The sequence below is a fragment of the Eptatretus burgeri genome, chromosome 12, assembly GCF_056783735.1.
Source record: "Eptatretus burgeri isolate ZD-2024b chromosome 12, Ebu_testis_v1, whole genome shotgun sequence".
NCBI lineage: Eukaryota > Metazoa > Chordata > Myxini > Myxiniformes > Myxinidae > Eptatretus > Eptatretus burgeri.
The window spans coordinates 84,145,430-84,433,787 of NC_140972.1; the positions used below are offsets into that span (position 1 = coordinate 84,145,430).

General features: G+C 43.1%; 4 protein-coding genes and 2 long non-coding RNA genes across 22 annotated transcripts in view; 3 read left to right on the forward strand and 3 right to left on the reverse strand.

Annotated features, from left to right (window-relative positions):
- Positions 1 to 6,210, forward strand: part of LOC147016015 (protein unc-13 homolog B-like) — a 1,009,527-nt gene extending 1,003,317 nt beyond the window's left edge. For both annotated transcript variants that reach the window (XM_085848698.1, XM_085848699.1), the window contains one exon: positions 4,164 to 6,210. In XM_085848698.1, coding sequence (XP_085704824.1) covers positions 4,164 to 4,449 — 286 coding nt within the window. In that variant the 3' untranslated portion in view covers positions 4,450 to 6,210. The remainder of the gene's footprint in view (positions 1 to 4,163) is intronic.
- LOC147016019 (uncharacterized) overlaps positions 1 to 18,077 on the reverse strand; it is a 114,415-nt gene extending 96,338 nt beyond the window's left edge. The window contains exons 1-3 of one of the 2 annotated variants that reach the window (XR_015049976.1): positions 18,029 to 18,077; positions 17,778 to 17,882; positions 5,950 to 6,079 (exon numbers count right to left, since the gene is read on the reverse strand). This is a non-coding gene — a long non-coding RNA (uncharacterized LOC147016019). Of the gene's footprint in view, positions 1 to 5,949; positions 6,080 to 17,777; positions 17,883 to 18,028 lie in introns of those variants that run through there. The other variant, XR_015049975.1, reaches the window with a different exon arrangement.
- A 30,359-nt stretch (positions 18,078 to 48,436) lies between these two features.
- ATP8B2 (ATPase phospholipid transporting 8B2) lies at positions 48,437 to 194,329 on the forward strand. 7 transcript variants are annotated; one of them, XM_085848702.1, is made up of 29 exons: positions 48,437 to 49,112; positions 58,297 to 58,367; positions 104,038 to 104,105; positions 109,212 to 109,270; positions 110,609 to 110,722; positions 111,370 to 111,468; positions 115,495 to 115,556; positions 115,830 to 115,902; positions 124,558 to 124,628; positions 125,173 to 125,255; positions 127,450 to 127,608; positions 131,016 to 131,104; positions 132,130 to 132,329; positions 141,937 to 142,145; positions 142,603 to 142,646; positions 150,991 to 151,159; positions 153,192 to 153,380; positions 156,341 to 156,456; positions 178,054 to 178,218; positions 179,856 to 179,967; positions 180,472 to 180,574; positions 181,319 to 181,421; positions 186,224 to 186,407; positions 186,910 to 187,133; positions 187,447 to 187,530; positions 187,729 to 187,974; positions 188,212 to 188,350; positions 188,904 to 189,034; positions 192,520 to 194,329. In XM_085848702.1, the coding sequence occupies exons 3-29, from the start codon at positions 104,078 to 104,080 to the stop codon at positions 192,757 to 192,759; spliced, it is 3,495 nt and encodes a 1,164-aa protein (XP_085704828.1). In that variant the 5' UTR covers positions 48,437 to 49,112; positions 58,297 to 58,367; positions 104,038 to 104,077; the 3' UTR covers positions 192,760 to 194,329. The 7 variants fall into 7 exon arrangements, with proteins under 7 accessions (XP_085704828.1, XP_085704829.1, XP_085704827.1 ...); XM_085848703.1 differs by lacking the exon at positions 58,297 to 58,367 and adding an exon at positions 68,871 to 68,930; XM_085848701.1 differs by lacking the exon at positions 58,297 to 58,367.
- On the reverse strand, positions 93,281 to 95,864 carry LOC147016021 (uncharacterized). Of its 2 annotated transcripts, XR_015050144.1 has the most exons (4): positions 94,258 to 95,864; positions 94,007 to 94,165; positions 93,736 to 93,793; positions 93,281 to 93,452 (listed from the first exon to the last, which is right to left on the reverse strand). It is a non-coding gene; the product is annotated as an uncharacterized LOC147016021 (long non-coding RNA). The 2 variants fall into 2 exon arrangements; XR_015050143.1 differs by having other exon boundaries at positions 93,281 to 93,793.
- An 8,580-nt stretch (positions 194,330 to 202,909) lies between the features above and the next one.
- On the forward strand, positions 202,910 to 225,838 carry RPS17 (ribosomal protein S17). Its single transcript, XM_085848715.1, has 5 exons — positions 202,910 to 203,061; positions 213,499 to 213,650; positions 224,431 to 224,536; positions 224,802 to 224,867; positions 225,618 to 225,838. Exons 1-5 carry the CDS (start codon positions 202,954 to 202,956, stop codon positions 225,690 to 225,692), a joined length of 507 nt encoding a protein of 168 aa, XP_085704841.1. The 5' UTR covers positions 202,910 to 202,953; the 3' UTR covers positions 225,693 to 225,838.
- A 2,232-nt stretch (positions 225,839 to 228,070) lies between these two features.
- MYO5A (myosin VA) overlaps positions 228,071 to 288,358 on the reverse strand; it is a 184,695-nt gene continuing 124,407 nt past the window's right edge. For 4 of the 8 annotated variants that reach the window (XM_085848708.1, XM_085848707.1, XM_085848712.1 and 1 more), the window contains 26 exons: positions 281,815 to 281,912; positions 280,366 to 280,452; positions 276,593 to 276,704; positions 270,631 to 270,842; positions 269,913 to 270,069; positions 263,621 to 263,860; positions 263,210 to 263,458; positions 262,850 to 262,943; positions 262,373 to 262,515; positions 262,065 to 262,175; positions 261,816 to 261,959; positions 257,874 to 257,957; positions 257,060 to 257,269; positions 256,838 to 256,884; positions 255,308 to 255,385; positions 254,538 to 254,736; positions 247,154 to 247,228; positions 246,550 to 246,643; positions 243,792 to 243,923; positions 240,551 to 240,705; positions 239,895 to 239,984; positions 236,374 to 236,524; positions 233,945 to 234,233; positions 233,464 to 233,638; positions 233,143 to 233,223; positions 228,071 to 230,126 (listed from right to left, as the gene is read on the reverse strand). In XM_085848708.1, coding sequence (XP_085704834.1) covers positions 229,974 to 230,126; positions 233,143 to 233,223; positions 233,464 to 233,638; positions 233,945 to 234,233; positions 236,374 to 236,524; positions 239,895 to 239,984; positions 240,551 to 240,705; positions 243,792 to 243,923; positions 246,550 to 246,643; positions 247,154 to 247,228; positions 254,538 to 254,736; positions 255,308 to 255,385; positions 256,838 to 256,884; positions 257,060 to 257,269; positions 257,874 to 257,957; positions 261,816 to 261,959; positions 262,065 to 262,175; positions 262,373 to 262,515; positions 262,850 to 262,943; positions 263,210 to 263,458; positions 263,621 to 263,860; positions 269,913 to 270,069; positions 270,631 to 270,842; positions 276,593 to 276,704; positions 280,366 to 280,452; positions 281,815 to 281,912 — 3,660 coding nt within the window. In that variant the 3' untranslated portion in view covers positions 228,071 to 229,973. The remainder of the gene's footprint in view (positions 230,127 to 233,142; positions 233,224 to 233,463; positions 233,639 to 233,944; positions 234,234 to 236,373; positions 236,525 to 239,894; positions 239,985 to 240,550; positions 240,706 to 243,791; positions 243,924 to 246,549; positions 246,644 to 247,153; positions 247,229 to 254,537; positions 254,737 to 255,307; positions 255,386 to 256,837; positions 256,885 to 257,059; positions 257,270 to 257,873; positions 257,958 to 261,815; positions 261,960 to 262,064; positions 262,176 to 262,372; positions 262,516 to 262,849; positions 262,944 to 263,209; positions 263,459 to 263,620; positions 263,861 to 269,912; positions 270,070 to 270,630; positions 270,843 to 276,592; positions 276,705 to 280,365; positions 280,453 to 281,814; positions 281,913 to 288,358) is intronic. The other 4 variants (XM_085848714.1, XM_085848709.1, XM_085848710.1 and 1 more) reach the window with 3 other exon arrangements.

A 288,358-nucleotide genomic window follows, 5' to 3' on the forward strand; every position in this document is an offset into this window, starting at 1 on the left:
TCAGAAAGACATTTCAAGTGTTTGACCACCTTGTGATTTTATCCAGACCTGCAGAGAGTGAAGAGGCTGCTGCTTGCTAATCTGAGGGATGAGAGATGGTATACCAGAGGGTAGAGTCATCAGCAAAGAGATGAGGATTTTCCAGAGAGTCGGAGAGGTGGTTGATGAAAACCAGAAAAAGAACAAGGCCCAAAATGCTGCCTTGAGAAACTCCAGCCTGGACAGGAAGAGGGGATGAAAGAACTCCATTTAGGGCCACACGTTAGCTGTGACAGGAGAGGAACTCTGCAAGCCATGAGTGGAGATGTCCTTGGATACCATAGGAAGAGAGTTTGGTGAGCAGGGCAGGGTGCCAGACCGTATCGAAAGCACGCGATATGTCTCGGGATATGGCTCTGATTTCATGTCTGGCACTTAGTACCTCCAACCATTGTTAGGAGAGCAGAAGCAGCATATCCATGGTTGAATGACCTGGTCTAAAACCAAATTGATGATTGGAAATTGAGCCATTGGAGAAGAGGGAGGATTTTATGACTGAAGCGATGATGGATTCCACAACCTTGCTGATTGGGAGAAGACTGATTGGTCTGTTGTTGCAGAGATCTGTTTTGCACCTTTTTATGCAGAGCGGCAACATGCAAATAGTATAACATGGGAACGTTTTTTTTTGTCCCTCAAGGCCAACACACGAACAGCTTTGGGAAGCTTTTCTAATAGCTATAGGTTGAATGCAAATTGAAATTAAATGGAATACTGGAGCCAGTCGAGAGGGGATTCTGCATCTCCGAGAGTCTGGCGTACCATTGCATACTTATGTTGGACATTTATAATCTTGAATGTCAATGACCTTTTCCGAGCAAAATTTTTCTTCAAGGCACAAAGATAGCACGCTTGCTACTGAGTTGTCCAATCTCAGTTTATTTGCAGACCCAAATATATGACTGTCAGATTGGTTGTTTCACAGGCAGGGCAATACATAAATGAGTGTACCATTCCTCCAATGTATGTTAAGCTGATGACAAGTCTGCGACCATGAGCTGATGGATGCTAAAGATCCAGCATCTCTCCACAGAGAGTAGATGAGTTATTACTGGCTCCAAAGTCAATTTCCAATTTTCTGCTCTGACTCCTTCTGGGAAGGGAAAGGCAAACTACCTAGTGTAAACATTCCTATCAAGCTGTTTGGTAGCACTAAATCTGCATTCATGCAGAGCACCGAAGGGAGAATTTCATTAATAATTAATTGAGGCAATAAAGACAGAGGTATAGCCTCACCACAAAAGTTGGCATGCATTCTTACCATACATTGTATAAGCAAACGAACTGTGCTTCCCCATTGTCTCGGGTCGCCCACCTGCATTTGATTTTTCATTTATTTATATTTTCTTTTCTTTTTTCATTTATTTATACTTTCATTTACAGATGCTTTCCAATGGTTCTGTGATTTTTTTTCCTGGTGTATCGGTTACGATGTCCGTCAGAACACAAAATTACCGTAATTCCCCGTTGTCTCCAATCACTCACCTGCATCTTTTTTTTCATTTATTTTTTTTTCCATTTATTTATATTGTCATTTATGGATGTTGTTCGACGATTCTGTGAATTTTTCCGGTGTATCGGCTTCGATGTCCATTGGCACACAGAATTTCAGCTTTCCATTGTCACCCGGAAGGTACCAATCTTTAATATCAGTCAGTGAGTGAGTCAGTGGTTAGAAAGAGCTTTATATATTATATATATATGTATATTTTTTGGTTTTTTTATCTTGCCAAAACGAAGTTTTTGCAAGATATGTTAGTCAGCTTGTATGTTTTTTTTTTTGTTTTTTTTTTGTTTGTTTGTTTGTTTGTTTGTCTGTAATCACATATAAAAAATTCTGCAGAGCACAGTTATCATTGGAAATTTTTGTAACTTCGCATATCAGAGGTCTATAGAGGTCCCTTTCAGGGCACAAAATTTTGAAGGTCAAGGTCAAAGGTCAAGGTCACTTTGTCGCAAATCAGGGGAGTCGACGAAACCCTTATTTTTTGAGTAATTTTGATCGGATCGTCTTCAAACATCATGGGAATATAGTTCATGGTCTGGCGCTCAGCTGATTAATTTTTGGTGGCGATTGGCCTTGACCTTCATGGTTAGCGCCTGAGGTCAAACATATTTGACCCCAAGGTCAAATTTTCAAGTTTTAGGAACCATATCGTGTAGTACCTCAAATTGAACACCTCGATGAGTGCTTTCTAGATATGTCAAGCTTGAGACATTATGACGTCATTTGGTGACGTTATGAGGAAAACGCATATTTTTCATGGTTACTCTGCAGAACGATTCTCATCGGAATCTCTCGTAGGCAGATATTCCTCAAGGAGTCGCTCCTGGTGGATAGCAGCTCTGTTCACCTCAGTGTGACCTTAAAGAAGTCACACGTGGTCACCTTTTGGCAAGATACAGGTCACACTGCAGGTGACATTGGTTTATTTGTTGTTTTTTTTGTTTTTGTTTGTTTGTTTGTCTGTAATCACGTATAAAAAATTCTGCAGAGCACAGTTATCATTGGAAATTTTTGTAACTTCGCATATCAGAGGCCTATAGAGGTCCCTTTCAGTGCACAAAATTTTGAAGGTCAAGGTCAAAGGTCAAGGTCACTTTGTCGCAAATCAGGGGAGTCGATGAAACCCTTATTTTTTGAGTAATTTTGATCGGATCGTCTTCAAACTTCATGGGAATATAGTTCATGGTCTGGCGCTCAGCTGATTAATTTTTGGTGGTGATTAGCCTTGACCTTCATGTGTTTTTTTTTTTTGTTTGTTTGTTTGTTTGTTTTTGGTCTGTCATCACGTATAAATCACTCTGCAGAGCACAGTTATCATTGGAAATTTTTGTAACTTCGCATATCAGAGGCCTATAGAGGTCCCTTTCAGTGCACAAAATTTTGAAGGTCAAGGTCAAAGGTCAAGGTCACTTTGTCGCAAATCAGGGGAGTCGATGAAACCCTTATTTTTTGAGTAATTTTGATCGGATCGTCTTCAAACATCATGGGAATATAGTTCATGGTCTGGCGCTCAGCTGATTAATTTTTGGTGGCGATTGGCCTTGACCTTCATGGTTAGCGCCTCAGGTCAAACATATTTGACCCCAAGGTCAAATTTTCAAGTTTTAGGAACCATATCGTATAGTACCTCAAATTGAACACCTCGATGAGTGCTTTCTAGATATGTCAAGCTTGAGACATTATGACGTCATTTGGTGACGTTATGAGGAAAACACATATTTTTCATGGTTACTCTGTAGAACGATTCTCATCGGAATCTTTCGTAGGCAGATTTTCCTCAACGAGTCGCTCCTGGTGGATAGCAGCTCTGTTCACCTCAGTGTGACCTTAAAGAAGTCACGCGTGGTCACCTTTTGGCAAGATACGGGTCACCCTGCGGGTGACATTGGTTTATTCTTTTTTTTTCATATGCAGCACAAGGCTATGGGATAGCATCATTGGCTGAGAGTGCGGCTGTGGCGCACTCTGTAGGGTAGGACAGGAATTAGTAATTTGGCTGTGGTGCCCCCCATAGCTCACCTATTATTTGTTAAGGACACAGTGAGATATTTAACGTCCACCAAATAATGCAGGAAGACGGGACGCACAGTTTAATGTCTATCTGAGGGACAGCACCTACATTGGTGAATCACCCTGCCTGTGAAACACCGGGATGACAGTTTAGAGCTGGTTCAAGATTCAAACCCAGGCTAGACAGCTTCGAGGTGAGTATGTGTACCTCTAAGCCATCCTGCCAGCTCTGTACCAAACTCTTTACAGAGTGGTGTTGCTGCCGAAACAGTTTATTGGCAAGGGTTATACTGGGTAGTTTTCCATTGCCTACCCAGCATTGTTGGTCCATGCTCGATCCTTTTAAATTATGAACATCAAGCAAGGAAGTAGCAAGTACCATTTTTTAATAAAGTGATTGGTATGACTCAGCCTGCAGTTGAACTACCAACCTCCCAGTCCAAAGAGCAAAATGTTGACCTACTTTAGCACAGGAGCTCCATCTGGTGGTTATTTGATTCTTCACTTTTGTACTTTAAAATCATGTGATCCATTCAAATGTCACACATTTCTGGATTTCGATTGTTAGTGGAATGGAATTGTGAGATTTTTCTCTTCATGTGCACAGCTCGTTAGGCAACACAGAGGGATTTGAAGCTTATGATCTGATGCTGCTCGTGAAGGACTACTGCTTTGCACGTGATGACCGTGTCATTGGCCTGAGTGTGCTTCCGCTACGGGACATCCAAGAGAAGGGCAGCTGCACGTGTTGCTGTCCTCTGCGAAAGTCTGTGCACATGGATGAGACGGGGTTGACGGTGCTACGGATTCTGTCACAACGCTCTGGCGATGACGTTGCTAAGGAATTTGTTCGACTGAAATCTAGCATACGTGCCCAGGAGGAGGAGAACTGATTGTACTCAGCTCCTAAAACCAGCACAAATGTCTTCCCGGCCCGTGGCTCGCACTGTTCATAAAAAGCGCCACGACCCACAGCCCTCTCCAACACCCCCCCCCCACCCTCTTTCTCTCTCTCCGACAGGGAACCATAACCTAACCTTCCCTCTTTAATTACATGAAGTGCCATTTATGTTTCATGTGGGTAATTCCATTGAATGATGTGTCCAATACAGTGAGTCGGTTTGCGATATTATTCTGGTCACCGTGTTATGTTCAAATGCTGTTGATGAGAGGCCTAAATTTAGAATGAGTCAGGAGTATCTAGTTTGCAGTGGTATCAGGAATCTCAAATCTGTAATGGATTTGGGGCCATTCGTTCAGAATATGGTTGGCGCTTCTGTCGTTCAGAACGAATTTAGAGCCTCCATTTAGGAATGGATTTGAGGGCACTGGTTTTTGGAAAAAAAATCTGCAGCCTTGAATCCAGAATTTTGAGAATGTGTTTGAGGCTCCTATATCAGAACGTGTCCGCTCTCGACTCGATGTTGTTTAAGGTGTAATCGTCCTTTTGTGTTGTTCAGCCCCATCATGTGTCGTTTCCATACAGGCAAACGTTCCACTTTTTTATTCCCGGTTCAGGAGAAAACCGAGTATAGTTCAATGCAAAATATATTTCTACTCCCCTTGCATGGATTTCGTTTTAGCACAAAAAAAATTTAAATGAGCCTTTGTCTAGTGTATAAAAAAAATATCCTGAAATTTTCAGCGGTTTTTACATACTTGAGCGGATTTTTGTCGAACCCGAACAAAAGAATAATGTTAACAATAATGATAATTAAACCAGTAGTCTAGTGGAGTTTTTTGTGTAGATTAGAAATGAGCTATTCCAATGACAATAGCACCACCAAAGGTCAAATGTGTCTATCATATTGTGGGTAGCATAATGCTGCTATCTGATCAATGTGGATCTGTCCCGTGTGCATCTCCGCCTACCCTGTGTGTCCACACACAGTCCAGTTATGTTTGTCGTTGTCCAACCACTTTGGGAAAAACAAAACTGTCATCAGTTGCAGATGCCCTCAGGGCCCATCTACTACTGTATGTCTAACAGCTTATGTGAAGCGCAACCAGAAGTATAGTAGACCATTGAGGGGCAACAAAGGTAGTGGTGGGGTATATCTGCAGGAAAACGAAAATGACAGGGCCAAATCCATTTTAATTCGTAGCTACAACGCTGACTAAAGCTTTTTGTTCAGCAATCATGCCATAACATGTGCCAGACTTGCAGGCCATTAAGACAGAGTGCAGTGTCGATCATCAAGAGCATTGCTTTTATTCACTTTCTTTTTAGCTCATGATGTTTCTTCGTGTGGCAATCCGTCATCGTCGCTGCCCTGCACGTCACGGCCCAATGCATGGTGCGATGGAAGGCCATTTTGCCTATCTGTTCGAGGTGTCTCATACAGTTCGGAAATGCTTCCTCGTCGATGTCTCAGCTTCCAGTGGATTTAACACCACCTTCCTCTGACGTGTTGGACTCCGTGAGCCTGGAATGTTTGGCTCTGCTCCATGTACATTTGTTATCTTAAAAATAAAATACCTTGCACGGGGAACGTAAACCTTTCGAGCTTGCTCTTCTCCGTACTGTGAACACATGGCATGAAAAGATGTTTTTGACATAAAAGCATTTTGTCTACGTCACGTTTGGTATGTATTTATGTGCATACACTATTTTAGATATGCATCCATGTTTGGTATTGGAATTTATGGAAACGGTGAAAAGAAAAAGGAACGGCATTCCCATATACCATTCCCATATACAATTGCACGTGATACAGTAACGGCATTACTATGGGAATGCCGTTCCTGGATCATGTGCAATTGACATGCACTAGTGTTCAGTCATGTGTTGATAGATAGTTGACACACTGATTTGTTATCATCCAACTAAAAATATGGTATCACACCAGTATAAGCCAAAGGATAGGTAATCATACTATGCCCAGTCTTCGTGGTGGTAGTAGTATTCCAATAATAGCCCCCAGGATAAACAATTTACAAATCAAAGTTTTTGCTGGTGAAACATACTCCAGCAAAGATATTGTCGTAAAACTTCACATTTTCGGAGAAGCTGCATGTGCAAGACTCAGAAGAGAGTACATAAAACTGGCACCGAACAATGGAGTCGATATAGGTAAAGGCGAAAAATTTTCTAAAGTGATGATGTTGATTATCTTGGAGTGCATTCTTTCATATGATAGATCGTGTTCGATTTGAACAAAGTAGTCTCAATAGACATCCGACTGCTCGAAAACCACTGTTGGAAAAGAGGTAACGAAAACAATAAAGAGGAAACTGAGGTTGAAATGGTCATTGCGCACTGTAAATAGTAGGACGAGCAAATCTGGAGACGTGCATCATTTATAGATGAACCCAAAATCGAATTGTTCAACAGCAATCAATGATAGTAAGCCCAATGATGAAGAGAACTGTTATCATCTGTTTCGTAGTCAATGTACATCATTGACAGTAATTTGAATCATGGTGGAGGACCAGAACCATGTTGGGACTGCATCTCAGGTAACTATGTCAATGGTTTACACACCAAGGATGCAAGTCGGCACCAGCGGCGCAGCTCGAACCGCAGCTGAAGAATGGGATGTGCGTACTTTTACATTGAAAAAGTAAACAATTTTATTAAATAATTCATGTGGGTAGTGGAGATGGCAAAGTGTATATAAATAAATCCATAATTAAATGTGGAATTTACATCGTAGAATTGTAAAAAGTAGATAAATAAATAATTCAAGGTAACATGTAGGCAGTGGAATGGTAGAAGGCAAGAAAAAAAAAGAGGTGGTTCGTCTTCAGCGGTGATGGTAAAGTGTATATCAATAAATAATCCAATGCAGTGGAGATGGTAAATTGTACAGAAAAAATAAAATAAATTTTAGGTGGTAAGTAAGTAGCAGTGAAGGCAAGGTGTATTCATCTAGCTATAATTCCAGCAATGTGTGTGTGTGTGTGTGTGTGTGTGTGTGTGTGTGTGTGTGTGTGTGTGTGTGTGTGTGTGTGTGTGTGTGTGTGTGTGTGTGTGTGTGTGTGTGTGTGTGTGTGTGTGTGACCGCTGTTTCTCGACAACCACTGGTCCGATCTAATTGAAACTTGCCAGCAATATTGCTGGGGACCTGAGTATGTGCCTTTTCAAGGTTTTATATTAATCGGTAAAGTGGTTCTCAAGTTATGGCCATTTATTTACCAAACCAATGACAGGACATATTGCTGCGTCGGCGTGGCTGATGCACAATTTAGTTACCAATGACAGGACACGTTGCTGCATAGGTGTGGCCGTTGGGGAAGAGATCCTCAGCCGCATTCCCCATTACGGGTTACAACGTACGGACTTCCAGATAGTGATAACTTACTGTATTCTAATAATTTCTCGATTTCTTATGCACATTCATAGATAAACACAATGCCCTAATCCAGTCGTCGTTTACAAGAGCGAAGGAACGGCCTGTTTGGTTGTTTGAAAGTTTTTTTGGGGGGGTTTGTACGTACGGATACCCACGCACGTACGGGCACGCGAGAGCAAAGGAACGGCCTGTGTGGTTGTTGTTTCTGGCACGTGGTTTGAAAGTTTTTTTATTTTATTTTTTTGGTTTGCACGTACGGCCACGCACGTACGGCCACACACATATGGGCACGTGAGAGCGAAGGAATGGCCTGTGTGGTTGTTGTTTCTGGCACGTGGTTTGAAAGCTTTTTTGTTTTTTTGGTTTGCACGTATGGCCACGCACGTACGGGCACGCACTAGTATCAATCTATAATTCCAGCAATGTCTGTGTGTGTCTGTGACCGCTGTTTCTCGACAACCACTTGTCCGATCGAATTGAAACTTGCCAGATATATTGCTCGGGACCTGAGGATGTGCCTTTTTGAGGTTTGATATTAATCGGACAAGTGCTTCCCAAGTTATGGCCATTTATTTACCAAACCAATGACAGGACACGTTGCTGCGTTGGCGTGGCCGATGGGGGAAGGGAACCTCAGCCGCGTTACCCATTACGGGTTACAACGTATGGGCTTCCGGAGAGTGATGACTTCATTTATTCTAATAATTTCTCGATTTCTTATGCGCATTTATAGATAAACACAATGCCCCAATTTATGATCGTTTTCATATTAGACGGTGCATAAATTTCGGTAACATCAGAGTGAGCTGGTATGCTCCGAACCAGGAAGCAATTTTTTTCTCTCTCTTCTCTTCTCTTTTTCCTTGTGACGACATTGCGAAAAGGTAAAATACGTTGGCGCTAATTGAATAATTGGCCATGAAAACCGAAATTGTGAATATCGTAACTGTGATATGCGAACTTCCAGGCCACGCATGTACGGGCACGCGAGAGCGAAGAAACGGCCTGTGTGGTTGTTGTTTCTTGCTCGCGGTTGGAATATTTATTTCTTCTTTTTTTTTTTACGGGCACGTACTAGTACCTATAATTCCAGCAATCTCTGTGTGTCTGTGACCGCTGTTTCTCGACAACCACTGGTCCGATCTAATTGAAACTTGCCACGTATATTGCTCGGGACCTGAGTATGTGCCTTTTCAAGGTTTGATATTAATCGGATAAGTGCTTCCCAAGTTATGGCCATTTATTTACCAAACCAATGACAGGACACGTTGCTGCGTTGGCGTGGCCGATGGGGAAAGGGGGCCATTTAGTTATTAATGACAGGACACGTTGCTTGGCGTTTTGCACCTGCATTATCTATCTTCTATCTATAATTCCAGAAATCTCTGTTTGTTTGCCTTTTCAAGGTTTGAAATTAATTGGACAAGTGGTTCCCAAGTTATGGTCATGTTAGAGCGCGTTCCCCATGACGGGTTACAACGTATGGACTTCTGGATGGTGATGACTTACTGTATTCTAATAATTTCTCGATTTCTTATGCGCATTTATAGATAAACACAATGCCCCAATCCAGTTGTCGTTTACGAGAGTGAAGCAACGGCCTGTGTGGGTTTTTTTTTTTTTTTGCACGTACGCCACACACGTACCGCCACGCACGTATGGGCACGCGAGAGCGAAGGAACGGCCTGTGTGGTTGTTTCTGGCACGTGGTTTGAAAGTTTTAATTTTTTTTCACGTATGGCCACGCACGTACAGGCACGTGAGAGCAAAGGAACGGCCTGTGTGTTTGTTGTTTCTGGCACGAGGTTTGAAATGTTTTTTTTCTTTTGCACGTACGGCCACACACGTACGGCCACGCACGTACGGGCACGCACTAGTTTATATAAATCATTCAAGGTGGTACGTGTGTAGTGGACATGGTACAGTGTATTGAAATAAATAAATCATTCAAGGTGGTATGTATGACATGGACATGGTACAGCGAATTGAAATAAATAAATCATTCAAGGTGGTATGTATGACATGGACATGGTACAGCGAATTGAAATAAATAAATCATTTAAGGTGGTGTTATGTAGTGGACATGGTACAGTGAATTGAAATAAATAAATCATTCAAGGTGGTATTATGTAGTGGACATGGTACAGTGAATTGAAATAAATAAATCATTCAAGGTGGTGTTATGTAGTGGACATGGTACAGTGAATTGAAATAAATAAATCATTCAAGGTGGTGTTATGTAGTGGACATGGTACAGTGAATTGAAATAAATAAATCATTCAAGGTGGTATTATGTAGTGGACATGGTACAGTGAATTGAAATAAATAAATCATTCAAGGTGGTGTTATGTAGTGGACATGGTACAGTGAATTGAAATAAATAAATCATTCAAGGTGGTGTTATGTAGTGGACATGGTACAGTGAATTGAAATAAATAAATCATTCAAGGTGGTATTATGTAGTGGACATGGTACAGTGAATTGAAATAAATAAATCATTCAAGGTGGTGTTATGTAGTGGACATGGTACAGTGAATTGAAATAAATAAATCATTCAAGGTGGTATTATGTAGTGGACATGGTACAGTGAATTGAAATAAATAAATCATTCAAGGTGGTATTATGTAGTGGACATGGTACAGTGAATTGAAATAAATAAATCATTCAAGGTGGTATTATGTAGTGGACATGGTAGTGTATTTAAATACATAAATCATTTGAAGTGGTATGATATGTCAGTAGTGGAGATGGTAGTTTATAAAAATACATAAATAATTCAATGTTGTGTGTTGATAGTGGAAATAGTAAAGTGTATATAAATAAATAACAAGGTGGTCTGGAGGTCATGGAATGGAAAAAGGTATACAAATAAATAAACAATCCAATCTGGTATGTCAGTGGCAATGACAGTTAAGTGGATTTGAAGAAAGAATTTCAAAGTTGTATGTTGGTAGGGAGATGGTAAAGTGTGTTTGAATAAATCAATAATTCAAGGTGGAATGTCCATTGTGCAGATAGTAAAATTTATATAAATAAATAAACAAGAAGAAGACATCGTGCAGATCACGATACTTGCAAAATTCATAAAACTAATTTGACCTCAAAAACAATTGCTGGTTGAATTAAATGACCAAACATGCAACTCCTCTTCAAATTTCAAGTGAATCAGATAAAAATTAACAACTTTGGAATTTTGGCCTATGTTGACATTTTGGCCTATGTGGACCTCCAAAATAATTGGTTGGTTGAATTCAGTGACCTGACATATAAATCCTCTTCAAATTTCAAGTCAATCAGATGGAAATTGAGGATTTTAGAAATACCACCTAAGTTGTTAACCTTTGGCCTGATCGGTTAAAAATTGTGACCCGTCGGCGACAGACAGACAGACACACAGACAGAATAACAAAATCGACTAACCAATGTACAGCACTTGAAAAATCTTCGATTTTGCAAGTAGCAAACAAATGTTGCACGTTAGTAGTGGAAATAGTAGTGTATATAAACAAATAATGGTTCCTCAAAACATACAATCTTGTACTATTTAAATATATATTTTACATTATTGCCAAAAAATCAAAAATATAATCGTTTGTCCCATGATTTATGGCTCCAACCTCAAAATCATTTTACGTGCCTCATGTCCACATATTATTGCATACATGTGCCGAATATGAAAGATACACTTCCAGTCATTTTTGAGTAAAACTTGCGATGGACGGACGAACTGACAGCACCCAAAATATAAATGCCCAAACGGGCTGAATGCCTCGTTGAGGGCAAAAATGATGGTCACCACAACCACAGATATTAAGCCAGGCACATTCTGATCTGTCATGACATTCCCTCAGGAACACGATTGCATTTAAGATGAGGTCTGGAGTTTATTTTTACCTCTGCCATGGATGGACAGAGGTGATGTTTACATCTGTCTGTCTGTGAGCAGGATATCTCAAAGTTATGGACGGATTTGGACAAAACTTGGTGTGCAACTTGGGTTTGTGACAAGGATGAATTGATTAGATTTTGGTAAAGATCTGGTTCTGCATTCTAGAATTTTTTGAGTCATTCTTCATCATTGAGAGATACAGTGGCCTGCAAAAGTAATCACCCCCTTCCAAAGTTTTCACATTTTGATGTCAACTTTTTGTTCCATATTCAAAGCGTTACATCTGGTGCAAGCCTAACACTGCACATCACCCAGTCAACACCATCACTACTATCAAGCATGGTGGTGGCAGCATCATGTTATTGGAGCTGCCTTTCATCATCAGCAGGGACTGGCAAGCTCATCAGGATAGAAAGGACAATGGACGGTGCAAAGTAGAGGAGAATCCTTGATGAAAACTTGCTTGAGTCAGCCTTGAATCTGAAACTGGGTTGGAGATTCACATTTCATCAGGACAATGATCTGAATCACAAAGATAAAGCCACACTGGAGTGGCTGAATAAGAGGAAAAAAATGTTCTTGAGTGGCCCAGTCAAGGTCCTGACTTGAACCAAATTGAATATTTATGGTGAGACTTGAAGATTGGAGTCCATCAACGATCCCCATCAAACTTGGCAGAACTAGAGAAATTTTCACGTGAAGAATGGACAAAGATTTCACCATCTCACTGGACAAAGCTGGAAGAGATCTACCCAGAAACACCCATATCAGTCATTGCTGCAAAAGGTTCTTCCACCAAGTGCTGACCTAAGGTAATGAATACTTTTACAACCAGCGAATTTCGATTTGTACGTGATTTTTGCAGGTATTCATGACATGTAACCTCCTTTAACTATAACAGTGTTTAGTTTGATCTCTTCAGTTATGAATAAAATAGTCAATTTGGAAAAATGTATTGTTCATCCTCACTATAATTCACGGACGGTGTTTGTGTGGTTGTTGCGCTCCTCCTCCTCCAGTTCTGGTCGGAATACTATACATCCAGACTTGCTACATAGCATCAGCCTGAACCCATTTAATGTATAGGGGTGTTCCATCTTTGCTGGTGGATTGGGGGGAATGGGGGGATGGAAATTCTCTATGTAAATGTGTATCGTGTAGGTGTAGCGCCACCTCCAGGTGGGGGTCTCCACCATTTACAACACTGTTCCTGTCCCCACGTTTTCCAGTGCAGTGAGGTGTTTTAAAATATGAGCAGTAGGTGTGTTTTTTTGTCAAGCACGTAACCCGGGTTATTTATTTATTTTGCCGATACTATGGTTGGGTAAATATGATTGAAATTTTGTGCATAACATTTTCTATGGCCGTTTTCCATGCTGAATCCAAATCCGGTCAATTTTTTTTTTTTTTTACCTCCGATGACCTTTATCCCCCTGAACGTTAATTTATTCAAAATGGCAGCCAAAAATTGACCTTTTTTCATGTTTTCCTTCTCTAATGTGACTAATAAGTCTTGTAATATATCATTTCATATGTTTTTCAGGTCAAGGAATACGCTAATCACATTTTCAAATTCATTGGATGTTGCATAGGACCGAAATCAAGTAATTTAGGAAAAAGGAACACTTGAAGAAAAATAAAAATACTAGGCTATTGAATACTATACAAACTTGCAAAAAGCACAAAGGACCTTTGACCCCAGACAGTCGATATTTACTGAGTACACTATCGGAGAAAGAACTTCTAGCAGAAGTGACATATTTACCCTTAACTGTAGCCCCAGACATACGCCAACAAGGACGTGCGAAGGATGGAGCAGGGAAATTCCGCACTCAAAAATTTAGTTTGACAGAGTTACACAACTCCATAAAGAATGCTATCAAACCTGATGAATCCATGCAAGATAACATTAATGAACTTTTGTTGGCGGCACTGGTGTGATCTCGGTCTTATGTTGATCTGAGAATGACAAAAACAGTTCAATCTTAGCAAAATATTGTGCTGTTTTCAAAAATTGTGTTTTAAAAATCATCAAATCGTTGCACAATTGTCATTTTCGTATTTCCTGATCGGAAAAACCTATAAATTGATATATTACAAGCCTTATTTTCTCTCATTTGGTCAGAAATTCATGAAAATATCATTTTTTTTTGGTCGCCATTTTGAATGAATTAAAGTTCCAGGGGTCAAAAGTCATCGGAAGTAAAAAAAAAATTCCAACGTTTTCAGATTCAGCATCGAAAATGGCCATAAAAATGCAATGCGAAGACACTTAACCGAAAAAAAACTTCACTATTTACCCAACCCTACCTATACAGAGCTGTCAGTTTCCTGTGCACCACCCAAATAAAGGTAGCGTCAAAAAAATGTGTTGCATACTTAGAACAAGATCGCCCGTCGGGTGGGTACTCCACTAGTAATAATTCATCATGCGTCCAAAGGTAGGCAGGCATTATTGGTCGGTGGTGAATACCTTTCCAGGCCACTTTTGGGGCAAAACGATACGTCATAAAGTTATGGACGGATTTGGGGTGAAACTTAGTGGATGAGCTGATTTGGTGACACGAACAAGCCGATTCGATTTTAGTTCAGGTCCAGATGCAGATCCGGCCTACCAGTGGGATGAAAGACGTAATTTACTTCCTCAAAAACTCAGTCTATTCTCTCTTTCTTCACTTCTCTATCTATGCAGTTATTTTATTTAAGGCCTGGCTTCGACGAGGACGACATAGTCCGTGACTGGACTCTTCATTATTAAAAAAAAATAATAAAGTTCAGCCTGGTGGAGGTATGCGCTCTACTGAGTGCTGTTCTAGTTCTTTCTGTCGCTCTCGGTGACATTGCTGATTGCATTTGTTATGTGTGCACACTCTCACCCAGCCAGTTACGAGCCTTCAACTAAATCACCTCTTCTTTTTTTAATGGCCACAATTATACCCACATTCCTGTAGGATTGGCCAGGGGGGAAGTTTTTGCCCTCGGTCATTCGTGAACCACCTGGTCAGGCCTGACTGTTCGATGTAATAAGTAATTAGACCAAGAATTTGGAATTTGTCCATGGTGCCATCAATATCTCACTAAGTCTTCATGGAGGGCACCATGGGATCTTTAACGTCCACCAACTAATACTGGCAGACGGAATTCCCACTTTAATGTCCATCCAAGGGATTGCGCACACATTGACGAATCACCCTGCCGATGAAACACCAAAATGACGGTTTATAGCTGGGATTCAAACCCAGGCTGTACAGCTTACAGGTAAGTGTGCATCCGTCTTGGCCATCCTGCCAGCCCAAACTACCAAATAACCCATCTGTTAATCCGCCCACTTCTGTTATATCTGTGGCATAACGACTTCCACCAGGTGGAGCTACATAATACACATTTACGTTGAGATTACTTGGCTCTCCCCAACTCCTACCCCGAACCTCGGGAGCTTCTTTTTTTAACAGTATACAACCAACATCCAGAGTACAACCACCAGTTTTCATCTCATTCCATACAGCGGTTTAGTTACTGACATGCTGCATAATCACCGCCTCGAAGGGAGTACCAACGCTTATCAAGTGCTGGAGCAGAAACACACAAGAAAAAAATGTTATGAATGTCTACCGACTTGGAATTCTCCGAATCTATAATGTTTATTGGTCATATCAGAGGCAAAATTACTGGATTTGAATAAAATAATTACAAAAATTCACAGTATTATAAACTGCTGTAATGGCCAAACATCAGCCATTGCTGCATGGTTCTTGACCAAGTGGGGTTGTGACACACCATCCTTGTCTAGAGTTGCGTCAGTGGAGTTTATTTTTTTCCAAAAACATACTCAGCTTTTATCCAACTTTCATGATCCATCGAAGATTGGATATAAATGTAACACATTTGCACAAGTTCCGATATTCATCACACATGTCTATATGTTGAGGTATGAAGCCCATTAAAAGGGTTTGGATAGTTGGGGAAGAGAAATGGAAGCAGTATGAGAGGTAAAGAGGAGGGAGCTGCTGGTATGCCCTATTGCTGACACTATTGTTACTTCATATGGTGATTATGGTGTAGATGAACATCTTTTACCCCATCAAGCTTGTGCAACATCTACCACGTATTACCTCCCACCTGAACTTTGTGCAAATAGTATTAATTATACAACCAAACCAGTATGCCGTATGGCCAGGGCACTGGCACTCAACAGCTCATTCTTCGCAAAGGATGGTAAATGCAGACTTTATATCCCAATCTGAAGAACAGCGTGCCTCGAGATGCACCCTTGCCCCTGCTGTCGCTACCGCAAACCGACAGTTTCTTGTTCATCTGAATACAGCACGGGATTGGATGAGCCAATTCCAAAAAATAACTCCAGATGTAATTTCGATGGACTGATAAACAAAAGGCGGGGGGCGCAGAATGGTCACAGATGGATTTTCACCAAATCTGGGGGTAGTAGAGTGTGTGTCTAACTTGTCTAATAATTATTTGTGCTATAAGCCTGGTGTTGGCTAAACGGATGAGGTGGTTTAAGATCTTAGGGTCTTGAGTTCAAGCCCCTGTCGTACCGTTGAAATAACACCAGGTGGGTTGATTCAGCCTGTCATCCTTCTGAGGTTGCAAAATGAGTATTGGCATACTGGTACCAGGGGATGCCTGGTGTTGGCTCAATAGTTAGGGTGGTGGGCTTGGGATCCTAGGATCCTGAGTTCAAATCCTGCTTGGCTGTTGAATTAATACCAGGTGGGGTTGACTGCCTGCCATCCTTCCGAGGTTGGCAAAATGAGTACCAGCTTGCTGGTATACTGTGTCGGAGTGGCGACCCATCCAGGATTGTGCCCAATAGCCCAGGAGACCGCTTAGGCAGCACCAACGCTCTGCACCCGAGTATGTTCCCCCAGAAAATCAGCGGCATTGCATCAGCGGCACAGCCGCACCCCAGAAAATGATTCATCCAAACAGCTGCAGTGTGCATACGAATAATAACAATAATAAATTACCTGTGCTGTTCTAATGACCAGGTTGTCACTGCAGTGGTTCACACTACCTATGTCCACCCTCTTGTGGTTCAGCACTGTTCAAAATTGTGCACTCAAACATAATATCCCAAATAAGTGGGTATGTACTTTTGGCCAATGAGGGTGAACACAAAACGCACTGGCTTATTGAGAGCAGATACTGTGTGTGGTGCAGGCTCGAATGGAATTGAAAGGCTCCTCGAAGGGTGATCGGGAGAGCGCTTTGTCCAACACCGACCGCACACACGGAACTTCCTTACAAACCCGCACAGTGGGGGGACAGGACTTCTGTATCTATTTTGTGACTCATAATTCGACAAAATAATCCCCTTTCCACACTCCAACATTTGAAGAAAGTTCTCGAAGAGTATCCCTTTTCATGCACCACCTATATGGATGCGGAGTGTGGGCCCGACCTACTCCTCCTTTTCCTAACTGAGTAACAACTAGTATATTGATGAAGAAATATCTGAAACTTCAAACTGCGGACAAGGCTGCTGTATCGAGTCTATTAAACAATTAATATTCGTCCATTATTATTACCGGTACCATAAGTTATCTACATGGGGCATTAAAGGCATTCATTCCTTTGCGTAGATCATTTGGCTGCCGGTTGCATCATTCGTGTGAGCACAACAATGCGGTAACAATTGAATGTGGCCAGAGTGATTGGCACACGGTGGCCTACTCGTGTGAAGGACACTGGGATTTAAAAATGTTTATTGTAAATCTGACCGGATGGTATACCCACTGAAGGAATGCCCTGCCTGTACAACACAAAGGGGACAGTTTATGGTGGGGTTGCGAATCGAAGGCAGGTTGGCTCCCTTTGGATGATCTTATCAATCCGTTAAATGACATCAAAACAAAGAATGATGTGTAACAGTTCGTTTTATGACTTGGTCGAGGTTATTTGTTTGTCGTTGTATTTCCTATAACATTCATTATTGAGCACAGAGAGAGGGGTTGAACTGAGAACAAGGGAGCAAGTGGAGAGGATGGTGATTGAAAGGGAAGCCTGGGTTACTTACTGGATGAGAGGACGGCGAATTGGTAGGGAGCGGCTACATGCGCTTGGCAAATTGACAAGAGCACAGCACTTGTGCTGAGAGGGGAATGGAGCAGTAGGAAGTCAGCTGGAGGGAGGAATGAGACACACTGTACTGGTTAAGGTTCACCCAGGCACAGGATATGGAATCTAGAGGCTCATCAATCATACACTATGGTAATAATGGGAGGAATTTCCACATTTAGAGTACTTCACAAAACAAGAGGGACTTACGAGGAGTATCAAAGAGCAAAACCAGTGGGTAGTTTTGCAAGTACAGGAAATTTGGCTTTGTGTTTGATGTAAATAAGCAACTCACAGTTATGGTATGTTGTGGGCTTTCAGGCTAATCATTGATACAGCTCGACACTACTGGATGTGGGGTCGACAAACCGGTGCAGTAATAAAAATTATTCACTTCAAGCGCTCTTTAAGTATTAATATCTAATATAAATACAGTTTAAAATATAAAAGTAATATCTTCCATTAATTTCGCTGTATATAATACTAGCAGGGGTGCCTGGCGTTGCTGGGGAACGCCACATGCCACCACCCCCCCCCCCCGCCTCGATCCCCTTCCTCTCCCTCCGTCCATCCATTCTCCGACCTTATCCTACCCCTCACCATGCCTCCTCCCACCCTACCCCACTCCCTACAGATTCCTGCTTCCCTGATTAGTGGAGGTTGGTTTTGGGCCTTTCCACTCGCTGGGGATGTGGACAGTGCAAAAATGTGAGTTATCTACACAGCTGACTTGTAATACCCTCTGACACCACCACCAGGTGGTGCTATACGATACACAGTCACATAGAGAATTTTCGTCGACCATTCCTCCTGAACCTCCACGACTGAAGATGGATACCAAGCAGCCCATGTTCACCACGTGGTCGATGCACCAAGTTTAGTGGCAATTGGTCCCAGTAGTTTTGGCATGATTGCTGTTACACACACACACACACACACACACACACGTCAGTGGGATGCTCTTTGTTATATATATATATATATATATATATATATATATATATATATATATATATATATATATGTATACATATGTACATGGAGAAATATACGATGTACTTGGAAGTAGAGAGGTTTTGAGGGTGGAGTTAAAAGGGAGCGTGCATCGTACAACGGAAAACGAGGGTGCACGACTTAGTTAGGGGAAATTCGTTAGGTGATGCTGTACAGGTGACTAGAAATGTGTTTGTATCTGGTTAATGAATTATGAGTGCAAGGGCAGGGCAATGGCCTGGTATGAGAGTGAGTAACGGAATGCATGGTGTGAAGGATTGAATGGTGGGAGTGGATCCCACCCAAAGAAACCTGGGAGTTAGTATAAAGTTTGATTGGAGGATTAGGCAAATTTACATATGGATGTCGGTCTGCAAGTGATGCTGATTGTGGAAGGTTTTTCTCATTTTTTTTGTGAGGTGCAGGAGGTAATGGACCAGCTGGGGGTGTGGCTTGTGAGCATCGTGTCCTGATGAAGCAGGCGCTCCGGGCGCTGGGGACTCTTTGGCCAGGTGAGGCCATAGGTAGGTCCAGGGGGCCAGTAATATGTTGGTTGGCAAAGGTACCCGAGGAGAGGGGACTGGCACGCCAGTGCAGTGTTTAGTGTAGTGTTCAATGGGCCTGGATGCCCGACCAGCGGGACCCGGGGCGACAAAATGCCATATGAGCATCGAGGGGGGGGGTGCCAGTGAGGGCATCCCTCATGTTAGGGTGAGGAGCAGACAAGCTCGGAGGAAGCTGCAGCATCCTGGGGCTGCTAACGGTGAGTATGCAGGTGGGAAGACCTGCCAGTGGAGCCACACTGCCCACCCACAAAATTGTTTGATGGCACTGAAAGAAAATTTGGTGGGCAAGGGCCAAAATTGTAAGAGCACCGACGTGTAGGCGATGGGAATTTGGGTTTTTGGAACCCCAGATTTAAACAAAGGCCTCGTGGCAGGGTATAACCCCGGGGACAGTTTAAAAGTGTAACAATATTAGCGTAGTTAGGATTGATGAAGACCCTTTTGCACCATCCACTGTCAGGATGATCACCGGCTGCTGGACCTGCTCACGTGAAGGACTTGGGAATGAGAAGTGTCACGACGTAAATGTAAGATTGCATGTAGTTCTGCTTCCACCCCCCCTCCTTTCCATATAACCTTGGGGGATTGGGTATGAATTTGGCAATGGGGACAGTGGGATATAGGAGACTAGTCGTAGCAACGAATTGTAAAAAAAAGAGGGGGGGCTAGGGTTGTGTGTATGAGGGAAAAGATGTTGGATGGGTGCGGACGAGTAGGGTCAACCTCAAGCTCTCTCTCTTGGCACCACTTCCACTGCCCCAGTTATGTGCACACCTGGGATTGGCTGACCATGTTGGTTGGACCTGGTGTTTGATGGCATTACCTGGTTTACCTTTTTCCTTTTGTGGTTTGCTTTGCTGTTTTGCTTTGACTCGCAATCCCCAGGACCATAATTCCATCACTCACCTTGCTGGATCACATGTTCTGCTTCCATTGCATAACTCACCTCAGTTAACCATTTGCTCCATGGCCTGTTTTCCACCCCCACCTGTTCTGTGGAGCCACTCGCTGCAGCCTCATACCAGGTGACACCGTTCCAATTATCATGGTGGTTTTGTTTTCTTTTCTTTTGTTTGAACTGTATTGACTGCAGCAGCATGCCACCACACTTATGGACTGCCCCCTTTGCTGCAGCCTCATACCAGCCTCATACCAGCCACATGGCAGTCTCATACCACTCTGCTTCACTTCTTGCGCCACAAATTTTCACGACCATGAACTGCACAAACGCAGCTCGGTAAAGGAAGTGGCTCAGTTCTTGTTACTTCTTGTTCTGATCATTTTTGTTTAGAAGGCCACAACATTTATGGCCTGTTTGCCGGTCACTGGCCTGCCGGTTTGTTTTTGTTTGGTGTGCTGGTGAAGGGCACGAAGAGCATGAAGGTGGCAAGAAGTCAACAGGTGTTCCCCCTCCACAATTTTCCTTTTGAATTCCTGCAAATCCTGGGTCAGAAATTGTATATAGTTGCAAAGAGTTTTTTTTTTTTTTTTTTTTTTTGTATACCTTGGTCGAGGCTCGTATGAGAGCGAACACACAACTCACAGCAAGGAGGCATGAGACAAGAGGGGCGGGAGTGGAAGGGACAAAACATTGGGGAACAGACACAGGTGAACTGTGGAAGGGAGAGGGATGGGGATGGGACGGGGAACATGGCGAGGGGAAGATGGACATTAAAGGGACTTTCAGGAAGGAAAGCAGGAGAATTGAAGGAAGTGGGCTTGGGTGGATTATCGGGGGTAGAAAAGATCGAGGATTTGGATGGGGGAAGATAAGAGGTGGTGGTGAACAGCTGTTTTGAAAGCCTGGAGGGAAGAATGGGAAAGAATAGAGTGAGGAAGTTTATTCCAAAGGCGGGAAAAAAGAGGAATGAAAGAGTGAAGATGAGCAGTGATTCGTGATTTTGGTAGTTTTACCAGAAGGGGTTGTTGGCGGACCTTGAGCGCCCTGTGGAAATGTGGTTGGGACAAATCGCAGAGAGAGCAGGGGGGCAAGGCTGGAGAGGAGTCGGTAGAAGACAGAAAGACCACCGACCAACCTGCGGTGATTGAGTGAGAGGCCCAAAGACTCAGCTTCATTGCGGGAGATGCCAATGATCTTAAAAGCCCTGGTTTCGACAGCGTGAAGTCGAGAAAGGTGGGAGGCAGGAGCACCAGCCCAGAGGGGAGAGCAGTACTCCATCAGGCTACGGACAAAAGCTTTGTAAGTGGTCAGGAGCTCAAGAGGGCCGAGGAAGGACTTTGCACGACGGAGGATTCCCAGTCGGCGACTGGCTTTTGAGGCAAGGTTGGAAAAGTGACTTTCCCAGGAAAGGTCATGGCAGATAGTGAGACCCAGAAGCTTGAAAGAAAAGACTTCTTCCAGAGGATTGTTGAGAAAGTGGATGGGGGGGGCTTTGTAAACGGTCCTTTCGAAGAGACATAGTGAGAGTGTGAGATTTGTCTGGATTGAAAGACATGTTCCACGTGTTGGACCAGTTTGTGATTTTATCCAGATCTGCAGTGAGCGAAGAAGCTGCTGCTTGCCGGTCTGAGGGATGACAGATGGTACGGCAGAGGGTGGAGTCATCGGCAAAGAGAAATAGAGGATTTTCCAGAGAGTCCGAGAGATCATTGATGAAAACCAGAAAAAGAACAGGGCCCAGAACGCTACCTTGAGGAACTCCAGCCTGCACAGGAAGAGGGGATGAAAGAACTCCATTTAGGGCCACACGTTGACTGCGACAGGAGAGGAAGTCTGCGAGCCATGAGTGGAGAGTTGTGTAGATTATTAAAGCCCACCGGTTATATGTTTTAGTTTCAAAAATTCCAGCAATTTTGGTGCAGCATGAGGTTGTTTGTGTGAGTCAGTTAGGTTGTTCCCAACGCTTCAGGTGGGACATATCTAGTTTAAATTGTCGCACACACTAAAGGGTAGAGTTAAAACGTACTAGCTCGGGGTAACTTCACCTGAATGTCACACGGTAATGCTAACTTTTAATGGCAATGATGTAACTTTCAATCAGTCTCCAGCTGTTGGACAACTCAGGACGAGTCTGGGAAAGGGGAAGGAGTAGTGTTCTGGATTTCAGAATCAGATCTGGCTAATGCACACAACATTCAGTTCTTCAGACAGTTATTTCCATAAATGCATGTCCAGGATAGACCCATCCCCTTCTCTGGTGGGATTCTAACTCTTTGATGCGTTGGAGAAGGGTCAGAACAGATTCCCTTTCTTATGGGATGGCCTTTTCTTCTTTATGACACGCTCATGCATGCGAGAGATAGTCGTTAACCTAACAGAGGCTCGTTCTACCCCTTTCCATTGGGACACATCTGCTTGGAGGTGGACATTTTATTTACACTTTGGATTTACAAGACATTTGATGAAGTACACCAGGAACTTTTCCTGAATGGTTATTCTGATAGTCAAATACGGCATCCCTGGTTCCTGAGGGTAATGATGTGATGTTGATTGGTGCTCGAGCCTGTTTGCAGGTGGGTGCACGGTGAGGCAGGACGCTGGCAACGGACCAAGGCATGCTCACACATTTTGGGACATTTTATTGGACGTATGACAACTTCTGCCTTGGTAAGCCAAGACCTGATTTCTTCCCCCCCCCCCCCCCCCTCTGAATGATCTGCTGGGTAACCACGTCTCGTGTTTAATTGTTAACTAAGGCATTGTGATAGGCATCTGCTCTTTGTCTATTTTACTATCAATGCCTGTTTAATTCTTTATTTGTTTGAGATTATCTTGATTGGTTTGAATTCATCTATTTACCCCACAAGGAAATAAAAAGTTATTTAGTTTATTTATTTTTCTTATAAATAAATTCCTTGTTGACGTTTCAACCTGTCCGTGCTTGTCCTTTCCTTCCATTGATCCAGCATTGTCCGAACCTAGATAGACTGGGAGGTTATTCCCAAACTAATTGACCTGTCATAGTCGGAATGCACCAGCGGTAAACGCTCGGCCGTCCTACTTAAGATCTAATCAAGATAAGATTGGTGCATTGCCGAGGGCACACTCCCTGGTCAGGAAGCCACATGACCTCCAGTTAAACGGAATATCGGATGGTGGACACCGAAATTCATGGTTAACTGATTGGCGTTTGTGGTTGTAAAGTAACCCACCGGACCACAAAGTGAATTGTGAGTGGTGGCCCCAGGTCCGGTTCTTCCGAGGAGAAACGAGGATTAACCCCCTCATAATGCACTCGGTAGCCGTGGCCATAACAAACTGGTGTCAGGAGTGGGATTCTCCCCCCCCCCCCCCCATGGGAAGCAGGTGTGCAATATGCACAGTACGCCCGGCATGAGCAATGGACGTGGCGAGCATGGCTTGGTTCCCCGTGGGCAAACCCTGATACCCAGTGGCAAAAATTTAAAAAACAAATTAGTTGGCGACAGACATATGGCCGTGGGCACAGAGGGCTCATTAAAGTAGGGGAAAGAGATAGCGACTGTAATGCCCACATGGGGGTGCCAGCGATGGTTACCTCAAAAGGGGCCCAGGAGCAATAGCCTGAGGGGGATGATAGGCCCACATGGGGGTGCCAGTGATGGTAGCCTCTATGTGGGTACCGAAGCAGTGACTATGAGGGAGGGCTAGGATAAATTTAGGGATCGAGAGCGACCATAGGGACTGTTTAGGTTGAGACAATGAACATGCAGTGTAGACGTAGAGAGGTATAGAGGGTAGAGTTAAAAGGGAGCGTGCACGAGTTAGTTAGGGGAAATTAGTTAGGTGATGCTGTGTAGGTGAGTGGAAATGTGTTTGTGTATGGTTAATGAATTATGAATGTGAGGGCAGGGCAATGGCCCGGTATGAGAGCGAGTAACAGAGTGCATGGTGTGAAGGATTGAATAGGGGGGGGGGTGGATCCCACCCAAGGAAACCAGGGGGTTAGTTTAAACTTTGAATGGAGGATTAGGCAAATTTACATATGGATGTCATTCTGTGGTTGGTGCTGATTGTGGAAAGTTTTTCCTCTTTTTTTTGCGGGGTGCAGGAGATAATGTACCAGCTGGAGGCGTGGCTTGTGAGCGTTGTGTTCTGATGAAGCAGGCACCCCAGGCGCTGGGGACTCGTCGGCCAGGTGAGGCCGTAGGTAGGTCCAGAGGGCCAGTAGTATGTTAGTGGGCGCAGGTACTCAAGAAGAGGGGCCTGGTACACCAGTGTAGTGTTCTATGGGCCCGGATGCCCGAGCAGCGGGATCTGGGGCACCAAAATGCCATGTGGGCATTAAGGGAGGGAGTGCCAGTGAGGGCATCCCCCATGTTAGGGTGAAGAGCAGACAAACTCGGAGGCAGCTAAAGCGTCCCGGGGTAGCTAACGGTGAGTATGCAGGTGGAAAGACCTGCCAGTGGAGCCACACTACCCAGCCACGAAATTGTGTGATGGCACAGAAAGAAAATTTGGTGGGCAAGGCCCAAAATTGTAAGAGCATCGACATGTAGGTGATGGGAATTTGGGTTTTTAGAACCCCATATTTTAACAAAGGCCTCTTGGCAGGGTATAACCCCAGGGACAGTTTAAAAGTGTAACAATATTCGCATAGTTAGGATTGATGAAGACCCCTTTGCACCATCCACTATCGGGATGATCGCTGGCTGCTGGACCTGCCATCCTGAAGGACTTGAGAATGAGAAGCGTCATGATGTAAATGCAAGATTGCATGTAATTCTGCTTTTATTGTATTTTTCCTTTCCATAGAACCTTGGAGGGATGAGGTATGAATTTGACAATGGGGACAGTGGGATACAGGAGACAAGACATAGCAAAAAATTGTAAAAAGAAGGGGGCTAGGGTCATGTACATGAGGGAAAAGACGTTGGATTTGTAGGGCCAATCTATCTCTATCTCTATCTCTATCTCTATCTCTATCTCTCTCTCCCCACTGCCCCGGGTATGTGCACACCATGGACCGGCTGACCATGTTGGTTGGATCTGGTGTTTGATGGCGTTACCTTTTTTTGTACCTTTTTCCTTTCGTGCTGTTTTGCTTTGTCTCACCCACTCTTCCTTACAGGGTTTCAAATTAGGGTACAATGCCATCTCATGTCATCCCCTATCCCTACAGGTGCTCTTTCTACCCCTGTTAACACTACTTAACCCAACCTTCCCTATCCTATCCTCATTTCCTTGATTGTTGTGTCTGTTTACTTGCTGCCCCACTGCCAGAATGTTGCCTTTTTGCCCTCTGTCTCCTTGCTCTTCCTTTGGGCTAAATTTTGAAGACCTTAAACAGGTGAGCGAGTGAGAGTGAGTGATAACAAGTGTATGCGAGTGTCCTGTGAAAATGGTCTCGTCTCAGAACCAACATTCCTCTACTGCTCTTGCGGAAGAGCAGAGTAGAAGTGAGAGTGAGATGAAGGGGAGGGGGCAAAAGGACATATTGGGGGTGAACAAGCTGCATAACAAGATGAGGAAGGGGAAAGGGGGATGTAACAGAAAAAAAACACCAACTGGCAACTAATAAATGAAAAGAGGTGGGGGAGGGTGTGGGGCAAAATAACCTGGAAAATGGAGTGCTTGGGAATGGGGTCATTCGGGGTAGAAGAGATCATGAGTACGTACGGGGGAGGGGGGAATGGACCAGGTAGTGGTGAACAGCTGTCTTGAAGCTCGAGACCTAGAGGGAAGCTTGTTGGTTCCAAAGGTGAAAAAGAAGAACAAAAGAGTGGAGTTGAGCAGTGAGCCTGGATTTTAGGAATTCAACAAAAAGAGGGATACTGGCAGACCATGTGCTCCCTGCAGAAACCTCAGAGGGTGAAACCCTTTCAGAAACCCTGCAGAAAGGCTGAGGGTGCAAGACCAAAAAGGAGGTGGTATAATACAGAGGCCACTAACCTGTCTGTGATGTGGAGTAACAGGCTGAGACACTCAGCTTCATTGTGGGACATCCCAATGATTTTTAGGGCCTTGATTTCCAGGGAATCAAGAAGGAAAAGGTGTGAGGCAGCTGCACCAGCCCAAAGGGAAGAGCAGTACTTCATCAAGCTGTGAATGAAGAATGAAGGCCTTGTAGGTTGTCAAAAGTTCAGATTGGCCAAGGAAAGACCTTGCATGATGAAGAATACCTAGTCAGTGACTAGCTTTGGAGGCCATCCTGGGAATATTGTCTGCCCAAGAAAGATCACGGCTGATGGTGAGGCCCAAAAGTTTGAGTGACTTAACCTCTTGAAGTAGGAAATTAATGGGATGGTTTGCCAGATGTTCCTTTTGGAAAGACAGGGTGAGTGTGTTGGATTTGGCAACATTTCATCTCCCCAAACCCCTCCAATGGGAATTACAATTAAAGTATATTCTGGATTTGGCTACAGTTAGAGAAACATTGGCCCATCTCCCTTGAAAATCAAGCGATTCTAAGCCCATCGCTGTACATGTGTTACTGTGCTGTGATTAACTTGTGATCTTCGTAGTAATGCCTGGTGACACCGTCAAAGGTGTATGCAACAGGTTAGCGTAGGTCTTTGGAATTTAGCCATGGTGCCGGCACACAATGACCTCCTCTTGTAAAAGACACCGTGGGATCTTTAACGTCAACCAGCAAATGCGAGCAGATGTGATGCCTTCCTTAAGGAGGAGGAGATAGGGACCATACTCTGTGCAGAGCATTGGTGCTGTTTAAGCAGTCTCCTTGGCTATTGGGCACAATCCTGGACGGGTCGCCACTCCGACACAGGACACCAGCAAGCTGGCACTCATTTTGCCGACATCGGAAGGATGACACGCCGAGTTAACCCCACCTGGTATTAATTCAACAGCTGAACGGGATTTGAATTCAGGACCCTTGGATCCAAAGCCAGCCACCCTAACCATTAAGCCAACACCAGGCATCAAGATCCCTCCGAAAGGTAGCAGGCTCATTCATTAAACGCCCTGTCTGGAAAGCACTGTGGTGGGTGACTGTAGATAGTTTAGTGGGAATTTAATCCAGACTAGACATCACAAAGTACATAAGCTCTCTCCTGTTCTGCCAATTGTAGATTCTATTCGAACGAATCGCCATTTATCAAAAATAATCAGAACACTTTCCTTTTCATCCTTGATGAATGTTTGTCTGTATATAGGCACCATAAGTATCAGCTTGCCTTTTAAAATAATCTTCAAACATTTCCTTTAGTTTCATCTCTTAACAGGAGGAGGAGCACTCGGTAGAGTGCAAAACCTCCGCCGCCAATACTGCTCGGTCACTCAAGTGAACCTGATATCCTATTCATTCAATTTGACATCAACAGTGCTCACAGAGTTATAGTTTGCAACTTTCCCTTTTACTTTTAACTTTTACATACTCAATTCATTCGTCATAACTAGATTCCTGGAGACAGAAATTGATTTTACGTGGGTATATCCACCTGAAGTTCCAAAATCAGCCGCAATTATAAGTTTGGAATGTTTTTTGTTGGAAATCACTTATAACATGTAGAAATGCCAAAAAAATTAGAAATTTTGTTGAAAAAAAAGTTGCAAAAATTTTTTTTCTCTAACAATTTTTTTTATAATGTGTTGTGTGTGTCTCTAATGTGTTGGAAATCACTTAAAACATGTAGAAATGCAAAAAAAAAAAAAAAATGAAATATTTTTTCAAAATGGCCACCATAGCGGCCATATTGGACTTTGGACCAAGTCCAAAATCTAATGGCATGATCCTTGGACCATACCTAATCCCCCCACCGAGTTTAGTCGAAATCCGTCAAGGAGTTTTTCCACAATACTGTTCACAAACAAACAAACAAACAGAAAGGGGTGAAAACAGTAACCTCCGATCTTCGATGGAGGAGGTTAACTATTCAGAAAACCTTTCTACTCACAGAAAAGAATATCTGCGCCAAGGCTGGCTGCACCAGCAGGGTGTATGCAGATCCACCCTGGCCTTTCCTGTTTTGCGTGGTGAGAAATTAAACTCTAAAGAAAGAAACTGGATATCTTCCCACATCTAAACACATGAGCATTCAATAATTCAAGTTGGTGGTGCAGTGGTTTCGACTTGAGAGCGTCCGCTCTGAGTCTGTGACGTCGTCGGTTGGATCCCTGCTTCCTTGCTTAACGCTCAGCATTTAAAAAGGATAGAGGATAGATACACAACCATAGGTTGGCAACCATTGCACAAGCTTGATGTACCAAATGGACTACTGTATTGAAGTTCCTCGTAAGGAATGCATGTTATTACCTCCGCCACCGAAGGTGAAGGAGGTTATGTTTTCACCCCTTTCTGTCTGTTTGTCTGTCTGTGTACAGGATATCTCAAAAAACTTGTGGATGGATCCAGATTAAATTTTGTGGAAAGGTTGGGTGTGTCGTAAGGACGAATTGATTCGATTTCTGTAAGGATCCAAATCTGGATCCGGATACGCGAATTATTATTATTTTTAAATGATTCTTCACCATCGAGAGATAGGGCCAAAAACGACATAATGCTGTATAGCATATTTCAAAAATGTGTTGGGCCCGATATGTTCTCGTGGATCAGGCATTACGTGGTGGAGGTATGCGCTCTACCGAGTGCCCTTCTAGTTATAAGTGTTTTTATCGAAAGCGGGTGCAGCACTGCAATGTTTGTGAATCTCAAATTGATGATCAAATTATAGGATCTTCAGTTTGAAAGCCTCCACATTAATATTATATGAAGAAACACTTTCAAATGGGGGAAATAAAAGTATTTTTGAAATGTATTCGAAGAAGAAACTTGTTTTTGACAAAGTTCTCGCCCCTTATCAGAACGAGAGACTCTGATGAAGGGCTATGACCAGACACATTGGCTTGACTTTGCTTCCCACGGCGGTTTGTACCCCTTTCTCAACTTCTTCTTGATGAAACGTATTGTTCAAACTTTTCTCAAGACAAACTGACACGAAACTTGACCAAGTCCAGTAATGCTCTCTCATAATGATACATTGTACACTAACGGAACAAAAACATTGTCATTCTTCTCGATACCATAAAATCATTCGTCAGACTGTCATATTACCATTAGACTGAGACATCACATAGTTTCGGTTGTGCCAATCCCCTCTTCAGATCGAATCAGAGGAACGAATTTGTAATTCGGCCAAGGTACCAGCACACTTTCCCATCACAGATAGATCAGTGGTCTCTCTGTCTTCTACTGCCTCCTTTCTGGTCGTGCACCCTCTGCCCTTTCTGTGCTTTGTTCCCCATGCCCCCCCCCGGTTTCTACAGGGTGCATGCGGTCCACCATCAACCCCCTTCTGGTGAAACTCCTAAAATCCGGAATCGCTGCTGACCTCCACCTCATTTGCTTTTCTCACCTGTGGAATCAATTTCCACATTATCTTCAATCTCATTCTTCTCTCCAGATCTTCAAGGCAGCACTTCACCACCATCTGAGATCATCCCCCATCCAACACTATGATCTTTTCTAGCCCCGTTACCCTCCCCCACCCCACCAAGCCCACCTCGTTCCAAATTTCCACTTACTCCTTCCTGAGAGTTTACTTCTGGATCCATCTTGTCCACCCCATGCATCCTCCCATACCCCTCATTTGTCCAGTCTCCCTCTGTTTGTCCCTTTGTGCTGCTGTTGGTGTCCCACCTTCTCTTTCTGCTTTGTTCCATTCTGTGTTCCAACTCTTCCACGAGCCTCGACGTTGTAAGCAAAAAGAATGGCAAACTTGAGAATGTACAATTCACCACGTCTTTGAAGCACCATAATGGCAATTTGCTCCCAGATCCTTCTGTGTTGGTAATTGAACTCGAAACAGACAATGCAAAGGCATCTCTAAACTATTCTGCAAGTCGTGAAGTTTGATGGAGTATGATGGAATGCATGTGTATCTCAATTGGCAGCATGCTTGCCTCTGAGTTACCTGAACTTGAAATTAATTCCCTTCTAGAGTTCAATCTTACCAATGCACTGCCTTTCAGATTTACCGACACTGATGCTGCAACTTTGGATGCCATAAATTACAATTTAGGACGTGATGGAACCCTACCAGCTCAGCCTTTGGCCTGCAGAGCGGGCTCTGCAATGCTAAAGCTGATACTCCAATAAGTGCAAAACTGCTTGCCGTTTGTCTGATTAAGATACTTGTTTGGTTGCTGTTTCTGCTGATGCACTGTGGAATGTCTTTCACTGCCAAATCTTCCTCTGACAATAACTCTGAGGCCACCCATTCAGTCCAAAATGCGAGAGGTCTTGGACCTGCTCAAACTCGCATTAAGCCATTGGGCGCTGGAAGCCTGGGTAAATTTTCTCTCCACAAATTCAGTGGAATAGGTATGTTAATTACACAAAAAAAAATGTGGATGTTACATTCGCTTAAACTATTGGATTTGAATTTAATCAATTGGGAAGGTATATTTATTGGGTTCATATTGGCCAAGGGAGGCCAAAGAGGCCTCCACTTTGACCAAAGTTTCGCAAACAAGGTCAACCTAGAGTCGGGAGTCCAAACCCCGTCCTTCGAAACTGTTTACAAAAATGTGTTTTCGGATGAGATCCGAGCCAAAAATCATCACCTCCTTGAAGTTCATCTTCAATGTCTGATAAGAGACCAAGCTGCTGAAATATTCTTAGACTTTTATATCAGGGGTTCAAATTAACATTTTTATCCACTGGCCAGCAGGGCCGGTGACTAGAAAAAGTTACCGGCCAAGCAGAATTTCTACCGGCCCGATAAAATAAAGACAAAAGTCACAAATTTGATATCAAACACTTTTAATATATTCACATGAGTGAGTTTGATGAGTGAGGTTGGTTGGATGAGTGAGGTTGATGAGTGGGGTGGGGGTGGGAGGATGATGCAGGGAGGAGGAGGTTGTGGGTGATGGGGGGACCTTTTTTGTGTGGGTGATGGGGGAGGACAGGGGGTTGTGAGTAGTGCTGAGGGGGGCATTTTTGTGGATGGTGGGGTGCTTGTGGCTGATGGACGATGGGGGGTTGTGGGTGATGGACGATGGGGGGGGGCATTTTTGTGGGTGATGGGGTGGTTGTGGCTGATGGACAATGGGGGGGGGGGGTTGTGGGTGATGGACAGTGGTTTGGGGTACTACTCGTCCACCCAACATCACGTATAAACTCACTCATTCACCCAACCTCGCCCATCAAACTCACTCATTAACCCAACCTCACCCATCAAACTCACTCATTCATCTCACTCACTCATTAACCTAAAAGCCTCATCAAACTCACTCATTCACCTAACCTCACCCATCAAACTCACTCATTCACCCAACCTCACTCATCCACCTAACCTCACCCATCAAACTCACTCATTCACCCAAATTCACTCATTTAACCAACCTGGGCATGAGAAAATGTGTCCAAACCGCCAAATCTCGCACAATCACATGTGATTTGGAACAAGATGAAAACAGACAAAATGGCCGCCGCACAATTACCGGTGATTTCTACGGATTTCTGCGGACAAAAACAGTAGTTCTCGTTGAGAAAACTAGTAGAGAAGCTGGTACAAATTGTACTACAACAAAATAACAGGAATCACCGGTGATTCGCCAGCCGGACAGGTAAGGCAGTATTGTGTACCCGCCCAGCACAAAAGTTAGGCGCCATTGGCGACCGGGCGGCCGTTAATTTGCACCCTGTGTATGTTCGGATAAACCATTGGTTAACAATATTGTATAGGCCTTCAGTATCACACTATAGAAAGGTATTTACTCCACAAGCTTCGAGCAACATGCTGTTAGGTATTTTTAACAACATCTACAATTCTTATTTAGTCATCTCTCACACTTGCTGGGGAACGAAGAAAGTGTGGTGTATGACTTTGGGAATTGTTTGGTGGGGGAAGGAGGGACATGTCCCCCCCCCCCAAAAAAAAAAACACTTTTGGAGGTGGGGGACAACATATGGATTCCCACCCCCACACCCCACAAACTAATTTTTTGGTCGAAAAACAAAAATTGTGATTACGAAACAGTTTTCATTGCAATTAATGAAATGCTTTTTATTAAAAGTTTGAATGAGCGATTAATTACTTAGTGACTGGATAATTAACAGATTTTATGCTTCTTGGGAACATTGTTCACCTGAATACCGCATGGCCAAAACATAATCAATTATATCCGCATCGCATACTGCTCCACATCGCCAACCACTCGCTCAGTGAGCCCCGTTTCATGTAACACTCAGCTTACCACTCTGCTCTGCATATCGTACTGTTCGCTATGCTTCCTGATTCACGTACCTCACATCTTCCACCACTCTGAATACAGATCTGCTTACCACACTGCTTTATGTACCGCTCAACTTGCTGCTCAGATTCACGTACCTCTCAACTTACTGCTTAGCTCTGTTCACCGCTCGGTTTACCGTACCGCTCAGGTCGGCATAGCACTTCGCTCCGCTTCACATCGCTTGGCGTAGCATTCCATCGAGTCACATACTGCTCCACGTCATGCGGTATACCGCTCCACATTGTGCTGTATACCAATCTACATCACATACTGGATCGCTTTACATATGGCATCGCATACCGCGTCCCACATCCTACATCGCATTCAGCGTCCCACATCCTACATCGCATTCCGCGTCCCACATTCCACATCGCATTCTGCGTCCCACATCCTACATCGCATTCCGCGTCCCACATTCCACATCGCATTCTGCGTCCCACATCCTACATCGCATTCCGCGTCCCACATTCCACATCGCATTCTGCGTCCCACATCCCACATCGCGTTCCGCGTCTCACATCCTGTGCTGTATCATGTGGTTGGGTTTTCGTATATCATGACTCACCCGCTTGGGGTGGCAGTGATGTACATCCGGGCACGTAATAAAGCGGAGTTACTGCTAACGCTCTCACTCTCCATGTTCCGCTGCACCTCGGACATTACAGTTGGCTGACGAGGATGATTAGTGGACGAGTCACGGCGCACGGACAGGTGCCCGTTTTCGTCGGAGACGACTTCGAATTGTTTTCGGAACAATTGGGGTGCTATTTCCACGCGAATGATGTGGTCGACGGGAGCAAGCAAAAGTCGATCTTGCTCGCCTCGCTATCGACGGAACATTATCGACTATTGAGTGATTTGGAGGCGCCGGACAATCCCAGTGGGGACACGCTGTCGTTTCAGGGCATTGTGCAGAAGATGAAAGCACACATGGCGCCGGAGAAGTCATTACAGCAAGCTTGATACCAGTTTGATCGCCTCGCGAAGGGTACGGGGGAGCGTGTCGCGGATTTTGTGGCGCGAGTGAAGCGTTCTTCCGTGGCCCGCAAGTTCACGGCAGGGAAGCGTCCAGCTTGACTCAGAGATCGCTTTATTTCTGGTTTACAAGATGCAAAAATGGTTTCGGCGATTCTACGGCTGAAGGGTGAAGCCATTACGTTCAACTCTGCGGTCGACACTGCTACAGCTGTCGAGCAGACTCTCGGAGATGTTCGGGCCATCACCGGCCGCAGCATGCCAGATGGCCCGGGGGCCCACGAGGTGTCGCGAGCGCCCAAGGATGCACGCGCGACCTTCAGTGCGGGCCGGGGCCAGAAGGCGCCGCGCGGCCGCACGAGCGGCGAGGTGACCCCGCGGACGTGTTTGGGATGCGGAGGTCGACACCTGCGGCGTGTGTGCCCGTATAAAAACACCGTGTGTTTACATTGTCGCAAGGTGGGTCATCTGAAGTGTGTGTGCTGTGGGGTGTTGGCCACCGTTAAGGTCATGGACGGCAATGTGCAGGGCGACCTGGTGCGGAACTGGCAGCCGATGATGAGCCTGTTTTCAATTGGTTCTGTGGCGGCACGCCCGATGATGGTGGGATTCATGCACTGGCTCAGCTCGCAGCTTGCGCCATTAACGCGGTTGCTCAGGAAGGACGAGCGCTGGGCCTGGGGGCCTTCACACCAGGCGTCGTTCGACCACGTCAAGCGGCTGCTCACAGAGGATACGGTCCTCATGCACTACGAGCCTGCACGTCCGCTCTTATTGGCATGCGACAGCTCTGCATATTGCATCGGGGCAGTGCTCTCCCACAGGATGGACGATGGTTCCGAGCGGCCTGTTTGTTTTGCATCCCGGACCCTGTCCACAGCAGAGCGGGAATATGCCCAGATCGAGCGCGAGGCTATCAGCCTCATCTGGGGTGTGCGGAGGTTTCATCAATACCTGCTGGGGCGGCATTTCACTTTGCAGACGGATCACAAACCACTGCAATTCATCCTGAGACCCGAACGCGGGGTACCGGTGGTGGCGGCCGCACGAATACAGCGGTGGTGTCTATTTCTTGCTGCTTACAGCTACGATATTCAGTTCCGAAGCACCGAAAAGCATGCTAACTGCGACGAGCTCTCACGCTTGCCGTGCACGGAGGGTCCAGCTTCGTCTGAATCGGCCGACCGGGTTTATGTGTTTGCACTGAGCCAGGTCCAAAGCGGGCCGATCACGGCCAAACAGGTTGTGGTGGAATTGGCTCATGATCCAGTGCTCGCCCGTGTCGTTCAGGCGATTTCTACAGGGAATTGGAGCAATCTACCTTTAACACCGGCATTTCAACCTTTTGCGTCGCGCGCATCAGAGCTGTCGTTGGTCCAACGGTGCGTTATGTGGGGAATGAGAGCGGTGATTCCACCGAAGTTCAGGCAGCAGTGTTTGGAGGAACTACATGTCAGTCACCTTGGTGTCGTGACGACCAAGAGTCTTGCTCGTAGCCTGTTGTGGTGGCCGGGGTTGGACAAAGACATTGAGCAGATGGTTAAGCATTGCACCACGTGTCAAACAGATGCTGATAACCCGCATCGAGCTTCAGGACTATGGCCGACCCAAGACAGGGCCTGGCAGAGGGTCCATGTGGATTTTTCGGGGCCGGTTCATGGCAAAATGTTTTTGATTGTGATCGATGCATTCTCTAAATGGCCGGAGGTTGTAGTGATGCAGCATACATCGGCAAACATTATGATAGAAAAACTGCGGACGATCTTTGCTAATAAAGGATTACCCGAGATTCTGGTCTCTGATAACGGTCCGCAGTTCATCGCAGGTGTATTTGATAAGTTTATGTGTCAAAATGGTATTCGACATCTAAGGTCCGCACCGTATCATCCTGCGACGAACGGGCAGATGGAATCATTTGTTAAAATGTTGAAACGGGCTTTGCGCAGGGGGTGGGGGGTGTTGCACCTTTGCAGACGGTGGTCGATGTCTTTTTGCTCCATTACAGGAACGCTATTCATCCTGTCACGGACGATTCTCCTGCCATTCGTCTCTATGGACGGGCATTGCGGTCCAGACTGGATGTGCTGCGACCTGGAGGGTCGGTGAGTGGGGTGGGGTCGTGACCGACGCTGCTGCGCGGTTTTGATGTGGGACAGTGGGTAATGGTGCGCGATTATTTCCACAGTACTGGGGCCGGCGAATTGCATGGTGCGGACTGATGGTGGGGAGGTGTGGAAGCGGCACGTGGACCACATGCATGATCGCTGTTCAGCGTCACCACCCCCCCCCCCTGCCGAGCGATGTGGGTCCCCCACCTGTGATGTCGCCATGGCCAGGCATTGTATCGCCAGGGCCGGACGTGCCGACGCCCGCGGGGTGTTCACCTGATTCAGTCCTGCCCGAGGACGACGAGCAAGCTTGTCGGCCGGGGGCAGTTGTTGTTGCGGATGGGGCAAGTCCTGCGAGGGTGTCACCTCGACCTAGCCGGGAGGGGTCTGAGCCTGGGCCGTCTGGCGGCGCTGCCTGCCCGAGGCGGGTCAGGAAATGACCGCGGTACTTGGAGGATTTTGAATGTTGATTGGTTTCGTTTGGTCATGTTATAATTGTCATTTTACAAGGGGAGGAGTGTGCTGTATCACGTGGTTGGGTTTTCGTATATCATGACTCGCCCGCTCGGGGTGGCAGTGATGTACATCCAAGCGCGCAACAAAGCGGAGTTACTGCTAACACTCTCACTCTCCATGTTCCGCTGCACCTCGGACATTACACATCCCACATCGCGTCCCGCGTCCCACATCCCACATCGCACATCGCATTCCGCGTCCCACATCCCACATCGCATTCCACGGCACACGTCACATTCCGTGCCGCACGTTGAGTGTCCCGTCGTGTGTCCCGCTCCGCATATCACTCCGTGTCAGGTGACGTACCGCTCGGCATCACGTACTGCTCCATCAGCAGGTATACCGACACTTACATGAGATCACGAGCGATACCTGTGCACATGCACCGGATAGCAGTACAACATAGCTGGTAGCAGACGACAGAACGTACACGGGGAATGACAAAAATACGCATTGTGCAAAATGCAAGTGGTACTATGGAACGCCAAGACTTCCCAAACATTGTCGGCATGTCCGCCAAGTGCCACAGCAATTTCATAGGGATCGTGTGACGGCGAGCCGAATTTTTAGTGTGCACACTTGGTATTATAACAGAGATAAGAGGGCTGTTTGATGACACTCGAGAGAAATTGTCGTTACGTCATAATCATCATTTTTATCATCATCATATTAACATTGGGGAAATTTGGTGTCTGTCTTTGGTCGATGCATTTAGTCGTTCGGCCAAATAAAATAAATAAAACATACCAGTTGATTGTCCCCGCCCTCTTCCTTTATTACCTTCGCATTCTGCGAAAGGTTATGTTTTGGTCGGTGTGTATTTATTTGTAATCTTGTGATTCGTATAACTCAAAAAGTATTAAACCAAATTGCATGAAATTTGGTGGGATGATTGGTTATTAGCCAGGAAGCATTCGATTAGATTTTGGGATCGTTCGGGTCAAAGGTCAAGGTCGAGGTCACGAAAAGGTCAAAATCGTCTTTTTACGATAACACGGTCAATTTTTATTCAATTTGCATGCAACTAACGCCAAAATGTTCAGAATTCAACGCCTCATCTTGTGATATGTCCTCCACCAGACGGCGGTCTCCTTGGGCTAACCTGAGGCGGTCCCTTCGGGTGGGTGCCTGGAATGTCCTATCCCTAAGAGAGGATGATCACCTGTCTCTGTTATCATCTGAGCTCAAGCATTTGGACATCGGGATTGCAACTCTCTCTGAGGTTCGGAGACCGGATTGCGGCGAGATAATGGTGGGTGGTTACACCTACTATTGGTCTGGTCGCTCTGATGGTTACCATACCCAAGGAGTTGCTGTAGCTGTGTCCAATAAGCTGACCCCAATGATAATTGAGGTAACACCGGTCAACGAGCGTATTATGAGATTAAGGATTCGTCACTCCTTAGGTGTCATTTCCCTGGTCTCTGTTTATGCTCCGACTGAGGCGAGTGATCTCACCGTGAAGGATGCATTCTACGCCACACTCGAGTCTGTGGTTGATCAGTGCCCCAGACGAGATACACTTCTAGTCTTGGGGGATTTCAATGCATCGACTGGAACTGATAGGGATGGTTATGAGGTGTGTGTTGGTCCCCATGGGTCAGGAACTATGAACCAGAATAGCACTAAGTTCCTTGACTTTGCAAGAAGTCATGGACTTAGGGTGGCTGGTTCATGGTTTCAGCGCCCACAAGCTCATCGCTGGACTTGGTATTCCAACACTGGCGGTGTGGCAAAGGAGATTGACCATGTCCTCATTGACGGTCGTTGGAGGATGATCCAGAACTGCAGGGTCTACCGGAGTGCTCAGTTCCTCAATACTGACCACAGGCTTGTTGTAGCAACTCTAAAGCTGCACCTTAAATCCTGGAGAATGGTACCATCCCAGCCGAGGCTGGATGTTGCCAAGCTCAGGGATGAGAGAGTAGCTGAGGAGTTTGCGAACAGGCTGAGTGGACACTTGGGGGTCTGGGTGCTTTGGGGGGTCCTGAAGAGTTGTGGAGCGCCTTCAAGACCACCGTCCTTGATGTTGCCGGTGGATGCCTTGGAGCTCACCGCAGGGCAAAGAAGAATTTTGTCTCTCAAGGGACACTGGATACCATTGACCAGAGTCGCAGGGCCAGGCTGAATGGCAGAGCTGAGCTGTTCAGGGAGCTGAGGCGTAAAACTGTACGTGCACTGAGGGTGGACAAGGAGGCCTATGTGCGAGGAATCTGTGAGGGGGTAGAGCATCACCTGTGGACAGGTGATTCTCGTCCCGCTTACAGGGGAATTCGCGCATTACGTTCATCCAAGCCCATCCTTCGGAGCACTACAGTTCGAGCAGAGAGTGGTAGGCTCTTGACAGAGGAGTCTGAAGTGAAGGCCCGCTGGGCCGGTTACTTTGAGCGGTTGTACCAGGCTGATCCCCCAACTGTCGAGTTGGACGTCAAGGGTGTTACAATCCCTGTTGCTGACCCCCGAATCAACTGTGGTCCACCTACGCTTGTGGAAACACAGGCTGCGGTGAACAAGTTGAAACGGGGCAAAGCTCCAGGGATCTGTGGCATCCATGCTGAACTTCTCAAGGCTGGTGGAAATGCTGCACTCGTGTCGTTGCATGCAGTTTTGTGCTCTGCCTGGAACACAGGCATCATCCCAACTGACTGGAAGAGGGGCCTTGTTGTCCCTCTCTGGAAAGGGAAGGGTGATCGCCAAGACTGCAACAACTACCGAGGGGTGACGCTGCTCTCAGTGCCGGGCAAGGTCTTTGCTCGGATAATTCTCGATAGGGTTCGCCACCATCTGCTTGAGCACCAGCGTCCAGAGCAGTCAGGCTTTACACCAAAGAGGTCAACGATTGACCGTATCCTTGCACTTCGTGTCCTCACCGAACGCAGACGAGAGTTTCGGCAGGGGCTGCTTGCAGCCTATGTTGATCTCTGTAAAGCGTTCGATTCAGTGAATCGGGATGTCCTCTGGAGGATTCTTGGTCTTCGTGGGGTGCCACCAAAACTGATCGATCTGATGTCTGAACTCTACTCTGGTACTGAGAGTGCTGTGAAGTGTGGTGGTACCATCTCTGACTTATTTCCAGTTGTTACTGGAGTCCGTCAGGGATGTGTACTTGCCCCCACACTTTTCAGCACTTGTATGGACTGGATTCTAGGGAGGATGTCGGAGAGATCAAGTTGCGGTGCGTCATTTGGGAATGTCAAGATCTCGGACCTTGACTTTGCAGATGATGCAGTCATCTTTGCGGAGACTTTAGACATCCTCTTGGGGGCCCTCGAGGTGCTGAATGAGGAGTCGGAGCCGTTGGGATTACGGGTTTCTTGGATCAAAACTAAGATCCAGGCTTTCGGTGACATCTTGGATGCTGCTGTCCTGTCTGTGTCTGTTTGTGGTGAGGATGTTGAGGTCATGGAGAGATTCACTTACCTTGGCAGTGATATTCATGTCTCTGCTGGCTGCGAGTCAGAGGTCAATAGACGTCTGGGTCGGGCCTGGGGAGTCATGGATTCACTGGATCATGGGGTGTGGCGCTGCCGGTACCTGTGCGGGAGGACGAAAGTCCGAGTCTTCAGGTCCTTGGTACTTCCAGTCTTGCTCTATGGGTGCGAGACTTGGACTCTGACCAAGGATCTGAGACGGAGACTTAATTCCTTTGGTACCAGGTCTCTTCGGAGAATCCTTGGCTATCGCTGGTCGGATTTTGTGTCCAACGAGCGGTTGCTGAGAGAGACTCGGATGAGATTTGTTACCTGCATAGTCCGTGAGCGTCAGTTGCGGCTGTATGGACATGTGGCTCGTTTTCCTGACTCTGATCCTGCTCACCAGATTCTCTCAGCGAGGGAGTCTCATGAGTGGAGGAGGCCAGTGGGTCGACCACGTGCCTCATGGTTGCAACAGGTTGACCATCATCTCAAGGAGATGGGGATGGGCCTGGCATCTGCCTGGGGGATGGCCAGACAGAGGCCCCTGGAGTACCGGCGGAAAGTGGATGCAGCGACGTGCTGTTCTGGCACATGCTCCCATACCTGACCTCATCTTGTGATATGCCATATGACACAATGACGCCCATACTCTTGTTACCGGTTAGGGGTCAAAGGTCAGGGGGGTCACGACCTTGAAAAATATGTGGTTTTTGTCACAACGCGGTCAATTCTTGTCTGCTTTACATGAACCCAGCACCAAAATGTTCAGAATTTAATGCCCAATCTTGTGACACAATGACGTCATAACACATGTCACCGGTTGGGGTAAAATGTCAGGGGGGGTCACGCCCTTGAAAAATATGCGGTTTTCGGCATAACTCAGTCAATTCTTATTCGATTTGCATGAAACCAGCATCAAACGAGATTACCTTCTCTTGTTGAAACGTTGTACTCACCGAGCTTGCGAGTGAAGACTCGCCAAAACGACGTGAGTTGATTGTTGTTTCGTCCGTAGCCCCCGAAAGTTGGTGGGGGGGGGGGTCATGACATTATAGATATGTGGTTTGTGTCATAAGACCATTCATATGAAACCAGTTCCCCACACTCATACCAAGAACAAAAAAAGTAGTGGCGGCGAAGGTATGCGCTCTATGAATGCCCGTTCTAGTTTAATTTATTTTATCAAACATCACGAGGAAAAAAAAATAAAATAAAAAAAAAGATTAAATAAATAAATAATCTCACCGATGCAGGAAGGAAGTTGTGCAGTGAAACTACTACACCGCTTAAAAAGTATCCCCGTCGGGGACTAACGGTTACTTCCCCAACAGGCGAAACAATAAACCCCAATACAAAGTAAACAATAACACAAAAAAAAACTAAACAGCAAACTGGAAACGAAGGAAACACGGAGGGTGAGAGAGAGGTTCTTCTTCTTCTTCATTGTTGACAGGAGAAGGAATGAAGGAATGAAGGAATGAAGGAATGAAGGAATGAAGGAATGAAGGAATGAAGGACGGCCATGCGGTGTATTGAAGTAGTTTTCGCCATTTTGAAATCCAAATCTTGGACCAGGGATCGCCGGTGAGTCACCACATTCCCACGGATGTAAACGTGTGTGTTTAAATGTTTACCGTGGACCCACACAGAAGGGTGGCCCATGGCCAAGAATGTTAATTTACACCAAGGGTGGAGTTTTTTTGTGTTTTGTTGTACATTTTTGAGGTCGGCTCGCTGATATACTGTTGCGAATCTGGAAGCTGACTGCACTCAACATTCAGGTCCCTACGGAACAGTTATATCGGTAAGTGAGTGTTTCTAGTTGGGGTCCCGTCCCCAGTCTAATGGGAATTAAATGTTCATGCGCTGCGGAGTTATTTTGACAGGGTTTTTACATCAACAATGCCAACAACAACAACAACAACACTGCTCGTGGCATTGTCCGTGCTCTTCGCCGAGCTCACGAAGCGTTTCGTTCTGACCTGGCGCCAAATAAGGGTATGCGTCATTTTGCGGCCAATGGGCGACGAGCAGATCAGAGCCGGGGCGGTCCTTTGCGAGAAGGCGGAGCCGCGACACACGGTCCGCCCAATGAGAGCAGGCCACGGATGAGCGGACCGCGCCAGAGAAGGACGAGGAAAGAATTGAAAGAAGGAATAATTCCATCCCGGTCTGCTCGAGCGTGTTTTTGGTCTGGTCGGCGTTTTGACTGCACCACCCGCATCCGAGGCGTCTCGTGTGGCGCCCAACGACGAGAGGTCGACCATAAGACCGTGAGGTCCATCTCTCTTTCTGGGTGTGTGTGTGTGTGTGTGTGTGTGTGTGTGTGTGCGTGTGTGTGTGCGTGTGTGTGTGTGTGTGTGTGTGTGTGTGTGTGTGTGTGTGTGTGTGTGTGTATCTGTGGGCCCGTCTGTAAGTTGGAATTGTTAAGTGCTCTTCACTTATACATGATTGCATTGCTTGGTCGGTTTAACTCTGCTCTTTGTGTGTTCCCTCCCTCCCTCCTCCCCCTATTGTAAATAAATATCCCCTGTTAAATGTATTGGCTCGTTTCTGTGTTTTCTTCATTGGTTCAGCACGGTGCGTGTTGGTGGATTAAAAAGGCCGTTGCTGCCGCAGTTGTGCATTTGGACCGCAGTTGTGCAAATTGAAATTGGCAATCGACCCTATCCCACGCGGTCGACCTATTGGCGATTTTTCGGTCCGATAAGGGACCCGTCGGCTCCGGAGTTATCCGGGGTGACAACATAAATTCCAGATGTTCGGTGGAGCCGACTCATCTAGCTGTCGTGCTACACATCGTGCTACACACCGATACCCGGCCCACAACAATACCACTCTGTTTAATGGTGGCTCTCTACAGCTTGCTGACCTAATAAAACCGTTCGATGTCCTCAGGTCCGTCTGTCTGTGAACAATTTATATTTTTCTACCTCCTAGATGTCTCGTCCGATTGAGTTCTTACTTGACACGATGATAATACAAGTTCCTCTCTATAGATTTTCTGAGCCCTTTTTCACATTTTCGCCTCGGGATCAAGGTTACAGGGTCATCAAGTGTAAAATGGCCGATTGGTCGAATGGCCTTCAAGGAAGCATCGGACGTTTATAATGTATAATGTGTTTCATAGGGATTATTAAGAAGATTTAATTCGACCAACTAGTTTCTCGTTACCTCTGTCGTCTGGCCCTGTTTATTGGGCAACACGAGGTCCGTTGACTTCAATACGGCTTCGCACGGTTATTTTAAGTTCAATTTAAATTCTGTTTTCACTTTTCAGTCGCGAAGGTTGATTAACACTCGGTTGCATCAAGTTTTTTGAAAATTGAATGTTTATATCCTCGGTCTGTGTGGAATGCATTGCAGCGAGGAGTATCTTCCATGGGCTTCCATCCGTTTCCATGCCATATAACGAGGCTGTCTTAAGTTCTAGTTGATTTCTGTTTTCACTTTTTGGACCTTCTGGTGTAGCTCCACGTTTAATGAAGATACTTTTTGTGCAAATCCGCTCAGAAACATACTTTTCATGGGGAAAATATTGTTACGGATCTGGAAACCATTTGCATTCAACATACAGGTTCCAAAAGTCAGTTATCCCGTTAAGTACATGTGTAGTCAGATCCCTTTCCTTTTGTCGAGTGGGAGAATCAAAAACGTGTGTTGTGACTTCTTTTAGTTAGGTTATTAAATCTTTACCATCTAAGACCATCCAACAAACCGACAACACCACTGAACAAGCGCTTCACCCGCCCAACCGGCAACTCGCCGTTTCCAGGCAAAATCTTGGTGAAGTACCTTTTTGGGCGAGTCCACACGTGTGGAGTGGGTGGGCTTCCTGATATGGCCGAAACCCCACCCAGAAAGGGTGGACCCATGGAAATTGGTTTAACTCTGCTCTTTCCACATCCCGTCGCGTGTCCCGTCATGTGTCCGCGTCATCTGACTAAGGGTGGGTTTTTGGTTGGGTCTGACGACCATGCCCACGGTCACGTCACGAACGCAGTTCCAAAAGCGTTCGTCCAAAAGGGGCGAACAGTGACGTCAGTTTCACCAAGACCCCTCCCCGCTGAGGGAGGTCCATATAAGTTACAACGCCATCCTCAGCGGAGAGTTCGGTGGCGAGGAGTTTTCACAGTGATTGGACCAGGAGTTTTCACGGTGGCTGTGAGCAGTCTGGTTCGTTCTTCATGGTGGTTGTTACGTGGAGAGGAGTTCTGTGGACCCCGACTATTCGCCACGCGAGCTCTCCCACGAGCCACGAGTCCCACACGTGCGACTGGCACCAAACTGACGACCTTTGGCAGGTGCCGCACCACAGAGCATACTTTCCCTCTGACGACCAGGTACCCACCGAACTCTGACTCCCAGCTTGTCTGTCTTCACGGCTGTGAGGGTCAAATAAAGACTCTGGGGTTTCGTGTGTGTGTGTGTGTGTGTGTGTGTGTGTGTGTGCCCGTCTTTAAGTAGAATTGTTTAAGTATTTTTGCTTGTTGTAAATATTTCCCTGCTTGCATATTCGCGTCGTCTTGCCTTTGTCTTTATTTTACTGTTAATAAATTTATTAGAAATGCTCCCAGTCCGTTTCTGTCCCTTCTTACATTGGTCTAGTATGGTCCGGGTCTGAGAATAAGCGGGGTTTCATTCGAGCAAGACGTGCCGAGGACGTGGTTTCCCTGGTAGTCGAAATCGCGAAGTTAATTAGGTAAATTAGTTTAAGACAAAAAGACCTTACGTTACTTGGTTGAGATATTGGCGTCCACGGTCGGTTCAGCGACCCGCCAGCTCACGGAATTATCCGGAGCGACGGCCAACAATTCCGGGGAGTCTGGTGGGAGACGGCGTAACCTCCCCCCACCTAGCGGTCGTTCTCGCCACCGACCCCCGGCCCGCAACAATATATTAATTTCAAATAACTGTGAGGCTCTGGAAGGGACACCACATGCTTTCCGTTCACTGCTTCCCCTCGTAACCTGTCCTCCTGAGGGACTGCTTATCCGTAGCGTCTGTGAGATTAATGTTTATAACGGACGTTTTAAGATTTTGTTTGGGCATTTCATCCGACGGCGGCGAGCTGGCTGGTCACGTAACGCGTGGCAGACGTGCAGGCAGCGAGTGATTGAGTTTCTCGGTGGCCCGAGAGTCCTTTTTTAGTTGGGGTCCAGCTCTGTCCTGGATACAGCCATTAAATGCACACACTTTGAGTATTTATTTCACGGCCATAAACGCAGGTTTGAAAATTGTATAATGATGTTGGGAAGGATTCCTAGAATATGGAGATTTTTGCTTTGAGCGGCCTCATGCTTTTCGACCACATAAAAAAATTACTTGTTTAGCGTCCACCTCTTCCAATTTTTCCTGGTAGGGAGGGAGATTTTTTTTATTTCATGAATGGAGTGGCGGCGTGCCTGCAGGACGAAGACATCTAAGGTGTTCATGGTCAGGAGGTATTCATGGTCAATATACCACATGGCATCGGCTATGGTATTCACAAATGTCAGTCCCAAGGAACCCTTGGGACTGAGTCATGTACCATGACTCAGTCCCAGGTGAGCAGCCTGGTGATCAGGTGAGTATCAGGTGAGTATACAGTATCAGGTGACCAGCCAACACAACTCGTTTCCAACCACTTCAGAATAGCATTCTTCAGCTTGGACTTGTGGGGATGGTGCTGTTCAGGGAATGCTGGTGGCAATGATAGGGACTTTGAACGTGCATTGGCGTTGGCCATCAACACACTGAGCACACTTGGCTTTGCACTGCCATTGTCATCAGAGTCTGTGATGTCATCACCATGCCCATCAGAGTCATCACCGTGCCTACGGTGGTGCCCTTCAGCAGGGATCAGAAACATGACGAATGAGCCAAGGTTTTTCACCACATCAGTCACAGATGAACTCGAGGAGACCTTTGTCAAGTCCTTGATGGACTTGCTTGTCCCTACCTTTACACATGAGAATGCACATCGCGTGTCATCGTCAATGGGATCGCCGTCGTACATGCCATTGCAAAATTCACAATAGAGTTCCAAAAGCGAGATATCCACGGCCGGCGTACAACCGAACCAATCTTTAACTGCCACACTGCTGCCTTCCTTGGCCACAAAACATCAGAAATTCCATTGTCGGTCCACACAAAAGCGTGTCCTACTTTGAAACCTTCCATTCACTCCATCTGTCCTTGAACACAGCATGCATTAGCAACCGGAAAACAAATGGCGTCGATGTAAATGTGCGGGGACATTGGTGAGTACGCCTTTGTCCGATAGAGGGGCCATCGTCGGGATGTTCGTCGTGGGTTTAAAAAGCGCAAACATGATTCTACACTGTTCTGAGGCGGGAAAACGTTGTTTTGACAGTTTTTACTCTTTATTTTTAAGGATTTTTTTGAAAAAGAAAAAAAAATCCAGGTCAGGGACATTCCTCAGGTCGGGCGGGGACGCTAAACAAGTAATTTTTTTTCTGTGGCCTTATTTTAAATTCAATCTGAATTCTGTTTTCACTCTCCGTAGTCACCAAGGTTGATGAACACTCGGTTGCATCGAGTTTTGTATCCGAGCTGACCGTCAAACCCGCTCGGGTGGATTATTATAGATTTGTTTTTGAACTGTGGATTGTTTTTAATAGGCTGAGTGTGTACGTGACGTGTCAGGTATATGACCCACATCATGTTTGTTTGGAGGTAGAAAACTGACGTGACTGGTACATGACTCATGGATTTTTTTTTTGGGGGGGGGGGGGAGGTATAAAAAAAACTGGTGTGATCGGTACATGATTTGTTGGGAACTAAAAGCTGGCGGCTATTTTGAAAATAAAGAAAGAAATAAAAAGGGCCTCCCTTTAAAAAAGAAAAAAAATCCGATCAACCGTGTTGTGTCGTAAAATCAGTCAACACGAAATTCCTTTTGCTCAATCGTTTAATGGCGGCTCGAACCTCCTTCACTCCTCACAGCCCGGTGACGTCACTCTCGGTTCCATCTCGTCAGTTCCGGTTCATCATGCAACTCTCACTACCACAAAGTGGTTTTCTTTTTTTGGCCTTATCCACTCTCAACTAAACTTTCCAGGGGGATTAAGGATCATTCATAATTCAAAAGACAAAGATTGCAGCTACTTAGTTCCCTCACCTCACCTTCCATTTTTTTCTTTTTTTTGGGGGGGGGGGGGTCCTATTCCTTTATGGACTGTGCAGTACACAAAATAAAATTGACCCCTCCAGCTCAGTTTCCTAGAAAAGGGGACACAAGCGGCCATGAAGTGCTTAGAACTCCAAATTTTTGGAGGTCACTTTGTGCCGCATTGACTGCACGCTGCGCGCTCGTCTCCCAAAACCCCAACCCGTCTCCCTCCACCCCCCACTCCTCCCTCCACCCCCCACCGTGTCTCTCCACCCCCCACCGTCTCTCTCCACCCCCCACTCCTCCCTCCACCCCCCACCGTGTCTCTCCACCCCCCACCGTCTCTCTCCACCCCCACTCCTCCCTCCACCCACCCCCCACCGCCTCCCTCCACCCACTCCCCACTCCTCCCTCCAACCCCACCGCCTCCCTCCACCGCCTCCCTCCACCCACTCCCCCTCCTCCCTCCACCCACCCCCACTCCTCCCTCCACCCACTCCCCACTCCTCCCTCCAACCCCACCGCCTCCCTCCAACCCCACCGCCTCCCTCCAACCCCACCGCCTCCCTCCAACCCCACTCCTCTCTCCACCCCCACCCTCTCTCTCCACCCCCCACCCTCTCTCTCCACCCCCCACCGTCTCTCTCCACCCCCACTCCTCCCTCCACCCCCCACCGTGTCTCTCCACCCCCCACCGTCTCTCTCCACCCCCCACTCCTCCCTCCACCCCCCACCGTGTCTCTCCACCCCCCACCGTCTCTCTCCACCCCCCACTCCTCCCTCCACCCCCCACCGTGTCTCTCCACCCCCCACCGTCTCTCTCCACCCCCCACTCCTCCCTCCACCCACCCCCCACCGCCTCCCTCCACCGCCTCCCTCCACCCACTCCCCTCCTCCCTCCACCCACCCCCCACTCCTCCCTCCACCCACTCCCCACTCCTCCCTCCAACCCCACCGCCTCCCTCCAACCCCACCGCCTCCCTCCAACCCCACTCCTCTCTCCACCCCCACCCTCTCTCTCCACCCCCACCCTCTCTCTCCACCCCCCACCGTCTCTCTCCACCCCCACTCCTCCCTCCACCCCCCCACCGTCTCTCTCCACCCCCACTCCTCCCTCCACCCCCACTCCTCCCTCCACTCCCCCACTGCCTTCCTCCGCCCCGCCGCCTCCCTCACCCCCAGAAGCCTCCCTCACCCTCTCACCTCCCTCCACCCCCACCCCCACACACTCCTCCCTCTACCCCCACTGCTTCCCTCCCCCACCCACTCCCTCCACCCCCACCCACCTCTCTCATCCTCTCACCTCCCTCCACCCCCACCCGCCTCCCTCTCACCCCACATCCACCCAACTTCCCCATCCACTCACCCACCTCCCTCACCACACCTCCCCCACCTACCCACCTCCTTCACCACACCTCCCTCACCCCCCACCCACCTCCCTCATCCCCCACCCACCTCCCTCATCCCCCACCCACCTCCTTCACTCCACCCCCACCCGCCTCTTCCCCCACCCCTCCCGTCTCCCTTACCTCCCCCCACCCCTCCCATCTCCCTTACCTCCCCCACCCCTCCCATCTCCCTTACCTCCCCCCCACCTCTTCAGTCTCCCTTACCCCCACCACCCTCCCCTCACTCATCCCCACCCTCACTTCTCCATCACGATCGACGTCGTTGTTTTAACATATTTGACTATGAATGAGACATCAATCATGATAATCCAATACATGTCATGGATGATGGCTCATGTGACGTCACAAAATGTTATTTTAGCTTTGTGGAGGATAATGTACAGTAACAGGAAACCTCACCATGTGGGTCTCGGTTAGCTCATCACGGAAACCTGATTGCTCAGTTTATAACCGCCGGAGCCCGGGTCTGGTATTACATGTCTCCTTCCCATCCTGAAGTTCATTGGCTCAATAAGGGATTATTATTATTATTATTATTATTATTATTATTATTATTATTATTATTATATACTTGGTTTTACACTCTCATGTACTATCAGGATGTTGAGCGTGTTTAGGGTTCGAGTATATAAACTTTGTTGAACAAGAAGAGATGGTTGTTTGTAAAGTTTTATAAAGCATCCCGACGTTAACCACAGCCCCTGGAAGGTTTGAGTGGTGGCTGCGCGTGGAACTTGACTCACCCACGGTGGGTTGAGACTCTGTCTGTACACACGGGGCGGTGAGTGCACGGAGCCGCAGTTGTAACTCGAGTTGGTTCCCATGTTCACGTGCGATGACCATGACGTGGCTCTTCTTTCCTCCAGGCTGAATGTCCGTAGCTCGTGGACCTCCCCATGTGTGGTTTCCCTCTAAATATAAACGGTCCAGAGAAGCACGGTTTCGATACCAACTGCAACCGTACTTGACCGGGGCTCCTCTACCATCTGGCTGCGACGACCGCTCCGGACGGGGTCGACAGGTGGCTCTTTGAGGAGGGTGCAGCGGTGTCCCCAGGTGGGTCGATCTACTGAACATGATCTCCTTTAGTCCTTTCCATATGTGATCGCACCCTCTCGAGTCGATGTGTGTGTGTGTGTGTGTGTGTGTGTGTGTGTGTGTGTGTGTGTGTGTGTGTGTGTGTGTGTGTGTGTGTGTGTGTGTGTGTGTGTGTGTGTGTGTGTGTGTGTGTGTGTGTGTGTGTGTGTGTGTGTTTTCGCTCCGATATCACTCACTCAGGAGTTACCCACACACACCATGAGGTCCCGGTTCACTTCCTCCTTTACATTATTTCTCAACTCGAACCTCGACTCGAGGACGTACGTTGGAAGTTCGTTCCGATTCAAACTTAGTTATTTCTTTCCAACCTGGAGCATTGTTCGTCTGGAGATCACGTCCGAGTCCCACGAGTCCCACGAGTCCCCGGACTGCACGTGGATGGGTGTTTGGTGTGAAAACTCGACCCGCACGTGTTCTAACAGCATGATGGATCCCTTTTGCGCAAAGTACAGTATGAACAACAACGTTCGTGGCCCCGTGTACCTGGGACAGTAAAAACGGGAACATTGTACTGTGTTGCATGTGTCGCTAGTTTATATTTATCAATAACGGGAAAGAACTTTCCTCTTGATAGTGTAAGGTGCTGTCTACATATGACGTATGCAAAATGGAAATTTCCCAAACCATCACCACCACCACCACCACCACCCCCCCCCCCCTCTAACCATCTTCTCCCATTCAATTCCCTCTCACGCCCTACACTCACCTTACTCCCACCTTTTCACTATTCCCTTTCCAAATATCTTTCCTCAATACAGTACGGATGACACTTGTATAATTGTTTAAGTTTTCTTCTCCAGACAGCTGTCTGAGTTATGAATTTGAGACAAATCCTTTTTTTTAATGACCGCACAGCGAAGATTACCACAATAAGAGGGAACTTGCACAAAATATGGAATGAGTATTGCAAAACGAGTTGCATGTAAAAGGAGTTGCAGAATGAGGAAGTTTGTAACCATAAAAACCCAATACTCCCAATTGCATTGCATTCTGCTCCATTATGTTTTATTTATATATATATATATATATATATATATATATATATATATATATATATATATATATATATATATATATATATATATATATATATATATATATATATATAGGATAGGGGGAGACACCTGTTGTAGGGTTTGTTTCTACAATTATTACCCTCAGTTTTTTTTTTTTAACCCCTTGGAGTACTAAACCACCATTTAGAATTTTGTTTTTCTTCCTTTTCTGCCAATGTCCGAGCTGTATATTGTACCGAGCTGACTGGGACTTGCAGAATGAAAGTTTGCATCAATAATAGGAATACAAAGTATGCAGGGTTGACATTTTTTTGACCTTGACCTAATGTTAAGGTCATGACCTAATTATAGACATTTTAATATTTTTCTCCATAATTTGACTCAGGTTTGTCTGACCGGAATGAAAATGCCTTCTCGACAGCCTTCAGCAAGGTGCGTTGATGCTTAATCATAGACTTACGTCCACCAACTGGACTGCGCGCTCTCCATTCATCGTGTACAAATCATGGCCTCATTAGAAATCTGCGGCGGTTATCGTGCACTCCCCCCCTCCCCCCAATTTGCAGTCCCCCCCATCCCTGAGCAACGCCGGGTAACCCTGCTAGTTAAGAAAATATTTATCAAAAAAAAACTTGCTGACACTGAAAGGATCACGAAGACATTGTCATAGGTCACATGGTTTGGCAGCCATATTGGATTTACCCTAAAATCTATAAAAAAAAAATCTTCTCTAGAATGGTGAGACAAATTGAGGGGAAACTTCACACAAATGTTCCCCAAGCCATGGTTGTTCAAGTTTGTTAAGGAATAATTATTGATCGGTCACATGGTTTGGCAGCCATATTGGATTGACGAGAACTATTAAATAATGTTTTCTCTGGAACCGCTTAATCGATCGAAGTGAAACTTCGCATTTATGATTTAGTAGTCATGGGAATACATGTTTTAGATTTCATCTTGATCGGACGCATGGTGTGGCAGGCAGAATTATTTAATTTTTTGATATGGGTCTTTTTTTTGTTTTTTGTAATTTGTTTTTAGGTTTGTTTGTTTTTTTTTTGTTGTTTTTTATGTTAAGGCTCACTTGGCTGTGCCTGCATGGGTTTGAGGGGAGAGGAGTCGCAGCTGAAATGCAAATCCTACCCAGGTTCCTCTTGATGACTTCATCTTTGCTCTTTGCTTGTTTGAGTTCCTTCAAATGACTCCAATGCAGGACTTTACCTATCTGGTCTTCCATTTGATTTAAATTGAATTTATTTAACCACATTTTAAATTCAATCGAAGAATGAATAATAATGAAAAACGTCATGGGTCAGGGTCAGGTGTCCAATCAAAGTGGAACATCTTGGTACCCGGTCATCAATGGCAGCAGTTATAAAGTGGCAGTTCTGATTATGTCTCATTAATTACGTAACACACCAGTGCACAAAAGCAGTCCTGGCGAGCATCTGCAATCTCTGATTGCTCTTTTTCTTGTTTTTAGTTATACTATCTTCATCACAGGGAGCCTGGTGTTGGCTTGGTGGTTAGGGTGGCAACTTGGGATTCCAGGGTCCTGAGTTCAACCCCCGTTGGCCGCTGAATTGATGCACCAGGGGGTTGACTCAGCCTGTCATCCTTCCGAGGTCAGCAAAATGAGTACCAGTGTGTACTGGTAGAGGGGTACTGCATCAGCGACACAGTCGCGCTTCCAAGAAATGATAGCTACCCCGGCAGCTAAGTTGCCATACACAAGAAGAAGAAGATCTTCATCACATTATTTGATCTTTTTACCTCTCTTCTTTATTTCCTCTTCTTTAATGGGCACAATTATTCCCACGTTCTTGTCGGGTTTGCTAGGGAAAGGTTGGCCCATTGGCCCAAGTCTTTCACAAACCAGCTTTGTCCTGACGTTCAATTAAGGCTACGGCAGGAATTTGTAATTTGTTCAGGGTGTCGGCTATAGCTCTACTACTCCTTGTGAAGGACACCATGGGATCTTTAGTGTCCATTAACTAATGCTGGCAGATGGGATTCCTGTTTAACTTCCATCCCTGATACGGCACACACATTGATGCAACTTAAACGTAAGTCTACTACCTCTGTAAGAAACTGTCGGGCAGTTAGACGTACGAGGTGTGTTCAAAAAGTATCCAACCTTAATTTTTCGTGCGTAAATAAATGAAGCTAGGGAGGCGTGGTTTGGTGCACGTATGTAGGCGATCCTAATCCGTATGCGTGAATATTTTCCCGCCTGCAGAAGCTGTCAGTCGCCGACAGTCCGCCGATGAGTGAGGAAGTGTAAGTGAGCGCCGTTGGATTTTCGTTTTTGACAAAATGACGGAAAAAGTTGAACAACGCTACTGCATCAAATTTTGTGTAAAGCTTGGCGATTCCCAAGTGGAAACGATCCGCAAGATTCAACAGGCCTTCGGGAACGAAGCAATGGGCATCACACAGATAAAAGAGTGGTACAACCGCTTCAAAGATGGTCGCACATCAGTGGAAAGTGAAGCACGTTCTGGTAGGCCCTCAACATCCCGAAATGAAATCGTCATTGACCAAGTGAGGACCCTGCTGATGCAGGATCGTCGAATCACGATCAGAGAACTTGCAGACGAGGCGGGCGTCAGCATTGGATCCGTTCATTCCATTGTGACTGAGGATTTGGGCTGAAGGAGAATCTCAGCGAAGTTCGTGCCAAAGCTGCTAACGATCGAGCAGAAGCAACTCCGTTTGGAGATCGCACAGGACATGCTGGAGACTGTGAACAGCGATCCCAACTTCTTCAACACAGTGATCACTGGCGATGAGACCACATTGATCTGTCATTTTGTCAAAAACGAAAATTCAACGGCGCTCACTTACACTTTCTCACTCATCGGCGGTCTGTCGGCGACTGACAGCTTCTGCAGGCGGGAAAATATTCACACATACGGATTAGGATCGCCTACATACGTGCACCAAACCACGCCTCCCGAGCTTCATTTGTTTACGCACGAAAAATTAAGGTTGGATACTTTTTGAACACAACTCGTATATGTTTATACTGTACTATTCATTGTCTTGTTCCAAAATGTATGTCTACAAATGTCAGTCTATGATCAAGAAACTACTTAATTTCAATTGAATTTTACATTTTGAACATGAACCTGCAGTTTAGCATTACTCTGGCTCGGAATTTGTGAAATTGTATGGAATGTCATCCCAACTGTTAATTGTTTTACTCTGTCTGCCTGTCTGGTAGTCAAACAAAATTGAAAATCATTCCAAACAAGAAACTTACTGCATTTAAGGACTCTATAAAGAACACAAACAACAGGCACAAATAACTAATTTAACGTGTGGGGTTGATTCAGCTACGGCAGGAATTTGAAATTTGTTCAGGGTGTCAGCAATAACCTTATTATTAATAATAATAATAATGTGGTGTAAAAGACGGTCCATCAACGGTGGTAAACTTCTGAAAAACTATTCTTGTTTCTTTCCTACAGCCTTTAAAAGTTATCCTACAGCCTACAGCCAAGTGCGGGCCCGTAGGTGCGTGCCAGTATGGGCAGCTTCGTTCCTTCGCTCGTAAACGACGACTGGATTGGGGCATTGTTTCAATTAGATCGGACCAACCGTATCATAAATGGCCATAACTTGGGAAACATACTCAGGTCCCCAGTGTCAATTGTGACGTCATATCAAACGAAGAAGAATTGTGACGCCCCCTCTCTCTTGCCCCCCCTCTCTCACCCCTCCTCTCTCTCCCCCCTCTCTTGCCCCCCTCTCTCCCCCTAGTCTCGCCCATCCTCTCCCCCCTCCTCTCTTGCCCCTCTCTCTCGCCCGTCCTCTCTCCCCCCTCTCTCTCTTGCCCTCTCTCTCTTGCCCTCTCTCTCTTGCCCTCTCTCTCTGGCCCTCTCTCTCTTGCCTCTCTCTCTCTTGCCCTCTCTCTCTTGCCCCTCTCTCTCTTGCCCCTCTCTCTCTTGCCCCTCTCTCTCTTGCCCCTCTCTCTCTTGCCCCTCTCTCTCTTGCCCCTCTCTCTCTTGCCCCTCTCTCTCTTGCCCCTCTCTCTCTTGCCTCTCTCTCTCGCCCCCACTCTCACCTCTCCTCTCCCGTCCCCCTCTCTCGCCCCCTCCTCTCTCCCCCTTTCCTGAATTGTGATGCCCCCTCTCTCGCCTCCTCTCCCCCTCCTCTCCCCCCCTCTCTCGCCTCCTCTCCCCCCTCCTCTCTCTCACCCCTCTCTCTGTAAATGTATTCACAAATGTCTACCAAGCACAACAATTAATTCAAACCTTGGGAAAAAAACAGCTTTCAAACCCTTGGGAAACAGCTCTTTCCCTTGGAAAAATTCAAACTTTGGGATTAATTAATAATTTGAACAATGAATTCAACCTTTGGGAAAAAACAGCTTTCAAACCTTGGAAAACACTTTGGAAACAGCTGAAACGGATGAAGAACGATATCAAACCTTGAAAAGGCACATACTCAGGTACCCAGCGTCGATTGTGGCATCATAGCAAACGAAGAAGAAGAAGAATTGTGACGTCAATCGTGCAATAAAAATAAAGAAATAAACATGAATTGTGACATCATTCGTGATGTCATAGCACCGTGTCTTGTTATTGGTCGACAGATAAATGGCCGTAACTTGGGAACCGCTTGTCTGATTAATATCAAACCTTGAAAAGGCACATCCGCGGGTCCGCAGCAATATTCCTGGCAAGTTTCAATCAGATCGGACAGGTGGTCGTCGAGAAACGGAGAAACGTCGCAGACAGACACATACAGATACAGACAAGCCGGTAGGCGACGACTCCAACGAGGGATCCGCTAGGATCGAAGCGCTGGATACGATGCTTTTCATTCTGACCGATCCACCGACGAAGATTCATTGCCAAGACGTATTGGCTCACATCCAATTGTTCCTCCACCTGGCAAGATTTTTCCTATTGCGTATTTTGCCAACTGGCACTCCTCATAAAAAATGACGGTAAATAGACACCCTATTTTGAAGGACTACCATTTGAAAAATAAAATCTAAATCAAAAATCGGCTCGAGTGAAATTTTCTAAATATCTCGAAGTGTTTAATTCCAAAGTCTCGTTTCTCCACATTCAAAACTGTAGGACAAGTATTAAAAATAGTGAACGCGGTTTTTCGGCCGCCGCATACAAACGGGTGGTTGCTTAGCAACGAAACTCAAATGCGCACACTCCCAGCGCATATGGCACCTGATCGCCAAGTTTCATCGTAATCGGTTTGCTGGTTTGTGCTGTGGAGCCTCGCGTTGCAGACACACACACACACACACCCACCACGCACACACACACACACACACACACACACACACACACACACACGGAAAACCCGACAATAAGGGATATCTAGCGAATCCAACAGACACACACACAGATTGCTGGAAGTATAGATAGATGCTTTAACATGGTACAACACAAATCACCTGGTTGGAACTTTCAAAAATCTCCAGTTTAGCAGCACTTGGAAAAAAAGTATGCCATTTTATGCCTTTTCAACCAATAAAATTTGCCATTCGTGCTCTCATCGTTGGGGAATATCGATATTCAGACAAAATCATAGCTCGTCGGATATATATATATATATATATATATATATATATATATATATATATATATATATATATATATATATATATATATATATATATATATATATATATATATATATATATATTGTCGCGGTTTCGCGCCCGCCGGCGTGCGGACGGCCACGTAACTCGAATCGCGGCACGTCGCCCACCGGACGGACAATCCAGTCGTGACCCTCTCGGACTAACGCCGGGAACTAGTCACGGGTGGACCTTTCGGTCTCACCGCGATCGTGCCAATCGGCCCCCGCGTGGGATAGGGTTGCTCGCCAAATTCGACCTACCTAAGTACCCACATGGAGGGTAGACCGGGCGATCGCACCTCGCCGCAGGTCGACTTCGGACACGGGCCACTTTAAGCGACCCGTTCCATACTATCGGGATAACCGAGCGGTGTTATTCGTCGGCCTCGACAGTTCGATTAATTATCGGGCGTTTTAGCCCACGACCAACCCTTTACGTGAAGCAAGATGGAGATTCAATAGAGGAAAAGACGAAGCGAAGCAGGAAAACAGTTCAACAATAAGCACATTTATTTCGCGATGAACGGAAAGCACACATATACAATTCCACCAAAAGCACATGTAAAAGAAGAAGACAATGCAATATTACACAAAAAGCAAATGCAACAATGCAGATCTAACCGACTACCGGGCACACGGCAACACTTATACAATTTTACTTCACAGACGGCGCCGACAACACGTATTCCCAAAGCAAAAGAAAAGAGAACCACCCTCCAGGGTGAGGCGGGCCTGGGGCCGAGACCGGGTCGGGCCTACCGTCTGATGATGAGACGCAGAGCGGCGGTGGCGCCTCAACTCCGCGGGCCTCGCGGACAGTGTCTGGTAGGGGGTGGGAAAAGGGCCCCCTTTGTCGCACTATCTCAGCGCGGGGGGAAACAGGAGGGGGTTGCTGATGCTCGGGGGAAGGAGGATATCACCCTGTCTCGGGTCCCGCGGCGAGCGTCTCCTCCTCCACCTCGGTCGCGTTGCTGGCCTCTCCCTGTGCAGCTCCCGGCACCGACGCGAGCACCCCCTCGTCCGCCTTCGCCGCCGCCACCTCTCCACAGCTCCGTCCTCTTCACTCTGACTAGTACCACTTCTTTCCAGCTCCACCGACGACTCTCTTGAACTCCGCACCACTCAACTCGAACTGACGAACGCAGCCGTTTATATATGCCCCGTGGCTTTGCTCTTTCACCCTTGACCCTCTGCCTCCGACCCTTCACCTCTCTAACTGGCTCCCCATTGGACCGAGGAAAAGTGGGCGTGAATGCTTTTTGATCCATGAATTTGCATATAGCGTCCTCACTCCAACGCCCTGGAGGCGGGGCCAAATCGCCCCAGCTCGCCGATAGGACGGGACAGAAGTGGGCGTGAGTCGTTTTTGATCCGTTTTCTGCGGAAAGTCCGTGATGTTTTTGAACACGCTGCTCGGTGCGCGCCCCGCACGAGTCCAGCATCGGCGCCCACGAGTGGCGCGAGATGGTGTGGATGAGATGGTGACGAGTTGTGACGGTAAAGGTCGTGGCGGTTGTGGTGAAGCGGCGTTGTGGTTGGTGGTTGTTGTTGTGAAGCGGCGTTGTGGTTGGTGGTTGTTATTGTGAAGCGGCGTTGTGGTTGGTGGTTGTTGTTGTGATGGCTGTTGAGACGTGGTTGGTGGTGGTAATAATGGCGGCTGGTCCAAAATAAAGATAGTAAAAGAAAAACGGCTATCCTGAAGAGTCGCAGCCCACATGAATGACATTTATTCCCTCTAAACAACGGGTTTGGGCCTAACTACACATATACTTACCGAGATATCTCACCTAAGGGACCTGAAATGGTGGTTTGTGAATTTCGTCAACCACAACAATATATTGTGCTCAGAAATGCAAAGTAAGCGTTTTTAAAGGACCCTTCTCGTGTACTTTTTCTCAAGACTGATTGGGGTAAGGTGTTCTATGAACTCTCGTTTTTCTCAGTTTTTAGCCGCGTCTCTCGTAGCGAATGAGGCTCCAAGAGAGCTCCACGTTGTTGTTGTTCTCTTCTTGTTCTTCTTCTTCTGGTGAAGACAAAACCTTTCAGACTCGGCTCCTTAAATACAGTCATGCGTCACTTAACGACGGGGTTACGTTCTGAGAAATGCCTCGTTAAGCGACATCGTCATTGTGCGAACATCATTTTTTTTTCCGTTTTCGAACATCGTACTTACACAAACCTAGACACCTAGGCTATATGGTATAGCCTATTGCTCCTCAGCTATAAACCTGTACAGCATGTTACTGTCCTGAATACTGCAGGCAATTGTAACACAATGGTAATTATTTGTGTATCTAAACATAGAAAAGGTATAAAAGTTTTAAAAAAAAGGTACACCTGGAGAGGGTAGATTAATTATATGTACATTTTATAAACACAGTACACTTAGGCAACACTAAATTAGTTTAAAAAAAATTTTGTTTCTTCAATAATAAATTAACCTTAGCTGACTAACTTTTTTACTTTATAAACTTAAAATGTTTTTTTTTTACTTTTTGATGAATGCTTAGGGTCCATGATGAACAAAACAACACGAGATGAAATCAAGCACATGGAAAAAATGATGCAATCAAGAGACGCGGTAAACACGAGATGTACAGTAGAAGAATGCTGCGTGACATGCCATGCTGTTTTACAGTAAACTTTTTTTTTATAAGTAGAAAGAGTTCACTCTAAAATAACTATCAAAAGTACAGTATAGTAAATACATAAACTAGTAACATCGTTGTTTATTATCAATATCAAGTATTATCTACTGTACATAATTGTATGTGCTATTTTTATACGACTGGCAGCGCTATGTCAGTTACATCACTCGGTTATAGGAATTTTACAGCTCCATTATAATGGAGCTGGCAGATCCGTCGTATATGGCAGATCCGTCGTATATGGCAGATCCGTCGTATATGGCAGATCCGTCGTATATGCCATCTCCGTCGTATATGCGATCCGTCGTTGCCCTAACCGTCGTTATGCGGCGCATGACTGTACTAAACACCGTTAAACATCCTCACATTGAGGGTGCCTTTTGAGAGCTTCTATCATCAACTTTTAAATATATTCGGACATTTGCTTTAAAGTTTCGAAAAGTTCATGTTACTATTTAAAGATTATTTATTCCATTTAATGTGTTGTAATTTCGTAAATGTACGATTTTCTCGTCATGAGCAGGAGTCTCCATGACGAGTCTCGCTATTGGCTCCATCAAGGCACGTGACGAAATATCGGAAGTTGTTGTTATTTACATATTTATCTATTTTTTATTAATTTATTTATTAGCGGTGTGGCATTGCGAACGCTGGCTCTAAGAGAGCTCCGCGTTGTTGTTGTTGTTCTTCTTCTGGTGAAGACAAAACCTTGATGACGTGGCTCTTGAACACATTTGTCCTTGTTCCTAATGTATCTGCCATGTTGCTAATTATAGTTTAGCAGTTGGTGTTGTCTGTGGCCCTTGTTAGATTAATGGTAATGTGACAGAAAAAACTCTGAAGAATATGTAACTGCAATTCTCCTGACTGGTGTTCTTTGTTTTGTTGTTTTTTCCATAACTATTATTGAAACAAGTCACAGTCCATTCAAAGTACACTGCCCCCATGCCAAATAAATAAATAACAAATCCTCTAGCGCACGATATCGGCGATGCCGCCTTGCAGCACATGGAGTCGGAATTGGGAGGTAGCGTGGTGTACCATAATTAATTGATTAATTCCATATTTAATATAAAATATACAAATAATAATGGTAAAATAATTAATTTCTAAAGCAATTCCCAAAAGGCATACCGAAACCACCACTGTTTCATACTAATCTGTAACTTCAAAAATTAAGTAATTAATGGAAAAATGAAGAATTAATTGATTAATCGATAAATCAAAAGAACCTTTATAGCAAAATCATTTGGTCATTGTCATGTCCAAATATCAGCTTTCTAGCTCAAAATATGCCTGAGATATTGCCAGAATGAGAAATAAAATATATAAGTAATTCATAAAACGCTAATAATTAAGTAATTAATCAATTAATTGATTAATCAAAAAAGAAAAAATATATATCGTTTTTTTTTTCAAAGCACATCTTCACTTTTGGCCCCAAATTTCAGCTTCCAAGCTCAAAGGATGGCTGAGATATCGCCGAGACAAGCAAAAAAGAAAATAATTTATTGATTAATTGATGAATCAAATCAAAAATACCCCTTAAAGCCAAATCACTTGGTCACAATTATGTCCAAATATCAGCTTCCCAGCTCAAAAGGTGCCTGAGGTATTGCCCAGATGAGAAATAAAATAAATAAGTAATTAATAAATTAATTAATCAAAATATATATAAAATACTGTTTTGCCAAAGCACATCTTCACTTTCGTTCCAAAATTTCAGATTCCTAGCTCAAAGGATGGCTGAGATATCGCCCAGACAAACAAACAAACAAGAAAGCAAGAAAACAAACAAACGGCGTAAAAACTTTTTTTAAAAACTAAAAAAAAAACTCCCATCCTTCGGTGCCCGGCAATGATGTCACGCATCGCCTGGATATGGAATTGGGAAGGAGCTGTGTACAATAAAAGCGTGTTGTTGGCAGAAGGAAAGACGAATCTGAGCTATAACCTCCTGATTTTAGGAGAAATAAAGGGAAGGAGAATATTGGATAGATATTTTTGGATTTGGGTTGAAATGTAAACTCAGGTCATTATCTCAGGATTTTTCAGTGATTGGTGAGTTAAGCTCAAAGAATAACATTGTGTTACAAGTCTAAGTTGGACAGTAGATAACTGTTTAGGGACATCTCTTATACTGAAGGACACTTTTGTTGGACAATGTCCAACAGCTACCACTCAACACCAAGCATGAACAAATTTTAACGTAAGTGAAACATTTTTTTTTGTTACCTCCGCCATTGAAGGTGTATGAAGGTTATGTTTTCACCCCTGTGTGTTTGTCTGTCTCTTTATCTGTGAGCAGGATATCTCAAAAAAGGTGCGGACGTATTTGGACGAAATTTAGTGGACACATTGGATGTGCGACAAGGATGAATTGATTGGATTTTGGTGAACCATCCACATCTGGACACGAGATTTTTTTTTTTCAGTGATTCTTCACCTTTGAGATATTGAGCCAAAAACTATACAGAGCTTGATATCGCAATAAGTTATTGACGGATTTGGACAAAACTTGGTGGACAGGTTGGGTGTGTGAGAAGGAAAAATTGATTTTTTTTAATTTTTTTTTTGTATACACTATCGAGGCTCGTATAAGAGCTAACACACATAGCGTACAACAAGGGGAGTAGGAGACGAGGGGCAGGAAAGGGAAGGAAAAAAACAGTGTGGAACAGAGACGTGACGAGATTTGTGGAAGGGAGAGGGATGGGGCGGCGTAAACAGGGGAAACAAGATGGACACCACGGGGACTTTCAGGAAGGAAAGCAGGGAATTTGAAGGAAGTAGGATTGGGGTGGATTCGCGGGTGTAGAACAATCGTGGTTTTTGATACGGGATGATAAGAGATGGTGGTGAACAGCTTTTTTGAAGACCTGGAAGGAAGAGTGGGATTGAAGAGAATGTGGGAGTTTGTTCCATAGGTGGAAAAAAAAGAGGAATGAAAGAGTGAAGGTGAGCAGTGATTCTTGATTTTTATTATTTTACCAGAAGGGGTTTGCTGTTGGACCTTGAGCACCCTGCAGAAATATGGGGGGGGGGGGACTTTTGATCGTTATTTTAGAGTAAACTCACAGACAGAGCGGGGTGGGGGGGGGGAGGCGAGGCCGGAGAGGACATGGTAGAAGACAGAAAGACCACCGACCTGCCTGCAGTGAGAGAGTAAGAGACCCAAAGACTCATCCTCATCGCAGCAGATACCAATGATCCGAAATGCCTTGGTTTCCACAGCGTGAAGCTGAGAAAGGAGAGAGGCAGGAGCAGCAGCCCAGAGGGGAGAGCAGTACTCCATCAGGCTGCGGGTGAAAGCTTTGTATGTGGTCAAGAGCTCAGGTGTGCCAAGGAGGGACTTTGCACAATGGAGGATGCCCAGTCGGCGACTGGCTTTCAAGGCCAAGTTGGAAATGTAGCTTTCCCAGGTAAGATCATGGCAGATAGTGAGACTCAGAAGCTTGAATGAAAGGACTTCTTCCAGGGGATTGTTGAGAAAGTATATGGGATTGGGGGGGGGGGTTCCAGACAACACAAAGCTTACCGCATATCTTCGGAGATATATGGTGAGTGTGAGATTTGTCAGAATTGAACGACGTGTTCCATATGTTGGACCAGTTTGTGATTTTATCCAGATCTGCAGAGAGTGAAGAAGCTGCTGCTTGCCGGTCTGAGGGATGACAGAGGGTACGGTAGAGGGTGGAGTCATCAGCAAAAAATAAAGAGGATTTTCCAGAGAGTCCAGATCTGGATATGAGATTCGATTTTGATTCGGGTCTGAATCCAGACCTGGATATGAGAACTTTTTTTTAAGTTTTTTTAAGTGTTTCTTCACCATTGAGAGATGGGGCCAAAGCCGACATATAGCATGATATTTCAAAAGATTGTAGACGGATTATGACAAAACTTGGTAGATGAGTTGTGTCCATGATAATAACAAGCCAATTCGATTTTGGTTCAGGTCCAGATCCAGATCTGGCCTATTGGTGGGATACAAAACATTAACTGTTCAGCCTGGCGATGGATGGTACGCCATCAAACGAATGCCCGTTCTCGTTTTGTTTTTGTTTTTTTTCGAGAAGAAAATCAAAATTATAACTCCATTTTGGCTAGTTCATTAAGCATGGTTATTATCAAAATAAAGACCAATTACTGCACCGTAGTCCCAAGAAAGAAGCCAGACATAACACACACACACACACACACGTATACACACACGCATATATATATATATATATATATATATATATATATATATATATATATATATATATATATATATATATATATATATATATATATATATATATATATATATATATATATATATATATATACACACACACACACACACACACACACACACACACACACACACACACACACACACACACACACACACACACACACGTATAAACACAAAAGCACAGATATATTATTTACTGGTAAGTACTTCCAAACACTATTTTATTTGAAGTTATACCCTTAACTTATAAGCACTTTACTGATTTATCAGCTGGGCACCGTTTTTCATCGAGTTTTCGATCCTTTCAGCTCAGAACCTCTCCAAACGGCAGATCCACAACCCCGGTCGCAGGTCCACATCAGTAGATTACTCAACATCAATGGACCCACAACCTCAAAGTTGTGTCCAGACAGTCGGTCAACACAGCAATGCAATATCCTTCTTCAAACTTATTTCATTATTACTTTTATTTAAAGTATTACTACATTTGAATAAATTTAATCGTACACCACTTTATATGATAATATATTTAGCGATAAACACTTTACCTTGTAGACATGTCCATGACATGCCTGGTGTTGACTTAATGGTTCGGGTGGTTGGCTTGGGATCCTCGGATCCTGAGTTCAAATCCCCCTTGGCTGTTTAATTAATACCAGGTGGGGTTCACTCTGCCTGTCATCCTTCCGAGGTCGGCAAAATGAGTGCCAGCTTGCTGGTATCTTGTGTTGGAGTGGTGACCCATCCTGGATTGTACCCAATAGCCAAGGAGACTGCTTAGGCAGCACCAACGCTCTGTACAGAGTATGGTCCCAATGGATGATTGGATGTCCATGACACAGCACCTCCATATAACCATGGACTCAAATTGTCATCGATAACCTATTTCAACATGCTGCACTATATATCCTCGTAACCACCAACAAATTACTTAATGCTTATTTTAAATGTATTTTATAAATTACGTTTATTTGTTTTATTTATGACCAAGCCTTAATTACATGTTGAACTGTACAAGGTGAAATTTAGGAGGGAAATAATAATGATGGTGGGGGTTGGGTCGTCTGTGCCGGGTGGTGGTATGGCCATGCTAACATATTGGTATGTCACATCCATACACCCTGTTTGCTAAGTGGTGCCCTTTCTCTTTGTTCTTTAGTTTTTTGAAGGGCTCTTGTTACAATGACTGACTGCACTGTATTGTATTAACAGGCAGGTGCCCTGCTTACCGTGTGCCTGGTTTTAACCTTTGCCTTGTCAGTGGCTGTACGGGCAGGTCTCTAATTTGAAATGTGAGATGCATTGTCTGAACAATGAAAACATTTTATATTTCCCTGTGTAAACAAAACATTTTTATTTTCGTGTTTAAACTCTGTCCCAATTCCATCCAGTTTACTGACATTGTGCTACTTGAAAACTGAAATTCCAAACGGTTTGTTAAATAATGAGTTCCTTAAACCTTTTGTTGTTGGTTTTTTGTTTTCCATTTCCGAATCCTCATAATCGAGTCATGTGAGGCACAATTTGGTGTAGTTAGTTGATCCAACAAAGAAATGGTTTGGTATTAAACATTCAATTACATTAAAATAACTGTTTGCGTAACTTCCTTCCTGAGGTTGTTTAATCCAACGTTTCCCTCCAGTGCTTCAAGGGGGTGATTGATGCACCACCATCTCGTAGCAATTCCCATCCCTACCTGTATTCTTTTCTGCCCCATTAAGCCTACCTAACCTAACTTAACCGAGCCCAGTCCTCTTGCTTGAAGGTAGCTAGCTATTGTGTTTTGCCTCTGGTTGCTGGTGCATCATTCTCTGTGGACACGGCTGTGCCTCTGATGCAGTGCCCTAAATTACCAGTGCGATGTTACTCATTTCGCCGACATCGTAAGGATGACAAGCTCAGTCAACCCCACCTGGTGTTAATTCAACAAATGACAGGGGCTCAAACTCAAGACCCGAAGATCTTAGGCCAGTCAACTTGACCGTTCAGCCAACACCAAGCTTACCACATGAAGGTTACGTCTCCTCTCTCTTTCTCTCCCTCCCCCTCTCCTTCCTGTTCATCCATTCCCTGGCTTATTGTGTCCAACTCTTACTCCCACTCAGTGTAACCACTCCTTGGCTTTTTTCACAAGATCTTGGCTATTCGTTGTTCACCTTGGCGTCTTGGTTTTCTATAGGTTTTCTATTATCATCGCTTTTCCGAAACCTTGTGAATTATTGGCTTTTTTCATTGGCTCACCTTGGCATTTATGAAAATGAGTGGTCACACTGCTCCCACTGGCAGTTCATACCTTTTGTCACCTTGCTCTTCTACGAGCTTCGATTTTGTGCAGAAAATAAATAAAGATAACTGTGCAAAGATTTAGGATGAATGTCTGTATTGACAAACAGAGAGAAGATTTACCAGATAATATTGGCAAAGAGAGAGAGAAGGGGAAGAAGAAGAAAAATTTCAATCTCCTGCCCTTTCCTCCCTTCCTCCCCTCCACTCCTCCCCCCCCCAACTCTGCAACACACCTGTACGTATGTTGAAGCATACCAGAAAGCATGAAGCTTCAGGCTTAAAGTTCCCCTGACATGAAAAAGTACTGACATTTCATTTATATATGTCCTAGAGGAGTTTTTCATCGTGATTTCAGATCTGACAATGTTTTTTCACAATACTCATTCTGTAAAATGTAAAAGTAAAAAAACCTCTTCGGGAACGCCCCTAAAAATTCTCCTGAAAGGGGCGTAACCCACATGACGTCAGGTACAGGACGACAAAGGCTGCATGTTAATTACTCGGGTTGTGGTCTACGTGATTCTATTGGTTTTCTGTGTGTTTCCACATTTGATTGGTCGACTCAATCGCTTCGTTCGTTTCTGCTTTAAAAAAATCGAACATTTGGTTTTGAATAATGGATGACATGGACTTTAATTTGTCTGGTAGCGACAGTGAGTGTGAGAGAAATGAAGGATTTTGGTCTGAATCACATGGAGAATTGTGGGATAACATAGTCGCGGGAGGTGAAGTTCAGGTAGCTGGAAATGAAGTACGACCTTAGCAGTTCAAGCCCGAAGCAGGACAAGCAGAGGAAAATGGCGATGAAATTCCCGGAGTTCATGATGATTGGGAGGACGTCGAAGGAAGACTTGGCAATAACAACTGGTTAGACTAAATCTTATTCGTAATTCAACAATGTAAGTTCGACTAGCATACTGCTCGATATCAGAAATATTTTAGTGAGGTGACGTGAACAGCGCAGCGCAGCGGACATGTTTCTCTGTGGTGAATTAATCACAAGCAAGGCCAGCGCATGTCATCGGCCGTATCTCTCCGCGCGTAAAGCGAAGCAATCTTGCCGTCCGGATACGATGAAAACTTGTGTGCAGAACACACCTTGCGACACAATTGTCTCGAGTAGTCCGATAAATCTGATGTTCCTTTGCATTTTTATTTATTTTATTCCTACTGTCGTCATGTAGCACCAGTAGAAAACAATGAAAAAAAGAGAATAATAAACAAAAGCTACAGCACGTCAGATTTATCGGCCTAGTCGGACGGACGACGGATTTATCGGACTAGTCTAGAGTCTCGACTCTCGAGATCTCGAGTCAATCCACTCTGTGCAAGTTTCTGTATGTGACGTCAACGCTGCGATTCGCTGAGGTCAACTTTTTTTAGGGGCAGGGCATAGCAAGTTGTGAAAAGCACAATAAATGATCGAAATATTGCTCTAATTATCCCATTTTTGATTAATAAAAAACATGGGTGATTTATTCACTAGGAAGGTCAAGTTAATATATAAATAACCAGAAAGTTTTGCATGTCAGGGGACCTTTAAGGAAAATTAAAAACATCATGGAAAATCGATAGGTACTGAGGTATTGAGAATTATGAAATGAAGACTGTCTTGAAACAGGACAAAATGAATTGTAATTCTGTTGATTGGGGTAACTACAGTTTCATCTGGGAACAGAATTCTGATCAATGGTGATTCGTTTGGCAATGATTCTCTTTGAGTGAATTTCCTTCCAATTCAATTACCTGCTCAAACTGACCATTCTAATTCGCTTCACACTGTTTACCAAAATATTTCAATGTTTCTAAATTTGCACTTCAAATTTGATGCTTTACACTTTGTTTCTTCGACTCATGGATGCCACCATCTCATTGATCGCTTCACATTAAGATGAGTTGATCCCTCATACTGAGAATGTGGATGTAACGAGACGCATACAGATCACGCCACAATACTGATTGCAATCGGCATTACTATATCATACATATTGTGAAACTTTGCCTTAAATGTCAAGTGAGAATATGCATCATTGTATTAGTTTATATATATATATATATATATATATATATATATATATATATATATATATATATATATAGTTGTGGTTCGCCAAAACCGCATGCCTCGAAAGCAATGGCACACAACATACAGTGATCCGAGGCAGTTATTTTGTTAGTCTTCGTGCAGTTAGACTGGTGGGTTAACGGGACGAAGTACGTTGTTTGGATCTCATCATTATGTCTATTACCTATATCTATCTTGTATTCTAATTTCTATTCCAACCCTTTCCTTTTTGCCATGGTACAAAATAAGCAAGCACACACACCATTCAATATGCGATTGATAATAAGCACACCATAATGCCTCCTGTGGCTTGGGACCACCACAACCCCACTGCATACTATATCACCCACGCATCGCGCACCATTATTTCATTCAAATCTGCACACCAATTCCCAACCGGCATCTCACCTTGCTTCGCACCTCCCTCACCAAACCTCACCACTTCGACCACAAACGTCTCCCGCACGCGGTAAAAATATTCCCACACCTCCTCGTACCTCTGCATTCCTACAATTCGCCACTCTATATCGAGGAGTACTGCACAAATTGGGCTGTCCTCCGCACCGCACGATGCTGTGCCAAGCAACAGACATTGCTATTCGAGTGTGAGTAGTGAGGAAAGTCCATTACTATTTCACATTCAGACTGCACTTGGAGAACGTTCAGGGCCAGGGTGCAGGCTCAAAGAGCCAGTCAGGTGGCTATGTTGAGTCAGGAGCTTCGACCCGTGCCAAAGCGGATGGGTGAGAATTTCCGGTCCTGGAGCCTGGCAGGGAGTGGCTAGGGCTGCTGTGGCCCAATAGAGAAGCAGGATTTGGGTCACAGCGTGTCGCTTTGGGTCATCACCCCACCCTTCACCTGCGGCTTATAAAAGCGGAGCGCGTAGCTGTGGACTGTATTCTCTTCGTTGCCTCTTCTTCACTGCCTCCCCTTTGCTGACTATTCACTCGCTGTCTCGCTCGTGGTGTGCGATTGCTAGTACGTTCTTCTTGAGAACCTGATCCGGGGCGACTGCCGAGATTCCTTGCCGTGCTGTTAACGTTTCGCCACCCCCGTGTAGCCAGATGCACCAGTGTGGAGCGTGTGTTGCCATGAGCAATGTGATTAAGCAGGAGATAACGCACCACATCTCAAGGTGGGAATTCTCAGGCGGAGTGTCCCACGGAAGTACACTCGACACAAACACATCTATACACTGCTAGGTTAGGAATCTTTCTCCTTGTGCATCTTCTCTCCTCTCTCCCTCTCTCTATCCCGTCTTCATTGGACACACAAAGAGTATCATTACTGACTTGCAATCCCATTTTCCTCTGGCACGACACTCCACCCCCCACATTGCACTACACCACATCTCCCACTCTCACACCTTAGACACCACCAGTATTCCTCCCACCGACCTCTCCCAAAGCGTTCTGGGGTGCGTTGGTCTGCCGACCGCTCCATATATTGGGGGGCCATTTATCCTCATCTGCTATCTTTCTCTCTGGGCTACGTGTGTGTGTGTGTGTGTGTGTGTGTGTGTGTGTGTGTGTGTGTGTGTGTGTGTGTGTGTGTGTGTGTGTGTGTGTGTGTGTGTGTGTGTGTGTGTGTGTGTGTGCGCGCGCGCGTGTGCGCCTGTCCTAGTTTAAGTTAAGATTGTAGAAGTTGTAATGGGATAACTGCTCTGTGTCTGCTTTTGTAAGATTGCTTGCCTTTTTCCACTCCCTACAAATTCCTTGCTATCCCCTGCTGTACGTGAAAATAAACCCCATTCAATGTGCCACATCCTTTTCATCACCATTGTAAATAAATGCTTTGTTTTTAAATGTTTCCAGCTCGTTTTTGTCTTTTCTTCCATTGATCCAGCATGGTTCGCACCCAAGTTTAGCCGGGACGTTATCCCCCAACGATGTGTTCCCGAGCCCGGTACGTGCTTGTCAGTCCCGCTCGGCTGCATCTGATTTGGTAAGGTAATCCTGTTTGAGCAAGTGTGTACTGAGGGCGTGTCCCCCAGTAATTAGATCACGTGACCTTTCGGTAAACAGTCTCAGATGGAAGACCTGAAGTCGTGTGGTCGAGTTATTGGCGTTCACGGTCAATTCATGACCCACTGCATCACAAAGTTATTTGAGTGCAAAGGCCTGCGATTCTGGAGATTCTGGTGGGAACCCGAGGTAGCTCACCCCTCGTGATCTTCGCCCCCGACCCCGGGTCTGCAAAATATGTATATATATATATATATGTTAAAATATATATATGTGTTAAAATATATATATATATATATATATATATATATATATATATATATATATATATATATATATATATATATATATTGTTACGGCTGTGGAAATTCGCAGAGCACCATATCGGTCCTTAGTTCAGTTATGTCGATAAGTTTGTGTTCAGTTAGATTTCTCCACCGTTGTCTAATGGGAATTATTCTTGTGATCAGGGATGTGATCTTTGAGATAGTGTTTTTCTTTTACTATCGTTATTTTGGACCAACCGCCATTACTACCACCACAAAGCGCCACCAACCCACAACAACCATGATCACCACCACCACCTTCTCATCAACCGCCCAACCACACCACCCTCATGACCACCACGAACGCCAGCCTCACCTTCTCCACAACAACCACAACCACCTTCTCCACAACCGCATTTCAATGACCACACCACTACCTCAACAACCACACCACAAACCTCTCCACATCGAATAACATCTACACCACGGATACTCATCAAGAAAGGAAACAAAGGCAATGGTAGGAAAACCCGTTACCCCCACGGAGTGTGGGCAGAACCACAGCGCCGAGGAGAGAAGTTCCGATAATGCTGGGATTTCCCCTCCCACTTTTTTTCTTGCTTTCCCGCGCGCTGGGACGGGGGAGGGGTGAATTGAGCCAGGGTTCAAAGTTTAAGTAAAGGAGGGGCCCTCATTTTGGGTGAATAACGGCCCTGGTGCCACACTCCCTTGGTGGCAACAACCCCAAACTTCTGGAAGTTTCCCCGCACGTGCTGGAAGTAGGGAGGGGCGATGCATGCATGGGTATAAAGGACGAGCTGAGGAGAAGGTCTGTCGGTTGTTGGGAGTCTCTCTCTTGAGGTTTGTTGGTTGTTGGGAGTCTCTCTCGAGGTCTGTTGGTTGTTGGGAGTCTCTCTCGAGGTCTTTTTTTGGAGCTGAGGAGAAGTACGTCTTTTTGGAGGTCGAGAGGGTCGAGGTCTCTGTCTGGAGGTCTGGAGGTCGTGGCTGCTCGCCGAGTCGTGCCTTACCGTGGGTCGTGGAGACGGGACGGCGCGGGTCGCCCCAGCGAAGTGAAGGTCTCCCGGCCAGCCCGGTCTTGCGGAGCCTCTGCGGTCTACATGGCTCCGTGGTATAAAGACTCCAAGGGGTCCAGTCCACCCCCTTGTCTTTGAGGGGAATTTTCCTTACTTTCCTTTGTATGAAAGTTGTGGCGCCGAGTCCGTTAAGTAGAACTGTGATAAGTGACTTTACATAATAAATAAACGGTCGGAGTTCCTTTGCATTGTTTTTGTTGGCTGTATAATTGCATATGTGCATGCTTGAATACGTGCTTTTCTTGCATGAATACCTGACTGCATACTTGTGTAATAAATGTGCTTGTTCAAATGTCACCCGTTCGTTGTGTCCTCTTTCCCCAATTTAACTGCCATCTTGCCCTCTGAATATAGTTGGTTTTTAAATAGCCGGTAAAGCGATCGGTCCAACGGGAGTCGCGATAACACCCCGCTCGGTTATCCCAAAACGGAGCGAGCTGCATTAAGCGGATCGTGTCCCAGCGGCCCCGTTGAGGTACATTCTCTCGGTAATCTACCCGCGCGATTAATTAGGTATATCGACACTTCGGCGATTGACCCTGTGGCGCGGGTAGAGTGCGGACAAGGTTGTGGTGTGGTCAAAAACACACCCGTGGCTGGTTCTCGGCATTGTCCGGAAAGCTGCGACTGGATTGTCCGTCCGGTGGGCGTACCGCCGTGATTCGGCTAAAAGCGGCTGTCCGCACGCCGGCGGGTGAGACTTCGTAACAATATATTGTTGTGGGCTGGGGACTGGTGGCGAGAACGACCGCTAGGTGGGGGGAGTTACGTCGTCTCCCAGTAGACTCCCAGAATTGTAGGCCGTCGCTCACGGATAACTCCGTGAGGCGGCGGGTCGCTTAACCGACCGTGGACGTCAATACCTCCACCGCTTCGCGTAGGGTCTTTTTGTCTTGAACCAATTTACCTACTTATCCACGCGATGTCGTCTACCGGGGAACCACACCCTTGGCACGTCTTGCTCGAACCGGATCACCCTACCGACTACGGTAGAGTTCCAACTACCGACTACCAACTCCGGTTCGGGTGCAGTCGAGCGGAACTGCCAAAGCCGTGCCGGCTAGGATGAGCAGATTAACGGGAACAAAGACCCAGCTAAAACTCAGATCCGAACTATGCTGGAACAAGGAAAGAAAGGACGGAAACGAACTATGAACATTTCTACAATTGTTTTATTTACAGCAAGAAGGACACAGAGCAAGCACCACCCACAGACTCGTGAAAAAGCTCTCAGTCTGTCAATCCTCCTCATACACCGAACTCAAGACTTCAGCAAAACTCCAACGAACGCCCCAGCGAATGCAGAACTGAACTGAGTCTTTTGACTGAACTCCAACGAACGCGTGTCTCAGAGGGTCCCTTCATCGTCCATCGACCTCCCTCAGCGGTCAAAACTGACGTCACTGTCCGCCCTGATTGGACAGGGACTCCATGGGTCCGCCCCTCTTGGTCGGTGTTTTGGCCATGCCGGGAGCCCGCCCCCTTCATGCGTGACCACTCGCCAAAAAGGTACTTCACAAAGATTGCGCCTCGGAAAGCGAGAAAAAGGTACTGTGGTTCAAATAAAAGGAGAAATAAAGATTTATTACCCTAACTAAAAAAACATCACAACGCATCCCTTCAATTTCCCACTACACACAAGGAAGGGTTCAGTCTACACATCTACTTATAACTAACTAACATAACTAACATAACATAACATAACTTTCATAACTAACTTCAGGGCACCTGTATGGTTGAATGCATACGGTTCTTCGAACTGTTACTATATATATATATATATATATATATATATATATATATATATATATATATATATATATATATATATATATATATATATATATATATATATATATATATATATATATATATATACACATGAACACACACACATGATATAAGTGTGTCTGTTCCCCCTTCATAAATATGATTTCAGTGTGGTTTTAAAGGACTCTTAACATGACTGTTTGTTCATTGACCTCCGCCATTGAAGATGGACGGAGGTTACTGTTTTCACCACTGTCTGTTTGTTTGTCTGTTTGTTTGTTTGTGAACAGTATTACGGAAAAACCCCTCGACGGATTTTGACGAAACTTGGTGGGGGGATTAGGTATGGTCCAAGGATCATGCCATTAGATTTTGGACTTGGTCCAAAGTCCAATATGGCCGCTACGGCGGCCATTTTGAAAGAATATTTGATTTTTTGTTTTTACATTTCTACATGTTTTAAGTGATTTCCAATCCCCCCCCCAAAAAAAAAATTGTTGGAGAAAAAATACAAAATTTTGCAACTTTTTTTTCAACAAAATTTCGAGTTTTTTTTTTTTTTTGCATTTCTACATGTTATAAGTGATTTCCAACAACAAAAAAAACATGCAAAAATTATAATTGTGGCTGATTTTGGAACTTCAGGTGGATATACCCACGTAAAATCATTTCTGTCTCAAGGAATCTAGTTATGATGAATGAATTGAGTATGTAAAAGTAAAAGGGAAAGTTGCAAACTATAACTCTGTGAGCACTGTTAACGTCAAATTGAATGAATAGGATATCAGGTTCACTTGAGTGACCCAGCAGTATTGGCGGCGGAGGTTTTGCACTCTACCGAGTGTACCCCCTCAAGTTAACCTCCGCAATCGAAGATCGGAGGTTGCTGTTTTCACCCCTTTCTCTTTGTTTGTTTGTTTGTTTGTGAACAGTATTACGGAAAAACTCCTCGACAGAATTTCGACGAAACTTGGTGGGGGGGGGGGGTTAGGTATGGTCCAAGGATCATGCCATTAGATTTTCGACTTGGTCCCCCCCCCAAAAAAATAGAGAAAAAAATTATTTTTTTTTGCATTTCTACCCCTTAAGTGATTTCCAACCCCCCCCCAAAATAAATTTAGAGAAAAAAAATTTGGGGGGCATTTCTACATGTTTTAAGTGATTTCCAACCCACCCCCCCAAAGAAAAAATTGTTGGAGAAAAAAAATTTTTGCAACTTTTTTTTCAACAAAATTTCGATTTCTTTTTTTTGCATTACTACATGTTTTAAGTGATTTCCAACCCCCCCCCCCCCAAAAAAAAAAAATGTTGGAGAAAAGAACTATAACTCTGTCAGCACTGTTGACATCATATTTAATGAATAAGATATAAGGGTAATGATGTTTATAACAATATATTGTTGTGGGCTGGGGACTGGTGGCGAGAACGACCGCTAGGTGGGGGGAGTTACGTCGTCTCCCAGTAGACTCCCAGAATTGTAGGCCGTCGCTCACGGATAACTCCGTGAGGCGGCGGGTCGCTTAACCGACCGTGGACGTCAATACCTCCACCGCTTCGCGTAGGGTCTTTTTGTCTTGAACCAATTTACCTACTTATCCACGCGATGTCGTCTACCGGGGAACCACACCCTTGGCACGTCTTGCTCGAACCGGATCACCCTACCGACTACGGTATTAATAACAATAGAGTAATGATGTTTCTTTCTTGGGAAATGTAGACGGTGACTTGCAAACTAAGCCTCAATGGCGGTGTACAGAAGTGTTTTTTTTTTTTTTAAATAATAAATACAAGGTACATGTTGAAATTCGCTGCACATGATGTGTGACGTGCGCAGAGTAAAACGAGTGTGCATTTACATTCATCTGCTGTCTAATAAATAAATACGATATAAGCACACCTGATGCAAGGCCAAGGCTTCAGACTTTGGCATGCTCACGAGACTGTACCGTCAAAATGAAACGTCCCAGAAGATGAAGAAAACCGGATCACATTTGTACATGTAGTGTTTTAAAATAACGCTTCTTGCTACGGAACATCATTTCTTCCAGTTTGCTTGAATATTTTGAATAAAATAACTCCAACACGTCATTTTTGATGGGCTTTTATACAAGTCTCTTTATAATGCATGACCTGACGGGGTGGCATATCATAAAATGGCATTTGCATTTCTCATCATATTTGGCATGCAAGACCTAAAATCAAAACATAATTCGTCTATCACTCAAACTTTTGATCCTCACTCAAAAACCATTATCTTTCTTGGTCAAACCACTTTTCTAAGTTGTTATTCAAATCCATTTGCCAACTGGGCATCCTTCTTCATGCAAAGTCCTTCCTTGGCACACCTGAGCTTTCCACATACAAGGCCTTCATCTGCAACTTGATGGAGTACTGTTCTCCTCTCATCTGCAGCAGAGGCTAGTGCCTCTGCCTCACACTTTGCTCAGTTTAATGCTGTGGAAAGCAAGTCCTTCAAGATCGTTTGGGTCTCTCATGATGAAGCTGAGTCTATAGGCCTTTCACATCGCAGACAGGTCGGTCGTATCTCTGTCTTCACCCACCTCATTTCATGTTTACACCCCTCCCCCCAAAAAAAATTATGCATGGTGCACATGGTCTACCAGCACCCCTTCTGGTGAAACTCTCAAAATCTGGAATCACTGCTCACCTTCACTCATTCGTTCATTCCTCTTCCACCCCCCCCCCCCCCACCTGTGGAACCACCTTCCACATTCTCTTCTATCTCATGCTTCCCTACAGGGCTTCGTTTAGCTGTTCACCACAATCTCATATCATCTCCCATCCAAAACCATGATTTAACTACATCAAAGTTCACTTCTTTCCAAGTTCCCAGTTTTTCCTTCCTGAGAGTTTGCTTCTGTATCCATCTTGTCCTCCCCCCCTTCATTCTTCCCCACATCCCTTATTTCTTCCAGTCTCCCTCATCCCTGCTGTTGTCTACCTCTCCCCCCTCCCCCCGCACTTTCTACTCATCCTTTTGTTCTGTTACGTCTGTATTCCAACTCTTCCATGAATGCCGACATCGTATACCAAAAAAAAATTGGATTTATGAGGACAAACAACCCTTTCCTTTGTAGGCTACTTTCTCCTTAAAACGGGGTTGATGGCTCGTCTCCCAAGTCTTTCACAAACTTGTTGGCCAGGCCTGACTTTAACTGAAAGTGGCAGGATTTTATTTTTTTCTCCCACCAGGGTGTGAGCGAAAACTCGTATACTCTTTTTATCAAAAGACAATGGGATCTTTGACATCCACCAACTAATGCTAGCAGAGGATCCCAGGAACAAAACACTTTCTGATGCAATTCCCTGCCTGCAAAGCACCAATCTGACAATTTTCAGTCAGGCCGGAAATGTTAGCAGACGAGGCAGTTCAAAGTTAAGTTTTCTACCTCTGCACCATCCTATCGGACTTGGGAATGCAAACTACTGATGCACTTTGATGCAGAAGCAATACAAGTCTGGTGTTGTCACATTTCCATATCTTTCTTCAAGAATATCAGCATGCCAACTTTCTTCAGTAAGAGCAGTAGTTAAAAGTACCTCGAGCACAGAGCAGAAACCACACAAGCTCGGTGCGGCATTGATCAGCAAGTTTTCTTCATCATCTGTCCGCGCGAACTCGGGTGTAACCTTTCAATTGTTTTCCACTCCATCTACTCAAGTCGCTACCACTGGTGATCACAACTCCTGCTAGTATGGTTTTATGTTTGTGGTTCCATCCACTACTTAAGTTGATAAAAAGCTCAAGAACCTCATCTGTCCTATTTGTGTGACTACCCTTTGTCTGGCCTCTTCCCTTTGAGTTGTCGGCCTCGGTTAGACCGACCAGTAGCTTCACATCGGGAAGCAAAATGGCAGTCGCAGCAAGTTTTATAACCAAGACATTGAAGGTGGTTTTGCTTTCGTGACACTTGTTGCATGTGATGGTGCCAGAAAGATACTGCAATCCCAAGCATGATTTTGTGTTCCTTTTCTGTGTATGATTTGTTCTTTCATTTCCCTGAATTTCTCGATCTGGTGTTATTATATGAGGAATATATATTTATTTTCATTGATACAACGTTCACATTCCTCTGTGGTTATGCCCGGTGTTGGCTTAATGGTTTGGGTGGTGGGCTTTGGATCCCAGGGTCCTGAGTTCAAATCCCGCTCAGCTGTTGAATTAATACCAGGTGGGGTTAACTCGACCTGTCATCTTTCCGAGGTCAGCACAATGAGTGCCAGCATGCTGGTATACTGTGTCGGAGTGGAGACCCGTCCAGGATTGTGCCCAATAGCCAAGGAGACTGCTTCAGCAGCACCAACACTGCACAGAGTATGGTCCCAATCTCCTCCTCCTCCTCCTCCTCCTCCTCCTCCTCCTCCTCCTCCTCCTCCTCTGTGGTTGAGTAATAGACATTAGAAGCACCCACATTGACGGACAGACGGGCGCACGCACGCATGCATGCACTCACACAGGCAGGCCGAGACCGAGCTCCTTTAATTCATACTTTACATTTGTGTGATCAGAGAAGTTTTGTTATACCTGGGCTGCTTTAAAAACAACTATTGGATTTTTATCAAATGAGAATTGGAGTATTTTTACCGCTATAGAAAACTATGCATCTGACTTTTGGAGCATTTTGGGGGGGGGGGGAGGATGAGAGCATTTTTTTTCTATAGAGTCAAGGCTCGTGGAAGAGCTCGAACACAGAATGGATCAGGACGCAACAAGACAAAAGGAATAGTACAGAGAGGGGGGGGGGGGGAGACACAAACAGCTGAGTTGAAGGACAGTAAAAGAAGACTTGGACAAAACAATGGGTGTTAGGAGAAATGAGGAGTAGGGGAGGATGCATGGAGTTGACAAGATGGATGCAGAAGGAAACTCTTAGGAAGGAAAAACTTTAAATTTGGAAGGAGGGCTTGGGGTGCGAACAAGGGTATAAATGATCAAGGTTGTGCATTGGGGATGATAGGAGATGGTGGTGAACAGCTTTCTTGAAGACCTGGAGAGAAGAATGAGATGAAAGAGAATGTGGAAGTGTGTTCCACAGGCAGGAAAAAGGGGGATATATTGGTGGAGGTGAGCTGTGATCGTGGATTTTGGGAGTTTCACGAGAAGCCGGGGTTGCTGTTGAACCACGGCCTCCTTGTTTCAACCTAAGGTGGGGGGGGGAGGCAAAGCATGGAAAGAACAGAGGGTGCCAGGAAGGAGGCAGTAGAAGACAGAGACCACTAACCTGTTGGCGATAGCAAACTGATAGGCCCGTAGACTCAGCTGCATTCATTGCAGGAGATTCCAATGATCGTGAAGGCCTTGGTTTCCATGGCATCAAGCTAAGCATTGTGTGAGGCAGGGTCACCAGCCCAGAGGGAAGAGCATCACTCCATCGAGCTGCGTATGAAAACTTTGAAGGTGGATAGGAGTTCAGGTGTGCCACGGAAGGACTTTGCACGACCCAGGGGATGCCCAGTTGGCAACTGGCTTTGGTGCTCAACTTTGACATGTGATTTTCCAAGAAAGATCATGGCTGATTATGAGACCCAGGAGTTGGAGTGACTGAACTTCCTCGAGAGGGGTTGTTAAAGAGGAACCCAAACACAATTCTTTCTTTCTTTCTGAAAACCATTGATAATCATTAATAACACTCTAAAATAAATGGGGGAAAAAAAATTGAAATTTTTTTTTGTCAATCACAAAATGTCAAAAAAAGCCCGAGCCTAAAGTGTTTATTTTTTAATTTTGCCAGTGCCGTCACACCCTGAAGCCATATTGTTCCAAATGGTAACTTACACAGAGAAACGGTGCATATCGAGCTCAGGTTCAGATACTGATTTCACCCTGATAAGCAACACCGATGGTTCTTTGAATGTTGAAACTGATCAGTGGGATTTTGAAAAATCCTTGGAGACAATTGGTGATGGAAACACTTTTGGGGAAACTGTGGAGCCGAATTGTTTCGAACCTTGTGCAAGGAATTCAGAGTAAGAAGGTGGAAGTGTTAGTAGGGTGAATATACTGGTTCTGGCTCACTTTTCCCCATGTAAATGAATGGGTGATTTTCAGCAATTCATATTTTTTTCCCTAAAAATAAACCCCCTTTTTATCCCAAGGTATATTTATTTGTCTCCCCTTTTAACCTGGGGACACTTTTTTTTTTCAAATAATCCATGCAATAAGATAAAGATTTGTTAAAGGTGATTTGAAAGAAATATCTGAAACGTCTAAGCCTCGGGACACTCTTTATCAAATAACCGATGCATATTGTTTAGCTCACTCATTGAACCGATAAAGATTTGTTCATTCTCAAATTCCTTCAATAGTTTAATTTTCTTTGCACAATAATCCCCATCTAAAATATTGAAAAACAAAACATTTGAATCTTTATATTTTTTTAAGATACCCCTTTTGTGCCATTACGAAATGATAAACTTCTCTTAATGCTCTCGTTTGACCACCTCCTGAGCCTCATATCATTTTAAGATTATAGTAAATTGTTTTTTCATTGTTCAATTGATAACCATCAAAGTTTTCAGTCCATTCAAGGATATTCATTTTTTTCTTTACATCCTCTAACTTACTACTTTTTAAATTGATTCGCTTATTTGTTTTATTTACCTTTGTTTTAGTTATTTTTTCAATAAGACTTATTTGATATTTTTCACATTCATTATGTTTTCCATTTATATACCAAGACTGAGATTTTCTCCACTCTTTAGTTTGATTAATACTTGGTTTGACCATTTATATGTTGCGAAAAAACGCAGCGGTAGCCCTTAAAAAACCCTAACCCATCTTCCCATCGTTAAAACACAATCTATTCTATTCACTCTATCATACAATATCCATATGGAACACAATCTATTCCATTATCTAAAATAAATCTCTTATCATCAAAGGCTCCTAATGCCTTTTTATTTACTTCTTCACTATATATATATGTTATGTTTATAACTTCTTATTGTATTCATTTTCCTATATTCTTCTTTCTTATTCATCAAACAATTATAATAATTTCTAAAAGTTATTGATTTCTTTATTACATATTTCTTTATTCCCTTTAACCTCTTATCAATCTGATCACCATACTTATAAGCATATGCCTTTGCTCTCAATCTAATAAACTCACTCATTACTTTTCCACCCAACTCATCCTTGAACTTACCAATAACCTTTTCATTCTTTTTGGAAAATAACTCACTCTTCTTGCTGAAATTACTTGTATCATATACTCCAATATTTTTCTTCATATCTTTATAAACATCATCAGTTTTTATATCTAGGATAAAACTATCAGTGTCCATATACAACAATGAAACATTTTCACCATACTCTTTCTTTAAGTCATTATACAAATAATCATACATCAATATCTTTGATAAATCAAGAACTGCTGTTCCAATATAAATTGGTTTATCCATTACAATACTTTCCTTTTTCATATGAATTGCAGAAAAGTTCTCTGAAAAAAACCTCTTCTCTCTCAAAACTTGGTTTATTTATCAATCTCGAAGCTTCTTTCCAAGATGTTGCGAATCTAATGTTTTGCCTGTTTCTAACATTTTCCATAGTCTTTCCAAATACAGCATTATTCATTAATTTATAAAAGTCCCCTTCAAATTTTACTTTTGTATTTGCTCTCATATCTGTATTGAATTGAATATACTTTTTCACCCAAGGACTTTGTTTAAATTTTAAAACTCTATGAATTTTAGCTACTCTCAATCCTTCTCTCAAAAACTGTTTTAAGCTTCTCTGATGCAAAACATATCCCTCTTTATCATAGAATGTTGTTATTAACTTTTCTGTTGATTTGCCTTTAATATTAAAACTTTTATGATAATCACTGAACCATTCTTTCTTTGGGGTTTCTTTCTCACATGCAAAAGGAAGGTCTTTATGCTTATTATGAAGATCACTCGGGTACCTCAAATCAACTTCAAAATAATAACCTTCTTCTTCGTCATTCAATTCCTCTTGAGAAGAAATAACAATATTCATCAAAGCCATTTCATAATCCTTTTCTTCCACCCACTCTAATTTACCCTAAGGCAGAGATTGAGACATTGCCCATCCATCCAAATTATTAGCATCAAAATACATCAAATAATTACTATCTTTTCACTATCATAATTTGGAAGATATTTATTATTTGCTTTAGCATATCTTTTTGAACATACTTGTGATATTCCACCTCTCTTGGACTTCTCAATCATCAAAAGCATATCAACATCACTGATTAAATCTATATCTTGTTTTGTCATTTTCAACATTGCACTCCAAGCTAAACCAGGAGCTGTGAAATAGTGGGGAGGATCTAATCCATAACAATTTTTATTATGACAGAGTGATCTAAAAGCTTCAAACACATCAGCTAACAATAAAACATCTGTTTTTAGATATAAATCATGATATTCTCCAAGGTTCTTTATCTTAAATATTTTCCATATTTCTTGTGTGTGTTTATATTCCTTATCACTTATCTCTTCTTCATAAAGGTTATTATAGAAACTTTCTTTTGAAGGAAGTTGTGTTTCTTTAAATCTCATAAATGAATCCATATAATCATAAGGATAAATTCCCTTACTTGTAAGAATTTTCTCTTTACTTTGAATTTCATTCCTTGTTTGAATTTCCTCTCTCGTGAGAATTCCTTCTTTAATCAGAATTTCATCTTTAATCAGAATTTCCTCTTTAGTTAGAATTTCATTCATTGTTCGAATTTTCTTTATAATTAGAATTTCATCTTCAGTTTGAATTTCTTCATTAATTTCCTCATTAATTAGAGTTTCCTCTTTACTTTGAATTCTCTCTTTAATCTGAATTTCCTCTTTAGTGAGAATTTCCTCTTTTGGAAAGAATGAATTAAGATTTGGAAAAGAGTCCGTGGAGCTTAGATTTGATGCGAGGTAGGCGAGTGGTGTTCCCATAAACTTGTAAGAATCTAGAAACCTAATACGAGTTAAAGGTTTTGTGAATATCATTTTTGTAAATGAAATATACGTTTGACTTGTGTTTGTTATGGCAGAAATATTCCCTGGTGTTGTTGAAAGTTCATTTATAAATAGATGTGTATCATAGTTGGCGCTGTTGTGAAGAAAGACTGTAATAAAAGAAGGTAATTTATAATTAAGATTACAACAGGAATGAGCGGGACCTCCATATTTACCAGTAAGATGACAATGATCCCTAACTTTAGACTCCTTAATTTCCCCCTCACAAATATGACAGATATTGTTCTTTCTAAATTCTAATTTTTCTTCTTTGGTTAATTTCATTGGTTCATTTGTTTCTTTCATTAATTTAGTGAGTCTTATACAATCCTTTTCTAATCGTTTTACAAACTCTTGTGAAGCTTTTTTTCCACTATAATGTTCAAGTTGGTTATACTTTTCTCCAACAGATGAGTTGATATAATAACAGAAACCACAAGGAATATGTTTTTGATATTTATTTGTATATGATTCTTTTGGATTAGGAGAAGCAGTATTTATCTTTTTTAGGATACACTCAAAATCAGCATATATCACAAATGGGTGCATGATAGATTTATTATAATCTTCAAAAGAAATCTTTTCACCAGGTTTAGGCATTGTAATTACAGCTGATTTATGATTACTACAATATTTTGAATGTTGTTCTAATCGTTCTTTTGTATGAAATGAATTAAGACATCGCTTACAAGGATATATTTTGTTTGCTGTTCTGAATACCTGAGAAGAGATTAATCTTGATAAATTATTGATGTATGTGTAATGTGAATTATTTCCAACACTAAAATCTAAAACATCAATGTGTGTTTCTTCATTTTTATAGTTGTTTGAAATTTTTAATATTTGAACTTTGTTTGTATCCGTTAATCCATATACATTAATAGAAAGATTATTCTTTTTCTCAAATTTAGGAATATCTGTTAGTGGCATTTGGAATTTAAAATCTTTAATGTCCAAGGTATTCTCATATTTCATATATTGTTTTACTCTTTCTGAATTACATTTTGGTGGATGAAAGTGAGCAAGAACAGACCAAAGAAAACATTTATTATCATTGTTCTTAATATTAACAACTGCCTTCTTTAGTTTTATTTCTTTTGGTAATTCAATACAAGAAGAAGCTTTAAGAGGGTTTGATTTTAGAATGTGTATATCGAAAAAGATGATTTTTTTAATATTGAATCCACTTCCTACCACTGTATTATCAACATCCTCCTCTTGTTTTGATAGTTCTTCATAAACCCCACGATTCAAAAAATCTTGAAATTATGTTATAAAATGAAGATCTGTTCTCATATAAGGAGTTTGTTCTTCATCTTGTCTTTTCATATTCATTTTCACTCCCATATAAAACTTTAAAGTTTTCATTTCTTTTAATGTCTTTTTAATAACTTTTTCAACATCAGGTTTCACTATTTCAATTGATTCAGCTATTGATGATGGACCGGGTTCTCCAAATTGAAAAATCCTTATTTTTATATGCCCTTTAAATGCCCCATCAGTGTTTTCAATATAATAGTCTCCCTTTACTTTAAACTCATTTTTCTTGAGTTTTGTGATTGAAGATGTCTATTATAACTTCTCTTCAAAACATCCTTTGAACAGATATCACAATGTTTTCTTTCCAACTCAAGAGGAGATATTTTATGAAATAGATTAAATGTGTGTTTGTTGGTTTGGAGGTGTTTTCTATAATGTTTATATTTGTGATTACAAACATCGCAGTATGTTGTATTCACCATATTTATATAATAAATCTTTGCTGAAACTAAAATTTTCTTGATGAAAATTTCGTTTATTTTACAGGTGAATCTGTGCTTAAAACCATTTTATCCTCCAACTTTTTCACTTAATAAATACAATGTTTCAAGACACAAAAGACAAGTTTCAATCAATCTCTTCATTTGTTAATGATACTGAGAAATATGTCAAGGATGTAAAATTGAACAAAGATAAATATAACAACTATTGGATAAAAACAATTATGGTAAATAATATGAGTTTTTCAATTTCCTTCAGTGGAAGGGCTTTTAGTATACCTGGTAGAACATCAATTAAAGTATCTCTAACAAAAGTTTCTCCTCTCCTTCTGGTAATATATTCAAAACTAGAAAAAGCAATTAAACAAGAAAAAGTATCAAAAAACAAAAACCTTATGGATGAAGCTTTAGAAAGAAAAGATAAGACCATCTGTAATATGCAAGGAGAAATTTGTATTTTTTTCAACAACCCTAAAGATGTAAATCCTGATGAAATAAAGGATGTTAATATATCAGGTGAAATGACATTTCGTTCAATAGTAGTTAACGATCATTTTAAAATTACCTTTAATATAAAAAATGTTGTCGTTGAATCTGGTAATGAAAAAAAGTATATCGATATCGATGGTAATATTATTAAATATGAGTCAATATACAACTGAAAGTATAGATGAATTTCAGTTTAAGTAAAGCTTTACTTTATAAATATGCTAGACTTTCCTGATTCTCCATATGACAAATTTGAGAATTGTCCTGCGTGTGAAAGACGGGGATTAAACACAGAGTCAAAAGCCTATAAACAATGTATATTCTGTGATTATCTTCTAATTAATGATAATAAAAAATATAAAAAGGAAAATAATTCTTTTAGATTTACACCAAAAATGAATTACTTTACAAGATTGATTAGAGAAATGAATGTAAAGTATGAGGGTGATAACACACCTTTCCTTACAAGGGAAGAAACTGAACGTATTAGAGAAATGTTCAAAGGATTGTTGTTATATATTATTCATGGATGTAATTTTCAGGGAAATATCAACACAAGATATTGTATAAATAAAATAATGGATTATCTTGAAATTAAACCTGAACTTAGGATAAAATATAGAGTTTCTAAAAAAGCCAATAATAAATTAAATAACCTGTTTTCCAAATAATAAATGAATGATCTTTTACCCATTTGGGAAAATAAGATAAAATTTAACAACCATAAAAATCTCCCAAATTCATTAATATGTCTCATAGTTGGTTCAAGTGGATGTGGAAAAACCTGCTTACTTTTAAAGATGCTCCTCACTCCCAACTTTTTAGATTATGATAATTTAATAATTTTCACAAAGTCGAGTTTTCAACCAGAGTATCAACTACTCTCACAAGGTTTTAATGCTGGTCTTCAAAAAGAAGATATAATCGGTTTATTTAAACGTCAAAAAAACCTAAATGATTATAACATTGAAGATATAATTCAACTATTTTGTGATACACAGAGATGTAAAAAGAAATCAAATCCGATAACTTGTATTCTTATTGATAATACGGATGATATACCGTCTCCCCAAGATTTGGATAAATCAAAAAAGAACCTCGTTATCTTTGATGATTGTGTTAATGAGAGAAACCAAACGGTAATGGACAGCTACTACACAAGAGGGAGACATTCTTCTTGTAATTGTATTTATCTTAGTCAATCGTACTTTCAACTTCCTCGTCATTCCATCAGAAACAATGCTAATACTTTTATTTTATTCAAGTTAAATTCAATAGATATCAATAATTTTTGGAGAGATAATTGTTCTACATTATGTAGTAAAAAGAAATTTGAGGATTACATGAAGCACACGACTGAAAAATATAAATATATTGTTGTGAAACAAGATGAGATATTAAGGGATATATTTTTTGTTTTATAAACAATTACATATATAAATGACAACTATTATTGTAAATCGTGTGGGTAAATCTGCTTCTGGAAAAAACTTTCATAAATCAAGGTTCTTGTGTACTACAAATGAGAATATTGTAAATTTACTTAAAAAACACCCCGTGATACGCATTGTATCAACAACAACTAGAGCAATAAGACCTGGAGAAGTAAAAGGTGAAGATTATCACTATATTTCAGTGGAGGAACATATGCGATTGAGGAATGAAGGTCAAATATTTGAGGAGGTTTCTCTTGGTACAACAAAATATTCACATTGTAAGAGTGAGTTAAGGAAACTAAAATCTGGTGGTCTTGGGATATTAGAAACTAATCCAGAAGGAATGAGACAAATTATTAAACATCTGAGCGGAGTGAAGATTTTATCATTCGGTTTTGATGTTGATGAAGAAACTCAACGCAAACGTATGAAAAGCAGAGATGCAAGTATTAGTGAAGAAGAAATTACAACTCGCATTAATGTTGATAAAGAATTTGATGAAATATTTAAAGAAAAGGATTTATTTGAACACATCTACTTGAATGATGAAGAAAAGGAAAATTTCCCTGTTGATCTTTACAATTCATTAAATGATATTTTACAATAAATAAATGGATGCAAAAGAAAGAGCAAGAAGATTTAAGGAACATCAAGAGTTGGTTTCAAAAGTTGTAAAACAACAGGAAGACATAAAGAAGAAACGCAGACAGAAACTAACGGGCGAAGAAGCATTTGAAAGAAAACAAGAGAAATTTTTTAAACCACTTTTGAAAACTTCCCAAGAAAAAATGAAAGATATTTCCACAGTTCCCACAGTAGAATATACTCCTAAAAAACTTCAAATGTTAAATTATTTTGATCAAATGACGGAGGAAGAATTAGAGCATTTAGGAGAATTAGAATATGATGATGAAGGTTTATTTCAACAACTGGAAGAGATTAATCGACCCCCTGATTATATTGTGAATGCTCTTCAAAACAATGAATATTCAGCGGATTCAAAAACCAAAGCAGGACTCATTCCAACAGAACAACCAGCGATATTTCATCTTGTTCAAGAAAAGGTATTGATATTTAATGATGAATTAAGGTTCTTGGGTTCTGCTCAACCCCTGGTTAAACTAACTCCGAGATTAATGTTTCTTCTCACAAAAGATGGAAGACAAGGTTCAACTGTGAGGGATGAATCAAAGTATATTGATAAACCATTGGATATGAAAAATAACGATGATAGAGTATATATTGATCTGCTGAACACTCTAAATTATAGGGTTAGTATTTCTAGTAAAAGTAGGAAAAATGAGAAGGAGAAACACATTATTCAGGCTTTAAGTATCCTTGGTTCAGGTATTAGTTTTCTTCCAAATGACCCATCACAATTAGTTATTAGACTGTTATTGTTGTTAGGCAGTAAGAAGGTTGGAAATAACAATTGTTTTAACGAAGCGTCAGCCATTTTAGACCAGTTGATGAACATGAAAACAATTAATAAATATCAATATAAAGACATTTTATCTCATTAAATAAGATGAGAAGCACAATCCTTAGTTTCAATTTCACAACAAGAGACCACACATCTTCATTCCCATACCCACGACAACTTGACACAACAAAAGAATATGAGGCATCTTTATTGTCCATGGAAACTTATAATACCTTATTTAATATAACTGATGAAAATGACAAGTTTAGTTATAATCCCGGAAGTGGATACAAAACGATAACAGTCTCACCCGGAGCATATGAGATTTCTCAAATATCTTCCGAAATTGCTCGTCTTATGAAAGAACAGGGTGATGAACCAAAAAATATTGTTATAGACATTCATAAACATACTTCAAAATCAACGATTAAAGTTAAAAATAACTACAAGGTTGATTTCACAATTGATAATTCATTTAGAGAGTTATTGAGTTTCTCCTCAAAAAAGATTGAAACTAATGGGACGTTTTACAGTGATAATGTCATTCAAATATCCTCAGGAATAAATTCGGTGTTAATTCACTGTGATTTGATTGATGGTGCTTATAATGATGGAAAAAAAAACAAATACAATATTTTCATTCAGCGCATACTCAACCCCAATTGGTTATAAATTCAATATGGAACCCAAAAATTTGGTTTATCTCCCTGTGTCAGGAAAAACCATACACAGAGTAAATTTTAGGATAACCGACCAAGATAATCGTATGATTTCTTTTGATGGAGAAGTTATATCCATCAGAATTCACCTACGTGAAGTTTTCCAATAAATAAATACGATGGTTATTGTGAGGAAACACGAGTTGGGAAATTATAAAATAATTACAGGGGATGGGATGTTCCTTTCCCCATACTACAAGGGTTAAGGTATGTATCTTGGTCGAGGATACTATAAACCAAAGAGACAAAGGGGTGTTGGACATCAATTTAGAGGAGATGGGATAATTGATACTCTCATGGGTATTGGTTCAACTATTCTAAAACATAAAGATCTAATTGGTTCAACTGCTTCTGCTGTGGGAAATGTAGCAGGTGCTGTAAAGAGCATAAAAGATGCCCAGAAGGAATCTCATAAATTACAAGCAATAAAAGAAATTAAGAAAGGCAAAACTCAGTTGTCCCCCCAAGAACCACAGAAAATAATTTGAATACTTGGATCAGGGTTTCAAAAGTTTTAACATCTTTTTTCCTAAATAAATACAAGTATGGAAGCAATTGATAGTATCTATGATTTGGATAATACTATTATTATCTCAAACTCCACTAAAAAAGAAGATTACTTCAAGGTAAATGCAATAACTGGAACAGACTGGAATACGAATGGTACAAAAAGTTTTGAAATAAATAATCAACAAACCTATTTGAATCTCTCCGAAAGTTTCTTGTTGTGTAAATTTAAATTCAATAAAGCTGGGAATAACACAAACGCTACACTTGTAAATGATTTCTTCTGCAAAATGTTTGATAGTGTGCGTTTGTATATTGGAACACAAGAAGTTGAAGCGGTTGATTATGTCTCTGCTGTATCTGAAATGATGAAATTTACACTCTATACATTCAGTGATAGAATGGGAAAGGGGTCTGTCGAAGGTTTTATTCCTGATATGTCAACGGGAACAAACACAGACCTTGGATATACTCAAAGGAAAGGAATGTATAATGATGATACAAAAGCAGTAAATAGTTTTACTGTAGCAGTTCCTCGTAAAGGTATATTTGGATTTTGTGATCATGATAAAGTTCTGTATGGTCTTAAAATTAGATTTCAACTACAAAGGAATGATAATGAAAATAGATTGCTTTTTGGTGAACAGAATAAATTTGTAATTGAGGAGATGAGTTGGTATATCAGTGAATATACTCCTAATCTTAAAACAGAAGAGAGGTTGAATAGAAGACTTAACTCAAAGAAACCACTCAGTGTATCATACCTCAAAAGAAGATGTCAACACGTTAAACTCAACCAAACCACTTACACGTGGAATTTGGGTGTTCTGGAAGGAAAGCCACAATATCTGTGGATCATTTTTAAAAAGCCAGATGGTGATACCGCGACTGATAAGAATAATGCATTGAGTGATAATGCTAAGGTGAAACAACTTCGCGTTTCTCTAGATGGAACATTTTATCCACGAGATAGATTGGAAATTAATTGGGAAAAAAATGATTTTGCTGAAGCATACAAGTCTTACCAAAAGGTGTGTGAAAGTAATGGAAATAAAGAACCTATTTTGGATATGACAGCATTTAAAAGTTTGTATACAATCTATGTTTGACCTGAGCGCTCAAAAGGAAACTATAAAGTCTAATCGAGTGGATACTTCCCTATACATTGAAAGAGGAGAGAGTGAAGAAGTTGATACATATTGTTTGCTTTTGGAAGAAACAGAATTACAGATTAATACAGGTAATGGTGTGATGATTAGTCTCACATAATTTTTTGTTAAATAAATGAGTGGCAAAGTACCAACTGGGGTATATGTTAATCAAATCAATCTTCATAAACTATCATCTTGTGTTCAAAATCAAAAGCCTTGTACGATTAACGTTAATACAATTCAGAGAAAAGGAGCAGTAAGAATTGATGTTTTGCTCACAGGAGAACAGGTTAAAATCTTGAATGACACTGGCTCACTTAAAATTAAAATGACAAAACCAATGTTGAAAAAATATTCAATAAGAGAGACGAGTGGAGGATTTCTCCCATTTCTAATTCCTTTATTTGCTGGTTTCAGTGCGGTTGGAGCATTGACGGGTGGTATTTCAACAGCGGTGAAAACTGCCAACGAAAGGAAGGCTCAACTCCAGGCTCAAAAAGAATTGGAAAGACATAACAAAGAGTTGGAGAAACAAATTAGTGGAAGTGGTGTAATTGTAGATTTTGCTGAAAAACTTGAAGGTCTGCCTGATAAAGCGAGATTGTTAGTTGGAGATATGCTTTCTTCTATTGCACAAGCAGGTGTAAAATTAACGAAAAGGGGTAATGGATTATATCTTTCTAATAAATAAATGAGCATTGATGAGTGGTTTAAAGAATTTGGAAAGAATACAACATCAAATTTACAACTTGTCAAATATTGTAAGAAATTAAAAATTCATAATGTGGTTATTTGTATGAGAGATGAATTAACAAATGTGCCGAAACATACAAAGAATATTATTATGAACTTAGAAGATAATAATGGGAACGGTTCTCATTGGGTTTGTATTTTTAATAGTCAAGACAAATATTATTTTGATAGTTTTGGTCTTCCACCACCTGTTGAAGTCATAAAATTCTTACAGAATGGTGTTTATCAAACATTTCAAGTCCAATAATTAAATTCCAAGTGTTGTGGTCAATTATGTCTATATGTGTTATTTCAACTCAACAAAAATAAAAAATTTTATGATATTATTTTTAATCTAATATAAATGACTTATGTTGGTAAAGATGGTTCTATCTTTGGTGTATCCCAAGAAACTGGATATTGATTTATCAAATTATTACACAAAGGCACAGGCTGAACGACATAAATATAATATAACCAAAAATATTAACATGAAAAATGCTTATAAATTAAAAAATTATCCAAGCCCGACTGACGCGAATGACTTGGTGAGATTAAGCGATTTATCACAATATATATCTTTAAATAAAACGGCCGTGTATTCCAAAGATACAGAAGTGTTGATATTATCTCCAGGTCATACAGAATTCACAGTTCGAATTAAAATAAATTTTTATAAAGAAGGGCGTATCGTTTGTATGAGAATAGAACAATGGAGGTATGATATGAATGATTTCGGGTATAATTGGTCATTTAAAATTAACCTCGAAGACCTGGAACAATTAAATCAGTCTCGTAAGGAAGAATATTATCCACTTGGTATCGAGAATGAGTTTTGTGGGGCCACGATTAGTAAACAACAAATAAAAGAATTTAATAAGGGTAAATATAATAATGGTTTTGCCCTTGTTTATATCATGAAAACAGAAAAAACAGGATTATATATAATAAGTAAGGAAATACAAAATGATTTAACTATGGGAAGATGGGGAGGTGTTTCATGCCATAATATTATTCTAACATATATTTCTAATACATAAATGACAGCAAGAAGGCTTCAAGAAAATTATCATTTCTGTGTTCAAGCATACCTTCAAGAAAAGGGTATTCGGTATTTTAATAAATATGTTCTACAACATAAGAATGAGGTATTTTCAATAAAAGATTGGTAATATGCTGATGTTGATAAACCGACAACTTTAGATATAATTAGAATGTTAAATAATGAAAAAATTATAAAGTTAAGTAAAGGTAAGGCTCTTTTAGAAATTCAGAAGAAATTTTATTGGTTTCCTGTTGTAAAAAAAATATTTTGGATACTGGAATAACAAGAAATCCTGATGAATATATGTATGATATTCTATGGGGTGTAAGCGATTCAAGGATAATAAGGGATGAGGAAGGAGTTGAAGAAGAGAGGGAAGAGGAGGAAAAGGAGAAGAGAGAGAAGGAGGAGAGGGAGGAAAAGGAGAAGAGAGAGAAAAAAGAGGAGGAAAAAGAGAAGAGAGAGAAGGAGGAGAGGGAGAAGAGAGAGAAGGAGAGGGAGAAGAGAGAAGGAGAGGGAGGAAAGAGCGAGACAAAATAAATATCAAAATATGGAAACCAGTGAGATTAAAAAAAGATTGGTGGTATTACAGAAAATAACTCAACCCACCGAGGAGGAAAACAAAGAATTGACAAGTCTATTTGAAATATTTTCTACAAGACTATTGACATCGACAAGATATTCATTTTAATTCAAGTTTTTCATTTTTTTTTTTTCTTAAATAAATGGAGGAGAGAGTGAAGGCATTTCTAAGGATTCTTTATGTTTTAAAAATTAAGATTCAAATGTGCATGTTGGAAACTAAAAAGGTTTTTGCACTCTGCAGGAATTTTTCACATAAATAAATGAGTTATTGTCTCAAATGTAAAAAGAAAACTAATACTAAAAATATTTCATATATTAAAAGTAAAAATAACAGGGTTATACAAAAAGGTATATGTTCGGTGTGTGGTTCAAAAAAAAATCAATTTATCTCCAAACACAAATGAGGAGGAGATATACAAAAGTTTTTATCAGGAAATAAATTTACAACTACTGGAATACCAGGGGAATTACATCTTCCAGGGTATTCTTTCTGTGGTCCAGGCACAAACTTGGATAAAAGATTAGATGAGGCAGACAATCCTAAATCATGGAGTAAACCCATCAATAGAGTTGATGAAGTGTGCATGAGACACGATATTGATTATGGGAATACCACAACGTTGGAAGAAAAGCATGAAGCCGATAGAGAAATGTTGTCTAATTTGTCTCTGATACAAAATCCAACCTTGAGAGAAAAAGTTGATCGGTTCATTGTGAAGAAGATGATCAGTGCTAAATTGAAACTTGGACTTGGAAATTCAAAAAACTTATAGGCTCTAATGATGTCATTAAGACTGAAGAGCAATTAGCTGATGAATTACATAAACCAATATTCACAAAGTTTCAGAGAAGGAAAGTTTATTCCAAGGAAGTAGATTATATCTGGTCTGCTGATTTGATTGAACTCAATAATGATAAGGGGCACAAGTATGCTTTAACCGTTATTGATTTGAGGAGTAGATACGCATGGGTTGTACCATTAAAAAACAAAACAGGTAATACTCTTATGTTAGCCTTTCAACAGATATTTAATAAAAGTAAGAGAAAACCTAAAAAATTGTGGACTGATGAGGGTAGAGAGTTTTATAATAAGACATTTATGAATTTTCTAAAAAATAACAGTATTACATTATACAGTACCTTTAATGAAGGGAAGGCAGTTGTTGTTGAACGTTTTAATCGTACCTTAAAAGAGAGATTATATAAAAAATTCACACAACTCGGTTCACAACAATGGTCATCTTTTATTCAGGATATTGTGGATAAGTATAATGACACGGTTCACACGTCAACAAATATGAAACCATCAGAAACATTTACAAAATTAAAATATGAAAAAGAGATTAATGTCAGAAAACCTAAGTTCAAAGTTGGTGATATCGTAAGAATATATAGGTGGAAATCTCATTTTGAAAAGGGTTATATTAAACGATGGACGAACGAACTTTTTAAAATTGTTGATGTAATAGATACGGTTCCTTGGACTTATAAGATATATGATTTGGAAGGGGAAGAGATTTTAGGTTCATTTTATTCACAGGAATTACAAAAGACAAAGATAAATTGAAAATTTTTGACTCCGCCCCTTTTTGACTCCGCCCACACAAAACCCACCCACATAAACCCCACCCCACACAAGCTCCACACAAACCCCACACAAACCCCACCACACACAAACCCCTCACAAGCTCCACACAAAACCCACCCACATAAACCCCACCCCACACAAGCTCCACACAAACCCCACACAAACCCCACCACACACAAACCCCTCACAAGCTCCACACAAAAACTCCACCCCACACAAGCTCCACACACACAAACCCCACACAAGCTCCACCCATATTCATCATATTCACATAATTAGTGATTAGTTAATTAGTTCCCCACACACAACATGTTTATTTAATTAAAAAATTATCCACCCATCCACACAAGCTCCACTCATCCACCCATCCACCCATCTCTCCACCCATCCATTTATCCACACAAACCTCATCCACATAAGCCTCATCCACATTCACTCCTCCCACATAAACCCTGCCCACACAAGCCCCACCCATATAAACCCTGCCCACATAAACCCTGCTCACATAAACCCCTCCCACACAAGCCCCGCCCACATAAACCCCACCCACAAAGCCCCGCCCACACAAGCCCCACCCCCTCATTCCCCCCCGTGCGCCCCCACCTTTGACCCACCACCTCCCTCATCCCACCCCCACCCTTCCCCACACACACACATGGGGAGGGGAGGGGTGGGATGAGGGGGTGATGAGTCGTTGGGGGAGCGCACCTACCCACCCCCCCTCCCTCCCTCTCCTTCATGTCTTGATCCTTTTTTTGAAATTCAAAATCAAGTAATTGTAAACAAAACAAATATAATTAATCAAAATTAAAAATATTAAATATTCATTTGCGAGAATGTATAATCTTTCCCAGCAATCTTCTTCAGATGTCTTGTGATGTCGAAACTCAGACACCATATTCTGTTTTGAAACAAAAAGTGGATAATAATTAGGTTTTATAAAGATAATTACATGGTAATATGAGTAAGCCTGGTGTTGGTTCTAAGTTCAAGCCTCGTTGACCACTGAATTAACACACCAGGAGACCGACTCAGCCTGTCATCCTTCCAAGGTCAATAAAATGAATTCCAGTGTTCTGACAAAACCGCGTCCAAACTAATGATGCAACCAACATAAGGCGACATTCCAAAGAGAGAGTGATATTAATAAACAAATAACTAAATAATAATTCAGAAACATTTACCTCCAGAAAATCATGTGTTGTACCAGATTGCTTCAACTGCTTATGTTGTGTGATCGAGCTGAAAAAAAAAAAATAATGAGTCAAGGGTATAGATGGAGAGACAGACAGAGAGAGGTAGGTAGAAAGACAGACAGAGAGAGATACAAAGAGACAGACAGGGAGAGATAGAGAGAGACAAACAGACAGGGAAAGAGACACGCACGCACACACACACACACACACACACACACACACACACACACACACACACACACACACACACGTGTCTCACCATTGGTTTAATTCATTCGAGATCAGAGGCCGTGATAAGACTTCGTACCAGTCATTATAAATGTTTTTAAATTCTCTTCTAAAATCATTGACCTCTTCAATAAGAGCATTCATTTGATGCACCTCATCGTGATATGTGAACTCCACTTCTTCCAAGGACCTGCCAGGAAAAATATATATTTTCGCATTATCACGATTTAATTTATAATCAATTGCTTCATCGTTCAAAGAGGAAACCATACATAAACTTACCAACTTTGTAGTGAGCTGCTATCTTCATCAGAAGAGAGTGAGTCCATGTCTCAGTTTTTTTACCATTGGTCCAAGATGGCAAAAAGATCAGAGGCCGTGATAAGACGTCGTGTCAGACATTAAAAATGTTTTTCAATTCTCTTCTAAGATGATTGACCTCTTCAATAAGAGCATTAATTTCATGCACGTCGTCGTGATATGTAAACTGCTCTTCTTCCAAGGACCTGCCAAGAAAAAAAAAATATCAGAATTATCACGATTTAATTTATAATCAATTGCTTCATCGTTCAAAGAGCAACCTATACACAGGCTTACCAACTTTGTGTTGAGCTGTTTTGTTCGCGGAAGAATGATCGCTCATGTCTCAGTTGTAAAAATGAAAATCCCGTCTGGCAGAAACTTTGTCTGGCGAATCACTTATAAGGCAACGATGAGGAGATTGCTTAATCATTGGGTGTGGCCACAGGAAATGACGCTTCGGGCGAGACAGCTTGGAAAATAACTGGGCGATATATTCTCAAATTGTATGAATCATTTTTAAAACATACTTAAAATACCCTAAAATGATTTTGATTAAACATGTTTAAAAGCCTGTTCGTGTTCTGAGATAAAATAGAAACACGAGGCCTTGTCTCAGAGAATAGTTCCTATTTTTTCACAGCATGACTGTCCAAAAACACTTCCTCATTTTCACAGCACGACCGTGTCAAAAAAACACTTCCTCATTTTCATGGCACGAACTGAAAACATTTGAAACAAAACTTTTTTTATGGCGTGGTTTATGCACAAAAATGATTTGCAACTCGGGCGGTGGCCAGATGAGATCATTAAGAGAAGTTTATCATTTCGTAATGGCACAAAAGGGGTATCTTAAAAAATATAAAGATTCAAATGTTTTGTTTTTCAATATTTTAGATGGGGATTATTGTGCAAAGAAAATTAAACTATTGAAGGAATTTGAAAATGAACAAATCTTTATAGGTTCAATGAGTGAGCTAAACAATATGCATCGGTTATTTGATAAAGAGTGTCCCGAGGCTTAGACGTTTCAGATATTTCTTTCGAATCACCTTTAACAAATCTTTATCTTATTGCATGGATTATTTGAAAAAAAAAAGTGTCCTCAGGTTAAAAGGGGAGACAAATAAATATACCTTGGGATAAAAAGGGGGTTTATTTTTAGGGAAAAAAAATATGAATCGCTGAAAATCCCCCATTCATTTACATGGGGAAAAGTGAGCCAGAACCAGTATATTCACCCTCCTAGTGTTCATGAAGATGAAAACGCTGGTCACATGATCACTTCAGCTCGGGAGGGTTTGATTTTGTTTCCCCCCATTCAATTAACAGTTTATAAGGGAGGGATTTTATTTTGATTGATATATTGGATTATATATTACTCGAGCAGAAATACCCATCATCGCCCGACAGCACGGGCGGCGCCCAGGCAGACGCGGACACCGTGGACAAAATGGGTGACGAAAGCTTTGTCCCACTGTCACAGGCTGACCCGGTGTCTTGTATGTTATGGGACCGTGTCCCGTTTCATACTTTTCCCAGATGCCATTTGTGTCCATCCTCGCCGTGTCCCACTTGTGTCCATGAGGTGTCGATGTCTTTCTCCAGTGGATGGGGGAGGAGGGTGGAGTGGTGGGTGTAGGATCGTGGTGGGTATTCGTGGGGGGGGGGAATGTTGGAGAGGGGGGTGTGTGATTGTGGGGGTGATGGTTGGTGGAGGGGAGGTGTGGGATGGTGGAGGGGGGACCCTGAAAGTTTTCGTGCCCTCGGTAAAATCCTCTCGGCGGAGTAGAAGATACATTATACCTACTTTCCACTTTAAATAGATGGTGGTTCTTTTGACTGACACAAATTTGTGTTTTTTATTTTTTTTCATTGATAAGATAATTATTTTCAGATAATTATTTTCTTATCAGTGATAATTATTTATATATAAATTTATATATAAATTATATATAAATTATAGAGATAATTATTTTCAGGCGGTCTTTGGTAACTAGTGGTGGAGTTGCTCTTTTCATCAAAGACTCTTCCTCACTCTCCATGTACTGCCCTTACTCCCCCACATCCCCAGAAATACCTCTGCGTATGGCTTCCCCTCCACTCCCACCTCATGTTCATATGTGTACTGCACCGTCCACCAAACAGTGATGACTACATTTACATTTCACTCTCCGAAAACATGGACCAACTTCTATATTCTCATCCGAGCTCTCTCTTCCTCCAATGTGGTGACTTCAATTGTCATCATGCCAGTTGGCTGAGTGTGGGTACCTCTCTCACCTGCCATGACACTTCAGCAAAAGACTTATGGGACTCATTGGGACTGACACAATCTGTCAACTTCCTGACCTGGATCTTAACCTCCATCTCCATCTCTTCTGGATCTGATTTTGCCCAATTTCCCTGGAATATCTGCTGTTCTTCCTCCGCTCCAATTGGTTCATCTGACCACGTGCTTTCAAAGTAGACATCTCTCTGGCTGTTATTAGAGAACCACAACAGCACCATTGAGTCTGGAATTTCACTCAGGCCGACTGGCACGGACTTCAACCAGCCAGCAAACCTCTACACTGGTCTCTCATCTCTACTTTCTCCGATATCAACTCGTCCTGCAAATTCTTTCAAAGAAACTTGCTCTCTCTCATGCACAGACTTATCCCCTCTCGTCTTCAGTTGTCCTACCCTTCCACCCACCCAGGTACACTGAAGCTTGTGGTGAGGTCATTGTCCTGAAACAACTTGCCTTCGCCTCATGGAAGGCAAATCCAACTGAGGGTAATCTCAGTTCCTTCCAGAAAGCTTGGAACAAGTGTGTGTCTACCCTCAGGAGTGCCAGGAAACAACATCCTTCTAATCTCAATCTGAACTCTCAAATCTATCTGCCTTCTCCAAATCCTGGTAGTGTTTGCTTGTCTATTTCTGGTATATATTCCCCCTCCATCCCCTCCCTTTGCTCAAATAGGCTGCACAAATGACACCGCATGTGAAAAGGCTGAATGCTTAAACTCTGTGTTCTAAATCTTATGTCCCAAACACATCACTTTTTGTACCCACCTTACCCAGTCAAACCCAGCGGTCCCTGGACTCTGTGTCATTTTCTTCTAAAAAAAAAAAGTGGAGATCTTGCTGTCAAACCTCGACTCAGATTCTGAAACCGGTCCAGACGGCATCGGCCCACGTGTCCTAAAAACCTGCTCTTCTGCTCTTGCTCACCATCTGTCTGTTCTACTCACCCTCTCATTTGCTCAAGGTCATCTGCCATCTCCTTGGAAATCAGCTACCATTAGTGCTTGGCATAAAAAAGATGCAAATACAAATCCCTGCAACTGCAGACCAATCAGCCTTCTCCCAATCATCATCAAGGTTATGGAATCCATCGCTTCAGACAACAAATCCTTCCTCTTCTCCAATGGTTTGATTTCCGATCATTAATTTGGATTCAAACCAGGTCACTCGACCCTGGATATGCTGCTTCTGCTCTCCCAACAATGAATGGAGATCCTCAATGCCAGACATGAAATCAGAGCCATATTCATAGAAATATCACGTGTCTTCAATACGATCTGGCACCCTGTCCTGCTCACCAAACTCTTTTCCTATGGTATCCAAGGACATCCCCGCTGATGGCTTGCAGACTTCCTCTCCTGTCACAGCCAACATGGGGCCATTAATGAAGTGCTCTCATCCCCTCTTCCTGTGCAGGCTAGAGTTCCTCAAGGTAGGGTTCTGGGCCCTGGTCTTTTTCTGGTTTTTATCAATGATCTCTCCGACTCTCTTTAAAATCCTCTTTATCTCTTTGCTGATGACTCCACCCTCTGTTGTACCATCTGCCATCCCTTAGATCGGCAAGTAGCAGCCTCTTCACTCTGCAGATCTGGATAAAATCGCAAGCAAGTCCAACACTTGGAACATGTCTTTCAATCCTGACAAATCTCACACTCTCTCTATGTCTCTCCGAAAGGACCATCTGGAAAACCCTTCTATCTACTTTCTCAACAATCCTCTTGAAGAAGTCCTTGCATTCAAGCTTCTGGGTCTCACGAGCTGCCATGATCTTTCCTGGGAAAGCCATATTTCCAAGCTGGCCTTGAAAGCTAGTCACTGATTGGCATCCTCCGTCATGCAAAGTCCTTCCTCGGACCACCTGAGCTCCTGACCACATACAAAGCTTTTGTCTGCAGCCTGATGGAGTACTGCTCTCCCCTCTGGGCTGGTGCTACCGCCTCTCACCTTTCTCGCATTCACGCTGTGGAAACCAAGACTTTTAGGATCATCGGTATCTCCCACCATGAGGCTGAGTCTTTGGGTCTGTCACTCTCACTGCAGGCAGGTCAGTGGTCTTTCTGCCTTCTACCCTCTCCTCTTCGGCATCCTCCCCCCCCCCCCGCTCTGTCTGCGATATGTCCCCCCCCTCCCAATATTTCTGCAGGGCGATCAAGGTCCACCAACAACCACCTTCTGGTTAATCTACCAAAATTAAGAATCACTGCTCACCTTCATTCTTTCATTCCTCTCTTTTTCCTGCCTTTGGAACAAACTCCCACACTCTCTTCAATCCCACTCTTCCCTCCAGGTCTTCAAAACAGCTGTTCACCACCATCTCATATCTACCCCCATCCAAAACCACAGTCTTTTCTACCCCTGCTAATCCACCATAAACCCACCCCCTTCAAATTCCCTGCTTTCCTTCCTGAAAGTCCCTGTACTCTCTGTCCATCTTGTTTACCTTGTGTACCCCGCACCATCACTCACCTTTCCACAGATCTCGTATCTCTGTTCGCCACTGTTTTGTGCTTCCCTCTCCCACCCCTCTTGTCTCCTGCTGCCCTTGTTGTACGTTTTGTGTGTTTGCTCTTATACGAGCCTCGACATTGTATACAAAACAAAATAAAAATTGCCAGACAATGGCAACGTGTTTCATTCACCACGCAAATCATCCTTGTACATTTGCTGGTAGCTGAGTCGAGATGCTGTTACAGTTTTGAGTGACGGCCTTTTCTTCTGATTGTTTGTGGAGGTGACATCCTCTCAATCGTGGTGCATAACCACAAGATCTAGCCTTCTCTGTAATATGTACCGAGCACAAAAGCGAACATTTTCTATGCCCGATCCACGCTCGTGTATTTCAGACAAACCTCGCACAATTTCTGGCAAACTTCGGGTGTTTCATCCATTGCTGTAGCTTGAAACCATCATATCTATTTTGTAGAGTATCAAGGGATAGAATCGCCTCGAGGTGGTCTGAGTAGATGGGGGTGGGAGTGGGGGTTGCCAGACAGTCCTTTTGGAGAGATATCGAGAGATATAGATGTCAGGATTGAAAGACATTCCATTCCAGTGTTTGACCAGCTTGAATATTAATTTTTTTCCAAGGTCTGAAGAGAAGGAAGAGGCTGCAGCATGCCTGTCTGAAGGATGAGGGATGTCACGGCAAAGGGTGCAAGTGGGGATGACGGGGAAGGATGAGTCGTAAGAAAATCCATTAAGGGGATTGTCCAGAGAGTCGAAGAGATCATTGATGAAGATGAGGAATAGGACTGCGACCAGAACACTGCCTTGGGGCACTCCAGCCTTGACAGGGAGAGATGAAAGGATTCCATTGAGAGCTACACATTGGCTATGGGAGTAGAGTAAGTCAGCAAGCCTCGTGTGGAATTAGCCCTCCACTCCATCGGCAGACAGCTTGGAAAGTAAGACAGACAAACATGTCTCTTGTAGTACCATAGATAAAGTGTTTGCCTTACCGACATGTTGTGTGAGTGATTTTCAAGCAAATTAGTTTCTGTTGTTAAACAGTATATTGTTCTTGGAGCTTGTTATCATTTTATTTCCTGTTAAAGCATTGAGGGTCCTGTTCGTTTAATCCATGAGGGGACTTTGAACTACACACCAGCATATTGTTTCTTACATCTTTCCTACTCACTCGGTCACCACGACCATAGACCGGAGATTAGCCACTTCATTTCATTCAATCTTGCATGATACTTCTGATAGCGGAGTCTTCCTATGCTCACTCGCCTCTGAGCTTTCTAGCCTGGGTTGGAATCTCGGCCCAGCTCTACACTTTTGTCTTGGTGTTTCTTAGTCACGGCGAGGTGGTGCACGTCGGTGTGTGTTACATCTCTTGGCATTAATTGATGGACGTTAAAGACATCACAGTGCCCTTTGCAATACAAAGAGTGGGCGAGTTATCCCCAGCGCCGTGGCCAAATCTAAAATCCTGCTTTTACCGACTTGGGGCACTGCATCAGTGACGGAGCCATGCTCCCATCAAAGCTTCGATGCAAATCCACAGCCATGTGCTGCATGCAAAAGAATAAGAATCTAGTTTTCCTGATGTGTTTTTTCATGAACTGGAGTCCAATTGTGCATATCGACTTAGCATATTTTGCTTCCTTCTTCTTCCTTTCTTTTTATTTATTTTTTTTTTCGGTTCATAATTTTACTCACACACACATGGACATACTGATGAGACAAACACTGAACACAGCCACTTAGCTTTGGGGAGGTTACATCACTTCTCAGAATATTCTGGCTGCCAGCGACTACCAGCGACATCACAACAATGGTGCCACTTTTCTCACTGAACTCAGCCAGTCATTTCCTCCTCCTCACTGATGCCAAGTAATGGGGATTGTTCTTTGCTCTATCCTTTTAAATGCTGATCATCAAGCAAGGAAGCAGCACGTACCATTTTTAAAGTCTTTTGAATGACTCGGCCGGGATTTGAACCGCTGACCTCCCAGACTTGGAGCAGATGCTCTCTAACCATTACACCACCAAGTCTGCTAACTATTATACCGCAGAGTCCTTGTCCTTCCTGATGATATCCTGATATCTACCTAGCCACTGATGATTTGCCAATAAGTGATAAAACCGGTCCGGCGGTTCAGAGGGGTGTGTACAGCATTGGGATTCTCACGCATGTTCTACTTGTGAATGTCTGCAGCCGTAGAGGAACCCGAGTAGGGTTTGAAACGGCAAGGAGTTTAACTTGTGTCACTTTTCTTGGTTGCTTTCTGCAGCTTACTTTGGCTGGAATGGCATTGGGTTATACACATTTATATAGACAGTGTCTAATTATTTCATCTTTGATTCCTACTTTAATATAAACTGACGTGTCTGGTGATCTTTATTCCCAAACAAGTTGGGTCCAACCGATCCAGATCTGGTCACTTAGACTTGAGTAGTTTGTTCATCAAGAAGATTGTTGTTAGCAAAGATTAGATCAAAAATATGCAAAGCCATAGATGCATCATATGTATTTCAGGCTTCCCTGTCACCTTGTTCTTCCATTCACCTAGACTTTGTCGCCAAAAGGTAATGTTTTCTTTTTTCCCCAGAAGTAATTCAAAATTTGTGCAAAAATGATGTTGAGTTTAATTTTTGTTCATAAGGGAATGTCTAAGAACGTTTTCCCTGGACCAGCATTTCATTTTTGAGAACAAAGGCCCTGCAATCCTCCTGTCAGTATGTGAATGCATTATTGAAATGGGGGATCACATTATCTGATTGAAAACACACCTTGGCTCCCGTTTGGAGTGGTGAATGGAGTTGATCTTCTGGGACAAAAGCAAAACAAAACAAAAGCATTTAGCTTCATTATATTTACTTTGAGTATTGGAGATATCTATTTTCATTATAGCTGTGCACGTGGATAAATCGACATCGACGTTTACACGGTGATCGCTGCGACCCTTTTCACAAGCACGTGATCACGTACACAGTGGGATGTTGTGTGATCATCGCATAATGAAGAACCTATTCTTCCAAGCATCGGAGTAAATTGAATCGATGATCAGGTTTGTCACAATACATGGACGTTGTATTGAGATGAGAGTTATTTGGTCATTCCTTACGGGATGTGGTTCCCGAAGATGATTATAATGATAGAGAAACATTTCATGGAGTACGTTGCTCAGTATCCAAAGTCTTTCCATGGTTATCGTGTCTGATCACCCCTGAATTTGATCACACCCTTCACCAACTTCCACTGTACCTGCATTCCATGCACACACTGAACTCTTATATGGTATCATGTTTGAACAACTAAACTGAGATCGCTGCTCCTCAACCCTGAATATTTGTATTCCCAACCTTCCTTGTTGGTCGTTTCTGCTTTTCTGGTCAAAAAATAACAAGGCAAGCAATTATTTGAAAAAAATAATTGTACTTTTATGTTTAAACAAAATGTATTTTGCCTTTTGGGGAATGTGTCGGTGTGTCGGAGAGAAAAACAAATGCTGCGTAGGACGTGTTTGTTCTTTTGTAACAAAACCCCAACTGAACAATTAATGTTCTCGCATTGTTTGTACTTTTGCTTTAACCGTTTATGGAGTGGGGGTGGAGGGGTAGTTCCTGCTTCAAACTTCAAAGAAACGTCAACAACTCCAGCTTTAGAAAAGTGATAAAATATTCCTGGAAGGAGGAATAACAATCAGGAAAATGCTGTTGGACCGAAAAATATTTTAACACGAGTTCAGCTTGTGAGTATAGGTGGGAAGGTTTTACCCGAATTTTATACTCACGGCTCATGGAGTCGTGTCCCAGCTTGTACTATTTGGGAGGAGACTCGAAGAGCTATCTTAGCCCGGCCCATGTTCCCTGCACTGTGTGATTCTCTTGTACAGTCTATTTTATCTTCCATTGCATTGCAATAAGTAAAGTACGTGCATTTGCTCTTTGTGCGAGATACCGCCGTGCCCCAGCGTAAGGGTGGGATCACAGTCTGGTCTGATCGTCGAATGCTTGTGGTTAAATCGACGTCCTGGGAAGCACTTCTCTGAATGGTAACACGTTTCGGTTTTTCACTTCCCTCTGAGGACTGGCCCATCTTATGTTGTTTTATGGCTCTATGTACTTCTTTTTTTTTTCTTCTGTGTTTTTTTTGTGACGACTACCCTTCAGCCCCTTTTGTAGTTTGCATGGTTCTTACTTTGTCGGTCGTGAAAGTTCCCTGGGAAAGGTTGCGCGTCTAAACTTTTTCTTTATTCCCAGTACATTCCTGATTAAAGGAGGGAGTTTTGTTGGGTGTGGGATTTTGGAAGCCTTCTCACTTACCCCACCCTTAAAGCATTTCAAATGTCCTTTCCCACTAAATATTTTACCTTCATACAGTACTTAATATTGTTCATGACGTTGAGTTGAAACAGGTGAGTAAATTAAACTTGCTACCTCCTCCTCTCAATTACACTTTTATCATTAATTTTGTTGTAAAGTATAATGACGTTACGTACTATATATATATATATATATATATATATATATATATATATATATATATATATATATATATATATATGTATATATATATATATATATATATATATATATATATATATATATATATATATATATATATATATATATATATGTGTGATTTTAAAAGAATACATTTTGAATTTGAATGCGGCACGCCAAATAATCATGTATAAAACGAAATAACAAGAAGCTAAGGCTCGGTAAATCTTTATTTGTTTTGTAAAAAACATTATCCCGGTTTGGTAAATGTTCGCCATGGTGAGGAAGGGGATTTGTCCAAATCTTTGATCCCTACCTGCATTCACCTCTTATAAAGGGACGAATGCCAAGTGAAAACCGAGCTAGTTCTAGTTTATGCAGTTTGTAATTCAAAGCCGTACCTTTTTCACCAAGTGGTGCTCGTATTTTACCATTGTATATGCTATTTCAGTGATCTTTTTTGTGTCTGCCAGCCACTATTGATTGCCACCGTTGTTTGTCTTGTGTCTTTTTCCATAGAAGCGAATGTGTTGTCAGTTTGAGACTTTGAGCCATCGCCATGAGGTTCAGGAAAGCAAAGGCAGCAGGTGGGCACTTGACAAACACACTCAGTTGAACTTCGTACGTGTTTGGGGCACACCTTACAAAATAACTGCCAATGTTTCCGATGATTTATGAACCGTCCTTCTCTACATATGAAACCATTTTAATCTAATAGCTTATCTTTTGATCAAAATGTTGTTTGTATAATAAACAGCTCTTTAATATAAAATGTATTTGTACATGCGATGTGTCGTTTCCTGGTTTGTGTTGTGTAATCGTGCCGGAAGGTTGCTCAATATTTAAAAGAAACACAAATACTAAAGTTCCTGAACTCCACCGTATGCTGCCACCCGTTTGCCACTCGGCCCTTGATGGAATGCATTGGGCACACGGAAGAAGCCACAAATGGTGTGGTGGGTTGTTGAGATTGGTGGGTGGTTCGAAATTCGAATCATTGGAGGTATCACCAAATTTTACATGTCGGGCATGATGTCATTCATTTATCACCGCAGTTTGAAAAGCTGAAAATTACATCAAAGTTTGTAATTGTCGCATTAAAGTTTTGCCCACTTTCCAACTTATTCAAGGATGTAAATGCTTTTCAGCAGATTTTGATTAACCACGTGAACTTGCGTGACAGTCGATCTTGTCCTGGTGTTTGTAATGTTAGAAACTAATTTTAACACTAGTGAGACATGCGTGCTTCTTTGGAAGTTCCTGAAGCACTTCCCACTTTTATGCTGACTTTTTATTCGGTTGTCATAAATATTGATGTTAGGAGTGTGTCACTTCAGGAAGACCTGAATAAATGACTGGTTTGCTTATGTCAATGTGATTACAGCAAGCAGAATTGGATCTGAAAATCAAAGTGGATTTTCTTTTAACATATATATATTTGGACACAATTAGAATTGATCTAATGGGGCCAGAGGCTGGCACCGTAGACAGGATCCCATTTGTTCCCGGGGTCCACGACAAGGTCCAGGAGCCTCGGGCTGGCACTTTAAGGGATGCCCCCTGTTCCCGGGGGTCCATGAAGAGGCACACACAATTCCAATAATTCTTATTTACAAGGGGTTATTAATTGAGCTGTCAGCAATGCTTATACACATAGATACCTGGGATATAAAAGCATTGTTTGTAATACTCTACCTTCTGCCCAAACATTTCAGCATGTGCATTAATTTCATTCTAATGTCTTATGAATGCTTTTCCAAACAGCCAGATTAACAAACCATTTTTGAAGAGAATGTCAATGAAAAGACACAACTGAGACGATGAAACTGACGTTTGTGCTTCCACTGATCAACTTTTGTTGTAATGTCAAATCAAAACTAGTTTTGCAGGAATAAAAGCATGCATTTATTTTAAAAGTAAGGCCTTCGTTATTTTATAACTTGGTTTACAGATCCGCCGACGGTATATTTGCCGAAATGAAATATAAATATAAAACACATTTTTAGCCTTTTATATTTATACATGTTCCGCCGAAGGTGCAAAAGTTTCAAAACCCGAAATGTAAACGTCGGCATTTATTTTCAAAATATAATTTCATGCGCGTGCACAAAAATGCCGAGTCCCCTTCAACCAAACTGCGCAGTAGAGCTGTGCAGTAGTTTTCGGTCATGGCATCTGAGCAGTGGCCAGCGTGGTTCAGATTGACTGTGGTTTCTGGGGCGAAAGTGATTGTTAAGAAGTATGTCAGTGGTATAAATTTGAGAGACTGTATTGGTGATTTAATCACGCAACATCTTGACGACGAATATTCTGGCCGAACTATTGCATAAATTCAGTGCAGCAGCAGGGATGATTCGCAGGCAACTCTCGATCGTGCCGATTTTGTTTCCGTCGAAAGTTGTACACCGCTGTTCATATTGAAAGATTTCGGTGCCAAGTACGTCAAAGTTTCCCTGCGAGATTCTGATATTCAGCCTTCAACGGACCAGAAACCAGCCTTTGATGTGCTCATGGGGATGGGGAGACGGGATGATCAGATGCCCACTGAAAAGTAAGAGCTGGTTATGGCTCTGATTGACCGTTTTGAGCATGTTGACTCCTAGTAGACACCTTTTTTTAATCATATCCAGCACTATGCACTGGTGTGCACGCACACATCTACGACTTGGACATTAATTTTCTCAGCATTGTTTCCATTTGCTTCACGATCCAACAGGTTTCGATAAGAAAAACATGCCAGACTATATTGTAAAAACAAGTTTTAATCTTTCTTTATTGTTTTTCACATCAGACGATACAGTGAACATGGGCATCCTGCATTTGAATGGTCTTCCATCTTCATTGTTTTCTTAGATCCTCAAGGTCTGGGATTTATATTTGTTTCCTCCCCAACTACCCTTGTCTTTTCTATGGAACATCCGAAAACAAATCATAAAAATATATAATTTCTAAAAATTGAAATTATATTTATATTTCGACCTACCGACCCTACATTTTAGCTGAAGAACTGCGTAAACCAAGTTATAAAATAACTAAGGCCTAAGTGTGAATGTGTGATGAAGTTTGCTGTGTGGTTTTGAGTACTGTGCTCTGCATACTGAGCACCTGGCATGCAATGGGTTAAGTTAATATTATGTTCTGAGCAACTTCTTGAAATGAAAGTCTTTAAATGGGAACCGATAATTATTTGTCACTTGATACTATGTAGAGTAAGGTGCTGCAAGATACCCTCTCTGTAATACAAACACTTCCATCCTGTTCATTTGAAACATTTTTCATTTGGAAATGTCAGCCAGAGAGGCTGTTCAGGATACAATATATAACCAGGACCGAGGAGGTTATTGTTGGTAGGGTTGGGGTTGGGGGGGAAGCAGGGATGAAAGGGGGAAACTTGCTCCAGCTTATTGTGCCGATTGTGCTTGATGAAGCCGGCGAAACGTTACCTGAGACCGGGTCTGCTGTCACGTTTTTGCTCAAATTAGTGGAGTCTGTCTCGTTTTTTACTTTTGGTTGAAAGTACCTTATTATTCTTGAAAATGTGTAATCCCAGCCACCCCCAATCATACACAAAATGTGTCTATGTATATACTGTATATATATATATATATATATATATATATATATATATATATATATATATATATATATATATATATATATATATATATATAGCCTGGTGTTGGCACAGTGGTTACGGCAGCGGCTTGGGATCCAAAAGGTCCTGAGTTCAAGCCCCGTTGGGCCACTGAATTAATACACCAGGGTGTTGACTCAGCCTGTCATCCTTCCGAGGTCGGCAAAATGAGTACCAGTATACTGGGCCGGTGTATACCCCGGTTAAAATAGGTGTACCATATCCCTGTGTCATAAGAGGTGACCAGGGTTGTGTCAGGAAGGGCATCCGGCGTAAAACATGTGCCAAATCACTATGCGGATCATACGGATGATCCGCTGTGGCGACCCCTAACGGGGGCAGCCAAAAGAAGAAGAAGATATATATATATATATATATATATATATATATATATATATATATATATATATATATATATATATATATATATATATATATATTTTTTTTTTTTTTCAGGGATCTGCGGAACATCCACGCAATGTAGGATGTGACTCCGAATCCTCAACTCCCCTGCCTTCTGCCTCCCACCCTGAAGGATTCCAAGCCTTCAAACCCCCTCCCAACCCCCCCCCACCCCAAAGCCTTAACCCCCCCCCCATCCAACTCTGTCCCATCTTTAGTCTTACCTCCCCAACCCCTCCTCCAAGCCTTAACCTCCCCCTCCACCCCATCCAACTCTGTCCCATCTTTGGTCTTACCTCCCCAACCCTCCTCCAAAATCACTCTCTGTCCTCCCCTCCTCCCACTCATAAAAGCAAAAGGGCATTCCTGCATCGATCATTACATGTTTTCTTCATTCCCACATCGAAACAGCACAATATTTAACTCTCTCCCCTCTCATATAATGCATCACCAACTTCACAGAAACTGCAATTGAAACAGCAACAGCATGGCTTCTTCATGTCGTGGCTCATCACAGTCGCCTGTCTAACTCACAATCCAGAGAGATAGACGGATAACCCGTGGAATTGCAACTCTCAAGTGACCATGAACAGCCTAATTGTGCTCATAAATTACCCTAAACCATTTATGTTCTTCCTGATGCATATATACACACATTAAAAGTAAATAATGAAGGATGTTTTCTTTTTGCAATGTCAGGAAATTCCCAGAACTCATTGGACAAACACCTTCATGAAGACATGGGTTTTTATGGTCTCTGGTCAAGTCATTTAAGAGACAATAGTCGGAAATAATTGCAAGGACCCGTGGAACCTCCGTGGTGAACAGCCCTTGCTCGAGAGAATGCCACATCATTATTTGGGCGGTGTGGAGGCAACAAACTGCTGACTATCATTCCCGAAGTTTTATTTGTTTTTTTTTTGTTTTTAACCGGGTTTGAAGCAAAAAAATGCCCTCTGTCGATATGCATATACAGTACATCGTGATAATATACCTCGGATATAGTCCAATTGCACTGGCCCATAGGCTTACATCACAGACCTGACGCCTAAGGACTGAAGCTTGAGGCTTAGACTTGCTGTGGTCTTCACAAGCCCCACGACGCCTCTCAGCTCCAACCTTTCAATATTTCATGATCACTGAAGGGAAAACGTGTAGGGAGGGCATGGCGATTGTGAATATGACAGCGCCGAAGATGTATTTGGCTTCACATCGCACCAACGTCGTGGCCGTATGATTATTATTTATATTGATTATTTTATCATGATTATTTTTTGATCGTATGATCATGATTATTTTTTTTCAGGTTACATTTGTGGGTGTAGTCATGCCGGCTGTCCAACCAATAAGTGGAAAGGAGTGTTACAGACAGACGAACAAGCATATTAATATTTTATATATATATATATATATATATATATATATATATATATATATATATATATATATATATATATGTTTGATCATCTATCTGACATCATAATACTGTCATAAATTAAAGCATAAACTCATTTATTGTGCCATCCTTTCATGAGTCTTGATCTCAGACTATGAAACATATTTTGGTGTGTTCTCTTGAGCAATGCAAAAATTGACTTTCTCAAAGGCTGGAGGAGTGGAGAGCCCAACCAGAAATTATTCCTTTTGCTTCCCACAGAAGAGCAGCGGACGATAAAGACCAACAACCAAGAATTCAATGAACAATTTGAGTACGCTGTGAGTTTTCTCAATAAATATCCCCAAAAAAAGCTCCTTCGCACTGACCAGCTGATTGCATTTTAGAATACTGCTCCTCCTTGTAGACAATACTTTCCCCTCCCCCCCCCCCCCCCCCGAGTGATTTGTTGAGCCAGATGGAACTGTCTCTTGATATGATTAGGTAAGTGTTCACAAATCGATAACCTTGGTACTAATCATTCTGAGTGTTGATATGTCATCCCTGGTGTAAACTTGATGATTGCATCAATAACACTTTTCGAGCATTAATTGTTTTTGTTGAACCAGTTTTTTTTTTTTTTGTGTACACCATCGAGGCTCGTATGAGAGCTAACACACAGAACGTACAACAAGGGGAGCAGGAGACAAGAGGGGCGGGAGAGGGAAGGAAAAAACAGTGGGGGACTGTGGTGTTGTGCATCGACTGGACGCTAGAGGGTGCGATGAGAAAGAAGAAGGTTCGGGGTGAGAGGTCAGGAGGTGTGTACTGCAAAGCTTGTTACGTTCCCATGTTTGGTTGAATAAAACCGTCGGAGAACATTGAATTCCTCATTCGTGGAGTATTTTACGACACAGCAGTAACAGAGACACGAGGAGATCTGTGGAAGGGAGAGGGACGAGGCAGGGTACACGGGGTAAACAAGATGGACACTACAAGGACTTTCAGGAAGGAAAGCAGGGAATTTGAAGGAGGTGGGTTTGGGGTGGATTAACAGGGATAGAAAAGATTGTGGTTTTGGAAAGGGGGGAAGATAAAAGATGGTGGTGAACAGCTGTTTTGAAGACCTGGAGGGAAGAGTGGGATTGAAGAGTGCGGGAGATTATTCCAAAGGTGGGGAAAAAAATAGGACTGAAAGAGTGAAGGAGAGCAGTGATTCATGATTTTGGTAGTTTTCCCAGAAGGGGATTGCTGGCGGACCTTGAGCACCCTGCAGAAATATGGGGGGGGCATATCTCAGACAGAGCAGGGAGCAGGCCAGAGAGGAGACTGTAGAAGACAGAAAGACCACCGACCTGCCTGCGGTGAGAGAGGGAGAGACCCAAAGACTCGGCCTCATCACGGGAGATACCATCGAGATTGTTGGGATGACTTTTGAGGTTTTCTTTATTTGTACCTCCTCTTACTTGAGCCTTCTTTTTGTGCATCTGGTAGGAAATGTTGTCTTTTTGTCCAAAAAATTGATTTATTTGAATGCTTTGTGAGCTAACCAAAATTGGCCGTGGCAATGAAGCCGTCTCCTTCCATCCTCAATAACAAGTTCCATTCAAGACATCTGTTGCAATATATTCATTTGATGCATGCAGGTTATAATACCATGTTTTTCATATTTGCTTCAGAACAACAGTATTAAGACGTCCAAGTACAATGTCATCACTTTCCTGCCCATAAACCTGTTTGAACAGTTCCAACGAGTAGCCAATGCTTATTTCCTCTTCCTCCTTATCCTGCAGGTGAGTGGTTTTGTCAGACACAGTTTGGCACACTGGAAATCACACACATCTGTTTGGTTCCTCCGCAATCATCTGACCAACCTTCCCAATTATTATTGGCAGTCACTGTGCCCCTCGTTTAATTAACCATCCTTCTTTTCTTCTGCGGAACCGATGTGACACAACTTTCCAGGCAGTTTCAATTTCCTTTTTTTTTTCTTCCATCTCTTAGAAACCCTAATCTCATTTATCTGTCAGGCATTGCTATCCATTGTGATGCATACCCATTGTTACAATTACGTGTAGACCTGTTGTGCAGCTTCAACTGTGCTTTGAGCTTCTTCATAAGGGGCCATTTATTTATTACATATGCACAGTGACATTGGTGGGTGGTGGTTAATTTGAGAAAAGGAGGATGAGTATGGTTGAATAGAATGTATGGGTTTGCAAGAGGAGTGTCGAGGGAAGGGAAAATGGTTAGCGAGAACAATTGTGTGAGAGTAGGGAAACGAGCATGGGTGGGACATATGGGGTGGGGTGTCGGGATGTCGCAAATTCCACTATATTTGTGTAGGTAATCAGTAGATGGCCCATTATGATTCATATGTGCATTGTGTTCCATCATTAACATCACAGTCAAACCTCTTCATCCCTCATCTCCCATGCAGCTCATCCCGGAAATTTCCTCCCTCTCATGGTTCACCACGGTCGTGCCTCTTGTCTTCGTGCTCATCGTTACGGCAGTGAAAGATGCCTCTGATGATTATGTGAGTCTTTTTAGGGGTTTTGTGATCCATTGTTGATGCTTCTTTCAAACCCCATAGTGGCACATAAGGTCTACTTGTGAACATTGCAAATTGCAATCTTCTTTTTTTTTTTTTTTCATTGTTAATAATGATAGCTGTTGGAAGAAATTGAAAGTGTTCCCGTGGAAGGCAATCGTCAACGTCGTTATTCGGAAGTAAAATTGTCTTTGAATGAAATGAGCACCTTGAAAACTGCATTAGTTATCGCATTCGCCTTGCTCGCCGAGGTGCATATCGCACATAACACGCCATCCACTGATATGCTACTTGTTTGTTCTGTCATTGTGTATTTAGTAACGAGCAAGTCTTTACTCAGGATCCCTCTCTTGATTGTGCAGGAATTGCCTTACAAAGCAGCCCCAGGCATTTGTGCAGATGGCAATGCATCAGCTCTTTTTCTGTCTTACATTACCCTCGTCAATTTCTGCTGTGTGTTCACCTCTCCCCATGTTTTAAACACTTTTTGCGACTATGTTCCATGTCCTCATTGTTTGCATTTCCTGATTGTTGTTTTGTTTTGCAATGTATTGTGTACATCTTGCCCTACAATTTGGCCATGTTTTTTTCGACAATATAAACAAGAAAAAGAGCAATCGGAGATTGCAGACCCTCGCCACGACTTCTTTTGTGTGGCGTTTGTGCACTGGTGTGTTACGTAATTAAGGAGACATAATTAGAACTGCCACTTTATAACTGCTGGCAGTGATGACCGGGTACCAAGACGTCCCACTTTGATGCAACCCCTGCTTTGATCGGACACCTGACTCTGACCCATGATGTTTGTTGGTTTTTTTTTTTTTAATCATTATTCTTTTTATCAGTTGAATTCAGAACGGGATTAAAATAAATTCAATTCAAATCGAATGGAAGACCAAACAGGTACAGTCCTGCATTGGAGTAATCAGAAGGAACCCGAACAAGCAAAAAGCAAAGATGAAGTCATCACGAGGAACCTGGATAGGTTTCACATTTCAGCTGCTACTCCTCCACCCTCAAACCTAATTCAAAATAACAAAAAACCCAGATCAAGAAATTTAATGATTCTGGCTGCCAGACCATGCGTCCAATCAAGTTGAAGTTTAAATCGTTTTCCCCATTGAATCTAGATTATAATTGTGAAGTTTCACATCATTTAATTAAGCGGTTCCAGAGAAAACATTTAATATTTTTCTTCAAACCAATATGGCTGCCAAACCATGTGTCCAATCAATGATTCCTCAACAAACTTGTACACACATGGCTTGGGGAACATTTGTGTGAAGTTTCCCCTCGATCTGTCCAGCCGTTCTGGAGAAGATTTTTATAGGTTTTTGGGTAAATCCAACATGGCTGCCAAACCGTGTGACCTATGACGTCATATGTGTGAACCTTTTGTTTCTCATGGATAGGTGGTCATACATGTAAAGTTTCACCTCAATGTGTTCAGCCACTTCAAAGAAGATTTTTGATGTTTTTTTTTTATTATTATTTATTATTTTTTAAACAATATGGCTTCCGAATCACATAACTGATATGATGATATCATCATTTTTTTTTTTTGTGGAGCATTTTATCCCGAGATGACTGTCAAAATTTTTCATACTGATCAGATGTAGCGTTCTACATATGCAATTATGACGTCATAACGAAGGCACCTATGACATCATGAAAAAAAAAATCTCTTATTCCCCATGAGGAGGACTTTCCATGTGCCAAATTACAATTTATTTCCTTGGTGCGGCTATAGAGGTCCAAAGTTTTTGCATTTTTCCAACATGTCTGCCACACCACGTCACCTATGACCTCATAATTATCATTCAAACATTCTGCATGAGTAGTTGCCCCTATGGGGAAAATGTTGTCTCAATCCAATAAGGGGTTGCGGAGAAAAACACAAAAGTTCTGTGCAGACAAACAAACAAACAAACGGACCCAAAATCAATACCCTATCCTTCGGTGAGGGTAATTATTGACGTCATGCGACTAATACTCTACTCCTACTTATGTAAGCAGATGCCATACCCATCTTAACGTCCGTCCGAGGGACGGTGCACTTTGTGATGCAACTCCTGAGCTGCGAGGCACCAATCCAACAGTTTATGTGCTCGGCAGGATGACATTTATCAACATTTGAGGATGAACAAATTGGTGATTTTGCAATCTCTAGATCTGGTACTTTAGCGATGTATTTTGGTGTAGTCTTCATTCTTGTTATTTATGAAAACGTTTGAGAAAAATGAAAGTTATGCCTTTTTTAATGCTTTGAATTCACTCAATGGTAGTTTTATGACTATCATTTTGTACAAATTTGAATGGGTGGCCATTTTTCCCCGCCATCCCCACGTATGGAGGGAGTACTGTCGTACTCCATGATAATCAGGCGGGAATCTAACCCGCACAAAACGGCGAAGTTGCCATTTGGCTTTCTCTGCATCATCTTGTCAGGACTTAAATTATCCATGTTCCTTATTATATTATTATTATTATTATTATCATTATTATTCACGCTGAGAAAACTGGTGGAGAAGAGGTTGGAGGTGCAAGGTGAGATGGCATTGGGATTTGTGGACCTGGAGAAGGCCTACGGCACTGTCCCGAGAGAGATGGTGATGGCAACACTGAGATGGATGAGAGTGCCGGAATCAGAAGTCAGGTTGGTGGAAGGAATGTACACGGGAATGAAGGGAAGAGTTTTGGTTGGTCCTGGGATTTCTGCGGAGTTCAGCATGAACATCGGTTTTAGGCAGGGAAGCTCTCTCAGCCCATTCAGGTTTATCATTGTAATGGAGCTAGTAAGCAGGAGGGTAAATATGAAAGGTATTCTGGGGAGGATGTTGTCTGCAGATGATCTGGCTGTTGTGGTGGAGAGTGGGTGGGAGATGCAGGAATTACTGGGGGAGTGGAAGGAAGCATTTGGGAAGCATGGGCTGAAGATGAGTGTGGAGAAAACTGAGGTGATGTGGGTCAGGCAGTAGAGAAAAGAAATGAGTATCGGGTTAGAGGGGAAGGACATCAGTCAGGGAAATATGTTTGAATATATGTGAGAAACAGTGACCATGGATGGTAAGTCCAAGGCAAAAGTACAAAGGAGGATTGAGGTGGGTGTGAATGTGTGGAGGCGGTTGAAGGGAGTAAATGGCAAACAAATATATCAAGAAAATTGAAAGGGAAGATTCTGATGTGTGTACCACCGACCTACCTTTACGGCCTGGAGACGGTGGCACTGATGGAGAGAAAAAAAAAACAACAAAGGCTGCAGGTTTGCTAGAACAACTGGGTCAGGAGGATTGTGGGAGTGAAGAGGGTGGATAGGAGGAGGATGGATGAACTGAGGGAAGAGGTTGGTGTTGCAGATGAGCTTGACAGGGAGATTGGTGAAATGCCGGCTGAGATGGGCTAGACACTTAGTGCGGATGGGGGAAGAGAGCGGATCGATTGAGGGAGCAAGGTGGGAGGAAAAGAGGTTGACTGTGGTTAAGATGAGAGGATTGTGTGAGGAGGGATCTCCATAAGGTAGGGGTGGTTGGAGAATGGAGAGAGTTGGCTGAGGACAGAGTGGGTGGAGGAGTATCATGGTCAAGGCAGGGCAGAAGTGTGGTGCCATCTGACCTCACCCCTTAAAAAGGTAAGAAGAGGATGAGAAGAAGAAGATTATTATTATTATTATTATTATTATTATTATATAGATGATTACTCTTGTTGTTATAGCTTTATATATGACAAATAATAATCTGGCAATAGATTGGTGATATTGAAATATGAAAATCCTTGGGGGCACTGACAGGATAGATCATAGGTACTGTACTTCCCTGTTAGCTGCCTAGTTTGGATTTGAATGTCAGGGGGTTTTTTTGCTTCCATTGTTTCGTAAGTTTTCAACTCTGAAATGCTAATTACTTGCCTTCAGCACCTTGATGCCATGAATGTTCTGTGGTGATACCGATGACTAATTCTGATACCTTTTCCATATCTGGTTATTACAATAATTTATCTCTCACGTCTTCTCAGTTTCGGTATCGAAGTGACAATCAGGTGAACAACCGACGGGCCGAGATCTTGCATGATGGACAGTAAGTAAGGCTGTATATCGTACCTTCATCGATGTTATTGCACCTCACAGTGTCCTCTTCACCCTTACAGTTTGCACCTTAATTACTATATTGTCTCCATCCTGACAGTCCCCACCTTATTCGAGCACATGTATCCTTGCAATCTGCAACTCGCCTTACAACCTTGCATTCTGTTCCTTCTTGTATCTTTTCCATCTGATGTTGCATGAGAGCCATTATACGTTAAGCTATGTTCACTTTTTATGCGGACCAATTTTGTTCTCCTTGCCTAAGATTCATGGAAGACAAATGGATGAATGTCCAAGTGGGAGACATCATCAAGATGAAGAACAATCAGTTTGTACCTGTAAGTACACAATGTTCCTCTCGTAACTGGAATTGTTTGAAAGGGGGAAAAGGAAAAACCAATTGTATGGTTTGGAACAGATAATACACACACTCATTCTGCGCTTTATTACTGTACATTCTAACACCATCTGATGCTGCACCTGTTCGTAGACCACTACACAGAAGATTTATCTACAGTAGTTGCTCAGATGTGGAAGCATTGCTATAATTATATCATCAGGAGATATTGTTTAAAAAAAAAATTTTTTTTTTTAATCACTCACTTTGTCTTCTCTTTAAAAAAGTTTTCTTTATATTGGTGTAATGGTGAGAGTGTCCACTCTGTCTGGTAGGTTGGTGGTTCAAATGCCGATTGCGTCATGCCAAAGACTTGAAAAAATGGCTTGTGCTGCTTCCTTGCTTGATGCTCAGCATTTAAAAAGGGATAGAGCATGGACAAATAACCACATGTTGCCCATTGGTAATAACTAGTGCGTGCCCGTACGTGCAAAAAAAAAATAACAATAGATAATAAAAAAACTTTCAAACCGCGAGCCAGAAATAACAACCACACAGGCCGTTCCTTCGCTCTCGCATGCCCTTACGTGTGTGGTCGTATGTGTGTGCCCGTACGTGTGTGCCCGCACGTGCGTGGCCGTACGTGCAAACCAAAAAAAAAAAATAAACCAATGTCACCCGCAGGGTGACCCGTATCTTGCCAAAAGGTGAGCATGTGTGACTTCTTTAAGGTCACACTGAGGTGAACAGAGCTGCTATCCACCAGGAGCGACTCCTTGAGGAATATCTGCCTACGAGAGATTCCGATGAGAATCGTTCTACAGAGTAACCATGAAAAATATGCGTTTGCCTCATAACGTCACCAAATGACGTCATAATGTCTCAAGCTTGACATATCTAGAAAGCACTCATCGAGGTGTTCAATTTGAGGTACTACACGATATGGTTCCTAAAACTTGAAAATTTGACCTTGGGGTCAAATATGTTTGACTTCAGATGCTAACCATGAAGGTCAAGGCCAATCGCCACCAAAAATTAATCAGCTGAGCGCCAGACCATGAACTATATTCCCATGAAGTTTGAATACGATCCGATCAAAATTACTCAAAAAATAAGGGTTTCGTCGACTCCCCTGATTTGCGCCAAAGTGACCTTGACCTTTGACCTTGACCTTCAAAATTTTGTGCGCTGAAAGGAACCTCTATAGGCCTCTGATATGCGAGGTTACAAAAATTTCCAATGATAACTGTGCTCTGCAGAATTTTTTATACGTGATTACAGACAAACAAAAAAAAACAAAAACATACAAGCTGACTAACATATCTTGCAAAAACTTCGTTTTGGCAAGATAACTTTCACACCGCGAGCCAGAATCAACCACACAGGCCGTTCCTTCGCTCTCGCGTGCCCTTACGTGCAACCCCCCCCCCAAAAAAAACTTTCAAACCGCGAGCCAGAAAGAACCACACAGGCCGTTCCTTTGCTCTCATAAGCGACGACTGGGTTGGGGCATTGTATTTATCTATAAATGCGCAAAAGAAATCGAGAAATTATTAGAATACATTGTCATCACTATCCGCAAGTGGTGCGTGCCCGTACGGAATGTTCACATGCATTCCACGAATTATCGCTTGCATTGAAGTAACAACTGCTGTGATACTTACACACACAGTTAATTGAAATCCAAATTAAAATCAAGTTTACCTCCCTGTCTTTGCTTGCCATGACATTTACTACCATTGACCATTGCCACTCCTACACCACGGTAACTAAGGCACCGATCCCCATCGTAACTGGCACGTGACGTCATCATCGGCCGGCCGCGCACCGGCCTACGCAGCCACGCCTACGCAGCAACGTGTCCTGTGATTGGTTGGTAAATAAATGGCCATAGCTTGGGAAGCACTTGTCCGATTAATATCAAACCTTGAAAAGGCACATACTCAGGTCCCCAGCAATATACCTGGCAAGTTTCAATTAGATCGGACCAGTGGTTGTCGAGAAACAGCGGACACACACACACACACACACACACACACACACACACACACACACACACACACACACACATATTGCTGGAATTATAGATAGATAGTGTTATATCGATGGGCCTATTGGTGTCCTCCTGTGTTGATGATACTTGGAAGGGAACTTCCATTAATTTATGTGAATAGTCACTACCCATTCCCTCTGCAAGCAAGAGGATTTATTTTTAGACCCTCAGTACCCCCTCCCACCAACAGAGGTCAGTGTTTAAATAAACCACTTGCACTATACACATGTGCAGTGGCTAATCGAAAGTCATCTCCCTATACTTGGGGGTGGGGGGGGGTCTATATATGCCAATGACCTGACCATGGGTACCACAAGCAAGAATACAAAATTTGGTAGACCTCGTCCAAGCCATTTTAGATTCCACTAGTGCGTGCCCGTACGTGTTTGGCCGTACGTGCGTGGCCGTACATGCAAAAAAAAAAACTTTCAAACCGTGTGCCAGAAACAACAACCACACAGGCCGTTCCTTCGCTCTCGCGTGCCCGTACGTGCGTGGCCATACGTGCAAAAAAAAAAAAATCTTTCAAACAACTGCACAGGCCATTCCTTCGCTCTCGTAAACGACGACTGGATTGGGGCATTGTGTTTATCTATAGATGCGCATAAGAAATCGAGAAATTATGAGAATACAGTAAGTCATCACTATCCGGAAGTCCGTACGTTGTAACCCGTAATGGGAACGCAGCTGAGGATCTCTTCCCCAATGGCCACGCCTACGCAGCAACATGTCCTGTGATTGGTAACTAAATGGCGCATCGGCCATGCCTACGCAGCAACTTGTCCTGTCTGGTTGGTAAGTAAATGGCCATAACTTGGGAATCACTTGTCCGATTAATATCAAACCTTGAAAAGGCACACATTCCGGTCCCCAGCAATATAGCTGGCAGGTTTCAATTAGATCGGACCAGTGGTTGTCGAGAAACAGCGGTCACAGACACACACACACACACACACACACACACACACATTTCTGGAATTATAGATAGATAAGGAACAGACATACAGTACGGCCATTGCCTTATTTTATTGGTAGGATGAGCCACAAGGTGATTTATCTCGACTATTACATAAAAGTATATGCAGGGAACTTTAATACAGGAGGAGGCAAGTTCGGCCATCAGGCCTGCTCGAAATCAACACCACTAATTGAAATTATGACTCCGAGGTAATGTATGCAAATGTACATTGATCATTTTATTTTGATGTGCACCCGTTTGATTCTCACAACTTTACCCTTGATTGCTAATTACTTGCCTTTCACTGATCTATCTTAACTCGATAATCCATACTGTTGTAAGACGTATTTTAAGTGTTCATTTTTGGCCTTCTTGTTGCTCCTTCTACCATAGCTATGCTCACTAACACATTAATCACCCATGTTTGATAGCAAATTAAAATGATAACATTTGTATCCACCAGTGGGTTGTCAGAATGGCCTAGAGGTATGCAATTCACCTCCAAGCTGCTTGAAAGGAGTGAAAAGCGAAAACCAATTCCAAGGTTCAGAACAGATAACAAATCTCATTTGAATCTCAATCCAGCCATAAACTGTCATTCCCGGTGTTTCACAAGTAGGGTGGTTTCATCAATTTGTGTGCCGTCCCTCGGATGGACATTAAACGAGCGTCCTGTCTGCAGTCATTTTAATGTTGGTGGCTGTTGAAGATAATGCGGTGTCCTTCACGGAGTAGGTGAGCTGGCATCATGTAAAATTTCCAAATTCCTCCCCTAACTACTGCTGGGAAGTCAATGGCAAACCAGCGAGTATAACCCTTGCCAAGAAATTGGTTTGGTGGCACCGATACTCCGCAAGATAGTACAGTGAATCAGAATCACTCTCCGGTGTTATTTTTTTCAATGGAATGCAACTTACCACAGTACATCTGAGGCTCATAATAACATTCCAAAACTAGAATGGCACTCGGTAGAGCGCATACCTCCGCCACGCAATGCCTGACCCACGAGAACATATCAAGCCCAATACATTTTCAAAATATGCAATACAGCCCTATATCGTTTTGGCCCTATCTCTCAATGGTGAAGAATCACTTTAAAATCAAATAATTCTCATATCCAGATGCAGAATCAGATGTACACCAAAATTGAATCAATTAGTCGTGGTCACACACCCAACATGTCCACCAAGTTTCATCGAAATCCGTCCACAACTTTTTGAGATGTCTTGCTATATATTCGTTTAACCCTATCTCTCAATGGTGAAGAATCACTTAAAAAATTAGAGTTGTTCGATCCGGATCCAGGTCTTCACTAAAATCTATTCAGTTTGTCCTTGTCAAACACCCAACCTGTCCACAAAATTTCATTCGGATCCGTCCATATCTTTTTGAGATATCCTGCACTCAAACAAACAGACAAACAAACGAGAAGTCTTCGTGCAGAGCATGATACTTGCAAAATCCATAAAACAAATTTGACCTCAAAAAATAATTGTTGGTTCAATTCAATGACCAATTAGAGGGGGAGCACTCGGGAGAGTGCAAAACCTCCGCCGCCAATACTACTGGGTCACTCAAGTGAACCTTATATCTTATTCATTAAATATGATGTCAACAGTGCTGAGTTATAGTTCTTTTCTCCATTTTTTGGGGGGGAGGGGGGGGTTGGAAATCACTTAAAACATTAAGAAATGCAAGAAAAAGAAATCGAAATTTTGTTGAAAAATAAGTTGCAAAATTTTTTTTTCTTTAACAATTTTTTTTTTTTGGGGGGGGGGGGTAGAAATCACTTAAAACATGTAGAAATGCAAAAAAAAAATTTCTCTAACTATTTTTTTTTTGGGGGGGGGGGACCTAGTCCAAAATCTAATGGCATGATCTTTGGACCATATAGACACTCTTTTGATGCTGTGAAGCCAAATTCTGATATGTTTGCCCGTGTTAATAATAAAACAAAGTGAATACCGTATATGTACTCACATCAGTGCCATTTTAAGCAGGGCATATTTTGATCAACGGCAAATGGGTACATGGCCTGGTGTGAATATGTGCCCGCAGTCATACATGAACAAGATTCTCCATGCTTCGAGATAATTTTCGAAGAAATGTGTGTAATTTGTGTTGTCGGGTTCCTCTCATCAGATTTATCATAACACCAAGCTATTACAATATACCTGTCCTTAGATCATGCATTAAAACCAATAGGCTCTGTGAAAAATAATTCATCCTTTGTGCCCAAATTTGTTCAGCTTTATCATGGGGTATACGACAAGGGACAAAAATGATATATAATTGCTTGTTTTTGGCTCTTCACCGCATCTTTCAGGATTGTTCATTGGTATCAATTCTGCGGGAAAAAGAGCTTTTGAAAGATGTTTCACCAAATACTTTGTTTTCTGTGTATTGTACTGCACATTCAGTTATGTTTGTTACTTGCAAAATCAAAGATTTTTCAAGTATATTGCTCAGTCGATTTTGTTAGTCTGTCTCTGTCTGTCTGTTTGTCTGTCTCAATCACCTACAGGTCACAATTTAAAACCGATCTTCACAAAACTTCACCACATGGTTGAGTTTGTCATAAGCTAGAAGTCTATTAGGTCAAAATCAAAGGTCTCAAAAGGTCAATATAAGCCCAAGGTCAACAACTAAGGTGGTATTTCTAAAATCCTCAATTTTCATCCGATTACCTTGAAATTTGAAGAGGATTTATATTTCAGGTCACTGAATTCAACCACCAATAATTGGTGAGGTCAACTTTGTTTTATGGATTTTGTAAGTATTCTTATTGTTTATTTATTTATTTATTTATTTGCCTGTCTTGATTGGCATTACAACAAACATTTGTGTGGTTTACCTCTAACTATTACAATTATTTATCAGAATGCCATAGTCTCACAAAGTTGCTGAAATAAATATCAAAAATATAACTCTTGATTTGTTTTTGCGATTGTTTTATTGATCCTCATCTCACGAGACTGCTGCTCATTACGAGACTTAACTGTGTTTGAAATTTTCACGTTTTTCATCTCTTGAATGTGAAATATAACTCCGCATCTGCAAACGTTTAATTAGGTTAAACACCAGTGAACATCCACCCACTCCAACCCTTTTCAGTTTTAACAACCTTTGATGTTGCTTGATCGCTGTCTTACAAAAAAAAAACAGACTCTTTTATCAGGAATTGCTGTCGGACGTGACTGCAGACATACCAATTGGTAGATTTCTTATTATTTTGCTTCCAAACAAATTCATTGATGTTTATTGCACAGAAAAGTTTTTATGTGATGCTGATATCATGAGGATATCTATTTGGTGCATTTATCGCTAATTTCATATGAATGGTTCAGTAGTTTCCACCGCATCCCCTTTCAATCACCACTTGTATGTTTTTTATCGGTGGCGCTGGCAAAAGCCTGTCGATTAGGTTGTGAGGTGGATTGAAAAATATGTTTGCAATTCAGTCCGAAAATGTTTCGGCCAAATCCAAATTTATTTTCACCAAAAACAAGTGAGGAAAAATTAACCCAACATGCTTGTATCTTTCACATTTCTAAGTACTGAACATGTATCTATGCACACAGGAACGTGTTACCGGTATACTCCATCTCGATTACCTGTCATAAAGAGCTTTGCACTCATTTTGCTAACTTCAGCACTGGAAGGTTTAAAAAAAAAAAATTGCAATTCAGCAAACTATCTATTGGTTAATATCTCTCCATTTCAGAATTGAAACGGGAAGTTACCTCGGCTTAATCAGTGAAACTTGTCTGTGAGTGGTGAGAAAATAGCCACAAACATACAAAATGTGCATGCTTCTACGTTCGTGAAATGCTTGTAACATGATTGACCCATGCCCATATATTTAACAGGCTTGCTTCTCATTAATGTTTTGGTGAATTTATGTTCAAAGCTATTTGCCGGATTCAACTTTTATTCCTATTTGGCGCACGACGGTTTAAACCCTCGTAAGTTATCAAATTGCTTGTATGCAGAATTAAAAAAAAATTGGTTTATTTTGACAAAATAAAACATGTGTTATGTATAAACTAGTTAGTCAAAAATAAAAAGTCCGTCAAAACTGACGGGTTGGAATTATTGCATTCAAAATATTCAGAGACTGGAAGATATTTCATTTTTACGGTACAGTCTCGTGAGCAAGCCAAAGTCTGAAGCTTCGGCCTGGTGTCAGGTGTTCTTATATCTTCCTTATTTATTACACATCCTACGGATGTAAATGAACACTCGTTTTACTGTGCGCACATTGCACATTTCACCTCCCTGTACCTCATATTTATTGTTATTTTTTTTTTAAGTTTCTGCACACTGCCGTTGATGCCCGGTTGCAAGTCACCGTCTACATTTCCAACAGAAGAGACGTAATTACTCTCGTTGAAAATTGTTTTTGAGTTTTTTTTTTTTTAGTTTTTTTTTTTAATCCTGAAAAATAGACCGTGATGAACTTGCGGTCGTGTTAAAAAGGTTGGCCTTTGAAATCTTACTTAAATCGTCCTCATAAAGGGGGACAGACAAATACACACTGTGTTTTATATCGGGAGGTTGTTAAGATTCATTGAGTAGCTTTATAGAACTTCGCTGTTATTGTGATTTGAGTATTACAAACAAAGCAAAACACGCAACCATTGCAGTCTATCGGAGCTAAATAAAAGGGTTACATCGGAGTGAGGGTGAGTAGTAGGCTTCAATTTTGGAAGCATGACAAGGATGGGTTACTGGATGAATGCATGCATCATACTGAGGCTATTCATGGGCAAGAGGTAACTCGATGATGAATAATCCATTTGTAGCAAAAAATCAATATTGTGTTTTTGAGTAACAATAGTGGGTACAGATTGTGCCAGTGTGTTTACAAGCATGTACTTGTTAATGCTTCAGTCACATTTGGCTCGGCGGCCGTAGGGTCTAAAAAATGTACGGCCACTCGCAATTATAGGGCAGCCGCAGTATTTCCACGGTCACACAATGTAGCAGTCACATATGTTTTTATTTTTTGGGTAGCCGCATGGGGTATTTAGAAATTGTGGAGACCGAAAACGTGGGGGTGCCGTACGGTCTTTGATTTGATGTCGCACGGTGACCTTAGGGCGTCCCTGTGGCGGCCATAGAATTTTCAAGGCAGACGCAAGGTGTCCGTAAGGCGACCTCAGGGGGCCCTAAGGCGAACGTGGAAATAGTGCGGCCGCCGTAATTTTTTGGGGGTTGGCAAAATTCATTTTTCATTGATAAGAGCCTACGGAAAACGCACGGAAAACGCACGAATAACGCAAGCCCACCGTACGCCCTACGTACGGTCGACGTGGAACACATCTACGTCATGGCTACGGCTTGTCGAGTTGCTACGGCCGACCTAGAAATGAAAAAAGTTATAACTCCGCGCTTTAATTCCACGGAGACCCCTACGGCCTGTAAAAGATAGCCATACGGCGTAGGGCCACCCTGAGGCCACCTCAGAAACTCTGCGGCCGCCGCACGTTTCTGTCAATTCAAGGGGTGGGGGGGTACGGCCGCCGTATCCTAGCCATAGAGCAAATGTGACTCATGCTTTACAGAGTGCTGTGGATTGACTTTCAATGAATGGAATTAATTACTGCATACTTGACTATGTATTAATTTGCTCACCACTCTAGGCTGATCTGCTGCTGCTATCAAGCAGTGAACCCCATAGCCTGAGCTACATTGAAACTGCTGAACTTGATGGGTAAGATATTTGGGGGACTTTACTTCATTAAGGGAGCAAGAAAGGGGAAAAAAGTAATTTTGGTTCATTGGCTTTTTACTCCTGTATCCCACCTTTCCCAACCTTGTCTCTTTATAGATTCCAATCTCTCTCCTCAATGCCTCACTGTTTTATCCTATGGACACTCCATCTTCCCTAAACCATATTTTTCTTCTACCCTCCTCCTTTTCATTATTTTTATCCATTTTATTTCATCTAAAAATGTTCCCACTTCTCTCCCATACCTATCACTCTCCTGCATATACTCAATACGTAGATGCCCCTTTAATGCTCATTATATAAATCTGGATTCAATTCACGAGTGAACCTGCTGATTGTACATGGACTCGTCCTTTGGTTTTGATCTGGCCACATTCATGTTCGTTAGTTCCTTAGGCCAAATGTTAGGCGCATTTGAGCTGATGTAACTACTCCTACGAACAATAACAACATGCATCGCTGCTAGGTGCTTATGTTCTCAGCACCCAGATAATCTCAGCCCACCACTTCCTCCTTTTCCTTCCAGAGAGACCAACCTGAAGGTGCGGCAGGCTCTGCCAGTTACCTCTGATATAGGAGATGATGTTCACGATCTTTCAACTTTTGATGGTAAGATATTTTCAAACATTCACAGACACAAATGGAGTTCACACAAAACGAAGGTACGATCTAACATTGTATAGATACGGTATGCTTTATATATCTCGGCACTCGTACATGCTTTGAGACTTGCCCAACTTGAGCATAACACTGCAGGACGATAATTTAATTTTGCTTGTAAAACGATAGTTTGTAGTTGTTTTAGCCATTGAAAAAGAATTGAAACTGTTAAGTAGTATGCTGAAGTTTTGTATACCAATACTGACATGTATATTTGTCCATTGAAAAGGGAAGAAAAGGAAAACTATCCCTTGAAAGGCACTGACATTAATAATGTTTGACCATGACATCTTTAGAATGTCGTGTGTAAAATGGAGAGGGAAGGCTTGTGCTCGAGCTGTGGCCGGAGTGGGATATGATGCCTGAAACCTGACCTACCCTCAGTTGTTACACCCATCTTGCATAAGGTGATAGTTTGGTGGATTATCTGAACATGAACTGTGAAAAGGGAATGGATGAACTCCAACAGTTCAGAGGCAGAGCTGTATGTCGTGTCCAAGAATTGCTCGTGATGTTTGTACTGTTGTCAGGCGTTGTCCCTCACGGTGACAGTTTTGTATAATGGATTTAAATTGTCCAAAAACTGAAAGGCATCCAGTAACAGAGTGCAGCACTAAAATGGCATTTGTGCCCTCGGCAGTAAACTTGATGTGATCCATGCATCCCGGAATGGTGTCGTTTTCTTTTTTTTGTGATGCGTTACAGTGAACGAGTCTAAAGTGGATGCAATGGTAAAAAACATTCGACTGTCGATAAAATCTCTGTCATCTTCATTAACCTTTACTTCCTTTTCTTCTCTCCTGTCCTCTGTTCTCCTGCTTTCTTTGTATAAACAGATTATTTATTTGCTTTTATGGTGCACAATTTTAATTTGCCTTTTGTAATCATGCCTACATTCGTTTACAGAACCCTCATGCCAATCACGTTCCGTTCCATTTTGTACAAATTTGTTTATCTGTCATTTGTTGGGGTTTTTTTTCTTATCTTTTTCTTTTCATGGTATTTTGCTTTAAATCAACCAGACTCTGTAGCTTCATGGTTAGAGCGTCCACTCTGAGTCTGGGAGGTCAGTGGTTAAAAACCTGGTCGAGTCATACCGAAGACTTAAAAAGTGGTACGTGCTACTTCCTTGCTTGACGTTGAGCATTTACAAAGACACAGCATGGACAAACTGCTTGGAAGATAATGGCAAACCACCCAGTATAACCCTTGCCAAGAAACCACTTCGGCAGCACCAACACTGTAAAGAGTTCGGCACATCAAATCAAATAATTCCTGTAAAGTGCCTTGAGACATTTTGTCGTGAAAGATACTCTGTAGATAACATTCCATTATTGTACACCACTCCTTCCCAATTCCATATCAAGGCGATGCATAACGTCATCACCGAATGCCGAAAGAAGGGAGGACTCAGTTTTTACTCCGTTTGTTTTCTTGTTTGTCCAGATGATATCTCAGCCATCCTTTGAGCAAGGAAAAGCTGAAATTTGGGGACAAAAGTGAAGATGTGCTTTGGCAAAAACGATATATATTTTTGATTCATCAATTAATTGATTGATTACTTAATCATTAGGGTTTTATTAATTACTTATTTATTTTATTTCTCATCTGCGCAATATCTCAGGCACCTTTTGAGCTGGGAAGCTGATATTTGGACACGACAATGACCAAGTGATTTTGCTATAAAGGGTCTTTTTGATTTATTGATTAATCAATTAATTATTCATTTTTCCTTTTGGTTATGCTATTAGCCAATTGAATGAGAAATCAATTATTTTACGATTACTATTTATTTTAATTGCACAATTAATCAATGAATCGATCAATTATAATTGTACACCGCTTCACCCCAAATCCATATGCTGCACAGCGAGTAAGTATAATTTGTACACATTCACCTTAGAAGTACACTGCTCCCTCCCAATTATGTCTCCACATGCTGCGCGGCAGCATCCCTGGGCACTGAAGGCACCCCGGCAATTTTGCACGCTTGAAGATTTGTTATTTATTTATTTGGCAAGGGGGGGAGGCGGTGTACTTTGAATGTACCTCTACTTGTTATTATTATTATTTATAACCAACCATTATGCACTGATCCCATCATAAGTAGAGGTTAGTTGTCACAAACTAGTTTGTCTTGCAGGGCAGGTGATATGTGAACCTCCAAATAATAGGCTGGACAAGTTCACTGGGACTTTATTTTTCGCTGACAACAAGTATGCACTGGACAATGACAAGATCCTACTGCGTGGATGTGTGCTGCGGAATACAGAGTGGTGCCACGGTCTTGTGATCTTTGCAGGTACCAAATGTTACATGAAGGACATTACTTGATATCTCCCTTTGTCATGTTTTACTTCACTCACTATTAGTTGGATGTCATATTCCAGACAATCAAATGCTTACAAATTGCAATTAGAATTAAAATTTAAAACCTCCCCCCCTTTTTTTTATAATTACAAAAAAAGCATCAATCTAATACAATAACCCTATGGTGCTTAATTAACTTCTAATTGCAAATTTATCCAATGCACCGGTAGCCTATCACCAGCATTTGTGTACATGTGTAAACCTGGCTGTATACGGAAGTTTGTTTGTCTGTCTGTGGGCAGGATATCTCAAAACGTTACGGTTGGATTTGGATAAAACATGGTGGACAATTTTGCTGTGTGACGAGGAGTAATTTACTGGATTATGATGAAGATCCAGAGCCGGATCTGGATACGTGAAAATTTTTTTAAGTGATTCTTCACCATTGAGAGTTATGGCCTGAAACTAAATAGCACACGATATCTCAAAAAGTTACAGATGAATTTGGGTGCAACTTGGTGGATGAGTTGGGTCGGTGCCATTAACAAGCCGATTCGATTTTGGTTAAGGTCCGGATCCAGATCTGGTCTCTCAGTGGGATACAAAACGTAAACTGTTCAGCCTGGCGGAGGTGTGCTCTCTACCGAGTGCCGTTCTAGTTCATTCATGTCATTTGGTGTGAGATTTCTGTGCATTTTGTCTCAAAACGATCTGCTCTTGAGATTAATGCAAATGTCAAAAAACAAAATGCTTGAGGGATCGGAACAGTGCTGAGTGACATATTGTTACTTGCCTAATTTACTTGTCCATACAGTGAATATCAAGCATTGCATCCCTCTTACTAAGTTTCTGACATCATAGTAATGTTTTAAGAAATAAAATGTGCCATGTAGTAAGCAAGCTACCAATTTCAGAAACACACAGCCAAGAGATGCCTTCGTTACTCAAGAGACTCAAGTTACTGCAGGCGTCACAACTATGTTTGGCTTTGAAGCATATGGTGTCATCGTTTGCACGTGTACATTGTAAACTCATGAGACTCATTTTATCAATATTTGTTCAAAAAGTTGTTGAACTAATTCTTCGTTCCTTCATGTTTTTTTTTTTTTGAACAAATATCGATGTTGTGCATTTGCTGCATTTGCATCACAGGTTCTACATCACCAGAGGAATGAAGGAAACTAAATAAATGACATCACATCACCAGGAGACGATACGTATACAGGGATTTAAATGAATTCAACTTTCGAGCAAGCAATTATCATTATAATCGACACAATTTGCAATTCTTTAAAAATTATTCTTCACTCGTTCAAAACACGTCATGTTTAGTTATTTAGTGGTTGAACATTCAGTAAATATATTGCACTCGCACATCTCTGTTTTCTTTCATGCTGTACTAATCATACAGAGATTCTCACAACTTGCCGTCACAAGCTATTTATTGATAAATTCTGTACTTTTTCATTCCATAACTAAACCTTCTTTTATAAGACTGGCCTGTTTGAGTTGGCTCTTTGGTGTTCCCATCTGATCACAGAGCTCAGGATATTGGGATCTCAGATTCAAATCCCTATCACTGTGTTGATTTATCCAGTGTCTATACATGTCCTACTTACCTCTGCCACCAAAGGTGGGCAGAGGTTATGTTTTCACCCCTGTCTGTCTCTCTGTTTGTATGTTTGTTTGTCTGTGAGCAGGATATCTCAAAAAAAGTTGTGCATGCATTCAGACGAAACTTGTTGAAGAGGTTCGGTGTGTGACAAGGTCGAAATTAATAGATTTTGGTGAAGATCCAAATCCAACTTCGAGAATTTTTACAGTGATTCTTCACCATTGAGGAATAGGTCTAAAAACAATATATAGCACAATATCTCAAAAAGTAGGGGACGGATTCAGACAAAAATTGGTGCAGCGGTTGCGTGTGTGACAAGGAAGAATTCATTTCATTTTGGTGAAGATCCGAGTCTGGATCCGAGAATTTTCAATGTCATTCTTCACCATTGAGTGATGCACAGGCTACTTCAGGATCCTGCGAAGAAGCTGACCTTCAATTTTGTGTTTCACCCGAGATTTATGAAAACATATTCTATTAATATAAAAAACAACTGGAAGATCCCTAACGTTGTTCAATTCCTGCATTACCGGTGCATACACATCGAGAATAAATATACATTTTATTACCCCATGTATCAGTTTGGTGCTGTTCTTTGAAGCAGGATAAGTACTGCATTAAATTACTCCATCATTTAACACCTGATGAAATGTTTAAATTCAGATGATTGACCTTGTTGTTTGATATTTTAAATATTAGAAACATTTAAACCTTTTTTTTTTAAATGTTTTAATTTATTTATTTTCTAATCGTCCAATAAAAATTGACGATCTATTCTTTTGAGAATTTACCAAATCCAACTGGATGGTGTGGAGGTAGTGTGCTTGTGCTTACCTTTGATCTGTCTTTTGTCTGGGTTTGTTTCTCAACCAAACAATGAACTGTCAGATTATTGCTTGGATGTTAAGCTGGATGCCCTGTCCCTCGTTGTCTTTTGTGAAGAGTGGGCGAGTTATCGCCGGCATCCTGGACAGATTCCAAATCCCTGCCTAAATCTCCTTCAGTGGAATGTTGTCAGCTGGTTGTGAAATATCTAACATATATATATATATATATATATATATATATATATATATATATATATATATTTAATTATCACAATTTTGCTCTCGATTTACGTGCTCAAAACAGTTTTGAATGTTATAACAACACAACATTGTTTTCTTTCTTTATCTTTAAACATTTAGTTATTTGTTGGAATCAAAATTATTTTGTTTCATTGAAGTTATTTCAATGAAATCTCATTTGCAGTTACCTTAGCAAAGACCTCCTATGACTTTAAGTCGGTGCTCTTAATGGAAATATGACTCGAGGGAAATCAAAAGAAATATGACTCTACTTTTGCGGCGAATGAAAATCTGTTTCCCACACTTGCAGTGGCCCAACCTGCCCAAATTACGCAATATGAACCACACCCATGCTAGAAACACACCTGCAAAAGCTAAAAATGTCATCACACTCATAAAAACGCTGTATTTAAAGCATTAGTAACAGTTCAAAATAAATATTTATCAGGGGAGGAAAAGGTATAATTTTGCATTTGAATACCTTGCAACAGGAATTAAAATGCTATTGCGACATCACACGTGTCATGAGCGTTACTGTGCTCTCATTTGTACTGAAACAGGTACCTTTTAGCATAGCAATTCCTTACATCAGACAATTATTGATAATGAGAAGTACACACCCCTACAAAAGAAAAGTTTTTAATTTATTTTATTTTATTTTCCCTTTGCTGCACAGTAACTACTGTGCTGTTTTCTCCATGTTGTGACTCTCGACAGGACAAGACACGAAACTGATGCAGAACAGCGGAAAAACACAGTGGAAAAGAACGAACATTGACAGACTTATGAACACACTTGTCCTCTGGGTGAGCGAGGGGGGGTGTGAGGATCGCCTAGTTTCTAACCCCTCAGTGCGTACTCACGTGCCACAGTCTCTCCACGATTCACTCAGGCCTTATGTAGTTACACGTGCCTGAAATTTTCTTTTGCAAACAAAGCATTTCAGTTTCCTGTATCGCGTAACGCATGAATTTTTGATGTCAGCAAGTTGAGACCAGAAGACTTTCTTTTAATCCGTTTTGGTCGAAAATGAATCAAAAGATGAAATGTTTACTTCCCTTACCATGGGGTAACATTATCTTGAACTGTCTCCATCCACAAAACGAAGCGATATTGTACTGAGCCCACACCCCTCCATTAGGAAACACCTGTACATGTGACAGGAAAAGTTTAGTGTAATTTCCAGTGAAAAGAATGGTGGGAAGAGGTGGGTGTTTTGTTTAAATTTATTTTAACTGATGGTGTATTCAATTGATTTTCATCGCTGGCCATTTACTTGTTGTACTTTTTTTTCTTTTCTTTTCTTTTTCTTTTTTTTGTATACATAGTCTTGGCTCTTGGGAGAAATCAGGATGCAAAAGGAACAGTAGAGATGCCCATAAAAGGGGCAGTTGAGAGAGGGCAGAAACGCCAACAGCCAAGTTGAAGGCCGAGATAGAAGGAGACTTGGACAAACAATGGGTGTGGGGAGGAATGGTGGGTGGGGGGGGCAGAAGAGGATGCAAAGGATGGACAAGATGTATTGATGCAGAAGGAACCTCTCAGGAAGGAAAACTGGAAATTTGGAAGGAGGTGGGATTGGAGTCGGGCGAGGGAAGAGCATTACTCCATCAAGCTGCAGATCAAGACCTTGTAGGTGGATAGGAGTCCGGGTGTGCCAAGGAAGGACTTTGTACGATGGAGGAATCCGAAGATTTGACATTGATAATGATTTGACATTGACTCTTGTTGATATTTGACATTGATATCTAATATTTGTACTTTGCAGCCGTGCCATGGAGTTCTCATAATTTTTAATTGCTGATTGGACGTTTGTTGTTCTTGTTTGCAGATATTTTCATTTCTCATCTTCATGGGTATCGTTCTGGCTGTGGGAAATACCATCTGGGAAAGTCAGATTGGTTTTGACTTCCAGCACTTTCTTTCGATGGACTCGATTGGTCCAGACTCGGCCTTTTTTTCAGGATTCCTCACCTTCTGGTCATACATAATCATTCTCAATACGGTCGTTCCGATCTCCCTCTACGTCAGGTACAGACAACTCTCTTTCTTTGGCTGTCTGGGGGCATCTGTAAACCTTTACATAATTTACTCTTTGGAATGGAGATGTTCATTTTAGAACTTGATTTGCTTTTTGAGACTTTTTCCTGTTTTTTGCACAATTTTCTGCATTTATTTTTCCTTTTTTTTTTGAAATGTTTAAAAAAAAATTTTTATTTTAGAATAAAATTCAAAAATGATAAAATCTCGTTTTAAAATAAAAAAAAATTAGATTATAAATCTCATTTTCATGTGATTGCTCTTTACAATTGTGGAAACTGGAGTGCATTGGGACACTGAGCCAATTGGGAAATCCACTCGATCAGCTATTTTGGCGAATTACACAATTTTGTGCCCATATCATGATGGTTGCATTTTGTTGATCAACGAAGATAATATATTGTTGCGAATTCGCGCCCGCCGGCGTGCGATCGGCCGCTCGACTCGAATGGCGGCCGCCTCACCCACCGGAACGGACAATTCAGTCGTGACCCTCTCGGAACAACGCCGGGAGCCAGTCACGGGTGGGGGTTTAACCTCACCACGATCGTGCCAATTGCCCGCCTGCGCAGGATAGGGTTGCTCGCCAAATTTGATCTACCTAAGTACCTGCGCGAGTGGTCGACCGGGCGATCGTACCACGCCACAGGCCGACTCCGGACACAAACCGCTTAAGCGGTCCGTTCCATGCTTCAGTGATAACTGAGCAGTGTTATCGTCGGCCTTGACGGTTCCGATTAATTACCGGGCGTTTTAAACCCACTACGAACCCCTTACGTGATGCAAAATGGAAATTCAAACTAAGGAAAGGACGCAGCGAAACGGGGAACCAGTTCACACAAGTACGTTTAATTGCACACGCAGGCCAGCACGGAAGGCACGTATTTACAGTCACAATAATCATGTACAATAAAGCAAAAGCAAGTCAAGAAATGGCACGTATACACAATCACAGGCAAAAGAGATGTCCCGACTGAACCCGACACACGGCAACACTTAGCCAGTTTTACTTCAAGGACAGGCGCCACCCACAGTCATTTACACGAACCCAAAGGAAAAGAGAAAGTTGCGACTTCCCTGCACACGTCGTCCAGCGTCGCGTCCTTGACCTCGAATCCGAGCCTCCCCCGATGTGGTCTGCGACTCGCACCTCGCGCCAGCACGTGTAGCCGCTCCGCGCCATGAACGAGGCTTCCGGCACCTGGCAGAAGGCTCGCCCTCTCCCGATGTAGCCCAGGCCCAGGATGAGGATGCGCCGACTCGACCACCTCCAGCTGGACTCGTAAGAAAACTCTCTGAAGAACTCTTAGACGAACGAAGAGGAAGAGGAGGAGGAAGAGAGCGGAGGAAGAGAGAGAGCGCGCTCCGCCCGTGTTCGTCCTTTATAGCGCTGGGCTCCGCCCTTCGTTCCGCCCCGTTTTCGGCTCCACCTTCCTTTGAAAAGGTTCTCGAAAAGGGGTGTTCCCTCACCCTGACCGCCTCACGCTGTTCATCCACCAATCGGCGGCGAGCTGCCCTTTCCCCTTCCCTCACACCAAGCACGGGGAAAAATGGCGGGAAAAGCTCACGAGCATCGTTGGTGGTTTTGTTTGTTTGAAATAAAAGATAGAACAGAAAAATGGCTAACTCGAAGCGTCGCAGCCCGGATGAATCGCATAAATTCCCTCTATACAACGGGTTTGGGCGACTACACATGGACCTATCGAGATATCTTACCTGAGGACTCTTTATGGTGTAATGCGAATTTCCACAACCGTAACAATGTTGAAAGAATGTGTTGTAATTGCTCATATAATGAGATGAAACAGCTTTAGATTATAATTGTGTGAATCACGAGACCTACCCATTGTCCGATTGGATCTGGGATTATATATTCTAGGCTTACTCACTGGCACTTTTGTCACCTGTATGGCAACTCCACATGTGCACAGCTTCATCTTTATGATTTGGTGTTAACATATTTCCTGATATTACGCCATCAGGCCTGCCTATGTATTGCCACGTGCTTCCGGGCAGCAGTAATTTGCTTTGACCTGATGGTTTTGAACTCGGATGGACGACAGGTTGGGCGGACACCTGTTCTCTCGATCTCTCAAAGGGTTTAATTTTGAGTGCAATTGCATGACGGAAGGAAACGAATAACGTATTGATTACAAACTCTTTTTATTTCAGGCATAAAACAAAATAAACTAAAAGGCACAGAATAATAAATATCCAAAGTAAACTAATTACAATGTTACTGGCAAGTAGAGGAAGCTATAGGATTCTATTATTTTATATGCAACAAACAGCTGTGGATTTGCATCATTCCATCATTTATCCCATATTGTTTTCAGTTGTGCCACCATTCCTCCCACCCATGGTACACTGAAGCATGTGGTGAGGCAGTTGTCCTGAAACAACTTGCCTTCGCATCATGGAAGGCAATTCCAACTTAAGGCAATCTCAGTTCCTTCCACAAAGCTTGGGACAAGTGTGTGTCTATCCTGAGGAAAGCCAGAAAACCAACATCTTTCTAATCTCAAGTCTGAACTCTCAAACCTGTCTCCCTTCTCCAAATCCTGGTGGAAGTCTGTTTCTGGTGTATGTTCCCCCTCTATCCCCTCCCTTACCTCAAATGGCTGCACAGATGACACTGCATGTGAAAAGGCTGAATACCTAAACCCTGTGTTTGCTTCTAAACCTTGTGTCCCAAACCCAACTTTTCTGTACCCACCTTACCCAGTCCCACCCAGGTGTTCCTGGACTCTATATTCTTTTCTCCTGACAAGGTGGGGAGCTTGCTATGACACCTCGACTCAGATTCTGCATCTGGTCCAGATGGCATCAGCCCTCATGTTCTAAAAACCTGCTCTGCTGTTCTCTCTCTCTCTCTCTCTCTCTCTCTCTCTCTCTCTCTCTCTCTCTCTCTCTCTCTCTCTCTCTCTCTCTCTCTCTCTCTCTCTTTCTCTTCTCTTTCTCTTTCTCTTTCTCTTTCTCTTTCTCTTTCTCTTTCTCTTTCTCTTTCTCTTTCTCTTTCTCTTTCTCTTTCTCTTTCTCTTTCTCTTTCTCTTTCTCTTTCTCTTTCTCTTTCTCTTTCTCTTTCTCTTTCTCTTTCTCTTTCTCTTTCTCTTTCTCTTTCTCTTTCTCTTTCTCTTTCTCTCTCTCTTCCTCTTTCTCTTTCTCTTTTCTCTCTCTTTTTCTCTCTCTTTTTCTCTCTCTTTTTCTCTCTCTCTTTCTCTTTCTCTTTCTCTTTCTCTTTCTCTTTCTCTTTCTCTTTCTCTTTCTCTTTCTCTTTCTCTTTCTCTTTCTCTTTCTCTTTCTCTTTCTCGGCTTAGTGGTTAGGGTGGCGGCTTGGGATCCCAGGGTCCTGAGTTCAAGCCCCGTTGGCTGCTGAATTAACACCAGGGGTTGACTCAGCCTGTCATCCTTCCGAGGTCGGCGAAATGAGTGCCAGTGTACTGGTCCCGGTGTATGCCCCGGTTAAAATAGGTGTACCATATCCCTGTGCGTCGTAACTGGCAACCAGGGTTGGCGTCAGGAAGGGCATCCGGCCATAAAACATTGCCTCAAGAAAAAGCCAAACCCCTGCACAGCAGGGAAAAATGGCTGTAAAAACGGTCATTTTTTTTTTCTCTTTCTCTCTTTCTCTCTTTCTCTCTTTCTCTCTTTCTCTCTTTTTCTCTTTCTCTCTTTTTCTCTTTTTCTCTTTTTCTCTTTTTCTCTCTCTCTTTTCTCTCTCTCTTTTCTCTCTCTCTTTTCTCTCTCTCTCTTTTCTCTCTCTCTCTCTCTCTCTCTCTCTCTCTCTCTCTCTCTCTCTCTCTCTCTCTCTCTCTCTCTCTCTCTCTCTCTCTCTCTCTCTCTCTCTCTCTCTCTCTCTCTCTCTCTCTCTCTCTCTCTCTCTCTCTCTCTCTTTCCTCTTTCCTCTTTCCTCTTTCCTCTTTCCTCTTTCCTCTTTCCTCTTTCCTCTTTCCTCTTTCCTCTTTCCTCTTTCCTCTTTTCTCTCTTTTCTCTCTTTTCTCTCTTTTCTCTCTTTTCTCTCTTTTCTCTCTTTCTCTCTCTCTTTTCTCTCTCTCTCTCTCTTTCTCTCTCTCTCTTTTCTCTCTCTCTCTCTTTTCTCTCTCTCTTTCTCTCTCTCTCTCTTTCTCTCTCTCTCTCTCTCTTTTCTCTCTCTCTCTTTTCTCTCTCTCTCTTTTCTCTCTCTCTCTCTCTCTTCTCTCTCTCTCTCTTTTCTCTCTCTCTTTTTTTCTCTCTCTCTCTTTTTCCTCTCTCTTTTTCCTCTCTCTTTTTCCTCTCTCTCTTTTTCCTCTCTCTTTTTCCTCTCTCTTTTCTCTCTCTCTTTTTTCCTCGCTCTTTTTCCTCGCTCTTTTTTCCTCGCTCTTTTTCCTCTCTCTCTTTTTTCCTCTTTTTCCCTCGCTCTTTTTCCTCTCTCTTTTTCCTCTCTCTTTTTTCCTCTCTCTTTTTTTCCTCTCTTTTTTCCTCTCTCTTTTTTCCCCTCTTTTTTTCCCTTTCTTTTTTCCTCTCTTTTTTTCTCTCTCTTTTTTCCTCTCTCTTTTTTCCTCTCTCTTTTTTCCTCTCTCTTTTTTCCTCGCTCTTTTTTCCTCGCTCTTTTTTCCTCGCTCTTTTTTCCTCGCTCTTTTTTCCTCTCTCTTTTTTCCTCGCTCTTTTTTCCTCTCTCTTTTTTCCTCGCTCTTTTTTCCTCTCTCTTTTTTCCTCTCTCTTTTTTCCTCTCTCTTTTTTCCTCTCTCTTTTTTCCTCTCTCTTTTTTCCTCTCTCTTTTTTCCTCGCTCTTTTTTCCTCTCTCTTTTTTCCTCGGTCTTTTTTCCTCTCTCTTTTTTCCTCTCTCTTTTTTCCTCTCTCTTTTTTCCTCTCTCTTTTTTCCTCTCTCTTTTTTCCTCTCTCTTTTTTCCTCTCTCTTTTTTTTCTCTCTCTTTTTTTTCTCTCTCTCTGTTCAATTCCCCTCTCATTTGCTCAAGGTCATCTGCCATCTGCTTGGAAATCAGCAAACATTACCACTCTGCATAAAAAGGTGCAAAAACGGATCCCTGCAACTACAGACCAATCAGCAAGGACATGGAATCCATCATCACTTCTGACGTCAAATCCTTCCTCTTCTGCAATGGCTTGATTTCCAACCATCAATTTGGATTAAGACCAGGTCACTCAACCATGGTCATGCTACTTCTGCTTTCCCAACAATGGATGGAGATCCTAAATGCCAGACATGAAAAGAGAGCCATCTCCCTCGACATATCGCGAGCTTTCGATATGGTCTGGTATCCCGCACTGCTCACCAAACTTTTTCTTGTGGTGTCCAAAGCAATCTCCACTCATGGCATGCAGACTTCATCTCCTGTCACAATCAACGCGTGGCTCTTAATTGAATTCTCTCACCTCTTCCTCCTGTCCAGGCTGTGGTTCCTCAAGGCACGGTGCTTTTTCTGGTTTTCATCAATGATCTCTCAGATTCCCTGGAAAATCCTCTTTATCTCTTTGCTGATGACTCCACCCTCTGCCGGACCAGCTCTCACCCGTTGATTGGCAAGCAGCAGCCTCTTCACTCTCTGCAGACCTGGATAAAATCACAAGCTGGTCAAACACTTGGAACATGTCTTTCAACACTGACAAGTGACAAATCTCATACCCTCACCATGTCTCCCCCCACCCCCCACCAATCTACTTTCTCAACAATCCCCTTGAAGAAGTCCTTTCATTCAAGCTTTTGGGTCTTATTATCTGCCACAATCTTTCCTGGGAAAGCCACATCTCCAAGGTGGCCTCCAAAGCCAGTTGCCGACTGGGCATCCTTTATCGTGCAAAGTCCTTCCTTGACACACCTGAGCTTCAAACAATTTAGAAAGCTTTCATCTGCAGTCTAATAGAGTGCTGCTTCCCCCCTCTGGGGTGGAGCTCCTGCATCACACCAAGCTTGATCACGGTGAGGTAAGCAAGGCTTTTGCGATCATTTGTATCTCCCACAATTAAGCTGAGTCTTTGGGTCTCACTCTCTCACCTGAGGCAGGTCGGTGGTTTTTCTGTCTTCTACAGTCTCCTCTCCGGCGTTGCCCTCCCCCCCATCCCCTCCACACTCTCTCTATGATCCCTCTATTTCCTCAGGGTGCTCAAGATCCACCAAAATCCCATTTCTGGTGAAACGGCCAAAATCTAGAATCACTGCTCACCTTTACTCTTTCATTCCTCTGTTTGTCACGGCTTTGGGACAAACCTCCACACTCTCTTCAATCCCACTCCTCCCTCCAGGTCTTCAAAACAGCTGTTCACCACCATCTCTTATCTTCCCCCATCAAAAATCTTGATCTTTTCTACCCAAGTTAATCCACCCCCAAACAAACCTCCTTCAAATTCCCTGTTTTCCTTCCTGAAAGTCACTGCAGTACCATCTTGTTTACCCTGTGTAACCCACCCCATCTCTCTCCCTTCCACCAATATCCTATTGTCTTTGTTCCCACTATTTTGTGCTTCCCTTGCCTGCCCCTCTTGTATCCTGCCTTGTTGCATGTTTCTGTGCATTGGCTCTTACATGAGCTGTTATATTCAATTATTGGAATATTTATACTTGGTGTATTAAAAAAAAACAGATTCCTGGGAGCCCAGCAGTGCCTGTAATACATTGCCTTTTGTAGGTGAGAGCAGGAGTTTTGAATTTGGCCAAGGTGCTGACAATAGCTCGACTACTCCTTGTGAAAGACTCAGTGGGATCTTTAACTTCCACCTACTAATGCTGGCAGACAGGTCGCTCAGTTTAATGTCCCTTTGAGGGACGGCACTCACATTGATCACCTGAAAAGCATCAGGACGATAGCTTTCAGCTGTGCTGAGATTCAAACCTCCAGAAGAGAGACAATTCAGAAGTGAATGTGCATGTCTTTAGGCTATCCCACAACCTCAGATATCGGATGAAAGGAAGCAATAAAATCAAATTGTGGGGTGGAAGGGCTAAATGAAAATAATGGGGGTGAATTGAAACTGTTCAGAGGATCTCGAGAGTGGAAGGACATGGGAAGCGAAAGCCACGGATAGCAAATGGAGGGAGAGATGACCGTTATCATCCGCTGCTATGTAGAGAACTGCTGCGGCAAATGATGAACCTTTGCCACAGCATAAGAACCTTAAGGGTTTTGCCAGCACTTACTTGGCCCAATATAAATCTAAATGCATGAAGGGAGACACAACTGCCGTGCACTTTGAGGTCCATGCTGAACTTTTCTTGATGTGCTCCATGGCTATTAGATGAACCAAATCCAAAATATAGACATGGACTCCTCTCCTCTCAATTCTCAAATTCCCCAAAATTCAACTCTCCAACACATTTTACCAGAATTCTCCTGACTTTATTCTGTGCCTCAATTGTACTCCAATGACTCTCTGACTCATCTTTTCTTTCTCTCTTTCCTTTCTCTTTTTCTTTCTATTCTTTCCTTTCTCTCAAATGTCAGGGCACGTTTCTTAGATGATCTATCCCTGTGCTCCACCCTTGATTTCCCTTCAAACCAATTCATAAATGAATGGTTCAGCTTGAGCAAAGGCAAGCAGCCACGGACATGCAGATGCATGCTCAAATGTGCAGCCTGTCTGCAGGCTGGCAGATGGTACAGATTGTGGGGAAGAGTTTGGAGTAAATTGATAACAGATCGGAGAACAAATAACCAAGTGCTGGCTATCTAACACTTACTCCTCACAGCCCAATAATGTAATATATTCACATTCCAAATGGAATTCTCATCACATATGTAATGCACAATCGTTTATCTGACGATGGTATTGACACTAATATCACTTCTTTTCTAACTCTTCCCTCCCGTGACAGTCTTTTGCATCTTGACAAAGTTTCAGAAAACCCTCATACCTCCATGGAACTACGTTCACAAAATGAAACACTATGTGGAATAAACTTAACACACATGTGCTCAACACTGTTGATTAGGAAAAAAACCACAGTAAATCTATTTGAATGTTCTTTGGGTTCTTGAATTCGAGCTTAACCCTCATCTCCTGATCTGGGACCCTCAGCTTGGACCACAACCAGCAATCATATCCTGGTCCTGATACTAATTGCCCATTCCCATTCTTCAGTAGGAAGGTTGCGATATGTGATCCTCACGACCTGCAGCATTTTTGGAATGGTCTAATGTGAGTGCCATTTGTGATTTTGCAATGGAGACCAAACTGAATCACTCCAAACCCTTCATACTCCATGCCAAAATGGCGATTTCGGTCTGCATTGATTGCTTCGCTCCCTTTACGCTCCTTTGGGACCACGTTCAACCCATTTGTAGCCGATTCAACGAAAGTAGCCACCGAATTACTGATTCTTTCGGCCTCTGTCCAACCATTCGTTGGCGAAACACACCCGCACTGAATCGGGAAAGCTTCCGGGTTCTCGCTTAAAGTTGGCCAATGGAATGGAATGGCCTTGCCTGAGACTGTACTCCACACTGCCAAATCCAGCCATTAATTATTACCTCTACTGTCCCTTTTCCCCAATGCTCATCTGGGCCTCATTTGGTGCAAATCATTGGGGGAAAGCCTGAAATAATTTTTTAATGGACTAAAATTGAAACGTCACCTTCTGGCCAGAAAAAAATTACTCTGAGTGGCCCAATAATGTAATTAATATTTATATTCCTGATGCAATTTTCATGACCGACCTGGCAATGGCAGTCATTCAACAATTGTATGAAAATAACTATTCGGGTAACAATTTAGGTCACTTTCTCTTCCACTGAAACAATCTTAAAAGACTGCATTTTACTTGTGTTTATCTTTTTAATAGTCTTTCATTCACTGTCCTCCGAAACCTTCACTACGTACCCTCGTAAAGAATTTTGAAGTCAGGTCGGCGTGAATCTCCCGTTTAACATCGATGTTGAGGCCTCAGATACTTGAACACGTGTAGTCGGCAACCACGATCATCCTATCACGCACATCAGTTTGGAGAAATTATTCTGTTCTTCTTGGATAATACTCGCACACACCTGCCGGCTTACCCATGTGCGGAACTTTTCTGTGTGCTCTGTTCCTTAATTTTTTTTCCCTCTACCTCAATTCTTGTAAATGTTTCTGCCTTTCCCACTCTCTGCAGCTGTCTTCTCTCTATCTCTGCTGCCTTCTGGTAGAGCCAGCAGATCGTGTTGCCTGGTAAGGCCCATCTAGAGGTAGATTATGTCCCGGTGTTTGAGGTCCCGTTGTGAGCTTAACCATTGACTCATTACTTCTTGTGCTTGTCTTATCGACTAATTAACTTGTACTTTGATGTAGCAATACTAACGTTTGTGAACAACTTACATGCACAATCTTTGAGCTTAACTGCTTCATCGATCCAAAGGGGTAGGTGTCGATGTTTGGTCAGGATTCAAAAGTGGAACTTTGTGACCTGAGATTCTTCTCCATGCAGTACATATTTAGAAGCTGTAATATTTTCCTCCCCCCCCCCCCCCCACAACCAAAAAAATTCCTCTTTTTCATTTTTCTCCTTGTCGTTTTCATCTTTACATTTTGATGTGCATTTCAAATGAATGGTGTGTGTGTGTGTGTGTGTGTGTGTGTGTGTGTGTGTGTGTGTGTGTGTGTGTGTGTGTGTGTGTGTGTGTGTGTGCAGTGTGGAGGTGATCCGCCTGTGCCATAGCTACTTTGTGAACTGGGACTTGCGTATGTATTACAAGGCCAAAGAGATGCCAGCACAGGTACGCACAACAACGCTCAATGAGGAGCTTGGACAGATCGAGTACGTCTTCTCGGACAAGACTGGAACACTTACGCAGAACATCATGGCATTTAACAAATGTTCCATCGATGGACAACTCTATGGTTTGTTTTTTTCCACCACATGGGGCTCAATATTTTGCAGGTTAATTTTTTATTTATTTTTAAAGAAAGTTTGTGATGACATTTGATTATTTTGATGGAGAGAAAGGACAAAAGGCTTGTTTGCTGGTCCAAGTAACGAGATTTGGATGATGTGTGGCTGTATTTGTATATCCGTTTGCCAACTTGGATTTCATCTCAGTCCAGCAAAACTTCTTCAAGTGTCATGTTTTTATTTGTACCAGATGTCCTTTCACCCAATCCTTTTGCTCCTTTTCCCGCAAGGATTTTGTCACATGCTACTTCACATTAACTGGAGACGGGCATTCCTCGTCTTGAGCTGAGGGTTAGGGGAGGAATGTAATAGAGGATGAGTGGATAGAATTGCATTAATTTGTCTTGTATTTAATGGTATTTTTCTTTTGTACCAATGTTTTTTTTTGTTTGTTTGTTTTTTCAGGTGAACTTTATGACAAGAACGGTCAATTGGTGGAAATCAATGCGGTATTAATACCCACGTTATACATTTAAAAAATTCTCACTGTCGTCTCAACTTTAACAACAATTATCTTTACTTTTCTTTCAATGAACTTGAAATATCAAACACTAAGCAACACATTCAGACTTCATTTTATGTTACGTGCCATTTATACTTTAAAAAAAAAATTCTTACATTACAAGTTCAAATTACATGTCACATTTGGAAATATATAAATATATATGTTATACACAGTGTATGGGGATCGCACATGTAAAGAAGGAAGTTCCAAATAATCTCCAGTAAGGGTTTGTTTCCCATTTAGGAGATTTTCAAATAGTTTACAGTAAGCTTCCAGCCCAAGGCGAAATGTAGCATCTGCAGATCGACGTCACCTGCAATGCTTTTCTCCAGGTGTTTTGTGAACGCAATGCACCTCCACGCATGATAATTGTCACCTGAACTTGAACAAAAGGAACCACCGTTGGTATGATTGAAAGAAACCTACAAGCCAAGCAGCCACCTTCCACGAGATGAAAAGCAATACCATTTATTTCTTCAATGTGAAAAATATTGGAATATTTTTTTAAGTTTTAATCTCATAAAATTTGGGAAAGGAAATGAGATCTCGAACGTTTGCCTGAAGGCAATACGAAAAGACAAGTTTGAAGAAGGCAAGCCAATGGGCATATGTATGTGATGAGAGAAAAAATAACTCGGTGAAGTGGATGTTATTGTACAATGTGAGAAAAGAGAACTTCCGTATCGTATTTAAACCACTTAAAGGGAAGTGGCTTTAAATAAAATTGAAGAAATAGATTCGACACATTGTCTTGACCACAAAGTCATGATTATTAACTACTAACAGATACAACCTGTCACTTCCCGAACAGGAGTATTGAAGGGAGGTGTGGGGGGGGGAGAAAGAGGAGGGAGTGAAGAGGGGGCACAGGAGGGGTGGGGGAGTTAGGAAGGGGTGAGAAAGGGGTGGGGGGAAGTGGAGGGGTTTGGGAGGAGGTGAGGGGAAGGGGAAGTAAGGCAGCATGAGAGGAGAGAAGGTAGTGTGAGGAGAGGGGAAGGGAAGGGTGATAAAACATGCCCAAAACAGCAATATTTTCTTTTTAACTGCTGGGTTCCATTTAAAACCTACGCTATCGACCTGGTAAATTGAAATCGAAACCGTCAGTCCTTACCTGTCCTCTTTACAGGGGGGAAGGGTGGGGGATCAAGGGGAGAGAAGGAGAGTGGCGAGAAAGGGAGTGCTGTTATGACAGAGAGAGAGAGGAGGGGGGGGTGGATTCCAACAGATGTGACGTCCAGTTTAACCTCCATCTGAGAGATGGCACACAAGTTGATGAATCACCCTGCCTGTGAAACTGAGATGACAGTTTATAGCTGGGTCGGGATTCAAACCCAGGCTAGACAGCTTAGAGTGAGCATGTGTACCGCTCAGCTATACTGCCATGATATGGCGATTCATTGCTTTATAACAACTGAAAACATCTTTTTTCCTCGTACTCATCCAATTTATTTTGCTTTCCTAACTCCGGAGATGTTAGGCCCTCAAACAAAACGGTTGAAGAAACTTTTAATAACGAAACATTTAATTCTTCACATGTATCCATCTATGCCGAATTGATGGGTTGGATAATTAACGAAGATTGTACAAAAAGGGGAAACGTGGTGTAAAATAAAATGGCACATTTTCAGCGAGTGAACCACTGCCCGACGCACCACCTGAGGCACCCCACGGCCAAACACATCCAAGTGGGCCCTGAACTTTAGTCAAGTCGATCAATATATTCAGTGACTGTGAATATTGTAGAGCACTCACTACGTGGTTTAAGCACTCAAGCAAGCACTCCAACAAAACGGTTCACTATGAATGGCTGGCTTGCCAAGCGATTGGCGATCACTGATCCGTTATATAAACACCATGCACCCGGACACGTCCGGAATATCAAGCGATGTTGGAATTGGACAAATGAACACTTTTATAGCAGTTGGAACTACTGCTGAAGTCATTAAAGAAGTTTAAGTTTTGAAATTCACTGAGATTAAGGGATTCAAGAGGTTTAAGGCATGTGGGGAAATTTAATAAAGCCAGGAACACTGGCGTCTCCGAGCGTTTATAAGTATTGCAATGAATCCAGTGATTCGTAGCTATGATGATCAGGCATTCGATAATATGAGTGAGGAAAATGGGGGGAAAAAAACGACAATAAAAAAAACTTTATCATTAAGAAATCGTTGCGTCCTGTTCAAAATCAAAGCATTGTTGAGCAGGCCAAAAACATGGAGGCTTCAGACTCCAGCGAGCTGACAGAGGGCTGACCAAGACGGCACGCCTCCAATTTAATATGGCTTGTTTTAGTTTTTCGTGATGAGCACCCCCTAAATTATCTTCAAAAGGGGTGTTTATCCCAAACATCCAATTTTCATTCATGCACCACCTTGGGGTTTTCTTAATATGCATGCAAAGTTTTAGGTCACTAGGTTTCATGGTTTTGACATTATGGAGGACACACACACACACACACACACACACACACACACACACACACACACACACACACACACACACACACACACACACACACACACTGACCGACTTACTGATGCACACTGACGTTTATTATTGCAGATTTTGAAAATTCTCAAACATCTGTAGTTCCAATAGTGTATAGCACGTGTTTACCTGTTTTTGGATTTACGTAAATGTATTGGGATATGTAATGCTAGCAGGGACTACCCAGTGCTGCCCAGGGGAGGCCGGGATGCCCTGGCTGGGTGAGCTTTTTCCGGCAGGAGTTTCTGGATGTGTTGAACATTGAAAAGCTATGGAGTTATTGGCCACATGGTGGGTATCTTTTGTCTGTGGACCAATGGCAGCGTTGCTTGACCCCACATCCCAATGTACACTTTATAGTGGCCTTTGGTGCCCTCAAAACGGACATCATGGCCAACGTGTGGTAGCTTAAAGTGTTGATCACATTCTGAATTACCGACACCCAAAATTTGGGGCCTCCAGGTGCTACAGTTTGGCTGTGTAAGAACAACATATGTGTATACAAACAAACAAACAAACAAACAAACAAACAAACACACAAATGCTTGAAAATATTTATAGATATAAAAAACATTTATGGTACGTTGAATTTGGTTTTATAAGCGAAGTAAAGAAGCTGTAACCAGCCATTTTCTCCCTTTGTCAACCAATTACTGGGTGTAATGGCCAATCCTGTCCACAAGCGGATGTCCAGAAGCAGTAATGATTTGTTGCCTCAGCATTGAGAACCCACATGTGTGCACGTACTGTCTGGACATGAGGATATCCTGGCATTGAAATGCAAAATCGCCATTTTGTATTGTAATTTATTTTATAACCTCTGATTTTGACTTTATGTCCATACCTTTGTGTCCGGCTGGTTTCTCTCCCACACATTGAGCTGGAATTTGCACTGCATTTTAGGAAAGCCGTCCAACATGCTGGTATATGGTTGTTGTTTTTCTTTTTTTATTGCCCTGTCTTCTCCATCCAAAATCTGAATTTTGGTTCATCCAAATCTGAATGGTGATAGCTTGTTCCCACCTTCAGAGCATTGCCTATTTGAGCTATACTACTCCTACTACATGTTTTCATACATAGTTTGGTGTGTTTCTGGAAAGCATTAGAAAAACCTGTTACTGTCTGTGTAACTTTTATGAATTTACATTAAACACGGTGCTTTTTGAATTTTATTCCAACAACAAAAAACAATATTAACAACTTGGAACAAATCAATCAAAAGTTCTTTTCAGGGTGACACATTCGGGGCGTACTGAAGATGTTACATCTCCCAAGAACATCAACCTTGTTCATGATTCAGTGGGCAGAAGCTCGAATATATCTCTTGGGTGGTGGAATCAAGAGCTTGGAATTTCATGTGAATCAGGTCAGGTCAGGTATGGGAGCATGTGCCAGAACAGCGCGTCGCTGCGTCCACTTTCCGCCGGTACTCCAGGGGCCTCCGTCTGGCCATCCCCCAGGCAGATGCCAGGCCCATCCCCATCTCCTTGAGATGATGGTCAACCTGTTGCAACCATGAGGCACGTGGTCGACCCACTGGCCTCCTCCACTCATGAGACTCCCTCGCTGAGAGAATCTGGTGAGCAGGATCAGAGTCAGGAAAACGAGCCACATGTCCATACAGCCGCAACTGACGCTCACGGACTATGCAGGTAACAAATACTCAATACAGGTAACAAATACTAACAACAGGACTCACAGACCAGCGATAGCCAAGGATTCTCCGAAGACACCTGGTACCAAAGGAATTAAGTCTCCGTCTCAGATCCTTGGTCAGAGTCCAAGTCTCGCACCCATAGAGCAAGACTGGAAGTACCAAGGACCTGAAGACTCGGACTTTCGTCCTCCCGCACAGGTACCGGCAGCGCCACACCCCATGATCCAGTGAATCCATGACTCCCCAGGCCCGACCCAGACGTCTATTGACCTCTGACTCGCAGCCAGCAGAGACATGAATATCACTGCCAAGGTAAGTGAATCTCTCCACGACCTCAACATCCTCACCACAAACAGACACAGACAGGACAGCAGCATCAAAGATGTCACTGAAAGCCTGGATCTTAGTTTTGACCCAAGAAACCCGTAATCCCAATGGCTCCGACTCCTCATTCAGCACCTCGAGGGCCCCCAAGAGGATGTCTAAAGTCTCCGCAAAGATGACTGCATCATCTGCAAAGTCAAGGTCCGAGATCCTGACATTCCCAAATGACGCACCGCAACTTGATCTCTCTGACATCCTCCCTAGAATCCAGTCCATACAAGTGCTGAAAAGTGTGGGGGCAAGTACACATCCCTGACGAACTCCAGTAACAACTGGAAATAAGTCAGAGATGGTACCACCACACTTCACAGCACTCTCAGTACCAGAGTAGAGTTCAGACATCAGATCGATCAGTTTTGGTGGCACCCCACGAAGACCAAGAATCCTCCAGAGGACATCCCGATTCACTGAATCGAACGCTTTACAGAGATCAACATAGGCTGCAAGCAGCCCCTGCCGAAACTCTCGTCTGCATTCGGTGAGGACACGAGGTGCAAGGATATGGTCAATCGTTGACCTCTTTGGTGTAAAGCCTGACTGCTCTGGACGCTGGTGCTCAAGCAGATGGTGGCGAACCCTATCGAGAATTATCCGAGCAAAGACCTTGCCCGGCACTGAGAGCAGCGTCACCCCTCGGTAGTTGTTGCAGTCTTGGCGATCACCCTTCCCTTTCCAGAGAGGGACAACAAGGCCCCTCTTCCAGTCAGTTGGGATGATGCCTGTGTTCCAGGCAGAGCATGTGAATCGGTGAGAAGAATTGTCATCCATGATGTGAAACTGTATCCATACAGAAATCAGATGAAACACAAACTGATTATCACCCATATGCAGAAAAGAGTGACATTGTGACAGTGGTTTGCAGACAAGTTTGAAGAACAGTCTAACTTCCTTGATGATGTCTGGTTTTCTGATGAGGCACATTTCCTTATTTCTGGGCATGTCAGCTCTAAGAACTGTATGTACTGGGGATCAACACCCTCTGATCTGGTGCTGGAGCGACATCTCCACTCAGAAAAATGCACTGCCTGGGTCGCAATCAGTAAACATGGAATCTTCAGCCCTTTCTGGTTTGAGGACTACAAAGGCAAGGCATTGACTGTCAATAAGAAACATTGCATCGAAGTTCTTGTGATGTTTAGGAGGGCCCTCGGCAGAGGCAGTCATGGGGGGGGAGGGGGGCGGGGGTTTGAGAGAGGAGCAATTGTTTCAACAGGATGGAACCACTCCCCACACTTCAAATGATTCACTGAACTGGCTCAGCACACACTTTGGTGACAGAGTCATCAGTCAAACACTTGCTGTTGAATGGGCCCTGCACTCACCTGATCTGTCACCAACAGATTTCTACCTTTGGGGCAATCTGAAGGCCACAATCCATTGAATATCTCAAAGTAACAATTATCAAGTCCAATATGCTTGCAGCGCCATGGCAAACATTTGGAGAACGTCATTTAAGCGCAGGTGAGCACAGTCGGTCCTGGCCTATTTCAGGTAATCTGTGCCATTTGAGTGATAAATGAGGATTATTATATTAATACGCTAAGCCATATTTTGTGGACGTTTCTCCTCCGAAACTGCCGGACGGATTGTCGCCACTTTCGGCATGCGGGTGCTCTGCGGTCCAATGTACAGCGTGGGCTATGTGAGATCGAGCCAGTTGGACAGGTTTGGGAATTTTTGGCGATTTTCTAATTTTTACATTCGTTTGCATGGCGACGTGTGACGTCACCGGTGAGAGGCGTAATGACGTCATGACATCATCGGTCATTCGTTAATGTCATTACGTCTGTCGTCGACAGACCGTCACCGCTGGGAGGCGTAATTCCACTCCTAGCAAACAGCGTCTGCAATGTAAAACCCTCTTCTGCACATGCTGACGACCTCAGAAGGTGCATTTGACACCAAAAATGTAACAAGAAACATTGTATATAAAGAAATTCTATAAATCACATTGTGAACACTCGATATATTGACGTCCTAACGAACCCTCACTTTAGAAACTTCGCGCGGAGCGTGGATTTGGCTAGTTTTATATTAAATAGTATGGGTTCTGTTGTTTGGGGTGGGGGGGGGTCACCCTGTATCTTTTTGTACATTGTCCTTTAAGTTTGATGTTTGAAACTGTTTACATACCAGGTGTGCACCTGCCAACTTAGGACAGCGAATGTTTGTTTCTGGCAAAAAGAAAATGCACGGTGAGCGGTCAGTTGATGAGAATCTGGAGAGGATGGCGGAGTGGGGGTTGGGGTGAGGATGGTGTTGCAGTTGAGAGGGAAATATAATTGCAATACCTTTATCTGCCAGTTAGTGCAAACAATTTTACCTATTTCTCCTACTTACAGGTACTGTCAGACCCCGCTATTCACAGGGGGATACGTTCCTGAAAAATGCCGCGAATGTCGGTGTCTGTGAATGTCGGCAGATTGTTTTCAAAAGAATTTTTTTTTGTTTTGTTGTTGACATGGTCTGAGCTTATGGAAGAGTGATTACACAGAACAAATCACAACATGACATAACAAAGGGAACAGCAGGAGAAAGGGGAAACAACACCAGAAACAGCGGAGGAAGAAAGTAGTCGGAGACAGACAAATAAGGGATGCTGGTAACGATAAGGGGTAAGGGAGAACGCAAAGAGTGGACAATATAGATACGTAAGCAAAGTTGTGTTTGACCAGTTTGTGATCTTGTCAAGGTCTGACGAGAGGGAAGAGGCTGCTGTGCCTGTCTGTCTGGAGGATGAGAGATGTCACGGCAGAGGGTAGAGTCATCAGCAAATAGATAAAGAGTATTTTCCAGAGAGTCAGCGAGATCACTGATGAAGATTAGGAATAAGATTGGGCCCAGAACACTGCCTTGGTGTTCTCCAGCCTTGACAGGGAGAGGAGATGAAAGGGTTCCGTTGAGTACCACGTGTTGGCTACGAGGGCCTTGACAGGGAGAGGAGATGAAAGGGTTCCGTTGAGTACCACGTGTTGGCTACGAGAGTGGAGGAAGTCAGCAATCCAAGAGTGGAGTTGGCCTTGGATTCCATATGCAGACAGTTTGGAAAGCAAGGCAGGATGCCAGACTGCATCAAAATCTCGAGATATGTCCAGAGAAACTGCCCTGATCTCATTTCTGATATTGACGGCCTCCACCATTTGTTGGGAGAGTCTAAGCAGCATGTCCAAGATAGAGTGACCAGGTGTGGACCCAAATTGATGATCTTCGATGAGGCTGTTGGAGAAAAGGGATGACATCATGTCAAATGCGATGATGGATTCCATGGCCTTGCTGATGATTGGAAGTAAGCTGATTGGTCTGTAGTTGAGGGAATCCGTTTTTACATCTTTTTATGTAATGCTGTGATGTTGGCAGATTTCCAATTTCCCAGGTGGATATAGGTTGGACACCAGTCCTGAAGTATAAAAAAAAAAAAAACACAAAGAAAAATGTAAATACGCAAAGCGCGAATGTAGAAGCAGGTAACACTTTATGACCTGTGAATACACAGGGTCCGCGAAACGCAAATCCACGAATAGCGGGGTCCGACAGTATTACCAGTATTTCGTATACAATAACAAGAACATTCATAAAGTAAGTTTAATTCCTGTTATTGATTTATTTATTTATTTCCATCTTGTTTGCAGACAAAAAATGTATGGTCATGTGGCTACAGCAACTAGTTTTATGTTTCTGAAGTTTTCTGAAATTCTTCTGGAGTTGATTACAATGCATCATCTAATGAGGTGTGCATCATCTAATGAGGTGTGCCCAACAGCAAACTCCTGCAGTCAACTTTCTGTCGTGGAACCCACTTGCTGATCAAAAATTTCAATTCTACGATGAAAAGCTTCCGTTGGCCATGCGAGAGGAGAACGAGACTGCACATGAGTTCTTCCGTCTGCTGGCGCTGTGCCACACCGTGATGGCTGAGGAGAAACACGCAGGTACGTTGAGGGACCCAGAAAGCTGAGATATGCTATTATTAATAGATATCAAAATGGAATTAATTTGAGGGGAAACTCATGTGAAGGATCAGAATTATGATGAACACAAAACTGGTGGTGTGTTTTCTGATCATTTCCTTTTACACACTATATGTATCGTGGAGTTGATGGTGCAGAGGTAGCACACTTACCTTTGAGCTGTCTGGTCTACATTTGATTCCTGAACTGACCTAAAACTGTGGGATTAATGCTTCACAAGCAGAGTGGAGCTGGCCGTCGGATTGATGTTAAGCTGACTTGTCTCATATGCCAGCCTTAGTTGCTGCATGTAAAAGATGCCGCCATGCTCTTTCGCTAAGGGTTGGCAAGTTATCGGCAACACTTGAATAAATTGCAAATTCCTACCACATTCGGTTGAACATTAGGCCTGGCTAACCAGTTTGTGAAAGACTTCAGCCAAAAACTTTCCATGACATATAAAGTGGGAATAATAATAAGGTTGCAGTCATAGAATATGAATAATAACTAGCCGAAACCCGTCACAGACGGATCCCGTTCATTCAACCACCCTCACCAGCTCACCCACACTCGAGGGACATGGACTGGACAGGGCGTGCTTGCCCCCCGCCTACTCATCCCCTGCCCCTGCCCCATCCCCCCCGCCTTCAATTTGCTTACCCCCGGCCAAAAATTTAATTACCCCGCCCCCGCCTCTTCACTCCCCGCCCCCCGTCTCTTGATTCCCCGCCCCACTTGCCCCCGGGCCCCCACCCCCTGTCCACCCTCTCACACTCAGCCACGCCTAATTCACCCCAGCCCCCACCCACTCATCTCCCGCCCCATTTCCCCCCCGTCTCCCGCTTTCAATTTGCTTACCCCCGCCCAAAAATTTGCTTACCTTGCCCCCCGTCTCTTCATCCCCCGCCCCCACCTCCTTCACTCCTCGCCTCCGTCTCAACGAAAAGTGTTTATTCTGCTTCAGAGTTGAAAGTTGACTATTGCCACTATGTGCGATGCACTCTTACAGGTACGAAGTTTCTTTCAGTTCAGGTCACAGTACCGAGAAAAACGTGACGCGACCGCGAGGAGCACAAAATTGGTCCTTCAGTATTAATATATAGATAGATAGATAATAATAAGTTACCTTTTAGGTCGGTCTATTGCAAGCCTCGTGTTGGCTTCGTGAATAGGGTGGTGGCTTGGGATCCTCGGGTCCTGAGTTCAAGCCCCGTTGGCCGCTGAATTAAAATACACCAGGAGGTTGACTCAACCTGTCATCCTTCCGAGGTCGGCAAAATGAGCACCAGTGCATTGGTAAGGGGACACTGCATCAGCGGCATAGCCGCATCCCAACCAATGATGCAACCAGCAGCCACAGACTGCGAGAGAGAGAGAGAGAGAGAGAGAGAGAGAGAGAGAGAGAGAGAGAGAGAGAGAGAGAGAGAGAGAGAGAGAGAGAGAGAGAGAGAGAGAGAGAGAGAGATATATATATATATATATATATATATATATATATATATATATATATATATATATATATATTAAAATGATGCGACAATGGATATATGCAAAAATCAGTCAATGTCCCTCCATTGACTGTGTTACCTCATCGTCAACAACCTTGTGGCTGCCTTGGAGCATATGCAGCAACCTGGAAACTGTGCTTCATACCGTAACACTATTGTTGCCATCCCGATGGAGTTACAGTAGCAAAGACAGATGGTTTCTTGTCTCTGAGGATTTAGGTAAGCAGACCCTTGGCTGCTGAGCTGTTACACTACATGTGAGTAGGAAGTGTCCACTTAAAGTTGTTGATTGTCACGTCTATGGTGGTAGACATAGGCCAACTGCAGGTTTAGGTCTTACAGAACGAATTACTGAAATCTGTTTTGATATTGATTTTCCAGTAGATAATTATGGTTTGTATAATATCTATTTTAAAGGCTTGGTGACCATATTTGTTTCAGGTCCCGTTGCATGTGTACTGTATAAACCATCATTTCTCATTTTTTGCTTCTTTTTGAACTCGCAGGAGATTTGGTATACCAGGCACAGTCCCCGGATGAGGATGCTCTGGTTACGGCTGCACGGTGTTTCGGTTTTGTCTTTCGCTCCCGCACTCCTGATACAATCACAGTGGACGAGTTTGGTGATGTGCGCACCTACAAGCTTCTTTCCATCCTCGACTTCAACAATGTGCGGAAGCGCATGTCTGTCATCGGTACATCTTTTGACTCCTTCCGAAATCGACTTCAGTACATAACTTTAACTAGTTGTTTTTTTTGTTTTTGTTTTTACAAAAAGGTAATCAGCACAGCAAATAGTGGGTGAATCAAAGATAAATGAAAGTGAGAATTCTGCACCCACATTTATTTATTTGCAACACACTGATGAGAAGAAACCTGAGTGCTGAAGCAATTGGGCAACTACTTCAGCGAGTTGATGCCCTTGTGAGGAAGTAAAATTTAGCTGTACCTGCAAAGTTTGAAAATAAAAAAGTTTTAGCAGGTATAATCGCATTAGTTCAGTGAATCTTCACGAATAAGAACCGTTTTCTGTCTGACTGGCAATAGAAATACAATCAACATCATCGTGCTTTCGGTGGTTTGCTTGGCTTCCTCCCGTTTCCTCGAAAAGCAAATCAGATCCTTCAACAGATGACGCATGAGATTACTTTCGTTACAAATAATGCAATTACAAATATGAAATGTTCTTCCTCCTGGATTGCCCTCATGTCCTGATAACACATATATATATATATATATATATATATATATATATATATATATATATATATATATATATATATATATATATATATATATATATATATATACATGCACACGCACATACGAGTGATACCCCCTCCCTCCCGTAACATCGAAATGTGGTGTCACTGCTCCCTCCATTAGGCAGGGATCAGTGGTTAAGCCACTTGCTCGATTCCATGTGTGCAGGCAAAACTTGCAAGTAGTCTCCCCAGATTGGCCCAGCCTTTTTCAATGAAATAATGGTAAGATTACAACACATGCACACATGGAGAGAATTCCCTTCTTTTAATATAGCTAGAAACAACCACTCCCTCCCGCTAGGGTAACTCGCTCACAGAGGGAATGAGAGGGATGATACCCCACGCAGCATTTAAGTATAATACAGTACTGTGTTTCAATTTTAATATCGTTAAAAAAAAATCCCTAGGTTCAATGCCATTGAAGCAGTCTTCTATCCATCACTTTCTACTCTCATTAACTCCCACCAACTCTTACCCCAATCCTTCCTTCAAAATTTCCAGTTATCCCTCCTGGGAGTTCTGTATCCATCTTGTCCACTCCATGCATTCCCCTGCATCCTCTGCTGCCCCTCATTCCTCCCCACACCCATTGTTTGTCCAAGTATGCCTCTATATTGGCCTTACAACTCTGCTGCTGGTGTTTACCCCCTCATTCCACTGATCCTTTTGTCCTGTTGTGTCCTTATCTGTTCAGTGTCCGAGCACAAGTTCTTCCACGAGCTTTGACTTTGTCTACTAAAATAATCACCCTCATGCACTGTAATAAGATGATGTTGTCACAGTTTAGGAGATGAAGGCCTTATTGATCACCATCAAACACAGCATAAATTGGCGTCTTCTTCATTCGGACCTCTCACATGCCGCACCCTCTCATGCCATATATCGGATCAGGTCAGGTATGGGAGCATGTGCTGGAGCAGCGCGTCGCTGCGTCCACTTTCCGCCGGGACTCCAGGGGCCTCAGTCTGGCCATCCCCCAGGCAGATGCCTGGCCCATCCCCATCTTCTTGAGATGCCGATCAACCTGTTGCAACCACGAGGTACGTAGTCAGCCCATTGGCCTCCTCCACTCACGAGGCTCCCTCTGAGAGAATCTGGTGAGCAGGATCAGGACCAGGAAAGTGAGCCACAGGTCCATACAGCCGCAACTGACGCTCACGGACTCTGTATGTAACAAATCTCGTTTGAGTCTCTCAGCAACCGCTCATTGGACACAGCCTGACAAGCGATAGCCAAGGATTCTCCGAAGACACTTGGTACTAAAGGAATCAAGTCTCCGTCTCAGATCCCTGGTTGGAATCCAAGTCTCACATCTGTAGAGCAAGCATGGAAGCACCAATGACCTGAAGACCCAGACTTTCGTCCTCCACACCCCATGATCCAATGAATCCATGACTCCTCGAGCCCGACCCAGACGTCTATTGACCTCTGGCTCACAGCCAGCAGAGACATGAATATCACTGCCAAGGTAAGTGAATCTCTCCGTGACCTCAACATCCTCTCATTTTTTGTACACCGCTCCTTCCCAATTTCATATATCGGCGATGCATGATGTCATATGTTTTTACTCCGTTTGTTTGTTTGCTTGTCTTTGTGATATCTCAGCCATCCTTTGAGCTCGGAAGCTGAAATTTTGGAGGCAAAAGTGAAGATGTGCTTCGGCAAAAAGAATATATATTTTAATTTTTGGCTAATCAATTAATTGCTGAATTACTTAATTATTATTGATTTATTCATTCCTTATTTATTTTCTTTCTCATCTGGGCAATATCTCAGGTATATTTTGAGTGAGGAAGCTGATATTTGGACGTGACGGTGAATAAGTGATTTGGCCATAAAGGGTCTTTTAGATTTATTGATAAATCAATTAATCGATTAATTATTCATTTTTCGATGAATTACGTAATTTTCTAAAAGTTACAGATTTGGATGAAACGGTGGTGCTTTTGGTGGGCTATTGGTCAATTGATGAAGAAATTAATTATTTAAAAAAAATTTTTAATTATGCAATTAATCAACTAATCAATCAATTATTGTACACCGCTCCCTCCCAATTCCGTCTCCGTGTGTTGCATGGCAGCATCGCCGGGCACCGAAGGCACCCCGGCAACGTTGCATGCTGGAGGACTTGTTATTTATTTATTTATTTTGTATGGGGGTAGCGTACTTTGAATGTACCTCTACTTCTTATTGTCATTTTTATGTCTCAGCTGGGGTTTGAACCACTGATGGCGTATTCTCAGAGCAGATTCTCTAGCCATTAAGCAATAAATTCTGATGTTTTATTTATTTTTATTTTTTGTCCTCTGATATTGAGAAGTCAATGCAATGATGGCTTTTCATGGAGTGTAGCTATTGATTTTACTTTTTCAAATGTTCCCAACCATCAGTAAGAAATCCAGAAGGCAAGATAAAGCTTTACTGCAAGGGTGCCGACACCATCATTTTTGACCTGCTTCATGAAGACTGTCGGGAACTGACATTAAAAACGACTGAACATCTGAATGTACGTTCAACCATAATTGTTTTATCGAGCTGGAATGTACACAGATCCTTTTATAATGTCCACTTTATATGTTTTAAGTGGCATAAGTGTTGCAAAAATTTATTCGTGTGTGTGTGTGTGTGTGTGTGTGTGTGTGTGTGTGTGTGTGTGTGTGTGTGTGTGTGTGTGTGTGTGTGTGTGTGTGTGTGTGTGTGTGTGTGTGTGTGTGTGTGTGTGTGTGTGTGTAGATAATCCACCGCAATGTGGCTTTAACAATTTTCAACGTGAGTGCTCAGCTTAATGGGGGATTTAGGGGAATGAGATCATGACTCAGAAAACTCAGCACTCGTTTTAAAAGTAACATAGGTGAAACCAGAAGGGCACTCGGTAGAGCGATTACCTCTGCCATGCAATGCCTGATCCACGAGAAGATATCGGGCCCAATAATTTTTTGAAATATCATCCTATGTATCGTTTTTGGCCCTCTCAATGGTGAAGAATCACTTAAAAAATTAAAATAATTCTCGTATGCAGATGCAGATTCGGATCAGACCAAAATCAAATTGGTTCGTCCTTGTCACACACCCAACCTGTCCCCCAAGTTTCATCGGAATCCGTACACAACTTTTTGAGATATCGTGATAGACATTGGTTTAGCCTTATCTCTCAATGGTGAAGAATCGCTGAAAAAAATTTCAGATCTGGATCTGGATCTTCACCAAAGTTGAATCATTTCTTCCTTGTCACACACCCAATGTACCCACCAAATTTCATCCGAATCTGTACACAACTTTTTGTGATATACTGCACACAAACAGACAGACAGGGCTGAAAACATAACCTCCTTCCACCTTCGGTGGTGGAGGTAATCGTGGAAACGGGGACACGGGAAGCGAAAATGCAATCAATGAAACCGAGAAGACCAAACAGTGCGCTTATCTAACCTTCCAATTAATTGTGAGGTAAGATATGCGTATGCATGGTGTTGGCTTAATGGCTAAAGTGGTGGGCTTGGGATCCTAAGGTCCTGAGTTCAAATCCTGCTTGGTCATTGAATTAATACCAGGTGGGGTTGACTCAGCCTGTAATCCTTCTGAGGTCGGCAAAATAAGTTCCAGCTTGCTGAGATGATTGAGCCATTTGAGTCTCCTGTGTCAGAGTGGAAACCCGTCCAGGATTATGCCCATTAGCCCAGGAGACTGCTTCCGCAGCACCAACGCTCTGTACAGAGTATGGTCCCAATGGATGGGTGAATATTTGTTGCTATAATGTGTAGATAGACATTCACAGCCATCCTTTTTGTTTATTCCCCCCACCAAACCTTTGGCTATGTTTTTGGTTCTTTTCCTCTGTACCTGTTTCAATGTTTCTTTTTAAAAGCACACACAAAACCTTGAGGAGCAAGATACCACGGAGGAATGAACAGGTGCTGTCGAAACTGCGGTGTCGAAACTCCAGTTAAATAAAATCACCACAGGAGGCTCGTGGAATATTGGTTACGCATGTGTCTTTTACGCACATGGCGACATGGATTTTGCGTTGAACTCGAGGTGAAAAGCGTAAACACCCGAGGGGCTTGCCGAGAGATAGGTGATTAAAAAGACAGCTGTGGACCGGAATCATTACCTGGAATCGAAGGAGTGTTGTTCTCTTCTTGGTGCTTCAGTCTGCGCCGAACCGATGGAAGAGCTGCTGTGTCGCGCCTCTCCAAACAAGCTGCTTCGCTTTCTGCCCTCGGCCAGTGGCATGGAATGATCAATCAGCCGCCTGCCAGAACTGGAACGTTTTTTTTTCCAGGCTCATTTTCGGGTTTGCCGACCATATCTCTTCTTGTCTTGTCAAATTTTCTTTGTGTATATCTTGTCGTGTGATTGAATGGGCCCTAAGATGAGAATAATTAAGGAATGTATTGATCGCTTATTTTGTTTTGAGGGCGTGTATCGAGTAAAGGGTTATGAGGTGAATTTATTTTTGTTTAGTTATAACTGACATATTTGTACTGTTTTTAACCCTCAGCCCGAATTGGGCTGAAAAAGGGGTATTGTCGTCACAGGCGTTGTCCGGGCATCTGTCAACTTTTGGTTTCCGTCAATTTCGAGGAGAACACCTTGTCCGATGAAATCCATTTTGCAGGGTATGTTGGGGTTGAGTAGAGGAAGGTTCTTTTCGAAAATGGGCACGCTGCGATTTTCAATGTGGCCTCCATGGCAGCCATCTTGAAATTGGTTTCCGCCGATTTCAAGGAGAACGGCTTGTCCGATTAAATCCATTTTTGCAGGGTATGTTGGGGTTGAGTAGAGGAAGGTTCCTTTCGAAAATGGGTGCACTACGATTTTCAATGTGGCCTCCATGGCAGCCATCTTGAAATTGGTTTCCGTCGATTTTGAGGAGAATGCCTTGTCTGATTAAATCCATTTTTGCAGTGTGTGTTGGGGCTGAGTAGAGAAGGTTCCTTTCGATAATTATCAGTGCGATGCGATATCCAATATGGCGGCTAGGGCAGCCATCTTGAATTTGGTTAAAGGACAATAACTTGAGAATGGCTTTACAGATTGATTTTATTTTCATGGGGGTATAATGGGGGTGGTTAGAGGAAGGTTCCTTTCGATATACAGCACAATCCGATATCCAATATGGCGGCTAGGGCAGCCATCTTGAATTTGGTTTCCGGACAATAACTTGAGAACGGCTTCACACATTGATTTTATTCTGGCGAGATATAATGGGGTTGAGTAGAGGAAGGTTCCTTTCCAAAATGGCCATGCTGCGATTTTCACTGTGGCCGCCACGGCAGCCATCTTGAAATTGGTTTCCGGCAATTTTGAGGAGAACGCCTTGTCCGATTACATCCATTTTTGCTGGGTGTGTTGGGGTTAAGTAGAGGAAGGCTCCTTTCGAAAATGGGCATGCTGCGAGTTTCATTATGGCCACCATCTTGAAATTGGTTTGCGTCAAGGGGCTGAGCGGTTACGCCCGCTTTGCGGTGCTATTTTATTGTTTTATGTCATCCTTTGCCTGAACATTTGCTTGTTATTCAATATACCTTGCTTGGGGTGGATTCTGCTTGTTCTGGCAGTCTTGTTTGGTGGTTTAGGGTAGTTGCAGGTTAAAGTTTGGAGAGGGTTCAAACCAGTCTCAGACTATGCTGTTGAACTAAAGTTTTGCTTGGCAGAATTATATTTGATGGGAGCATCTATCAGCAGAGCACTTTGGTGGCTCGGCAGTCCCACCAGTATGGTAGAGGGAGTGGACTGGCCGTGATCCAGGCCTGGGGCCGTGGACTCACCTGACTGCTGTGGTTGCTTTGATATGACTCAAACCGGGCAACTGTAATGGATCCACGGATATATATGTGGTGGTTTAGCACTCCAACTGTAATTGGTAATCAGCACTCCACATTTATTCCAATCGGACGATGCAGATTACCTAAAAATGCCTGATATTTGCCTTTGCCGATTAATGGTTCTGACATCAGCCCAGCGCTAATATATATATATATATATATATATATATATATATATATATATATATATATATATATATATATATATATATATATATATATATATTGTTGCGGATTCGCGCCCGCCGGCGTGCTGACGGCCACGTAACTCGAATCGCGGCACGTCGCCCACCGGACGGACAATCCAGTCGTGACCCTCTCGGACTAACGCCGGGAACCAGTCACGGGTGGACCTTTTGGTCTCACCGCGATCGAGCCAATCAGCCCCCGCGTGGGATAGGGTTGCTCGCCGAATTCGACCTACCTAAGTACCCACGCTGAGGGTAGACCGGGCGATCGCACCTCGCCGCAGGTCGACTTTGGACACGGGCCACTTAAGCGACCCGTTCCGTACTATCAGAATAACCGAGCGGTGTTATCGTCGACCTCGACGGTTCGATTAATTATCGGGCGTATTCAGCCCACTACCAACCCTTTACGTGAAGCGAGATGGGGATTCAATAGAGGAAAAGACGAAGCGAAGCGGGAGAACAGTTCAACAATAAAGCACATTTATTCGCGACGAACGGAAAGCACACAGATTCAATTCCACCAAAAGCACACAAAAAAAACACAATTCCATTTACACAAAAAGCAAATATAAAAGCGAAAACAATGCAGAGCTAATACCGACTACCGAGCACACGGCAACACTTATACAATTCTACTTCACAGACGGCGCCGACAACACATACCCAAAACCAAGGAAAAGAAATACCCTCAAGGATGAGGCGGGCCTGAGGCCGAGACCGGGTCGCGCCTACCCGTCTGGTGATGAGACGCGGAGCGGCGATGGCGCCTCAAATCCGCGGGCCTCGCAGACAGTGTCTGGCAGGGGGTGGGAAAGGGGGCCCCCTTGGTCGCACTATCTCAGCGCGGGGGGAAACAGGAGGGGGTTGTTGATGCTCGGGGTATAGAGGATCTTTATTACCCCTGGTGTGCGTCTCCACCTCGGCCAGGACGCGCTGCCGGCCTCCCTCGGGCGTGCAGCTCCCGGCACCGTCGCGAGCACCCCCTCGTCTGCCTTCGCCGCTGCCGCCTCTCCGCCTCTGGACTCTCCACCCTGGACTCTTCTTTGGGCTCTCCTCGTTCGACTTTCTTCAGCTTCTCCAGCTACTGCAGGCTTCGGGCTCCAGACTTCCACACACTTCTCACTCTGCTGACTGACGAACACCGTCCTTTTATCCCCCCGTAGCTTCGCCTTTGACCCCCTCCCTTCGACCTTTCACCTCGCTCCCCATTGGCCCGAGAAAAAGTGGGCGTGAAGGCTTTTTGATCCACAAATTTGCATATATCGATCGTTCTGGAGGCGGGGCCAAATCGCCCCTCGCTCACCGATTGGACGGCAAAAAGTGGGCGTGTGTCGTTTTTGATCCGTTTTTGAAGCACAAAATCCGTGATTTTGTACACGCTGTTCAACGTGCGCCCTGCACGAGTCCAACACCGGTACCCACAGCGGGGCAAGAACGGTGGCGATGCTACGGTTGCGAGGTGTGACGTGAAGGTCGTGGCGGTTGTGGTGAAGCGGTGGTTGTGGTTGTTGGTTGATGTTGTGGTTGTGGTGGTAATCATGGCGGTTGGTCCAAAATAAAGATAGTAAAAGAAAAACGGCTATCCTGAAGAGTCGCATCTCGCATAAATGACATGTATTCCCACTAGACAACGGGTTTGGGCCTAACTACACATGCACTTACCGAGATACCTCACCTAAGGGACCTGAATGGTGGTTTGCGAATTTGGTAACCACAACACTACCCCCTTCCCTTTTTACAGACTCGTCCCGAGTCGTCAAATTTTCGTGTGCCATCATGTGTAGTTTTCCCCTAGTACATTTTACCTACGGATCCCTGAGTGCGACATTCATGGTATTCGTGTCCCCAAAATAAATAACCTGAGGGCTGCGTAACTACCTAAACAAACTCACTCACACGGACGACTTAAATAAAATTGCCGGCGCTAAGACAAACATGCCGGGGGCGCACTCATATTTACAGTACATCTTAACCTTAACTTACAAATTTTACACTAAACCATGGCCCAGGATCACTGAACTCTGCAAAAGAAAAGCAGTTAGCAGGGAGCCAGGCTGCTCGCATGCAGTCTCTGGCTCAAAACAATGCAGGTGACAGGGAACGTGGCTGGCTGCTCACACGCAGTCCAAGGCCTTCCCTTTTGAACTGAACGCAGTGAACCACAACGGTGCATGGGCTGCACAAACGCAGTCTCCGTGCCAGCTCAAGTGGCACACGCAATGAGCACAACGAATGGATGGATGAACACAAACACGGTGCACGGGCCGCCACTGCAGGCCCGTGTTGTAGCTGCCAACAGGGCAGTTCTCGCAGCTTGCAAACTGTTGCCTTGCGGATCCTGGCGCACATGGAAATGAACAGGGGGGGGCAAAGCAAAAATTGAACGGGGCTGGTGAACGTGGGCAGTGGGCATGGCATGGCAAAGGTAGCAGACAAACACAGCCCGCAGAAGAAGGCCGCTGCAGGCAAACACAACCGGCAGATGAACTGGCCGGCACAGGCCTTGAAGTAACACAGCTGCAGATGATCCGGCCGGCACAGGCCTTGCAGCACAGCAGCTGCAGACGAAGTTAGCCGGCCTCTGCCTTGCAGCAAAACACGGCCAGCCGATGAAGTTGGCCAGCCTTTGCCGTTCAGTGGAGGTTGGTGGAGGGAGTGCGGTGGTGCTGGCCACTTGGAAGGCGGGCTCGGACCTACCTACCTGTCTCCCTCCCACCTATCGCCTTTGCCTGTCACTGTACATACCCACTCCCTTAATTTGTCAAACCCCAATTTAGCCCCCACTTAATTTTTTTTATTTTCCTTTTTTTACTTCCCCACTGTAAATCGTCCCCTAACCCCCTTTATCGTCCTTGTTCGGCTAACCTATCCTGTCACCTAGCCTACTCCCAACCCCTACGTTCCCTTCCCGGAGGGGAATAAGGGAGAGCTAACGTCCTGTGTCGAGGCCCAATGAAGCCTCAGAATGGCCTCCCCAGAGTTCGGCGATCTCTAACCAAAGTGGGTCCAGCGGCCCACAACGACAGCGAGGGGATGGATGGTGCGGAGGGGTACATCTCCTAATCTACCCTAACCATTTAACTGTTAAACTACCCCGGGGCTTTCAACAAGCGCCTCTCGCTTAAACTATTGGTTCTAACAACCCAGATTCCCGTCGCCTGTGTTGGTGTCCTCACAATTTCGGGCCTCGCCCCCCAATTTTCTCTCCGTGCCCTCACACGGTCTCCTGGCTGGGACACGTGGCTCCCTTTGGCAGGCACGACCCTCTGCCGAATCTCCCGCTATGGCACCCCCGGGCACTACACTGCCTCCGAGCCTACCAGCTCCCTAACACCGGGGAGTGCCCCCCATGGCACCTCCCCTGAAACGCACACGTGGCAGGCCGGCCTCCCGGGCCCCTTTCCGAGGGTCACCCGTGCCCACAACACTGCCCACGCGGCTAATGGCGCCCCGGGCCCCCGCACCAAGCAGGCGCACCCGTGCCCACTACTCTATCCCGGCCCCCCATGGGCCCATGGCCTACCGCGGCCGACTAGCCTGGTGCCCGGGGTACCCACTCAGCGATACTCACCTTTCGCAGCCACGCTCCCAAGCCCGTCAACAGGGCTCCTGCACCCCTCCAAATGGGTCTCGAGCCTACTTTCCCACCAACAGCAAAACGACCTCCATTTTTCAATTTGACTAACCCAGCTAACTCACTTTACTCTGACCCCGGGGTCCCTTGGGCGGGAGTCACTCCTCCCCCCAATCACTCATCGCACCATGCATTCCCCATTCACTCCACACACACAGACCCGCTGGCCTCACTCACTCACCATGTACTCACCTCTCAACTCTTCAACACTTCAACACACACACCACTGAACTCTGCCATCCTTCTAACTACATCCCCTAACTAACTCGTGCTCCCACGTCGTCCCTTAAACTATAGCACGTTCCATTTAACCTACGTAGCTAAGCTACGTCCCCACTACACATTCACTGTCTGTCACTGTTCTCGAATGTCCCAAAAATTATTTACCCAACCTAAATCTCGCTATAATCCCTCTACCTAATCCATTCCACGGACTCCATGAGGACTTACCCCTGCCCCATGAAGTCGGTCTAGCTATGCTAACCCTTCCCCCTAACTAGTTTCCATCCTGTGCCCTAGATCAAGGGGGTCTTCCACCCCTTGCCCAGGAATCCTGTGTACCCGAAAGTGAGGGTTGTTCTTTTTTTTTTTTTTTCTTTTTTCATGCGCAGCACCTGCGCGGCAACTCAGAGCTCGCGCACTTTACACCTGCCCGTGACGTCATGCAGCTGCACGTGTTCCTCGTCCCTCCTTGGACGGTACCATCCGGCAGAGATACCCCTCCTGCCGGATTCCAACCACACGTGCAGCCATGACGTCACCGTGCGCATAAAAAAAAAACACAAGCCCCACGTCTCGAGGGGTTCCCCACGCGAACACATGTGCTTTCCCCGTTGGAGCTTCACACACACGATCGCGTGGAGAACCCGTCCGGTCCAAATCCGTTATCCTGCCTAAACTTTGTCCGTCCGCGGGATCGGCAAATCCACCGCTGGCGTTTCCGGACCGGGACTTCACTCTCGCAAGCGAGCACGTGGTGGTCTCGTGCGTTGCACAGCACGAACCTCGTGCTCACTGCTGGGTGAACCCGGCACGGTCCTCGAAACAACTACAGCCGCTACTCGGCTTTCGTTCCTCCCATGTCGCCGTCTCCGTCTCCATTCAACCCACGCACACCTGCGTGTTACGACGCACACAGTCCACTCCATCACATTCACACCGGGAGACGTGGCTGCGTGCTCCCGCATGCCAACCGACATCTCCCTTACATACCGCTCTCTCACACACACGGTCTCCCTGGCACACAGCCGTTCACTCACGCGTGCCTCACTACTCACACAAACCATACTACTCACACACGCGGGGGCACTCAACCGCTGTGCCTCATCCACACACCGTGCCTCATCCACACACGCGAGGGCACTCACCCGCGGTGCCTCATTCACACACACGGCGACACTCACACACGGTGCCTCTTCCACACACGGCGTGCTGGGAAGCACGCACTCCGGCACCATCGCCACCACACCACTCACACACGGGGTCGCTTCCACACACGGGGACGCACTCACACCTTGCACCACACACACAGGGACAACCACCCTGGGGATTTGTGTCCCCACAAGGGTCTCCGGGGCCTCTACACCCCCCAAGCTCTCCGTGCACCCGTCCACAGCACTCGTCCCCTCAACCTCGCAAAGCACGACCGAACTCACCTGGTCGTGACTCACCTCAAGGGGGCATCCTCCCTCCCCTCGTTCCTGGAGGAGGCCACCCAGGTGCTCGCACTGGGTCCCTACACGCTCCGCGAGCTCACCCCCATTGTCCTCCACTACCTCCGTGTGTGTGTGTGCGTCACTTACCCCGTCCTCACCGTGCAGTCTCTCCTCTATCGTTCCCTTCCCGGCTACCGTCACTGCCAACTCTTCACCCTTTACCTCCCTTGTCTCAACTATTATTATTTCCTTTGTCGTCACCTCGTGTCTCGTCTCACACGTTTTGGTCTCCCCATTTAATTTTTCCCTTTTGGTCACCGTCGATTCCTCTGTCACGACCCTCGCCCAACACGCCCCCTGAATTATTTTTTCACCCGCCTCCACCGCGGGCCTGTCAGCCGTTGCACCCCCTTCCAGCTCGTTTGCTTCTACACGTGGAGTCGCCATTTTGAGTTCCCTGCTAACGGCCTTCATGCCCGCCTGCAGGCATCGGCCCATGTTCTGCGTCTCACCCCGGAACTTTTTCGTTTCTTCCTTCATGTTTGTTTCCATTCCGTTCATTTGTTGTGTATTCGCATCCAATTTTTGTGTATTCGCATCCATCTTTTCGTTCATTGCCGCCAGCATGGCGCATAGCTGGTGTGGTGAATTAACGTGAATCGAGGGACATGACGCGGGATCACATGTTGTGCGTCTCGCGTATAAGGGGATGTCTCTCTGCGGCACGAGTGATTGTCCCCGGGGCATTGCTATTGACATCGGCTGTCCACTTGATGCTCGTTAACTGAAGGTGCTCATTGACTGGTGAGAATGGAGATTATATCGAACTCCGTGCTTACGCGGATTTAGTCTGCAATGGTTAACTGCACATGTATACGTTACTGCTTATGTACTCCTAGCTGAACCTGTATTTCCTGGTGTGCCCACAGAAGCGGCTCCAATCAAATGGAATAAAGCCTAAACTCTGAAGGTTCACCTCTCGCTCTCATTTCAAATTATTCCATTTGATTGGACAAGCTAACTTGTCGCCGGTCTGCAAACCGATAGCGATCAAATCGCGGCGATATACCACTGCTGACATGAATTTCATCACTTCGGAAACCAAGCGATTACTGGAAGAAGGAATTATAGAACCGAGCGATTCGCCATGGCGCGCACAGGTGTTAGTAACCAGCAGTCAGAACCATAAGAAACGGATGGTTGTCGATTATTCCCAAACGGTCAATCGCTTCACCCAACTCGACGCCTACCCCCTGCCGCGCATAGATGAGATGGTCGAACGCGTGGCCAATTATAAGGTATTCAGTACCATCGACTTGCGAAGCGCCTATCATCAAATTCCCATCCGAGAGGAAGACAAACCGTACACTGCATTCCAGGCAGGGCGGCGCCTCTACCAGTTCAGAAGGATACCATTCGGTGTCACGAATGGAGTAGCTTGCTTCCAACGGGTTATGGACGACATCATCTCAGATGAAAACCTCGAAGACACTTTTGTTTACGTGGATAATGTCACAGTGTGCGGTAGGGATCAGAGGGAACATGATAGGAATCTGGACAGATTCTTGAGCATTGCTGGAAAATATAATCTGACTCTCAACTACGAGAAATGCGTATTCTCGGCAAGGTCAATTGACCTTCTCGGCTACACAATAGCCGACGGCACAATTAAGCCTGATCCTGAGCGATTGCGCCCGCTCCGTGAGCTTCCACCACCTCAGGACTTGCAAACAATGCGCCGGGTGATCGGGATGTTCGCTTACTATGCAAGATGGATTTCGCAATACTCCGAGAAAATACATCCCCTAGTGCATTGCAAAAACTTTCCACCAGATGCCGCTGTCGTAAAAGCTTTCCACGATCTCAAGGATGATATCAGTAAGTCCGTGGTTTTATCGATCGACAGCTCGGTGCCCTTCGTGGTGGAGACCGACGCTTCAAATCACGCCATAGCTGCTACACTTAATCAGTCTGGGCGGCCGGTCGCTTTCTTCTCGAGAACTCTCTCTAGAAGCGAGCAGAGACACTCGGCAATAGAGAAGGAGGCGTACGCCATCGTCGAAGCGCTGCGTAAATGGAGACATTATTTACTGGGAAACCACTTCACGCTCGTTACGGACCAACGATCCGTGGCATTCATGTTTGATGGGAAAAATAACGGGAAAATTAAGAATGAAAAAATTATGAGATGGCGGATAGACCTAGCTTGCTACAGTTACGACATTGTTTACCGGCCCGGGAAAGAAAACCCTGCTGCAGATACCTTCTCCCGGGTCTACAGTTCGGCAACAATCAGTCAGGCTTTGCAAGACCTCCATGTGTCTCTGTGCCACCCAGGGGTAACCAGGATGGCACATTTCGTACGCAGACAAAATCTTCCCTATTCTGTTGAAGATATTAAACAAATGAATGCTTCATGCCCTGTTTGTGCTGAACTAAAACCCAGATTCTATGGCGCGGCTTCTGGCAGACTGATCAAGGCTACTTCCCCCTTCGAGAGACTAAACATCGACTTCAAAGGGCCCCTACCGACCGAAACAGACAACAGATACATATTCACCGTTGTTGATGAATATTCAAGGTTCCCTTTCGCGTTTCCGTGCTCGGATATGACCTCGGGCACTGTCGTAAAATGTCTCTCTGACCTCTTCGCTATGTTTGGGAGACCTTCGTACATACATTCAGACAGAGGGCCGTGTTTCATGTCGGCCGGGCTAAAACAATTCCTATTAGAGCACGGCATAGCAACTAGTCGAACGACGGGTTACAACCCACAGGGAAACGGGCAGGTGGAACGGTATAATGGAGTAATTTGGAAAGCCGTAACTCTGGCGCTGAAATCGAGAGGACTGGGCCCCGAGCGATGGGAGGTTACTCTTCCTGACGCTCTGAATTCCATACGCTCTTTGCTCTGCACGTCCACAAATGCCACTCCTCACGAACGTATGTTTACTCACCAACGACGTTATGTTGACGGTCAAACGGTGCCCAACTGGCTGACCCACCCCGGTACAGTGTTCATGAAACGCCCGGTATGACAAAGCAAGTATGAACCGCTGGTGGAGGGGGTCGAACTCATTGACACTAATCCAGAGTATGCTCATGTCAGGCTCCCGGATGGCAGGGAGACCACTGTGTCGGTTCGCCATCTGGCTCCCTCAGGTACTCCTCCCGCCGGTACACCACCTCCTGGCACTCCTCCTTCTGACATTTCCCCCCCAGGAACTCCGCCAGCGAACGGGGCTGCCGCGTTCCACCCGAGAGCGATCGAGGAGTCATCCCCGGCACAAGTCGAGGCTCACCAAGAGGATCGGGAGTCTCCCTCAAGTGAAACTGCCGTTTACTCCCGGAGAGGTCGACGAATAAGGCCCCCTCGACGACTCAATCTGTAAAGGGGATTATCGGCATTCTCGCTGCTCATGCTCCTATATGCCCATTATATCATATATCGATGCTCATTTCCATGCTCCTACAACTCAAAATAATCACTGCTTGGCATGTATGCTTCTGTAGATCTTTTAGTCCGCGTTGCTTGAAATGTATACTCCTATAGTGCTAAAGCAATCATGGTGTGTAAGATGGGCCCCTAGTTACATTTTAAAGGTGAGGAGAATGTGGTGAATTAACGTGAATCGAGGGACATGACGCGGGATCACATGTTGTGCGTCTCGCGTATAAGGGGATGTCTCTCTGCGGCACGAGTGATTGTCCCCGAGGCATTGCTATTGACATCGGCTGTCCACTTGATGCTCGTTAACTGAAGGTGCTCATTGACTGGTGAGAATGGAGATTATATCGAACTCCGTGCTTACGCGGATTTAGTCTGCAATGGTTAACTGCACATGTATACGTTACTGCTTATGTACTCCTAGCTGAACCTGTATTTCCTGGTGTGCCCACAGAAGCGGCTCCAATCAAATGGAATAAAGCCTAAACTCTGAAGGTTCACCTCTCGCTCTCATTTCAGCTGGGCCACGTCGGATGCACTCAGCTGAGCCGTTTCGGCAAGGGTTGGGGAAGGGTTTTGGTGGAGAGGGGGGGGGAGGTGTCATACACCGCGGCCGCTGCCGCACCCATTTCGGGCTCTGGGTTCAGTTGGGCGAGTCCGTGTTCCTGCACAATCAACATTTCCTGCACGGGGATTCCATCCTGGACCATGGACTCTACATTATTACACATATACATTTCTAATACCCCCGGCTCCCGCTCGCCTTGAGACGCCATCTTGCTTCTCGTGAAGGGTTAATTTAGCTCGCTCGTAATTTGGAGGGAATCGGGGGTCGCTTCTCTCACCCCTGGACCGATTCCCGTGAATTTCGCTGGAGACAGGAGAGCCCGTTGTCCCGTTCTCCAATACCAGTGCCGCGAGGAGGGCGATGAATTTGTATCGCACGACCTGACACCAGTGTTGCGGATTCGCGCCCGCCGGCGTGCTGACGGCCACGTAACTCGAATCGCGGCACGTCGCCCACCGGACGGACAATCCAGTCGTGACCCTCTCGGACTAACGCCGGGAACCAGTCACGGGTGGACCTTTTGGTCTCACCGCGATCGAGCCAATCAGCCCCCGCGTGGGATAGGGTTGCTCGCCGAATTCGACCTACCTAAGTACCCACGCGGAGGGTAGACCGGGCGATCGCACCTCGCCGCAGGTCGACTTTGGACACGGGCCACTTAAGCGACCCGTTCCGTACTATCAGAATAACCGAGCGGTGTTATCGTCGACCTCGACGGTTCGATTAATTATCGGGCGTATTCAGCCCACTACCAACCCTTTACGTGAAGCGAGATGGGGATTCAATGGAGGAAAAGACGAAGCGAAGCGGGAGAACAGTTCAACAATAAAGCACATTTATTCGCGACGAACGGAAAGCACACAGATTCAATTCCACCAAAAGCACACAAAAAAAACACAATTCCATTTACACAAAAAGCAAATATAAAAGCGAAAACAATGCAGAGCTAATACCGACTACCGAGCACACGGCAACACTTATACAATTCTACTTCACAGACGGCGCCGACAACACATACCCAAAACCAAGGAAAAGAAATACCCTCAAGGATGAGGCGGGCCTGAGGCCGAGACCGGGTCGCGCCTACCCGTCTGGTGATGAGACGCGGAGCGGCGATGGCGCCTCAAATCCGCGGGCCTCGCAGACAGTGTCTGGCAGGGGGTGGGAAAGGGGGCCCCCTTGGTCGCACTATCTCAGCGCGGGGGGAAACAGGAGGGGGTTGTTGATGCTCGGGGTATAGAGGATCTTTATTACCCCTGGTGTGCGTCTCCACCTCGGCCAGGACGCGCTGCCGGCCTCCCTCGGGCGTGCAGCTCCCGGCACCGTCGCGAGCACCCCCTCGTCTGCCTTCGCCGCTGCCGCCTCTCCGCCTCTGGACTCTCCACCCTGGACTCTTCTTTGGGCTCTCCTCGTTCGACTTTCTTCAGCTTCTCCAGCTACTGCAGGCTTCGGGCTCCAGACTTCCACACACTTCTCACTCTGCTGACTGACGAACACCGTCCTTTTATCCCCCCGTAGCTTCGCCTTTGACCCCCTCCCTTCGACCTTTCACCTCGCTCCCCATTGGCCCGAGAAAAAGTGGGCGTGAAGGCTTTTTGATCCACAAATTTGCATATATCGATCGTTCTGGAGGCGGGGCCAAATCGCCCCTCGCTCACCGATTGGACGGCAAAAAGTGGGCGTGTGTCGTTTTTGATCCGTTTTTGAAGCACAAAATCCGTGATTTTGTACACGCTGTTCAACGTGCGCCCTGCACGAGTCCAACACCGGTACCCACAGCGGGGCAAGAACGGTGGCGATGCTACGGTTGCGAGGTGTGACGTGAAGGTCGTGGCGGTTGTGGTGAAGCGGTGGTTGTGGTTGTTGGTTGATGTTGTGGTTGTGGTGGTAATCATGGCGGTTGGTCCAAAATAAAGATAGTAAAAGAAAAACGGCTATCCTGAAGAGTCGCAGCTCGCATAAATGACATGTATTCCCACTAGACAACGGGTTTGGGCCTAACTACACATGCACTTACCGAGATACCTCACCTAAGGGACCTGAATGGTGGTTTGCGAATTTGGTAACCACAACAATATATATATATATATATATATATATATATATATATATATATATATATATATATCTATCTATCTATCTATCTATCTATCTATCTATCTATCTATCTATCTATCTATCTATCTATCTATCTATCTATCTATCTATATATATATATATATATATATATATATATATATATATATATATATATATATATATATATATATATATATATATATATATATATATATATATATATATATATATATATATAGTCCGTCTAAAAAAAGTAACGGGACTGACTTCACAGAAATTTTATTCCAAAAAATATATTGAAATCACAGCTCGTCCCCTTCAAAATAGTTTCCCTCCAGTCTCACACACTTGGCCATCCTCTTCTTCCACGTTTCGATGCACCCCCAGAAGGCTTCTTCTGGAATCCTCCGGAGCTCCATCGTCACAGCCCTTTTGATGGCCTCCACATCAGGAAATAGGGTCCCCCCTGATCAACCCCTTGAGCTTGGGGAATAGGAAAAAATCACAAGGGGCCAAGTCTGGTGAATACGGGGGTTTCTCCAGAGTTGGCATGTTCCTCTCCACCAGAAACTGTCGGATGCTCAGGGCACTGTGAGCAGGGGTGTTGTCATGGTGGAGTACCCAGGCGTTGTTCTCCCACAGATCCCTCCTCTTGTCCCGGACTGATCTCACGAGGTGCCAGATGATCTCCTTGTACACGTATCGATTCACTGTTTGACCCTGTGGTAGAAACTCGAAGTGGAAGATGCCCTTGATGTCAAAAGGGTTCGGGTTTCACCTTAATGCCCTTGACTTTGACATCCTTGCTTTCTTTGGTCTTGGCGATGCCGGACTTTTCCACTGACGACTCTGCTGTTTGGTCTCGGGATCGTATTCAAATATCTACGATTCATCACCAATAATGACTTTCCTGGGTAGGTCTGGATCGTCCTCGAGGCGCTCGATAATGTCTTGACAAACAGTGACTCTTTGCTGTTTCTGGTCCTTGGACAATAGCTTGAGGACCATCTTTGCACACACCTTGCGCATTTCGAGATTTTCAGTGATGATGCTCCAGACAGTGTCCTTGTTGATGGAAAGTTCCTCAGCAATCATCCGCACCGTGAGTCGACGATCTGCGCGCACTATCTGCTTCACATGCTCGATGTTGTCCACCGTTCTGCTCGTTGACGGTCTTCCAGACTGTGGATCGTCTTCATCTTCCTCCCGTCCCTCTTTGAACCTCTTGTGCCATTCAAATGCATGTGTATGTGACATCGTTTCTTCCCCGTCGACTTGCTGCAGCATTGCGAAGGATTCGGAAGGTGTTTGCCAAGCTTAGCAAGAAACTTCAGATTGGCTCTCTGCCCATGACTCATAGCGCGACGACTCAGACTAGACAATGTGTAAAGCACGACCTGTAAAAAAAATCACACAATGAGCACAGTCAACCATCACCATTCATATATATTGTTGCGAATTCGCGCCCGCCAGCATGCGATCGGCCACGTAACTCGAATGGCGGCCGCCTCGCCCACCGGAACAGACAATTCAGTCGTGACCCTCCATGAACTATCGCCCGGAACCAGTCACGGGTGGGGGTTTAACCTCACCATGATCGTGCCAATTGCCCACCCGCGCAGGATAGGGTTGCTCGCCAAATTCGACCTACCTAAGTACCTGCGCGAGTGGTCAACCGGGCGATCGTACCACGCCACAGGCCGACTCTGGACACGAACCGCTTAAGTGGTTCATTCCGTATTACAGGGATAACCGAGCGGAGTTATCATCGGCCTTGACGGTTCCGATTAATTACCGGGCGTTTTAAACCCACTATCAATCCCTTCCGTGATACAAGGAAAAGACGAAGCGAAACAGGCAAACAGTTCACAAGCAATGCACTTTATTCACACACACAGACACAAAGCAAGCACGTATATACAGCCATACAAAAATGCACATCTTCTTCTTCTTCTTCTTCTTTCGGCTGCTCCCGTTAGGGGTCGCCACAGCGGATCATCCGTATGATCCGCATAGTGATTTGGCACACGTTTTACGCCGGATGCCCTTCCTGACGCAACCGTGGTCGCCTCTTACGACACAGGGATATGGTACACCTATTTTAACCGGGGTATACACCGGACCAGTACACTGGTACTCATTTCGCCGACCTCGGAAGGATGACAGGCTGAATCAACCCCCTGGTGTATTAATTCAGTGGCCCAACGGGGCTTGAACTCAGGATTTTTGGATCCCAATCCGCTGCCCGAACCACTGCACCAACACCAGGGTCCATACAAAAATGCACATATAACAGTTAAAACAATAAAAGCAATGCAGAGCTACAACCGAGTAAAAGGGAATTATTTACACACGGCAACACTTACACAGTTTCTACTTCACGGACTGGCGCCACCCACAGACATTTACACAAAACCCCAAAAGAAAAGGAAGTCGCGACTTCCCTGGGCGCGTCGTCCAGCCTTGGGGAACCGCAGCCTTGAGGCCCTCCTTTGTCTCCTCCTGGCGTGGCGCACCGAGCTCGTCCCGCGCGGAGCTCGCGTCGACCGCCCGACAGCTCTGACGGGGTTTTTGGGGGAACGGTCGGGGTTTTTGGGGGAACGGACGGGGCTCGTTCGGCGCTACTTCCCGCGCTCGCGTACGGGGTCCCAGGGCTCGCGCGAGGATCGCAGAACAGGGCAGGAACAACGAGCTCACGAAGAAGCAGAAGGCTCACTCCAAACTCAAACCAACTCCGAACCAACCAAAACTGAACTCCGAACCAACCCAACTGAACTCCGAACCAACCCAAACTGAAGACCAACTCGTTCGTCCCTTTTGTGGGGGCCGGCTCCACCCTTCGCCCCGCCCCGTTTTCGGCTCCACCATCCTTCAAGAAGGTTCCCGAAAAGGGGCGTTCCCTCACCCCGACCGCCTCACTCTGTTCATCCACCAATCGGTGGTGAGCTGCCCTCCCCCCTTCCTTCACACCAAGTGTGGGGAAAAATGGCGGGAAAAACCCACAAGCGTCATTGTTGGTTTGTTTTGTTCTTGTTCAAATTAATAATAGAGAAAGAAAAACGACTAACTGAAGGATCGCAGCCCGAATGGATCACATAAATTCCCTCTATACAATGGGTGTGGGCTAACTACACATGGACTTATCGAGATATCTCACCTGAGGACTCTTTATGGTGTAATGCGAATTTCCATAACCGTAACAATATATTGCTGGAATGTTGCGAAAGACTCTGACGCAACCCGCTCATTCAAGTTGTGTAAGTGGAGCACACAGCAGGGTCAGTCCCGTTACTTTTTAGACGGAACTCGTGTGTGTGTGTGTGTGCGTGCGTGCGTGCGTGCGTGCGTGTGTGTGTGTGTGCGTGTGTGTGTGTGTGTGTGTGTGTGTGTGTGTGTGTGTGTGTGTGTGTGTGTGTGTGTGTGTGTGTGTGTGTGTGTGTGTGTGTGTGTGTGTGTGTGTGTGTGTATGTATATATATATATATATATATATATATATATATATATATATATATATATATATATATATATATATATATATATATATATATATATATATTTATTTCTTCTTCTTTCGGCTGTTTCTGTAAGAGGTCGCCACAGCGGATCATCCATTATGATCTGCATAATGATTTGGCATAGGTTTTACGCCGGATGCCCTTCCTGGTCGCCTCTTATGACACAGGGATCTGGTACACCTATTCTGTCTATATATATATACACATATATATATATATATATATATACATATATATACATATATACACACACACACACATATATACACACTTTTCAGCGCTTGTATGGACTCGATTCTGGAAAGGATGTCAGAGAGATCAAGTGCGGTGCATCGTTTTGGAAATGCAAGATCTCTAACCTTGATTTCAGCGATGATGCACTCATCTTTGCGGATATGAGACAGAGACTTGATTCCTTTCGTGCCAGGTCTCTTCGGAGAATCCTTGGCTGTCGCTGGTCAGACTTTGTGTCCAATGAGCAGTCGCTGAGAGAGACTCAAATGAGATTTGTTACCTGCATCGTCGGTGAGTGTCAGCCGCAGCTGTATGGACATCTCGCTCCTTTTCCTGATGCTGATCCTGCTTACCAGATTCTCTCATCGAAGGGACCCTCGTGGGTGGAGGAGGTTGTGGCAGGTTGATCGGCATCTCAAGGAGATGGAGATGGGCCAGGCATCTCCTGGAGGGTAGCCAGATGGAGGTCCCTGGAGTACCGGCGGAAAGTGGATGCTGCAACACGCTGCTCTGGCGCATGTTCCCATATCTGACCTGACTTTAGTCAGGTGAGCTTTTGAACAGTATCCGGAGGTGAGTGAGTGAGTGCGTCAGTCAGTCAGTTTGTAAACACTTCAGTCATTATTGCTGATCCATATACACGATTTTGATGAAACTTTGCCACAACATTCTTCACCCATGATGTAATAAAGTCTATCGGCCGCATCAAAATCTGCCCTCATTAACGGGTCCTACAGGGGGGTTTTTTTGACCCCTCAAAATAGGTATTTGCTCTCTTCGACGAAACTACACGAACAACTTCGATGAAACTTGACCACAACATTCATATTACGTGCGTTTCCAAAGTGTGTCAACCGCATAAAAATCTGCGTTCATTAAGATGGTCTACAGGGGGATTTTTGACCCCCAAAGGTATTTGCTCTCTTCTCCGAAACCACACACAATTTTGATAAAACCTGGCCACAACTTTCTTCACCTGTGATTTACCAAAATGTATTGACTGCATCAAAATCTGTGCTCATGAAGGGAGTCTACCGGGGGTTTCTGACCGCCAAAATAGGTATTTGCTCTCTTCTCAGAACTACACCCAGAATTCCGATGAAATGACCGCAACCTTCGTCACCCTTGATGTATCAAAGTTTGTTCATGGCATTTAAAAATTCAGTGTCTAAGGTGGTCTGGGGGGGGGGGGGGGGTTGAATGACTGTTGCTCCTGATCCAGGTGAACTTCAGGGCAGGTGGTCCTATTTTTGTTTTTTTTCTCATTTACAGATGCTCTCTGATGATTCTGTGATTCTTCCCGATGTATTGGCTCCAATGTTTGTCAGCACGCAAAATTACCGTTGCCCCCCATTGCCTCGTGTCGCTCACTGCATATATATATATTTTTTCATTTATTTTTATTTTCATTTACGGATGCTCTCTGACAGTTCTGTGATTTTCGGGGTTTTTTTCGAGGTGTATCAGCTTTGATGTCCGTCGGCACACAAAATTTCAGCTTTCATTCACCTGGAAAGTACCAAACATTGATATCTGTCAGTCAGTCGGTCAGTCAGTGAGTGGTTAGAAAGTCACCATTCCGATTAAGAGGTGCTCGAAGCACAAGGTGTACACTCCCTCATAGAATGGCATGACAATTCACTTTTTGGGGGGAATCCACTCTATGCTAATGACTGCCAGTGAGCCTAGCCTGGTGTTGGCTCGGTGGTTAGGGTGGCGGCTTGGGATCCTAAGGTCCTGAGTTCAAGCCCCGTCGGCTGCTGAATTAATACACCAGGGGGTTGACTCAGCCTGTCTTCCTTCCGAGGTCGGCGAAATGAGTACCAGTTCCAGTGTGTGTACTGGTTGAGGGGTACTGCATCAGCGATACAGTCGCGCTTCAAGAAGTGATAGCAACCCTGCCAGCTAAGCTGCCATACGACCACCACCACTGCCAGTGAGCCAAAAATGTATCCATAGATTGATTCCTTTCTTCCAGGGGGTGGACTGCCGATCCTGCTAAAGAAAAATGACTGCCTGTCCTGAAGCTCACCTGGATCAGGGGCAACAATCACTCGAACCCCTCTTAGACCCCCTTAGACGCTGATTTGTTTTAATGCCATGAACAAACTTTGGTACATCAGGGGTGATGAAGGTTGTGGTCAAGTTTCATTGAAATTCTGTGTGTAGTTCAGAAAAGAGATCAAATACTTCTTTTGGGGGGGGGGTCAGAACCTCCCCCGTAGACCCCCTTAATGAGTGCAAATTTTGATTAGGTTGATAAGTTTTGGTGCACCCACAGGTGTTTAAGGTTGTGGTCAAATTTCATTGATATTGTGTGTCATTTCGGAGAAAAAAAAAAGAGACAATACCTATTTGAGGGTTTTTATTTTGCCAAACCTCAAGCGAATAAATGTTGATTTGCATTATTGATGGTCTGCTGTGTCTTTTAAAGTATTATTGTTATTATTACTTACTCATGATCTGGTGATGATGTGTGCATTGCATGATTGGAGTTTTCGTTAGGTGTTGTGCATGGGTGGGTGTGGTGTTGGGGACTAAGCACTGTTTTTTTGGCTTACCTTCTCTAGTTGTTTGCACCATCCAGTTTTTGCCATTCGTATCAGAGGTGTGTATTGTGTGGGTGCGTCATTTCAACACCTCCAGTACAATACCCTTTGATTGGTTTCATACACACTTGCAGGTTTATGTTATCAAACTGACTGTAAATCCTTTTTATTGCTACGGAATGTGTTATGGCAGGCACCCTTTTGGTGAGTAAGTGATTGACATGCTTGTCCGTAAATCGATCACCATGTACTCGTATGATACAGATTTTGCATTGCGTGCTTATGAGTTGCTCTTGTGTCTGTACATCCAGATATATTGTAGCTATTTGAAGACACCTTCACATGATGAGGGTGGGGATGGTATTTTTATGAGCCAGAGAATGACATTTTGTGCTGGCAGATGTTTGCTGGCGAAGGTCTACGCACCCTGTGCCTTGCCTATAAAGACCTGGACGAGGCTGATTTTGCGGAGTGGTCCAGACGTCATCATGAAGCAAGTACAGCAATGGATGAGCGTGAAGAAAAACTTTCAGCTGTTTATGAGGAAATTGAAAAGGACATGAAGGTATGATCGTTTTGGTCATTGTTCACAATGAATCGACACAGGAGGAGAAGGCCATTTCAGCCATCTTGCCTACACTCCATCAACAGCAGATTAAATTAATATATTAGTGTATTGAATTGTTTAAGTAGTGGGAAGGAGAACAGTGGGGCAGGCATAGGGACATAAATATATTGTTGTATATTCAATTATTTTTGAAGGGGGGTAGGGAGGGGTGAAGCCAAATCAGCTTTTTCGGACCCTCACAGTTAAAACTCGGAAAAATCAATCCACGACGTCATTTTTTTTAAACGCGTGTGTGTGTACGTCCGTCCAAGGGCACGTGACAGCAATGTAATTCCTCATATCCCGGCTGTAATCCACGTGTGTGAGTGTTGCGATCATTTCATCTGCCTGATTGTCAGCAGAATAACTAAACAATGAGGGCAGTGGGAATCGCCATATTTGGCACAGACCTTCATCTTTGGAACGTCTCAGATGAGTTCAACTTTGAGCTCACAAGTCAAAATGTAAAATGACATTTAGTGCAGGACTGTATTTACTCACACCACGGTCATGGGCCGACACATGAGCAATGCGATAATCACGTCTGTTTGTACAATATGAAGCTGTGTGCCTAATTTCACAGTTATGCCTGCTGATATTGTCGAGTAATTCTGCCGACAAACGGACAAACTCGCAGACGCAAAGATCACAGTATTTGTATGCTGAGCAGAGAGAGGAAGCAAATCAAAAGAGTATTGTAAGCAGGAACAAAGGGCTCAAGAGACTATAGTTGAGAGGGAAGGTTGACTCTCTTGGGCAGACATTCTCTATTGAGATCAACAGCAGCCGTGGCCAAGGATCAGAAACAACTAAAACTAACCAGTGCTTGAAATATGCATCCTACTTTTCATCTCCCCATCCATGATGGGGTTGGGTGGAGGGAGCTCGGGGGCCAAATTTATTTTGCACCTGTGATTATCCTGAGAATATGTGCAAAATGTGAGGGAAATTGGCCAAGCAGTTTTCGATCTTGAATTTAGAGGCTACATGCATCTTAAAATCAAACATTAATTTAACCCAAGACAATAAATTCCAATACTCCAACAGAAACTAAAACTGCAAATAGTAATTTTTTTTAAAAAATAACAAAATGGAATAAATCTTCTATCTCCACATACTGTGAACATGCGTGCAGAGTTACTTGATTTTGAAGAAAATTGTTTTTAGTGCATCAAATCACAAGTTTGGGAGGTCGGTGGTTCAAAGTCCAGCCAATTGTCATACCAAAGACTTTAAAGTGGAATGTGCTGCTTCCTTGCTTGATGCTCAGCATTTAAAAAGGATAATGCACGGACAAACAACCATTGTGCAGGCTTGTTGGGCCTCATGGCCTCCTCCTGCTTTGAAGTTTTTTTTTTTTTTTGAAAAGGAACTTGTATTAACCATGACTTCTTGGAAGAAACACATAATGCCATGAATCGGAGCCTCCCTTGGCTGCATTCTAGTTATTATTATTGTTTTAAAACCAAAATGCAACATGTTGGCAAAATGATACTTGAAGCTCAACTGTAAATTTCTCAAGTGAAACGGACTTTACAACATGCAAGCACTACACTACGACGTGGTTCTCATTGACATGTGATGGTGTGACACAGCTGCTCGGCGCAACGGCGATTGAGGACAAGCTGCAGGATGGAGTACCTGATGCCATTGCAAACCTCGCCAGGGCTAATATCAAGCTTTGGGTGCTCACAGGAGACAAACAAGGTACAAATGCACACAGTCGAGCAGGAGCTGAAAAATGGACTAAATTTATTTTCGGGTAAATGAAGAAGAGATATTAAGAAATATTAATATCTTATTAACATCTATGTACATCGAATTTTTTTTTTTTTTCAAATATGAAATAGGCTCAGCCGAGAAACGAACAAAACTTGTTGGGTTCGAGAGGATCTTCTTCATTTTTGTTCCGGTATCTGCTCGGGCGTGTGTTTAAAGCAAACTCATTTTTATCTCCAGTTTGTTATCTTGGTTGTCTTTATTGGTTTTCTGGTCTACAAAAGATATCAGGAAATGAAAATTGCTTTACCTTTTATTTTGCCAAATAGACCCAAACACAGTGGGTTATGCAGTTTATTCTTCTTCTTCATTTTGTTTCTGGTATCGGCTCGAGCGTGCATTAAACGCAAGCGAATTTTTAGGGTTATGCATGCACTGATTTACTTACCTTCTGCTGTTCTATGAAAGTCCATTTGTTTTATTGTTTTGCAGAAACCGCTGTGAACATTGGCTACTCATGTAACATGCTTTGGGATGACATGGAGATGTTCATTGTTTCTGGCCACTTGGAACAGGAAGTTCGTGCAGAGATAGAGTGAGCAGTTTCCAAATATCAAGACCAAACACAAATTCTTATACATATTTGGAACTTGAGTGTACCAGCTTCATATATAAATGTTGAATATCTCACAAAATCCACTGCAAACAATAGCCTTTTGCACTGGTATTTTTATTCTGATTCTGATGTACCGTACTCTACTACGGAGTACTGGTGCTGCTGAAGCAGTTTCTTGGAAATGGTTTACTGGGCGATTTGTCATTGCCTTCCCAGCACTAATTAGTCCAGGAATTTGGAATTGGCCATGGTGCTGGCGATAGTTCGCCGCCTCTTCACAAAAGACACCATGGGATCTTTCACGCCTACCAACTAATGCTGGCAGATGGGACGTCCCGTTTAACCACCACTTGAGGGACGGCACACCCATTGATTAATCACCCTGCCTATGAAACACCGGGATGACAGTTTATAGCTGGTTTGGGATTCAAACCTAGGTTCTACAGCTTTGAGGCATGTGTGCATACCTCTGGGTCATCTTGCCAGCCTTTACTATAATACGGATTCCGATTTTGGACTCTGGATGAGCCCAATTTTTGGCATCAAAGAATAATGTGGGTCTGTCTTTATATTATTTGTGCAAAAATGGCATAAGTCCAAAATATAATATTGCACCTAGTGATATGGAACATCATTTACTCACCACTTATACGTTTATTGAACCGATGGAAGCAGCCAAATATTGTGATAAAATAAGGAACTTGCTTGCCACTGCTTGCACAGAAATGCCATGAAGAAGATCATCGAGGTTGAACATTTCGAAACCGTTCCTAACAAGACGAGACCCATCGCAGAATATGCTCTGGTCATCAACGGGCATAGTCTGGTGAGATGTACATTGCATGTTTAGAGATAATTTGAGGGTATACCAAGGAACCTGCTCAAAGTAAATGCTCTCTCTCGACTCTTGAGCCTGTTTTGTTTTGATGAATGGACGAGTATGTTCCTTATTGTGCAGTATTTCTATGCTTTGCTGACTTCTTGCATACGACCCTGCCATGCCTGGCTGCATGTAGATCAAGCCTCTTGAAGAACCCTCGCCATCTTTGTCTCTCTCGGCACTACTTGACTGATTGCTGTTCTGGTGGTTTATACCTCACTCGGCTCCTTTTCTACTGTACATCAACAGATTTATCTTGGTCGTCCGTCCCTCCTTAGCTAGTCAGCCTTCCAGCAAATCGCTCTTTTGTGATGGTCCCCCCCCCCCACCCCACACACGATGGACATGCACAATTATTCTCTATCTCCTTATTTGAATTTCTTCCATGATGTTTTTGTCTTTCCAGTCCTTTTTCACTCAATCTGGCCAGGATATTCACAAAAAAAAAATTTACGCCTATAAATTAAGGATTCTAGTGTCTGTGCAATCACGTTAGTGTATCATTAATCCTTTAGATAATTCGAGAATAAAAGGTATGGCTTTTACAGTCAATGCTTATGACTTCACAATATAGAAGTTTTTAAGCATATTGTTTTGTACACATTTGAATGGGTGGCCATTTTTTTTTCCCATGCCATCCCGACATATGGAGTACTGTCGAACTCCCTGATATTTTTACCTAAGCCAGCGAAGGTGGAAGGAGGTTATTTATGTTTTCACCCCTGTTTGTTTGGTTGTTTGTGTTTGTTTGGTTGTTTGTGTGCAGGATATCTCAAAACGTTGGGGATGGATTCAGATGAAATTTGGTGGGCAGGTTGAGTGTGTGACAAGGACGAAATGATTCGATTTTGGTGAAGATCCGGATCCAGTTGCTAGAATTTTTAACTGTGATTTTTAATTGGTGATTCTTCACCATTGAGAGATCGTGCTAAACTAATGTATAGCATGATATCTCAAAAAGTTGTGGACGGATTCGGACGAAACTTGGTGCACAGGTTGGGTGTGTGACCACGACGAATCGATTCGATTTCGGTGAAGATTCGAATCCGGATTATGGATACGAGAATTATTTAATTTTTAAAGTGATTCTTTACCATTGAGAGATAGGGCCAAAAATGATATATAGCATGATATTTACTCCCACTGAAGGATTCGGAGAGGGTATTGCATTTGGGTCGGTTTTTTACTTACGAAATCTAAAGATTTCGTAAGTATATTGATCACTTCCGTTTCTGTTTGTTTGTTTGCTTGTCGGCACGATAACTCGAGAACGGAAGAAGCTACCAATGTCAAATTACACCACGTGATTCAGGAGGGTGATGGCTCGCGCTGATTAGATTTTGGTAAAAATCGGTCAAAGGTCAAGGTCACAGTAAGGTCAAACATCCCCAAAAAAAGTTATAACTCGAGAATGGAAGAAGCTACCAATGTCAAATTACACCACGTGATTCAGGAGGGTGATGGCTAGCGCTGATTAGATTTTGGTCAAAATCGGTCAAAGGTCAAGGTCACAGTGAGGTCAAACATCCAAAACATTCGATTTTTGATGGTTTGGTACAGAATCATCATAGAAACTTCTGGTTTGCGTCACTACCTTCTCTCGAGACAGCTTTTATTAAACAAGGTCAGAGGTCAAGTTGACGATTTCGTAAGTACCAGTCTATGACTGCTTGTTTGTCTGTTTGTTGGTCTGTCTGTCTGTCCGCACAGAACTTCCGTGTTTTTCTCCACAACTGCTTGTCAGATTGAGACGAAATTTTCACCATTGGTGAGACTACTCACGTAGAATATTTTAATTATAATTTTGACATCATAGCTCACATGGTGTGGCAGCCATATTGGAAAAACGGCAAAACTTTGGATCTCTATCTGAAACCGCAACAAGGAAAAAATTGAAACTTGGCAAATAGCAAGTACTCCTCATGGGAAATGTGTGATTTTTTTTTAATGACGTCAGAAGTGCCCTCGTTCTGACATCATAATTGCATATGTAGGACGCCACATCCGATCAGTACGAACATTTTTGAGGGTCATCTAGGGATAAAATGGTCCACAGAAAAAAAAATAATGACATCATCGGTCACGTGATTTGGCAACCATATTGTTTTTTTTAATAAACCTTCAAAAATCTCCTTCTCTGAAGTGGCTGAACAGATCGAGGCAAAAATTTACATGTTGACCGCCTGTCCATGAGGAAGAAAAGGTTCAAACACACATGATGTCATTCGTCACATGGTTTTGGCAGCAATATTGGATTTACCATAACACCTATAAAAATCTCCAAAACGGCTGAACAAATCGAGGGGAAACTTCACACAAGTGTTCCCCAAGCCATAGATGTACAAGTGGCACATAGCAAATACTCCTCATGTGGAATGAGTGTGGTATTTTTACGAGGTCATTGGTGCCTACGTTATGATGTCATAATTGCATATGTAAAACGCTACATCTGATCAGTATAAACAATTTTGAGGATCTTCTCGGAATAAAATGGAGCACAAAATGAAATTTGATGACGTCAAATGGCTGAAAAAATCGAGGCGAAACTTTACACATATTACCGCCTATCCATGAGGAACAAATGGGTCACACATATGATGTCATAGGTCACATGGTTGGGCAGCCATATTGGATTTACCCCAAAAACCTATTAAATTAAATTGAAGCAGCACTCAAATTGAAGTTCTGCCGAGGGTTTGCAATCTCTGATTGCTCTTTTTCTTATTCAAAAATCTATTGGACCCGATATGTTCTACACTGGATCAGGCATTGCGTGGTGGAGGTATGCACTCCACCAAGTGCCCTTCTAGTTGAAGTTGTATTTCTGGTCCAGTGGGAATTTGAGTGGAAACATGTAACTGGATCTCAATTTTAAGTCTAAAAGTAATCCTCACCTTGTTAATGACTATCCAGCCATTTTCATTTGCAATGCAACACACTTGCTGTTAAGCCCAGAGCGGAAGATTGAACAAAACGGTTGTCTATATCAGTAAAACCTTCACTGAAAGATCCAAAAAGCTATCTCTGCTGAGAGTTTATCTCACTTGAACCTCCAGGTATGAGAGCGTTAATTGAACGGCAGAAGCAGGAATAACTTGAGATTACGAGATGTAAACTATTGAGGTTACGCGCACAGTATCAGATGCATCGTTTAGGCTCTATATTAACTTTTCTATGGCTTATAATGTGTTATTGGCTTGACCATTTGTATGATTGACCCTCATTTCATCAGTTAATACGTAATAACGCAGATTTTCACAGTATGAACTGGTTTACATCGGGTTGAATCGCCCTGTAAAAATCACTGTCGCCTACTTGGAGGATTGAGATTTGAAGTTTGTTGGACTTGACAAATTGATTGGAATTATGGCTTTGTGACTTCTGAGTAACATGTTTTTACAGATGGATATATATTTCCTTTGAACCTCAGGATGTGAAGGAACAGTGGAGTCTAGTATACCCTCAGTTATATAGGCCTGGACAGATCAATCGTCTCTTCCATTAAAAAACAAACAATTTTTCATCTGTACATCATGAGGCATCTATACCTCAATTTGTCCTACACACTTTGTCCTATGTATAAACAAATGTCAAAACGATACATTGATCCCATGGAGATGACATTTGATAAATCAGATATTCTAGATTAAATAGTCATAATCGTATTGCTAAATTGGTTCGTCTTTCAAACGTGCTGTCCATCAACACCTCATGCACTCACCCATGCACATCCAAGATGTATTCTACACAAGCTGATTTTATTTATCATTCTGTTACCGATTGTTTTTATCTTATCCCTCCTTGCTGATGTCAATCTCTGCATACCCGTTCGTATGTAGTGAGCCCATCACCCGTGCAACGGAAGACGGGATTTTGATATCAATTCTGTCTGTGTGTCTGTCTGTCTGTGGCGTATCATTTTTAACACTTGAGCTTTTGCCATCAAATTTTCAACAAAGCTTTATTAGCCTGTCCCCCTGCGCAGTGGGAGACCGAGTTTTTTGCAATTGTGTGTGTTTGTGTGTGTGTGTCCGTCCATCCAGGCCGTAACTCTTTTGCCATTTCAGTTTTTGTCATCAAATTTTCAACCAGACTCAATTCGGAGAATTTGGAAAAGACAAATTAATAATTTTGGCAAAAGGTGAACGTCGCATAAGATCATCAATTTTCATCCAGTTGACCGAAATTTTAATAATTTCCGTATTGTGTTACTGAATTGGTTCACCAATTAAAAGCTACAAACCGATTGTTTGTTTTGATAAAAGGTCAAGGTTGCATAAAATCATCAATTTTCATCGATTGACTTGAAATTTGATCAAAATTTGCATTTTGCACCATTCAATTTGTTTTTGCAAATTTGAGCAGGGTTTGCTTATTGGGTAACTGAAGCCTCTTGTTTTTTGAGGTCTCAAGGTCAAAAAAATTGCTGTTTTTGTTTAGCATACTGAAGAATAGTAGGTCCAGATACAAAGCGGACACAGGACAAGCATTGCATTTTCAGATGCTTTCTAGTTTGTAAATGTTGCTCCTCAATGAGTCTAGAGCCTTCCATAAAAATGTACAATGCATAAAGCAACAAATATCCAAATTGAAATAATCCTGAAACATTCGGCAGTCAGATACGATAAGAGGTGACTGCTCCGAAGAGCTTGCATTCCAAGGGCATTGAAATCTGACTGCTTAATTATGGTAGTGAACATTTACCATATATGGCTGTCCATGATGCCTTAATGTTTGTATTCCCACAGGCCTTTGCTCTGCAGAAAACGATGGAGATGCAGTTCCTGGAGTTGGCATGCCTGTGCAAAGCTGTCATCTGTTGTCGTGTAACACCACTACAGAAAGCCCAGGTGGTGGACCTGGTGAAACAGAACAAGAAGTCGATAACACTTGCCATTGGAGATGGAGCCAATGATGTGAACATGATTAAAAGTGAGTATAAAACCATGCGGTTACAGTGACTGAGTAACAAGGACATTGGACTGGCACCCAAGAGGTTATGGGTTCCAAAATGACTAAAAGCTGAGTGTATTATTTATTTATCGTTATATTAAGCTTTAATAACCCGAGTTACTCTCATGAGAATTATATTGTTGCTGTCGGATTTCCGATTAAACAAACCCAGCTGGCTAATTAATGACGTGATGCCAGTCCACAGTTTGTGGTTGACTCATAATATCCTCAGGCACCATATAATGGGTACAAAATTTCACCTCAAATGGGCATTGCCCACATATCCACCATAAAAATAAATAAATAAATAAATAAACATATAAACTTTTACATAGTTGGTGCGGATCTGCATAAGTTTCATTTTTCTTCACATGCAATTAATTGTTTAATAAATTACAAAAGCTATTTGTCAAGAAAACTTAGAATAAAATAACATCAATGAAGGATCGTTGTCTCAAGTGGCTTGTATCTTGCATTCCAGCGGCACATATCGGTGTTGGTATCAGCGGGCAGGAGGGCATGCAGGCAGTACTCGCAAGCGATTTCTCCTTTGGCCAGTTTCGTTACCTGCAGCGGCTTCTTCTCGTGCACGGTCGTTGGTCTTACCTGCGCATGTGCAAGTTCCTTTGTTACTTCTTCTACAAGAACTTTGCTTTCACTCTCGTACACTTCTGGTTCGCCTTCTTCTGTGGCTTCTCAGCCCAGGCAAGTACCACTGTAGGTTAGGGAGACAGGATATACGTGTCCTGCCCCCTCTTCCACACCATGTTTGCACCACGCCCGGAAGCAGTTTTAATTGGACCCAAAACTCGACCATTTAGAAGTGAGCGAGTTATCAACTTGGCTCGATCCCGCTGGTGCTTATGAGACGGCATCACATTGATGAAAAACGGAATACTTTGAACAATAACATTAACAATAAGAACTGACTGCAACTGTTGTTCATTTAATGTTTAAAGCCATAAAAAAGAATGTTTCATCAATGTCCTCTGATGACCGATTCCTATACTCTGCACAGACTGTTTATGACCAATGGTTCATCACGCTCTACAACATTGTGTACACTTCCTTGCCGGTGCTTGCCATGGGTTGTTTTGACCAGGTAAGGAACAGTGTGGTGGTCAGTAATCGTGTATGCACGGGAAAATGTAATATGGCTTTGCAAAAATGCCTTCATATTTGAGAGAGAAAGATTGAGAGTTGAAGTTTGTTGGACTTGACAAATTGACCAGAATTATGGCTTTGTGACTTCTGAGTAACATGTTTTTACAGTTGGATATATATTTCCTTTGAACCCCAGGATGTGAAGGAACAGTGGAGTCTCGTGTACCCTAAGTTATATAGTCCTGGACAATTCAATCGTCTCTTCAATAAGAAACAATTTTTCATCTGCACATCACGAGGCATCTATACCTCAATAGTCCTCTTCTTTGTGCCTTACGCCATGCTCTGCACCACCATGCGCATGAACGGTTCCGAGTTGGCTGATGGACAATCACTTGCTGTAATTGTTTCCACAGCTCTCGTCATTGTTGTCAGTCTTCAGGTAAGTCTTTCCTCACAGTTCTGTGCTCAACTTTGATTAATTAGCGACTGGATATAATAGTGTAATGGCTTCATGTGGGCCAAAATTTAATTTACGTCCTTGTTACAAATGACATGGGGCCGGATTTGGCAATGTACATTTATATATATTTTTGGGGAGCACACACATTGTGGAACAAATGAACATGGAAAGTTTTTTTTGCTTCTAAAGATTTTGCGATGCCTGTTTGCATTTCAGGTTGGCATTGACATGGCTTATTGGACACCCATCAACCAGATCTTTGTGTGGGGTAGCATTGCGATGTACTTTGCAATAACATTTGCACTATATAGTGATGGCATGTACACCATTCTTCCTGGAGCCTTCCCTTTCATTGGTAATTTATTTATCCAAGCTTTCATTAGCTTTCAGAGAACAAACATTTTTGGTGTCAGTAGTGGGATACAGACAAGGTCATAACAGTGGACTCATTTTATCAAAATGAATGAGCAAAGGATTTTGAAGATTTCACTAGGATATCAGACCTACACACGAACAAATGTCAAAACTGAATCACATTTATCATGACATCACTTAATAATGTCGCTGAATAGATATATATGGTGGAACTTGAGGATACAGTTTCTGGATCCAGAGTTTACCAACACCTCCTCCCAAAACATTTCTGATATGTAACCTGCTTTAACCTTTGGCTCAAAAACTCGAAGTGACTCAAAAGTGTTTAAAGTCAACAGTACCAATGTTACACCAAGTTATTTTGCTACCGAAGTAAATCCACATTTGGAAGAATTTGTTCCGATAATCTTGAGCTCATGTAACATGGACCTACTTTTACTTCGATGTACAACTTTTGTGTGGTGTAGCTTTGTAGTCGATGAGGTTTTCATTTTTTTTATGTGACACAATTTGTGTGCGGGTGTTGAACACAGGGGCATCACGTGCGCCGCTGAGCCAACCCACAGTGTGTCTGACGGTCTTACTGACAGTTGTTATCTGCATGGTTCCTGTGATCGTCTCTCGCTTCATACACAATGACCTCCATCCCACTTTAAGCGATATGGTATTAGTTGCACCACACTTGCATTGCTACACACACCAGCACTGTTTTTAGTTATTATTAATGGATAGGACTGACACTGACATATTTTCTCGAAGAAGGAATTTTGATAGAGCCAAGCCTCACTTTGAGATTCTATAGTTTTCATACAGAAAGACTGTAGTTGCATATAATTGTATAGTTTGTGGTAATTGTAGTTTTGGGGGTTGGGGGGGGGGGTTAAACTTTGTGTTTCTGTCGAGTGATGTTTAGGAATCAATAAGAATTCCCAATAATTATACTTGTGTGTTTTCAACCAAATAATGTGCAAACATTTTGAACTAGAATGACACTCGGTTCAGCGCATACCTTCACCAGGCTGAACAGTTTACATTTTGTATCCCACTGATAGGATCTGCATCCAGACCTTAACCAAAATGTAATTGACTTGTTCTCGTCTCCTACCCAATCATCCACCAAGTTTTGTCATAACCCGTCCCCAACTTTTTGAAATATCGTTCTACATGTCGTTTTGGCCTTATCTCTCAATTATGAAGAATCACTTTAAAAATTTAAAAATTCTCCGATCAACATCTTCACCAAAATTGAGCCAATTCGTCACACAACCAACTTATCGACCAAGTTTCGTCCGAATCCGGGCATAACTTTTTGAGATATCCTGCTCACAGACAGGCAGACGAGGTGAAAATTTAACCTCTATCCACCTTAGGGCAGAGGTAACAAATAAAAATAATAAATTTGCATCGAGCTAAAACGAAAATGGTGAAAGCATGTTTCAACTCCTCAAAATCAGACAAATAATTATCATTCATTGTCTGGAGGATCTGACCCATAACATAATGTCATAAGTTGCTGGTTGTTGTAATGTGAGTCGTTTATGATAAATTGCTGAGACCTATCTCAGCTAAACATCTGCTGTCAGATATTGCTAACTACGATTCCTGTGAACTCAGAGCAAGTATTAACAGAAGTGTATTGTACGTTAATTGCCTGTGGTTAACCATTGTTTCACTCTCTCAGTATACAACTACGATGTTAGACTTGGAGTGAAAATGTTTAAGTAACATTTCCCTCATGACAAAAAAAATCGAAAATAATAATAATTAGATGTTATTGCAGTTACTTTGCTACAGCAATGTCTCATGCTTACCACCAGTTTTAATTGTGATATCTGGCCATTCTTGGAACATAATGTGTCGATTGGTGCCGTTCATTGGAATTATCGTCAAAATTCTATTTTTGTTTCATAAAAAGGCAACACTGCAGTGAGCTTGCTCACTTAAAACCTCAGGTTTTAAAATATTTTAGCTCCCATTGGACTTGGTCCGTCCGAAACGGGGGCTTTTGGATTTGGTCTCGATTTCCGTGTTCGTGCGTGCGTCCGCCACCATATCTCTGACGTGTCTGGACCAATTTTTTTCATACTTGGCACAAAGACAACACTGGTATACATATGCATGTCTTCTTTTTTTGAGATCAGATCCAAGATGGCTGACTGGTGGCCATTTTAGTTGTAAAATAAAAATTAAAAAATACCCAGTGTTGAACACATCCCAACCATATTTTGGACATGCATTTACTGATGTTGTTCAACCTTGGCACATAGATAATAAATGATGGCTTTCATGTGCACGTCATTCTTTTTTTTTCGAGATTAGATCCAAGATGGCCGACTGGCGACCATTTTAGTTGTGAAAAACCCGATGTGGAACACATCCTCAACCATTTCTCGGACATGCATTTACTGATGTTCAAACTTGGCACCCGGCTAATGAATGATGGCTTACATATGCGCGTCATTTTTTTTGACATCAGATCCAAGATGGCTGACTGGTGGACAGTTTGTGACTTAAATGTGTCCCCAACTATTTCTCAGTCATGCATGGTCCGATTTTGTTCAAACTTGACACAAACCAGTACATGATGGCATACACGTACCCCTCACTTTATTTTGCCATCTGATCAAAGATGGCCAACTGGTAGACTGGCGGATATATTTTAGTTGTACATACATACATACATATGGATAAATATATATATATATATATATATATACATATACACACACACACACACACACACACACACACACACACACACACACACACACACACACACACACACACACACACACACAAACGAGGGATTCGCTAGGATCGAAGCGCTGGATACTATGCTTTTCATTCTGACCGATCCACCGACGAAGATTCATTGACAAGACTTATTGGTTCACGTACAATTGTTCCTCTGCCTGGCGAGATTTTTCCTATTGCGTATTTTGCCAACTGGCACTCCTCATAAAAAATGACGTTAAATAGACACCCTATTTTTGAAGGATTACCATTTTAAAAATAATCGGTTTGCTGGTTTGTGCTGTGGAGCCTCGCGTTGCAGACAGACACACACACACACACACACACACACACACACACACACACACACACACACACACACACACACACACACACACACACACACACACACGGAAAACCCGATAAACTTCTCTCAATGCTCTTGTTTGACCACACCTCCTGAGCCACACAATATTTTCCATAAGCCACGCCCACTTTCCTACGCCACTCCCACTTTTCATCAACCACGTCCACTTTCCTAAGCCCCTCATAAAAAATGACGGTGAATAGACACCCGATTTTTGAAGGACTACCATTTGAAAAATAAAACCTCAATCAAAAATCGGCTCGAGTAAAATTTTCAAAATATCTCGAAGTGTTTAGTTCCGAAGTCTCGTTTCTCTACATTAAAAACTGAAGGACAAGTATTGAAAATACTGTATGCGGTTTTTCGGCCGCTGCACAGCAACGGGTGGTTGCTAGGCAACGAAATTCAAACGCGCACATTCTCAGTATATATTCCACATGTTGGCAAAGTTTCCTCGAAATCGGTTCGCTGGTTCGTGCTGTGGAGCCTCGCGTTGCAGACACACATACATACACACAGACAGACAGACGGAAAACCCGACAATAAGGGATATCTAGCATATATAGCGAATCCAATATATATATATATATATATATATATATATATATATATATATATATATATATATATATATATATATATATATATATATATATATATATATATATGCTCGCCCTTTAACTCCACACAGCAAAGTTACTAAAACAATGGGGGCTATGACATTTTGTCTTTTTATTTTTTTTACTTGCTTGAATAAGTTATAGAAGGTATATAACTTGTGTCAAGCTAAGGATTTCAAACTATTATTATGTTGGACTTTAAAATAAAAGCAATACTTCTATCCTAAGCAGTACCTATTGGTTTTTGAAGTTGTGGGTAGCCTTTTATATCAAAGGTTATATCATCAGAGTTGAGATAATGTCTGATTCAGTTGAGTGCTATACTTCCCCATAGGGGTCGAAGTCGGCACAAGTTGAGAAGATGAGCAAGTGACTGTGCGTGTGTGTCTGTGATGAGCAAGTGACTGTGCGTGTGTGTCTGTGATACAGGTGCGTGTTCTACAAGTGCAGGAAGGTCGCAGACCTGAGCCTCGGCGCCGCAAGCCAATCCGTCGTGTTAGTATGCGTCGCTCGGGATATGCATTTGCGCATACATCCGGTTTTGGGAAACTCATCATGTCTGGTCAAAGCTTTCGTGCACCTGCTCGCCGGACTGCCAAGTCACCCAAATTACATCATCAGCCCAGCGACCTGGAGCGAGTCCATGAGGAAGGACCGCAGCTGGTTTAGCCTTGCTATTAAACAACTTGTTTCTGTACCTGTGGATACCCCCCTCTTTTTCTCTCTCTACCTTTATTCCGGTTCTTCTCTATCGCCTTGAGATTATTTGCCAGTTGTTGAGAGAGAATTTTAGATGGCACTGTCTTGTGCGACTTTTCTCGCACTCTCAAATTTAAATGGGGATCATATTTTTGAGGTTTTTATTTATTTATTTTGAAAGTTTTTTTGTGATTCATTCAAAATGTTCTACAAGGTACTCACATAGACCATCCAATTTGCTAACGTGTTGTTATTTTTCAAAATATAAGTATGCATAATTGGTCACAAAAGACTTTTTCTTATTAATTTATACGTATGCTCATATATTGAAAAATCATAAAACTCAATGTTTTTCAGACTATCGTGAGTCTATCCTTTGTACAACTTATTGATGGGCCCTCGTACACGGTATAACATATTTTAACTGATTTATAAATGACCAAGACAACGAAACATTATAGCAGTCGTTTTCATTCCGACTATTCAGTTTCAAGGTGCCACCCACCAAACAAACCCCAAAAAAGTGGATACAAAAAAGATTTTCCTTCAGGACATTAAGTGAAAATTCCAATGGTTTTTATGTTGCACGGAGGGGGGGGGGTGTCCATTGTGGTGTTAACAAATACTTGATTCTTCATTCTCTATTTTCAAGTCCATCGTGGTATTTTTCTTTTGTAAAACTCCATGATTTGCTGGTAGCACATCTGTAACATTTCACTAAGATATTTATTCTTATCAGATTGTGTTTTCCCCCATTTTACCATATCGAACTCCTTACCTCGGTTTAATACAAAACCAAGATAATTACTTCAGCTTGGTTTGGAATGCAGAGAGCATAGCCTGCAACCATTGATGCCACACATGATGCACATGGAGAAACTTTATTGAACGCTGAAGAACAAAATTATTTTTATATACACAAAACATCTTAGGTGAGAAAAAAAAAATACTATGGCTGTTGGTAAATATTCTATATATTTTTTTTCCACAAATCATATGAAAATCTTTAAAAGTTGTAAATATCGATTAAAGTATTTATTTATTTTCTAAATAAATTTTCAGGGATTAATTTTGTTATCTTGTGTGTATGTTACATATTCTGAAGTGGTACAGGCATGAGCGAACGCTGGCTTCCATTTCACATGTCGTACTACTCTTATGGCATGTATATACGCTAACGTATCAGTTGCATGATCTGTATATAAACATAAGATAATATAATATGTGTACATGTTCGAAAAGGATGTGATGTTGTGACGGCACAGCATAGTTTTAATAATTCTGAGAACTTTTTAAAATACTCGACATTGCATTGTGTGCATTAAGGTGATGGGAATATTAATTGTGGTTGACATTGCTGTGAAACGATTTTTCACTCTGAGGAACCAATCTTGACGATGCATACAACTTTAGGCATATGTTTAAAGAAGTTAAATGACATGTAATTTGCTTGCAAAACTGATCATCTATGAGTGTAACTGCATCTCCATGTTTTGTTTCAGGTTTTAAGTGATTGCAATAAAGTTTGTATTCTTTTGAAGATTGTGCACGTCTGGATAAATGAGGCCATCTGCTTTGAAGTACGAGTGGAAAAAGGGAAAACTAATAATTATGAAGTGATGTGTTTTTGTTGCTGGATTGAATTGAAGTCAGAAATCTATTGTCTCCCACCCCCTCTACCTCCAACACCAGTCCATTCTAATTTCTACCTTTGGCTTCCTAAAGACTTCCTGGTCTGCTTGCTTTGTTTGTTTTGTCCCTGTTTATTCAAAACTTATGACTGTTTTCATCTTTCCCTTCTATACAGTAAGTGCATTTGCCTCCTCTGCTGTTGAGCTTTTCAATTGTTCAGGACTGTAATGTATACTTTCAGTGAAAATTAACAACAGAAGCCAATATAAATATCTTGAACTGAACCATGCACATAATTATGTTCTATATTAATGCTTTGCCAAAAATGAAACCTTAATGACTACACTTAAAACAAATGTTTCTGTTGCACTCACAATACTACCAGGAATGCGATCATAATCACCACTTTGAGGCACACCATTGTCATCGCAGAGGTCACATTCAAAGTATTGCATTACACTTGGCATGAGTAGTGCAGTAAGTATTACTATCAGAGACGCGCAGAAATTCCACATCATGTAAAATGTGGCATCAAGTCCTCAAATCCCTAGCCCCACCCCTTCCCAAACTCGGTCCTATCCTCCGCCTTTCTTATTGAAGTCCCCAAACCCTTTCTTGACAAGATTAAAATTAAATTAACGACAGGACAATGTTCAACTTACAATCTCACAATTCTTCAGTTTAGAAAACTAAGAGGTAAAATAAATGATAAACATCGTTCTCCCTTTATTTTTGTCACTTGTCACCCTCATCACATGTCGCTCACTCATCGTTCCACCCCTTGGATCCTTCTGCTACTTGTTTTGAATTATATAACACATTAGGCCTTAGTTATTTTATAACTTGGTTTGCAGATCCGCCGAAGGTATATTTGCCGAAATGAAATATAAATATAAAACACATTTTTAGGCTTTTATATTTATACATTTTCCGCCGAAGGTGCAAAAGTTTCAAAACCCGAAATGTAAACGTCGGCATTTATTTTCAAAATATAATTTTGTGCACGCGTGCTAAAATGCTGAGTCATCTTTAACTGAACTGCGCAGTCGAGCTGTGCAGTAGTATTCAGTCATGGCGTCTGAGCAGTGGCCAGCGTGGTTCAGATTGACTGTGGTTTCTGGGGCGAAAGTGATTGTTAAGTATGTCAGCGGTATAAATTTGAGAGACTGTATATTGGTGATTTAATCACGCAACATCTTGACGACGAATATTCTGGCCAAACAATTGTATCAATTCAGTGCAGCAACAGGGATGATTCGCAGGCAACTCTCGATCTTGCCGATTTTGTTTCTGTCGAAAGTTGTACACCGCTGTTCGTATTGAAAGATTTCGGTGCCAAGTACGTCAAAGTTTCCCTGCGAGATGCTGATATTCAGCCTTCAACGGACCAGAAGTCAGCGTTTGATGTGCCCATGGGGATGGGGAGATGGTACGATCAGATGCCCACTGAAAAGTAAGAGCTGGGTATGACTCTGTTTGAGCGTGTTGACTCCTCGTAGACACCTTTTTTTAAATCATATCCAGTACTATGCACTGGTGTGCATGCACACATCTACGACTTGGACAGTAATTTTCTCAGAATTGTTTCCATTTGTTTGATGATCCAACAGGTTTCTATAATAGAAACATGCCAGACTATCTTGTAAAAACAAGTTTTAATCCTTCTTTATTGTTTTCACATCAGATGATACAGTGAACATGGGCATCTTGCATTTAAATGGTCTTCCATCTTCAATGTTTTCTTAGATCCTCCTGGTCTGGGATTTATATTTATTTTCCCCCCACTTTCCCTTGTCTTTTCCATGGAACATCTGAAAAAAAAATCATAAAAATATATAATTTCTAAAAATTGAAATTATATTTATATTTCGACCTACCAACCCTACATTTTAGCTGAAGAACAGCGTAAACCAAATTATAAAATAACTAAGGCCTTAGCTTCTTTGATTACTATTTCTTGTAGTTTGTGTTATATCAATACTAGGAAATACTTCCGAATAAATATTCACTCATGTTTACTTAGGTTCTGGTTTTCATCAGAGTTTTTATGATTTAGAGAGTGGAAACCTCTTTAAAGAGCAATGCCAAGCCTTGATTTGTGTAGTTACACCTACTCCACCACTTTTCTGTGTGATATGTTCCTCTTGTATTGTGCATTGTTGTGTGTTTTCTTATTTTTCCTTCTCTTCTCATCTCTCTCCCCTTCTTATCTTAGCCCTGGGGGCTCAAGCTATTGACAGGTATTTTTATTTTATTTTATCAATTTCATTGCATTTCTTATTTAGTACTCCAACTCCCAATTATGCCACATTTAGATGAATTACGAATTGTGCAGAAACAATTTTTCCAAATGAACTTTTTTATTCATAACTGAAGAGATCAAACTAAACACTGTTATAGATGAAGGAGGTTACATGTCAGGAATACCTACAAAAAAACATGAACTAATCAAAATTCACTGGTTGTAAAAGTTTTCAGGTTGTAAAAGAGGTCAGTATTTGGTGGAAGCACCTTTTGCAGCAATGACTCAGGTCAGGTATGGGAGCATGTGCCAGAACAGCACGTCGCTGCGTCCACTTTCCGCCGGTACTCCAGGGGCCTCCGTCTGGCCATCCCCCAGGCAGATGCCAGGCCCATCCCCATCTCCTTGAGATGATGGTCAACCTGTTGCAACCATGAGGTACGTGGTCGACCCACTGGCCTCCTCCACTCATGAGACTCCCTCGCTGAGAGAATCTGGTGAGCAGGATCAGAGTCAGGAAAACGAGCCACATGTCCATACAGCCGCAACTGATGCTCACGGACTATGCAGGTAACAAATCTCATCCGAGTCTCTCTCAGCAACCGCTCGTTGGACACAAAATCCGACCAGCGATAGCCAAGGATTCTCCGAAGAGACCTGGTACCAAAGGAATTAAGTCTCCGTCTCAGATCCTTGGTCAGAGTCCAAGTCTCGCACCCATAGAGCAAGACTGGAAGTACCAAGGACCTGAAGACTCGGACTTTCGTCCTCCCGCACAGGTACCGGCAGCGCCACACCCCCATGATCCAGTGAATCCATGACTCCCCAGGCCCGACCCAGACGTCTATTGACCTCTGACTCGCAGCCAGCAGAGACATGAATATCACTGCCAAGGTAAGTGAATCTCTCCACGACCTCAACATCCTCACCACAAACAGACACAGACAGGACAGCAGCATCCACGATGTCACCGAAAGCCTGGATCTTAGTTTTGACCCAAGAAACCCGTAATCCCAACGGCTCCGACTCCTCATTCAGCACCTCGAGGGCCCCCAAGAGGATGTCTAAAGTCTCCGCAAAGATGACTGCATCATCTGCAAAGTCAAGGTCCGAGATCTTGACATTCCCAAATGACGCACCGCAACTTGATCTCTCCGACATCCTCCCTAGAATCCAGTCCATACAAGTGCTGAAAAGTGTGGGGGCAAGTACACATCCCTGACGAACTCCAGTAACAACTGGAAATAAGTCAGAGATGGTACCACCACACTTCACAGCACTCTCAGTACCAGAGTAGAGTTCAGACATCAGATCGATCAGTTTTGGTGGCACCCCACGAAGACCAAGAATCCTCCAGAGGACATCCCGATTCACTGAATCGAACGCTTTACAGAGATCAACATAGGCTGCAAGCAGCCCCTGCCGAAACTCTCGTCTGCGTTCGGTGAGGACACGAAGTGCAAGGATACGGTCAATCGTTGACCTCTTTGGTGTAAAGCCTGAGTGCTCTGGACACTGGTGCTCAAGCAGATGGTGGCGAACCCTATCGAGAATTATCCGAGCAAAGACCTTGCCCGGCACTGAGAGCAGCGTCACCCCTCGGTAGTTGTTGCAGTCTTGGCGATCACCCTTCCCTTTCCAGAGAGGGACAACAAGGCCCCTCTTCCAGTCAGTTGGCATGATGCCTGTGTTCCAGGCAGAGCACAAAACTGCATGCAACGACACGAGTGCAGCATTTCCACCAGCCTTGAGAAGTTCGGCATGGATGCCACAGATCCCTGGAGCTTTGCCCCATTTCAACTGGTTCACCGCAGCCCGTGTTTCCACAAGCGTAGGTGGACCACAGTTGATTCGAGGGTCAGCAACAGGGATTGTAACACCCTTGACGTCCAACTCGACAGTTGGGGGATCAGCCTGGTACAACCGCTCAAAGTAACCGGCCCAGCGGGCCTTCACTTCAGACTCCTCTGTCAAGAGCCTACCACTCTCTGCTCGAACTGCAGTGCTCCGAGGGATGGGCTTGGCTGAACGTAATGCGCGAATTCCCCTGTAAGCGGGACGAGAATCACCTGTCCACAGGTGATGCTCTACCCCCTCACAGATTCCTCGCACATAGGCCTCCTTGTCCACCCTCAGTGCACGTACAGTTTTATGCCTCAGCTCCCTGAACAGCTCAGCTCTGCCATTCAGCCTGGCCCTGCGACTCTGGTCAATGGTATCCAGTGTCCCTTGAGAGACAAAATTCTTCTTTGCCCTGCGGTGAGCTCTAAGGCATCCACCGGCAACATCAAGGACGGTGGTCTTGAAGGCGCTCCACAACTCTTCAGCAATGACTGACATGAGTGTTTCTGGGTAGATCTCTACTCGCTTTGTTCATTGAGATGGTAAAATCTTTGCCCATTCTTCATGTGAAAATTGCTCTCGTTCTGCCAAGTTTGGTGAGGATCATCGATGGACTGGAATCTTCAAGTTTCGCCATAAATGTTCAATTGGATTCAAGTTAGGACTTTGACTGGACCACTCAAGAACATGTATTTTCTTCTTATTCAGCCACTCCAGTGTGGCTTTAGCTTTGTGCTTCAGATCATTGGCCTGCAGCAATGTGAATCTCCTACACAGTTTCAGATTCAGAGCTGATTCAAGCAGCTTTTCATCAAGGATTCTCCTGTACTTTGCACCATCCATTGTCCTTTCTATCCTAACAAGCTTGCCAGTCCATGCTGATGATGAAAGGCACCTCAAATAACATGATGCCACCACCATACTTGACAATAGGGATGGTGTTGACTGGGTGATGTGCAGTGTTAGGCTTGCTCCAGACGTAACGCTTTGAATTCAGACCAATGAAGGCAATTTTTGTCTCATCTCACCACAAAACCTTTCTCCACGTGCATGCAGTATCATTAAGATGCTTTTTCACAAACTCCATGAGTCTTTTTCAGTGATGGCTTCTTTATTGCCACCTGTCCTTCGAGGGCAGCTTTGTGAAGGGAACGGGATATTGTTGATTGATGAACACTGACCCCCATCTCGAACATAGAGTCTTTCAGATCTTTGATTGTCATTGTTGGGTTTACCGTGACATCCCAAACCAGTTTCATGCTTGCTGGCCTGCTGAGTTTGGATGGTTGACCCGATCTGGGTGGTATATGTTTTCCCATTCTTAATGATGGATTTCACCATACTCAATGGGATAATGGGTGACTTTGAAATCTTCTTAGAACATTCTCTTGAATGGAGATGGAAAGCTCCTTGGTCTTCATGTTTGCCTTGTTGGTTGACCAAGTTGCACCTAAAAGCTCCTTAGATAAGTGGGGGAGCTTAACTTTTTTTAGGTAAACTACTGATTACATACTGATGAAACATATTACACTTATTTTGTAACCTTTCAAACAAATAATTTGATTTTAAACTGTACAGTACTGTTATAATGCTACATGTGACCAAAGTGGGCCAGAACCCCAAACATATCTTATACAGTCATGGCAAAAATATTGGCACCCTTGCACTTTTTTCAAATAACTCAGTTTTCTCTAAAAATAAGTTTAAATTGACAAAAGTATTTGGTCTCCACAATCCTTTTTTCAACTGTTAATATGACAGAACCTTTGTTTTTGATTCATAACTTTACACATCCTTTTAAATCAGAAAATAAAAAGAAATGGCATTGACAAAATGATTGACACCCTTGACTTAATATTTGATGGCACAGCCTTTGGACAAAATAATTGCAGTCAAGCACTTCCTATATCCATGAATGAACTTCCTCCACTTCTCCACTGGTAGTTTGTCCACTCTTCTTGTACAAACTGCTCCAGTTCTCTCAGATTTAAAGGGTGCCTTCTCCAAACTGCTGTTTTCAGATCTCCCCACAGGTGTTCAATGGGATTAAGATCTGGACTCATTGCTGGCCATTTCAGAATAGTCCAGCATTTTGTCTTGAACCATTCCCAGGTGCTTTTTGAAGTGTGTTTGGGGTCATTGTCCTGTTGCAGGACCCATGACCTTTGACAGAGGCCCAGATTTCTGACACTGGGTTTAACATTGTGCTCGAAAATGCCTCGGTAATCTCATAATTTCATGATGCCGTGCACACATTCAAGGCACCCAGTGCCAGAGGCAGCACAGCAACCCTAAAACATTACTGATCCTCCTCCATGTTTGACTGTGGGGAAGGTGTTATTTTCTTTTAAGGCTTCATTTTGTTTTCTGTAAACAGAGATGACGTGCTTTGCCAAAAAGCTCTAATTTGGTCTCATCTGTCCACAGGGAATTCTGCCAGAATGATTTGGCTTGTTCAGGTGTGTTTTGGCAAACTCTGGTCAGGCTTTCTTTTGTCTCTCTCAGCAGTGGGGTCCTCCTGGGTCTCCGACCATAGAACCCCCTTTCATTGAGTTAGCGATGGATGGTGAGTTGTGTCTGAAGATCAGCTTGAATCTGTTTGGCAGTTGATCAAGGTGCTTTCTCCAGCATTCGAACAATCCTTCGCTGCAATCTTCAATCAAGTTTTCTCTTGCCGCCACGTCCAGGGAGGTTGACTACAGTACCATGGGCCTTAAACTTCCTGATAACATTGCATACGGTGGACACAGAAACATCAAGGTCTCCGGAGATGGACTTGTAGCCATGAGGTCGTCCATGCTTGGCTACAATCTTGTGTCTGACAACCTCAGACAATGCTCTGGTTTTCTTTCTTTTCTTCATGCTCATTGTGGTCCACACAGTGACACAAAACAGCAGAATGACTCATTTTTCTATTCAAACTGGTTGAATGAGTGATTTTTATATTGCAGGCACCCTCTTTGTTGTTGCAGACAGTGGGACAAACATCAAGGGAATAAATCGGCAGAGGAGAGGAATGATGGGAGGGAAACACTGAAACCACAGGTGAGTTCAATTTCGAAGTACAGGAGAAACACCTGCTTGAAATCTAACTAACAACTTCTATAAGGCGCCGATAATATTATTGTTTGGGTCATTTTAAGATTTCTCTGTGGAACAAGCTAAGATTTAGTAATTTTTTCAGCTTTTCAAAAAAAGATTTGTTCCACTGTAAACCAAAGCAACAACATATGTGGATACCAAAATATTTTTTAATTTCAACAACTTTCTGGAAGAAATGGTGCATTATTTGAAAAAAATTGCAAGGGTGCCAATATTTTTGGCCACGACTGTAAAGCTCTTTGCCAACGCTCGGGACGGGCAGTGTCGCCGGAACGATCCGCTCAGAGATGGAAGAACAAGACGATGCAGTTGAAGATGGCAGAGGCAGATGATGTGGTGGTGGAAGACCAGGAGATAAAAGATGGTGGCCAAACAAAGGTAAGGTGAAAGATGATCAATGGTTTTAAGTGCAGCTCCAGCCTCCAACTCTCCATAAGTGTGCAGCAACAATCACTGTGCTTCTGTCCCGACCTCTTTCCTCCACCCTCGGTCCTCTGTCTCGCCCTCCAAACTTTGGGACCACCTGCCTTGGGACACATCATTGTGAGAGGTCCACACTCTGAGCCGTCCCACCCAGTTGTGGTTCCAATAATAAACAGCCTTTCGGTCTTCTTCCAGGTTCCACAGCCTTACTCCCGAACTCTGGTGACCCTGTCTATAAATTACATGTGCTGCCTCCTCAACCTCACATTTTACAAGATGACTGACTCTGACAGGTGCCTGTTCTGTGGCAATCGAACCTTCTCGAAACACAAAGACCATGTTTCACTTATCACAGTCGAGCTATGGATCCCCCTCCCCTTCCCCCATTTCCATGGAACACAGCCCCCTCCCTTATGTTCCTGCCTAAGTTCTCCGTCGGGAATCCTTGTCCTTATCCTCCTTATCCTTCTTCCCCTTCTTCTCCTCCTTCTCCCTCGAGGTACAATCTGGAACATTCTTGTTTCCTTTGCCAACTTTCATAACATGACCTAACATTTGTCTCGGTGGAATGAAACGAACCGGAGATATGATTTTGCGGCTGTGTCAAATCCCCTTCCATGTTGAGCGTGCTCGGGTTGTGACTTTTCCATATAATCTAATTGTATCCTCATCAATATACATCTGGACAGAGTTCTGATCTTCGTGAATTTAATTTGACATGGCTATATTTAACCGACCAACGTATGTGATTATACACGTTTCGATTCGCCGTTTAAAGTTATGCACCCGACAGAGAACTTGTACAGCTAATGTGAGCCACGGCGGAGTAGTCAGCGATAGTGCGCAGCGTAAAGTTCGGGCATTTTTTTTTTAAACTACCCACAGCGTCAAGAAAAAAAATGTAAAAGCGCGTCATTTCATGAATGATTTCGATTTGTAAAATGATTACATTTAGGGATTGGAGATATAAATTTATACTTAAAAGCGGATTTTCCCTCTCACTTCCTTTTCCGTTCAAGGCCGTCAACATGGTGAGTGCTGTGTAACCGTCTCTGAGGGAGAGAGAGAGACAATCCGTTCCCATCAGCGGTTTAATTTTCATTTCGCGCCACATTCTTCATTCATGGTGTCCTTCGATGATTGCTACACTCTGTCCTTGCGATAGTTTATAACGGCCTCGTTTGTGGGTGCTCGCACTGTGCCATGGTCATGATGGCGGGGTACGAGTTCGGCGAGGCCGGTTTGTTGTCAGTGCGGGATTATGTCCTTGTTTTCCTTGTTTCGACACGTAACGCCGACTTCGTTTGCGGTCGCCATGGGCAGTTTGGTCGAAATCGATTAATTTAATTATCCGTATTTAGCCTGTGGCTGCTGGTTGCATCACCGCTGATGCAGTGCCCCTGTTTACCAATAAGCTGGTACTCATTTTGCCAACTTCGGAAGGATGACGGGCTGAGTCAACCCACCTGGTGTTAATTAAACGTGTGAATACAGGCTTGAACTCTTGACCTTAAGATCTCAATAACTTTTAACCGTTAAACCAACAGCAGATTTATACCTTCCGTTTCTGCTTACGTCCAGTATTCCTAGTTACTGATCCAAATCGATTGAAAACCGAGATAACTGTCCGACTCACCTTTTCAGGAACACCATTCTCGACATCAGTGACTCCCTGTGTGACACATCCCTACCTTAACTCCTCTTTCTCCTCAAGTTGTGCCTGCTCTTCCTCTTGCTGCTAATCCTGGTTAAAAACCTTTCCTGCATTCATTTTGATCCATGACCATTATTCCTTCAAAAAAAAAAAAATATATATATATATATATATATATATATATATATATATATATATATATATATATATATATATATATATATATATATCAAACATTGTTTTGTTTTTGGCCCACTCTTGTTCCTCGTTCCTGTACTGTACTGGGATGGGAGATGCTTAGCAGGCAGACACGAAGCGGAGGAACAGTCGAGCCGGGCTGTGTTGCACGAGTGCGAGCCAGGGCGTACTGTGCCCGCGGCTCTCCTTTATTCCGTACGCGGTACACTCACGAGCCGGCCGACTCCAGTATTACTACCACGCCTCAGACGGCGTGCACACCTCATATCCCTCGCCGAACCCCACGGCCACTCCTCCAACCATCACGCCCATCATGCATCATCATCATGCCCCTCCCCGTGGGCATGACTACACCACACTCCTCCCTCCTAAAAGTATGATTATTAAATGATCAGTATTATAAGAAGCATGCAGAACACGAAGGATTTCGTATAATAATCATGGAAATAAAATGAAAATAACAAAGTATAATAGCACACCACATCATATAATGTGTCGATGCGAGCGAGTGGAGCAATAAAGGTCAGGTCTGACCGCGTTACCGATATGAAGCAGCAAAATGAGAAGCACAGCGGCATTATGCAGCAAAAACGCCCCCCCCAGGTGGCCCATGCTGACATGACCCTGGCCAAGGTCGTAACGACCTCTCGAGCTAACCTCCTCCGGCCCCATCAAACGCCTCCGGCCCACTCCCCCCAGGCAGACCCGACGTAGATAAACATCCCGAGGCCGGCAGCCCGCTATCTGGAAGCCGTGGCGCCAGCCTTAGACCTTGGCCGGGGGCGCTGAACAGCGCTGCTGGCTGCATGCATTTAATGCGCCAAAACAACTCACGCACCACCATCAGTCGAGACGCCAACGCCCGTCCCAACGGCCTTGAGCGAACACAGCGAGTTGTGCTCGCAATCAGAGGTGGAGGTAACGCAGACCAGGGCACCAGTCTTGGTTCCGAGTCGATCTCCGAGACCCACACGGCAGTTAGACAGTAGTAATTCCATTTAAACCCCACTTCAACCATAAGCTCGTTATAAATCAATAGGAATAACATTCGAAGCATCGTAAATTCATTTTTCCGTACAGCGCGCTTTTTTGATAAAATCCCAGCACATGACAAAGCAATTACCTGCGGCCTGGGGCAACTGGAGGCTAATAAACCTTCTTTATTCGCCCCCACATCACATTGACCATAATCCAACTCCCATTGACTGATCTCCGCCACATCCACTTTTATATGAGAACTGCTGGCATTTATTTCAACAACGTTAAACTGCATCACTAGAGCAAGGAAAAACACATATGCCATGAACAACAACCCACAACCCGCATCACGAGTCCGCTTCTTGGTTGTCGACTTGATGCTGCGACTCGCGACTCCCTTTAACGCCACGGGCCCACCGCCACCTGTTGAAGCTGCCTGAACCACACCGATGCGCATTGCCTCACGAACCTCGGTATTCGACGAAGGTCTCGAAGAGAGCACTGGCACATCTGGAGGCACGAACCGGAACCCGTTCCGACCCAAAAGGGTCCGGCTCGCCGAGCCCGGCTCCTGCTCCGGCTCGCCGGCATATACGCGGTACACTCCGTATTTATTCCGTACGCGGTACAAACCACCTCCATTATTCCGTACGCGGTACACTCACGAGCCGGCCGACTCCATTATTACTACCACGCCTCAGACGGCGTGCACACCTCATATCCCTCGCCGAACCCCACGGCCACTCCTCCAACCATCACGCCCATCATGCATCATCATCATGCCCCTCCCCGTGGGCATGACTACACCACAGTTCCCATCAATGACGACCCCCTGTGATGTGCTGGAAAACCCTCTTTCTTGTTGCAGACAGTGGGACAAACATCACGAGAATAAATCTGCAGAGGAGAGGAATGATGGGAGGGAAACACTGAAACTAGCAAACAAAATGGTTGAATTCAGAAAGGTTAAGGCCTTAGTTATTTTATAACTTTAGTCCATGAGGCTGAGCCCAAAATTTTGGTCATTGGTACCAAACAAAGTGCCCTGTTTGAGTCAGGTTTTTTTTTTTTTTGTAAAGATGGGTCCCCTGGGGTATCAAAATCACTTGATAGCAAGGAAATATCGGTAGCTTATATCGTGTAATGGCACTGTTTATACGCGACCCCCCCTCTTGCACAAAATCGAAGATTTTCGATAATTTTTATACACCATGGATTTGAGTTGGGAGCGTTTTATTCTGTTAATATACTTTAATGTGTATAATCTATAGATCAAAAGAAAGCTCATGGAGTACAGTTTATAGTCGTATAAACATAAGAAGAAAATAAAAACACTCACAGACACCCGACATGAAATACTGCGGACCCCTTGATGTGAAACAAATGTTTTTCTTCACTTAGAGAAAAATGTGTCTTCCAGCATGTAGAACGACATTAGAAACTTCAACTCAGGCACTATAATAACAGTACCTTGAATACATCTTGATATAATTTGAACCTTGTCAATAAATGACACCTTACATATATAGGAAACAAATTCTATCATAGAAAATATGTAATTATGTGCTTTCGACATCAAGTTGATCATTTGGTCCAGTTTTCAAATGTCGCAGCTGTAACAACAACACAGATTAACGGTAAAGGAAAATTAAAGTGATTAAATTAAAGTGAAAAACGGTAAAGAAAGATTAAAACTTGTTTTTAGCTCGCCTGTTCGAAGAACAGCCACGCCTGTTCAGCGTCAGCGTGAGCATGAAAATGTTTGAGTTTTTGGTGCAAGTTATTTCCTTTCTAATGTTTTTATCTACCACACTATTTTTTACTGATTACAATATACAAATACATATATTGCTTTAAAATGATTTGGATCAGACTTCACTGCAATGCTTTATAAAAACTATAAATGTATAAACAGGCGAGCATTGGGTGGCTTTGACACCAACTCTGGTTACAATATAGTGCTGCTGGATGCAGTCTTGGTATAGTGCTAAATATGATTTAAAAAAAAAGGTGTCTACTAAGAGTGAACACACTCAAAACGATCAATCAGAGCCATAACCACTTCTTACTCTTCAGCGGGCATCTGATCGTACCGTCTCCCCATCCCCATGAGCACATCAAAGGCTGATTTATGGTCCGTTGAAGGCGGAATATCAGAATCTCGCAGGGAAACTTTGATGTACTTTGCTCAAAATCTTTCAATCCGAACAGCGGTGTACAACTTTTGACGGAAACAAAATCGGCACGATCAAGAGTAGCCTGCGAATCATCCCTGCTGCTGCACTGAATTGATGCAATAGTTCGGCCAGAATATTTGTCGTCAAGATGTTGCGTGATTAAATCGCCAATAGTCACTCAAATTTATACCGCTGACCTACTTCTTAACAATCACTTTCACCCCAGAAACCACAGTCAATCTGAACCACGCTGGCCACTGCTCAGATGCCATGACCGAAGACTACTGCGCAATTGGTTAAAGGGGACTCGGCATTTTGGTGTGTGCACACGAAATTATATTTTCAAAATAAATGCCGACGTTTACATTTCGGCTTTTAAAACTTTTGCACCTTTGGCGGAAAATTTATAAATATAAAAGGTTAAAAATGTGTTTTTGGATTCGCTATATATGCTAGATATCCCTTATTGTTGTGTGTGTGCGTGCGTGCGTGTGTCTGCAACGTGAGGCTCCAGCGAACCGATTTCGATTAAACTTTGCCAACATGTGCAGTATTTGTTGGGAATGTGCGTGTTTGAATTCCGTTGCCTGGCAACCACCCGTTGCTGTGCAGCAGCCGAAAAACCGCGTACAGTATTTTCAATACTTGTCCTTCAGTTTTGAATGAAGAGAAGCGAGACTTCGGAATTAAACACTTCGAGATATTTAGAAAATTTTACACAAGCCGATTTTTGATTGAGGTTTTATTTTTCCAATGGTCGTCCTTCAAAAATCGGGTGTCTATTTACCGTCATTTTTTTTTATGAGCGGTTTAGGAAAGTGGACGTGGTTGATGAAAAGTGGGAGTGGTGTAGGAAAGTGGGCATGGCTTATGAAAAAATAGTGTGGCTCAGGAGTTGTGGTCAAACAAGAGCATTGAGAGAAGTTTATCAGGTTTTGTGTGTGTCTGTGTCTGCAACGTGAGGCTCCACAGCGCAAACCGAAAACGATTCCCCACCCACACACCACCTCCAATTATTTATTTATTTACTGAAAGCGATACCACGATCCACACACCACCTTCAATTATTTCTTTATTTATGGAAAACGATTCCACCACCCACACACCACCTCCAATTATTTATTTAATTACCATTTCGGATTCTTCTTCCGACACACCACCTCCAATTATTTATTTATTTACCTCAAACGAATCCCCATCCACACACCACCTCCAATTATTTATTTATTTCCCGTAAAGGATTCCCCACCCACAAACCACCTCCAATTATTTATTTACCAAAACGATTCCCCACCCACACACCACCTCCAATTATTTATTTATTTACCGAAAACGATTCCACCACCCACACACCACCTCCAATTATTTATTTCTTTACCATTTCGGATTCTCCTCCCACCACACCACCTCCAATTATTTATTTATTTACCGTAAACGATTCCCCACCCACACACCACCTCCAATTATTTATTTATTTACTGAAAGCGATACCACGATCCACACACCACCTTCAATTATTTCTTTATTTATGGAAAACGATTCCACCACACACCACCTCCAATTATTTATTTAATTACCATTTCGGATTCTTCTTCCGACACACCACCTCCAATTATTTATTTATTTACCGCAAACGATTCCCCATCCACACACCACCTCCAATTATTTACTTATTTCCCGTAAAGGATTCCCCACCCACAAACCACCTCCAATTATTTATTTACCAAAAACGATTCCCCACCCACACACCACCTCCAATTATTTATTTATTTACCGAAAACGATTGCACCAGCCACACACCACCTCCAATTATTTATTTCTTTACCATTTCGGATTCTCCTCCCACCACACCACCTCCAATTATTTATTTATTTACCGTAAACGATTCCCCACCCACACACCAACTCCAATTATTTATTTATTTACCGAAAACGATTCCACGACCCACACCACGTCCAATTATTCATTTATTTACCATAAACTATTCCACGACCCACACACCACGTTATTTATTTATTAACCGTAAACTATTCCACGGCCCACACACCACCTTTAATTATTTATTTATTTACCGAAAACGATTCCCCACCCACACATCACCTCCAATTATTTATTTATTTACCGAAAACGATTCCACGACCCACACCGCCTCAAATTATTTATTTTTTACCGTAAACTATTCCACGATCCACACACCACCTTATTTATTTATTTATTTACCGCAAACTATTCCATGACCCACACACCACCTTTAATTATTTATTTATTTACTGAAAACGATTCCCCACTCACACACCACCTTACTTATTTATTTACCGTAAACGATTCCACGACCCACACACGACCTCCAATTATTTATTTATTTACCATTTCGGATTCTCCTCCCAACACACCACCTCCAATTATTTATTTATTTGCCGTAAACGATTCCCCACCCACACACCACCTTCAATGATTTATTTATTTCCAGAAAACGATTCCACGACCCACACCGCCTCCAATTATTTATTTATTTACCGTAAACTATTCCACGACCCACATACCACCTTTAATTATTTATTTACCGAAAACGATTCCACCACCCACACACCACCTTATTTATTTATTTATTGACCGTAAACGATACCACGATCCCCGCACCACCTTTAATTATTTATTTATTTACCGAAAAATATTCGCCACCCACACATCACCTTTATTTATTTATTTACCATAAACGATTCCACGACCCACACACCACCTTTATTTATTTATTTACCAAAAACGATTCCACGACCCACACACTACCTCCAATTATTTATTTACTGTAAACCATTCCACGATCCACACACCACCTTTAATTATTTATTTATTTACCGTAAACAATTCCACGACCCACACTCCGCATCAAATTATTTATTTATTTCCCGTAAACGATTCCACGAGCCACACACCACCTTCACTTATTTATTTATTTACCAAAAACGATTCCACGACCCACACCCCACACCCCACCTCCAATTATTTATTATTTAAAGTGGGAATGGTGTTGGAAAGTGGGCGTGACTTATGGAACGTGGGTGTGGCTTATGAAAAATATTGTGTGGCTCAGGAGGTGTGGTCAAACGAGCATTGAGAGAAGTTTATCTGTCTGTGTGTGCGTGCGTGCGTGCGTGCGCGCGGCTCCACAGCACAAACCAGCAAACCGATTTATTTTTCAAATGGTAGTCCTTCAAAAATAGGGTGTCCATTTACCGTCATTTTTTATGAGTGCCAGTTGGCAAAATACGCAATACGAAAAATCTTGCCAGGCAGCGGAACAATTGTATGTGAACCAATACGTCTTGGCAATGAATCTTCGTTGGTGGATCAGTCAGAATGAAAAGCATCGTATCCAGCGCTTCGATCCTAGCGAATCCCTCGTCGCCTACTGGCTTGTTTATTTATATTTCAATTTCGGCAAATATACCGTCAGCGGATCTGTAAACCAAGTTGTAAAATAACTAAGGCCTAATGGAGGTAATAAAGATCTTGGGTCAGAATTGTTTGATGAGATGGAGGTGCACTGACTGACAACTTGTTTGAAGCTTCGGAGGGAAGAGCGAGAATGGTCTCTAAGATGGGAGGAGTGAGGAATGTAATGGTTGAGGTGTTTCATCAGCCTGGATTTTGGAAGTTTAACCAGTTGGGAATTGCTCGACGAACCTGTGAATCCTGGAGGAGATGAGTGAGGCCAGAGGTCAGAGAGAAGAGGGAGCGATCGGTGTTGGTGAATAAACGTTAAAAAAAGGAAAAGACCATTGACCTGCGTGTGACGATAGCTGACCTCTGCTTAAATCTCATCACAGGTGATTCCAAGAATTTTGAGAGCTTTCTCTTCCACCGAATCCAGGAGAGATGTATGTGATTGTGGCACCAGCCCATTTGGGGTAGGTTGTGGGGTGGTGGGTGGAGGAGCAGTACTCCATTTAGCTATGGACCAAGGCCTTGTAAGCTGTAACTCGTTCTGATTTTCCAAGGGAAGACTTGCATTAACAGAGGATGCCCAGCCTGCAGTTGAGTTTGGAGGTTAACTTGTGGATGAAACGAAGAAGCTCATGGCTCGTGATGAAGCCCAGAAGATCAAGAGGCTGAACCTCTTCCAGTGGAGACCAAATAAATAGGTCGGTTTGTTTGAGGAGCCTCTCAGATTGAGATGGCAAGTTATTTTTTTTTTACATGGTTGAAGATGTTCCTTTTATCAGATCCGTGTGTAATCATTTCCAGATCATGAGAGAAACATAGCTCCCTGTCTGCCTCGCAGAGGGATGTGGTACTGTACAGCACAATGTGAAGTCTGCAAAAGGGAAGAGGGTTTTCCAGAGCATCGGAGGTCATCATTGATTACACTGGGGAACAATTTTTTTCTTATCTGTTGCATGAGATTTTTCAACTTATTCTACGTATTTTTTTCAACGCTGATTTCAAATCTGAAATCGGTTTTCCTCTTCATGCTCTAGTTTTCATGCTATTTGAAACTTGCGATTTTTGCAAAAAAGGACACCCATTGCTATTTGCACTCGGGATAACTTGAGAACTGGGGGTGCGATATTGGACTTTAGTAGAAATATACGATGCCGAAACTGCTAAATAACTATAGACCGTATTCGTTTTGCTGCTAACGATTTGCTCACTATTTATTTGACATCAATTTTCTTTATCTTTATCGATATTTATTTATCTTTATTGATATATATTCTTAAACTTTATGTTTTTCTTTGTTTCAGATCTGATCATGGCTTCTTCAATAAGACATAAGTGTATAAATAATCCTGATGCATTGGTTATGTATGTGGCTGGTACATGTAATGTCCGGAGGGCAGCGGGACTCGGATAGTCGTGAGGATTGTCGAACACTGTTTATTGCCCGTCCGGATGCACACTACTACAGACTAGACAACGCCTCAGGCGGCGCGAACACCTTTATCCCTTGCAGGCACGTGACCTCCAAAACCACTCCTCCACGCCTCCACAACGCTCCCCGAATTGTGCCCTGCCCCCGCAGGCCAGCACACCACAGTACACACTACTTCGTCAAAAGCGCAATAAAACATCGTTTGTAAAGCGTGCCAAAAAACCCTATTTTGATGTTCCCCTTGGCGACCAAGACAAGAAATGGGCTCTTCATATTGTATAATATGAAAAAAACATCTCTGCATGTGGGACAGTCGAGCTCGAGAGAAACACTGGATCCAGAAGGAGTGGCCCATCCGTGAAATTCTGGAAGCAGGCATGCCAAACATTGTGAATGACCCAATCGTCAGCCGAGAGAAGATCATTTTTCCCCCACTCCATATCGAGCTCGGTTTGATGAAACAGTTCGTGAAGGCATTGAGTACTGATGGTGAACGTTTTCAACATATAGTTTCTGCTTTTCCTGCTTTGTCTTTTGAGAAGATCAAAGCAGATGTGTTCGATGGACCTCAATTCGTGCACTTGTACGTGATGAGGAATTTGTGAGGAAGATGAATGACAAGGAGAAGACAGCGTGGCTGTCTTTTGTTGCAGTTAGACAAAACTTTCTTGGTAACAAAAAGGCAGACAACTCTCAGTTTCTGGTTACTAAAATTCTGTTGGCTTTTCGTGATCTTGGGTGCAACATGAGTGTCAAGCTCCATTTCCTGAATAGTCACCTTGATTGATTCCCTGAGAACCTTGGGGCTGCAAGTGAGGAACAGGGAGACCTCATGACTGGAAGAGCGCTACCAAGGGCAATGGGACAAAAATATGATTGCAAACTACTGCTGGAGCATCAAATGAGATTGCCCTGTGGAAGTTCACAAACGCAAGAGCTGCAAGCACAAATTCTTGCCTGAATAGGATCTATTTGAACTTTGCATTCCATCCTTATCAATTGTTCTGAATCACCTATCATCTTTTTGTCAAAATATATGTTAATTTAAAATTGCTTTTAATTCAAATTGTAACTTACCAAATAAATGTTGAATTGCAAAATATATGTTTAATATAAATTTGCTTTTAATACAAATTGTAACTTACCAAATAAATGTTGATAATGGTGGTTTGCAAAAAATCTAGAGCTCACATAGAGAAACCAACTTCAGATTTGAATTCAGCACACTCAAATTAGGTAAGATCAAGTGCTGGTATCAATGCAACAAAAACTTTGTTCCCCAGTGTTATAAATGAACTGAGAGTGGGCCCAAAACACTGCCTTGGGGAAACTCCAGCCTTCACAAGTTAAAAATTCACAAACTGGTTAGATTGGTCGAGAAATTTAACATTACTTTTCAACATGCCCTTTTCCCTCGACTCGCAGAGCTTCTAATCTTGCTCTTCACTCGCACTGTGAGTCTCGTTACGGTACTTCATCATTCTCACTGTTGCAAACCTCTAATGCCTATTGATTCACCCAGATTGTTAGGTCCTCTGATCATGACGTGTTTGGTGTATGGACAAGACTATTATACATTTGTGTACAGGGTCGTGTGCGAACCAAGACCGTGAAGAAGGCAGCGCGTGTGATCATCGAGAAGTATTACACACGCCTGGGGAGTGACTTCCACACCAACAAGCGCGTTTGCGAAGAAATTGCGATCATTCCAAGCAAGCCTCTCAGGAACAAGATTGCAGGGTTTGTCTTTTTATCCTTTGAAATGCGAGTATGATCAACCGGGAAATTTGTTTGTGTTGAACATCGCTTGATCGATGCTAATCCTGAGTAGTAGTGTGGTGTGATGAGCAAGTTTTTGTTTCTCTTGAGAACCGGTTGTTTGGTGTATGTATTTTGATAAAACATTGCTGTTCAAATAGTTATAAAATCGGTAGTGAGGTATTCCAGGATCATAATGGTTGTTTGAACATTTACAGGAAGTGAATGCTCATGTCACCTTAAAAAAAAAAGTCGATTCGAGTGAAAAGGTTTTACTTCGAATGCTGAAAGCTTAAAAGTTTGTAGATTCATGTCTGAGCTGTCCAGCCTGGATTTGCATCTTGGCCCAGCTATAAACTGTCATTCTGGTGTTTCACAGGCAGGGTGATGCATCTGTGTGCCATCCCTCTGATGGACATGAAACGGGTGTCCCGTCTACCTGCATTAGTTTGTGAACGTTAAAAATCCCATGATGTTCTTCCATTCCAGCAGCGTAGTCTGATATTTCAGATCAATTGTTCAAATTTGCATAAAAGCACCAAAATTGGTGCACATGTAGAATAATGTATTCTGAACAATTCTAGATATGGAGCCACCCGAGATTGTGCCTTCGTCAGCCAAAGCTGACCAAGGCAAAATCTCGGGTGGGTCCATATCATTCTAGAATTGTTCTACGCCGAAAACCAGCCACGGGTGTGTTTTTAAGCACACCACAACCTTGTCCGTACTCTATGTGCGCGCTACAGGGTCAATCGCTGAATTGTCGATATACCTAATTAATCGCGCGGGTAGATTACCGAGAGATTGTACCTCAACGGGACCGCTTAGAAATGAGCCGCTTAAGCAGCTCGCTTTCTTTTGGGATAACCGAGCGGTGTATTATCACGCAGTCCCGTTGGACCCGATCACTTTACCGGCTATTTAAAAACCAACTATATTCCGAGTGCAAGATGGCAGCTCAACTGAGGAAAAGACGCAACGAAGTGGGTACATTTAAACAAGCACATTTATTCAATACAAGGCAATTCAATTGATGGGGATGATGCAGTGGGGGAAGGGGAGAAGGAGAGCAAGAGCAAAAAAAAGCCTACAGCCGATTACTATAATTATTATTCACAAGCACTTGTGCAGTTTTGCTTGGAGACGGCGCCACAAACACCCAGAAGAAAATGAAAGGAAAACAGGACCGGGTGGTGAGCTCCACGAGCCCGTGTCCTCCACGATCCGACCCAGAGCGACGACCGAGCTCCCTCGAGCTCTCTCCTCTCCTCAGCACGCCTCCCCCGAGACTCACGGACTCCAAGCTCCGCGCGAGACTGAGAGCCAGCCCCCACAACCACGACCCAGCCACGAACGGCCACAACCACTCCGACTTGTGACAAGAAAAGAGTGGTCCGAGTCAAACGGTGACGACTCTCCCACTCTTCTTCTCAGCGCTCGTGTTCCGCCGCTTTATATTCAAGCCCCGCCCCTTTTCAACTCCCGACCTTCCTTCCAGAACACGTGGGAAACTTCCAGAAGGAAGCGTTTTCCCGCCAAATTAGGGACACGCGCCGCCGCGGTAGTTGTCTTGGTTCTTCTCTTTGTCCCTCACAGGGTGAAATCCACCGTGGAGACGCCATTCGTTCGCGGAAGGGGGGAACGGGGGCCGCCTGCTTTCCCTCGACGAAGGCCAGGCCTCTGGCAACCGAGTGCCGTGGTACAAAACGCGGTGGTGGTTGAGGTTATAGTGGTTGTTGTAATGGTGGCGTGTGGTGGTCGTGAGGGTGGTGTGGTTGGGCGCTTGTGGTTAAGGTTGTGAAGCAGTTGGTCCAAAATAATGATAGCAAAAGAAAAACGGCTAACTCAACGATCACAGCCCTGATGACACGAATATATCCCATTAGACAACGGTGGGGAAATCTATCTGAACACAGACTTATCGGCATAACTGAACTAAGGACCTATATGGTGCTCTGCGAATTTCCACAGCCGTAACACTACCCCCTCCTCTTTTTACAGACTCGTCCCGAATCGTCATTTTCGTGTGCCATCATGTGTAAGTTTCCCCTAGTATATTTTATCTTCGAATCCCTGAGTGCGACATTTAGTGTATTCGTGTCCCCAAAATAAATAACCTACGGGCTGAGTAACTGACTGAACAAACTCACTCATGCAGACGACTTAACTAAATTAAGGAGACACACACATGCAGGGGAAGCAAAACCATGTACACTTTTAACTTACAAATTTTACACAAAACCATGGCCCAGGACTGATGGACTCTGTGGGGGGGAAAAAGGCACATAGCATCATTGTCAGCGGTATTTTGAGGGTGACCGCCCCCGCAGCTGAAGGTCGGATGTCTTTGGGGCCTGTTCAAAAGGCCCCGTTGTCTGTCACAAAACCTTTTTGTGTCTTCAGCTGCTGAAGGCAACTCACCCTAACCTGGCGGCTATGCGCCATCCCACAGGCCATTCTTCAAGCAGGGAGCCAGGCTGCTCATACGCAGTCTCTGGCTCATGAAACAAATGCAGGTGACAGGGAATATGGCCGGCTGCACCAATGCAGTCCAAGGCCTCCCCCTTGAAATGAGCGCAGTGAACAGTGAACACAAACGATGCACGGTCTGCACCAATGCAGTCCCCGTGTGCGGCTGCCTGCAAGGCAGTCCCTGCAGAACACTGGGTGGTACTGACATAAGCAAATGAGCAGATGGTTGGATGGATGGAACACACGGTGCACGGGCTGCTCAATGCAGTCCCGTGATGCGGCTGCCGACAGGGCAGTCCCTGCAGCTTGCGCGGTGATCCTGGCACACATGGTGATGGATAAATGGGGCAAATGCAACAAAGGCAGGCAGACAAGGCATGGCAAGGCCGGCACAGGCCTTGTAGCAAAAACAGGTCGGCAAGTGAAGCTGACCGGCATAGACCTTGCAGTAAAATAGGCCAGCAGGTGAAGCCAGCCGGCCTCTTGTCTCTTCCTGCAGGTGTGTGGAGGGAGTGCGGGGGTGCTGGCCACTCGGAAGGTGGGCTCGGACCTTACCCTACTGTCTCCCTCCCAACCTATCGCCTTTGCCTGTCTCTGTCCATTCCCACCCCCTTCGTTTGCAAAACAAATTTAGCTCCAACTTATTTTTTTGTTTTATTATCTTGCCAAAACAAAGTTTTTGCAAGATATGTTAGTCAGCTTGTATGTTTTTTTTTTTGTTTGTTTTTTTTTTAATCTTGCCAAAACGAAGTTTTTGCAAGATATGTTAGTCAGCTTGTATGTTTTTACTTACGAAATCTAAAGATTTCGTAAGTATATTGATGCCTTCCGTTTCTGTTTGTTTGTTATCTTGCCAAAACGAAGTTTTTGCAAGATATGTTAGTCAGCTTGTTTTTTTTTATTTTTTTATTTTTTTTGTCTGTAATCACATATAAAAAATTCTGCAGAGCACAGTTATCATCGGAAATTTTTGTAACTTCGCATATCAGAGGCCTATAGAGGTCCCTTTCAGTGCACAAAATTTTGAAGGTCAAAGGTCAAGGTCACTTTGGCGCAAATCAGGGGAGTCGACGAAACCCTTATTTTTTGAGTAATTTTGATCGGATCGTCTTCAAACTTCATATGAATATCGTTCCATGGTCTGGCGCTCAGCTGATTAATTTTTGGTGGCGATTGGCCTTGACCCTCATATGTTTTTTTTGTTGTTTTTTTTTGGTCTGTAATCACGTATAAATCGCTCTGCAGAGCACAGTTATCATTGGAAATTTTTGTAACTTCGCATATCAGAGGCCTATGGAGGTCCCTTTCAGCGCATAAAATTTTGAAGGTCAAGGTCAAAGGTCAAAGTCACTTTGTCGCAAATCGGGGGAGTCGACGAAACCCTTATTTTTTGAGTAATTTTGATCGGATAGTCTTCAAACTTCATGGGAATATAGTTCATGGTCTGGCGCTCAGTTGATTAATTTTTGGTGGCGATTGGCCTTGACCTTCATGGTTAGCGCCTGAGGTCACATATTTGACCCCAAGGTCAAATTTTCAAGTTTTAGGAATCATATCGTGTAGTACCTCAAATTGAACACCTTGATGAGTGCTTTCTAGATATGTCAAGCTTGAGACATGACGTCATTTGGTGACGTTATGAGGCAAACGCATATTTTTCATGGTTACTCAAGAACGATTCTCATCGGAATCTCTCGTAGGCAGATATTCGTGAAGGAGTCGCTCCTGGTGGATAGCAGCTCTGTTCACCTCAGTGTGACCTTAAAGAAGTCACACGTGGTCACCTTTTGGCGAGATACCGGTCACCCTGCGGGTGACATTGGTTTATTTATTATTTTTTGTTTGTCTGTAATAACGTATAAATCACTCTGCAGAGCACAGTTATCATTGGAAATTTTTCTAACTTCGCATATCAGAGGCCTATAGAGGTCCCTTTCAGCGCATAAAATTTTTAAGTTCACTTTATCGCAAATCAGGGGAGTCGATGAAACCCTTATTTTTTGATAGGATCGTCTTCAAACTTAATGGGAATATAGTTCATGGTCTGGCGCTCAGCTGATTAATTTTTGGTGGCAATCGGCCTTGATCTTCATGGTTAGCGCTGGAGGTCGAAAGTTTTTGACCCCAAGGTCAAATTTTGAAATCTTAGGTACCATATCGTGTAATACCTCAAATTGAACACCTCGATGAGTGCTTTCTAGATATGTCAAGCTTGAGACGTTGTGACGTTATGAGGCAAACGCATATTTTTCATGGTTACTCTGTAGAACGATTCTCATCGGAATCTCTCGTAGGCAGATATTCCTCAAGGAGTCACTCCTGGTGGATAGCAGCTCTGTTCACCTTTTGGCTAGATACGGGTCACCCTGGGGGTGACAATGGTTTTTTTATTTTATTTTTATTTCCCCGATAAATTCGTCTCCCTCACCCCCTTTATCTTCTCTGTCTGGCTAACCTATCGTCATCCTCGCCTACTCCCAACCCCTACATTCCCTTCCTGGAGGGGAATAAGGGAGAGCTTGTGTCCTGTGTTGGGGCCCAATCAAGCCCCAGAATGGTCTCCTCAGATATCAGCGATCTACTTACCCAAGGTGGATCCAGCAGCCCACAACAAGAGCGGAGGGATGGATGGTGCGGAGGGGTACACTTCTCTATGTACCCTAACATTATTAAATTTAAACTACCCTGGGACTTTCCAAAAGTGCCTCTCGCTTAAACTGCTGGTTCTATCAACCAAGACTCAAGTCGCCTGTGTTTGTGTCCTCACAAATTTGGGCCTTGCCCTCATTTTCCCTTGTGCCCTCGCACGGTTTAGTGGCTGGGACGCATGGCTCCCTTGGCAGGAACTACCCTCTGCTGATTCTCCAACTATGGCACCCCCGGGCTCTGCAACTGCCTCCGAGCCGACCAGCTCCCGAAACACTGTGAGTGCCCTCCATGGCTCCTCCCCTGAAATGCTCACGTGGCAGGCTGGCGCCCCAGGCCCCTTCCCTGGGTGCCCGTGCCCAATGCACTGCCCACGCGGCCAATGGCGCCCCGGGCCCCGCATCATGCGGGCCCACCCATGCCCACTACACTATCCCGGCCCCCCATGGACCCTTGTCCTACACCGGCCGACTCGCCCGGTGCCTGGTGTTCCCACGAAAGCGATACTCACCATTTGCAGCCACGCTCCCAGCCCGTCAACAGGGCTCCTGCACCCCTCCAATTTCACCCGCGTAGCCGTGCACGTGGCGGCCTCGTGCGTAGCACAGCACGGACCTCGTGCGCGCTGCCGTGCAAACCCGGCGCGGTCCCCAAAATACCTACGGGGTCTTTGTCCACCGTCAGGCACCGTAGTCTTCGCACTCTCGCGCACAAACTCCCACGTGCCACGACGCTCACGCACCTTGACATGACATTCACACCGGGACATGCGGTTGCATGTTCGCGCATGCCAACCGCCATCTCCCTCACATACACCGATCTCACACATGCAGTTCCCCCTCACACACGGCCGTTCACTCACGCATGCCATTTCCCTCGCACACCTGGTTCCACTCACACACGGCGTGCTCGGAAGCACGCATTTCGGCACGCGCAACCACGCACACCATATTACGCACACACGTGGTTCCTTTCACCCACGCTATGCGTGCTTTTCAGCACACATACCGGAACAATCACGCTGGGGATTTGTGCCACAAGCACTCGCCCCCTCTACCTCGCAAAGCTCGACCGGACCCACCTGGTCGAGATCCGCTTCAAGGGGGAATATTCCCTCCCCTCGTTCCATAAGCAGGCTATCCGGCTGCTTGCACCGGGTCACGACACATTCCCCGGGCTGCCCTTCATCGTCCCTCGCTAACTCCGTGTGTGTGTGTGTGTGTGTGTGTGTGTGTGTGTGTGTGTGTGTGTGTGTGTGTGTGTGTGTGTGTGTGTGTGTGTGTGTGTGTGTGCGTGCGTGCGTGCGTGCGTGCGTGCGTGCGTGCGTGCGTGCGTGCGTGCGTGCGTGCGTGCGTGCGTGCGTGCGTGCGTGCGTGCGTGCGTGCGTGCGTGCGCGCGCGCGCTTGTCTTTCACCCAGTCTTTATCATGTCGTCTCTCCTCTACCGTTTCCATCTCCTGCGTCTCTATACATTTTATTTCTGTTGTCTCTTCGTGTCTATTAGTTTCTTCCCGGATATTCGTCTCTGTTTCCTCCTTCGTTCTATTTAATTCAGTCTCGACTCGGTCTATCTCCTGTCTCTGACACGACTTCTTTTTCCTTAGTCGTTTGTTGTTTCCCTCGTCTCCATTTTTATTTGTCTCCTTCATCAAGGTTTGCCCTAATTGTTCTTTCATCCGACGAGTGATGTCAATCAAGTCCTGCACCACCAACGTTCCTCCCTGTGGTGATGTCACACATCCCATCTTGTTGTGCTGTTCTACTTCCTGGCTCTTTTTTGTCGTTCTTCCTCTCTGAGCTTTTTGAGTTGTTCGTTCTCTTTCCGGAGTTTTTCCATCTCTGTGGATTCCAACTTTGCTCTTTCCTTGAGTTGGTTAACTTCAAACTCGTTTTCTTTTTGTTTTCTACTCCACCGTCTCTCATGTTCTTCATTCTCGAATCTCATAGTTTCCTTTTCCTGTTTCATTCCTTGTTCTTTCACTATCTCCGCGTACTTCAACCTTGCTCTCTCCTTTAGTCGTTCTTATCCTTTTTGTTTCTTCCTCCACTGTCTCTCATGCTCTTCATTCTCCAATCTCATAGTTTCCTTCAATTGGACGATCTCCTTTTCCCGTTTCATTCGTCGTTCTATCAGTATCTCCGTGTACTTCAACCTTGCTTTCTCCTTCAGTTGTTCTTGTCTTTCTTTTAGTTTCATTCCTTGTTCTTCCTTCTCCAATCTCATTGCTTCCCTCAATTGGTTGATCTCCCTTTCCTGCTTCATTCCTTGTTGTTTTTGTAATTCTCTCTCTCTGCTTTGGTGTTTCTGTAACTCAGAAGCTTTTCTTTCTAATTCCTTTCTCATCTCCGCACACTCCAACCTTGCTTTGGCTTCTAAGTGTTCGATCTGCACAGTGTGGTTCCTTAACGTTACATTCTCCATTGTCTTTATTTCCTCTCTTAACATCCTCAGTTCGTTTTGTAATCCCGTCTCTTTGTCTTGGCGTTTCCGTAACTCAGAAGCTTCTTTTCTAATGTCTTTCTCGTCTCCACACCTTTCACATTCTTCCTTCCTCATTTCATCCATTCTGTTGCTCATCTCCTTTATTTTTTTTTTGTTCAGTTTGCTCTTCTCTTGTACCACCAACTCATAGGTACTCCCCTCTACTTTCCTCATTTCTCCCTGTAGTTCTTTGAACTGTCTTGACTTCTCCAACAATTCTTCCTTCCTTTGCTCCAGATATTTTTCTCCTTTTTTATCTCCTATTCCAGGCTCTCCCTTATCTGATTGACTGATCTTACCTCTTCCTTCAGTAGTTCCAATTCCTGATCATGTTCGCATTTTTCCTTTTTAGGTCATTTCCAATGACGTAATAATATTGGTGAGGGAAAGGGTAATATGGGTCCGTCCGTCTGTCTGTCCACAGTGAAGTTGAAGCGGGAGATCTGGTCATTAGTGATTCTGATAGAGTTCGGTGAGACGTACACGATGGTATGACTTTCAATGTCACGAGGCCTTTGAAGTTGCGAAAATGACGATTTTCAAATTCTATCTCCTCTGCCATTTCTCAAGCGATCTTGAATTGAATTTGATTGCAGCATATGAATCTATGGGACAATATCTAAATTTGATCGGGCCGGATTTTCGATATTCGCTTTTGTGTCACGTGACTTCAAAGTTGGCAAAAAATGCAAAAATGACAATTTCCAAAATCTATCTCCTACATTTCTCAAGCAATCTTGAATCTGATTGTGGCATATGAATCTGTGGGACAATATCTAAATTAGGTCAGGCTGGATTTTCGAATTTCACTTTCGTTTTCGCGTCACGTGACTTCAAACTTTGCAAAAACTGCCCTACTTTCAGGAGGCTATATATTCTCGACTGGGCATGGTAAAATTTAGTGAATGGTGTCATTGCATAGCAGCTGACCTTGTATATTATATTTATACATTTTCCGCCGAAGGTGCAAAAGTTTCAAAACCCGAAATGTAAACGTCGACATTTATTTTCAAAATATAATTTCGTGCATGCGCGCCAAAATGCCGAGTCAGTCATCTTTAACCAAACTGCGCAGTTCGAGCTGCGCAGTTGTCTTCGGTCATAACTGAACATTGAGAACTTGTGGTATTATTTCTCGCAGAGATGACCGTCACTCCTGCACGGGGTAATTTTCTACCTTTTTTTTTTTTTTCCAGTCTTCCTCCAAGCTCTTCCTATCCTGAGAATTACTAATTTGCTCCTCCTCTATTCTTTTGTTCAGTTGGCTCCTTTCATGTTTCAACCTTTGGGTAAACCCTTCCTTCAGTTGTTTCAATTCCAAATCGTGTTCACATTTTTTCTTTTCTAGCTTTTTTCCCCATTCTTCCTCCAAGTTCTTCCTTTCCCGAGAATTACTAATTTGCTCCTCCTCTTTTCTTTTATTCAGTTCGCTTGCCTTTTGTAACAAAAACCCACGCAACCAATCTACTTGCGTTGTTTCCTTATGTAGTTCCTCGACTGTGCTGGCTAATTCCTCATTCAGCTCCCAAATTCGTTCCTGTGCATCGGCCAATTCAGTTTGCAATGTACTGCCGTCGCCCTGCCTCGCCTGCCATGCCCCCGTGGTTTGAACTGGTGGGTGGGAGCGCTTCCCCTGCCGTGCAGTGCGGCTCGTTGCGCTATTAATAGCGGCCCGCTCACGCCTCGTGCTGCGCTGAGGTGTGGCCGCCATCTTGCGGCTCCGAGTTTGTTTGCTGGAAAAGTTCCTGCACAGGCCTCTCCCACTGACTATTATTCGTGGTGCGGTTATAATAATAAAACGGAGAACCAGATATATTGTTGCATCGCCGTATTTCCCAACTTGATGGTACGGGTCCAACCCGTATGGTGTCCTCGACCATAGATTCTAACATTTCTAAATCTATATCTAATACCCCCTGCTCCCATTTGCCTTGAAATGCCATCTTTCTTATCGGAATAAATTTAAAAGCTCGTAATTTAATGGAACCGGAGGGCCGCCTCGCACACCCTTGATCCGGTTCCGTTAATTTGGTTGGAGGTGGGATGGATTCAAATCTCACTCCTGGACACTGGTGTTGTGGATTCTCGCCCGCCGGTGTGCGAACAACCACGTTTAACCAATCGCGGCCGCTTCGCCTAACGGACGGACAATCCAGTCGCGGCTTTCCGGATCAAAGCCGAAAACCAGCCACGGGTGTGTTTTTAAGCACACCACAACCTTGTCCGTACTCTACCCGCATGCTACAGGGTCAATCGCCGATATCCCTAATTAATCGTGTGGGTAGATTACCGAGAGATTGTACCTCAATGGGACCGCTTAAGCAGCTCGCTTCCTTTTGGGATAACCGAGCGGGGTATTATCGCGCAGCCCCGTTGGACCCGATCACTTTACCGGCTATTTAAAAACCAACTATATTCCGAGTGCAAGATGGCAGCTCAACTAAGGAAAAGACCCAACGAACGGGGTACATTTAATACAAGGCAATGCAATTGATGGGGATGATGCAGTGGGGGAAGGGGAGAAGGAGAGCAAGAGCAAACAAAAGCCGACAGCCGATTACTCTAATTATTATTATTATTATTATTATTCACAAGCACTTATGCAGTTTTACTTCGCAACGGTGCCACAAACATCCAGAAGAAAATGAAAGGAAAACGTGACCGGGTGGTGAGCTCCACGATCCGACCCAGAGCGACGACCGAGCTCCCTCAAGCTGGCCTCCCCCGAGACTCATGGATGGCCACAACCACTCTGACTCGGACCACTCTTTTCTTGTCACAACGGTGGTGTCTCTCCCACTTTATATTCAAGCCCCGCCCCTCCTTCCAGAAGGAAGCGTTTTCCTGCCAAATTAGGGACGCGTGCTGCCATGGTCGTTGTCTTGGTTCTTCTCTTTGTCCCTCGCAGGGTGAAATCCACTGTGGAAATGCCATTCGTTTGGGGGGGGGGGTGAACAGGGGCCATCTGCTTTCCCTCTATGGTCCTTTTGGGGAGAGAGGGTGTGAGATTTGTCAGGATTGAAAGACATGCTCTAAGTGTTTGACCAGCTTGTGATTTTTATCCAGGTATTCAAAGTGAAGAGGCTGCTGCCTGACAATCAGAGGGACGAGTCATCAGAGATTTGCATCGCAGTTAATTGTGAAACTTATCCCACTCCTCCAGATATGTTACACATCTTATGAAGCGAATCCAGCGTGGCCCAGTACGTGGAATCTCCATAAAGCTGCAGGAGGAGGAAAGGGAGAGGAGGGACAACTATGTTCCTGAGGTACTGCTTGTAACTGATTATAATTGTTCATGTTCTACATTGTTCTGACATGATTCATTTGTGTTTGCCTGGTTACATGTACTGCCTTTAATTTGTAGTTGGAAGTATTATAACTGTTCCACAAGTCAGTCAGGCCTCTACTTGAGCTTGAAAAGAGGAACATGATAATTTTTTGGCTATTTTGACCTCAAAACAGGCCACCATCTACATTTTGTCACTGTATGACTTCAACTGATGGTCTTGTGCCCTGAATTTCCTCCATCAGGTGTCTGCTCTTGATCAAGATGTCATTGAGATTGATCCGGACACCAAGGAGATGCTGAAGCTACTGGTGAGTTCAGGTTTTGCTCTTCAGAAATGTTGATGAAAGGCTGTTCCAGAAACTCTTTGTTTGTGCTCAGGCAAAATGTTCCACATGCAACCTGTGTTGATTTCAACATTTGGTACAGCCGCGTGGTGGAAGGGGGATATTGTTGTCACCCAGGTCGTCCGGCTGTCCATGCGATAACTCAAACTGTTCGTCATATCGATTTAAAATTTGGTTCCCACATGTACCACCTGAAAAGGAAGAACCCTATTGTTTTTGGTTGTGGCTGGATCCAAGATGGCTGACTGGGGTGGCCATCTTGATTTGAAATTTGAGTCACACATGTACCACCTAAAAAGGAAGAACCCTATTGATTTTGGGTGTGGCTGGACATCTTGAAAAACCACTTATCTGATTTCAATTATTTTTGGTTACTATGCTCCTCACCCTGGGGAACTTTTTTGAGATGTTGACCAAATGGTGTCTTGTTTCCAAGTCACCTCCCTCATTATCTGGAATATGTATGACCTTTCATTCAATGGTGGGGAATTCCCCATCGCTGATGGTATTTTTAGAATTTCTATTTGCATGGCATGGTCAGCATTTCAAAGTTGGTGATGAACAAGACCGAGTGGCCTCCATGGCTTACAAAATCAAGTTAGATTTTCTGCTTAATGTTTGGATGTCCAATCGGGTAATGACACACATGGAGTAATTGTTTTCAAACTTGTTTAATTGTATCTGACTTGAGCACCAACTTTATATTTCTTGCAGGACTTTGGTAACCTGCCGAACCTGCAAGTAAACCAGCCTCTTGTTGGAATGGCTTTCCGGCAGCCTCGCGTGTAAAGCAAGCCGAAGAGCAAGTCGTTCACATTTCTGGTAAAAAGGCTGTCCCCAGTGATATTCTCCAAACTTCAATGTTTTAAAATGCAAGGTTTCTGATATGTTTTAGGCTCATGCCAAATGGGCTGAATAAACCACAATGAAGCACCTTGCTTTGTGTTGTGTATTGCATTGCACTCGAGTCTGAGAAAGTGAAAATTATCCTCTTTTAAGAGATTACATGACTGACAATGTAAAGTTTGTATAATTGATAGAGAGACAGGGTTGATGGTTTGAAAGGCAGCTTTTGCATTTGAAGCACTCATGTGCACATAGTAGTAACCCCATCTGTGCTGAACTGTTGATTGCAGTGGGTATCAAATCTGAAATAATTTATTTAGATCTTTCACACACATACCAAATCGATGTAGTCATCCAAATTCGATTTTGAGATATGGACTACAAGTTAAAACCTTTAACTGGGTTTAATACCTCATTCCACAAAAAAAGTTGTTTCTGGTAACATTCTGCTCAATGAATGGGTTTGGTAGGATTTTTATTTTGGATGTTTCAATGAAAGCAGTGCAGTATTTCAGATTCTACATCTTTCTAACGAGTATGTATTTGTTGATAGATCAAAAGATTATAGAATCATGAACTTTAACATGTCCATCAGGAGATACCAATTTAGTATCTCTGCAAGACATACAAGGAATTGAAGAATACTAATCTCCCATTCATCATCCCTGGAAAAATATCTTATATTCAGATATTACACCATTTGATGGCATCTGAAGTATATACTCCTCAAAATAAACTTTAACCTGTTCCCCCAACAAATGCACTTTAAATTTCATCTGCATAATCTGGCAACACAGCAACAGGTGGTATCAAATAAAATTTGTGCACTGTTTGCAGAGCATTAACAGCTCCATCTGTTGAAGGCTCTCAAACAGATATCTTGCAAAAAAATTTTTTTTACTTTAACAAAATTGTCTTGTAATTTAAGAAATTCAATTCTGAATTTTAAAATATTCATTTACACTTCATTTTTGATTTTTTTTTTTTGTATACCTTGGTTGAGGCTTGTATGAGAGCTAACACACAACTCACAGCAAGGAGGCATGAGGCAGGAGTGGAAGGGACAAAACAGTGGGGAACAGACACATTAGGTGAACTGTGGAAGGGATGGGATGGGGAACATGGCGAAGAGAAGATGGACATTTCAGGAAGTGGGCTTGGGTGGATTATCGGAGGTAGAAAAGATTGAGGATTTGGATGGGGGAAGATAAGAGGTGGTGGTGAACAGCTGTTTTGAAAGCCTGGAGGGAAGAATGGGAAAGAATAGAGTGAGGAAGTTTATTCCAAAGGTGGGAAAAAAGAGGAATGAAAGAGTGAAGATGAGCAGTGATTCGTGATTTTGGTAGTTTTACCAGAAGGGGGTTGTTGGCAGACCTTGAGCGCCCTGTGGAAATGTGGTGGGGACAAGGCTGGAGAGGAGTCGGTAGAAGACAAAGACCACCGACCAACCTGCGGTGATTGAGAGGCCCAAAGACTCAGCTTCATTGCAGGAGATGCCGATGATTTCGACAGTGTGAAGCCGAGAAAGGTGGGAGGCAGGAGCACCAGCCCAGAGGGGAGATTTTAGACCTATGTTCACAATAAGCTGCTTCACAACATACTTGAGGTTTTTTTTTTGTGATAGATGTTTTTCACCAGATTTATGTCACATGCAGACATCATATGGGTCTGATGTCTTGGTTGACTACATCAGCACCAATTGACTGGCAGTTGGGAATATCTATCCAGGGTCCATTTTCTGATTTTGAACAAGATGTCCCTGGGGGGGTTGTGCATGTTATGAAAATGATAAAACAAATAAACAGCTCTGTCTTAGATTACAACAGACAGAGTAATGCCATGCACAGCAGACATAAAATGGCTGCCCAGAATTTGGAAACTTTTGACCTTATAATTCAATCCAGTTCAAGCACTCCAGGTGTACTCCAACTATCTCAGTTTCAAAGTTGCCAGTGCCATGTTATATCAGTAAACTTGCCTTGATTATGGAAGAAGTTAAGCATATCCATGGCTAGAGACATTGCATGGCAAGCACCAACAGAGATCAGATGTGAAAGTCAACTTTCAATTTCTTTGGCCATCCAGACTGGCATAATTAAAACAAATTCTTTGAGTTTTGGAGGTTGGAGATAGGATGTTGGACACATAAATATATATCCTTCACTCTGGGGCTATTTGTCTTAAGTCAAGACTTGTGAATGACAGTCTTTTGCTTTTGTACTTGCTGTATGGATTGGAGGCATTTGATACTAACTTCAACCTCAAGCATCCTTAATGTGGATGTATGTTCATTTTTTTCAAAGTTCAGTTGTAAGTCAATATTTATTCCATAGCAATCAACATTTTTATTGTCTGGACATTCTTACAATAGCTGAGTCTGTACATGTCATGAGGAAGGTTTTAACACTAAGCAGTTCCATGTCATTTAAGCATCTAATGAACAGGCAAGATAAATATTGGTTACATTGCCACCAAAATGTTCAATGATAATTGTCAACAACTTACTCTTTTTAAAAGGGTAGCAATAATGTACTACAAGAAAATCTCATGGACATACATCTTTATGCTGTGGGGTGAGGGGAGGAGGTAGGAAGGTGAGATGGAAAGTTCTTGGAGTGCTTGCAAACATGAGTCTTCAACACAAAGAAAAAAAAAATATATGGCACTGACTATTGTACAAAGGGAACTCGACAAATGTTGCCAGGTTCTAACAGAAAAAAAAAAATGCAGGACGATCCCATTCTGCCATTAATCAACTAAGGGAATGATCATAACATCCAAAGCACCAGTATTTGCTCCTTCAACATAAGCTTGTGCAGTTAAACAAATCCTCTGTTCCACATGTGAGGCCCAAGCCTGGGTCTTTTCATAAACAAAAAAATAGATTGATCAACTCATTTGCAATTTGCATTTAATCCCTCACTGGTTGAATTAACATTTGTTCCTCCATAAGCATTTAATGCACTATCATGATGAGTGGGTTTCAGCAATACAAGCAGGTATCATTTCACAGACAAAAAGCAAAGTGCAGAAATTAACTCAAATACTGGCACTTAACGAGCAGCTAATTATATTCACCTTGAATCGCGATTAAAAAAAAAGAAATCTATACATTAAGCATCTTGTAGCATTTGAACTTCAACATAAATACACTTACATGGATAAATGATCAAGATGAGGCGCTGCTGTGGAAGAGACTGTTTGTACCACGGATAATTTGGAATACGAGTTGGACCAACAGCGATCTCTTAAACCTCACACTTGAGTCGAGCCACTCATTCAAACATTAATGGGGAAAACGGATTTCAGGGTGAACGGGACAACCGGAGTGTTTGAAACACGAGTCTGTACTGGCCACAATGTGGGAACAAACAGAGCAGGAAACATGATATGTACAAGCAAGGTGTGCAGATAAATACTTCAATTATTGTTTGGGAACACACAAAAAAAAACCACACACACCAAACCAGTGCACTAACCAGATACGACTCCATATGAACAAAAAACCTTGGTAAAGACAATCCTTTGACAACAACAAAGACATTCCTTTGACCCGAAAGAAAAAAAAAACTACCTTGGTCCATGTACAAGTGCTCCCTCAAACGCTTCACCCACCTTAATGTGATGCGGTTAATACACCAACTTGTTGCAGGCCAAGTTTAAGCCAAGGGTATGATCATGTCATGTTGTATATAGATTGTGGCACAACCAAAATAAACAAATAATAAATGAAATCAGCTGCTTTCCTGTAAACAAAACACACTCGTGGAAAAAGTAATTCTGGTTTCCAGTTGTTCGAAGATGAGCGATTGCAACTTTCAAATATAGTGTACACGAGGAGTGTTTGGGTTTTTGTACAAAGGCTACCTTGGTTCATCTCACTCACAAAAGGTTCATAAACATTGGAAATTAAGTACAGTTAGATGTTTAGTAAAAGTGCCAAGGCCTGAACAAGTACATTCTCAATATAAATTACATTTTTCTTATTGGTAATGTTCTCAAACCACTGGTGGACTGTTACATCTATTGGAGATACTTCTCCACATATAAATCACAGATCACATGTGTACAACCTGCAATAAAGTACACTGCAGCACGACAGCAAATCGATACCATTACTCAGTGATAGTTGGAATTAGTGCAGTAGTTTTGACACGCACCTGACAGTGCACCAGCCAAGGCTCAGACGAGTAAATGCTCGGTTTGTTGCAGCCTTCGTGGTTCTCAGACGAGGGTGATGAAGGACAGGCTTAGACTGACGGGGATTTGGATGGTTTCCAAGCCAAGAGGTGAGGGGTTAAAGGGGAAAGTGACTGGGTACATATGCTTGACATCCAGCAGCAAGTGAGGTGATTCTTTACGTTCACGTAATCGCACCTAGAAGACGAGAACAGATACTGGTATAGCCACTTCCAGAATTTACATACCAAAATTCTTTAAATCAAAGTTTGAAAATATTTTTGTAATTCCCATATTGAGCTCATCCTTAATAAAAGCACCTCCTCCCCACATCTTTAGGCAACACTCCCCCACCCAACCCAACCGAGTCCTCCCCTGAGGTTCGTTCACCTTGGCCGATCTAAAAATCCATGCCACGCTTAGCATTTTCCATACCAGTTTCTCTTAAGTACAGCTGATTTCGAGTCAAATGTAAAATAGTAAGTAGCTATTCCTTCGTCAACATAACTAATCACAAACTAACTGTTTCAGAGAGGTTTTAATTTATTGACGTTGAGCATAACACCAATAACAAATAAATAAATAAAATTGTTAATTTGTCGACTGGCCATTCCCCTTAAAATTAGATCTGTATGAACTTTTTTATGAGATACAAATTCAACGGTGGCAAATTATTTTTATGCCTCCACAGCCGAAGGTGCGGAGGCATGGTTTTTTCAGGTTATCCGTCCAGAGCAGAATTTCATTACACCGATAACTTGTGGACCGCTGAAGGGATTTTCACGAAACTTGGTGCAAGTATGAACTGTAATACAAAGGTGAACTGATTAGATTTTGGCTTCAAAGAGGTCAAAGGTCATGCACCCATTTGCAAATCATTTTACAGATTAAAACGAGTTTGAAGCATCTGATGTTTTCTCACGACCTTGAGTTGAGATCAAACGTGGGTGAAGGCTTATCCATCGATGCATTCACATCAAATTCCACTTTCTAGTTTGTTATGATAATTAAAAAACCACCACCCTGCTAAAAAAATTTAATTATAAATTGTATTTACAAATCTGCACAGTTACATAGATAATGTATCACTCAGCCTTATGTTGTGCAACAGCTCACGTAAAGCAAACAAAACTGAATTTTTTATAAACTTAAGTTTTATTTCCTGAGAGCTCACTGAACAGGTGACGAAGATAACTATGTCACGGGATCTCATGGAGCTCGCTTTCCACAGTTTTTTCCACATAATTTGCTCCAGCCATATGGCTCTTTCTGTCACTTCATTCATATTTTGTACATCAAAACCACATTTACACCCTCTGAGTGTCTTATTTGCAGTGTTTGTAATCACTTCTATTGAGTTGATGATATTAGAAACCTGATTTCTCTGTTAACACTTTGAACCCTGAGTTCCTTGGAATTTCAGCTTCGAGAAAAAAATCCAGCCACTCAGACATATGGAGGTTTGAATAGTGGCCAGTCAACCAGCCACTCAGGTATAATGGAGGTTTGAATAGTGGCCAGTAAACCGGCCACTCAGGTATAATGGAGGTTTGAATAGTGGCCAGTAAACCGGCCACTCAGGTATAATGGAGGTTTGAATAGTGGCCAGTAAACCGGCCACTCAGGTATAATGGAGGTTTGAATAGTGGCCAGTAAACCGGCCACTCAGGTATAATTGAGGTTTGAATAGTGGCCAGTAAACCGGCCACTCAGGTATAATTGAGGTTTGAATAGTGGCCAGTAAACCGGCCACTCAGGTATAATGGAGGTTTGAATAGTGGCCAGTAAACCGGCCACTCAGGTATAATGGAGGTTTGAATAGTGGCCAGTAAACCGGCCACTCAGGTATAATGGAGGTTTGAATAGTGGCCAGTAAACCGGCCACTCGGGTATAATGGAGGTTTGAATAGTGGCCAGTAAACCGGCCACTCAGGTATAATTGAGGTTTGAATAGTGGTCAGTAAACCGGCCACTCAGGTATAATGGAGGTTTGAATAGTGGCCAGTAAACCGGCCACTCAGGTATAATGGAGGTTTGAATAGTGGCCAGTAAACCGGCCACTCAGGTATAATGGAGGTTTGAATAGTGGTCAGTAAACCGGCCACTCAGGTATAATGGAGGTTTGAATAGTGGTCAGTAAACCGGCCACTCAAGTATATGGAGCTTTGAATTGTAGCTGGTAAAACAGCCACTAGATTCAAAGGGTTAAGAAAATAGCTTTGCTTATCCTAATCCAATGACCACCAGACAAACTGAGTACATACTACATGTAATGGCCAATGGCTGCACCCACAACCTTGCGTGCATGATTTGACCAATTCTGCAGACAGTACTACCTCCCTTTCATTATTAAGAGGACACATGGGGACATAATTCTTGAAAGAAAATGAACCTCAATCTCGTCGAGGATTGCGTCCCCTTATTTTCTACGAGGACCTGAATTAAAACCAAAAAAAAATGTTCATGTTGCAAGAACATATCAGTGTCGTATGTGTGAGTGACTCAACTTTTTTCAAGAATAAAGGCAATTACGAACTTTAAAGCCAGTGGTTTCCGTTTCTAAAGAGTGCCTTTTCCATTAACAACAAAAAAAAAAGAAGTGAAATTCCATTTCACAAAATAAATCCTGTATCGTGTCATCTCCAAGCTTCTTCCCCAGACATTTTTAAATGGGGTGTGCCCAACGCCTCACCGAGCTGAATGTCTCCATCCCTTTTTTAATCGGTGGAACCCCTGGACAGTGCATTTCCCAATTCGACCCATGTCAGAATTGTTTTTTCCATTTCAAGTAACGCATTCCCTGGATTGCATCTGTTTTCTGCAACAGCACAAAATCATTGCCTCCAGAATTTAAATCATGGAAAAAAAAAAAGGAAACCATTTCCTCCTTTTATTTTCCAAGCCTTTTCCAGGCTCTTGAAGAAAAAAAAACCCTGTGCTTTCAAGGCCTTCAATTTGAGGGAACAAAATTCCATGCAAATCAAGGATTTCCCAGCCCTGTATGTTGTCCCCCACCCCCACCCACCTACAACGACATCCTCAAACTAATATGAGCTGCTTAAACCTGAACTGGATGAAACGTGTGGATTAGTCCGATTCAAATATGAACCACTTAACACCACAAAATGCAACACAAGCTTCCTTTGCTTTCACAAATACTTTGGGTCATTAACCCAATGAAGATGCAACAAAGACACACGGCACCTGTGCTCACCTGGATATTCCTGATGAAAGACACCGAGACACGCTCCTCAAACTCATTCATAGGAGTGTACAAGTTAAGAATCTTGATAATCTGAACAAAACACACCACAAATGTTTACCGTTTAAACCACTGGTAATCCACGCGTCATTTGCTATTAAAAGTACATTTTCAATCAAGTGCAAGAGGCGAGTGTCAAAGATATCTAAATCCCCAGTTAATCGTGAGCTGCCTCGAAGTCAGGTGTGAGTGGAAACGATTACAAACCCAAGGTGGTCTATTTGGATGAAACGATACATGAATAAAAAGGAGGGATCCACACGCTGCACATACCTGTGGAGTTGTAAGTGCGCTACACATTGAGCAGATGGCCTCGGCATCCTCATCGGTCTTCTTTTTCATTTGCAGCAACTGTGCAGCCTGGACGAGCGGTTGCAAAGCCTCTTTAGCACCACTTTGTTGGAGCCGAGCCTCCCGTAACCATTCCTCCAGCTGGCTCACGTTATAACTGCAGAACAAAGTAAAGGTGCTGTACCTCCAGAACATTTGCCCCTTTGTGGTTGTGCCAAGCAATATCACCCCACTACTCAAAATGACAAGAGCAAAGCCACGTTTCACTGTCATTGGTGTAAGCCTTATATGATTTCATTTATCTGTGTAAGATGCATATCAATCTTTGAAATTCTCATGCGGGAGGGGTGGGGGGGACAACAACAACAACAACAACAAACCAAGGCTTTATTTGATGCCAAAACAATCCGGATCAAATGGATACTCGAAGTCTAATGCTAACTTCTGGGGGTTTACAACTCACCGGATCTGCATACCCTTGCTCCAGGAGCACATGTCTTTCCGCAGGAGCAGGCTATTGAGGGCCACGGCGCCCAGCAAGAAGAAAATCTGCCGTACAACCTGCTTAAGCAGCTCAGGGTCAATGCCGTGTTGTAGAAGGGTTTCACGGAAGGCGTCCAGCTGCCGGATCACGCTGTCCAGTGTGTGCGCGCAGGCTTCTCCATCAATGCTGCTTGTACGTTTCCGCAGTCCCGTGGGTTTCATGCCCGACATCACACCTTGAATACTTTCATCCTCAAGCATGGCCGGTACTGCAAGGGTGGGGGATGAAAGTGGTGGACCCTCTGTTCATGTCGTTTTAAACAAAGGGAGTACGGCCTATCAAAGGACATCATATTGCATACCCTGCACCGACGATGTATACATCCAAATAACTAGAACGGGCACTCAGTAGAGCGCATACCTTCGCCAACGCTACATTTTGCCCCCCCCCCCCCACAGAAACCGTTGATTGTGAGGGAATTTAATCTCATACCACATCTGCCATCTCATATGTGTTATGATGGTTTAAAAACATTAAATTTCCTGCTGTTTGACACTGATTCACATACATTGTACAATTTCTGTATGAACTCCCTGACCTTTTTGGGTGTCGGTGTCAAGTCAATCTGATGACAACTGGTCACATTATAAGAAATCAAATATTACACATCACAGGATAGGGAATTGAATTCTAAACATTTTGAATCTACTTACATGCAAATTGTATAAGAATTGACCACGTTATGATAATAAAGGTTGTTGACCCCTCTGACCTTTGACCCAAACCGTTAACAAAGGTAATGACGTCATTGTGTCATATCGTATATCACAAGATTGGGCATTGAATTCACAACATTTTGGAATTGGTTGCATGCAAATTGGATAAAAATCGACCGCACTATGGCAAATGACGATTTTGACTTTTTCATGACCTCGACCTCGACCTTTGTACTCTTAATTTTGTAATTGGTATTAGAGTGTGGGGAACAGGACAGTCAACATTTTGGTGTTGGTTTCATGCAAATCGGATAAGAATTGACCATGTTATGACTAAAACCGCACATTTTGCAATGTCGTGACCCCCCCTGACCTTTGACTCCCAACCGCTAATAAGGGTTATTACGTCATTGTGTCATGTCACATATCACAAGATCGGGCATTGAATTCTGAACATTTTGGCATTAGTTGCATCCAAATTGGATACAAATTGACCGCGCTTTGGTAAAAAGACGATTTTGACCTTTTCATGACCTTGGCCTTGACCTTTGACCCGATCGCTCCCAAAATCTAATCAAATGGTCCTCGGATAATAACCAATCATCCCACCAAATTTGCTGCGATTCAGTTCAATACTTTTGGAGTTATGTGAATAACAAACAAACAAGCACACATATTCACAAATAAATAAATAAATAAATACACAGCGATCAAAACATAACCTTCGCAACAAAGTTTGCGTAGGTAATTATCCACAAATGGATAAAGAAGGCTCCCAGCCTGGTGTGTTGGCGCAGTGGTTAGGGCAGCGGCTTGGGATCCAAAAGGTCCTGAGTTCAACCCCGGTGGGCCACTGAATTAATACACCAGGGGGTTGACTCAGCCTGTCATCCTTCCGAGGTTGGCGAAATGAGTACCAGTATACTGGGCCGGTGTATACCCCGGTTAAAATAGGTGTACCATATCCCTGTGTCGTAAGAGGCGACCAGGGTTGCGTCAGGAAGGGCATCCGGCGTAAAACATGTGCCAAATCACTATGCGGATCACACGGATGATCCGCTGTGGCGACCCCTAACGGGAGCAGCCGAAAGAAGAAGAAGAGGAGGATAAAGAAGGCTCCCACCAGAGGGCTTGTGCATGCAAAGTTGGAGGATACCTTGAAAAGTAATACAATGTTTATACTCATGTTGTGGCCATAGGCGGGACGCGCCAAGTATTGCGATCAGCCCATCTGTGAGTTTGGCTGCAGAATAACTGGATAACGAGGGCAGCAAGACTCGACAAATCTGGCATGGAGCTTCACATTGCGAATGTCTCAAATGAGTTCAACTTTGAACTCACAAGTAAAAATATATAATGAAATTTAGTGCAGGACTACATTTACTCACACTGCGGCCACTCGGCATTGCAGGTTGGTGCCCTCTGGGGCGGTTTTGTATTAAGAGAAACCAAGGCAGGAGTGAGCACCTCTGAATTGTAATTATACATTCAAGATCTATTACTGTCATAAGCAAAAGTCCAGGTCAAAGTTGAAGCACTCTTGTCGATAATATTGATTCGAATCCCAAGTGATGGGGTCAGATTCATTGCAATTTGGCTATTTTGGGAATCTGTGGATGCAAAGAGCAAATCTATATCACTAATAGATAATAACAGCGAGTCCCTCCCTTCGAAGCAAAGAGGAACACTCACCAATGCCAGTATGCAGCGTATTCTCAATGACCTTGATGAGCTGTTGGTAGATCTGGATGGCCAAGTCACTTATTACCTGACGGTATTCTGTTAGATCAAAGTTACGTAGGCAATGGTCGTTCTGCCGTGGAGTGTTGAACTTCATGAAGGCCTGATATATGGGGAGGCAAATAAGGCCACACATTAATTATTCTTGGCAACAAGTTTTGAAAACTTAAGATGATGAGCCCTTGGATTTTTAAAATAGGGGTTTTATTTATTATTATTATTATTATTATTATTATTATTATTATTATTACTATACTTCCACAGTGATCCAAGTTTCAGGAAGGAACTTGCACAGATATCACACACAAGACATGGACATGAGGAGACATGGTGTACTTTTATGCAAATTACAGGGATATTCATAGACAATAGGCAAACGCATGTGGGGGATTTAAACCTCGGTTCCTGTGCATCATGAGACAGGGGTGCAGAAAGGAACTCTATAACAAGCCAGACCCTTTATTGAATATATATATATATATATATATATATATATATATATATATATATATATATATATATATATATATATATATAATGCAAGCCATTTTTTAAAATTTTAATATTTACAACCATATTGCTAACAATAATCTCAATGACTTTCAAAGAGACTCCACTGTATTAAAAGATTTTAACTCGGAAAAAGAAAAGCAAATGATTACTCTACAACAAAACCTGAAAAACTGGATGTCAATGAGCCCATGTATCAGAGAGTGCACATGCACTATGTAGGGATGGAGCGGAGAAAATGGCCACCCCACCCGCTACATACAAAGCTAATGTTAGAGTACCCTCTCTAAAAAGTCAGGTTAAATATGAAAGCCTACCTGGTCTGTTCAGCTGATTGTCGAGGCAGGGATCACTTTTCACAAAGCAAAAAATTAAAAAAATCTCGAGATTGGTCAAAACTGGAAAATCTTCTCGTTCATCATGATGATGATAATCATTTTTAGATGGCATATTTCCGAGCTGCCTCTCTCAATGGCAATGACTGGTACCATCTAACAGTTTTACTTCGTGCAGCATCCTTTGCTATCGTAATTTCAATAACTTGAAAGGATTCCACTAAAAGTACGCAAAACTGTATTCCTTTGTAAAGGAGTAGGAAAGGATCAGAGGGGTGGGCAGGACTCCAGCCGTCAATCAGCCTGGTGGGGGTGGGACCACTATACATTTGTCTTCCGGCCAATCACACTGATATGGGTGTGGTTAATGGTGGAATATTATCAAGAAGTTGGTGACAGCAACAACGCCCACATATTTATATGAAGTACGTTAGATATTTACAATGATAGATTGTCTATAAAGTATGTGCAGTACCATGACTGCAAGCATGTCTATAAAGTTTGTATCACATTTGTAACTCAGTAGTAGAAATATATATATGTATTTCTAAAAAAGTCATAAAAACATTTTTTTTAATGCAAAAGAATGGAGGGATGGTCCTCCAAAAAGTATGTAAACAGGGTGGGTATGGTCACGAAAAATGATTATGTGAAACCATCCCGACATCTTTCTTTGAAGAATGGTTGTCCCTAGAAAAGACAGTGTGTGTTTATATCGAATGAACAAATGCAAGCATGCACGGACTTTTCTAGGGACAACTATTCTTCAAAGTAAAGCCTGGCGTTGGCTTAACAGTTAAGGTGGCCAGCTTAACATCTTAGGGGCATGAGTTTGAGCCCCTATCACCCGTTGACGCAACACCAGGTGGGGGTGGACTCAGCCTGTCAAACCTTCCGAGGTCAGCGAAATGAATACCAGTGTACTGTTAAAAGAGGGCACTGCATCAGTGGCACAGCCACGCACCCAGAAAATGATGAAACCAGCAGCCACAGGCTGCACATGATAGCTAGCTATTATTCCGTTCTTCATTGCATGGCCCGCGAACCACTGGTTGCCTAAAGTGTGGCCCCGAATACACAAATGTGAAAACATCACATCATAATCCACCACAAATGCTATCAAATTGACTCAATGGGTTCAAATGAGTGTTCCAATGCACAACAACAACAAAAAAGTACGTGTAGGCAGGACTTAATAGCAGTCAGTTTGGAATCTTGCAGGCAGTGGCGGCTCTCACACTGATGTCTTATCGGCAAAAGTGGCTCCCTTCTAAAAAAAATAGTGACGATCACTGTATTGTCATGGGTCTGGCGGTTAAGTTCATACTCCCGACCCAAATGTGATGGACGGGCGGTTAACACCGACCAGGCTCAGAAATTATCGCGCGCGCGGGAGGGGCAGAGCACACTGGCGGAGAGACTGAAGCACAGCACAAGGGTTTATACTCGAACCCACAACAGATACACGGACACAACTGAAAATAAACGCGGGGATTTAATGAAAATAGAAATATTTACGAGGGTAATTCAAAATGTAATAATAATACATGAACTAGTTTAAGCCTAAAGTCGAGGCGCCTCTCTCTACACACGGACTTTAATACAGGCACGGGGAAAACAAAACAAAAGCGAATCCTCCCTTTATTCTGGCACTTAGCTTTGTCCAGAGATGGTCTCTCGTGAACTTTGCGACTGATGCGCTTCGTCCTGCGCAGGTAGACGCGCCCAAAATGGTGCCGAGCCGCTCTCTGGGCGGGAAACGAACGTAAAGTCATTCGTGAGGTGATATTCAATGCCAGGTCTCGCCAACAGTCATGCGGTTTCCTCGTCGCTTGTGCTTGCCGATGCCGCTCTCTGCAGAATGGCGCCATTCCCTTTGGTGACACACACGAGGCTTCGAGATCGGTCTCTCACAATCAGCCAACAGTCAATGGCCAGCGTCTTGCTCCACCATGCGAGCCAATTTGCCTCAGCACGAATACGAGAATCTGCCATCTTCATGCGTCGAAGGAAAGCCAACCGTTATGCCCTGATCTTACCAAAAAAAACAACCAACAAAACCAAAACCTCTTCCTTCTGACGTCACGCTCATCATTCATCCAACTCCGGGCGTGGCTTGCTCGCACGAAAACCCGGAAGGCGGAGCCGCTGCCTGCTCATCACGTTTTGGTTGCTTGTTGGTGTGGTTGTTGTTATAAAAACACACTTCTTTCATGGCTGGCTTGTAAATACCAAAATGTAGGAAAGGTCACAAGGGCCATTTACATACTGGGGGAAATTGGTCTTAATCCCGATCGAATTAACACAGCACCACCCCCTGTGTGGTGACAACACTTAAGCTCACAGTTTCCCTACTTAATTTACATCAATATGTCTCCGACATGTCCGCGGACAAGCAACTCTTTGCTATCCTAACTTTGCTATGAAATTCCTCCATCTACCCCCACAACCGCAACAGTATTATTCAAAGAAAGGGGTAGGGATGATTTCACATGATCATTACTTGTGACTATCCCCACCTTGTTTACATACTTTATGGAGAAACATCACTACATCTTTCTGCATTTATTACAATATTTTTATTACTTTCCAGTACAGGTATATAACAAAGCCAAATTTGTGGCATACCTCTTCCCCGCTGTACTGCTTCAGACAGTGCAGGAAACGACACGTGTTTGCCAACCAGAAGGAGACCGTCTCAAAGTCATCGCCACGCTTCTGCAGGACATGAAAACAAAAATCTTTCAAAGTAAATAATGCATGGAATGGTCTCACTGGAAAGGTAGTGGTTGCAGAAAGGCAGGTAGGTTGAAAATTGAGTTACACAGGTACCAAGAAGCATTCGAGTTTGGTATATTGGCAGGTATGGCAGGTTACTGAGGTATGGATCTATGATCTGATACCTATGTTGTGATTGTGTTGTCTGTAAGATGGTTTCAATAAAAGGTGAATAAGTTGTCTAGTTGTTCATTCCTCACCCTAAAACCATGTTCACCCCATGCCTCCACCACCCCCAATATTTTTGTGACACACACACACACACACACACACACACACACACACACACACACACACACACACACACACACACACACACACACACACACACACACACACACACACACACACACACACACGTTATGACGGCTTGTCCCACTGTTCTCACCTCCGCTCCTCACACTCCCGAATGAATTTAAGTTTATAAACGGTGGGATTAAATCGATATAGCCGTATGGCCTCCTCCTGCATCCAAGTTCCTTGTGTGAATCTTCAAGTCAGCTTACCTTGAGCACCTTCTTGATGCTGTTTATGGAAGACGTGAGCATTGTACGCACACGCTGATCATCATTGGTGAAGTCCGCGTGCCGCACACACATGAACAGGATATACGCCGGAAGTCCCGGGATGAGATTCACAGCCACGCCACGTGGTTTGAGTTCTGCACCCCGTGCACCGCACCACACAACACAGGTGACGCACATGTGGAAACGTGGACAGCAGCAGAACAGGCGTAAAAAAACCCGAGAAGGGAGTTGACAAACGAGTTTCCTCAAGGTGTAAAGTTGAGTTCCGCAATTCTTTAACAAAAAAAAAATATATATATATATATATATATATATATATACATATACATATATATATATATATACATATACATATATATATATATATATATATACATATACATATACACGCACGCACGCACGCACACACACACACACACACACACGAGTGTAGATCGACTCGCCACACTCACTTGTCCACACACCATTGCAGACATTAACGTCACAGATTTCCTGTGTTGGCATGATTTACACCAATCATAATACAAACATTTTTTTTTTCTGAAAAAAAAATTTGCAATATTGATGATATTGTATTAATTTGAAATACTAGTACGTGCCCGTAAAAATTTTTTTTTAAAATAATTAATAAATAAATATTCAAACCACGAGCAACAAACAACAACCACACAGGCCGTTTCTTCGCTCTCGCGTGCCCGTACGTGCGTGGCCCGGAAATTCGCATATTATTCGCAGTTACGATTATTTGCAATTTAGTTTTAATACCCAATTATTCAATTAGCGCCAACGTATTTTACCTTTTCGCAATGTCGTGGCAAGGAAAAACAAAAAGAGAAGAGAAGAGAGAAAAAAATTACTTCCTGGTTCGGAGCATACCAGCACTCTGATGTTACCGAAATTTATGCACCGTCTAATATGAAAACGATCATAACTTGGGGCATTGTGTTTATCTGTAAATGCGCATAAGAAATCGAGAAATTATTAAAATACACGAAGTCATCATTATCCGGAAGCCCGTACGTTGTAACCCGTAATGGGGAACGTGGCTGAGCTTCCCTTCCCCATCGGCCATGCCCACGCAACAATGCGTCTTGTCATTGGTTTGGTAAATAAATGGCCATAACTTGGGAAGCACTTGTCCGATTAATATCAAACCTTGAAAAGGCACATCCTCAGGTCCCCAGAAATATATCTGGCAAGTTTCAATGAAATAACCACACAGACAATGAGGATCAGTGGTTGTCGAGAAACAGCGGTCACAGACATAGACACACACAGAGATTGCTGGAATTATAGATAGATATTTGTGATATAAAAAGATGCATGTATACCCCGGTTAAAATAGGTGTACCATATCCCTGTATCGTAAGAGGCGACTAGGGTTGCGTCAGGAAGGGCATCCGGCGTAAAACATGTGCCAAATCACTATGCGGATCATACGGATGATCCGCTGTGGCGACCCCGAACGGGAGCAGCTGAAAGAAGAAGAAGAAGAAGAAGAAGAAGAAGAAGAAGAAGATTTGTGATATAAAAAGGTCCAAGTGGTCGAAATGGACAAGGGTCTAAGGGGTCTAAATGGTGTTAAGGTCCTCAGGGTCTTGGGGTCTTTTGGGTCCTCAGTGACTTTTAGGTATTCAGGGTCTTTTAGGTCCTCAGGGTCTTAACATTCAAACAGGACGTGATTGACACATCGTCTTCACGGACCATGCTTTTCGTGTGCGTGCGTGCGTGCGTGCGTATATATATATATATATATATATATATATATATATATATATATATATATATATATATATATATATATATATATATATATATATATCCACATATATTTATTTATATATTAGAAGCTTCATGATTATGGGCAAGCATCACCGACCTGCGTGATATCAGTTTAGAGTTACATGAATGTATAAACTAACATTTTAATTAAATTATATACATTGTAACATTTACCACTGTGCTATCCACTAAACTGTGCTTCATATACATGAAGAAAGGTTATTAAAGATCAGAAGACATTACATGTATTACATTGGAGATGAGGTTTCATGATTTGGTAAACTCAAACATATCCAATGATGGCTGGAATCCATGTTACTGGTCTGCAAAAGTGCATCAGCAAACACCATACAAAAAGGTACACAAAGCTGTTTTAGAACCAATAGCTTTGTCATTTTTTCATCATATTTGAGCTGTTTACATAATATAAATGTCTTTGTTTGACAATGGATGTCTGGAGGAGATGTATGAATCTGCCCAAATTCCCACCACCTCAGTGGGCTTTGTTTGGTGTTCTCATCTGATGAAATAGCTCATGGAACTCGGATTCCAGGTTCAAATCCAATGTCCTGTGTGGATTTGTCCCTTGTCTACCAATAGCTATGTAATTCATGTACAAGTCCACAAAGGTCTCCTAATATTGTCTAAAATATCATTGTATACAACGCTCAATAAACCCTCCCAACCCAAATATTCACATCCACGGAACATCAAATAACCACACAGACACACTCATCCTCACGACGAAACCAACTAATCAGCATACTTTACTGAGCTTCCTGCTCCACCACTTGGCCTGCTTCCATTGACTTCAAATCCACTCTCATCCTCTTACCTCAACTTGTGAAACTTCCTCATGCACCTCCCACCTCACCACCACACATCCCGACTTAAAACAGGAAGTCGCAAAAGGATTTACCCATATATCTTTGACACCCCACCTCAAATAACATCCACCTCATACGCCATCTTTTGTCCCCAAACTCAGCCTCCCACTCATTGTACCTTTCCATCTTTCTCGCATGCACCTCCTCAACATTATCCTCCAATGGTACGGACAATTCTCCCAACATCACTTGCCTTTTGAACCAGCCCAAATGAAAATGTCTGCTCCCAATGAAACCAAACTTAAGAATCCGATCTTCATTTTTCTTGGAAAGTCACTTTCTGCCTTTCTTCCTTATGAAATCCGAACACAATCCCAGTGGGATAGCCTTTTTTCTTTCTTCCTCGAGCTTAGTTTGGGCATAGTTGTGATTGCTTGCGAGATAACTTACTGTTACATCTGAACCAAAATTACCCACATTCAAATGTAATTACAATGTTGTAAAAACACAGATTTAATGAAATGTAACATCAAAGCCTCTGGAAAACTAAAGTCATGGGCAGTGTTAGGGAGGACAACAAAGAAAATATTAAGCCATGCATGAACACCTACCCAAGATGAGGTTCTTCATAAGTTTGCTTTCATCCTCCTTTTTGTAATCCAACATTCCCTGGAATTCCTTCTCCTTCCTCTGAATGGCAGGCTGCTGAGAAGTTTCTTCTGATTGGCTGTCTGCCACACCCACTACGAGTTCACGGAAACAAACACACAATGGTGCCTCACATCACGGCCCTGGGAATGGCCATCGAGGTCGCGAGAGGAAGACAGAATGCAGATTGAATTGTCATTGCTCAATAACTTGAAATGGAGAAGGGAGTGATGCAAGCCGTACGGAATGCACACAGTTTATAAAAAGATTGCACAGGATGACAAAACGTGTTAAGAGTACACGACTACAAGTAATTTTTAGGCCATTTGGCACATCATACCTGTGCAAGATCCAACCCCAGCACGCCTACCTACTACGAGGAGGTTGTGCTAATTACAAAACTCACCTCGAACAGAGAATTGATTTTATTATTATTATTATTTTTTTTTTACAAACGGCATGACGTACAATGGTTTACTCTCTCAGAAGAGATTGTGGGATCTTTAACTTCCACAACCTACAAATGCACATGAGGAAACGAGCATCCACAGGACGGCGTGCTCGGTGATACAGTAAAAATTATTTATTTGCGTTCATAAAAATAGAACAGGTTTACATCTTCATTTCATATCTTTGGCTTGCACTGACAATTCTTTTTTTTGTTGGTTTAATACAGAATTATAATTGTGGTGATGATAAATCAAGAAGAACGACAAAATGGCTAAGGATCTCCATGTGTGCTTTGTAGATTTTAAACAGACGTACGACTCTGTATGGAGGGAAGGGCTTTGGCTCTGGAAGGTGCTGGAGAAATACAGTATTCCACAGATAGCGATCAGGCTGATCATAAGTTTATACGGGGATACTGAAGCCCATCGTGAATTGTGGGAGAAAGTTTAGAATGGTTTAATGTAAATACTGGAGTGAAGCAGGGATGCATATGTCCTGTCTCCCAGCTTGTTCAAAATCTTATTACCGCTGCCACCGAAGTTGGACAGAGGCTATGTTAACACCTCTATTTGTTTGTCTGTGTCTGTCTGTCTGTGAGCAGGATATCTCAAAAGGTTATGGACAGATTCAGACGAAACTTGGTGGACAGGATGGGCATGTGACAAGTACAAATTTCATTTGATTTGGCAAAGATCCGGATCCGAGAGTTTTTTTTTTTTAAACATTATTTCCCCAAGTGATTCTTCACCACTGAGAGGTGGGGGCAAATTTGATATATAGCACGATATTTCAAAAAGTTGTGGACGGATGACAAAGCTTAGTGGATGAGTTGGTTTAATGACAAAAACAAGCCAATTAGATTCTGGTTCCGGTCCGGATCCAGATCTGGCCCATCAGTGGGCTACAAAACATAAAATGTTCAGTCTGGCAGAGTAATGCGCTCTACCGAGTGCCCTTCTAGTTCGTTTGTGTGTTTCATGTAGTTGGTAGAGAAAGTCAAGTAGGGGAAGGTGTTAAGATTGAAGATCAGAAACTATTGGACTTGAAGTGCGCAGATGATGCGGCTTTGCTGGCTGTGACGGTAACATGACTTGCAACACTCCTTAGAAGGATTGGTGACCAAAGTGAGAAATTTGGTTTGAAGGTGACTATTCCTTAGCCAAAATGGATGATGGTGACAAGGCAGAATTAAAGGAGAAATCGATAATTGAAGATAAGGGATGAAGTGATTGAGAAAGTAGATTACGAGGGAAGCAAGCTCACATATAAGGGTGGTCGTGACGAGGAAGTGAAGAGAAGGTTGTCATTGGCAGGAGGGGTTCAGTAGTCTAAACAGAGATCTCTCTCTGGAGGAAAAGGGGTGTGAGTGAGCCGACATACCAAGATGAAGGTGAACAATGGAGCAGTAATCACTGTGGTGCTTTACTTGTGGGAGAGTTGGACGTGGACAAAGGAGCAGGAAAGGAGACTTAATGGGTTTTTTTATTGTCGATGCTGAGAAGAATACTTGAAATTCGCTGGATGCAGAGTAACAAACGAGGAAGTGAGGATAAAAACTGGACAGAGGAAGTCAAGTGAACTGACCGAAAAGCAGTATCTGACGTGGGATGGGCATGTCTGGAGGGTGGGGGTAGATCAGATGGCCAGAAAGGTGGAGAGATGGATGCCGGCAGGTAGGAGACAAAGAAGGCGAAGACAAGATGGAAGGAGGGGATCAAGGAGATTGCTAACTTGCGAGGAATCCAACACGCAGAGATGGAGGCTCAGGTTTGGAAGCTTTGGAGACTAAGGATCAACACAGGGGATGTAGTGACGAACCGGCGAGAGCATATCAAATGAAAGGAATGATGATAAAACTCAGGGGTAGTGTACTTGCCTTTGATCTATCTAGTTTCAGCTTGACCATCTATAAAGTCATGGTTGTGAAGGGATATCCCTTCTGCTAGCATTTACTGGTGGATGTTAAAAATTCCACAATGCTTTTCAGAAAAAGTAGGCCATCGTGTTCTAGTACCCTGGACAAATTCTGCACTCCTCTGCTGAGGTACTGCACATCAGCAGCATAGCTGCATCTCGGTAATGAGGCAACAAAAGCAGGCCAAATCAGCAATTGTATCACGGTCAAATACGCATTTGTTAGAGGGACAGGTAAAGATTCCGTGATTATCTCCACTTCATTGTGTAACAAAGTTTAAGATACAACTCCCGAAAAAGGTTGCACCAACAACTGTGCCATCCTTCAGTTCATACATTAAACCGAGATGGAGTTACCTTCCATGTCACCAACTTTCTTCGCAAAGAACTTGAGCTGTTTCTTCAACTTGCGGATTGTCTTGTCCTGTTTCTCCAGCTGCTGCATAAGCTCCTGCGTAGGACACAGACAATGTACAGGGACAGGTCCGGATGAGACCAAGGGCAGCATGAGTCCTGTGGGTATGTGCAAATATGGTGCAGAGAAGAACTGGAAGCCAAGCAAAAAGGTAGAGGATACACACTCTCCCTCTGGCAAAGGATGTTAGTCAGGCCTGTGAAACATTAATGCAGAACAAAGATGCTGTGGCAATGAGCCATGGATGCCTGTATTCAGTCAAGACAGGGATGCTGAGGTGGACGTTACGCTAAATACAGACTTGAGACAGAAACAAAGATCACTGATTTTCAGAAGTTCCAGGTTAAGTAAAATAACAATAATAATAATAATAATAATAATAATAATAATAATAATAATCAAGCAAAAGCAGAACATGCATCACGACCTGAAGCTACCAGCTGATAAAAAGGCAGAAATTTGCTGAAGAGCAAGATTAGATACCAGCAAGCATGCTAGTAAGCTCTCAAATGGAGCAGTGTAAATACAGGCCAGCTTGATACCTACAAGAATGCGCCTGAAAATGGAAATTCTGTACGCCTGATACTGCATTGGATCATCTGCATACAGTTCCTCAAAGTACTGGAACAAAAAAAAGTGTAAGTATGAGTTAGAAATGGAAATGGTTCATGGGAATCAGTTGATAATTACAAATACAAAGCAGTGAAGCAGGTCTATCCTCGGACTGATTTATAACTACACACAAATGCACTGAATCTCAGCGTTGCATTTGCTGCTGAGTTGTGCTCCTTTTATTTTCTCAATGCAAGTCTCCTCTTGATTTATAAACCGAATAACCCAAAAACAAGAGCCGTCTACCCATTATTTTTTTTCAATTTTTTTTATTTTTTTTTGCCGATAGCCGTTCCATTTGTGCAAAGTTTCCTTTATTTGTGCAAAACATACCAAAAAAAAAAAAAAAAAAAAAAAAAAGGAGTTGTGATCATCAGTAGTAAATTTGCAGACATACATTGTTTAAATGACTATGTATAGTCCAAGAGCATTAGGGTTTAACCTGGACATTTTTGGTAACAAGCTGATTTTTTCAGGAAAGGTCCAGGAATGTGTGTGAAATAACATACTAAAAGTCCTCATGAATCCTCCTTGAGCGTTTTCCGCAATCCAAGATGGCGTCCAAAATGGCCGCCATTTCATGTTTTTCTCTTAACTTTGCAAGTAGGTTTCCCCAAAACGCACTTTAGATGTCTAAATATATGTTTTGAAGTACAAGGAACTCAATAGAATACATTATAAGAGATGTAGAAGCACACAAGTGCCAATGCCATCACATGATTGCCATCACATGATTCTGCAATTTCTATAACACATCACAATCACAGTACTCTATAGCATGTTTACATATTGATACCTGTGAAGTTAAATTACGGATGAATCAACTCATTGTGGGGTGCCAGAATGTCTGGTAGGAATTGTATTGGGCAGAGAAAATCTCGCAAGGAAACCCGAGAGGAAAATGATGATGATAGTGGCTACTCCACAGAAATTCACTGCCATGTAATATGTGACTTGAAGACTAACTTATTTTGTTATCCCTAGATGTGCACTGCACTTGTACTGTCGCAGCCTGGTAATATATTTTATCTCCTATGACAACCAGGGATGACATCTCATAGCACTTTGTATCCAATGGAAAAGGCACTTTAAAATGTCTGCTATTATTAATAATGAATGTATACTAGCATATCACAATATAGGAATGACATGACACACACAAAAAAGGAACCTTTTATACAAATACAGCATACATGTACCAATAGGAAGGAGTGTCATACACTCTGATTTCTATCATACTATAATTCTTTTCATCTGCATGAAACAAATAAAATGATTCAATACAATGTTTTAGGTGTAACAATAGACTACTCCACAGAAATTCCCTGTCAAGTGATATTACACAGTACTGTGTAGTACATGCATGAAGACACAAATTTTGATCATGCATTTAGTCTGGGTACCAAAAATAATAGTTTTACTTCCTTAATGATAACGGAATGTTTCAAATAGAACTCACCTCATGGTAGACATCAACTGCATCTTGTTGGTAAAAAAAGGTTAGCACCAAGTTTTCAATTTCCGAGCTTTAGGTGACGAAAATGGACCATATGGCAAATTTATGTCGCCCTGTCTGTTTAGCATCAAACTGATGGTACAATGTTTCCCTCGTAATGTCATAAGCGATTAAGGGCACACTTCTAGACTTTAACATTCAAATTGATTTGAATACTGTATGCACAGCAACCACATTTATAATTGAAATGTTTGTTGAATATTTTCAGGATGAAATATCACAGTTAATTAATTAATGATAAATATTTAAACAATTTTGAGATAAAATTGTTAATGACGGCCATTTTGGATTTTTGGAAGAGCTCAAACAGTTTTATTGGTACTTGCGTGCTTCAACATCTCTTAAAATGTATTCTATCGAGTTCCTTATACTTCAAAACATATATGTAGACATTTAAAGTGTGTTTTGGGGAACCCTGCTTGCAAAGTTATGAGAAAAACAGAAGAGGCGGCCATTTTGGACGCCATCTTGGATTGCGGAAAACGCTCAAGGAGGATTTATGAGGACTTTTAGTATGTTATTCTAGACATATTCCTGGACCTATCCTGAAAAAATCAGCTTGTTACCAAAAATGTCCAGGTTAGGGCCTATTTTGACCTAATGCTCTTGGACTAGTATGTTAACATGCAATTTGCGGAATCAAATTACAAAATCAAAACGTTGACAAAAGCCGCAAAATAAGTTAAACGCAGGGATCACAGTGATTGGCCAGGACTTGGACAAATACACGGCGCAGAACCGTCCCCAACGGAACTTAGCGCGTTCACCACCAAACAACTCTTAACGCCCATGAGGAAGAGAACAAGCTTGTCGAAATGTTAGGCATGAAGAAAGAATTTATATTTGTGGGTTTGTTTTTGCGGGCGTATTCGCAGTTTTTTGCAGGCTTTTTGATTTTCCGTCATGAATCACAAATCGCCGTGAACCGATACCCCCTTTTTCCATTGAAACAATGCGTCACCATTCACGGATTTGTTATTCACAGCGTTTTCCAGGAACGTATCTCTCGAAAATAGCGAGGTCCGACAAAAAACTAATAATAATAAAAGAAAAATAAATATATATGTACACACACACACACACACACACACACACACACACACACACACACACACACACACACACACACACACACACACACACAGACACACACACACACACACACAGAAAAGGGGTGGGGGGGGAGTGTCCACAGTTAGATTGTGGTCAGTGTAACATGGAATGTGACATTCGTGTAGCATAGATTTACTGTTATAAACAGGGGAAATGTCAGAGTAACTTGTATTGTTAATGGTGACACTGAGGAGGCAGTGTATGCAATTTATAGACATGATAGCTATGGATAAGATATGTGTAAAAAAGACCTCTCGTTCGTGGGCAGGGCCAGGGGAGGACTCGTAACAACAAAAGGGTGCCAATGGAAGCGCTTTGCACTTTAATGGACCAGCATAAGTCATGGTGGCGAAGTCAGTGGTAGAGCCCTGGAGAGGAATGGGATACCTATGTTTTTATTGGGGATACACGGCAGAACGGCCAGGAAGATGGTACCTGCCATAAGCAGCTGACAGCCAATCACGGGACCCGCCATAGGCGAAGGACGTCTCAGAGTCCACAAGGGCTGTGTCCGCGCCAGTGTGCAGGAGTTGGAAGGAGACATTTGTGAGAATAACATTACTCTCTGTCTCTCTGCATCACCCTTGGAACAGGGAGGATGACTCAATGGAGACGTGAACACCGCCTTACAATCCCTCACCTCCACCGCATTGTTACTGCCACCTTTCCGTTCCCCAAAGCACACATCACCTGGGTGCCAGCGGTCTGAAGCCGCCACCAGCTTTGTGCCTGCTAGTCCTCACCTACTTCCCCTTTATCAGTAAGTGTGAGGCACTACATAACAGCGAGTTATGATTATTTATTCCTTCTTCACTGTATATAAGTTTGCGAATCTCCCCTCTCTATATACGTTTGTCGTGTCACTTTGTTTGTTCCATTCCCCACATTCCGTCCAACTATTTCCCTTTATCACTTTTCTTTTATGTACAGAACAAATAAACCTTTATAAAGGTAAAAGACATGTTCCCATCTTTCACCCCACGTGCACTCCACCGTCCAAATTTAGTTGACTTGGGAATAAACTTGGGAACCACAAGTCAAGAATGCAGTGCAGATTAATTCTTCCTCCTCTTTCATATGCAGCACAAGGCTGCGAGTTGCATCATTGGCTAGGATTGCAGCTGTGCCGCTGATGCATTGCCCCCATTGCCAGTACACTGGTACTCCTCGCCAACCTCAGAAGGATGACAGGCTAAGTCAACCCCACCTGGTGTTACTTCAACAGCCAACAGGGGTTTAAACTGAGGACCCCAAGATCCAGAGGCAGCCACCCGAACCGCTAAGCCAATACCAGGCTTCAGATTAATTCAATTGAATACAGTCTCGCTTTATACTTTTCACCTGTTCGCAGTATACGAGCAGCACAGACGGCCCAAGTTAACAGAAGCTGTGTTACGCGACACACACACACACACACACACACACACACACACACACACACACACACACACACACACACACACACACACACACACACACACACACACACACACACACACACACACACACACACACACACGGTTTATCAGCCCAACCCAGGAGATGAAAGAATCCAAAGGGGTTAATTTACAAAGGTACTCAATAAATAGATGTGCAAATTTGGACACAGACTTGTGTGTGCATCACCAAATCGCAGGTCATGAACTGCAAGTCATGGTTTTCTGGTGATTCAGGCATGGTGTCCGTATGGCAGGCGCAAGTACTTATTCAAATTTCCACAAGAATGGTGATGATTGGGCACAACTTTGTCTCTCCATGATAGCCAAATGGTTATTATTATTATTATTATTATTATAATAATACTTCAGAGAAGATGCTCAATAGTTATATAGATATTCTACTTGATCAAAATCTATCAAGCAGACCATTTATATAACTTTTCTAGTATGCTGATCTCTCGATCCAACCCCAATGGCCCTTCTCAGGGTCATTCTGTCTGGAGAGTTGGAGGGAGTTTGCGGATCTTGCAGCTCAACATAGAAAGCCCGTCACGATCTGAATGTGATTTACTCTCCAGACTAGCCCAAGAGCATGACATTGATGTCATTACACTCCAGAAAACACACATCACTGATCCACCACCTCCTTCTCGAATCTGCCGTTTTAAAGTTGCTGCTGCAACTGGCAGCACACCAGAGTGTGCTGCCAGCCCACTCCAACATCACCCACCACAAGTCACTGCCATTGCTGTAGCACTGTCTGATTGAGCTTCATCATGGTAAATATGGTGTTGCTATGTACACCTGTCACACACTATCTGATTGGACTGCAATATCTCTGTCCAACACTTCCGATATCTTCTTAGCAAGTTTAAAGATTGTCGATGTTGCTGATTGTTAAGCAACCAAACCACCTGCAACTGTTAGTGTTTGGCCACTCCCTGTCCCCCCCCCCCCCCCCAGTGTCACAGCATCCTGAAGTTCACCTTGGATATTTCAATTGCCACCACAACTCCTGGAGATACAGTGCCAACATTGCTGGTGAACAGTTGTCTGATTGGACTTCGGCGAATGGCAGTTTCCTCCTGTATGATGCCAAAATAACTTGGCGCCTTCCACTCATGCAGATGAAATAGGCATTACAACCCTGATCTCTGCTCTGTATCAATGGACGAGTCATCACAGCCCTTAATGGGGGTCACATAAGACACTCCCCCATTTCCCTCACAGCCAACACCACCCTGCCATCATCCGTGTTGGGATTAAAGTACCACTTATCTCATCAAAGCCTTCCCCTCGATGGAGCTTTCGTAAAGCCAATTGGCAAGGTTTTGCCACAGAAGTAGATGAGAAGATTACTTCCATCGATCCTAGACCTGAGAATTGTAAAGTCCTTTGTCAAGTCCTCACATCTGCTGCCACGATCAACATCCCTCATGGCTACATAAAAACGTTCACCCCTTGCTGGCTTCCAGAAACCGAAGCCCTTTTGAAGGAGTGAAACCACTGGAAACCAGACACAGTTGCACAACTTCTCTCCTCTCTTGACAGCACACCATCAAAGATTGATTGAAACTGTAGAGAGTACAGATTTCACACTTTCCAGCAGGAAAGCTTGGAATCTTCTCAACCACCTTGGTGCTGCCAACTCAGTCCAACATCATCCAGTGCAAGTCACTGCAAATGCTGTGGCATCAAAGCTACTCCAGAATTCCAAATGTATCATGTCCAAGCAACATAGGACCAAGGTGTGAAAGGAACTTTCTGCTGTCATGGCCATACTACCTACTACCCTCCAGCTTGGCATCCCCACACACACACTTCATGAAGTAGAAGAGGTAGTCAAATCAACTGGCCAAGACGATATGTACCCAGAATTCCTAAAGAACTTAGGGCCTAAAGGTAAAGCTTGGTGTGCTTTCTTCTCTACAGCTATCCATCAGTCTGGCACCATTCCTTCGATGTGGAGAAAAGCTAAGGTTATCGCCATACCCAAGCCAGGGAAACTGCCAGATAACCCTTCAAGCTACTGACCAACATCATTACTCTGCACATCATACAATGTCTCATCGTTAGTTGAGCCTTCCATCCCAATGGAACAGGCAGGATTCAGACCAGGAAAAAGAAAAAAAAACAAAAAACAAAGACTAGAGCGAACCTCATCTGTAAGCTTGTCAGCACGAGCTGGGGAGCTGGAACACGCAGCCTTCACACTTCTACCCACGCTCTAGCGTACTCACTGAAAAGTACTGTGTACCTGTCTGGGCTGTAAGCACACACTAAGTACCTTGACACTATCCTAAACTTTGAAATGAAAATTGTAACTGGCACACTGAAATCAATACAAACAATCTACCGTGGTTCCCTGTGCTGACTAAAATCACACCTCCGCACATTCACAGGCAAACACGAACGTCCTGCGTGTACCTCCAAATATAATCCATTGAATCTTCCAAGATTTTGATTGAAGTCACGGAAGCTTTTCTGGATTAGGGGATCTGCAGTGGCCAACACTAGTGATAAGGAGTTGTGGCGGCAGCAATTAGAAAAGGCATCAGTCAAAAATAGCCAGATAATTAAAGATCCCACAAAGGAAGCTCGAGGCTTGGACCGACAGAGACACCAATGGCGTGGTCTTAACCAACTGCAAACTCTACATGCAAGGACCGCCAATCATACGTATAAATGGAAGCAAAACTGAGAGCCCACCCCAGTGTGTATTTGTGGCCATCAAGATCAGACAGACAGTCCTAATGTAGTACAGGACTGTGTGCAGAGGAGATTCAGTGGACCCTTTGCAGAACTACACAATGGCTCTCATTACGAGATATTCAACTACAATTGTCTTCAAGATCATATGAAAGAAGAGGAGAAGATGCTTTGTCAAGCCAACTGAATGGGTAGGGTTGGTGGTACTGATGACGCTGAAAGACAGAAACCTACATCCACGTTTGGGGAGGATATACACACGCACGTCCAATATGCATCGTTCCTGTTAAACGCACCCTAATAATCACAGCCTGGGAAAAGAGCAGATGACATGAAAATGTAAATATTTCTTGTGAAATGCTTGATAGGTGATGCTACGGTACGAGTGGAAGTGAATGGAAGGAAGGAGAGAATAAAAATAAGAGATTAAATACTCATAAGTTCTCAACTTGACATCACCACTGCTGGGAATCACAAATCTGTGAGTTACAGACATTAAAATTAATAGCAGTGAAGAAAGCAACATTAATCCAAGCCTCACCAGGTTCTCGTTGGTGAGTCGTGTGATCTCGTGCTGCAGACTAGCCTCAATACGTGCCTCTGGCGGGAGCTGCAGGTTCTGCGAAAGAAGCTGCTGCTGCCGTCCGCTCTCCTCCCGCAGGGCCTGAAGCTCACTGCGAAGACCCTGTACCTCAATCTCGTGGCTCCGGCGTTGCACATTCAGCTGAGACTCCAACACACTGCAACGCAATGTCACCATGGCATCACAACAATACCAGTACATATTGTGTGCAAAATGTTTGTTAAAGTCCCCATTTTCATTAGACAACTCAGGCAGGATTTTCTGCAGGTGACAATGCCAGGGTACGCTTTTTCCTGGACATGGAAAATAGGATTGGTGTACATGCTTCACTTGGCAAACTCCTCTGAGGGCAACAATGATACATCCTCTGCTGTGCTCCACTCAAAGAGATGAGACCAAATCAAGATATACATTTGGTAAAAATATCTTGCAAGGTTTGATCAGATACCATTTTGGAACCTTGGATTTCTCAAAGCTCAAAGCAATGTTATGCTGTTCAGATACCTTAAAAAAAAAAACTACTTGCAGAAGTTAGGATCTGCAAACAATACAAACAATCAAATTTGCATCAATACACAATAAGGTATTGAGTAATAATAGCCAATAAAATAAACAGTGAAGGTATAAACAAAGCAACAGAATGAGTCTGTTAAAAAGGAAGATGAATGAGGATGAGGAATGAATCAACAGCAGGTGTGATGGTGAAATACTGCTGGTGGTGCTTTAACCTGTTGGCTTGTTTTAGGCCTTCATAGGCCATACCCAGCTCCCCGTCCTCGTTTAGCAATTGCCAGTCTGTGTGGCCACTGCAATGGTATAACATGGTGGGGAAGCGAAGGGAGGTAGTGTGTTTGGGGGTGGGGCGAGGGTTGGGGGGGAAATGCAGCCACGTACCCACAGCAAGCAAATAAAACAAAAGGTTAAAATGGAATGCAACCAAGGAAAGTGAAACAAACCAAAAACAATGACAAAAAACATTAAGCACATGATTTCAAGTACTTTTTTTTTCATTCTCAGTTGCCCACAACTATAATGGATAGTTATCTGCTGGTCACAGTTACTTCCATGGAAATGAACAAGGTTATTTGCACCTTTAATACTGAAGAAAACTAAAGGGTTCACAGAACACTACCCCACACAGTCGAAAGAAAAAGGACATGGGGATGGTGCACTGAGGAAAACTCGATGCCGCTCGACAGGTTGACCATTCATCCTGGAAATTACAGTACTCTTACGCCATCTTCTGTGGAAGGCAACTACTTGTTTCTGTTTGCTATTCAATCCTCTCAATAGAGCACGGTATTTGATCTGGTGGAAGTCGCTCTCCATTAGTCTCTGCACTAAACCGTTGAAGCAGTGCATAACTGCGAGCGGAAAATTTGATCGGTCGAGACGGCGTACAATTTTGCCAACTTCAGAGCCAAAGTACTGCTAAACTGGAAGTGCCAACAAGCCAATTCATGTTCTGCAATGGTCAAAATATACAATTCAATTATCGAAATGAAAGAAAAGTTTTAGAGGCTGTAGAAAGGAAAACACCAATAAAATCGAATAGGAAGTTTGCCGCCATTTATGCATTTGGGATACGCCGTCTTTTATACTATCTTATTTAACATGTTAAAATTAGTTTTTCCTGCCTGTTGTTTGTGTCCTTTATCAAGTTCTGAAAAGCATAAAGTTTCCTGTCTGGAATGATTTTCAATTTTCTTTGGACAGACGGACAGAGAGACTGAAGCAATTGCTTTACCCGCTGTGCACATGCACGCATGGCGAAACGAGACAGCCTACAATGTTTTCCAACTTCAGAAACAATGTACTGCTAAAATGCAGGTTTTTGGAAGTGATTTATGTTTTACAGTGTTCAATTGAAATCAAGTAGTCCCTCGAACATAGACTGACAAACAGACAGACTGAAGTAATTGCTTTCTCCCACTTTGCGCATATGGGTAACAATCTCGGCATGAAATTTGCACTCCTTGTCGAAAAACTATCAAAAATCCACATTCGGTGAACTTGGATAAAAACGTACAAGGAAGGATGAGGAGATAAATTTCTGCATCCATTTTGCACACATCTGACAAACACCATAACACTTTAAAAGAAAACGCACGTGTTAAATGAATCCAATGATAAAAGATAAAACCAATTGATTAATAAAATCCATGTTTCCACATAGATGGAAGAGTTATCATGGACATCATTATATCACCAAAGATGACAATGCACTGAAAGAGTTCTGATACTTGAGTGGGACTTACCCCTTGTCTCGAACTTTTCTGGCCTCAGAACTTCCTGCCAGAGTTCCCTGGAGTGATGACAGATGACAGCAAGGACACATTATCCATCCACATGCCAATCTAATATTGGGCATTTCAATACCCTCATGGTGTGAACAAGTATTTCCACCTAAGATTGGGCTTTGTGGACAAAAAAAGGTTCACATCAAAGCTCTTGCATTCCCTTAAAATAGCATTTCTTACCTTGGCAGACTGCTGTTCATTGTTGAGCTGTGCCTGCATCATTAGATTCTCCTCACGGATGACCTCCAGTTCATGGTTGGCATCCGTCATACGGCGTAAGAGAGACTGCTGAAGGCGTTCGGCTGCACTTTCCGGCCCCTTGAGTATACCCTCACGTAGATCATTTAGGTCGATCTTCAGCCGCTCGTTCTCCTTCTCAATCATTTGAAGCTGTGGCCACAAAATACATTTATACGGCAATGGTCTACATAAAAGCCACCATTTTGATAAATAGTGAAATGTATTAAGTATCTATTTCTTGGTTTGCACACTTCAAAAATTGTTTGATTTTTTAACATTCAAAAGGTAACTAAGAAGTCAGTTTAACCGAGCTCTAGCTAACCAGAAATTTATTACAATGATCAGCTGGGGGAATGGGTGCTTTGCAATGACTCTTGACTATTGGAGCAAAACTGTCAGCCCGATTACATCAGTTCACCACCTTTTTCGTATGTACCTTCAGACATGCAAAATGAATGAACTTGCATTTTTCTTTCTCTCTTGGCACCGCAAAATGAACTACCTGCGACTGCCTTCCCGACGATGTAAACATTCAGCAGTTCAAGACCCAGATCACAAACTCTTCCCATCTTAAATCTGCTCATTCTCTTAGCTTTTTATAGGTTATTTTGAATGACTATGGTTTTATATTTTTCCTGTAACTTTCTAAAAAATAATAAAAAAAACATGAATGGAGGATTCTAATGTAGTGCAGATTTAAAAAGGGGCCTATTTATCCTTACGGCCAGTAGAAAAAGTACATAAGCCCATCGACCTTGAGTATCTTGTACATTTCCACAGGTTTGTGCATCCTTTCTTCTTCTGCATCATCTGCATTTCGCATGCCATCTCTTTCAACCTGCAGGTGAGAATAAAAGAAGCAATAGCATACGTGGATACATATCAAGTAAATTAATAATTCATTATATTGGCACAGATTTAATTTGCATATACAACTGCATATACTATGACTACGCCAACTGCAACACCACCACCAACATCAACGACCATTTTACCATATCAAGGGAAGTTGATGGCTCCTCTCCAGTTCGCCCTGTCAATAGCATCCTCCTCTATTAACCCCAACAACTGTAATTCTCGACTGACCGCATCATTCAGAATTTTTGTGGTCTACCTCTTTGTGTTTTCCTCTCAAATATACTGCACCAGTGACTTGGCAGACCCAAACCGCCTTAGTCTTCTCTTTCTCAACTCTTCTTAAATATGATGAGCTTTGAGCCTCTTTCTTATGTCCACACTACTCTGATTGTCTTTCAAATTGTTATTCCACAGATCCATCTCATCATCCTTATCTCTGTCATCTCTATTCTTCTCTCATATGCTACCCTCATTCCCCATGTCTTACGACCGTACATCAAAACTTGTCTAATACAGGTTGAATATACTCTACTTTTTACTTCCTTTGGATATTTTGGTGTTAAAATGCCTCTTAACTCCTTCCACTTATTCCATGCTTCCCTTATCCTTGTTCTCACAGTGAACTCCACTCCACCACCAGCATCGAAAACATCTCTCAAGTTAACAACAAAACAAAACAACAAAAAAAAAAAAATAAAATAAAAACTTTACCTATTCCAGTTTAACTTTGAATCCACATCCACGACCCCCATGTTCTCCGCATCTTAATTTCCACCCGCACACTTTGTATAACTGAAAAAATACCAGCCACCATACCCAAACTTCCCTTAACTCAACTGCATTTCCGATGACAACACCTTTTGCAAGACACGCACTGAATATAATTTGATCCTACTCCTTCACCACAAGTCACATGGGCCATTTCCCACTTTCCTTCCTTTCTCCTTCTTCACAACTAACCATCAGTTTCAGCTTATCTATAATCACCACCAATCCCTTACATACCATTGCTTCTTTCCAAATATGTAACATCTCCTCCTTAGCTTCTAATTCGCTTTTTGCTGTCAAGACTAGGTCATCTGCATATAATTCCCACTGGAGTCCTACCATCACTTCTTTCGTCAGTTAAAGAACTAGTACGAAAAGCAAGCAGCTCAACACTGATCCCTGATGTAAACCTACTTTCACTTCAAATTGCTTTGTGCAACTTGCACAGACAACAACTTCACTCTTCCGTACGATGAAGAAAGTCGTGGGTCACCTTTTATCTTGAAGGTACAACTATACTGTCCAACAAATCATCCAGTGTATGTCCTCCACGTCATTCAACACAATGAAGTTACCCACTTTACTCCCAACTCTCCTGCTGCCTCCATCATATCAACCAATACAGCAATTGGTCCTGCTGCTTTACCTTTCATTTATTAATTGTTGACCTCACTTCCTCAGATAGTACCTCCTCTGCTCCTTCCACGTTCCTCTTCTCCACCTCTTTATCCCATGCATTCTCCTCATTCTTCAACTTTTGGAAGTAGTCTTACCATTCTTTTTCAACTTCCTCTTTTCTAACTACAACCTTTCCATCCTTTATCTTCAAACAATACATTCCTACAACATCCTGTATATCCATCATCCATCGACCTATCCTGAATATCTTGTTTCTTCTCTCTGTGGTGTTCAAACTCTTCCTCCAGTCTTCATATTCTCGATTTTTTTTTCTTTAGCTCCTTCTTTCTTAACTTAGTTCTTTAAATGCTTACATTCTTCTCCATCCATATGTTCTTTACTCTTCCTCCACTTCTTATATGCATTCTTCTTCTAAGCTGTTGCTTCCTGAACATTAACATTCCACCACCAAGTTTCCCTTTCTGTTTTTACATTTCCTGTAGTCATCCAACATGCCTCCTGAGCGACCTTCTTCCCTCCATCCCACATTTGTCTCCAAAAGCCATCTTCCTCAGTTGCATTCACTTGCTCTCTTTTTTTTCTTGTTCAACTTCCGCTGAAATCTCCCTAATCTTTCTATCCTTCAATTTCCAAACTCTGGCTTGGCATTTCACACACTTCACCTTCTCTTCAGTCTAGCACAAAATGCATGAAAATAAAAACAAACACACTACATTTTACGAGCAGAGTAAGCAGAGAGAGAACTATGTAAACCACAATTTTTAGGTGGTTATCCAAACAAAATCTAATGTTATCCAAACAAATCAGTTTCATCCACTCTTCTGTATGTACGTTTCTGGAATTGTCAATTTAAAGGAAATAAAGCTTCAAGTTGCAACGTAGATGTCATGTAGTGAACCCTCAAATATCACGGGTTTTGACAAATCGCGGGCAACCTATTGTGTTACGATTTAATTTCGACCATTTGTGGTTTTTGAGCCCGAGATGAGTCATCGTTTGCAGTACATGTACATTTATCTCCCGTTACGAGCCTTGTGTTGCTTCTCGTGCACCATTTTTAACGAGCCCAAACGTAAAGCGAAGGATAAAGTTAGTTGTATCAAAAGGCAGACAAAGGTTATGATGTTAGGCGAAAAGATCGAGTTAGAACGGTTGGCTCGAGGTGAAAATGTGGCATCTGTAAGGGTCGCCATTACAGGGTCAACAATTGTAGGTAGAACCTTCCCCGTTGTTCTCTTCCTCATTCCCAAATATTCATTATCCTTCAAACCTCATTCCCAAACCTTAATTTTCCTTCAAACCTTATTCCCCAACTTTCTTTTTCCAACTCCGTATTCGAACCTCATTCCCAAAACATCACTTTCCGACACCCGGACTGGAACCCTCGTTCTCGAACCTTTGTTTTCCGACACCCGGACTCGAACCCTCATTCTCAAACCCATATTTTCCGAGGGTTACTGCAGCTCATGGAACTAATCGAGGTGGAGGGATTTATGCCTGAGCAGGTCTTTAACGCTGACGAGACGGCATTATTCTGGAAAAGGATGCCAACTCGTACGTTCCTCTCCAAGCACGAATGATCAGGGTTCATGGTAAGGTGGTTAAGGGTCGTCTTACCATTCTCTTATGTGGCAATGCTGCTGACGACTTAGTCGTAAAGGTAATGCTACTCCTCCGATCACTAAATCCCACTCACACTTCACCCCCTCCCTGCTCCAACTTCCCCAGCTCCACCCCCCCCCAATAGCATGATCCAGAGCTAAGTCTTGTGTTTTCTATTTATGGCAGAGTACAATGCGAATACATAATGTTTTTATCCTCACCCACTTCACTGTTTTGGAATAAATTTAAAAGGGTAAAGTTTTGTTTTTGTATATTTTACACCATATTTATTGCATTTACATATTTCAATGTCAACACGATTTTGTTTTTTACATATTTATTTCATTTGTGATGTGTCTATTTATGGCTGCCATCCACCTTGCTCGATATTTCCTCAAAGCCCAAGAGCCGATCCCCCGTTTTCCCATTGGCCCTTGGTTGCCACAATCGCGATTTTAACTCTCGCGGAAATTTCCAGGAACCTAATCCCAGTGATATTTGAGGGTTTACTGTACAGATATAATATTCAAATTACACCCCTCTGTAGCAGTGGCCTAAATGAAGTAGAAACAAATAAGGATGCTCCATACACTTAGAAGAAAAGGGTGAAAATTCCTTAATGTCCATGCCAAAAGGAACATTTCAATACATGTTGTTCATATAAATATATAATATTTTACATGATATATCAGGAGCTTTGTTAAAAAAAAAAAAAAAAAAAAAAAAAAAATCAATGAGATAAGAAAACAAGGCATTAGTAAAAAAAAAACAAAAAAACACCAAACTATGCCATTGCACTTCTGGGAGCCAACTTGTTGGACTGTCTAACCTTCATGGCACTTTCTGCTTCTGCCTCATCGTGGCTATCCAGTTCCTCCTGCAGGCTCTTCTTCTCCTGCTCAAGCTCCCGTACTCGTTTCCACAGCTTCAGTGACAATGTTGTGTCAAGTGAGCCCTTATCCTCACCAAGTGCCTGCACAGAAAGATACGTGGACAAATACAGAATGAGGAAGAGGAATAAGAATGACTGCAACAAGGGCTGTGAGGTACAAAATGGAACGACTGTCGCAAGACATACCTGGAGTTGTTTTAGCAAGCTTTCTGAGTCTGTTGAATCAGAAGACAACAGGGATGCATAAGTCTCCTCCGCCAAAGCACTACCTTCTTTGCTTGAGGGCTCAGGGCTTATCTGAAGCGTTATACAGAGGCCCAGAGAGAAAGAAAGAAAAATAAACCTTGTCGTAATCTCCAAGGCCAGGAGCATCCTTACAGGTTAAAAAAAATAAGAAAATAAATAAAGATTATGTTGCTCAGGATACAATATTTTTGGTTGTTATGATGATTGTGAACAACATAGGAATCACATGTTCACAGAGCACAACATACATTGCCTTCCACCTCCTCGCACAGCACATCATATTTCTCCTCGAGGGATGAGAACTGCATGATCAACGCCTGATAACGTGAACGCTCCTCATCCAGATCATTCTGCAGCTGGTCTGATTCAACGGCCTTCTCGCTTAGTTTGTCTATATGCACGCAGACATGGGTAAACACAACCAATCTGTACAACATGCATCTCACCACATACCAAGTTTAACGAAGAGGAAAGCTGTGAAGGAGGGGAAGGAAGAAGAAAGGTAATGGAGGGACCACACGTGCACACTGATGGAAATTTATATGAAGAAGAAAAACAAATTTGTAAAGGACACAAAAGGTAGAGAGGAAGAAAGAATATGGCAGAGAATACAAAATTATCAAATGAGCAGTCTAATGTCCAAAGTTTAGACTGGAACTAAAAGCATGTGCTATCCGATCCTTGGCTGCCACGCAAGCCTTGACTTGCAGCCTCTTAAGCCTCACCTTTCAACTCCCTGCTCTGCTGCTGGATCTGTAGATTCAATTCATCCTTCTCACTCTTTAACAACTGGTTCTGCTCCTTCAGCTCACCAATAATCTGCCAGCACAACAGAGTTAATAATGCACGTACTGGATGTTCTTCGGAGAACAAAAATAAACAAAATGCATTCGCAATGCAGAAATAAAGCATTTCATGAAAAGATGTATGAAGTAAAGACATGATTGAACAACAAAAAAAATCCTTCTTTTTCAAACACCACTTGCGGTGTTGCGCAAAATGGAAATGGGAGAAAAATAAGTGAATAAAAGAATGTTCATCGCATTCAATATGATTGGCGACCATCGGGCAGCACCAGCCATTACCTGTTGTGTCTCAGTGCGATCTGCATCAGACTGCTTCTGCAGGGAGAGGTTCTGAGCCTGTGCATCATGTAGCTGTGCACGCAGTGCGGCAAGCTCTTCCTCCAAACTTAAAATTCGATTTGAGGCATGGTGCACCTCATCTCGGCTCTTCTTTAGCAACTCCACCTCTGCAGCAAGACGCTCGACCTCAACTGCACGGCTCGCCTCCACCGTGGTGAGACGCAAACCCAACAAGCGACCTTCTTTGCTCTGCGAACATTACACAATTTCACTAACATTGCAATGTTAACACTGTAAAGTTGAAAGCACCAAAATTAATGAGGACAGGAAAAAAAAATGTACTCAATAATGCATCCCACACCTCATCATGGAATTTTAAAAGTTTTAAATTAGGGTGCACCTGTTGTTCACCTGCTCATCAAGCTTGTGCTGAAGCTGGATTATCTTGTTCTCCATTCCCTGGTTGAGTTTCTTGTAGCGCTCCACAGAACGTGCTTCAATCTTCAGACACTTCAGCTCACGGCGAGCCAGCATGCGGCGCACGCAACACTGCAGCAGTACTATGGCTGCATGTGCACGCGCGTGCCATCGGCGTGCCAGCCATCCACGCACCCAACGTTGCAACTGTATCGCCATGTGCTCGCGCAGCATCTGGGAACAAGAACACAATGAAACAAGCATAATCACAAATATGAGACTGCCAAATTAAGATTAGATTCCTTTTCAACCACAGTGCTGTTGTAAACAATAATAATTGTAAACAAAATTAATCACGAGGATGGAGGAAATGGATTGGCTTTGGGTGGAGAATTCAGCCAGACAACATAAGCTATCGTTCCAATACATGGCATCTCTATTACAAGCAAACAAACAAGCTAGCCCCCTTCTATATGTTCCAGGGAATGTCGCCAAGGTAGTTGACATTTCCACCATTGCCGTTTTATCTGTCCAGATTCTTCCTGACATCTTTGTTCTTTGTTCCTTTCACACTTCTTTCTACTTTTTCACATTTTTCTTCATCGATTATAATTCTTGCTTTTTCTTTCCTTTCATCTCTTTTACTTTTCATTTCTCCCTTTCATTAGCTGCCTCTCGAAGGAGAAGTGTATTCTTGCAGAAAGTTTTCGGTAAGGCTCACTGAGCTGTGCCTGGATGGGTTTGAGGGGAGTGGAGTAACGGCTGAAGCCCGAATCCAATCCAGATTCCTCCTGATGACTCCCATCTTTGCTCTTTACTTCTTCAGGTTCCTTCTGATCGTTCCAATGCAGTATTTGGTTTTCTGTTTCATTAATGTCCAAAAAAACTGAGAAAACAAAATGGCGGCCCAAAATGACCCATTTGAAAGGAATGAGTGTTAATTTTACCCTTAAACAATGTTGTTTCGCTTGATTATTGTGTCGTTATGTAGGTTTTCTTGGTCTATGATGACAATGGCTACACACTGGAAGGTCTGCAGTCAAAAATTGTGGTACTATATGATATACATCACATTATTTTACGAAGAATAACTTCAGCAATATGGCGGACCAGGTAATGCCGCATTTAGCCAGTTAACCGATGTCATCAGTGTTCATTTATTCCTTCATCTGTTGTCTCCCAACATGGTGTTTATAAATTCAATGCATTTCCATATTTTCTGCATAAGATACAGGTGGATTCAAATTCCAGGACGATTTATTATCTCTTTTACAGAAAGTCTACATGCACACCTGACTGACAGGCAGCCATGGAACCTGTTGCTGCATTGAAACAAACAGAAAGCATCTTTCCCAATATGAAAATGTATGTTTGTTCTTTGAGAAAAGGTCCCACAGATGGGAAACTATACTACGGAAGGGTACAGAACAGGGAAAGGAACGAGTTTGAAAAGTTGTAGATGAACGCATACGATCAGAAGAAATATAATCAACAGATTTTTTTGCAGAAACTAGCAGAACTGACTGACGATGACTGGTCCGAGGGTGCATTTGTCTGGCATATATCATGTTATGGTGATTTTAGCATGGAAACTAAACTTGAAAGATTGTGTCAGAAATTAAATACGGATTCATCACAAGCTGGAGATCCCACCATTGAACAGGACCAAGCAGCAGCGAGACAATGAAGATCATCTTCCATGTCAGTGATGAACTGGGAACTGTGTATCCATCCATCCATCTATTGGGACCATACTCTATGCAGAGCATTGGTGCTGCCAAAGCAGTGTCCTTGCTATTGGACACAATCCTGGACGGGTCGCCACTCTGACACAGGATACCAGCAAGCTGGCACTCATTTTGCCGACCTCAGAAGGATGGCAGGCAGAGTCAACCCCAACTGATATCAATTCAACGGCCAAGTGAGATTTGAACTTGGGATCCTAGGATCCCAAGCCCATCACCATAACCATTAAGCCAACACCAGGCATGAACTATGTTTGTTCTGCCAGAACCCTGAAAAAAAGAGATGGTATGCGAAATGTGTCTACGTTCAGCATGTCCCAGAAAGTACTCGATCTTGCAGTAAATGATGTCAGTGTGCAGGTCCGATTGGCAGGAGTTACTGGAGACCTGCGCAGCAGAAGGTAAATATCACTTTGAGTGTTGGGTTATGTTTCAGCGAGGCATCGAAAAACTCAAAGGAACCAATACTGAAAACATTGGTGACATTTCCTTGAATGAGATGGGTTCTGGTATTGTAAAAGGACTATCCCAGGGACATGTGTAGCACAGTTATGGGCAAGCTATGCATCCAAAGTATTTATCGAGAAGGCAGAGCTTTTATGATGATGTGTAGAAAATCATTAGCCCCAGTTGCAGCACTGTTTGTCCACTGCACCCAAGAAAGCCATTGCTGCTGTACCCAAATGACCTGAACAACAAGGCCATGACATGTACACTGGAAAGGATCGCTCTGGCAGACTCTAATACCTCATCCATTATCCATTACATCAGATGAAACGTGTCCCAATTTCACTTTACAAGACACACCGCTGCAAGAGATTGTGCATACTGCTCTGCAATTGCGTCCAGATTTACAAGATCCATGGGGGCATGATGCAGGGTGGCATGGGATCGACAATGACCATGTTGCAGAGAAAATACCAAAAAGCCTCCATCTGTTCATGAGTGTTCTATTCAGAAGGGGTGCCATACTAGAGGCATGGGATGAGCAAGAAACGACTGATGACTTCCAAACAAAGCTCTGCAGCATTGCCAAAGATATATTTGTAGCATCTAAGAGCAGAAAACTGAAACCAAAGCACATTGGTCTTGTTTAGCCCTGCATCAGACTACTCGCTCAGAGAATTTGGTGAACCTCTTCCAAGCTGCTGGACACACCATCAGGATAGATACAGTTTGTCGAATTGACATGACAATCGGCAGTGATATACTACGACAGTATGAACAGGCTGGCTTCATATTATATTGCCAGTGAAATAGTTCCCTATTAACCTTCATTGTCTTGTCTTGGCATCATTTGACATCATTGATGTCCTTGAAGAGACATTAGATGGAAAGAATACATTTCATGCCACTCAACGTGCTCTTTGGCAACAGGGGCCTGCTCCACCACCAAATTAAAAAATAAAATGAGATTAAAAAAATATAAAAATCACATAACATTGATCGAGACAGAACCCCTGACCAAAAGTTGCTGCAGAAACTCCATGGAACAGGACACTGCAATCGGTACTTCTGGAAAACGTCCAAAACCTCTTGCACCAGCTGATGATAACAGCATGGGGACAACAGTCCTGAATAATTCAAGAGATCACAAATTGCCTCGGCCACAAGTACACAGTCATTGTAGGAGACCAGCCCCTTTGAACCAATAAAACAGAATTCAAAATCATTTGTAGGACCTTATAAGTGTGTTGTAAACACCAGCGTAAATGACAAGAATGTCATAAAAGCTGACAGACGCCTCTTACAGAGGCTGGTCAATGTCCAGCAGAATGGACGAGTGGTTGACATGTCAAACATCCTCAAGCATGAGCTGGAAGCCTTCATCTGCAAATGTGGACCTGCGAATGGGGTTATGGATCCGCCGTTTGGAGAGGTTCTGGGCTGAAAGGATCGAAACCTCGATGAAAAACGGTGCCCAGCTGATGATCCGGGCAGTTGAGAAATCAATCAATTGCTTGTAAGTTAAGGTTATCACTTCAAATATAATAGCTTTTGTAAGTACTTACCAGTAGATAATATATCTGTTTGTGTTTATGCATGTGTGTTTGTATGTATGTGTGTAGATGTGTGTGTGTGTGTGTGTGTGTGTGTGTGTGTGTGTGTGTGTGTGTGTGTGTGTGTGTGTGTGTGTGTGTGTGTGTGTGTGTGTGTGTGTGTGTGTGTGTGTGTGTGTGTATGCGTGTGGTTATGCCTGGCTTTCTTTTTGGGACTACAGTGCAGCAATTGGTCTTTATTTTGATTAACCCTCTCTCCAGCAAACACCGATGGGATGATGAAGTTCAATGCGAAATCTTACCTGTTTGGCATTCCCTGTGCAGATATACAGAGAGAGAGAGGAGACACCAATCCCCTGTGACTGGTGCCAGTGTACTTGAGAATGGGCATGCCCCAATTCAAAGCTTGGGGAAACCTGCTGGCTGTAAATCATTTGGCGATTATGCAGATCATGCCTTCGCTCGCCCAATATTTGCCTAATTCACTCGTGGTGGTACCAGAAAAGATTTTATATTTGACAGATTTATTGGCTCACACTCTATCAAAACCCAAATAAGAGCAAGACAAGGTAGGAAGGCAAAGATTCCTATCTGCGAGGTTATCAGTCACGGCACAGTCCATATCTCTGTGCGAGAATAAAGCAGATCTTTGCTGCATTCCTCTCCAATGATTTGATGAGGCGATGTCAAGAAGTGACCAATGGCTGTGAATTGGTAGTAGGGGGAGGATTTGCTTTGACAGAGGAAGCTTCATCCGCAACCAGTTTGGCCTGCGATCATGAAGAAGCGGACCATGCCTCATTCTCCATGGACTCGAAGCTATATAAACATAGGGTATAACTGCAATATGATACTTTGCAGAGATACTGATGTCTTGCTTCTTCGACTTCACTTCTTTCAAGGAACTCCTGCTTGGACGGTCAGTGGAACCACTTGTGATAGACATTGATACCCAGTGTATAAGATCTCTGAAAAATTATCACATCTGGTTAAGGAGAACCTTTTAGAATTCCATGGACTGATTCGGTCAGGCATCTTCTTCTTTCATGGCATTTGGCAAAAAAATTCTGAAGTGTTCATCAAACATCCACATCTCCTGCATGGAGTTGGTCATGATGGTTCAACAGAAGAAATTGAAGTTTGTCTGCAGCCTGTACTAGCTAGGCTCCTGACTACAATGCTGGTATTGACAAAATCAGGCTTGACATGTTCAGGAAGGGGAAAAAGGAGATGGAAAACCATCCACCAATGAAGGATGCTCTCCAGTTACATTATGCAAGGGCTAATTACCAGGCCAAGGTGTGGTAGAGGGCTGATAATTGTAGCAATTGAGAGAATGTTCGATTGCCATCGTCAATGGGGGGATAGAGAGAAACAGAAGATAGACTGGAAGTTGTCAGAATGACTCTACCTGATGTGCCCACGGTCTGTGTCGAGTTTTTATCTTGCGGCTGCAATAAATGCAAAATTACTTCCTGCAAATGTACAAAATCACAGCAAATATGCATCCCTGCTTGTGGATGTGATGCTAAAGAATGCTGCAATCCTGCAACAAATTGTTGGTACACGTTGAAGTGGTACTCAGACTTGAATAGGGGTGATATGATGGATGATTCTTGCTCTATGGGTGCGAGACTTGGACTCTGACCAAGGATCTGAGACGGAGACTTAATTCCTTTGGTACCAGGTCTCTTCGGAGAATCCTTGGCTATCGCTGGTCGGATTTTGTGTCCAACGAGCGGTTGCTGAGAGAGACTCGGATGAGATTTGTTACCTGCATAGTCCGTGAGCGTCAGTTGCGGCTGTATGGACATGTGGCTCGTTTTCCTGACTCTGATCCTGCTCACCAGATTCTCTCAGCGAGGGAGTCTCATGAGTGGAGGAGGCCAGTGGGTCGACCACGTGCCTCATGGTTGCAACAGGTTGAACATCATCTCAAGGAGATGGGGATGGGCCTGGCATCTGCCTGGGGGATGGCCAGACGGAGGCCCCTGGAGTACCGGCGGAAAGTGGACGCAGCGACGTGCTGTTCTGGCACATGCTCCCATACCTGACCTGACCTGATGGATGAGAAGATTCTTGCCAATACATTTTTGCAAATGTGTGATTCGAGGCCGACTACATAATTATTTTGGCATCACGTCATTTTTTGCAATGAAAACGACGTGGTTAGATTGTAATTTAGTTGTTCGATTCAGAATCCTTCACTCTTAAAACATTTAAAATCGACACCAAAATCAGCAAATCTGTCAAGTAGTTGCGATTCAATGAATTACTTCGTCATAATGGGTCGATATGGCGGCCATTTTGAATGACATCATTTATATCAGATATGGCGATGTGGGAAAGTGTCAACCACCCAGGTGTTGATTCTGATCATATGAGCATCACATCTGGGCAGTTAGTTTGCTTGCAACAAAGAGATGCCATCTCACCAGAATTTCATCATCTTTCCAGGAGTTGGCTGGTTGACTAGAGGCAAAAGGAACTCAAACTACCTTTGTAAATCTGAAGAACAGATAGAAGTTACAGTGTGCTCACCAGGTGGAAAGTACGCCGTGCCAGTGTACCACGTAGGTGCCTCTGGATGGTGATGGTGGCAGCACACATGCGCAAGTAGCGTTTCCTTTGGGTGTATCGGCGGAAATGCTTTTGTATGATGGTGGCTGCACGTGTCTGACGTAGAAACTTGGTGTAACTGAGAAGAGAGATATAAAATGAGAAAGAGCAAAAAAGAATAAGCAATAAAGTTAACTTTGCAATTCACCTTTTGTGATGCAAAAATAAAAAGGAAACACACACACACACACACACACACACACACACACACACACACACACACACACACACACACACACACACAGAGACAGAGAGATGTATACATATATATATATATTTTTATATATATATGCATGTGTATATATATATATATATATATATATATATATATATATATATATATATATATATATATATATATATGTATACACATGCATATATACATAAATGTATACACATATATACATAAATGTATACATATATATATATATATATATATATATATATATATATATATATATATATATATATATATATATATATATATTGGGCATAAAAAAACGGCACACGAGGCAGAGGGCACATGGAGCAAGGAAGGTAGGTAGGTCTTCTACAACATATACCACAAAATTGTGGAGAACACAAGCTCCTGTATGTGCATGCTGAATTTGTAGAAGGTACAATGTCACGGCAGTTTTACCATCTTGCTTGATGCCCACGGGCAAAGCGCTGGATGGTGATGGTGGCACTTCGCATGCGGGTATATCTGCGACGTTGTAGCCATCCACGAATGGTCTTCTGCATGCGGATGCATGCAGCGCGCAGCTTGTCCGCACGTAATTTCTCCATATATGCAACCTGGCCAGCTCGGAAGAAAATCTTTGTCTTCCCAAATTGGTACTTATCAGAATCCTGGGGTAGGTGGCAGATGTCAATTTTGTTCATTGCACATGAATTTTTTACTTTCGTCCTTCAACATCATTTGTCGGTCTCAAGCAAAGCTTTCCGAAGAAAGCCATTCAAAACTTCGCTTCTCATCCTCCAGAAACTGGACATGTTCTGACCATGAGTATAACCTTTGGTGAAGCAACTGCAAAAACTTTACAATTCACAGCAAGAATCGTGTAAAATTTGCAAAGTAGGTTATGTACTTGTCAATCACTACTGTTTGCAATTTGCCAAATGTGCAGTATTTTTACCTCTCTTGAAATTAAGACTCGTGAAGAAAAGCTACATAATGGAGGGTAAAGCTACGAAAACACATGGAAAAACACAGATGTTCAGCAACGGCCATGTTCGTTCATGAGCGTATTTGCACGGACAAAATGAATCGAAGTCCATGAAAATAAATTTTTGTCTCAAATGTGACAAATCGTGTTCATGTCATAACTGTGGCAAGAAAAGATGCACATGCTGCGGTCTTTAGATGAGGCATGGAGCAATTTGATCAATTGTGCCATTAGGATGGTGTGGGTTGTTGTTGGCATTCAACGAGGCAAAACTGATCTTGCCATCAGCTATGACTGGTGTCAGATACTGTTCATCCTTCTGGCCCAAAAACAAGGTCCCAAACTTATAGTTTTGGAAGACAACACCCACTCATACAATGTACTTGTTGTCAACAGCACACTTTGGCAGCACTAGTTTGGACTGCCTTGCATGATCACCAGACTTAAATCCACATAAATATACTTGGGACATCATAAGGAGGAAAGTTTGTCATCACAAAGTCCACTCAAAATCTCTTTATCAATTGGATGTGGCCCTGGTCGAAGAATAGTGAAACATCCCACAGTGAGAGCTGAATCATCTGATTTTATTAACAACAAGATGCGTTTCAAGATTGTTTAAATCTTCAAATGTTACATAATTGATCATCTTTCACTTGTCTCACTCATCCACCATCGACGGAACAGACTATTTAACTTAGTGTCCTGGTTCTCAAGGGGATTGTTCAGATATACACTATACTTCACCCCACAACTACTGGGGATGCCTCTTCGCAGTGGTGGTGGTACCCCACCACCCCCCATTGCAAATCTGGAGCCAAATCTTCCCTATTCTTCCCTGCTGCCAAGATCCGTCAGGGCAGCACAATCATGGTTAGAGTGCCGATCAGTCCCATTGGACCGGCCCTTTCCCCCTATTGTCTCTTTCTCTAACTCTGTTGTGGCCCTGATTTCATGAAAGGGAGGGGGGAGGAGGAGATTGGGACCATACTCTGTGCAGAGCGTTGGTGCTGCTTAAGCAGTCTCCTTGGCTATTGGGCACAATTCTGGATGGGTCACCACTCTGACACAGTATACCAGCATGCTGGCACTCATTTTGCCGACCTCGGAAGGATGACAGGCCGAGTTAACCCCACCTGGTATTAATTCAACAGTGAGCGGGATTTGAACTCAGGACCCAAGTATCTAAAACCCATCACCCTTACCATTAAAGCCAACACCAGGCATGGAGAGGTAGACCATAATCTATCTGTAGAGGTGAGGTAGACCAATCCAAAGGCTCTGGAGAATTAACCTGATGGCACCCAAAGGGCCACAGAGGTTTGACGATTGTGGATTTATGATCGACTCTAAAACTGTCCAAAACTGAACTTCCACAATCACGAAACTCCTTTGTGAACATTTCCACAATCCTGCAGGTCGTTTAGAAATATGAGGGGCAGTCAATAAGTAACCTTAAAATGCTGATATAAATTCGAGAATGTAATGTGTGTAGTTGGAGATGACATATGTTATATCTATGGATAAGAGTCATGTTTTACCCATTTTAGATCTGACAACATTGAGCGTATGACGTCAGTGGATAAGTTCCAAGATGACAACTCCCGAAGAAGCTTGCACCAGGGAGGAGCAATGTTCTGTCATCCGTTTCTTGGGAAGTGAGGGTGTAAATCCCAAGGAAATCCATCGCAGAATGAAAATGCAATACGGTGATGCATGTTTATTGCTGCAGCAGGTGTACGACTGGGACAGGAAGTTTAAAAGTGTGTGTGGGAAATACCCACCAGGAAATACCAATCAGACAAACTGTCTGAGACAGAAACGGTAGATGGAGGTACGATCATGTGTCTTCCTGATTGTCATGCATCATTTTCTTTTTTTGAATATGGAAGATTGGATGAGAATGAGGGGATTCATGCCTCGAGCTTCATCACAAAGATAATTACCACGCCACAGAATCGAAGCTCAAGATTCATATATGAACCTTTCTCCCACTAGCGTTTTCAGCCATGACCTAATTCCAGCGATCATTCGCATGCTCCTCCAAGATTACATATATTTCCAAGGATAATAAAGGATTGCATTAAATTCAAGATAATTCCTTCATAATTTTCCCGCATAATATTTTCATCTTTGCAATTGAAGGATTGTTGCGGACAGCAGCTCAGGAAAAGCCTGGTGGACTTGATGAGAAAATTCTATGCAAATTCAGGGACAAGGATTGCATTGTAATGAAGGCGAAATATCATCGCTCCTACTACTGCCAGTACACAAGATTTCTTCCCAAGAAACCTGTTGAGTGAGTATGCAGTTTGTCCCGCATGAGTCTTTCCACGATTCTAAATTCTAAGCATTCTCGACTTTCTTACCCATCATTGTCATTGAAAGACTGACAACTCCAGAGTTTTCTCTCTATTGCTTTTCGGAACTAAATAGGGAGTGAAGAAAACAGCAGGTACTATCGACCTTAAAAGTTGAACTCCACGATTGGTGATAAATTGAGCGAAACTCTCATCAATATCCATGTCTTCACGGAGTGTGATACCGTGAGCTATTTCCAAAGAAAGGGAGAAAAATGCCAGTATGACGTATCAAAGTAGCAGTCTTATCGAGAAACATTTCACCGTCTCGGGGAATCGTTCAACCTTTCACCCAATTTATTTAAGAATCTGGAGAAATTTACCTGCAAGTTACATAGTCTTGATGGTGGTGACACAAATTAAGTGCGGTACCATAATTTCTGCTGTGAATTCAAGGATGACCACATTTTGCCTCCAACACAAGATGTACTTGCCAAATGTGCAGTATTTTTACCTCTCCCGAAATTAAGACTCGTGAAGAAAAGCTACATAATGGAGGGTAAGCTACGAAAACACATGGAAAAACATTCACTTTGTGCCAACTACCAGGCAACCATATAGCAACATGCTCTGAACGCTTTTGTCAAGGCACCGTCTGCAGACGGCAATGATTGAAAAATTGACGACTGTTCTGCCTCCGGTTTGGATGTTTAACGAACCTTTCTCTGGTGAATTATTACATGTGATCCACTGTTGCTGCTCATCAAGTCGATGTGAAACAAAGAAATGTTCCTGCCGGTCAAACAGAGTTTCCTGTACAGAACTGTGTGGCTGAAAAAACTCTGGGAATCAGGAGTCAACGACGATGGAACTTGCCACCAAAAATCACGTGGATGAAAACAATTTTGATACTGATGAGGATGATTGAGTTTCTCATGTACGAAATTTCATTCATACTGGTTCTGTGTCAGAGCATTCCTTGCCCGAGTAGGAAATAGCTCTTTGCTCGAACATTTAGTATCCTGTATTCGCAATCAAAATCATGTTTTTAGGCTCATATTTTATGCAATTGCTTCAATGATTTAGTTTTCAACGATATGTTTGTTTTGAGTATTCGGATACAATATCCTTCTTGTAATCACTTGGAGTGGTACGTTTGATTGATGCATTCACTTTCATATTCTCATCAAATGGGTGAGTAAGTTTGGCATTGAGGCGGTATTGTCGTATATATTATATCACTCTCAACATTCATTATTGACGTCATTATCGTTGTTCAAATGTCGGTCTTCAATTTCGTGTTTTTAAGGCTACAATATGCTTTTAATATTAGACTTTTGGGGCATATCTACATGGGCATCAGCATGCTATAATCAGGAATTTATACCTGTCATTTTGTGTGCAAAAAAAAGAGTTTGAAATGCTTGTCATGGAAGTCAAGTGCTTATTCAACCCATAAATGCATTCTTTCTCCAATATTATGTATTAAGTGAATAAATTATTGCAAAAGTTGTTTTTTCTGAATATCCTCTTGAATCGATTTCTCCCAGTGGGGCCGAGGAAAGTGTACAATTCACCCGCAATTCACCGAAAAGCACACATATTTGCCCATTGGATCCTTGAGACTGGACATGTATCTTTAATTCCAAGAGGTATATTGCTTGTGGAAGTTCATTTTCGGATTCAGCGTACTCGATTCTATAAGAATCACCGAGTTCCACATAGTGCTATTTGTGTGCCACCAAAGTCATTTTCAAGTCGTTTCCAAGTCTCTAGATTATGGCTTCAGGAAGAATTTTGAAGGATTTACATGATTTTCCCCAAAATTGACCAAGTTTGCATTTTCATACACTTCCGGTGATGAGATCGGCATGACCTCCACCCCACAATTTAACAATACTATCCTCGCCTAATGCTGTATTTGGAAATTCTAAAATTTGGCAAGCCAAAGCCTAGCCTAACCAAATTTGGAAGCATTCTAACTGGTGGGTTTGGAGAAGATTTTTTTGAAGAAATTTACTCAGTTGGCCATTTTGACCTACTTAAAGTCACGGGACCGGACCGAGCTTTGCAATCCCCATTACCAGTCAGGAGCGGAACGCTACTGCCAAATTTCAGCCGGATCGGCCCAGCAGTTAGGACGGAGAATTCACAATAGGGGACAGATGGACAGTGCACAATGACAGTACCTTATCTGGAATTTTGATTCCAGATTTGGATCTTCACTAAAATTTAATCAATTCGTCCTTGTCTCACACCAACCTGTCCACCAAGTTTTGGCTGAATCCTCCATAACTTTATGAAATATAGTGCAATATATTGGTTTTGGTCCCATCTCAATGGTGAGGAAATGACTTCAAAATTAAAAATAAAATAAATAAATTAATCGAGTATCCAGATCTGGACCTTCACCAAAAATCGAATCAATTTGTCCTCATCACACACCCACCTGTCCACCAAGTTTTGTTCGAATCTGTCTATATAACTTTTTGAGATATCCTGCTGTTAGGGTTGGTTTGATACTATAGCACTTAAATAATGGAACAAATTTTACAAAGTTGTGATGACTTAAGCAAGATAAGAACAATTTTGATGATGAAAAGCAAAGTACCAGCAAAATGAAGGCAGCTTGCTATAAATTCAACCAAATTATGTTCCGCATGTATGTATGTATGTATATATATATATATATATATATATATATATATATATATATATATATATATATATATATATATATATATATATATATATATATATATATATATATATGTATATACACACATATATACACATATAGACACACACATGCATCAAGGACATCCAGCTAAACACCAATTAAAGGAAGGGGGAACTTTGTGATGCAGCATTCTGCCTGCAAAACACCAATACAACTTAGAGTCAGGCCAATAATTGAACTCAGACTAAACAGCGTAAGAACAAGTTTGCTCTGTTGAATGCTTTTTTTATTTAACGTACAAAGCAAAGCAAAAAAAAGAAGAATTTGAACATTATGTCATTATCAGGATTATTTATTTTAATAATAAAAATAGTATGAATAGGTGAATGGAGATGAGAGAAAAAGAAAAACAATAGTACATCTATACTGACAAGAAGCCTGAGATATAGTTACCTTAATCACTTTTTCGAGCACATTGTGACAGGTTTGTTTCTTGTCAGTGAAAATTATGTCTTTCTTTGCCATTAGCACTCGATAGCGATTGAAAAACTCCTGATAAGTCCATCTGTGGGGGGGGAAAAATATTAAAGTCTCAAATAAAACACAGGGAAGTGGTACGCAATGAAAAACAAATGTGGCAAACATAAAAAATTCAACCAACAAATTCAATTATTTGATAAATTCATGCATGTCCATCCATAAACAAGGTGGCCATACAACCATTGTGTCAGAAGAAAAGAATAAGCAATAAAGTTAACTTTATAATTCACCTTTTTTGATGCAAAAATAAATAAATAAAAATAAAGAGAAAACAAATCCACTTGATGGCCAAAGTCCTGAAAGACTATAACCAATCATGGTCCTTTTATGTGGCAATGAGTAACACAAGAACTGCAATTCATCGCTGCAATAACCCCAGCAGCCTATTCTTAGAAAAATGACCTCCCGTTGGTTGTGTTTACGATGGTGCTTCAAATTCGACCGAGACATTTGTTTATAAAAGCAAGAGGGTGGAAGAGCGAGTAGATTATTATGAAGTTTTTCGTCAACTGAAGCACAGCCTGTTAAAAGTTTGATGATTGGCTGCACAACATGGTGATCATTGTCCATCATGGACATCCAAATTAAAAAGTACCATGGAAGCAAGTTTTAAAATGAATAATGTATAAAACTGAAGGGTTCATAGAACGTAATACCCCACACAGTATTCCACTTAAAACAGTACGTATTTCAAGAAAAAATAAAATAATAATTTCCAGATGTTTAGTGCTATCGAAGTCGTTCCATAAGCAGTCCCAAACACCACCCTTAAAACCACCCCATTGAAGTACTGCAAAACTGGAGGTTCTTGAAAGTATTAAGAAGGTGATTTGTGTTCTAGTGTTCTCAACAAATAAAATACAGATTTTAAAAGTCTAAAACAAATTAATTAATTCTGGGCTTTACTGCCATTTTCTAGTGTGTCTAACATCACCCTATCAAACACATCACATTAGTTATTCGTGCCCGTGTGTCCTTAAAAAAAAGAGTAAGTTTCCTGTTTGGAATAATTTTCAATTTTGTTTCGCTGTCAGGAGGGCAGAGTAAAAATATATTGTTGCCATTCTCGGAACTGCATGCATACAACATATAGTGGTCCCAAGACAGTTATTCCATTATTACACGTGTAGATAGTCACTCCCTTTTGTCTCGCGGGGCAACTGGGGCATGCGTTGCGAGGGTCTCATCACTAGGTTTGCTTACATCATTTCTTCATTTCATGTCTACTCTTCTTTTGTGATTATTCTTGAGGTAAATCTGAGCCACGTGAGCCCTGTGCTGTGAGATGGGTCCTCCGTACAAAACACAGCCTGCCAAATGCACTCACAGCGGTAATTTCCACCCGATGGTGTTTTCTACAGCACAGGAAACATGCCCAGCACGACGCCCACGCTGCACTGAACGCGTACCGAGGCCGATAATAGAAAGGCAACCCCATGCCATGTTGCGCGGGATGCGAGTGTGCAAGGCACAAGTGGCACGTTCCTTTCAACCTATTTCTGGACTAATTATATTGATCGGGTTTCGCCCCGCGCACACGACAGCAGAATCGGGCAAACGTGAGTGCTGGCCACGTGCGTAATGGCGGATCCACGCGCACTGTACGGAACGTGCTCGAAGGCAGACCCGTGCGCCGCTCGCGACTTTATCGTGCAGAGCCGGGCACGAATAAGCACATCTTACCATCTGTGCATGGGTTTGCCATAACATCTTACCTTCTCACCTCTACAGCCAGCGAAGCTGCGATCGGGCAGAGGCATGTTGTACAGCTCGGGCCACGTTGGCACACACAGAGCGGGCACATTGTCCAGCACTGGTCGGGGCACCCGAGCGGGCGTGCGGGACCGATGCTGCCCTCGGCAAATAATCAGGGCATGGCCTGGGGGTTCTTGCAGGGAGATTCATGGCGCGGAGTTCAGTGTGGGTGATTCGTATCATGTCGTGAGGTCGGAGCGGGACATCCATGCGGTGTAGGGTCATCTTGCCGGAAATAGAATGTTGCAGTTTTCGGCCATCGCGGCCGGGCCGCACAGGGGGTCGGGGCCAATCAGAGTCACCCAATTTGGGTGACGTCACTGAGTTTGGGGGTGGGCCCCGCCCCACAGCTTATAAAGGTCGGAGTGAGTCCATTCGCTTTCTCTCTGCTGCCCTGCCTCGCCTTCCGCTCAAACTGAAGCTCGACTCTGCCTTCTGTTGTCATCACTGGGCTCCTCCTCCTCTTCTCCGCCCACACGACGCTGACTCCACCCTCCCAACTCAAGCCTCTCCTTCACGCCCACGGTCTCAACGCGAGCTGCCCCAAGCGAGAGATGGCGCGCCAGCTGTCGGGGGGGGGGGGGTAGCGCACCACAGAGAACTCCCCCCAAACATATTGGTTTCAGTGGCGCGTTCAGGTACTGCGTTCAGGTACTATTGGTGGCGCGTTCAGGTACTGCGTATCAGTTATACAAAGGTACCGAAAGACTGTAGCCTCAACTCCTCTCCTGTCTTGCTTCAATCCGTCTTCATCAGGTTTTGTGTGTGTGTGTGTGTGTGTGTGTGTGTGTGTGTGTGTGTGTGTGTGTGTGTGTGTGTGTGTGTGTGTGTGTGTGTGTGTGTGTGTGTGTGTGTGTGTGTGTGTGTGTGTGTGTGTGTGTGTGTGTGTGTGTGTCCTGTTGCCTGTCCTATGCAAGTAAGCCTGCAGAAGATTGTTGATATTATTTTCGGGTTAGGTCTGCGCTGTGTCCACTTTTATAAGTTGCTTGTTTATTGCTGCACCACACCTCTCTCCCCTATCTGACCGGGCGTCGTGGCGTGCGCCTGTAATCCGGCTACTCGGAGGCTTGAGTTGGAGGATCGCTTGAGGACGGGAGCTCTGCACTGGGCCGTGGTATGAGAGGGTGTAGAGCAGCCCGGAATGATGGCGAAACCCAATCCTTATCCCTGTGTCGTACGAGGCGACCAGGGTTGCGTCAGGAAGGGCATCCGGCGTAAAACCTATGCCAAATCAGTATGCAGATCATAACGGATGATCTGCTGTGGCGACCCCTCACGGGAGCAGCCGAAAGACGAACAACAACAACAACAACCACCTCTCTCCCCTATCTCTGCACAACACACCCCAATAAATCTCTTGATCGTACCACATACCTTTCCTTGCCCATTGTTGATAAATTATTATTAGAAACGTTCCCTGCTCGTTTTTGTCTTTACCTTCATTGGTCCAGCATGGTCAGAATCCTAGCTTAGCCAGGACTTTATTCCCAACAAACCGTTCCTTTTAGCTGGTACGTCCTTGGCAGTGTCGCTCGGCTGCATCCGATCCGGTAAAATGATCTGGTCCGGTAGAGTGATCCGGATCGGATAAGGCCTACCGAGGTCGTCTTCCCCGGTAATTAAATGACATGGTTATTTTTAGGTAACCGGATTAACTAGAAGGAAGACCTGAAGTCACGTGGTTGAGTTATGGGCGTCCACGTTGGTTAAGCGACCCGCCGTGTCAAGGAATTATCCATGTGCAACGGCCTACATTTCCGGAGAGTCTGGTGGGGACTGAGATAGCTTCCCCCCCTCCCCCCACCCGAGTGGTCTTCTCACCCGACCCCCGGCCCGCAACAATATATATTATCTCACTCCTCTCTGCACTTGTGCGATCGAGACAATTTCAAAGCCAAAGTTGGTAGGAAATGCAGTAAGTGAAATCTTACCGGGAAGGATAGCCAGCTGCACTGATTCGGATAGTCTCAAGTACACCACAAGCACGCAGTTGCTGAACAGCTCGCCGAGGATCAAAACTACAGGGGGAGAACGAGGATGACACAGGAGAAAAAAAACGTTCATTCATCTCAAGCGAGTGATAAAATAATCTCTGTAGTGGCAGGAAGGACCTTGCCTCCATTCTTCATTCTACTTTTCCCAACCTTTTCTTTGCAGGAGTGAGGCTCATGGAAGAGCAACAAAGAACTAACACACAAAAAGGAAATGGACAAACAGAAAAAGAAATAAGAGAGGGAGGAGGAAAGGAAACACTGAAATGAGCAAAGCAAGATGTTTGGTTTAGAAAAGGATAATGGAGATAATAAAGATCATGGGTCAGAATTTGGGATGACGAGAGAAGGCGGTACACAACTTGTTTGAAATTGTGGAGGGAAGAGTGAGAGAGAGAGAAGCCTCTGGAAGGTGGTTCCATAGACGGAAGAAGTGAGGAATAACATAATTGAGTTATGCAGTCAACCGGATTTTAGAAGTTTCACCAGGAGATTGTTACTGGAAGAATACATGCATTCGAGAGAAGATAGGGAAGTCAGTGGACTGGGGGGGGGGAGGGGAGAGAGAGAGAGAGAAGAGGAGAGGAGAGGATAGGAGAGACAGCAATATCAGAATATATTGGGAGATAACAGACCCACGACCTGCCTGCAGTATCGTGTGAGAGAAGAAGACACTGTGCGTCGGCATTACCACAGAAGATTCCAAGAATATTGAGAGCTTTCAGTCCGTTCCTCTTCGTAAATTATCCTTTCAGTCTGTGCCTCTTCACGACTTCCCCTTTCCATCCCCACCTCGTCAAGACTTCCCCTTTCCGTCCCCGCCTCGTCATGACTTCCCCTTTTTGTCCCCGCCCGGTCAGGACTTCCCCGTTCCGCCCACACTCGTCACGGCTTCCCCTTTCCGTCCCCGCCTCGTCACGACTTCCCCTTTCTGTCCCCACCTCGTCACGACTTCCCCTTTCCACCCCTTCCTAGTTGGGAATTGTACTTCATTTTTGTCCATGTCCATCAGAATAATTATTTTATTCTTGCTTCATTAGGAATTCTATTTTTGTCTCTGCCTCATTGGCAATTTCGTTTTATTTTTTTTTTTTTTTTTCGGTCCTGCCATGTTAGCGAGGTTATTTTTATATAAAAAAAAAATTGGCCCTGCATCCTTGGGAATTCATTCATCCCCTGCCTCATCGAGAATTAATCAAACCACTACCTCTTAACGATTTCATTTTTCCGACTGCTGTATGCTGATGTGGGTAGGAATGCACCATTGGACTTGGCTTTTTGCCTTTTGTGTGGACAGAAATACCTTTAACTAAATGGCCCTAATTCTTACAAGCAAATACAATTTGATAAAGTTATGACATGCAAACATGTTGAAGTGCTGCAGCTCACGTGAAGGGAAGCTTGTGGTCATTCGGTTTGATGCAACGCACATAGTGAGGCGTTGTAGCATTCAGTGTACCCATCAGGAGGTACAATGAGTTCCGGAACTGAAAAAACACAAGCCACAGCAAGAATCAGCTCTATAATCCTGACAACATGAAAAGAGCAATTCGAGGCTTCTGTGTTGATCATCATCATCATCCACTCAATATTTCTTCTCCATTGTCTCATCCATCATTTCTGCAATTACGGCACTTCTTATCAAGCAGCAAGCCAAGAATGGCTTGCTAATGACCAAAAACACCTCTTACCTTTCCCTCCACTTATCATTCATTCATAGTGTATGGAGAAAAAAAACCCAACAATAAACACGAGATTAGAAAATAAGCCAGATCCCCCCCCCCAAAAAAAAAAACGTCAAATCTCTCAACATCAACGATGTAAAGGGTTGTAAGATAACAAAAATTGCACCCCGAATTATTCACTTAATAAGAAGTACCCTAATTAGTTGATGTCTGAACTTAGTTGATGATGATCCAGCACTCCTGAACTGCTGGATGAAATGAGTTGAAAACCAGTGGCTGCACTCAGTGTGCACAAGCCTTTAGGTGGTTAAAAAAAAAATCATAACCCAGGGAGGGGGTTCAGGATGAGGGGAGGACCCCAATTACGTCTATGTAAATGTGCATCACGGAGTGCCAACTGGTGGAAGTTGGTATTACAGTCATAATACGAGACGGGCACTCGGTAGAGCTCAATCCTCCGCCACGTAATGCCTGATCCACGAGAACATATCGGGCCCAATACATTTTTGAAATATCATGCAAAACAGTACTATATCATTTTTTGCCCTATCTCTCAATGGTGAAGAATCACTTGAAAAATCAAATAATTCTCGTATCCAGATCCAGATTCGGATCTTCACCAAAATTAAATTAATTCTTCCTTGTCACACACCCAACGTGACCACCAAGATTCATCCGAATCCGTCAACAACTTTTTGGGATATCGTGTTATACATCGTTTCTGGCCCTATCTCTCAATGGTGAAGAATCACTTTAAAAAATTCTAGCAACTGGATCCGGATCTTCACCAAAATCGAATCATTTCGTCCTTGTCACACACTCAACCTGCCCACCAAATTTCATCTGAATCCATCCCCAACGTTTTGAGATATCCTGCACACAAACAAACAGACAGACAGGGTTGAAAACATAACCTCCTTCCACCTTCGGTGGTGGAGGTAATAAAAAGGTTGATCCTTGCTTTGTGAAAAATAAAAATAGTAATCAAAGTGGAATGTTCCCAACAGTTTGGAGCATTTTGTCGTCAAAGAGGATCGAACACAGCACAAGTGCAAAAGAAAATTTTCTGAAATTGAGCTCTTCACAATACAAATAAGCAAATTTCAAATGCAAAATAAACGTGAGGACTTTTCCTGGTGGGTTGCACAGGTCACCAATGATGTGGGAAAGTTCTCCAATATGTTATTAAAGAAGAAATTTTAACCAGTAAATAACGAATACAAGTAGAGGTTCCTGCACAGTATAAGTAATGGTGGCATTAGTCATTTGGAGGCCCCATGCATAATGCAATAATTGCCCAGCCCTGTGAATCTGTCATCACACGAAAATATGTAATTTGGCATCCATTTGTCTGACGTTGATGTATTCGGTAGTTACTTATGAAATCTCAACCAACCAAACTTGCCAAGGAGATTACGGGTCATAAGGCAAAGATTGCAGCGACTTAATTTGCACCCCCCCCCCACCCCCAACCAGGAGTTCCGAAGGTGGGGTGATGCAAATTATCTTTGTAAATGTGCACCGTGTAGTGCCTGCCGCTCCCGGTGGTGGTAGGGAGGGGGTATTACAAGTGATGCTTCAGAACCCTTAATTGTTTCACGAGTAAGAGGATTCCATATTATGTTTGTACTTGCTTACTTGCTTAGCCTATGTCGCTATAGACTCGACTACAAAAAAAATCCAAAGGAATGCCATGTTGAGGTGAAGAAATATATATGTTCGAAACATGTGGAGTGTGACGAGCACTTCCCCGATCTCCATTGGACATTGTTCTTTGCGGATTATGCGATTTTACCATGTGAGACATAGTCCACAGCAATGTTCACCATAACAGTCTGGAGGTGCATCTGAGGTAAACTTTTTAACGGGGTGTGCTTACACATTGTGTCAGCATACGAACCGTGCTTCCCCATTGTCTCGGGTCACTCACCTGCATTTTTTTCATTTATTTATAGTTTCATTTATGAATGTTGTCCGACGGTTATGTGATTTTTTTCCAGTGTACTGGCTTCGACGTCCATCAGCACACAAAATTTCAGCTTTCTACATCACCTGGAAGGTACCGATCTTTAATATCAGTCAGTCAGTCAGTTATATACATATACATATACCCGTGAACCCGTTGGGTTCCCGTTGTGACAGTGGTTGATGAAATAAATCATTTCAAGAAAAAAAAAAAGATAGCACCTGTGAACTATACCGCTGAGGTTGTTTGCATTGATCAAATAATCCCGAAGAGTACTTGACTGAATCCGGAATTGATTTTTTAATAATTTTTTTCGTTGCCCGACTTAAACGAAACTTGATATTGCGCGTCAATGTGAAAGAAAAAAAAAACGGAGAAAAGAAAGTTGAAGAAATTATTGTGCGTAATCTTCTAAACACAATTTTATTTACTAGTACGTGCCTGTATGTGCAAAAAACAAACAAACAAAAAAAACTTTCAAACCGCGTGCCAGAAAACCACACAGGCCGTTCCTTCGCACCAAAAAAAACAAAAAAAAAAAAAAACTTTCAAACCACGTGCCAGAAACAACATCCACACAGGCCGTTCCTTCGCTCTCACGTGCCCGTACGTGCGTGGCCGTACGTGCAAAAATAAAAAACAAAAAACTTTCAAACAACCACACAGGCAGTTCCTTTGCTCTCGTAAACGACGACTGGATTGGGGCATTGTGTTTATGTATAAATGCACATAATAAATCGAGAAATTATTATAATACAGTAAGTCATCACTATCCGGAAGTCCGTACGTTGTGACCCGTAATGAGGAACGAACTCTTTCCTCATCGGCCACGCCTACGCAGCAACGTGTCCTGTCATTGGTAACTAAATGGCGCCCTTTCCCCATCGGCCACGCCTACGCAGCAACGTGTCCTGTCATTGGTTTGGTAAATAAATGGCCATAACTTGGGAACCACTTGTCCAATTAATATCAAACCTTGAAAAGGCACATACTCAGGTCCCCAGCAATATACCTGGCAAGTTTCAATTAGATCGGACCAGTGGTTGTCGAGAAACAGCGGACACACACACACACACACACACACACACACACACACACACACACACACACACACACACACACACACACACACACACACACACACACACACACACACACACAGCTGGAATTATAGATTAATGAACACGGAAATATTAGATCAAAATGGCGATGTTTATTTTATGCTTAAAAATAAATCGTTCTTTGTCTATACTCAATGTTTGAGATTTTTTAATAAATCATTTAGAAAAAAAACAGATAGCTCCAGCGAACTATATCGCTGAGGTTGTTTGCATTGATCAAATTCTCCCGAAGAGTACTTGACTGAATCGGGAATTAATTTTTTTATAATTATTTTCGTTGCCCGATTTGAACAAAACTTGTTACTGCATACCGCAGGAGAATGGTAAGTAAGGTGGCCCTGAAATTTTTGCGCTATCGTGTACCGTTTTGGCTGTATTTCGGGAACATACACACACACACACACACACACACACACACACACACACACACACACACACACACACACACACACACACACACACACACACACACACACACACACACACACACACACACACACACACACACACACACACACACACACACACACATGATGAGAGTTTTAGTAATATATAGATAGATATCAGCTTGAACATCATTTCACCCTGTTATCGTGGAACTTTTCCAATGCCGCTTTCAAATGACAAAAGTAGCAGCAATGATAATAGCATAATATTAATAATAATGATAATAATAGCACTGTAATTGGCAATAATAATGAGGATAATAATTTGATCCTCCCCCCCCCCCCCCCGGCCATTCCCATAGCCCGAAGGGAGTTATTGTCGGATAAATTTAAAATGATAATATGCGATTAGAATAATGATGACCTCCCAATCTCACCACCATTCATAAATATATAATCAAGCAAAAAAACTGACCCGGCATCAGCACCAGTGGTGTGTTCAGTCACCAAGCAGTGCTTTCTTTCCTTGAGATTGAGCATTCCCTTTGCGCTTGCCAAGCAGCCTTTCCTTATCAACGGTTTTGAATGGAGTGCTTGCTTGAGTGTTTAAGCCATCTCAGCACCGCTGCGGTAGTTTTGTTTCATCCTTGGGACAGGTGCTCTGACAAACTTCTGATTTTAACGAGAACGGCAATCACTGGTGTCACCCGATATGCCTCCGCCCACATGAGAAATGTTTACAAATTAATTAAAAATGAAAAGCTGAAATGTCCTGTGTCAATAAGTTTGCTGTGACAATCAAAATTGAGCTCTGTTGCATCCGATTTCCTTTTATCATATTTTTGACGTCTCTACATCTTAATTGTATTCCACCTGTAGCCAATTCAATTGATTGGACATGATTGAGAAAGAAACACACCTCTCTAAAAAGGTCCCACAGTTGGCAGTGCATGTCAAAGCAGAAACTCTACCATGAAGTCCAAGGAACTGTCCACAGAACTCCGAGATAGAATTGTGAGGAGGCATAGATCGAGGGAAGGGTGTAAAACAATTTCTGGAGTGTTGAAAGTCCCCAAGAGCACATTGAACTCAATCAAAGAAGATGCAAAGAATATGGAAGAACCCAGACTCTTCCTAGAGCTGGCCATTCCAACCAAACTAACTGAGCAAACAGGCAAGAAGGACCTTGATCAGGGAGGTGACCAAAACCCAATGACCACTCAGACAGAACCAAAGTTTCTTGGCTGAGATGGGTGAACCTGCCGGAAGGACAACAGTCTCTGCAGCACTTCACAAATCTAGGCTTTATGGGAGAGTATCCAGACAGAAGCCACTCCTGAGAAAAAGGCACATGACAGCACAACTGGAGTTTGCAAAAAGGCACATGAAAGACTCTGAGAGCATGAGACAAAAGATTCTGTGGTCTGATGAGACGAAAATGGCACCCTGCCCTACTCACCAAACTCTCTTCCCATGGTATTCAAGGCCATCTCCACTCATGGCTCGCAGACTTCCTCTCCTGTCGCAGTCAACGTGTGGCCCTAAATGGAGTTCTTTCATCCCCTCTTCCTGTGCAGGCTGGAGTTCCTCAAGGTAGCGTTCTGGGCCCTGTTCTTTTTCTGGTTTTCATCAATGATCTCTCGGACTCTCTGGAAAATCCTCTATTTCTCTTTGCCGACGACTCCACCCTCTGCCGTACCATCTGTCATCCCTCAGACCGGCAAGCAGCAGCTTCTTCGCTCACTGCAGATCTGGATAAAATCACAAACTGGTCCAACACGTGGAACATGTCTTTCAATCCAGACAAATCTCACACTCTCACTATGTCTCTTCGAAAGGACCGTTTACAAAACCCCCCATCCACTTTCTCAACAATCCTCTGGAAGAAGTCTTTTCTTTCAAGCTTCTAGGTCTCACTATCTGTCATGACCTTTCCTGGGAAAGTCACATTTCCAACCTCGCCTCAAAAGCCAGTCGCCGACTGGGAATCCTCCGTCGTGCTAAGTCCTTCCTCGGCCCTCTTGAGCTCCTGACCACTTACAAAGCTTTTGTCCGTAGCCTGATGGAGTACTGCTCTCCCCTCTGGGCTGGTGCTCCTGCCTCCCACCTTTCTCGGCTTCACGCTGTCGAAACCAGGGCATTTAAGATCATCGGCATCTCCCGCAATGAAGCTGAGTCTTTGGGCCTCTCACTCAATCACCGCAGGTTGGTCGGTGGTCTTTCTGTCCTCTACCGACTCCTCTCCAGCCTTGCCCCCCCTGCTCTCTCTGTGATTTGTCCCCACCACATTTCCACAGGGCGCTCAAGGTCCGCCAACAACCCCCTTCTGGTAAAACTACCAAAATCACGAATCACTGCTCATCTTCACTCCTTCATTCCTCTTTTTTCCCGCCTTTGGAATAAACTTCCTCACTCTATTCTTTCCCATTCTTCCCTCCAGGCTTTCAAAACAGCTGTTCACCACCACCACTTATCTTCCCCCATCCAAATCCTCGATCTTTTCTACCCCCGATAATCCACCCAAGCCCACTTCCTTCATTTCTCCTGCTTTCCTTCCTGAAAGTCCCTGAAATGTCCATCTTCTCTTCGCCCATCCCCATCCCTCTCCCTTCCAGTTCACCTAATGTGTCTGTTCCCCACTGTTTTGTCACTTCCACTCCCGCCCCTCTTGTCTCATGCCTCCTTGCTGTGAGTTGTGTGTTAGCTCTCATACGAGCCTCGACCAAGGTATACAAAAAAAAAATAATAAATAAATTGAACTCTTTGGCCTGAATG

Bases quoted from the DNA above. Each gene is read 5' to 3' on its own strand.
- ATP8B2 (XM_085848702.1), top strand. From the start codon at position 104,078: ATGAGGTTCAGGAAAGCAAAGGCAGCAG. The intron at 186,408-186,909 runs GTGAGTATAAAA...CTTGCATTCCAG, and splicing joins TGATGTGAACATGATTAAAA to CGGCACATATCGGTGTTGGT. The intron at 187,531-187,728 runs GTAAGGAACAGT...TTTGAACCCCAG, and splicing joins CCATGGGTTGTTTTGACCAG to GATGTGAAGGAACAGTGGAG.
- RPS17 (XM_085848715.1), top strand. From the start codon at position 202,954: ATGATTTCGATTTGTAAAATGATTACATTTAGGGATTGGAGATATAAA. The intron at 213,651-224,430 runs GTTTGTCTTTTT...CCACTCCTCCAG, and splicing joins CTCAGGAACAAGATTGCAGG to ATATGTTACACATCTTATGA. The intron at 224,868-225,617 runs GTGAGTTCAGGT...TATTTCTTGCAG, and splicing joins AGGAGATGCTGAAGCTACTG to GACTTTGGTAACCTGCCGAA.